The 288,358-nt window shown below is 39.0% G+C and overlaps 2 protein-coding genes across 2 annotated transcripts in view; both read left to right on the forward strand.

The window, feature by feature from the left end:
- The first annotated feature begins 52,041 nt into the window (after positions 1-52,041).
- Positions 52,042-139,703, forward strand: slc9a1a (solute carrier family 9 member A1a). Its single transcript, XM_028819945.2, has 12 exons — positions 52,042-53,106; positions 92,753-93,213; positions 113,459-113,709; positions 113,920-114,137; positions 114,912-115,114; positions 115,680-115,769; positions 123,220-123,290; positions 125,056-125,229; positions 125,736-125,850; positions 126,325-126,426; positions 128,047-128,119; positions 135,742-139,703. Exons 1-12 carry the CDS (start codon positions 52,812-52,814, stop codon positions 136,017-136,019), a joined length of 2,331 nt encoding a protein of 776 aa, XP_028675778.1. The 5' UTR covers positions 52,042-52,811; the 3' UTR covers positions 136,020-139,703.
- A 94,117-nt stretch (positions 139,704-233,820) lies between these two features.
- LOC114664544 (mannosyl-oligosaccharide 1,2-alpha-mannosidase IA) overlaps positions 233,821-288,358 on the forward strand; it is a 560,924-nt gene continuing 506,386 nt past the window's right edge. Inside the window, 1 exon segment of the mRNA XM_028818706.2 lies at positions 233,821-235,966. Coding sequence (XP_028674539.1) covers positions 235,424-235,966 — 543 coding nt within the window. The 5' untranslated portion in view covers positions 233,821-235,423.

The following is a 288,358-nucleotide window of genomic DNA, read 5'->3' on the forward strand; positions in this document are numbered from 1 at the left end:
TTTAAGTATGCGAAGCACCGCGGCACAAAGCTGTTGAAGGCGGCAGCTCACACCCCCACCATCAGGAGCAGAGAGAGAGACAGAGTTTGTTTTTCAGTCAAAAATCAATACGTGCCCTTCGAGCTTTTAAGTATGCGAAGCACCGTGCAGCATGTCGTTTCAGGAAGCAGCTGCACAAAAGATAGCAACGTGAAGATAATCTTTCAGCATTTTTAGACGAGCGTCCGTATCGTCTAGGTGTGCGAACAGCCCCCCTGCTCAATCCCCATACGTCAGGATCAGAGAAAGTCAGCGCAAGAGAGAGAGAAGAGTAAGCAATCTAGCTTCTCAGCCATCTGCCAATAGCGTCCCTTGTATGAAATCAACTGGGCAAACCAACTGAGGAAGCATGTACCAGAAATTAAAAGACCCATTGTCCGCAGAAATCCGCGAACCAGCAAAAAATCCGCGATATATATTTAAATATGCTTACATATAAAATCCGCGATGGAGTGAAGCCGCGAAAGGCGAAGCGCGATATAGCGAGGGATCACTGTACACTAGAAAATGCATACAGACATACAAAATGCACTTGCATGTGAACTAAATATTTTGTGTGATGTTTTAATGGAAAATGTGAGTTGTGGACACCAGCATTTTGTAAATGTTCAGGCAAAACAAGCTTATTCAGTTTGTTTGGGTTGAAATAAGCTATGAGAATAAACATTAGAAAACATGAGTAGCTCTTGGCCATTTTCATTTTGTAAAAGTAGCTCTCAGGGGAAAAAAGGTTGGAGACCCCTGTCTTAGAGGTTAGAAATTTCAGAGGGTCATCCACACAATTGCTCCTCCCTGGGGCATACACAGGTAAACTATCTTCTAATCATGGCATTCATTCATGCCTCACTTCCCGATCCTTCTTTGATACCCTCTAATCCTTTAACCATAGTTAGGATTCTCCATTTCCCCTTTCTTATTGAGTAATTTTATGTTGCACTCCACTTTATTTATAATTGACTGAAAGAGAGTTTGAATATGCCAGAACACAAATAGACTACATCTGCCTCACTCCAAACTGTAAATGCTTGATTTCTGGCTGGACTGTAGAGATCATCTATTGCTAACTGGAGACATCAGGCTCATGAAACAAAGCCAGTCTGAAAAATACAATACTTTGATGGCAAAGAGCAAAACAGAATATTCTGTGTGGGTATAAGCAGCAAGTCAGCTACAACAGCTGTATGGACAAAGAGCACAGTTAGGGCCATGGAAATGTGCAAGTTAGATAAAGAATATGCTGTGGCAAAGACTGACAGCCAAAGCCTCAGTGACAAAACAGCCTTTGACATGCAGCTCAAGACCTTCACTATAGTAAAGCCACTGGGTAGCAGGTGCAGACAAAACAATATCGCAGACGGGAAGACCTCTTCAAATATGTCTGTATATAATACTGGGCATACTACCAGCAATTGACACTGTAGCTATAAGGATTAAATGACAAAGAAGACATACCGCACTGTGCCTTCATGACTGAGATGTATGGACATAACAATATAAAATACTCAAATATCACAGCTCAAATTTGCAAATCTAATGTGGTCTCAAACTAGTGGGCAAATTGGCCCTGTCATGTACTGGCACTCTGATGCTGACTGTAAAAGTTTCATACTCCTGTGATTCATAAATGGGTAGCTATGAGAAAATGTTAGCTCAACACATGCCTTTCACAGGTGCATTTCTTTGACTTCTCCAGACTTTATCTCCCAGAGGGTGACAAAATGGCCTAACCCTAACCCTAACCCTAATTTTTCAATTCATTTCATTTTTTATCTGTTTTTCCTGTCTAGAGCTGTGTAATGAAGCATGATGAAAAGGTGTGATACTTGCTAAAGGTTCTACAGAGTAGACCAGGACCTTCTCCAACCAGCCCAGTTAGGCTTCAGTTCCCATAAGACTAAAAGGGATCCTGGTTTAATAGTTTAAAAAATATACTTTTAAATATCCCAAAATATACAAAAATGACTTCTAGGGAGAGGACCATATCAACCCTGCCTAGAAGAGACATGCCCAATCAATGAAACTTTATAAAATTGTGAGTTTATTTTATATTAAACAAAAGTAATAAAAAATGGGAAAAAGGCAAAATAAGGCAAAAAGGACTTACCTAAAAAGACAACTGAAGGTAAACAATTGCTAATACATAATGTACAAGCAAATCCAAGAAAGGAAGTGAAAATATAACAAAACAGCAAAACCAAAGAAAACAATACTTATAAAATCTCCAACAAACTCAATGGACCACTGCTGTGATTCCCTTTTTGACCTTAATATAAAGGCAGAGGAAGGATCCAGCAACACTGACATCAGGGTGGCCCCGCCTCATGAGGTTCTGCCTACAAAACACAAGGAATGGAAAGGCAAAGTACATTAATAATAAACAATACCTGAACATAATAATATTCACAAAAAAAGTATGAACAATCTTTAAAGAAATAATAATACAAAATAAAATAAACCCTGACTGTAATACAACTAGGGCTACATTGGCAAAATGCCAAGCCTGGGAACCCTATCTTCAACATATTTTCCGCCTCTTTCAGGAGGTATTCCTGGACACTTCAGGTGAGTCACAATATTTAATCGATTGAGTGTGTCTTTTGTCTGCTCGAAGTGGGTTGTGCCTGGTATAACTGTTCAATGAAGGTGCCCAGGAGACATCCTAAGCACATGCTCATAATACCTTAACTGGTAGTGGCCCAACTCTGAGGTGCAGTCTCAATGCTGTGCTCCTCACTCTATTGTGCAGACTGAGCTCAGCAACCCTGAGCAGCTATCTCATTTTATTTTCTTGTCCTTGCACTCTCATCCTTTAATTAACTACCCAGAGTTCATTATAATAAGCTGAAAGATTTGCATGAGATGTGACATCCCACTTCAGTATAATGCTCTGGAACAATGTTCACAAAACTATTGAACATGTAATGATTAATTGATTAATCTTACTCTCATCCTCTAGGTCTCCACTAGGGACAGCATTTAATTCTTTACCTGTAAGGAACAAACTCCTCTTTTCTGGGTTTATAAATACATGTGCAGTAAGAGGACCAAAAGACGATCGAGAATATCAGGGCCAAAACCTGGAGTCAGAGATGATGGTAAAGTTTGCCAATGAGTTCCCAGTAGCTAAGTGACACACTTACACTGATCAGGCACATCCTGAAAAGTCTGTGTAGAACCACCAAGGCAAAGAAATATGGTTGGGTGTAATGATAGTTGGTCAGTCAAATTATTTTTACTAATTTGCCAATATAAGTATATCTGGACATGAATGGGTTTAGAAAATGAACACATAATTTTATTGTGCTATACAGTTATCCTTATAAATAACCAATGGTTTTCCTTTAAACTTGTGCTGTTTTTCTCCACTATTATGCATGTGTTGTGGTGGCTGTATGACAATTAGCTGATCAAAACATAACTTGAAAATACAATTTGTAAGGCTGAACCTAAATCCTCTTCACCATTTAATTCATGTAGTTTACTAAGTTGTCCTGTTGCAATAATAACAATTAGGAGGTTTGAAAAGCATTGTTTTTTTCACCCTTTTTAAAGCCTTAATAAAATGTTAGCCCCTTCCAAAATCCAAAGTAGCACCTAACTGAAATTTCCTATCTCATTTCATTTATCTAATGAACAAAGTTATCCATCACCAGCTTGCACTGAGTCAAAATGCAATTGGTCCTTAGTTAAATCAGCCCAACCAAAAGGATAATCAGAACACAGACAGGTTTGATTACAAGCCGTCCTGCTCAATATAAACCATCAAGAGTCAAAATGCCAATGCAAAGATACAACAACCACAGCCACATTCAAATGAAATTCTGCATAATCAAGTAAAAACCATACTCTCCAAATTGAAACACCAGTGATTCTTTCCAGCATTGGTTGGCTTGCCAAGATTACTCTAATGACACAGTGTAGAAATCACTCAAGAAGTCACACAGCATCCTAAAAAACATTCAAAGAATTCCAGGCTCTGTTGCCTCATGTTCATGTTCATGTCTCCACAATCAGAAAGGCAATGGGGAACATCACCTCATATCCACTGCCCAGTATGGCTGGAAATGCCACAGGAGTATCCTTTTCCAGTGCACATCAAGGCATCTTATGTCCTGACTCCTGTTGTGTACTGTGCGCTACCACATGCTGGCCTAGTCCTACTTATCTGTGCTGGCATCTGGATGGTTGCCGGTTCAAGTCCTGTTGCTGCCAGAAGGTATCCTACTCTGTTGTGCCCTTGAGCATGGCTCTTAAACTGAAAATCGCCCGGTTGCAGTGTACAATGGCTGTTCCTGCACTTTGACCCCCAAAGGTCATGTGAAAAGACAATTTCCCCTTGGGGATTAAAACAGTGTACTAAAATACCAAATATATATCAATATATATACTGTGTATTTTATAGTATATATAATAGTGTATATAGTATCATATTTAATATTTAATATATAGTATAGTATAAATGTGTGAAACGCATGAGTAGGAATAAAGGCGTAGGACGCGCACTGAGGGTCGCCTTCACAGACATGAAGTATAAAAGCAGACAGGACTTGAGTAAGGTGCTTTGAAATGGCAGAGGCTTTGAAAAGCTGGCTTTATGGGAACACGCTGGAGAGAGGGAGCACCATTCAAGAGATGCTGAGACACACAAGGACACAAAGGAAAGGCACTGCAGGTACACATGGGGAAAGAGAGATCAAATATTTAAAAAATGATTCTGTTACTTATCTTCAGCAGCTAATGTGTCTGATGTATAAGATACTCACACACACATATTGTGACCACAAGGGGGCACCAGAGCCCTAAACACCAGGCACAACTTGACTGAACAAAATTTCAAGGTTTAATAAAATATTTATTTTACAATAATAACTTCACATGGTTTAACTCAGTCCAGCACATTATAATACATAAATATGCACCTCCATCTCCTTCTACTGTTCCTCTGCAAGTTTCATCCACCTTCTCCCAACTCTGATTCTCAATGCAGATTAGGTGGCTTTCTTTCATTGCACAACAGAACGTCTCCTAGGTCATATGGAAGTTCCCCAAAACAGACATCGACTCTTCACAGTAGAGGCACACACAGACCCTGACAGGGTTGTCCTTCCACACGACAAGTCTCAGGCAACCCTGCGGGTTGAGGTACACTGCCATTTCCCATGTTGGGGAACAAACTGTTCATATAATTTAGGTGTCCCACATTCATCCATTAATCATTCCTCCCGACTAGCTATCCTCAACCCTAGTCAGGATTCCAATCCAACCACTTCTACACTTACAAAATATATACATTTCCATGTTCAAAATGTAAGATAATTACTTACAATTCAGCAAATGTCTGTTTATTCATTCTGTGTACTTCAACACTCCATTGAGTGATCAACTGACTCCTTGGACTCTATCTAAGAAGCATAGACCACAAGGTATGAATCAGTCTTAAATGGGGCATCAGTCCATTATTGAGGGTACTCACTCATACTGGGCTAATTTAGATGCCTAAATCAACTTAAAAAGTACAATTTTGGCATGTGGTAGGAAACAATAAGCAAACTGCACAGGTGTTGAATTGAATCAGGGTACCATTACAAACCACTGTGCCAATGTGTGGCCTATAAACAAATACAACACAAAATTAAATTTACAGATCACTTAAATTTTCAAACTTCTTACATTAATATTTATCAAATTAATTTTCACTGCAAAAACTACTTTACGTTTTTGGAGAAAGGTTCTACTAGTGGTTTAACGCTATCCTATAGCTCTCTCATTATTTTGATTTTGGACTTTCATTAAGATGAAGGTTGGGACTTTGACTGGTCCACTCAAAGACAATCTCTATTTCATATTAGTGCTTTCTCCAGGTAGCTTCAGCTGTGTGATTTGAATCAGTCTCTAGCTAAAAGAGAACAAAAATTTAAGTTTCCTGCCAGCAAAAAATGTTTTTCTTACAGGTATATCAAAATAAAAAAGCATAAAAAAGATTTAAGACGAATAATCCATTCAACCCAGCATAATCCATTAAACCCAGTCTTTCAAATTGCATGGACAGAGAGTGTTAATAAATATAAAAAAGCCCTCTTTAAAGCTCGCTCAGAATACTATTCTACATTAATAGATAACAATAATAAAAATCCTCGGGTACTGTTTAGAACAGTGGCTAAATTAACAAATGGAAATTCAGATCAACAGTGCAAAATACCAACAGATATTAGCAGTACAGACTTTATGAACTTCTTCAATGAGAAAATTAAAAATATAAGATCCCAGATCTCTGCATCACACTACAAACCAAATACTAGCTTAGCAGACCCTGTCTCACATTGCACTCAGCACTTTAGTAATTTTAACCCTGTAACTGAGCAGGAAGTCTTAACTTTAATTTCTAAAATGAAGCCCACTACTTGTTCCCTAGATCCAGTGTCAACAAAACTAGTAAAAAGTGCAATGAATGTTCTTGCAGCGCCTATTCTAAACATTATCAGTAGTTCATTATTGCATGGCACAGTACCTGATACACTAAAAGTGTCAGTCATTAAACCATTACTTAAAAAGTCAGATATAGACCCACACATACTAAATAATTATAGGCCTATTTCAAATCTACCGTTTATCTCTAAAATACTAGAAAGAGTAGTTGCCAATCAGCTTCAGTCACACCTTACGCATTACAATTTATTTGAGAAATTCCAGTCTGGTTTTCGCACTGGTCATAGTACAGAAACGGCACTAACGCGGGTTGTAAACGACATTCTGATATCCTCCGATGAAGGAAACTCCATTGTAATTATGTTGTTAGACTTAATTTCAGCATTTGACACCATCGACCATTCTATTTTACTACACAGGCTAGAAAATGATGTTGGGCTTACAGGCACAGTGCTCGCTTGGTTTAGTTCTTATTTATCAAATCGATTCCAATATGTACAGAAATGTGCTGACAGTACTCCATCATTATACACAGAAGTTCAATATGGTGTCCCGCAGGGCTCAGTACTGGGACCTCTACTGTTTTCACTTTACATGCTTCCACTGGGATCTATCATTAGGAAACATAATGTTAATTTTCACTCGTATGCAGATGACACCCAGTTATACCTTTCATTTAAATCAGATGAAGTTTCTCCGATGTTGTCTTTAATTAGTTGTGTTAGCGAATTAAAAGAGTGGATGAATGAGAACTACTTGTCTTTAAATACAGATAAAACAGAGATGTTAATTGTTGGAGGGAATGACGCTGATCATAACAATATTTTGTCATCTTTTAACTCAGTTGGAATCCCAATTAATTTTACTGAATCAGCCCGCAATCTAGGAGTTATCTTTGACTCTAGCATGTCATTTAAAGCGCACATTACAAAGTTGTCCAAAACATGTTTCTTCCATCTTAAAAATGTTATGAAATTAAGGCGCTTTCTAAATAAACAGGATTCTGAGAAATTAATTCATGCATTTATCTCTAGTAGGATTGACTACTGCAATGCAGTGTTCACTGGATGTTCAAACTGTTCTTTATACAGCCTCCAGTTAATCCAAAATGCGGCTGCAAGAATTATTACAAGAACAAGAAAATACGAACACATAACTCCAGTTCTTAAATCCTTACACTGGCTCCCAGTTAAGTTTAGGGCAGATTTCAAAATCCTTCTTTTAACATATAAAGCATTAAATGGCAGAGGTCCAGCTTACTTGTCTGAACTTATCATGACTTACAAACCAGAGTGCACATTAAGATCTCAAGATGCTGGTCTGCTTATGATTCCAAGGATTAATAAAATAACAATGGGAGGTCGAGCTTTTAGTTACAGGGCCCCTAAACTGTGGAATGGTTTGCCTGCTACTATAAGAGATGCCCCTTCGGTCTCAGCTTTTAAATCCCGGCTGAAGACTCACTACTTCAGTTTAGTATATCCTGACTAGAGCTGCTGATTAACTGTACAGACTGCATCTCTGTTGTTAGTCATTAGCACTAAAACATAAGTAACATGATAGTTAGAATTGGATACTAACCCTCACCTATTCTGTTTCTCTTCTCGGTACTCAAATGTGGCACTTGGTGCCACGGCCCACCTGCCAAGTTGTTTTGCCTGCCTAAGATAAAGTCATCCCTGATGGAGGATCACAGGAATCGTGGGAAAGAGGGGTCCTTTCATCGGATTGGCTGGCCCAACACTGTTTCAGCTGTGGAATAGCCAAATGGGGGAGGCAGCTTGATGGATGAGGTCTCCAGGAGTCTAAAATTATCTAAATCTTATTATATCATATCATCTACTGTTAAATTCTGCTCTGTACTTCTAAAAAAGTTTTAATTTTTTATTGAGGATTTGTTCTGTTCTGTGTATTGTATTGTATTGTATTGTATTGACCCCCTTCTTTTGACACCCTCTGCATGCCCAACCTACCTGGAAAGGGGTCTCTCTTTGAACTACCTTTCCCAAGGTTTCTTCCATTTTTTCCCTACTAGGTTTTTTTTGGGAGTTTTCCCTTGTCTTCTTAGAGAGTCAAGGCTGGGGGGCTGTCAAGAGGCAGGGCCTGGTAAAGCCCATTGCGGCACTTCCTGTGTGATTTTGGGCTATACAAAAATGAACTGTATTGTATTGTATTGTAATTTGCTGAGCCATTTCAAAATTTACCCTTAAGCATCTTCCACCTGTGCCAAGTGTTCTAAAAAACAATTTTAAAGCAGCAGTTGGCAACTGCCTCTCATACATATGTGCCTTGCTCTATTCCTACAATTCTGAAGTTTCTTAGTCTCCATTACAAAGGAGTATGAAACTGACATCTTCTTGCATAGCAGAGCCTAGAAGAAATTATTTTTCTGCAATGGACTGATATGCTATGACAGGTTGGTTAATGAATCCCATTGTAGGTTAACTGGTTTGGCCTGGTCAGGGTGACTGTGGGTGTGTGCTTGGGTGTGCCATGCTATGGACTGGCATCCCATCCAAGACTAGGATAAGCTGTGACTCCCTGTGACACTGTAATATGTCTCATTGTGTTGATTTTACTTCAAAAATCTTACTTCTCTCTCCCTAAGGCATTATGCTTATTTGTAAATAACCAAGAATAAAAAATAAAAAACATTGACTTAAAAACTGGAAAAAGCTTGCAAAGTGTCAGTTTTAATAATGTAAAAATTTTAAATGAAGCAAGAAGTTGCTACATTCCAGCAGGGTGAACTTCTCCTCAAAGACCAAATATGTGCTGCTGTACTAGACTGCCACCTGCTGGTCATTGTGATGAGAATAGCAATCCAAATGTGCCTGTATAGCAAGCTAAATGTCTTGTGTTTATGCCCCAGTTAATAAAGGGGATTTTAAGGTAGTAGTGGGCCAGGGGCCTTATCTCTTTGCAGACGCCTGTATCTCATCAAGGTCACAGGCAAACTGACCTTTTATCATTCCATTTTCCTTTTTTTTATTCAGGGGGCACTTTCTTACTTATTGGTAATAATAATAATAATAATAATTCATTACATTTATATAGCGCTTTTCTCAGCACTCAAAGCGCTATCCACGCAGGTGGCCAGCTATCTTGTATTCCTAGTGTTTCTGCTGTGTGTGACTTGTCCTAAGCACTTCCCATCTCCCCCTAAAAAGAGGGAAGAACAGTTGTTTAGCCAATACAGTCCAGCAAAGTGAACTTCTCCTCAAAGAACAAATACAGTATGTGCTGCTGTTCTAGACTGCCACCTGCTGGTCACTGCGATGAGGACCTTATAATGAAAACAACTTCTTGTTTAAAATGGCATTTATAGTGTATGGAGACATCTATGGTGCTGTGACCAATGCTACAGCCTTATACCTGAAGCAGCTGTAAAAATCTGTGTCCTCCCAATGTTATGACCTAATATTGGAAAAAAACGAACAAATAAATAATTTCAAATCGAGAATGTTGCAGTACATTACAACAATTTTGATAGGACAGCCCAGCAGTATTTTGTACAGTATATTTATAAAATGCATTTTTATTGACTAATTATGTATTTTCTTGACTAATTATCTAATTAACAAAGATATTTTTTAAGTATATGAGTAGTTAGTATTGACTAATTTGAGTTAAGTATGGACTCGTTTCACTGCAGTGCCATGCTTCAAAATGCAACCAGCACCAAGTTATTCTGTTTCGGTGTATTTGCTTAGTGAAAAAGTGCCTTTAGTTACTGTAATTCATACATTTTATAAGATTTTAATAGATTCCAATTCCTGTCTAACCGGTTAAGTGTAACAGAGAGAAAGTGCATATGGGAGTGGTGCAGGAGGAGATAAGCAGTTACACTGCAGCCTGTTACATGATAGCTCCTACGCTGATCTGGGCTGAAGATTAACTCCACGGGGCACCACCCAGCAAAAAATTGGAGTCATTGCAAAATATTCACAAATCCACCAATAAGCAGCTACACATCTGTTGTTACTTATTCAACAACCAGTCCCAAGACCATCAGATGTACGGCCTGAACGGGAAGCCAGACTATCAGAGCACACTCACCCTTACTAGGACAATTTAGGAATGGCAGTTAGCCAAACAGAAATTAAGATAATGTTTAAATATGTTAAAGTATTTGAAAATATGCTCAGCTCAACAGACCAAGGTCTTTGATATTGTTTTTCAGCTTGAGGTTTGTGAGTTTGAGAACAATATATAGCTCACATACGATGTCTGCACAACTCAATGGAGTTTATTATGATGGAAAAAGTAAGTAGTTCCACATGACAAGTCCACCTGCCCATTCATTCATAGTTGCTTTTTCCATTAAAGGGTCCCAATGAGTTAAGAATATCAGTTGAAAGGAGGAATGAATCCTGGGTGGAATGCCGTCCATCACAAAGTATACAGTACTTGCACACATTTCCATTTAATTTTACATTTATTTGCTTAGCAGATGCTTTTACCCAAAGCAACTTACAAAAGTGGTCAACATATTTGAATGAGTACTGGTCTGAGAAACTGCTTAAAAACAAGTGCCGCAGGACAAGGGTTTAAAATTTATCATCACAAGTAAGGCGCTCAGAACAAAACACAAACTTGTTACAAATCCTAACAGCCAATATTAGTTAGATAGAAATTCACTAAACAATTGAGACTTCAAAAGCTTCTTAAACACACAAGTCAGAATTTCAAATTTAGGTGGGTGGCTTTTTCCAGCAGAATGCAGCTACTCATGAAAGAACTCTGGATTGAGATTTGATGTCATTCATCATCAGACCTGAGTGGTCAAGAAGAGACATAGGACCTAACAAGTGTCTCCATATATGTGGGTGTTGTCCCATAGACAAAGCTGCAGGCCAGCGACAAGGATTTGAATATACATATACTGAGCCAATGTAGTGATCTGAAAAGAGGAGTGACATGTGTCTGCCTTGGCTGGTTGAACTCCAGACATGCTGCTGCATTTTGAATCACCTGCAGTGACTTGGTGACACATGCCAGTACACACCTGCCAGTAGAGAGTTGAAGTAATCCAGATGTGACAAGACCAAACCCTGAACCAGGAATTGTGCTGCATACTGTCAGATACAGTCTGATCTTGCACATGTTGTATATTATGAATCTGCAAGACCATCAGCTTGTTACAACATGGTCATTGAAGGACGGATGGTCATCAATCACCATCGAAAGGCTGCATACAGACTTGGTGGGTGTTAGCGATAAAGAGCCAAACTTGGGATGCTGAATAGACAAGTAGGTCTGTGTAATGGTCTGGAGATGTTTTTCAGCGTTTGGGGTAGGCCCATTGGTTCCAGTACAGGGTACAGTTAATACAAAGACATTTTAGACAATTGGGTGCTTCAAAACCTTGTGGCTACAGTTTTGAGAAGGCCCTTTTTTATTCCAGTATGTCTGTGTCCCTGTGCATAAAGCCATGTTCATAAAAACATGGAGGAACTCGAGTGGCCTGCACACAGCCCTGTCCTCAAACCTACTGAATGAACTGCAAGCCTGGTTTTCTTATCCAACATCAATACCTGACCTCACAAATAATCTTTTGCGTGAATGGGCACACATTGCCACAGGCACACTCCAAAAGCTTGTGGAAAACCTAAACAGAGTGGAGGCTCTTATAGCTGCAATTAATACCTATGGTTTTAGAATTGGATGTCCTACAATCTCATATGCATGTGATGTTCAGGTGTCCACAAACCTTTGGCTATATAGTGTACATATAGAACTCTAACTGCCTTTGCCGACTCTTTGTTTTATATTGGTTAAATGCTTTCAGTCCATATACTGTAATCTATTTGAGCTGGGATGAACAGAAAAACTTCTAGTTTGGTCATTCACTTTGAATATGATTTATGTTAACAGACAAAAAAAACATAAAAATGGATGGATGGATGAAAAACTTCAAAATGATTTAATTTAATAAAAACTCTGTCTTCTTTAGAAAGGAATAAGCTTGTCAGGAGCACCGTCAGTCTGGAATAAGCATGCCATGTGAAATATGATTTTAAAAAAGTTCAGGTTTGAACAGTTGGAAGGGTGATTATTTGTATTATTAAACATTTTAATATAAGGAAACTTCAGATGTGAGATGAGCCCCATGTTTATATATACTGTATAGGTTCAAACAGCAAACGTAGGATGCATGAAAGTTGGTGTGTATTACAACCCACTAAATACAAATAATAGTTTTAATAATGAGGTTTATAAATAAGACCTTGACAAGCATCAGAATCAAGAATGTGACACATTGCTTTTTTCATGAAATTCCAAGAACATTTTATTTATTTTTTTGTTCTACAGTCACTGCCCCAATTCCTACTCCCTTTGTAGCTAACAGCTACAGGAGATTCTGACAAAACAACAGACCTGCTGGACCTGTGGGATCATTACTTGTTTTATTCTCTCTCATTCTCCCTGCTCTCTCCTTCTGTCCAGTCTCTCTCTTCCCACTGACAATTGTCCATTTCCAGTCTTTAAGCTCTTCTCTCTGTCCCACTACTCAAGACCAAGCACTGTGAGGCAAGCAGGCCTTTTTATTCAAACTTGGGATGATCTCCTACTGTTGGCTAGCATGTTACTTTATCAAAAAGGAGAGGTTTAGAAGGGTGTAGAAATAATGGGAAACTTTATTACCCAAATATACACTTTTAAAATCCAACAGCGAAGCAAAGGAACTGGAGTTTATAGTTGTAATAAATGATTACGTCACCTCAGTGCATCAAGGCACGGAGGAGAGGGAAATTCTCTTCCTCCCTGGCAAACCACACTGATAGCAAATGGGGAAATGTTATGAAAGGAGCCTAGAACATTAGATGGCTAATTGCCCGTTCTTCTCTCTTTTTAGGGGGAGATGGGAAGTGCTTAGGACAAGTTGCACACAGCAGAAGCACTAGGAATACAAGATAGCTGGCCATTACTAATAAGTAAGAGAGTGACCCCAGAATAAAAAAAGGGAAATGGAATGATAAAAGGCCTGTGACCTTAATGAGATACAGGCCTCTGAAAAGAGATAAGGCTCCCGGCCCACTACTGGTTTAAAATCCCCTTTATTAACTGGGGAATAAACACAAGACACTTAGTTTGATACACAGGCATATCTGAATTGCTTTAAGAGCCCCTCTCTGTTATTTGGTAAATGTTTAAAGTTAACTCATTCTTTGTTTAGCCTTGAATTTTTAAATAAAACTTTCAGCATGCCTGGGGGTAAGTATACAGATTCTTGTCTGGTGGTTTGCTGAGTGCCTCCTACCAGTCACACTGTCTAGACTTAATATTCTGTACTAATTAAGATAAAATACATAATGTAAGTTTTATTACGATGCAAGATTCAGAGTGATCAGAATCTAATATGGTTCAATATGATAAAGTCTTAACAGAAGTTACGTGGGGCTTTTCCTAAATGTAGAGCTAGTTGAGGAACAATGGAGTAGATTTAAAATTAAGTTATAATGCAGAACAATTTCCACCCATTCATTATTTCCTGACCCACCTATTATTTGGGACAGTTCTGCCCTTCTAATAGGGTTACTTTAGAATAATCAGTTTTGAAAAAGGTAAATATAATAGAAGCTAAACAATTAAATACTAACAATGAGGGGGGACGCATTAAAGATAATGCTGATTGCTTTTATGAACCCTACCCCATAAAAAAGGAATTTTCCACAATAAAGAAAGAGTAGCGCCATAGCAATACAGGGACATGGGTTAAAATAATTAAAAACCAAAGAACAGAAGCATCATGTATAAAACCTTGCTTAGGTTCAATACAAAAAGTGTACTTATGCTAGAAAGGCAAAAATGGTGCAAGCACAAAAAAAATCTACTTTAATAAAATGATCAATGTCTGTGTGTTTGTGTGTGTGTCCATCCAGTTGCTCTGTCTCCGTCAATCCAAAAGATGGCACATCACAAACATTTTTAGGAATAAAGAGCATTGCATTTGTCATTCTAGTAGTTGGTGCAACACAAACATTAACACTGCTTTTACGAATCCCATACCAAATGGCATATAACAGAGACATCCATCCATCCATCCATTCTCCAACCCGCTGAATCCGAACACAGGGTCACGGGGTCTGCTGGAGCCAATCCCAGCCAACACAGGGCACTAGGCAGGGAACCAATCCCGGGCAGGGTGCCAACCCACCGCAGGACACACACAAACACACCAAGCACACACTAGGGCCAATTTAGAATCGCCAATCCACCTAACCTGCATGTCTTTGGACTGTGGGAGGAAACCAGAGCGCCCGGAGGAAACCCACGCAGACACGGGGAGAACATGCAAACTCCACACAGGGAGGACCCGGGAAGCGAACCCAGGTCCCCAGGTCTCCCAACTGCGAGGCAGCAGCGCTACCCACTGCGCCACCGTGCCGCCCCTAACAGAGACATTGCATTTGTAATTCTAACAGCACATCACAAACATTTGCAGTAATGCATTTTTTACTACATGCATCACAGCATATATTCCAATAAATGATGCACTGCAAACATTAGCGCCTAGATCTACGTTGATTACTTAGATATCAGCACATCTTAGATGGGTAGTACATGTAGTAGAATTTTTAAAACCATACATACAACAGATCCCACACCAAATTCTTTTATAAAACTATGTGCACATGCATACACTTTTAGCTACTCCCTGTCACCTTCTGCTACTAACCATGTATGACCTTAAAAACGCACATTTTGCATATTCATAACCTAACGACCATATAAATTTGGCCATGTTGATCATGAGTGATGTCTTTACTTTCAAACCATTGGAGGAAGGTGGAAACAAAACTTCAATGAATGTGAATTGGATTATTACCAGAATTTGGCAAAGTTTAAGGAGTAGCTGGGTGATTTGCTTTCCCCCATAATGATGCATTATGTTACTAAAGTAAGTCTCAAATAAGGACATTTTTTCCTCATTTTTATCAGGCAAGTCTACAAGGAGTTAATTTTAGACTTCATGGCTTGGTTTTTGTCCTGATATGCAGATTGAATTCTGCAACCTTACATACACAGGTCTTATATACTGTTTAATTCTGCTCTGTACTTGTAATATTTCTATTGCACTATTATATTGTATTGAGGATTACTTGTGTTCTGTTCTGTGTATTATATTTACTCCCTTTTTTGATACCCACTGCATGTCCAACCTACCTGGAAAGGGGTCTCTCTTTGAACTGCCTTCTCAAGGTTTCTTCCATTTTTTCCCTACAAGGGTTTTTTTTAGGGGAGTTTTTCTTGTCTTCTTAGATATTCAAGGCTGGGGGGCTGTCAAAAGGCAGGGCCTTTTAAAGCCCATTGCGACACTTCTTGTGTGATTTTGGGCTATACAAAAATAAATTGTATTGTGTTGTATTGTATTGTATATGTGTTCTCTTCAAAACAAAGTCCAATCATCTCAATTGTCCACAGTTGGACTCCAATCAAGTTCTAGAAACATTTCAAAGCAAATTAAAACAAACAGGACGCACCTGACCACAATTTTGAAGTGAAGGCCACAGCAAAGGGTCTGAATACATATATGAATGAAAGATTTCAGTTTTTGATTTTTAATAAATGTGCAAACATTTATGAATGCTTTTATTTTGTCTTTATGGGTTATTGAGTGCAAACTGATGGACAGAAATGGCAGATGTATCCATTTAAATCTCCAACACAGTACATTGTGAAAAAGTTTCAATGTATTTGTTGAAATGAAAGCTTTACTGCTAGTTCTCTTAAAGTTATATCTATTTTCTGCCTCTGTTGCACACTGTCACAGTATTTGCTAATAGCTTTAGCTATTGTGGACATCCATGGACTTTAAAGGTGTACATGGATATGATTTTCTTGGAATCTGTCTCAGTGTCTGCAGTGTGTCAACTGCAGTACAGGAATGCATCCTTGGACCATACCTTCTGTATTTTTTCCAGAACAAACTAGCAATGCAAGAATGTTGCTGGAACTCAGGGCAATTATTCAAGGTAAAGGACATGACCTTCTACATTTTCTGTTGTTAAACATTGTGAATGATAATAGAATGACATCAGAAATTCAGATTAATCTTTGTATGCTTTATTTTTCTCATGAGTACAGTGGTAATACAAACACTGACAGAGTGAATGATAATGCTTTATTTACAAAGATAACCACAATGAGGGGTATTGGATGGAAACTGTTATAGAATAAACACAAAGAGCTATTCTGTGTTGGACTGTTTGCATTTACAGTGTATAGGTGCCAGCATCTCTGAACTGCTGAAAGGGGCACTTTCACTTCCCAAAGTTCTATTTGCAGATACCTTGAATTGTCCACTCTACCATTTCAAGTGATGCTGCTTCCTGATTTTAGATTTTAAACCCCTAGATTAATGACTTGGCAGCTTTATAAACCAAATACTGACCCCATACTGGGGACCTGGGATTACATCCAGTGTAGACTAAAACTAAAATGATGAGATGCCTTCTAACAACCTCAGTACCTGAGTTGCCATATTTGATGGATCAGCCACACACTAAATGAAGGAGTGTTCCAGTACTCTCGTCCTGAAATCCATTGTTTCCATTTTGTGGGAAAGTGATGTTAGACAGACCCCAGGTCTCTTCCATCCACTCGTCCCTTGGTGCCACCGCAACTGGATGACTTAAAGGTTCCCTAAACTAAACCTCTCTATCATGCACTCTGTAAATTTCATCATGGTGCTCCATGAGATTGGATGTACCTAACTTGTCAGTTGTCATCAGATAACAGAATTAACAAACTAAACAAATTTTAATAAATAATAATAATGAAATTGGTTTGCAGAATCATTAAAATAGGAACAATTGTTAGGTTTGAATACAAAATGAGAAGTCTGAAAATCGAAAATACACCTTATGAGAAGGATTCAGAAGTTAGTGGACTCGTCACTATCAACATCCATACAGTTTTCAGAAGCCATTAAGAAGGCTAACAGAATGTTAGGTTACATAGAACAATGTGTGGAGTACAAGTCTAAGGTGGTTATGTCCAACCTTTATAATGCATTGGTGAGGCCTCATCTGGAGTACTGTGTACAGTTTTGGTCTCCAGGCTACAAAAAGGACATGGCAGTGCTAGAAAAAGTCCAAAGAAGAGTGACTAGGCTGATTCCAGGGCTACAAGGGATGAATTATGAGGAAAGATTAAAAGAGCTGAGCCTTTTTAGTTTAAGTAAAAGAAGATTAAGAGGAGACATGATTGAAGTGTTTAAAATCATGAAGGGAATTAGTACAGTAGAACCTCTGGTCACGAACGTTTCCGAACACGTACAAATCGGGTTACGATCAAAAAGTTTGCCAAAATTTTGCATCTGTTCACAACCACACGCTCTGGTGGCGAACAAAAACACTGGCGGCCAGTTTCCCTACTCACGTTCGTATGCACCAATGATTTCCCATTCTCCGTTTCCCATTTTCTTTTGTTTGCATATACAGGGCCTAACAAAGCAGCTGATGTTGCAAAAGGAGTTACAATGTTAACCAAGCAGAGGCCTCGAGTGCTGGAAGAGGTGGAAAAACTGTTGCTAGTGTGGTTGAACGAGAAGCAACTTGCAGGGGATAGCGTGAGCTAGCCGATCGTATGCAAGAAAGCCAGGAAGATTCATGGCGATTTGCTGAAAAAAAATCCTTCTTTGAGTGGCGAAGGTGAGGAATTTAAAGCCAATAGAGGATGGTTTGAAAAGTTTAAGAGAAGTGGCATTTTATATTTTTCCCTGTGCTTAAAATTCATAAAAAAGTGTTTACAGCGAGCGGTTTATAAGGGTCTAGTGCGAACTGTTACAATGTTAGTTTTCTCTGTTGTTCAATATTTTTACATTTAGTTTACTATTACACTGTGCATTCTATGGTATAATTAACTATTTTTGTGCTTAAAAAATATATATATTTATATACAGTTCGTACGGTCTGGAACAGATTAATTGTATTTACATACAATCTTATGGGGAAATTAGGTTTGGGTCACGTCCAGAGTTTTGGAACGAATTATGGTCGTGACCAGAGGTACCACTGTATAGAGAATTGAGACTGTTTTGTTTTAAATTAGTTCATCAAAAACACGAGGACAAAGTTAGAAACTTGTTTTGGGCAATTAAATTTTGCACAAACATTTGGAAGTTTTTCTTTACACAGAGAACCATAGACACATGGAATAAGCTACCAAGTAATGTGGTAGACAGTAGAACTTCAGGGTCCTTCAAAACTCAACCTGATATTACTTTGAAAGAATTAAGTGGATAAGACTGGCACGCTTTGTTGGGCTGAATGGTCTGTTCTCGTCTAGATTGTTCTAATGTTCTAAAATAAGAGTCTGCTATATGGACATGTTTAAAGATGCACGACTAAAAAACAAAATTGATCAAGTGTTCAAAATGAACTGATGTTCATTTTACCGTAAGTTGGTTTTGACTAAAAGTCATGTCATATTAAACAACATTTCCAGTGATTTTTATTTGTAGCAATTGCAGTTAGCAGGTTTGACATACACCATGACTAGAAGTTCCGTTATGTGACATCAGCTTAAGGGTATTGTCATTTATTGTTGAGGTGAAGCTAAAAAGTAAGTTGAGTATTGTCCCGTTTGTTTCACGGTGAATTTTCTCCATGATGTACTGGCTTCCTGTTAAGGGCTGGTTTTTGCATTTTATCACCATTAGAGAAATAGGCTCCGACAGTCAATAATCTAAAATTAGGCCAATCTGATTTTGGAATTGGATAGAAGAGTAAAGGTGATTGTTATCTATTTTGAAAAAAATAAGTCTTAAAATTGAAAACTCATCTTATGGTGCAATAGTTCATGATTTAATTTAATCTACCCAAATACATACAAATAAAAAAAGTCATTTGTTTCCCTAAAGACAATTCAGTTTTATTTTTTTACTAGCAGTGGTACCTGGCACTGCCAGGGGTGGAATAAAGTGCAAGTGTAATCAGTAAATAAATTCTTCATAGGGAAAACATTTTGGCCTCAAACCTAAATTCACCCATTCATTTTATAATCCCACTTATCTAGAATAGGGTTGCTGAGAAGATGGACCCTATCCCAGAAAGCATTAGGTGCACGGAGAACACACAAACCATAGGTCAATTTAGTATTACAAATCCATCTAATCTGTCTATAGATGTGATTTTTGTTTATACTGTGCTTGCATAATTACAAATAGATTTAGCTTGTACACCGGGCATATATAAAAGTAATTTAGGTAGTACTGAGAATATGGAATGCTACAGTATATGAGCTGTGAAACAAGCTTTTTTGAAATATACATACAAAGACTGTTATGCTTTGGGCAGAGTTTATTCCTTATCTTAGGTTTATTTTCTGTTTTTTTTTTTTTGCAGTTATGGTTAATTTTGAATTATTATCTTTAATGTTTTTGTGTTATTTCTGTTGTATTTATTATTTAATAATTATGTAGTTTCTTTAAATGTTCAGATATTCCTTGTGTTTTATGGGTGGAACCCTAGGAAGCAGGACCACCCTGACATCACTGCTACTGGGACCTCCTTCTGGCTATATATTATGTCAGAGAGGGGATCTCAGCAGTGGAACATTGAGTTTGTGTTGGAGTATTGTAAGTATTGCTTTTCGTTTGTTCTTTTTCATTTGTTCTTTCTGAATTTGTGGATATTTTTTTCTCTTGTTTTGGTTTTGCTCAACGTATTTGGATTTGTTGGCCTTGGGTTGTCTTTGAGGTATACCCTTTGCCTTTCTTATTTTTTGTCCTATACATCCATTTCTGTATTTATAGAAATTCTTGTTTTGAATTGTCCTAACAAGCCAGACATTTATGATTTCCCTCTCCCTTGTAAGCTATTTTTGTGAATTTTGGTAAATTAGTAAAATATTTTGAACTTTTAAAGTTAGCTGTTCATTTTGGGCCTATGTGGGCCAAACCCTGCATGTAGAAGTTCAGGACTGGCTGACTTGGGAGGAGCCTTATCTGGGCAGGTTGGCTAAGGTTCTGGTCTGATTTGTGAGGCATTTTAGTGGCCTCACACCATTTTCACCATGTTCCTGTCTCCTTTTCACAACTGAGACAAATGGAAAAAAACACAAACAGATCTTAAGGTCAGGCACAATATCATTCATATAGCCAGGAACTTTTATGATCACAAAAAGAATGAGTGTGAAGAAGGGGCATATTTGAAAGTGCATTGTATGTTGGGCTAACACTTGCAAATAATATTTGAATAAGACTGTTTATCATAATGCTTAACATCTGAGTGCTGTTTTGTTGTATACCATCAAGCCATCCAGCCTTTGGACTATGTCACCTGGATGCAGCTGCAGATACAAGAAACCTCAGAGATGTAGGCAAGAAACTTTCCTTGCTGTACTAGAGACTCACTAATGCTGATGTGGTGCTTTCACAGCTATTTGTTACAAAAAAGTAAATATCAGCATTAAAATTCAAGCTAAGTCTTTTCTTTTCCTTTAATGTTTGAGTGCTTTGTCCTCTGCCACCTGTTTAGAAGTGTGCATGAATAAATGTGTTTATGCTAGCATCAGGCTATAAAAGAAGCTGTTTTTTTCAAGTAGCATACACCTTCTGTAAAATACAACACAATTTATTGTTTGCAGCTGCAGAATGCATAAGAGACATACCAAACTGAAAAACAATGAAGCATAATGAACCAAATCAATTAACAAAGCAGAAGCTCATCTAGAGTAAGATTCTAAGTCACATAATTGGACTGGTGCCCCTTCCTCTACTGATTCCTGCCTTGCATCAAGTGTTGCCGGGATGTTCCCTGTCTTGGAAATATTGAGGCAGTAAGGGTCCAAAGTTGCAAATGTCAGTCACTTAAAAGAATAAGGAGAAATTTTAGCCATTCAAAGCAAGCAGAGAAAGACTTTAGTAATTGTTTATTACTCTCTTAGGCAAATAATAATACTTCGCAGTCATCAACATTCTGTTGCATTAAACTGATACATGCAGCTGACTAGTTTAAAGCCTGCCAATGACTCTGTGATGCTCATTAAATAGTCATGTGCCATCTGTTGAATAAACATGCTAAATGTGGCAGCAAAAACTGTCCAATTATGCTTTCATATCCATTGAACAGTACCTTTCCATATGGTGGAGCACTGCTTAACTTTGCTTCCTCTCAGCCCTAGGGAGTCAGGTTCAGTTACCGACTTGGCCACTGTCTGTACTGAGTTTGCATGTTCTCAATGTTTTTGAGTTCATTTCTATTGCATACATTTCTCATCTCTGTCCACATGCCATGTGTTAGGGGAATACACGGAAGTGTATTGTTTGTTGGACTAACATTTTTAAATAATATTTGTATAACACTCACTGTCTATCACAAAATTTCACATATGAGAGCTGTTCTGTTGGAAGTCATTGAGCTATGTTGTTCCAGAAGAAGTGAGTCTGCCCTGTGACAGGCTAAAACCATCCAGTTCTGTTTTCTGCTTTGTCCTCAGTGCTGCAAGAATAGACTAAGAATGGACTAACATAAAATAGCATAGCGTTATTAAATCATAGTCGTGGGATACTGGAGAAAATCCCAGCTGTATAAGCTACAAGAACAAGTTCCAAGCAGAATGCGTTAGTAAGTAACTGACTAAACAAAGTTTGCTATATTCTATGTGTTCCTCTTAACCACAGGGCTAGTAGGCAGAAGATGGTTCCATAATAAAACACTCTCAAGCGAGCTTAATCCAATTAAGGATCAGGGAGGCCGAAGTTTATCACTGGTAGAACTGAGCCTAGACAGGGAGCATATTCACCAAAGGCATCACTCACACACACTACCACAATCAGAATTTAGTATCGCCAATTTAAACACCACACACATCTTTGGAAGGTTAGAAGAAAACCAGAGTACATGGAAAAAATCCAATAGAGACATACAAAGAATATGCAAACTCCACACAGAAAGTGAAGGGGGATTCAAACCCTGGATGTTGGATCCATGAGGCACCTGTGTCAGATTTTACTAAACAGTAAAAAAAAAAACCCTCAATACTAGAAAAACAAAGAAAAATTATATATTGCATTTTATACAATTTCTGTATTACAACAATACAATTTCTGTATTGGTGTATGTAAGTATGTCTACGTGTCATGAATAAGACTAGTGTTGCAGTGATTACTGATGACCATTTTTAGCTGCACACTGGAATTCATGTTGTCTACTGTATCCCAAATATTCAAGGGGATGTCAACTCTGGACAGGACACCAGTCCATCACAGCATACATTCATGCACAGATGCAGTCTCACTTGCAGAATTAAGAGTCACCAGTTAATAGTGACAAGTGAAACAGGCAAGTTTCAATTTACACACACATTTTTATAAAACTGACACTAAAATTTATTTTTCTGTTGCAAAATGGAAAAGTGGAAAAAAAGGAACATTGCTCCCTCAAGTCTCATTCACTCTTCAGTATTTACCCATATTCTTTTCTGCAGCTGTGTTATGCATATAATCTGTCACACACCAGTAAAATTTATGACTATTATTCAGTTCACCCCAGAGGAGTGCAGTACAGTTTTTAAAAATGAAACAAGCTGCATATTTTTCACGTGAATACATGTTGAAAGTCACCATCGTACACAATAATGTGTTTTTTTTTTCCACAAGAAAATCTCACTACACAGAAAGCTGCTCACCCCATTCTGTTATCAAGCAGTTGTTCTTTCCTTCTTTTTAATTGCTGTAGAAAAGGCTGAGGAAATACACTCTCCAAGTGCTACAGAAGTTTGTTTTCTGTCTCTTATGCATCTTTAGGATTATAATTGCCAAGACTGTCATCATAATTGATAAAGTGGGTATTGTTCTACTAGAACATGTCTGGCAGCTGAAGAAAATATCTACTGTATATGTAACAGAGAATGAGTTCTGTGATTTTTTTTTTTCAGCAGAGATCTTTATTTTACATGGCAGGCACACACATATCGAATAAATGCTTGTAAATGCCTCCAGATAGTACTTAACATCTTTCTTTTTGTATCAATGGCTCAAATTTTACTGGAAGTGAAATGCGATCTGTTTCGCATATTTGTCTGTAAGGTGAAACATAAAGTTAAGTTGAAAATTTGATTTCACATATATTGTTTATTCATCACCATCAGTTACCTTTATTTGCACATCATTGCATGTTGGAGGAAAGTCCGGGTAGCTGGAGAAAACTAACTTGGACACAGTGAGGGGATGTGACTGAGATCAGAACCAAGGACTCTGGCACTTTGAGGCAACAGCACTAAATACCATTTGTTTTTACATAGTTTGAATGCATTTTTATATTTTGAAATCTTAGATATCTTAGGAGCCTAATGAACTCACAGATTATGTTTCGCTTTTGACTAATGCGAGTTTTGTTTCACTAATCTCCAATGATAAATGTAAAGAACCTGAAACCAGAAGAATAGCTTCTGGATATTTTAAACCTATGATGTCAATCCGAGCTTGTACTGTAAATAATCTGGTTATGTCACAGTGTTTAGCTATGAAGTTACACCAAACTGCATTCCTTGGTGAGATTTTTTAACAAAAAGCTTATTAAAGGAAACACAGATGCTTTTTGGCAGGATTTAGCACATTATACTGATTACCAATACATCCATTATCAAACTCACCTGTTCCACCAATTCAGAGTTGCAGGGGAAGTCCTGTCCCAGCAGCAGGTACTGTCTCTAGACTGGGCACCAGTTCATTGCAGGTTCATACTTATATATTGTTTACATCTACCACATAGTCACACAGGACTAATTTATAAGCAGTAATTAACATAAGAAAACAGCTGGAAACTTGTTATTCTTCACACAAAGGACCATGGTCACTTTCACCAAATTACTGAATAGTGTGGTAGACAGTAGGACTTTAGGGATCTTGAAATCTCAGAAATTTCAGTGAACAGGACTGTTAAGCTGAATGGCCTGTTGTTGTCAAAAGTGCTCCAATATTTTAACATGCTTGTTCTTGGTATGCTGGAGAACACCAAAGTACCAGTAGAAAAACCTACACAGACACAGGGAAAACCTACAAACTTCACAAACAGAATGACCAAACTGGGATTCTGCTTGGCATTAACTAAACATCAAGCAAAACCTGAGTTTTTAGTTTACTCAGGGACTTTCTTGTTGTGATTTTGATTTCTTGGCAAGCTGTTCTTGAATCTTTACTTTGAACATGCTGCCAGGAAATTCCAGAATGACAATAATGCTACAGATTACATTGTTAAGTCAAGTTAGTTAGTTCACTACTACTTTTTACTCACTATTTCTCATACCTAGCCATAAAGGTTTATAAAATAAATCATTATACATAAAATACTTTTTGAGCAATTATAAATATCATAGCACTGAGAACTGCCACTCAGATCACTGAGAAGGAGGATAATGGTGCATGATGAGACATCAACATCTCTTTTCTAGGCAGCACCAAGATTTCAAATGTCAGCAAAATCAAATAAATGTAACCACTCAAGATATTGCCTAAAATTCCTATTCTAGTTGCTTCTACAGGTTTTACTGCTTTATCTGGGACCTAGTTAATTATAATTACTTGAATACTACTGTATATATATATTATATAACCATGTTAAGATCCCTTATGTTAGATGACAGATAAAGATCCTTACGTTAATTTCCACAAAAGTAAGCAGATCTGGAGTTTTATATTAGGGTTACTTGGCATTGCTTGTGCTTCATCAAGAAACTGGGTATTAGTGGCAAAGGCCACTAAGGCTAAATGATATTTAGCTTCTAAATCACTGTCTCCCAGCAAGCTGAACAATGCAGTTTTAGGCCAGTAAAGAGAGGTGACGGAAGCAAACTGTTTTTGTTATGATGGTTAGGTCTAGTTGGTGAGCTTCAATACAGTTACAGACATGACTCAGTGGCTCCTCACCTTTGTTAATGTGACCATATAATTGTAGAATATTACATATAGTGAGGCACAAATTATACCATTGTAATACCTAGAAGTGTTGCACAAACCAAAGCACGTCATGTACTTTGCAGCATAAGCAACACATTAAGTTCTATTGTCAAAAAAGCTTAGACATTATGATGCTTTCATCATGCTGTGAGAGACGTTGTCATTTTAGAATTAGAATAGAAAATTATGATTGGGGATATCTAGCTGACCAACCATTTCAAAGATTTGATCACAATGAAATAGATTCTCTTTGTTCTTAGTGGTAATTGTTACTGAAGATGTCTGGCACCAGTCTGGCACATGAAACACAATGTTTCACAGCACACTGAATCATATGTACCAATAACTAAGTAGACTTAGAGCCCAACAGGGTTGGCACAGAACTGCATGGTTACTGGGTTTCATTTAATGCCTAACTGTCTGAAATTTGCATGTTTTCATCATTTCTGTATAGATTTTCTCTGGATAATTATGTCTTCCAATTACGTCAGGCATGTTAAGTTATTCAGCAATTCTGAACTGAAACTTATGATTTCAACTGAGGACTGACTAATGTTCCATCAGTGGTTAATGCCACATTTGCACCCGATACCGTAGAAATGAGACTTAGCTCCCTGCAATCCTATAATTACAAATAATAGTTCAGAAAATGGAAAGATAAATAAAACACAAGAACAAATATGATCTTAGTGATTTCGACCGTGACATAATTATTGGTGACAGACAGACTGATTTCAGTATTTCTTTAACTGCTGGTCTCCTTGGATTTTCATGCCCAAACAGTCTCTAGAGTTTACTCTGAATGATGTGAAACACATAAAACCATCCAGTGAGTGGCAGTTCTGCAGACAGAAAAGCCTTGTTGATGAGAGAGGCCAGACTGGTTTGAGCTGATAGAAAGGTTATTATATTTCAGATAACCACTCTGTAATAGCTGTGGTGAGAAAAACACATCTCAGAATGCACAACATGTGAAACCTTAAGGTGGACAGATTACAACAGCAGAAGACCGTGACAGGTTCCACTCCTGTCAGCCAAGAACAGAAAGTTGAGGCTATGGTGGGCACAGGTTCAGTAAAACTGGATAGATAGAAAAATGTAGTCTCAATTAATGCTGAGTCATCTCTTCATGGCTACAATTTATGCCCATCTTCTAATGACTAATTTCAGCATGATAATGTACCATGACACAAAGCAAAAGACATCTCAAATTGGCTTCATGAACATGACAATGAGTTTAATATTATTTAGTGGCCTTCCCAGTCACTGGATCTGAATCCAATAGAACATCTTTGGGATTTGGTAGAATGGGAGATTCAAGGCATGAATGTGCAACTGACAAATCTGCATAAATTGTGTATTACAGTCATGTCAACAAGGACCATAATCTCAAAGGAATGTTTCCATCATATTGTGGAATCCATACCATGAAGAATTGTGGCTGTTTTAAGTGCAGAAGCAGGCCCTACCCAGTATTATTATAGTGTTCCTAACAATTTGCTCAGTTAGTGTATACTGTATGTGCAGTTACCCACAGCAATTTATTATTATAGAAAACATATTCACGTTTATATTCTTCTACAACAGGTGTTACAAATATTGGTTATTTTCTGTTACTGAAATCGGTGCACAGCTCTTTGGCCAGATTAGTACAAAAATCTGTCATACATTTTAGCAAATTCCTCTAAAACTGGGAAATGGAAGGTGTCGTTCATTTACAGACGACTGGTTAGAAATGTATCATCAGCAAACTTAATTATACGTCTAACAGGGTATTAGATTACACAATTATTAGAGTATAAGATGAGCAGTAATGAGGACAAAACACAGTCCTGTGGGATGCCGGTGCTGGTGGAGTGTCTGTGCAAAGCATACTGTAGTCACCCACTTTAACCAGCTTTGACTTTTCAGAAAACTATTTCTTCTAATCTTTAGAATCTAAAGCATTTATGCTAAAGCCTCCAAGCTAAATTGTGCTTAGAAATAAACTGCTAACAAATTACACATTTTGTGGATTTCTATAAAATTATTAAGTAATGTTATGATGACATTATTATCTTCTCTCTGATTATGTAATTATGTAAATTAAGGAGATACTAGGGGGCTCCGCCCCCTGCTCGCTTCACTCGCCCACCCCCGTGTTTGGTTTACCGGATATACAATACAATACAATTTATTTTTTGTATAGCCCAAAATCACACAAAAAGTGCCGCAATGGGCTTTAACAAGCCCTGCCTCCTGACAGCCCCCAGCCCTGACCCTCTAAGAAGACCCTCTAAAAACTCCCCAAAAAAAAAACCCTTGTAGGGAAAAAATCGAAGAAAACTTGGGAAAGGCAGTTCACAGAGAGACCCTTTTCCGGGTAGGTTGGGCGTGCAGTGGGTGTCAAAAAGAAGGGGGTCAATACAATACAGTACAATACATAGAACAGAATAAATCCTCAATACAGTATAAAAATAAAAATTCCAGAAGTATGGAGTAGAATTTCACATTAGATGATATCACATAATATGATTTGCCCTTCGATCTTTTTAAAGCCTGTACAGCCGCTGTCCTTTTTGCTACAGACCTGGGACAATCTCTTGGCACCAAGTCTCATGTTTATGGTCCCAGCAAGACGCTCCGTGGCAAGTCTCTTTTGTCTCGCGGGTCTTTTAAAAGTCTTCCGAGAACTTCCGAGAAGATCACATATCGTCGCATTGCTTTTGTTTTCCAGGATTTTTTTTTATAATAGAGAGATAACAAATTATTGAGAAAACTAAGAATATTCCATATGACAACTTTATTTAAATATTTCAAGGATGCCAAAAATACAGATGGAAAAATGATTTAAAAAAAATATTGTGAGTGTGGACAGGTGCCTGAACGTGCCCTGTGATTGACTGGTCTCTTGTCCATGACTGGCTTTAATCTTGTACCCAAAGCTGCTGAAAGAGGCACCAGCTCCTGTGACCTCAGCTGGATAAGTGGAACATAAAATGGATGGATATATCGACTGTTCTCAGATTAAACACTATTACAGATTCTGAATTGAAGACTATGAAAAAGATTGATGAAAACTTGGTACATATTTAGCACATGTTCATATAAGTTATCTGGGTCTAGGCTTTTAAGTACTTGTACTAGCTTTGATAGCCAGTAACTGTTCCTATTTTATGTCAATGGTAGCATTTCTTTAGCCTTGTGTAGGATGCAATCAACAGACATAAGTAGGTCATGGTAGAGTCTCCTGGAGAAAAATTCTTCTTTTTTTATTTCTAGTCTTCTAGTCTAGTCCCTATAAATTTAAATGTTTTACCCTCAAGCTTTATCCCTCTAAAAACTTGTTTATGAAAAAAATAACTGACATTTTCCTTTTTAAATGGCATTTAGAGATGCAGTAAACTGCTGTAGTTTGAGTTCAGAGCTGAGACAGACATAAAGCCATAGCAGGATTGCCTTGTAATTGGGTATTTGTTTTTCTGATCTAGTTTTTCTTTCTCATTCATTAGCAACCTCCACTTCCAGTCTACCAGTACTTCATGAAAGAAGACTATTAAAAAAGGGACATGCAGTAATTCAAGTCAATTAAATTCAATTTGTTGTCATTAAATCTTATGTTGTAATGAACCGTATTTGTTTCTAGTCTCAACCGTGCAGGAAAAAAATAAAAATGCCACAACAATACAGAACATGATACTACTAACAGACACAAACTGTTACAAAGCAATGGCAATAAACAATTGCAATATGTATTAATAAATATGTACTGCTATTGCAAAATAAAAATTAAATAAATAAAACAATATGAATATTAATATAAAATAAATCAGGATGAACAACGAACTTGTCTGCAATGTGGGTGGGTCTACAGGTTTTACTGCTTTATCCGGTACCTAGTTAATTATAATTATTTGAATACTACTGTATATATTTTATATAATCAAAGTGCATACTGTACTGTACTACAACATAGTGTTAATGACAGCATCCCCTAAATATTAATACTTGTCAAAATTAAATAGCTTTACCTGTAAGTAAAAAACAAAAGTTTATAGATGAAAATTAAGTGGAATTCAGTTGAAAATAAAAATCAAGGATTGGGGGGTGTACAGCAAGTGCCCCTTGGTATCACTGAAATTTCCATAAATTGAGACCAATGCAATAGCGGCCTGCAGGTATATAATTTTTCATCTATCCATCCATTAATCAGAGCGTATCTTGGTAACACTGTGCACAATATAGGAGCAAACCTTGAATAAAGCACCAGTTCTATACAGGACACATTTATACACAATACCCACATTTACTTGTAGAGTGCTAATTTAGAGTCATTTGTTAACACAGCATGAATGTATTTTGGAAGAGTGAGGAAAACTGAGTTACCCAAAGATAAACCAATATGGAAATGGGGAAAACAAAATTCACAAAGACAGTGGCCAGAAACTATTTTGAACCCCAGTTCCTGTAGCTATAAGCATCCCATAAATTGTTATACATATTAGACTTTACCTGTGTTACTGAACACCTGTCACGTCTGTTGTGTTTAATAGTATGGTAGGTATGGTAAACTGTGGAGGTAACACCTTTCTCCCTATTAATTTTATTTCTTGGTTCAGCTATCTGTAGTATGTGCTGTAACAAACAAGCATGCAGACAGGCAGTTGACAATTAGCCTCCCATGGCATCTAGTTGCTTATTTTCAGATCCATCACAAACCTTTCAGTTAAGCTCACTAGAAGGTATTAAGGCTACCAGAAATTACTGAGCTCTACTAGCAAGAGAAGATTAGTACCTTCTACCTTTCCAGTCTCTTTTGCAACAAATCCCTTCCCAGGAAACTGGTACTTCAGTCCTGCTCTTTGCCAGGATTCTGCAAGAACAAAAGGCAATCAATTAGTCTGCACATTCATTTGGGTTAGCATCTATCATGAATAATACATTTCAAAAACACTTTCAATAGCAAACAATTTACAGAAATACTTATTCTTATGTTTGGATTGCATATAATATACGTGAAATGTCATGGACAGAGTCACTGTGTACTTTTAAACTGAATTTTCTTAGCCAATATGCTAGACTATTAAGGTAGTAAATTCATACAAGGATTTCAATGACGGAGCAACACAGTTGTAAACTGAAAAGCTGCAGCCCCTATTTGGCTTTATTAGCTGAGTCATGCTCCAATTTTCACTAGGCCGCTTAAACAATCTTTAATAGGTGTGGGTTAATCTTCTTTAATACAACAAGATAATCATAAAGTTGCTGCCAAAGGCTTATTTCCTCTGACTTTGCAAAGCTTGATTGCTACACAATTCTCACGCAGAACAACAACGGTATAAAATTAAAAGGACAAAAGTGCAGTCTAATGAATCACCAGTAAAAGCATAAAAGAAGCTTTGTGCTGTAATTTCTTGGGATCATTTCCTCTATTTTATAAAGTGTTCACTCAATTCCTGTTTCATGGATATTTGAAAAAGTGGTGGCAGTACTGTTTTTGCACTCTGATACTGTATCACATGTTCTTAGTCATTGTGGTTTGTCTTTCAGTCTTTGAAACTTAGAACTGTAATTTGTAGAACTTGTAAAGAACAATGAATATTCTGAATTTTTGTTTGCAGAGACAGACATACATAACAAAAGTTTTACCTATATTTAATAAAACTGCTGTTTTTCCATACAATGCTTTCTAACAGGGTAATATACGCCTACTTTTTGTTTTAGCAATTATATTGTGTCAAGGCAAACATTTTGACCTTTGACTAAAGCATTAAGAAAAACCTGCCTGACTGCTACTACAGAATGTTGCAATGAGTAATTATAGTATTACCAGAGTGTTAACTACTAGAAAGCCTCCATGCTGAAACTCGAGGAATCTGCGCATTAACGTGACAAATAGTAAACACAACTTAGGTAATACTTAAAATGAAAGATTAGAAAAACTGGCTAAAGTACATTTAATATTAGAAGAAAACTTTTACTTTTATGCAGTTTCAGTAGATTCAGTACAGCTTAAATTGTAATCCTGCTTAACAAATCAACGCAATGTCAGCATGTTACAAAATTCCCACTGAAATATGTTTAAACCTCAGCCTCTGTCTTGCTATCTGCCAGTTAAAAGACATTACATGATATAAATAATTTAAATCCGTTTTCTTAAGAATGATGAGAGCCTTATCCATTTCAGATACATGCTTTATGTTGGGTTGGTGTGTTCACTTTCCACCTCAGTACCATGCAAGCACTCGCTTCTCTCTTTTTCTCTCTGTCATATTTGGCCTCTGTTGAATCAAACGTGGGCTCAATTAATCCTCCTACCCTAAGCTAAGTTATAATGGAGCAGTACACAAAACAGAAAAATGGTCTGAGGCCACTTAAAGACCCACAAAACCAAGCCAGGGCCTTCCTACCCTGCCTAGAATAGACCTCACCCTAGGCAGTCTCCCACTGCAACAGGCAGCTTCCAAAATTGGGGAACAGAAAAAATATTAAAATACTTCTTAAGAGAAAAGTAAAGAATCTTTTGGTTTGAGAAATATGGCCACAAATAATCTTTATAAAAGAAGAACCCATTTATATAAACAAAAGAAGAACAAGAAGGCAAAAAAATGACAAAAGATCCTGCCTAAAAAGAGGAATCCAAGATGCACAGGTCCAAATCTGAAAAACAAGAGGAAACTCAAAGAGTAGCATTCTTATATACAATATAATAATGTAAGTGTCTAAAGATGAGTCTGGTGATAAGGTCAGATGGCACCCACCCTCCTTCCAGCATTGCAGGTGGCTGCATAGTGCCTTACAGTGGCATTATCCATTCCTATTGAAATTGGAACACATGTCTTTTGCCTTAGCAAGTCATTGTCAGACATTCTTAATATCAGCTTCTTTTTGACTAGGCCTCCCTTTGGAATGCAGCCTTTGTGCCTTAATTGATAAAAAGATCATTCAGTGACACTCCCAAGATGGCTCTGTGAGTTACCATCTAAATACTTGCTCAGAGAAAAAGCATGATAACTGAGGGATGGGTAACCCTGATGGACAAAACTTTGCTCCAATTATCAACCAAAAGAATGGGCTTATTTGCAGCAAAGAAAACAATTGCAAGATACCCACTCCTGCCTTTAAAAAACCTTTGCACATCCCAAATGCTGCTTCCTGTACCAACTTACTGCTCTCAACCTGTCTAAAACCTTGGGTGTCCATAGTTGGACCCCATAGCCTATATGGTGTGGCCATAACAAAGGTTAGATCAATCCCTTCGACTCCAAAGGGGAACTGCCCGCAACAGGAAAAATGGGGGATTGTGCATAAAAGGAGCTGGACAAGGGGTGCCATTAGTCCAAAATTTGCTAAGAACGCAAGTGCCTGAGCAGAGGAAGACAGTAAGTACAGCCATGTGTTTGCCTTGCTAATGATGAGTGCTTTTAATTAATTAAATTAATTTAAAAAGTGATAATTAACTGGATGATCACTCTACCCCTTTTCCTACATTATGGTGATTGGTTTTTGGTACAAAGTGGTCCTGAATGGCCCTTGATCCAGCAAGCCATCTGCTTGGATGAAACACAGAGACCAAGAGATCGCTTCTCCTAAGGGTGGAATATGGCAGAGAATGACAGCAGAATGCAAGCATCGATTATGTTAACCTCTTTTGTAAGCCACTTTGGATAAAGGTGTCTGCTAAGCAAATAAATGTAAATGTAAGCCTCCACTTATTAGGACTAGTTGGATTTTTGAGGTGCAAATGAGTTTACAGGAGAACCAAAAAAAAGTTTGGGGTCACGCCATTTACTGCCAGTGTCCAAAACAAAGAATAAAAATGAGTGTATGGTGGCATACTGCAGCGCTGTTATATGAGACTGTGTTACTCAGACTAAGACACAATCTTTCGGGAGCCCTTGAAATAATGCTGTCCTGACCAGAAGAGGCTGGTTTAAATGAGCGAAGGTGCGGTTGAGGTGCCTTTACTAGGTGGTTTCTTGGAGCTATGGAGGAAAAAAGAGATGATATTGTTAGAGTTGCTGTCCCTCTTGTTCTGGTGGGGTATTGCATACCTTGTCTGAATCAGGAAGGTGATCCTTTAGGTGCCCATGTGTGACAGGTTGTAGCATTCATCATTGAAATAGCTCATACATGATTCAGCCAAAAGTTCAGCTGGTTTGTTCCTACATGTAAGCATCTTCTCCAATTTCAGACAAACAAGAAAGAAAGGATACATTGGTAATTAGGTTGTAAACTACCTTCTCAAATCTGTTTCTCTTCCAGTGCCAACAATCTACTTGTCCTTTCCAGTCCAGGCTTTCTGGTCTCATACAGTATAATGTACAGTATAGTGTCCCTGTTTTTGATATATGAAGCTCATACAAACTACATCCATTCTGACATCACAAACAGAATATCCAAGTACCAGCTTCACATTCAGCATGTAACTTGTAAACTAGTGTACATCATGAATGGCAAGTGTTATAACAAAGCATTCTTGTGCCATTAGTTATATTGCACATCCTGAGTCAGCACTTAATAGAATTTCCTAAAGACTCAGGGGGAAGTAAATATTGGTAACATCATTAAACATAGCTGTTCTTATCAGTAAAACATGATACTCTTTTTATAGTTTTTACACTTTTCACTCAGAATGTACACCTACACTGGTCATGCGTGCATCGGTGGGAAAAAGCATCCACAGAATTTATCACAAAACTGTAATGACTAGTAAAGTATTTGTCTTTTGCTCATGTATACAGCATTCAAACTGTAGAAAATGCAATTTAGATGCACACAGGTAAGGACAGCTCTTTGGACAGCCACCTAATAAGCATGTAACAATCAGGGTGTGATTAGACTCTGCGTTTTTAAAATATCTACATTTTAATCCATCAACTTTGCAATGCTGAAGATGTGTTTTCAGTATAGAGCTTTTTCAAAAGTCTTCATTTTTGAGGGTTAGAAATACTGGGATAGTGTGGAGAAAAGGCAAAAACACAGACTAATGTCTCCATTTTTAAACAAAATGTAGCAGTATGCTCCCTGTGACTGCGTGGGTTTCCTCCAGGTGCTCCGGTTTCCTCCCACAGTCCAAAGACATGCAGGTTAGGTGTATTGGTGATCCTAAATTGGCCCTATTGGCTTGGTGTGGGTGTGTGTGTGTCCTGCGGTGGGTTGGTGCTCTGCCCGGGATTGGTTCCTGCCTTGCGCCCTGTGTTGGCTGGGATTGGCTCCAGCAAACCCCCGTGACCCTGTGTTCGGATTCAGCAGGTTGGGAAATGGATGGATGGATGTAGCAGTATGGACAGGGCCTAACAGTAAAGACTAAGAGACACCGATGGTAATGAGGTATGGGCAAGAACTGCAATTTTCAATTTCAAAACACAGCCTTGATGGAGTCTAGCACTGAAAGTGGCACATACAGTGGTGTGAAAAACTATTTGCCCCCTTCCTGATTTCTTATTCTTTTGCATGTTTGTCACACAAAATGTTTCTGATCATCAAACACATTTAACCATTAGTCAAATATAACACAAGTAAACACAAAATGCAGTTTTTAAATGATGGTTTTTATTATTTAGGGAGAAAAAAAATCCAAACCTACATGGCCCTGTGTGAAAAAGTAATTGCCCCCTTGTTAAAAAATAACCTAACTGTGGTGTATCACACCTGAGTTCAATTTCCGTAGCCACCCCCAGGCCTGATTACTGCCACACCTGTTTCAATCAAGAAATCACTTAAATAGGAGCTGCCTGACACAGAGAAGTAGACCAAAAGCACCTCAAAAGCTAGACATCATGCCAAGATCCAAAGAAATTCAGGAACAAATGAGAACAGAAGTAATTGAGATCTATCAGTCTGGTAAAGGTTATAAAGCCATTTCTAAAGCTTTGGGACTCCAGCGAACCACAGTGAAAGCCATTATCCACAAATGGCAAAAACATGGAACAGTGGTGAACCTTCCCAGGAGTGGCCGGCCGACCAAAATTACCCCAAGAGCGCAGAGACGACTCATCCGAGAGGTCACAAAAGACCCCAGGACAACGTCTAAAGAACTGCAGGCCTCACTTGCCTCAATTAAGGTCAGTGTTCACGACTCCACCATAAGAAAGAGACTGGGCAAAAAACGGCCTGCATGGCAGATTTCCAAGACGCAAACCACTGTTAAGCAAAAAGAACATTAGGGCTCGTCTCAATTTTGCTAAGAAACATCTCAATGATTGCCAAGACTTTTGGGAAAATACCTTGTGGACTGATGAGTCAAAAGTTGAACTTTTTGGAAGGCAAATGTCCCGTTACATCTGGCGTAAAAGGAACACAGCATTTCAGAAAAAGAACATCATACCAATAGTAAAATATGGTGGTGGTAGTGTGATGATCTGGGGTTGTTTTGCTGCTTCAGGACCTGGAAGGCTTGCTGTGATAGATGGAACCATGAATTCTACTGTCTACCAAAAAATCCTGAAGGAGAATGTCCGGCCATCTGTTCGTCAACTCAAGCTGAAGCGATCTTGGGTGCTGCAACAGGACAATGACCCAAAACACACCAGCAAATCCACCTCTGAATGGCTGAAGAAAAACAAAATGAAGACTTTGGAGTGGCCTAGTCAAAGTCCTGACCTGAATCCAATTGAGATGCCATGGCATGACCTTAAAAAGGCAGTTCATGCTAGAAAACCCTCAAATAAAGCTGAATTACAACAATTTTGCAAAGATGAGTGGGCCAAAATTCCTCCAGAGCGCTGTAAAAGACTCATTGCAAGTTATCGCAAACGCTTGATTGCAGTTATTGCTGCTAAGGGTGGCCCAACCAGTTATTAGGTTCAGGGGGCAATTACTTTTTCACACAGGGCCATGTAGGTTTGGATTTTGTTTTCTCCCTAAATAATAAAAACCACCATTTACAAACTGCATTTTGTGTTTACTTGTGTTATATTTGACTAATGGTTAAATGTGTTTGATGATCAGAAACATTTTGTGTGACAAACATGCAAAAGAATAAGAAATCAGGAAGGGGGCAAATAGTTTTTCACACCACTGTATTCCTGTAGCATCTCCCACAACTCATGCTGAGGGACACGATCATATAATTTTTTAAGTTTACAAAACACATGTAGTTTGGGTAATCATTTTTCCATGCACCTTCCATAGCATGTATGCCAGGGAGCTGGTCTATTGCTCCATGTCCAGGATGGATTCTTCTCTCTTGCAACCTTTAATAGATAGATAGATAGATAGATAGATAGATAGATAGATAGATAGATAGATAGATAGATAGATAGATAGATAGATAGATAGATAGATAGATAGATACTTTATTAATCCCAAGGGTAAATTCACAATATAATATGTAATATTATAGTATGTAATATGCCTTACCTGGGAGGCCAAGTAGTGTAATCCCTCTGTAATTGCACATCAGTCTGCAATTCCAAGGTTGTTTACCTGCCTTCCATGCAACATTGGATAGACGTGTTAAAGATGCTATCCCAACAGGTTTTACACCCTATCTGTTGGTGAAGGGGCTCTCCTACTTTTCTACCACAATACCACACCAATCATTCTCTTTAATCCTCGTCTCTTTATGTCTCTGTCTCCAGACCTTGGCTCCTCTTCTTTCTGCCAGATGAATATTCAACCTGCTCAGTTCCTGACTCAGTACTCTGTAAACTCCTGGTCCCTAAGGTAGCTTTAAACCATATCCTGATGTCACCTCAGATCAAGGCCCAAAATAACTATTAGTGACTATTTACTCTGCTGACACCAGACTAGAATTCCCTCTATTACCTCAAAACTTCTGTTTCCTTTAAAGGGGTAGGCCTTCAATTAAATTCCCAAGCTGCCTGCTCCATTAGAAGGATATCATACCCCTATAATTTTCCCTTCTGTGATTGTGTACCATCAAACATCAAGAATCTTTAAGACTTTTAACTAAGTGCAATGAAAAATATTTTCAAAAAAGCTTAAAAAACATAAATATCCAAAGCAGGAAAGAAACAACATAGTTTAAAAGTTTGGAGAAAATAAAAAAAGAGAAATAGTGTTTATACTAATTGGGAGATCTATTTCTGTTATCAAAAAACCTAGTAACCTCTTCAATTTCAGGAAAATCTGATGGAAGAATTAGTAAAATCAGAAAACAAGGAATGGAGAAAAAGCTTTGACTAATGGTGGGCAGGTCATGAAAGTCTATCACAAGGAAACAAAAGACATGGGGAGGGCTTTATGATTTTTTGTATCGTATTTGTCTAACGCCTTTATCAAGGTGACTTAAAATATCTGACATACAATTTATTATATTTCTTTTGTTTTTCCAGTTGGAGCACAGGTAGGTGAAGTGACTTGCTCCTGGTGACACAGTGTCAGTAGTGAGATTTGAACCCACAAGCTCAGGGTCTGAAGTCTACAGACCAAAGTTTTAACTACTATGCCTCACTTCCCACCTGATTCTTAGTCTTATGAATAATGGAAATACCGTAAGAAAGATCAAAGACTTTTCAGGTTACTAAAGAATTAACATGATTGTGCTTTAACTTATTTAAATGAACCAAATATTAAAACTAGTAGCTCCAGTGATTAGACAGGGATATTAGATCCATTAGATACTTTAAAATCAAGCAAAACCAGAACAGTAAACCAGATCAAGGGTGTGGCCTTTTGCTGTAAGTGGGGAAGGTGATATACAGTATTACGTGACACCATGGCATTTGGCATTAAGAAGACTGTTATGAAATTGGACATGTGTATTAAAATCACAGAACATCACAGAAGTGTTGGAGAGGACCGCAACAAACTAGCAGTTCAAAACTACAGTTTGCTAGATAGTTTAGGGAGAGGGTGATACAATGTAATGATAGTCAAAAGTTTACTTAACAGGATACTCAAAATAAATTAGCAGCTAAACAATCATAGCTTAGGATCAATTTTAAGGCACATTAGGTACACTGTATGCTTAGTATTTGCTCTTGCATTTTGTATTTATTCTTTGCCTTTAAGACTTTATTGCCTATGCTGCATCTGAAGCCAAGTAATTCTCCCTTAATAATCAATAAACTACTGTCTATCCATGATCTCTACATCCACATTCACAAGATTAGAGACTTAGTTAACTCATTTTGATGGAGGCATAAGATATTTATATTACAGGATCATAAAAAAATACTTAATTTACAGTTGTTGGCAGGCAAACTCAAATATATTCACTTGGACTTCTGGCACTCTTTGTGGTCTTAGCTGAAGTGCTCTTCCCCAATAGTGGGCCTGCATTATACAGCTGCTGGGAGTCACACTACCTGAAGGGGCGGTTTTTCTAGCCTTTCCACTTATTAGATAACAGGAGAGGCAACACCTGGTTATCCCTCTTGGGCATTTACTTATTAAACATGATTCCAGTCCCTTTCTTGAGCGGAGAGCAAAACTCATTCTAAGCCATACAGTTTTCGGTTGCCTTTCCAAATCTGTTTCACATAGGAACAGAGATCAAATAATGGACACTGAGAACTTTCAGCAGAGAGGAGAGAGGAAACTTGTTCATTACTTTATTTAAAGGAGGAACAAATGAAGCCAATGCAACAGCAGGAAGGAACAAACATAAGGACCTATAGAAAAAAATGCTGAAACATTACTATTACAAAAGCACACAAAAGAAATTACCTAAAAATAGGAAACATGGGTTATTTCCTTCCCACAGAGGTTTATTTGTCCATAAATGCTGTAGAACAGAGTCTCCTTGTCAACTGGCCAAATCTCAATTACAATATTAATGGATTTATATTATTAAGATTTGTTTATGTTAATTAAACTGAAAATGTTCTACTCTATGTTTAACCTAAAACATGTATTCATGTATATAAATGTTGTATGGTTCAAATATTTATGTTGTGGCATTCTACTTGTAAACTTGTCCAAGCACTCAGCTGAAGAGTGCTATACAAAAATTAACTGAAAATTGAACTGTGTCAGGCAAACTGTTAATAAAAAGGTAAAACCGAAAACAAAAACAAAATCAAAAACCTAAAAGCAAGAGTCTAAATACAGGAGGCATTTCAAGAAAACTACAACAATGGAGTACTTGCTGCCTGCTAGGAGCCTGCCTAAACACTGTAATTGGCTGAGCTTAAAACAAGCATCAGGTAATGGCAGAGTAACTGAAGCCACCTAGCAATAGCAAATGAAAGATTTGACCCTATGCAAACAGCAAGTGAGGGGCACAGATATCAGGAAAGCATGACAATCCCTTTGCCTGTAGGGGTGGATTAATACTATTGACTAAAAAGTGACAACTGGGGCAGAACACCAAAGTAAGGTATAAATTACTTGCCTTTGTAATCATTGAGCCTGAAATCAGTAAGACTTGACTTGCAGAAGAAGATAACATTTTTTCCTCCACATAACTTTTCAATCCTGTTAAGAGGATCACTATAGACTTGCACCAGAAATTGTCATAAGGTGGATTGTTGACATGTTTAGGCACAAAGAGGGTGAAAAAAACAAGGCTTCTTTCATCAAATTTCAGATTAAAAGAAGTCAAGACACAATCGAGACCAATAAGTATATAACAGGGCTAGAACTATTATTATCTCCATCTATTTAATGATTTAATTTTTCCCTCCAGTGCAAAATCAGACTTTCTGACTCTTAATTCATTATGGAAGTAGTGTGCTAAATTATTCATTTAGACAAAAAAGCAGCACTGAGCTTATGTGTGGCCTCTGTAACTTATTTTACTAAATGAACTGGATAATCTAAAATTGTATGATACAACCTAAGGAGTAAGCCACATTTTATAAAGCAGATAACAGTCATCCTGACTTAACAGTAATCATTTCTGTATTACTCCATCACAAGCCAACATCATCAACCATCATCGCAGCCTTGGTTGAAGCATCCATTCATTTACCACGAGTTGAGCCTTTGGGGGTAAATTGGCATACAGGATGTCTGTCAGCAGGAAGAACTGATTGTTGCTAAGAGCATTATTTAATAGTTGATTAAATGAAGCAGGATGGAAGGCTGCAGGACATAAAAACATGGCCACAGAGAAAAAGGTTTTTAAAGTGAAACGTAGTTCAAAAAAGGGGTAAAAGCACAGTCACAAATGAGCAAAATATCAAAAATAAAAATAAGGTGAATCAGGTGCAAAAGCAAAAAATAAAGGCAAAAGCCAAAAAATAAGAGTGATACAGTAAACAAAAGATATAAAAAAACAAGACATTAGATATGTAAGGGAAATGACTCAACAGCAATACACTGAATCTGTCAAGAGTCTTCTTAAATATTAGGATAAATATGTCTACCGGAGTGGACTAATGCAAAGCATGTGTATTTACTTTGTATTTGCTTATATTTTTAGACTGTCATTGTCATTGTTGAAAAAATCCTTAAAGCTCGTGGATGAAGAATATTTAAAACTGTCTCTAAAGTGATTGGATAGTTCTTATCATTTTATACACCCAGCTAATGTTGTTCATGCACAACTTCCATCCATCCATTTTCCAACCCGCTGAATCCGAACACAGGGTCACGGGGGTCTGCTGGAGCCAATCCCAGCCAACACAGGGCACAAGGCAGGAAACAATCCTGGGCAGGGTGCCAACCCACCGCAGGACACACACAAACACACCCACACACCAAGCACACACTAGGGCCAATTTAGAATCGCCAATCCACCTAACCTGCATGTCTTTGGACTGTGGGAGGAAACCGGAGCGCCCGGAGGAAACCCACGCAGACACGGGGAGAACATGCAAACTCCACGCAGGGAGGACCCGGGAATCGAACCCAGGTCCCCAGATCTCCCAACTGCGAGGCAGCAGCGCTACCCACTGCGCCACCGTGCCGCCCTCATGCACAACTTGCCAGATATTAACCTAGATATAATACTGAAGCTCATATTAGTGATCTGTATGAACTAATGCAAAGTTAAGGTAGATCAGCAAATATTTCAACAAGACATCCATTTTCAAAGAAGAAAGCCCTAACATCTCCCTCAAAAATAAGATGCTTCATAAAATGAGCTCACATTCAAATATTGCTGGCTCTGACACAATCCTCAGATATGGCAGATAATATGTGGTGGATAAGTAACCCACTCAATAAAACCTGAATAAATTCCAGTTACAACAATTGGAAAATCATGCTGTTTACCCTTGCATTGTTTTACAAACTATAACTCTTTTAGAACAGCACACCAAGACCTGCTGGTTTGAGTTAAATGCAGACTTAAGTGAAGCACACACTTGCAATCAAACCACAGTTAGTAATGTAAACTATGATACTCAGTAGATAATGATATAGAGATCATCTCAGTCTCATTACAGTCTCAGCAAGCCCTGTCATCTCTGTCTCATTATGTGACGTTGTCAGTCTCCATTTAATGGTGAGTCTGAAACTTTTAATGTCTTCAGCTGCTGTTGCTAACGTGTTACATAAAATATTCCTGAACAAATAGAAAGTCTTCTAAAATAGGCTTGGCCACATTTATGGCACTGGTCATTGTACTGGGTTTCACTGACAATTTTTTACAAGATCACATTAGCAGTGTCACCAGCCACCAAAGTGGAACAATGCAATCCATGGTCATGAACTGCTTAATCAAATTTTAAAAATCAGGAATAGTCTTTGAGGCTTTCCATTCAACTTACATTTAGCCCCAGTCCTCTTAACTTACAGTTGCCGGGAATTTAATGTTGCCCTATTCCTGTTGACACCCACCAGTCTTTGCCAAAGCCCATGTCCATATCCAGGTGACCCAATATCTCAATACAAACAGCCCTTTACCCAACTAAACACCCCAGTGCTGCTATAATATCCCTTTTTTGTAAAATCTCAGGATGTGCTTTTGATTAGGTGTTGGCAATGTGAAAGTTAACTTATTATAACGTAACAGACTAATCAAAAAAGGAACATAAGTAAACCAAAGCACAACTAATTCAACAAAACAAATACATAAATCACCAAAAGCAAAAAAATTTTTATGTTCAGCATATGACGTTCCCTACATGGGTTATTATTTTGAAATATTGACCACATCATAGTATTTTACGTAAACAGTATATATACAGTCTAGTAAACTCACACAGACACACATGCACACAGTTATGATAAGTATAAGTAAAGTTAAAAAAAACATCAGAATGAAGTTTGTAATATTGAACTGTAACATACCCATTATAATGTACATCATACAAAATATGTTACTTTTTATGCTGATGTTATGAATTACAGTACTTGCTCTGTATCTTTCCACAATTTGTGTGTTGTTCTGCCTAAATCCCAAAACTTGCAGTAGTCTTATAGTTTCTAGGTCTGCTAGTGAATGCTGGTGTGAAATTGGCTATTAGGTATATTCATCTGTTTTTGCTGATTTTTCTAGAAAGAAGCTATAGTTAATAGAAATGTTTAATGTTAATAATTTTGGAGACTTTTCCTAATATATTTTTCTTTAAAGTTTTGTTGACCTACTGCAAATCTATGGTGCATGTTTCCACAGAAAGTAACCAAATTAAGGTGAACCACAAAGATGTTGAACTTCATTAATTTTACAACAGTTCCTTAATTCTACTTGTTTTAGAATTAAGGCTTTCCCGCTGGGTTATTACTTAGTCCCATGTATTTTACAATTGCTGGCCTAGCCCTCAATGAAGAAACCTGTCTATATAGTTGTTGACCTAAAGCTGGGAGGAGATCGTGAGAACATGTTATTAGTCTTACACATGGCTGATTGCCATCACTATCTCACTCCATGATGTTGATGCTCTGCAAAGAGTTAAAACCGGTTCCTTATTAGAACTCTCATTATAATTCTGTTTACTTGATGTTCCCTTTAGCTCTACGTCTGGTGCAATATGTAAAGATAACTGGACCACAACCCCTAGAAGTGCTCTGCAGCCCATATTTATTCCTGGGAGTGCTCTCTTCTAGTAAGAATATGTCTCCCAATTATAACCTGTTACTCTCAAGTCATATTTCTTGCTAATATGTGAATAATTATGGAAATGTGATTGAAAAACATCCAGTGATGGCTAGGACAATTTTTTTCTCTTTTGACCAGTGTTATAGAGATGGGATGCAGTGACTTATGAAACTGTATTGGAAGGTGTTGATCAAAAAATAGATGGCTGGATAATAAACATTTACCTGCAAGTTTAAATTTTACTTTTATTTTGTTCAACAAACAAAATTTGCCAAGAAGGCTATATTTTACACATAAACAAGACAGAAAAAGAAAGCAGGCTTTAAAAATATAATTATAATAGCTACATTTTTTATGTCATTATATGAAATACTGAATACAATAATCTGATATGTATTGTTCTAAATAGCATCATCAAACCAAAAAGGACAACTCCATCATAATTTCCACTGTGTTGCATGGAAAAATATTTTCCAACTGAGGCCAACCCTATGGGAATCGTCCCATAGCTGATTAGTCTTAGACAGGAGTGTGTTCACATAAACCACACATATCATTACAGGTGTACTGTATATAATTAGAACTGCTATTCAAATTTAGAATTCTAACATAAATGTAGACACATAAACTAGCAGGAATTATGTAAATAATAGAGAATTAAAAACAATAAAAAATCAACCAATAAGACAAGGCAAATATTGGTAATATATGAAAAGTACTGCTGAAGTACAAAAACATTCAACACATTAAAAAAGGTCAGGATTATTTTAAGGTTTATAGACAGACAGAGGGTAAAGCACAGTGTTGGAATTTCTGATAACTCCCCTTGCAAAAAATAGTTAATCTAAATAAAACTGTTCATCTCATTTGAATATAACTGATCATTTTTAATTAGATTAACTATTTTTTGCAAGCAGAGCTTTTAATTAATGAACAGATATATGACAGAATACTGCAATGAGTATTGTATTGCCATTGCCTCTCGGCTGCCAAAGTGTAAGGGTTTCATACCAGTCTAAGTTACTGCCTGTGTATTTTTTCTTTGGGTATATTAGAACATTAGAAACATTTAGACGAGAACAGGCCATTCAGCCCAACAAGGCTTGCCAGTCCTATACATATAAATCCCCCAGGCCTATAAATGCCCTACTGTCTACCACACTACTTGGTGACTTATTCCATGTGTCTATGGGTAATCCAGCTTTCTCTCAGATGCAACAGATGTGCATATCAGGTTGGACCTACAACTCTAACTTGAAACTATAAGACCGAAAGTCAGAGTTGGTGCCTTCACTACACTAAGTATTGCTAGAATAAATTCTTGTTCTCCAAACCTGAGTATGAATAAGCAGTTAAAAACTGATAGACTGATTAAAAGAATGCAACTTGACAAAGAAAAAAATATTCATACAAATAACCTGAAAAATACTACAATAGAAAGGAATAATTAGTAAAACAGTGAGACTAAAACAATAGCCTAGCATTAAATAATTGACAAAAAGTATTGATATTAAAAAACAATTGTTTGCTTTCATTTTGTACTTTAATGTCAAGAGTTTAAGTGCCTCATAAACTGCAAGGAGAAAGTTCCAGGAAATAGTGATCTTAATGTTGAGCAATATAAAAAATCTTTGGACTACTACTACTACAAAACTCACAGGCACAGGTTATATACACACTGTAAACAGTAATGTTGTATACACAGGTCTGTTGAATTAGTTCTTGTAGGAATAAACTACAATTCTGTGAAGGATTCATAAGCAGAATTGCCTAGTGCAACAGTTGTGGCCACACAGTTGGATTGTAAGCTACAAGATGCTGGTTCAATTTCTCAACATTTAGTCACTGTGGGAACCTTTAATACAGACTGCAGTGCACGAGGTAAGTAGAAGGAATACGGAACCAGGAAAAGGAAATGTAGCAGTATAAACAGAGCAAGGAATCAAAACCATGAGATCAAATGAAAGAAACCCAATAAGTAACCCAAAAATTCATAAACCAGAGAGTCATAAGAGTGCTAACCCAAAAAGACCTTAAAGCATGTGAAAATTTATTATAGTAAGATTTCCAAAAACTCAAATGATTACTAGCTGCAACAGGGTTTTAATATATTGTCATTAATAGTAACATCAACTTCTGGCAAATGTCTCTAACAACCTATGATTGTGTCTTGACAACTCAAGCTCAAAATATTGGCTATAATCAAAAAACAAAGATGACATTACAGTAAAACAGCAAATGATAAACAACTACTTATCAATTACATAATGAGACAGCAAAATTAAGGTAGAATAAACCTTAAGGCATAAGCAATTAATAAAAAATTTAACCAGCTATGAGAAAAATTATTTGGATGAGACAAAAATGTATAAAGATCTGTCCCATTCATGACACCTGGAAGTGCATCTTAGCCTATCAGAGCTCTACCTGTGTACAACTTACAAAGATTTGCATTATGAACTAGGGATCTGTATCTCAAAATGAACAAACTAATCATTCATTGGGTCATGGAAAGATTAAGCTTATTTTATAAGTACTGGATGCAAGGCAGGAACAATTCCTGGATGGGATATCAGTCAATTACTAGGCCTACTTATGCACATACCTGAACTAATTTACATCAGGACCAAACCTACACAAACAGAAGGAAAATATGCATAACTTATGAAGAGACAAAAAAATCAGACCTAGGCCCTGGAGCTTTAGGGGAATCGTGCTTAAAACTATGCCATTGTGTCACCCAAAGTGCATGCATAAGTCATTTAAATAAACATAAACATGAATAAACTGTTATTTTGAAATGGGTACATACCAGTGAAAAATGGTTTCTTATCCTCAGCTAAGTGCCTAATCATTCCAATTAGTTTGACTTTTAAACTTCATGAAAACAAAGTCTCCGTAATAAAGTATATCATCAGAATAGGACTCGTTTAAACAATAAAAAGAAGAAAATTAGAAAGTTTTTTGTCTGTTGTGGAGTTTGTGGCTCTCCAGCTTAGTCCAGGTGACTGGGTTCTGTGAAAGGTTGCAAATGCTGAATGGCAAAGCCGATCAGCAATTAAAAGTTTATCCATTCTGGAAGACAACTAGCATCACTGTGTGACTGTTGTTCTTCTTACCACATTTTTCAATGTTCTTTACAAAAATTACTCCAGTAAACAATGTTTCTATTGGAAATGACAACTTTTCTGTCTGCGGCTTTCCCTTGCTGGAAAATCCTAACAAGTTCATGCTTAGGAAATCCAGTGCCTAAACCTTGGCTTTATCTGCTTCTGAAATCTGTATCTGGATATTTAGACTTGAAAAGGACCTTGCAAACAGTCGAACTCATCCTTAAAATTATTGTCATACTGCATCTGACATTGAGTGAAAGACTTTTTCTTGTACAAGGCATGTGCTTTAATATGTGCGTATAAACTCGAGCTAAATACATTTATATATGTAAAAACGCAGTACCAATAACACAAGCATGTGGTCTGATATGTTATCCCAACATATAATCTGCATATTTTAAAAGATGAATGTTTTCTGCTCCAACATGATTAAATAGCTTTTTTCTAGAGCCCCTGGACCCTTTGTGTGAATATATGCTTCCTGGTTCCCATCTTGAATGTGCTTTCCTTTAATTTCCCCAGAAGTTTTTGAGTATTTGATTCACTATTTAACTTAAAAACAGGAGTTAAGTTGTCAGATTAAGTCTGGTATTTACTGGTCATTGTACATCACCATTCATACATATGATTGAAAGCCCTGGGTGGTGACCAAAAGAATAAGATAGTAAACTCCGCTGCAATGAGGTTCCTGCACAGGCTTGCTAGGCTCATTTTCCAAAGAAGTCAGGGACATGGCAGGAACTGCTGCTTCTCTAAATCAAGAGAAAACAATTTATGGCTTCCTTTAATATTGGACTCAAGGGTACGTCCAGTGTCAGGACATAGCCCAAAGGAAACACTTCCAGGTGAAGTGGAAGCCCTGAAAAGCAGGGAACATGAATCCCTGAGGCACCCCATGGCAGCACCAATGTGACCCAGCAAGTCTAGTTCATGGCACTACGACACCCATCATGCCTTGCTGGTTTCCACATGGTTACCAAGGTCCTGGGATGCTGCCATCTAGAGGGCTTGGAATAAACATATTCTGGAATAGGAGTCTGCTTCCATTGATCCTTTGTTTTTGTCCTCCAGTCTGGGTAAGAGTCCATCATTGTTCTTCTATTCCAGCCTCCCTTCTCGGCAAGGGTCCACCATTTCTACTGAGCGGGATGCCAGATATTACTGCCGGGCATTTGTATTACATATTGTGTGACTATTAACTACCCTATACTCACATTTTGTGAATAACCACTGATGCCAACTGGTTCAACCATCAGGATTAACCTTATATCAAATACCTTTTGCAAAAGTAAGAAAACTGCATCAGATACTTTAATTTTCTTTACTAATCCAGCTGGCTGCTCAAAAAAGTCTAACATACTGTATGTCAAGTAAAATTTTCCTCCCTTGAAATGCATACTGGAAGTCACTCGGAATGTAAATTTCCATACAAGCAGTGTTCAAGTTTATTTTTGACTACAGTCTCTACATGCATAAGAATTTAAACTTGTTGGTCATCTGCTACTGGAATCTAGTTTTTCACTCTTGCAGACAAGAATTTTCAGTCCTCCTATTACCTAAATACATCTGACTCAAAAAGAAAGTACATTTTACTTATACCTGAGGCATTCTTTTATGGTAAAAACTTGGATGAAATAATAATAACTGAATGTGTTAAAGATTATTTTATTTCAGGGCATCAGGCATATACAGTATCACAAAAGCAGAGGTTTGTTAAAACTATGACATTAATTATCAAAATAAAACTAACAGGGAGGGAAATGAACTGAGAAAAGCTAACAAGTATAGGAAAAAAACAGAAAAAATAAAGGAAATACTTGAGTAAATGATTGTTGATACACATTATACTGAAAGTTAGTACTTCAGCACAGATCAGGTCAGGTCGGGAAGCATGTACTGGTGGAGCGTGTTGCCACACTCACCAAAAGACGAAACAGCTCGGGATCCCAGATGGCAACCCCCCAGGGTAATTATATGATAATTAGGTGTTTTATATCCCACGTATACAAAGCAGTTTCCTATTTTCTAGATTATCCCGTGTTTTGAGGAAGAGATCCGGGGGTCTTTTTAGGAAGTGTTCATTGTACGGAAAGATTTTGTGCGAAATACAGTGACAAACACAACTCAACCTGCTGATGTTTCATGAGGGACAGTGGCTAAGGTGATTATGACACGAATGTAGGAGTGACAAACATCATCATTTCGAGTTAATCACCACCAAAAACTGATAGTTTGTCTATGATTTCCATCATTTGGTTCAAGATGCATGTTAATTTTTCCTTGCAACTATAAATCATGTGTCTGCAAATACTATATCATTCTAAAATTTAATTAAGCACAGTCCATTGAAAAATTCACATGAATTTTAAGACAGAGTTGAGATGCACAAATATGTTATTACAACCAAAAATGTACAAACTTTCTGTCCTCTCTAACCTTTTTCTCAACATGTTGAGTAGTGTATGTACATGGTGCACACCATGAGAAATTTACAGGCCTGAATGCTTGTTTACCAACAGTGAAGGATGTTGTTGACTCTCATATGTTATGGGGAACATTCTTCTTGTATGATCTGGGTGTAAAGGTTGCCTATTTCAATAACTGAAGCAATAGGCATTTACTCTCGAGTCACTTCTGTTCTCCTCTTCTCCCTTATATACTGTAGCAGCACTTTCCTTTTTAGCCATCCTCATCAAGTTATTTGCCCTAACCTTGGAACAGAACCTTAGAATGCATTCTTTATCACAGATGACAGACACTATGCCAGACAACTATCGAATTCCACCAAAATTACTGACATTTCTCAGCATCAACATACATTGATGAATGCCCAGGGACATGCTGGAAGATTAATGGAATCTGTGTAAACTGTTTTTTTTTCTCTCCTCTTTCAGGTGGCTTAAACTTAATATTGCATATCTGTATTCCAATGCATGAATTTACTTAAAAAGTCTAGATATGTAAATATACAATATACTTGTATGTATATACTGCATGTCATTTTGTTTTTAGAACTGTTTTTTATGAGTCAAACGTGTTATTTTACATTTTAACTATATTATATTTGTAAACAGGTACAGTGCTGTGGGCTTTGTTGGGTGGAAATGAACTGAAACTTGATTTGGAAACCTTTGTCAAATGCAGTTACATATAAATCAGTTATATGTTAATCATAGCATTAAAGGTAGATATGTATTATAGATATATATGATATGTAGATATATATATTATTGTCCAACATTACACATCCTTGTCACAATTCCTTTGATGACAGATGGATATACACTACTGGTCAAAAGTTGGGAATCACCCAGAAATGTTCATGCTTTTGATAGAAATCGATAAAGGTGTTGATTTAAAAATATAAGCATGATATTACTAGTGTTGCTAATAACTATTACTGCGTGAACTTACTGATTTTTAATTTATTATTCACATGCGATTGCAAAACCACATTTTCAGTCACCATTTTTCAGTTTCCTAATGGTAAATTGCCTTAGTTCATCCTTTATCAATCACATTTAAAAGCTAATTGGTTATTAGAGAAACATTTATAATTGCATTAGAATCACTGGAACCTGTTATTCTGTTCAATTGAGCAAGTAAATTGTCTTTCTTTGGGTTGCAAGCAAAAAAAATCTGGATTCAAAAATGGCTAAAATGAAAATGCTTTTTTTGTCTTTGCCTTGTCTTTTTTTCAGAATTAAGGTTATTCCAATTGACAGATTGTCAAGAAACTGAAGATTTCATACAAAGGTGTCTATTGCTATCTTGAGAGAATAGGGAAAACTGGATAAAACCATAATAGAAAAAGAAGGGGTTAGGCCCAATTGCATAACTGAATAAGAGGATAGGAGATAAGAGAAAGAAATGCCTTACAGATACTTAGTTGTCTTCCTCCTTAAATACCCACCAAATATTAAAGAAAGGATGACTCCAGGATGCTGGCCATAATACGCTTTTCCAGTCATCTTCCATTCAATGTCTGTGTTGTTTTGCCCATTTTAACCTTTTCTTCTTATTTGCCATTTTCAGAAATGGCTTTTTCTTTGAAACTGTGCTGCAAAGGCCAACATCCTGGAAATCATCTTTTCATTGTGGCAGGCGACACTGGTATTTGCCATATATTAATAGAAGAAGCCAACTGAAGACCTATAAGGCATTTCTTTCCCAAAATACAGACTTTGATGTCCCTATCCTTTTATTCAGTTGTGTATCTGGGCCTTCCTGTTCTTTTACTACCCTGGTTAAATATAAATATCCTGGTACTATATGTACATAATAAATTAAAAATCAGTCATTTCAAGCAGTAATAGCCATTAGCAACACAAGTACTGTTTTAGTTGTATTTTTAAATAAATTTAATAGAATTTGGGTGAAAAAAGATGTCAATTTCTATCTGATTCCAAATTTTTGACTGGTACAGTACATGTCTTACAAGCATTAAAGATAGATAATACTTAAGCCTGTCCTTATTTACAGAACAAGGTAGTATTTTGAAATGGGGTAGATAATGCCTAAGAAGATTAGGCAGTACACAAAATACTTAACAGTATTACTTCTCTTGTCACATGCTATCCCTTCTAGGACTGGTTCATACCTTGTACTTGATCTTACCATGACAGTCTGGTTCACTATGGCCCAATATTGAAATGAGCAGTTCTGAGAATGTTATATTAGTACTCTTAGTAAACGTTTTTATTCAAATAGCAAAAAGATACCCAACAGAGAATGCTAAATATATTTGCATCCATCCATTTTTTAGGGGAAGCTTGCAACCATCAACACTCAGCAGTATGAGGTCACAAACAGGGGCATTGATCTTGCTTAAATGAATAACAGATAGTAGATAATATATATATTACAATGTACATATTATATATACATAAATATATATATGTAATATTCATCCATCCATGGCCCTCCAACCTGCAGGGAAAACCTGGGGCTTGGTGGCAGGATTGGCATTCCAGTCACTGTAAAAAAAAAAACCTTACACTGTTTCAGTGTGGCGCTGCTCTGGTGTCACCCATTGCGTGGCTGCACTCGGGTCCCAATTCGGGTGGTTCGTCGTCTGGTGGGTGCGGCAACCTCTTCCATAAAACATAAAAATAAATGTTGACCTGCCACATTTGACTCGTTAAAATATTTCAAAATGTCAATCATAGAATAAACATGGTATGGATGGTGTTCACTCGTTCGCGTTTATCTAATTGCAGCGAATTTAATTTTGTTTTAAAAGTCACAGTTTTCTAGTTATTGCGTTGAATTGAATTGACCTCGTTTTTTCGATTTCTGTATCGATTTACGCTTGACCTGCTCCGTCACTCCTTGGTATTCCATACCGTTCATTTGGTGGTACTGATAAATTACCATGTCTGCGCACTTTCTTTGATGGAACTGGTTTAATAAATACGTATGTCGTGCCTTAATAATACACAGCAAAATGTGGCTGATATGAAGAACAGTACATGTTAAAACACGCTTCCTTCCGTAATTACTGTACGCTCTACAGGATAGCACAGCAAGCAGCCACACGCACGTACAGTGAACAGTCTGCATGCCTCTCCTGGTGACCCGCAATGCAGGCGGGCTGCGCTTGCCTGGTACAAGGCGGAAGGCGCTCGAAGATGTGAAGTTAATGCGCGCGCGGAGAGGACAGCCGCGAAGAACTAGGAGGCAGTAACCCGACTTTAAGCTGCTTGAAGCTTCGCCTTTTAGAATCATCTCCAATATATCCTCCATACCAGCAGATGTCACTCCCCCTGAGTAAAAAAATGACAGAAACGGCAATAAGGCTCCCCCTCCTGTACGCAGCCTGCCTCGAAGGGTGTGTTTGAAGGTTGCGTTTAATAATGCAGAGAGTGATTTTCCGGTGAGACAGCGAGTGAGAGACTACCTAGAAAGGTGGCAAGGAAGGGAAGAGGGGCTGCCCAGCTCTCCGTCCTGCCCAAGAAAGAGGAGGGGGGATAGTTCGCCGAGAGCCGAAGCAATGGAATAAAAGCCAATTTTAATCATTTGTACTGTGTAAGGTCAGAGCGCGGGGTTTAGCACAGGCGTTTTGGGTATAATCTGCAGCTGCATAGTGTTCGCAGAGTCCACAAACTTTTATCAGTCGCTTTTAATTTTTTTTCCCAGTTCGCTTCATTGCTGCTTTAACTCCTCCCGATAGCTCAGTTTAAGCTTACCCCCTGTCGCTGATGTTTTAGACCCTTTTGCGGTTGACGATGAGGAAGCCGAAGGGCGTCTTCTGCTTCGTACTGCAGGTCGCCTTCGTTTTCTCGCTTTACCGGTAAAGACGGGTTGCCGCAATCGTACATCTTTAGACCACGGTTAATTTTTCTTGTTTTTTTTTTTTTTTTTTAGTTTTTCTGATTACACACACACGAGTGAGAAATTTCTTCCTGACATTTTCTGTCTGTCATTCTCTTCGTCTTTTAAAAACATGTGGCTTGGTAATCTCCCCCGATCCTCCTCACGAAGGGGCACCTACCTTTTCCTGCTGGTATTCCTGTTGGGCACGGTTTTACCCCTTGGCGTTGCCAGCTCTCCAGACAGTCACGGAACGGATGCGCCTCAAGATACAAAGCATGAAGCTTCCAACGGACACGGGCATCACGGCAATGAGTCTCACACAGCAGTCAAGAAAGCCTTCCCAGTGCTCAACTTTGAATATGAAAGTGTCAGGCTGCCCTTCGAGATCGCTCTATGGATCCTGCTGGCATCCCTCATGAAGCTGGGTAAGGCGACGTCATTTACTGTTTTGTTTTGTGACCAGAGTTTTTCAGTGAATTTCTGTTAATAAATTCACGAATTTAAAGTGTTTCAGATTGTTGTCAGTCTTTTTGCTGCACTGGTTTGAACATGTTACTCCCTTGATTTTTGTAGTTTTTCGGTCTTCTACTTTCTTGCAAATTAATTGTGACTGTACAATTATTTATTCTGAAATCAAGCCTAACTCTTTTCCATTTTGAGAATCAATTAAAATTAAACTGGCTTAATGCCTTAAATAGTGAGGTTGGGGAATTGCATTTAATTGGCATTGACTCCTGTCTTTTGGGGGGGGGGGGGGGGGGGAATCAGGTTTTTCTTGTACAAGTTCAAAAACTAGTAAATGGGGCTGTTATCTTGAACTTGTACTTAATATGTTACTGAACAGACATTGAATCCATATTCTCTGTGTCTGCATCTTCAGCCTAGGCGGCAGTTTGTCTTTGTACATGGTTGTAACTGGAAACTGACAGTTTGCTATTGTACAGAATGAAAATAAGTAGTTTCAGTAGTATTGTCATGAAACTGAAATTGGAGAAAATTAACCATTCCAGGAAAAAAGGGAAAAACAGATATGGGTGATGATTATGTTGGACCAGTAAATTAACTTTTACAGTGTAATAAGTTTAAGAAAGAATGATCCATACATCTGAACATAACTTTTTAATTTCTTATCACATAATCAGTCCAGGATAAAGCTGAGTTGAGATTTAAATGTTTTAAGGTGCGCATTTCATTACTGCTTGGTACTGTGTTCCATGCAACTTCAGATCCCCATGAGAAGAAATATTTTAAAAATTAGTTCCAAATGTACTTTGTTACTAATATGGCCTTGTTACTGAACTCATTTTAAGGAACTGGTTTAGATCCACAATATCTATTAATTTCCTTATTTCAAATACTTCTCACATCTCTGGTTAGTTAAAATTTTTCTTTCTTCAGAAGTTTTACTCATCCCTCTTGAACTATGCCAAGATTTACTACTCTCCTTGCCTATTATGTACAAGACCTCTTACAAATATGAATGTCAAAACTGCACATAATATTTACATAAGTGAGATGCAAATGTGTTATTTATCTGAAATTTGATGGCTTTTAATCCACACAAGCTAAATAAGCCATATAAAACATTAACCTCTCAGCTGTTTCAATGATGTCTGTACAGTGTGCACTATAACTCTAAAACATTCTTCATTTGTATATACTGTAGCAACCCTTCTTTGAGTAAATGGGCCTAGAACATGGATGCATGCATGGTTGGATGTAATATAGTGTAGTTTTTCTGGGTTTAAATCACCCACTGTGTAGTGAAATTTTTATTTTTGTTTTCCATCTGTGAGTGAAATTTGATAATTCTTAAAACATAAATTGTGCATTTTAAAAAAGAGGCATTCAAAAGGCAGTACATAAAGAGTATTTTTTGAAAGTATAACATTTTACAAATGTTCTTTTAAAAACCCACAAGTAATTTAAGTACCGACCTCTTGGATTACGTACCTTAGTTAGCACAATTGGTGCGTACTTCACAACTGAGATCAAGGCATTGGTGTTCAAATTAAAGTAGCCCCGTGCCTTTTTGCTTTGTCCTGTGACATTTAGATTGTTAATTAAATAGTCTGTGTTTTTTGATTTTTCCAATCCATATGTTATGTCTTGTGTTACTGTTAATGGTCTCTTGCAATGCTGTTAAATGTCTCATAAAATTGTGAATTGTTCAATGTTTCTCTTTCAGGCTGTGAGTTTACACAAATATGGCTCAACATGTTCTTGTATGGTAATTGTGGAGCTTGTTAAACTGGTTTTTGACAGGTACTTTTGGTCGTACAGCCACAAGTAAGCGAACAGAAACTCACCCCTGCATTGTAAGAGCACAATACTTGTTGCTAGGACTACTGTAGGTGTAATTTGTGTAATTTATCCCACAATGAGAGATTTTATTTTTTCAAGGAGCAAGCAAAGCCCATACTGCATATTATGGCCTTTAAATAGTCTTCAAGTAATTATGTATTTTTTCTAAAAATGCACCCAGATTGTTGTTGGACAGCAGTATTTATAAGCCTAATTTTACAGCGGCATGATACCCATCATAAATTAAAAATCCACAAATTCAATGCTAACTTGTTCTATTTGGTAGATTGCTAATATGACAGATACAGGACATTTAATGGGTTCTTATTTTGCCATATATGTTGTTGCTACCTTTATGTTCTCTTTAGTATGAGCTGTTAAAGACATTTGGACATAAAAATTCAAAGGCTTTTCCAGAATTTTATTATTAGTAGAAATTTTGCATAATTTTTGAGAAATATGTTTTCTTAAACATTTAATTGGATTTAAAAGGTGAATGTTACATAATCCACGGTATCTGTTTTTTTTAATTGTTTGCATTGGTATATAAATTGCAGCTACTTCCTAGGCCATATTTGACACTGTCTATAAAAGATTTGTTAGGGAAACTCCATCTTCTGCTGGAAACCTTCAGGCAGATGCTGGTTGTACAGATTCTTGGTAGAATTTTCTTTTTCTAATTACAGTTTGAATTAAAATTAAAATGATTGCAGTACAATGTTTTAGTTGTTTCAAGTAATATTTTTTCTAAAGATCTATGATGTTTTGCAAATGTAATATTAAAGGAAAGACTGTAAATGTCCTACCCAAACCAACACTTGCTAATATTAGGAAAATCGTAATTTTCTACGTTGTTATTATTATTGTTAATTATGTTGCCCAGATAATTCCCATGGCTCATATTTTGTACCTCACAACGTACAGTGATTAGTTTGTCTACTGGAAAGAGCAAGAATTAAGTGCTCATCAAAGACACTCTTGAGGGAGCTATCATTTTCCAGTGCAGTTAAGTAATACATTTGATTAAAACTAACCCATGAAAAGTACACATTATTAGTTTTTTGTGCATGATCTTTAACTTATCATAAAATCTGTCATGCTTTGCATTGTATTAGGAAACATTTCTGCAGTTTTGTAGCTGTTATGCAATTTGAGTTGCTTGGGTATTATTAATTTTATTTTTTCCTCTATCTAATAGTTTCAGTACTTGAATGATGGATTTTTCTTGTGACCAGTGCATTGTTTTACTTGTTTATAAATGAAACATTGTAGCGAGTCTAACTAGGGACTGTAGAATTTTAAAATAATGTAATGAATATGAAACCAATATTTACACATTCAAGTCATATTATGGTTATTATCATGTGTCCATAGTACAATGAAATTCTTACTTGTAAATCTCTTCAGAACAGTTCACAAGAATACAATCATTAAAAAATAAGTTAAACAGTAATTTGATAAATATACATAGCATGGAAAAAGAGATATTTATATACAGTGTATTTATATATACACAGTATAAGTGGAATGAACATAGGATGCCCGTATGAAGAGTTGTGGGGCCATTCTGGTCACCTCCTTTCATTTCAGTGGAAAATAAAGAACAAAATGGGCACTTGAGGGCGCTAAATGGAGCATAAATAGCCTTTTCTGGTATTATCAAAAGTTAGTCTTATGAGTGGGTAGAAATCTTGGAGCTCTGTCCTCAAGGTTGTCCTTGTCCATATGAGACGCAGTCTTTCAGTGACATTAGATTTTTATACCCCTGAGGCTGGAAGGGGAGGAATTAGTTGCCCTCAAGGGTCATGATGTTGCTGCTGTGGAAGAGAAAAAAATGACACTGTTAGTGGGAGCACCGCATCTTGCTCCCGCAGGATACTGCATACCTTGGATGAGCCCTGAAGGTGTCCCTCAGACATGCATACGTGATAAAGTATATATGCATACATACTGTTTAGAAACTATTCCTGAATCTGCTGCTGTGAGTACCAATCATCCTGAACTGTTTACTATAGGGAAGACTAAGAAAAGTGGCTGTACAGGATGGCTAGGATCTTTAATAATAACTGTTTGTCTTTGTAATTCAAACTGTGTTATATCTGTCCTGAACACAAGGCAGCTTTGTGCCAGTATCCTCTGCAGTACATTATGATCTTGAGCCAGAGAGGATGGACTCAGCAGTTTACCTGTAGACAATACTGAGAACAGATGGAGACATGTGATGTCTGAGGAAGCAGCCCATTTAATTTGATAAAGATGGATGAACTGTATCCTAAAAGCTTTGAGTTTAGGATATGAGTAATCTCTCAAAACTGTGCTAGTCCATTGCAGGACACAAACCCACACTTTCTTATGCAAGGACATTTTACAGGTATCTGTCAACCTATTGTAATCTTGTTATGATGTGGGAAAAAAATCTACACAAATGAAAGAGGAATGTACAAAATATATGCAGACTGTACATTTTGTTATGACAATAAGTTTGTAAATAGTACAATGAAATTCTTGCTTGTTTGTCTTCTGTGTAAGAATTACAGTATTACAGTACAACCAAAAGGCAGTGTATGCATGAAGTGCTAATGCAGTTGTCATTATAAGTAGCGACCATGCAGTCTTACAAGCTGTTGATAAAAACTGCCCTTGAATCTAGTATTGTGAGCACTATTGATCCTGAAACATTTACAAGAATGGATGGAGGAAGATAAGTAATTATGCTGCATGGCTGACTTCTTCAGTAATACATGTAACCCTTTTTAAGAAAGCATGTGTCATGTATGTTCTGAAAATGAAGGCAGCAATAATATTCTATGCCAACTTCACAACTGTACGTGGTGCTTTGTGGTCCTGAGAAGTTTTTGAACCAGTATACTATGCAGGATGTGAGGATAGACTCCACTGTTTAGGTTTAAAAGCTGGTGAACAAAGGGGAGAATGATTCAGGCTTTCTGCAGATGTCCAATAAGTACAGGTGTTTCTGAGCCTTCTTGATTATATTCAAGATGTGTAATGCCCATTTTGTGTTGTAAAGTCTTGTTTCATTAATCTTTGCCAGGGCTTATACAGCACTGCCGTACTCAAGTTCGGAACTGTTTGCTTGTCTTTAAAGCACCTTTAGTCCTAATTTTTACTTTCAGTTTATAAAAGTCAGCTCTTCTCTATTGCACTCTGAAATGGACATTCTACTATGGTGCTGGTGACAACTAATTTATTTCCACATTTGTTACTTTTATATTTTACTGTGCTGTAGATTTATTGCTGTTGTACAAATTTGATGCTTTATATGCTTTATGGAGCGTCATGTGATAATCTGTATTATGAAAGATGATAAAATAAATATTGGTTGTTGATATGCTGTATCAACATTTCAATTGTAAGGGCTAGCTCCTTTCTGGTGCATTATATAATTACATTTTTGTTCCTTATCAATGATACTTCATATTTTTTCTTGTATGTGTAATATGTTTTATATATTAGTATTGTCACAGAGGATGTAGATTGGCTGGCATCGTAGATGGGATGGATTGTTACTTGCCCACCCAGGAAGCCTTAATAATGGATGGATGGAGGAAAGTAGCCTCCCAAAGCCATGTGCTCTTCCAGTGAGATAGGTTGCAGCATCCCTCAGGTGTCTCTCCCATATGCACACCCACAGGGCTGCATGGGTGTTAAAAGTTCCAATGGGTGGACCTGCTGGGTTTCTTGAGAGCTGCAGAAAGGAGCATTCCTTTGTTTAGAGAGGTTCTGCCTGACCCAGAAGTTTTTCCTGGGTGTACTGTGGTGGCACAGGAAGTTTTCCTGTGTCTGGTATAATGTAAGCTGCTTGACCTCACCAAAGAGAGTTGGAGTTGGATGTGGAAGATGGGCAGAATTCATCTGGGAGGAGTGGAATAGGGAAAATTATGAGAAAGGTAAAGAATAGTATTTTGTTTTGTAAATTCTGGAAGAAGGAGGCTGCTTGAAGGTATTTCCTTAAAATAAAAGCATTGATTTGAACCTGGGATTATGTGTAATTGTGTCGATCTGTGGTTTGGGGCTTTGCTACACATCCTACAGGCCACAGCATCTTTGTATGTTCTCTTGTATCTGTTTATTCCATGCTATGTACAGTATGCAGAGTTGACATAGTGGTGTTGGCACATTCTCCCTATGTCTGTGTTTTCCTCCTGGTACTCAAGTTTTTTTCCACATCTGGAAAGGAATACATTTAATTATTTGGTGATTCTAAATGGACCCCAGTGTGAGTATGGGTGTGTGTGTGTGTGTGTGTGTGTGTTCATGTGTCGAATGGTCCCTGTAAGAGGTCTCTAAAGCTAGTTTCTGTCTAGTACCCTATGCTGTTGGAATGGACTCTGGTACCTGTGCCCCTGATTGTGAGTTAAGTGGGTTTGTGAATGCCATGTGCACTGTATTAGTGCATTTTTTGGATTCTTTTGGAATATTATTTATAAACAGATGAAACATAAGTGTTTATTTTCCAAGTGAATTCTGTGCTCCTTATTGCGGAATATTAAATATAGCAAGGCATTTCCTCTCAGTGGTGTTTTGACCTTGCAGATATTATTTATATTCAAAAACTCATGTTCCCATTCACAACTATTTGTAAATTTATTGAAGTTGATATTTTGATAATTAAAAAATCGCTTAGATTAACATCCTCATCTAAATTTGCCTTTGTAATGTTATGAATATTGGTATTGAGATTGTGGGATTTGTAACACATTCCATGTCTTGTACGTCACTTCTTGCAGCTTTCTGTAAAAATTCAGATATCCTGGTTTGTCTTGTATTTAATGCAGGCATGTGTTTATATGCACTTTTTTGTTTTGCTTCCCTTTTTAGGGGTGTGTTTGCATTTAATGTGAAAAGCACCTATTTGTAATTGTCTTCTCTGACTGTCTGTCTCTCTGTCCACTTGAAACAACTCAGTTCTTAGTGGACTGAATTTGTTGAAATTTGGCCTACATTTTCTTCAAGAAAAAATTGTCAGGAAAGTTTAATTTTGTTGATCAGATAAACAGAAAAAAATCCAAATCTCATATTGAAAACTATTGGCAAATTGACAAACTTGTATATCTTAAAGTGGAGAGACATTCCATACAGCCCCAATCGTGGATGGGTATACTGTCTCAAATTTACCTTGAGAGAAGTCACTTCACTTTGTATAATTTGTATATATAAGTTGTATATTTAAAACCAATCCCCAATAACAAGCTAGTCAAATGCAAGGAGGAGCCAAATGTATACCAACTCATTTGTCCTCTTGCTTGAGATAAGTTTAAGAACTCTCCATCATTTACTTCTCTCAAAAATGTTTAGGAAATTTGAAGTACAATTAGTCCCAAAAGCTCTGCAACCAACAAGTTAGGGTTGGTTTATACTTCATGCACAGAATATGTACACGCACGCATCATGGCTGCCGCACGTTCCCAGCGTTCATTTGATGCGTCCTCTGAGCACATCCTCAGAAATTAACGTGAGTTGCAGTACCAGGAAAAAATCGGGGACGCAGTGTATTCAAGTTGCAGAGTCACTGTTTACTATCAACATGCAACAGCAAGCCGTTTTGCAGGTCCTACAGGATCAATGCGCATTCCTTGATGCTTGATGAATGGTTCAATGTAGTGAAGCAAAATGCTGACATACAAATGTATTCATGGTGCTTTTCTTTTCAAGCGTCGCATATTCCCCATTGTAATGACGCAATATATTTTAAAGGTCTCGCATACCATCTTCTGTGCCGTCTTTTTTTTTTTCCCACACCTTCACAACAGCATCAGAATGTACGGAAGTGTATTTGGGACACAATGAAGAGGTCTATTTTATGATTAAAGTGGAAATTTTGAACAAAACCTCAATTTCCACTTGAATCTCATAGTTTATTTTGGTCATTAAAGTAGACTGTCATAAATGTCCTCCTAAAACTGACCCAGTTGTTAAATTGCTACATGTTTCTGGGGTTTCCTCCTTCGCTGACAGCAGCAGCAGGCAACAATTGCCATACGGAGCACATTAAATTTATGATATTCCAGCTCTCTGCAAATTTAGAATCCTTAGATTTATACTTAATATCACTTTCTAACATTATGACATAAGTCGATTTCAATTTTTATATTTAAATTTTAGTCTACTGTCTTTTAAAGTTATTGTGACATCACGAGTCTATCTGAGTTACATTTGTAACTACATGTTATTGTAAAGTACAGTTAAAAAGCATGTATCTAATGTAGTCTACTAAAAAATGTAATTGCATTCTTTTTTTAATATGACTCGTTACAACAATATTTTAACAAAGAAAAATGTGATAACTAAAGAAGTAACAAAAAAAAAATTAAAATGCTCCAACTTTCAAATCAGTTATCCAAGTCCCCAAATGCACCTGTATGTTACGCCATGTATACATTTTTGAACTTATTTAAAAAATATTTACAGATGTCTAAGACTCCACTAGGTTTCTATTACTGCTATAGTGTTGTATTTATGTGTAGGCAGATGCATCTCCAATTTTTATGTTTTATTTTTGCTACTTCTTGCATTAATGCAAGTATATGCCATTGTTTGTAATTAAATAGTTGCACATAATCTGCAGGATCCATATTCTTTTTCTGTTTTTTCTGGTTCATGTCTTCTCCTCAAAGTGGTAGACTATTGATTTAATTTTTGAATAGTTTACTTCCATAGCGGTCTAAATTTTTCTTTGTGGTAGTGTAAATGCATACCCACTTACTAAAGACAATGCTTTTTCAGTACACAACAAAAACAGTACTGTAGATACTACTACACTTACGTACCCTTGCATATGTTTGAACTCTTGATTCTTGTCAATATATATACAGTATATATAATTTTTTTTTATCTGCAGTAAAAAAAATAAATGTGAAAATGTCTTAAGTGCTACTTTTTAAAAGGTTATTTATTTTTTGTTTAAATTCTTAAATTTAAAAAGGGAAATTATGAAATATCTCATATATGCAGTAAAAAAGTGTGTCATTGTGTGGGGTTTGAGTGTGATGAGGTAATGTCATTTGGAGTAGTCCACTATTGCTCATTTACCTCTTTTCATTGGGGAAGTTACATGACCGCTATGCAATGTCTTAAATGTTCACATCTTCATTTCAAAACATCAATGATCCTGTGCTTGGATGGGAGCCGGGGGGTGATGGTTGTTAGGGCATATGGAAATTTTAATTAATACATAATCATAAATAAATTATTACAGTATAGGCCTATACTTAAATGAAGTTGTAACAATGAATTATTAAAATATAAGGAAAATAACTGAATGTTACTAAAGGTTAAATTAAACATGGCTTAAAGCTTGAGCATGTGAGGTCAGCCTCATCTCTGAGAAACCACCAGCTTGATTTTCCAAGGTTAGAATGAGGTAAATGAGTAAGGAACACTCTTCTGGAAACCTAGGATAAACTAGTGGGAAAGCCCAAATACCCCTCCTACAAAGCAGTGCAAAGATTAATAAAACAATCTACAGATCACCCCTATTTACGAGGAAGCATTCAGGTAAATGGGGGAGTCGAAAGGAGTCAGAATACAGGTGGCACTAGATGATTGGATGAAATAATAAAGCTATGCATATTAAGAGTCAGATGATGTGATGTATTAGATGAGGTAATTGTTGTAGAAAAACATAAAAGCAAGTAAATTGTATTATTGCTTGCACACTACATGGACTGAGACATTTGTGCATATCTATGTGTAAATAAAGAATTGTTCTACATTCTCATCTGGCCACCATGAATGACTTCTTTGAAAATAGAGGACATTTTTTTCCACAACAGGCATTGGAGAGATGTTTGTGGATTACAAATAATCAGCTGCTCTATCCATTCACTCTGTATACAGTCTACACGGGGAGGGGGCCTTTATTCACAGCAGAAGGCATGAATTATAGGCAATATCATGGCTAGTTTGTTTTTACCATTATATACAGTACGCTGCACTCAGATCCCAATCTGGGTGGTTCGTTGTGTGGTGGGTGTGGCAACCTATATATATTACTTAATTTAGTGATTTCTGTTATCTTGTAAGTTTTTAGCTACGTACTTACACACTGCCACTCATTTGTGGTAACATAGAAATGATTGGTGTTTGCTTTAACAAATACTTGTTGGGTGCAGCCAATCTGATAGTACCAGGCGGACCAATGCTACAAGGTACTGCCTTGTTCATTTTTGAATGGGTTGTAGTTTATCACTGTGACTACCTGCCAGGCACTTATTTAGGCCGTGGGATTGGAAACTGTGATAAGTATTTTGAAGAACAGGACTGATAGTTATGCAAACTTTCTATTTAATTTAAGTGAAAAGGTGGGCTGAGTTACTCGATAAAATGTATGGCAGCCTTGTTGACTATAATATGAGTAATACTGCTATATCTGATAGCATATTTTATTCTTTGTAACTGTCCAAAGTTACAAATTCTGTAATTTGAGTAAGTGTGTAGAATGCAGATCTCAAGCTGTGTTTAGATTTAAGTTGTAGGAAGGGCAGGGCAGGCTAATTGTGATTTTTTTTTTTTTTTGATAAACATTTAAATTATGATTAATATGATTGAAAAGCATACATTTATGCACTGGAGATTAATTATATTGCAGTTATTTTTAATGCATCTTTTAATACCAGTTAATCATAATGTTTTTATTGTCACCCCATACCTCTTTACATTTATTTGTTAGTGTATTCTTAGACCTATTGCATTCAAAGAAAGAACTAAACCTAGAAGAGAAGGCAACTTATACCTGTTATGTTCACACACATTCTGACCCTCTGTTAGATCAGGCTAATGTAAAGAAGCCATTTAATCAACGTCTTTAAGATGAAGGAATAGTTTAAAAGTACCTGTCGAAAACTTATGCAGATGTAGGCTTTCTCCACAGAAGATAATGGAGAGCACTGGAATGAAACCAGCATCTTATAGCTGTGAAACAGTAAGAGTAACTTCTGTGCCAGCCATATTAAGATTTTAAATTGAGTGCAATATTTTTCTGGTGTAATCTTGTGTATATGCACTTTGAGGACACCTGGTTTTCATTTTAAACTGTTATCACTGTGATATACTTTACGATTCAGAAAATGTTTCATTGTACTTCCCAAGTACAAGTCAGTTGTGGCTGCATACTATTCCACATGTTCTGACTCGGTTTCTGTTTGGTCATTTGAATTAAAGAACAAGACATACAACTAAGAAGCAGTGATTGTGGGAGAGGAATATATATATATATATATATATATATATATATATATATATATATATATATATATAATTTGTCTTGTCCAAAATAGTGATGGTCGTTTCAAAACAATTTTTGCACACTTTTTTTGCTTTAGTTATATCTTTCAAGAAACAGGATAAGATGGCTTTATCTCACTAAGCATAGGAGTCTAATAAATGATCTGCTTTTCAGAGAACTTGTAATAGATGCACACTACAGAAACAGGATTGCTTAGACTTGATTTATTTTGCTGGTGTATGATATTCAGATGCTTGAATAAATTGTAATGTTATTTTATGAGGCCGATACTAGTGCTGGGCGGTATACCAGTTCATACCAAAATCCGTTTTTTATTTTTGTTATGATAAGGATTTTTCTTATACTGCAACGCCGGTTTAAATAGCCTAAACAACGTTCGGGAACGTGGCGCAGCGGGAAACTGTTTAAGTGGGGACCTTTTTCACTGCTGCACCGCTAAGCACACATGCAACGGAGTACATGCTTTAGTGGAGGTATTGAACTGTGAAAATGGACAGAGAACATTCTGAAACTGAAGCTGTAGCAGACAATAAAGTTAAACATGATGACACAAAAGAACTTTTGCTGAAAAAAGGAGCCTTGTCTGTTTTATGGAGATACTTTGGTTTTAAAGGGTCGGATGTGGACCATTATGTTCAAATTTGTGAATACTGTTTCTATACTACTGGATAATACTACAAGCCAAGTTGTACTTGTTTATTTTTTATCAATACTGTGTAATAGTGTGACGACATGTTGAATTTATTCTTGACATTTCCACTTTAATCTCGACGCTTATGACATTTCTACTTTATTCTCGCCATTTATGTCGAGATTAAAGTTGACATGTTGACTTTATTCTCATAATTTGTCATTAAAGTAGAACATTGTAAACTAAACTTCATCTTAATGATTATTTTACTAGATTTTCTCAAACCCGTCATAAGTTTAGTAGCACATTAAATGCTTTGTGTTAAGTGTTCCCCGAGCCATGTTAATCACTACATGCTTCTTAAACTGATTTCCTCTTGCACTAAGAGGAGGCGTAGGCAGCGATCACCACACAGAATACATTAATTTCATGATATTCCTGCTTCCTGAACATTTAGAATAATAAATCATTTAAAGAAAAGCCATTTGTGTAAAATGTAATTGAAACAAAAGGATAAAAGTAGAAGTGTAATGCAGTACAAGCTCACAATTTTAAAAGTATGATTTGTATTTCAAACTTTTTGAATTTTCCAAGAAAATGTCATTTAGGATGTAGCATCAAAATTATTTAAGCAAAGCTGTAAAGGAATTTCTGTGAGAATGTTTGAATTTTTATTTGAAAACTCACATGCAGCAAAAGTAGAATGCATTATGTACAATATGTGTGAAACCTCAACATCAGATTCAGCTCACACTTGTATTATTCAAATTTGATATGAAATTAGGAATTACAGATTTATTTTTGAACTTTTATATATAGTAAGAGTCTCTGTTCTTTCTAATACATATGGTGCAGGGAACTAATTGGATGGGCAAATGTTGATTATAATGTAAGAGGGGCTATCAGTTTTTACAAGCACATTAAACAATACAAACTCATTAACAGTTACTTATGATCTGTGTTTCTAGTACCACCTACTGTACAAGTAGGTGAATATGTAGTGCAATTGTAAATTGCTTGAAATTAGCATATGCATTAAAAATGCATTGTCTTTACTTAAATTCAGAACTGACACAAGTGACAATATGACTGCCAGCCTGTGTCCGTTTCTAGCCATGACAGGGTCATGTTTAAACTATGATAATAATCTTCCGTGCATAATAGTGCTTTACAGACACTACATATGAATGAAGTCCCCTTTATGAATTTTAATGTTTGTTTCAAAGGTTATTCACTTGTCAATCAACAAAGTTCAATACAAAAAATAAAAACTCAAAAGCATTTAATAATTTATAAAAGAAGGATATTTTATTTTTTAAGAAGAGCTGCATATGCCCTATTTTGTGGTTGAAAATGCAGTTCCTTTTCAATGGCTAAAAATAATATTGTGGATTTAATAATAATCCTAGATTTTCAGCGATCAATTTTATGTACAATAACAGCATAGCATCTTTTAATGGTTGCTTATTCTCATTCCTCTTTCTTTTATTTAATGACTCATGAAAAATGGTGTGAACCTGGTATGTGTAGCAACTGAAAAAGATCTGTATCCAAGAAAGGCTGCCATATATTGCAGATGTGTATTGATGCCTGTGTATGTGTGTGTATATATACACAGTGTATGTATATGTATATATATATATATATATATATATATATACAGTATATAGTATGGCACTCTTTTTAAATTGTGTAAGTAAGGGTGGCACAGTGTTCATTAATCTACTAATGTTAAAAAGAAAAATTAAAGGTGGTAGGAGCTTTATAAATGTGTATAATCACGCATGCAAAAAGGTTGTGTGGTAACTCAGTTGTTAGTACTGCTGCCTCACAAAACAAGTATACTTCATTTGAATCCTGTGTACCAGTGTGATGTTTGTATGGTTTCCCCATGCACTGGTGTCTTTTTCTGACATACTCCACTTTTCCTTCCATATCACCAAAGTTAACTGGTGGCTTTAAACTGACCTTACATGAGTGTGTGTGTGTAAGATGGTTCCTGTGACTGGCACCCTGTACTGCGTTGTTTCTCACAGGGTGCCTGATGTTGTGAGTGTAGGCTGTCGTACCCCTGTGATTCTGAATTGCATTAATGATATTCAGAAGTTATGTTAATGTTTAGAATTGTAGTAACTCGTACATCAAGCACGTATGTGGGAGGAATGTTTTCTTTGAAGAGCTGTTTTCCACTCCTCTTTTCAATATTGTTTTAAGAAGTGTTGGGAAGAGTTTCTAGGAGTAATAGCTCCTATAGGGATGGATTAGGGCAAGGGAAATTCCTATACAAGACCTCTGATAGTGAGTGACAGACAGAGAGAGGGGAAATCGGCAGGGGAGTGTGGGAAGGCAGGGTTTGCATGATGGCAGTAATACCTACAAGTATGAGATATGGCATTTAAGGAGACAAACAGGCAAGGGACATAGTCCAGGAAAGAGAAAGTTGTGACCTGACTGGAAACATATTGTAGTCCCTCAGGGCATTAAAATACTTGTAAATCAGGAACTACCAAGGAGGTCAAATCCTATACAGAGAGAAAGAAAGACATTGAGGCTGTAAAGTGCCAATAAAAGACCATAAGTCACCTTTGCAGTAGTTTATAACATAGGGTTGCTAGTTTGGGGATGCATGAGCCAGACTTCCAATTCAGGGATGATGTGAGGAAAGACCAATCACATCATCCCAATCTTTTTTTTCTTTTTTCTCTAGCATAGTCTTTCTAATATGGGATAGTTTTTCAAAATTAAGTTTATTACAGTGAATAGAAGTTATCTGTAGACATTTTCTCAGTACTCAGGTTTTCATACCCAAAAGACATGCAGCATAGTTTAATTTATGTAAAAAAGTATGATGTGTTTGAAGTGTGTCCTGCACAAGACTGGCAGATCGTCCTAGGTTGATTCCTCTGCTGTGACCTGTGCTGACAGCATAGACTCTTGCAAATGCTATGGAAGTAAGAGTAAGCAGTACAGCAACAGAATTCTAGAATTGCTGGATATCCTGTTGAAATTTCATGAGAAATACTGTACACATGACTGTCTACTTCTGATTTATACATGGATTCTGTTTTTCATCTTAAATCACCTCATGCTCATTATGAAAATGGAGAGAAAATAAATATGATTCTAATAAACCAAATGTTATTATCTGAATAATAACATGGATAGTTTCCAACTGAAGTGACATTTGGCAGCAAGTTAATGTACCATTGGTATGGATTTGTTTGCGTGTTTTGATATGTACAGTAGGGAGTACAAGTAAGGTGATTTTTGTTTTCTATTAAATAAAATGAAGTTATATACTTTAATACATTCTTGTTTATCATGGAAACAGTGAGAAGTAACATGTTGCATTTTGGCAGTGCAAGAATTTCACTGAACCCTTACACTTGATATTACTACTGTTACTCCTCCTACTTATGCTAAGTATCCAGTAAAGTTGCTGTTCACTCTGCTGTTTAACGTACAATATTTGATTGTAAGACTTTATTTAATATGTAAGTACATTAGAAAATGTTTTTATTTAAATTATGCTTAAGAAGCTGACAATGGGCAGACACTTTGACTGTTGAAGCCCAAAATAGCAAATGATTTGTAAGATGAGTGTGCCACTCACCTTGAGATGGATTTTGTATCTCTCAGTCCCACTTATGAGTTTTAAGAAAAGATGGTACAAATTTTTGCTCCATTTTATACAGTAGTAACGTGTGGATTGATTTTGTCCTGCAGAAATCTCTGAGTCCTGGTTATACATTAAATATAAGCAGCGGTAAAATGTTTTTATTTTGATATTAAAGTTTTTCATTTTGACTAAAGGCAAAAATTGAAAGACATTAAATATAAAGAAAACACAAAACTTTTGCCAATAATGAGATGTAGACAGCAAGCATTGCAATGAATGTTGTGAAAGATGTCCTGTGTCTTCAAGTCATTGGTTCATGGTTTATGGTTGCATTTCACAATCCGTGCCTGGTAATGGAGGTGGTGGACGGGTGCTGTGATTTCCTGTTACACCATCTTCTCTGGAGATACTGTTTTGAGCCTACAAGGCAGGGATGGGCAACTATATTTTATGGGGCGCCGCATGAGGAAAAACAGCTTGTTGAGGAGGGCTGAACACATTGCTGTTACATTACAGTAAGTGTGTTATATTTGTTTTTTTCCACCGTAATAAAATTAATATAGATTTTTTTTTCTTAATAACTATGGAACATAGAAAGCATTCTATAGTGTGTCTAACACAATCTACAGTTCCTGATTGTGTAAAACCAAACAACAAAATAAGATACATTTTACTGCATTCATCACTGATAAAGTATTTACTGTCTATGTACCTTTGATAATTTAGTGGAAAGAATCGAGTCTCTGATGAGCTGAAACGCTGACTCAACTAGTGCACTGAGGTCAGGTGTAATTCTTGATGTTGCTATTTTCAGTACAGCAGACAGATGGTCATCACAGAAAGAAGATCTGTACCTGGAGTTGTTGAATTTCTTTACTGAGACTGTCAGTTCACATATGTGTGTTGATCCAAAGATGACCAGCATTCTCTGAGGTAGTCTTCTCAAGTGTGGGAAATTCTGCTTTTTGAGAGAATTGTAGAATGTCAGTAATGGCATTGACTTGAAGTGTTGTGCCAACAATGCATCAGTCTGTAAGTCACGAAGTTCAAGTTGTTCCTCACTGGGGACACCATCCACATCACATGTAAAAAAGAGTAGATGGGGAACATTTCAGTTTCCACTTCTTTAAAGTCTTAAGATGAAAACTCACCTTGCAGTGCCTGGAAATGGCTGCATGTCTGTTGAATTGATCGCAGACAGATTCCTCCCTCTCAGTGTGGGAAGGTGTGTCAATGTGTTCCTCTCTACTTGTTTAGAGAGAAGCAGTAGTTTCCTCATGAAGGCCTTGACTAGGCTGTGCATATCATTTCCAAAAAGACCCTTGTCTTGCAATTTTGTATTCAGTTCATTCATAAGTGTAGTTACTTCAACAGCAAATGCTAAATCTGATAGCCACTCAGTGCTGCTTTGTTCAGGGATGGGGTTTCCTTTGACAAAACTCCTGAATCTCTGATTTCAGATCCCATACCAGTTGAACACTTTGCCCAAGCTTAGCCACATGACAGCTATGTGGTAGCTCTGATTAGTGTGATCAGTCTCATGCTTCTCCAACAGTGTAATAAACTGTGATTTATTACCCTAGCCCTAATGAAAATTGCAGTATTTATTACAACATCAACCACACGATTCATTTTCCGCACTGATTTACAAATCATTTCTTGGTGAATAATACAATGTAAAACAAAACATTTTGGGCTGGGTTAATCTCAGCCACTTTTTCCTGCATCCGTTTTAAAGGTCCCAACATTTTACCAGTCAGATTAGGAGAAACGCCAGTTGTCATACCAACTAACTTTTCCCACTGCAGTCCTAGCTTTTGCATGCATGCATGCACTGACTTCATAAACAAATCCTTACAGATTGTTATCCCTTTCACTGACTGCATAGAAGTCAGTTCCTCTGTTATTTCCAAGGTTTTAATGCAAAAAACTGCTAAAACATGTTATTTAAACACATTATTTTAACATGGCTTTCTCATAGCTTCATTTTAGTTTAATCCTGATACTCTATATACTGTATGCATTTAATTATCATTATCATTCATGGTGGCTCCAAAATCCGTACTAATCCCTATTTTCTCTGCTGTTCTTTTTCCGACTTCCTGTGGTGGCGATCAGCGCCAAAACCACCAGATCAAAGCACCATGATGTCGACATGACCATCATAATCAAGTTCTTCCATGTGAACTCTGAATACCATGAGGACTCATTGAGGTCATTTATGTTAGGTAGAATGCCTAGAGGGGGCTAGGCGGTCTCGTGGCCTAGGAACCCCTGCAGATTTTTTTTTTCTCCAGCTGTCTGGAGTTTTTCTTGTTTTTTCTGTCCTCCCTTGCCATCAGACCTTACTTTTATTCTATGTTAGTTACTATTGCGTAATTTTATTTTTTATATATTTTGTCTTTATCTTTCTTCATCCTGTAAAGTACATTGAGCTACATCATTTGTATGAAAATGTGCTATATAAATAAATGTTGTTGTTCAACAGAGATCAACATTTTCCACCATGCGTTTCAGCTGTACTACCAGATTCTCTGAATTTTCCTCAATCCATCTTGTAACTGTCCACTGTGAGATTGACAGATGTTCAAACTCATCCTTCTCCTCTGGGCAGAGGATTGCTGCCAACTCCAATAAGCACTTTTTAACAAATTCTCCTTCAGAGAACAGTTTGCTTCTTTTGGCAAATTTTGTGAGCTAATATAGAGCTTGTTTTTACTGTTCTTTTCTTTATTATATGAAGTTTTGTAAAAACTTTGCTGTTTTCGCAGTTTAGCTAACAGTTTCTCTGCAGTCCTCACCTTCTGTTCTTCAGATAAATTTCTGTATTTTTCTCTGTGCTTGGTCTCAAAGTGATGGCTCAAGTTGTAGTCTTTAAATGCAGTGATGTGCTCTTTGCATACCAAACAGATTCCTTTACCACTAACATCCATGGAAAATACTTGGGAGTCCTGTATTTATTGAAATTTCTGTTTTCTGCATCACCTTTGTTTTTTTCTGTTAATTTTTGTTGTGTCTTTGTACAAAATGCAGATGGGACACAGATTAATATTATATGTTGTCTTCCTTTACTCGGTATAACATAAAGAATCTCTATATCACCCCTTTCTGTGATGCAGTCTCCTGTAGTTTCCCTCTTTTATATCCCGTCATTTCTGATGCAGTCTTTAGCTATTTCCCATATATATCCACTTTGATCTGTGTCTGCACGGTCACATCTAGCTGTGATGCAGACTGACACGCCCAGGCAAGTACTTGCTCTCTGTAACTTCCATGGGCCAAACAGAACCAGACCATGGGCCATATTGAGCCTGCAGGCCATACAGTGTCCAGGTCTGTTCTAAGGTCATCTCTGATGGGTATAAGAGTCTTCCCACCAACATCATATGCCATATCTGTACTGCTAGTATATAATGAGCTCACCATATAGCTGCAAGATGATCAAAGATTCAATTGTATAAAATTTACTTCATTACTTATTTGAGTATGGTTCTGATGTGTCCAAAATCTGGCTTTAGCTATTTATAAATATTTAATGGTTGTGCAAACCTAAATATTTGTATATCTACCCATGAAAATTCATGTGCATAAAAATTGCTTCTGGGTGCCACTCTTCTTTTTTTTTTTTTTTTCTTTCTTTTTCTGTCATCACATCTTTAGGGAAGAAAAAAAAATCTACATTCTAATATGTATGTGCATCTTTTTATTTACTAAACCACATTCTTGAAGTTTGCAGGGACCCAAGCCCACCCTGACGGTGGACTCATGCACTCATTGGGGTAAAAAGTAAAGCAAACCTAGATGTGGTGGCCGTGTGTTAAAGGGTGCCCTCCCACATAAATCCATGCTTACTTATACTGGTTTGATTATGTTCTTAATAAATATATATATCTTTAAGTTAGTGTAAAATATTTGGGTCCAAACCTATACTTTTAAACTAAATTGTAGTTAAGGCTTTTAAGCAAGAAACTATAAATCAAACCTCTAGACATTTTTCCTGATATTTTAAGCTTTCTGTTTTCTTTTACAACCTTTGTAGCAATATTAACAATATTTCCTATTTTATTAACCCCTTAACCGCCCTCTGCCGGATATATCCGGCACCGTTGTTTTATTGCTAACGCCATACTGCCGGAATTATCCGGCACATTTGCCTGTGGTTATATGAATGCCTGGCAAGTAGTATAACTGACGGTTTGGTGTGGGTATTATTACTACGTTGTATTTCGACAAGTCTGTGGTTGTTTTGGCCGGTCATGTGACGTGATTCGCATGTAACAGCTGTGAATATGGCGAAACGTAAACTGACTTCAAGTGAGGCTTTGCAGGCGATTTTGGACAGTTCTGATCATGATTGTAGCAGTTCTGAAGAAGATTTTAGCGACAGTGATGAGCAGCAACGTGCGCTGCATGATACTGTGAATGAAGACGCATCGGATGACGGCGCTGAGTGGGTGTATCCCCAGCATCTCAGCTGGGCTGCTGCCCGTGGTGAACTACCTTTTCTGCATTCATTTGAGGGAACGTGTGGCTTTATTGTTGATGTAAACAATTACACTGCTGAGCAGTTTTATGAGCTGTTTGTGTCACCTGATTTGATCAGACATTTTGTTCATCAGACAAATCTGTATGCAGCACAGTTTATTGAGAAAAATCCCAATTTACCTCCACATTCCCGTGTTCGTGCTTGGTTTGACACTGATGAAAACGAAATGAAAAAATTCATTGGGATTTTGATGTTGATGGGAATAATCAGAAAACCAGATATTGAGATGTACTGGTCTACAGATCCTATGTATGCAACACCTATTTTTGCAGCTGTCATGACACGTAACCGATTCTCTTTGCTGCTGAAATTCTTTCATTTGAATGACAACAGAAATGAGCCAGATAAGAAAGATCCAAACCGCGACCACTTGTTCAAGCTACGTCCTTTGATTGATCATTTATTTGAAGCATTTCAGTTGCCCTACATGCCAGGACCGTCAGTTGCAGTTGATGAAAGTTTATTGTCGTGGAAGGGCCGCTTACAGTTTCGACAGTATCTACCATTGAAAAGGGCACGGTTTGGTATCAAGATGTTTTGCTTAGCTGAGAATTCAGGTTACATTTATAGATTTCGTGTATACACTGGCAAAGAAGATCCTATGAGTAGTATTTCAGCAGTGTTGCCAGATGAATGTAAGGACTTTGGACTTTCAGAAAAACGCTGTCATGTCTGTTCAAAGAAGGGTCAGCGTAGAGACGTCAAGACCTTCTGCTCAAAGTGTCCCAGCAATCCAGGACTTTGTGCAGTTCCCTGCTTTGGCCTGTGGCACAGCAAACTCAAATACTGGGAATGAAACTATGATTGACTGAACTACTTTTGACTTTTGAATTACTTTTGACTGTTCCGTTTTTGTAGTTGACAATAAATCCAGAAGCCTGAGAAAAGGTACATTTTGTGCTTTATTATGTGTTTGCCCATTTCTAGAACTTGCACAACATTTAGTGGTCAATACTGCTTGAATAAATGTAAAATATGTAAAAAAAAATGTAAAAAAGTAAAAAAACGAAAATTGTTCAGATTTCGCCTGGCGTGGGGAATATTTAGGGAGTTGGCGGTTAAAGGGTTAAATGTTGATTACTGTTCATGTTCATGAGCAGGCCTGGAAATGACAATTACGAGAAAGAAGTTACTCAGCATTGCAGGTTAATAGTGGACATATATTTTTGTTACTACTCATGTTGTTAACATCAACCTTTTAACATTTGCCATAGCCCCTAATATATTTTGTCTTACTGAAACAGAGGGAACAATAATGAAATTTCTTTTAACAAAACAGACATTGATTGTGTACTCTTCTTCCTGTTTTGGAACATTTTTTGTAGTTATCTTGTATTGTAAACACCCCCTTTCCCCTCAGTATTTAACTAAGATTCATCCATATGATCAAATCTTAAGGTATGCAGTGTTTGGAGTTAGGGTTAAGTAAGAAGAGTAGGGATTAAACAGTTTCCAGTATTTTTGTGCAAACATTAAAAAAACTGTTAATAATGCCCTTTAGTGCCGATCATAATCATAGAACAGATCTTGAGTGTGTGTGCTAGCGAGAACTTATTCAGTTATTTTTAATGTAATAAAAAAAGAGCATGAAGGAACAGCATGCTTAGCATTTTTCCTTTCATGGATATTTTGGTAACATTTCTCTCTGCTTTTGCTATAGTACTGTATATGCAGTATGTAAATAGTACCTTATATTGGCATTTATTGGTATTTGTTCATACTGAGCTTTCACCTGGTTTACATCTGTTAAGTTATACATGTTGAGCCTTTTTTAGCAACTCACACCTCTGTATGTACCAAAATATAATTAACTGTGAAATGTTTTCTTGGGCTCTCCGTCAGTTAAAGGCAAAACCCAAGGTTGCTGTTTGATGTTCATTATTAAGCAGAATTGTTACTATAAAACAAGTAAAAGCTAACAATCTGTGTTGTGTTTTGTCAGAGTAAACCTCATGAATGACAAGCCTTGAAAACGACTTCGTATTTGCAAAGGGGCAGGGAAATGAATGAGTCATTTTGCTAATCATATTTGTTTCCATGGTGATGTATCAATCGTCTGGTTCTTGCATACAGTTACCTTCCTTGGGTAACTATTTGAATGCCTGCGTTAAGATTTGATGGCTGCCACAATGTAAACAGGAATTTTCTGAGCCAGTTATCTCATTGGAGAGACCTGGTACGTTTCAAGTATTGAGATTCTATCTATCTATAAAATATACTTCTGACCACAGCTTACAGATTTTATTTTACCCACTTAAGCGTAGAGCTAACTTCAGTCCTGACCACAGCACCAAATTTACTTCACATACTGCAAAGTAATAAGTTGGATCCTTTGAATCCCATACGACATCTGCTAGAATATGTGTCCTTAATGTGTCTGTCAAATGTTGTGCAAATTCAGTAAAACCTTTGCCAGAAACTGTTGCCATCATATCGTTCAATATACTGATTAAAGCCCACACCTTTCAAAAAATATTTTGTGTCATTTGTCACATTTTTGTTTGTATTAGCTTATTCTTTAACAGCTTTTCATGATTGACACTTTAGACCAGAGGAGCCTAATTGTGCAGCTTTATCAGATATTACAGCAAACACATAGGAATGAGCTTAAAGTCCACCTTTAGCTGCTTCCTTTGTTGGAATTTCGATATTTTGTCTATAGCTCCTACTGTGAGTTTGTTGCCGTATGTAATTCGTGCTTCATTGATTCAGTCATGTTATGCAAAGAGCACTGGAAATAAAAGAAAGACCCTAATTTGAAGTCTACACTCTAGAATTCTGATCTTGCAAAAGCCTAACTGCTCCTAATTTTTAGATTTTTGGTGTTTAGTGTTTTGTCTTTGATAACAATTTGCATTTTATTTGGACTTTGAATTTTTTTGTGCTTTTGGTATCTTTGCTTTGCAAGATAGTAGCACCAGTTAATGTACTATTATTCTACCTCAGCTGTAACACATACATGCTATATCTATACATATAAGATTCACATTCTGAAGATACTTGAAGTAAAATATCTCAGAGATTGAGAAAGCATATTGATAGTGAAAGTATTATAACATAGCAGAACATTTTCAAACTGCTTAATAAAGTTGAAGGTTGCAAGTTGTCTGGACCTACCCTGATCAGGATCACCATTGTAGGGGCCACTGTCGCATGCAACATGCAAACTCTTAACAAAGACTAAATTCAGATTTCAAACCCAGAATGCTGGACCATAGAGTTAACAATGCTGCTGACCACTGAACTATCATGTGTTTTTTTTATCTATATGCTCAAACTTTATAAACTTTATTCAGGATTAGACTCTTATGCACTCATTGGTGGATACTTGACTCTCACACTACTGCAAAACTATCAGTTTATCAGTTTACTGCCTATGTCAGTAAATTGGTTTTGTAAGTTTTTATGAAAGCCATATTTAGAAATTGCATAATACAACAGATAATACAAAAAAATGAGTTTTTCCAGTAACAAATGGATGATAAAGATAAAGTGATAAAGATTTATTTTGCAAGCATGTTTTGTTTAGAAAATATGCCCTAAATCTTATCATTTGTTTTCACATGAATTGTTAGTAATTTATGTGAGGAATCTATTCAGATTTTCTCAAGTTACAAGACATATAGTTAAAGCTGCTTTCATCATTTTAGTTTATTGTAGTACTTTTGTATATGTCATATGTTTTATAGCTATACTGTTTTCCAACTTCCGCTACATTTTCTCTGTTTCATAGGCCATCTTCAGAATTTCAGAGCCTCCATAAAAATGCACGCACAAGCCTGTTTATGATTGTTTTCTTTTGCTTATCTGTTGGTTTGTAAAATTTCACACTTTATATATAATTACAAGTAGCTGTCAAGTATAAAGGACATTACATCTTAAAATATTTGTTTTCATTTCAGTTGCATGTAGATGTCAATTTACATTAGAGTTCAGCTTTTATCCTTCTTTTTGGATGTATTACAATTTGATTCTGGACATTTTAACAACCGTCTTTGAATATTATTTTTGGAATTGCCCATCTTGCATCACATTTTGATGGCCTAAATAGAGGTCCATGACCTTTTACAAAGGGAGCTTTTACAAAGATTACATTCAGATTTATTTTTTTTGGTTTGTTTGTTTTGTGCAGTGCTCTTCAGTTAGTACAGACTAAAAGCATTGCTTGCATATACTATGGAAAAAGGAAGCACAGCACTTATTATTGAACTGAAATTTATTTTAATCTTCATTGCTGAAATAACTGAAAAAATAGAATATTAAAACAATATAACAAGAAAAACAGGAAAAGGTTATAGCAACTGTGAACATTAACAAAAGTCGCCTTGCAGTCCTTCACTATCTTGTGTGACTGCCTTTTGTAGCCACCACTGCTTAACATCTGTCAGTGAGCCTCTGAATCTGCAGTTGTGAAATGTTATCCCATTCTTATAGAATGGTCTGAAAATGTTTTGGTAGGCAGAGGGTGATATCTCTGGATATGGTGGTACGGGGCAACCTAAGGGTGCTCGGTAAGATTAAGGTCAGGAGAGTAGCCAGCACCTACACATGAGTATTATTCCTTCAGACTGTAGGATCAGATATCTAGGAGGTGTGAGCAGAGGCCCTGTAATAGGTCACCTTGATTTAAGACCAGCAATATTGGAGTCAGTCCGTCACTGTCCTTTCACTGATGTGGGCTTTGTGCCAGCCGGAAGATTAAACAGCATTAAAAATGGCAAAGCAGTCTTTAAAATGGAACAATGTGATGTGTCTATCCTGCTTTGATGTGGTCACTTGGGAGCAACCAGATCCTGAAAATTCATCTTTCCTTTCCATCTGCTAAACCCTTGAGTGCCTTAATCCATAGTATCTGAAAATGATGGCAAAGGCCGTACTGTATGCCTTGCATCTGATGACAGTTAAGGCCTTATGGAATGCACAGAGAACTATGTAGGTTTGTCCCATGTCTTCCTGGTGACCTTATTTGAATTAAGGCTGTTATAAAATTGACTTTATCTGGCCGTGTTCCACTGGTACCTTGTTGATTAAATTTGTACATAACAAGCTTTCATGTGTTTGGTAAGTTGCAGTGCTGTCAGAGGGCTTGAACAAATTGACAGCTTTTGGTAGAATTACACAGGCTTTAACTGTATTTTTCTAATTCCAGAACATGTTCAACGTTTTTCTGTGAACATACTTTTGTATGGTGATAACAGTAACAATGCAAAAAATTAACATTCATAATCACAAAAGGCTGGAAAAATCAATACAGTAACATTTTGAAATGTGTGTTTTTTGTTTTTTTTTTTGCATTTTTGTGCCTTGTAGAGGTACAGGAATTTTCTGCTGCAGTGTTAACATTTGTGATGTAGCATCTGTAGAAATGCAGAAAAAATGCATTGAATATGTATACAGTAATAACTACAACAACAATGAATTGTTGAAGGAAAAAAAATAAGTCATTGGTGCTGCAGTTAGAAAGATCAATGCATTCTGTAATCATGTATATTTGGAATGGTTATTAGAGATTGGTTTCATTAAGGATTTCACTTTTTGGTAATTCCATGTCAAATCACACTTTTGGACCTCATCATCATAGATTTTAACGAAACTTGGCATGCTGATTTGGTCATAGAGTAACCCATGGAGCGGAAATTGCACATTTGTTGGATCAGTATAGGAAATTTAAGCTAAGAACGTTTGAACTTATTGGGGTGGGATTATGACTTTAACTGGCTAAGACCAAATCTAGATATTTTCATGACATAGCCTTAGTAAAAAAAAATGACCAAATTTAAAGGTATAGGTTTTTTTGCTATTCAACTTTTAATATTCTAATCACTGATAACGGTAATTTTTCATTATGAGGATAGCATAGTGTTTACACAAAATATAGAGTTGGAAAAGAGGTTAAAAATACTTAAGCGAGGTACTGCAAATTGGGTATAATGTGACAGAGCTTTTACACTGTCTTAAAATTTTACAGTGAAAACTAGACAACAATGGATGAAATCCAGATTACCCAAATAAAAACTAAGTGGCTGGGAAATACCTTGTTTTAAATTCAGCTTCTTTCTGCTGTCCCTGTGCCTGTCTTTGAGTGATTCTGCTTTCCTCTTTAGAGTCAAAACACATGTTGTTAGGTAGACTGATGAATCTAGAAAGATGCTGTTGTAATTGTCTATGGATAAAAGTAAATTAAATTGAGAGACTATTCAGTCAATCTGCTTAGGGGCAAAGCTGCAATTAAGGCTAAATTATGTTGACAGTGTTTAAGTAAATACTGCAACACGACCTGCATAAGAAAGCTTTTCAAATGTGTGTGTATATACTGTATATATACCATATATATAACGCACAAACTATTATTAATTAAGGCTTGTATTTCAAGGCTTTTAATTTTTTGAGCAGGGAATAACACCGTTATAATTATAAGTACTTAGAAGAACAAAGAAATATGTAAAATGCTATTGATTAGTGCTGGGAGGTATACCGGTTCATACCGAAAAACGTTTTCAATTTTTGTTATGATATGGATTTTTCTTATACCGCAATACTGGTTTAAATAGCCTAAACAATGTTTGGAACATGGCACAGCGGGAAACTGGAACTTTTTTCACTGCTACACCGCTAAAAACGCATGCAACAGAGTACATGCATTAGTGGAGGTATTGAGCGGTGAAAATGGATGGAGAACATTCTGAAACTGAAGATGTAGCAGAGGATAAAGTTGAACATGATGACACAGAAGAACTTTTGCCAAAAAAAGGAGTCGCATCTGTTGCCTGGAGATTTTGGTTTTAAAAGGTTGGATGTGGACCAAACAACTATTTACTGCAAATGGTGTTGAGCTAAAGTTGTCGCCAGAGGCGGCAACGTGAGCAATTTGCTGTACCATCTTAGCCGCAAACATGCTTTGGAGTACCATGAATGTGTGGAACTAAGATTGGCACCCTCCACGTCCTCAAGTAAAACTGAAAAATCTAGAGGACACTCGAGTCAGACGTCACTTGTAGACGCATTTGCTAGAGGACTGCTTACGACAAAAAAAGCCAGCTGTGGGTCGAAATAACCAACGCCATTACAATCCATATAGCTAACGTGTCAGTGGACAGAGATTAACATTAACAAAAAGTGTAGTTGGTTTGCAAAAAGTATTTACTATTTATTCCTTTTCTAAGACATGTTCACTGCAATACAACTTTTGACAAGCACCTCTGAATATTTTACTAAGTCTAAATGCCTCTTTGGATTGTTGAAAATATATTTGCAAAATTTGTTCAATAAAATGGTTCTATGTTTTGACTGCAACTGTAATACATTGTGATTCCTTCTCTTCATTAGTGCTACCCCCTTGAAAACTATCACTTTATGGGGCCATGTAAACCTGTATTAATACTTGTGTGCACATTAAAATGTTTTCTTATACAATGTACAGTTCTCATGACAGTGGAATAGGTTATTCTTATCCAGTCCACTGCAGTAATTGCAGTGGAAAATGTGGTTAACATCCACTGATGCATGGGGAAAAAAATACCGTTGAATACCATGAAACTGGTATAATTTTGAAAAATACCGTGATATAGAATTTTGGTCATACCGCCCAGCCTTACTATTTGATGTTCATAAGTATGAAGCTAATATTAGGATGATACAATATTAATTGCCCTTTTTCATTATGTCTGGAATTTTAAACTTCCAACTAAGTACAATGCCTATAAAATATATTCTCCCCTTTTGAAGTTTTTACATTTTATTATTACAGTATACAACTTTGAATCGCATTAATTATAATCCCATTTGGAACTAATTTAGACCACTTTGCAGAGACCTTTTTTCATTTTTGACATTAAAGAGTCTTTTTTTTGTGCTAATCAGTGCTAAACAAGCCAAATCAAATCCACTGTGATTCAATGTTGTATTTAAATAAAATTTAAAAATTTCCAAGATTACGAATACTATTTATAGGCACTATAATTGTGCATGAGCAAGTCAGACATTTGAAACCAATAAAGAGCAATGCAGGATGGATAAGGTTTGTTAAGGGGTACTGTTAATGTAATCTGTTTAAATTGCAGAGTACAGAAGCAGGCAATTGAAAATTAAAAGTAAATCAAAAGATGTTTGTATGTTTTGAGGCAATAATATAAAATGAATACACAACTTGATACATAAGAAATGGATAGATTATTGTGGTCATGGTATGATTTTTTTAATGTAATAAGTTGCACAAAGTTCAGGGGCCTTTTTTATCAAATTAATTATTATTAATAAGGGATTGTTTTATTTGATACATTTAATAGAATATTGGTAGTAATAATAGTTGGAAATAATATGTAATTTTTAAAATTTGTATAATCTTTGTAAATAATGTTAGCTAGATGGGGTGAAGGAATAAACAATTTTGGCATGATTGTAATCTTGAATCAAACAGTCTGCAATGAATTATCCACTTGGTGAATGTTTTAAGTTGATCTGGTAAGCGTGATCGCAACCGGCTTGCACTGACTTGTTGATGTAGTGATCATTACAATTTTCTGATCCTCACTGGTTGTGGATACATGTGTGCGACCACTTCTGGTTCTGGAAGCAAAGGACCCTATATCCTGAATCCATTTCAGGGTTGTATGCTTCACTCCAAGAGAGATGGGATACAGCAATTTGTTGGTAGGAATATCCTTCATTCTTAAGAGCAGCACCCTGCATACGAACTTCCAATGATTAATTTCCCATTAAAAACTACTTTAATCAGAAAAAAATTTGAACAAAAAATAAACTCATCCATTTTTTAACACTAGATTTACCAAAGCCTACAAAAAAACACATTTTTTTTTACAAGTTTTTTCGTAGGCTTTAGTTATTCTAGTGTTAAAGCTGTTATTAGTACTACAGTGCACATGTAGTACACAAATAAATTAAAATACATCTTGCAACAATGTACTAACGAAATTAATTGTACAGTAGTAATAGTCATATACATACACAAAATAACATACATTACAGTCTACCTGTTTGTTTTAGTAAAAAATGTAATTAATTGGTTGGTAAACAATATAGCATTTCTAACAGTAATTAATCAGAACAGTATAATATAAATCAAACTAGCCCATAATAGCCAAGATGAAGTTGACATTATATGTCATTATATTACAAAAAGCAAATATCAGCTGTGTGTTCACAAACATTTGCACCTGACTGTATAATGTGATTTTTATAATAAATATCACATAATATTATACATATAGTAATGCTTTATGCTGTTCGAATCCCCATCACTGCCAAAATAGATCCTACTCTGCTGGGCCCTTGAGCAAGGCCCTTAACCTTCAGTTGCTCCAGGGGCGCTGTACAATGGATGACCCTGCGCTCGGACCCCAAGGGGTATGCGAAAACTAACAAATTCCTAATACAAGAAATTGTATAAGGCGAAATAAAGAACAAAAAAAAAAAAGAAAAAAGAATGGATTCAGCATTATCACCCAGCACCAATCATACCTTAAGTATAATGAAAACTAATGCTTGCACATTGAAAACTTATAAATTTTTTTTATTTGAAAATTATGATGGATTGCAGGAGTCCAAATAAAGAAATTGTCTAGGAAAATAGTTCTTTTGGTTTGGTTAGTTTTGCATTTAAAAACACAAGTACTTTTTCATTTACCAGACAGTTCTTGCTTAGTAACCAGTCTTAACAACTAAAGGGCTAATTATCAAGCTTTAAGCTTTCTTTTTACTTCCCTTTGGAGGTACCTGCTGATCGAGTTTCCTCCTCTTTAAGAACTGTTTTCACAAGCAACTCGTTTTTCAAGTGATGCAAACTAGCATTTTTAATTGGGTGTATGTTGTTATATTATTTTTCTTTCACCAAAAGATAGGGCCGTGTGCCAGGTAGGACTTTTCATACCCAAATATTTCTTGTATATACTGTACTACTACATGTATTGAATTTAGTAAAGCCACCTACACAGGAGCATCTTTGCAATTTTTTGATGATAGAAGTATTACTGATAATAACATTTACTTCTTGTCACAGAATATTTCCAGTCACTACTGAGTATATATGTAGAGAAGCTGTGCAAATTGATAGTTTTGATGTGTATTGAATAATGAATGAATAAGCTTTGTAGGTGTGAAACAGTTTTTTTCCCCCTCAATGCATGAGGGGATAAACCTGTAGTGAATTTGTTTTCATCTTCATCAACATGTCAATGCAGTAGTATAATTTTTCTTGATACTGTGCACAGCAAAATGATTTCCAAATTTTAGTGTTGCACATTTTTCAAAAGTTGAAAGTTATTAATGCTAAAAGGCTTAATCATAATATTCAAATTAATACTTGCCTGCATATCTTTACTGTAATGAGAAGTCAAGCAAAATGGCACCTTCTGTTGCCTAACTAAACAGATTACAACATGCAAGATTTAATTACATCTTGCCAAAGGAAGGGACCTTAGCTGCCTCGAAAGCTGGCATATGGCAGTCTGTTCAGTTAGCCAATAAAAGGTTTCATTTTGTTTCACTTCTCATTGCATCAATAATGACTAATATGGTATAACACACTACTGCCTTTACTATAAAAATATAAGCTTATTACACTTAATGAAACTGTGTACACATATACATCTTTGTAATTTATGGGGATAAAGTATTGTGGATTTCATTTATTTCCATTTGCTGCGAAGTATATACTGTATTTTGGGAAATCTAGAAGATTGATGGCTATGCAGTATATTAATGCAATGTATCTTTGGTTTAATGTGTAAGGCCTTGTGGGAACAAACTGTATATTTGTGTTAATTATGTTTGAGAATAGTAGTTGTTAATTTTGACATAATTTCACAGTAGTGTGCAGATTTTTTAATCTTATAATTGTGACTTCCTCCATTTTATGAAACCATTTATACATGAGGATCTTTATAGTGCTCTTAAAAAATCTTACAAAAAATTTCCTGCCCTGAGGAAGGCATTTTTTTTAATATGTTGACTTTTCCCCTGAATTTCAACTGTTCCTTTTTTTGTAAAACATAGCTTTGTCTTTTTAACCTTAAGATAGTTAAATAAATGTGCTTTCTGTTATCAGGCATGCTTTCAAATCAATGATTTTATGATTGATTTTTCGGGTTTCAAGACCCAACTTATTCACGAGTATACACGGTATGTATTTGTATGTCTATTGGTTCCTGGTTTGCAGCAAATGCAATCATGATAGGTTCCTGCAACCCTGCATTGTTTAAGCTGGTTAGAAAATATATATATCATTGGATGGACAGCTGTAGCTCCCTCATTCAGATGTACAATGCTTCAATTTTTTAACATAATTGTATCCTAACATCGCATTCTCAAAACATGCACAAATCATGTTATTTCCTATCTAATTACATAATGGTATACAACCCCAATTCCAATGAAGTTGGGACGTTGTGTAAAACGTAAATAAAAACAGAATACAATGATTTGCAAATCCTTTTCAACCTATATTCAATTGAATACACTACAAAGACAAGATATCGAATGTTCAAACTGATAAACTTTATTGTTGTTTTGCAAATCTTCACTCATTTTGAATTTGATGCCTGCAACACTTTCCAAAAAAGCTGGGACAGGGGCATGTTTACCACTGTGTTATATCACCTTTCCTTTTAACAACACTCAATAAGCGTTTGGGAACTGAGGACACTAATTGTTGAAGCTGTGTAGGTGGAATTCTTTCCCATTCTCGCTTGATGTACAACTTCAGTTGCTCAACAGTCCAGGGTCTCTGTTGTCGTATTTTGCGCTTCATAATGCACCACACATTTTCAATTGGAGACAGGTCTGGACTGCAGGCAGGCCAGTCTAGTACCCGCACTCTTTTACTACGAAGCCACGCTGTTGTAACACATGCAGAATGTGGCTTCGCATTGTCCTGCTGAAATAAGCAGGGACGTCCCTGAAAAAGATGTTGCTTGGATTGCAGCATATGTTGCTCCAAAACCCGTATGAACCTTTCAGCATTAATGGTGCTTTCACAGATGTGCAAGTTACCCATGCCATGGGCACTAACACACCCCCATACCATCACAGATGCTGGCTTTTGAACTTTGTGCCGATAACAATCCGGATGGTCCTTTTCCTCTTTAGCCCGGAGGACACGACATCCATGATTTCCAAAAACAATTTGAAATGTGGACTCGTCAGACCACAGCACACTTTTCCACTTTGCGTCAGTCCACCTCAGATGAGCTCGGGCCCAGACAAGCCGGCGGCATTTCTGGGTGTTGTTGATATATGGCTTTCGCTTTGCATGGTAGAGTTTTAACTTGCGCTTGTAGATGTAGCGACGAACTGTGTTAACTGACCATGGTTTTCTGAAGTATTCCTGAGCCCACGTGGTAATATCCTTTACAGAATGATGTCGGTTTTTAATGCAGTGCCGCCTGAGGGATCGAAGGTCACGGGCATCCAGTTGTTGGTATTCGGCCTTGCCGCTTATGTGCAGAGATTTCTCCAGATTCTCTGAATCTTTTGATGATATTATGAACAGTAGATGATGAAATCCCTAGATTCCTTGCAATTGTATGTTGAGAAACGTTGTTCTTAAACTGCTGGACTATTTGCCCACACAGTTGTTCACAAAGTGGTGAACCTCGCCCCATCCTTGCTTGTGAACGACTGAGCGTTTTGGGGATGCTCCTTTTATACCCAATCATGACAAACACCTGTTTCCAATTAACCTTTTCACCTGTGGAATGTTCAAAACAGGTGTTTTTTGAACATTCCTCAACTTTTCCAGTCTTTTGCTGCCCCTGTCCCAGCTTTTTTTACGTGTTGCAGGCATCAAATTCAAAATGAGTGAAGATTTGCAAAACAACAATAAAAGTTTATTAGTTTGAACATTCGATATCTTGTCTTCGTAGTGTATTCAATTGAATATAGGTTGAAAAGGATTTGCAAATCATTGTATTCTGTTTTTATTTACGTTTTACACAACGTCCCAACTTCATTGGAATTGGGGTTGTAAAATTACAATAACAAAAAACTTTTTTTCTTGAAAAAGTAGTGGTATTTTCAATCTTTAGTGAATTAAACATTTCAGGATTCCTAAATATTCCAGGTGCCATTCCTGTACAGTATTCTTCACTGAAACTCATGACAATTTATTATAATAAACCTTACGTGTTTTTTTCCAGACAGCTCTGAAAATTCCTTTTACAATTCGACATCTTGCATCTGTAGTTTATTAAACTCCTGTTGTTATAATTTTCAAATAGATATTGGCTCTTTGTTTCAATCTAAAATCGAAACAGATTTTCATTAGACACATTAAAAGAAGAGATTCAAGATTGTCATTAAACAGTATAGATCAGCTAGTGTAAATGGTTTGGGTAGTTTTTAAGATAATACGCAAAAGTTTGCCCTCTTGCTTTCAGAAGAATTAGATCACCATAATAACTGTAGTATTAACAGGAATTAAGAGATTTCTTATTCAACAACATTCATTTAGAATGTAATGTCTTTTATGAAATATTCTGTAGGTTCCAGAGTGACATCTTACTATTTATATAAGTTTTGAATGTGTTAGCGATGATGCCTTTTGCAGTGCTGTATACATCATTATGATTAAATGCTTCTTGTTGCTGTCTCATAAATTACAGACTCTCTTGTCTAATCCTATTTTGACAGGTTGCTAATAAGAGTCATATAGTACTTGTATTAAAAAAGGAAAGAAACAAGCAATCAAGACTTCTCATCCTATCATCTGTATTTCTCCCACATACCCACTCAAACAAGATAAAAACAAATCATTTTGTGTTCTTCAAAATCTTATATTGCTTGTAAGAGAAGCCCACTTATCTACCCACTAATAAACTAATCCAATATAGTATTAAAGTCTTGACTAGTCGGGGTTAAACACATTGGTTATTGAGAATAATTATTAATAATATACAAAAACTGTTTTAAATGCAACAAAGCAGTGTGATCTTATTTGAGGTGTTACATACCTTATATCAATCTGAATTAGTGACATAATATATAACTTTTATCTCTGGATGTATTTGACTTTATAGATTAGGTTTAGCCATTTTTATTTAATTGATCATCTGGGAGACTAGCTTTAAATTCTTATTTAACACATATACTGTGGATTCAGAAAGTATCTGGACCCCTTCACTTTCTATATACTTTATGTATACTTTATATTTACATACAGTACATACTTTTACATATATACATACGTTTTTCATTTTTTTACATGCATACTTTTAAATATACTACATACATTCTTTTCTTTTCACATACTTTTTACTTACTGTATACTTTATGTATTAAAGATTAAATTTTAAATGTATAATTTGCCATTTTTGCCCATCAGTATACAGTCTATAACCCATAATGATAAAGTAAAAATATTTTTACAAAAGAGTGCTGATTTGTTAAAAATCAAAAACTGGAGTCTCCCTTTCTTAAAAGTATTCAGACCCTTGCTGTGGCACTCCAAATTTTACTTATGTGCATCCTTCCATCCATCCATTTTCCAACCCGCTGAATCCAAACACAGGGTCACGGGGGTCTGCTGGAGCCAATCCCAGCCAACACAGGGCACAAGGCAGGAACCAATCCCGGGCAGGGTGCCAACCCACCACAGTATGTGCATCCTGTTTCCTGTCATTATCCTTCATGTGTCTAAAACTTGATTGGAGTCCACTGGTGACAAATTCAGTTGACTGGACATCATAATAAAAGGCACACATGTACCTGAGTACTGTATATAACGTTCCCCATTTCACCATCTACATTTCAGGACCAAGCCATGAAGTTCAAGGTACTCCCTGTAGACCTTTAGAGATCAAATTGTGGTGAGACATACATCAGGGCAAGGGTTTAAAACCATTTCTAAAGCTTTAGGTTTTTCCAGGAGCACAGTCATCTCAATAATAGTGAAATGGAAAAAGGTTTGGGACCAACAGAACTCTTCGTAGAGTTGGCCATCTGGCCAAACATAGTACTATGCAAGAAAGGCATAGGTCTAACCTTGACTAAGGTTATTTTTCAGTACTATGTGAGCTGGAAGATACTGTGCAAAAACAGCACCCTTGGAAAATAGAAAACAGATACCACTTCTCAGTTGGCTCACCTCTTGACTGGCAAAATTTGGATATTTGGATGATTGTCATGTATGCTGTAAAATATTTGTGAACAGAAGAGTACAAAGTTGAATATTGAGGATGACATGTGTGGCCCCATTGTGTCTGGAGATGAGCTAAGTTACATTTCACTTATCCTCTGTGCCATATATTGGCATAAACTGAACAACAGACAGCTTAGGGCCTCACAAAATTTGAGATTTTTTTTTTTTTTTTGCTTTCAATTTTTTTTTATGGTTTGTATGTGTACTGTAGTTTTAAATATGTAATCAGTAAATGCATTCATTTGAAAATAATTTGTATTTTTCACTTTAAATACTTTGCTATTAAATAATTAAAAGGAATATATATGTTTTAAAATATTTTGAAGCAAACCAAGGTCTTGTTTTGGTACACACCTGTAAGACCTTCTGGTGTTTTTTAACAAGAGGTCTCCAAGCTTTATATAGATTGGTGTCTCACCAAGTATAAATACTGTATGTCACTGAATATCCTCATATAAGTAGCTAAACATAGAATGTACAGTGCATCTGGAAAGTATTCCCAGCGCATCACTTTTTCCACATTTTGTTATGTTACAGCCTTATTCCAAAATGGATTAAATTCATTTTTTTCCTCAGAATTCTACACACAACACCCCATAATGACAACGTGAAAAAAGTTTACTACTTGTTTTTTTTTTCAAATTTATTAAAAATAAAAAAACTGAGAAGTCACATGTACATAAGTATTCACAGCCTTTGCTCAAAACTTTGTTGATGCACCTTTGGCAGCAATTCCAGCCTCAAGTCTTTTTGAATATGATGCCACAAGCTTGGCACACCTATCCTTGGCCAGTTTCGCCCATTCCTCTTTGCAGCGCACCTCAAGCTCCATCAGGTTGGATGGGAAGCGTCGGTGCACAGCCATTTTAAGATCTCTCCAGAGATGTTCAATCGGATTCAAGTCTGGGCTCTGGCTGGGCCACTCAAGGACATTCACAGAGTTGTCCTGAAGCCACTCCTTTGATATCTTGGCTGTGTGCTTATGGTCATTGTCCTGCTGAAAGATGAACCGTTGCCCCAGTCGGAGGTCAAGAGCGCTCTGGAGCAGGTTTTCATCCAGGATGTCTCTGTACATTGCTGCAGTCATCTTTCCCTTTATCCTGACTAGTCTCCCAGTCCCTGCTGCTGAAAAACATCCCCACAGCATGATGCTGCCACCACCATGCTTCACTGTAGGGATGGTGCCAGGTTTCCTCCAAACGTGACGCCTGGCATTCACACCAAAGAGTTCAATCTTTGCCTCATCAGACCAGAGAATTTTCCTTCTCATGGTCTGAGAGTCCTTCAGGTGCCTTTTGGCAAACTCCAGGCGGACTGCCATGTGCCTTTTACTAAGGAGTGGCTTCCATCTGGCCACTCTACTATACAGGCCTGATTGGTGGATTGCTGCAGAGATGGTTGTCCTTCTGGAAGGTTCTCCTCTCTCCACAGAGGACCTCTGGAGCTCTGACGGAGTGACTACGGAGTGACTACAGATGATGGAGGCCACTGTGCTCATTGGGACCTTCAAAGCAGCAGAAATTTTTCTGTAACCTTCCCCAGATTTGTGCCTCGAGACAATCCTGTCTCGGAGGTCTACAGACAATTCCTTTGACTTCATGCTTGGTTTGTGCTCAGACATGAACTGTCAACTGTGGGACCTTATATAGACAGGTGTGTGCCTTTCCAAATCATGTCCAATCATCATCAACTGAATTTACCACAGGTGGACTCCAATGAAGCTGCAGAAACATCTCAAGGATGATCAGGGGAAACAGGATGCACCTGAGCTCAATTTTGAGCTTCATGGCAAAGGCTGTGAATACTTATGTACATGTGCTTTCTCAGTTTTTTTATTTTTAATAAATTTGCAAAAATCTCAAGTAAACATTTTTCACGTTGTCATTATGATGGGGTGTTGTGTGTAGAATTATGAGGAAAAAAATGAATTTAATCAATTTTGGAATAAGGCTGTAACATAACAAAATGTGGAAAAAGTGATGCGCTGTGAATACTTTACGGATGCACTGTATAAAGTTTGCCTTTGTTACAGAGACAAACATCTAGTTCCTTAATCAAAGAATTCTTTAAAACATCAGGCTATCAGACTGCTGATCAGAGTCAAAAAGCCACATTAAATCTACTGGGATTCATTGTTGTATAACAGTAAAATGTGAAAATTTCCAAGGAGGTGAATACTTTCTGAGGGTGCTGTAAACTGTGCTGGTGCTTTCAAATTCCTAGAGGCAAATACACTGGAAATTAAATGCAATGTTTTTCATTAACAGCGGAAATTTGGGGGACTTGGTTTATATTCTCATGATCGCAATCGGACACAGAAATGCCAAAGTGTTCCTTAAAATAAATCTACTGTATTTAGAAAATGACCAGCATATGCCAAATAACATGTGTTCTGTGCATCAGGCAATGGGATTTACTAAGTCCTTTGTTGGAAGAACTTTGTTTATCAGCAAATATGTACTTTTCCTTTTTCAAGGCAAGTGGCATCAGTGCACAAAGAGAAGGCAAGTTGCATACTTCAGTATGAAACAGGTTATGATTTGAAATACTGTATGTGTAATGGTAAGTTTACAAACCTGCTGTGCAGTGCCTCACACATTTTTTGTATACTTGGGTTTATGTTGGTAAATGACTTGATGTCAAAGACGCTCTGCAGAGATTTCAACATTCTGTTCAAAGCACCTTAAATCGAGACCATTGGGTTTGGGTTCTGATTTCCACAATGCTGAGGGTCTGGATGGATTCACAGAATTGTCACAGAAACACAGATTTCAGATATAAACACAGAACTACCTGCGGTGGGTTGGCGCCCTGCTTGGGCATTTATTTCTGCCTTGTACCCTGTGTTGGCTGGGATTGGCTCTTGCAGACCCCCATGACCCTGTGTTAGGATTAAGCGGGTTGGATAATGGATGGATGGATGGATGGACACAGAACTACATGGTGTTTTGTGATTTAGGGAGGATTACGAAATTTATGAATGAGTAATCTGGCCTTGTATTGTACAGATAATAAGTTCATGTGTTTTGCTTTTTTTTTGGCAAAAGCTGTTCTTCACAGAAACCCTGTCATGCTTCTGTGTCTTTGTGCACTTATGCATAAATAATGGCGTGTAGTGTATCCAGGACTTGCTTGTTAATAAAGGCATATTGAATACCTGGTTGCATGAGACCAACTGGGGAAACTGTGAAAGCAACTAGCATTATTTGTTTAATAATGGAAAAACAAAGGAACATATTAATGACTGCAAATTTCAGGACCCAATAATATTCCATTGATTTTATTTTATGTTAATGAATCAGGACAATGGCTTTTGTGCCTTAAACAAGGGTCTCTCTCCTCTTGTGGAACTTATTGTGTATTGAAGAGTGCAAGACAGTGGTATTGATAAAACATAGCAGAAATAGCATTGCTCTGCATGTACCTCCCAGTCAGTTAAGTTGACCGTGATGAGAGGAACTTCAGCAAATAAGACATTCTTTTCAAAAGAGAGTGTTACTTCTTGAACTGAAGACCAAGACCATTACAATCATTCACTGGGAGTGTGTGTTTAGGATGTAGAAAAGCCAAAGAAATGCTTCAGGTTGAAGCAGATTGCACTGATTAAGGGCAGTAGAATGTAAGGACTTTTAGTTTAGTCAATTCACATGAATTTTTAAGTTGCAAATTGCACTTTTATTTATAGTTACATTTATTTTCATAGTTATATACTTGTTATAATTTAGTTATGCCATGAACTTTAATTATTTTATTTATGAAGTTTATTTATGCCTCTTGCTTTTACTGAATATATGTATATGAATTTGTGTAACTTTGGCAAAAAGAAAGCAACGTCATAGCTAAAAATAATGCAAAGTGATTTGGCACTATTGTTTGTTATTTAGATGATTACACATCCTTAGAATAAAATTGCTTAAAAATCAGATAAAAAAATAAATTGAAGAGAACAGATTTTGAGGAAAAACATATAAAACAGAGATCATAGTGCCTTACATCATATCCCTTTTGTGTAATAAGCAGTTTAAAAAATGTTGAGTATAATAATGTGACTGATGGTTGTTCTCTGAAAGACACCTGTCAAAGTGAAAAAAAAATATCAAATATCAATTCTGGTGAGCCTTTAATTTATTTTTTGTTATTCCTACATGGATTACAATAGAGGCTGCAGTAAAAAGTATTTTGATTTATGAATAAATTAGGTAGTTAATGTTAATATGACAACTAATGCTAAATCTTTACTGTCATTGATGAATTTCTAAAATGCAGGTTTGAAATGTCTATTTTTGTTATAAAATTAGTCTTTTACTAATAACTTGTTTTGTTAAATATTTGACAAATCAAGCCTTTATATTTGCATGTTTCATATTAAGAATTCTTATTATTAACATTTTAAATTATAGTGTAGGTTACAATAAATTTGAGTTAATACAGAATCATGGGCATAATTTTTTTTTTTTTCTTCAGATTTTTTGTTACTGTTTGAATTATTACTTTTTTGTAGAGGGCAAAATTTAACTGACTTTTTCATACATGTATTTTTTTTTCCTTTTTCCAGGTTTTCATTTGATTCCACGCCTGTCCAGCTTTGTGCCTGAAAGCTGTCTGTTGATTGTGGTTGGTTTGCTAGTGGGTGGCTTGATCAAAATTGTAGGAGAGAAATCACCCGTTCTGCATTCCCAGATTTTCTTTCTTTATCTTCTGCCACCAATCATCCTGGATGCTGGTTATTTCTTACCCATCCGTCCCTTTTCAGAAAACATTGGTACCATTTTGGTTTTTGCTGTCATTGGAACACTATGGAATTCTTTCTTTATTGGTGGATTGCTGTATGGTGTTTGTCAAATCGGTGGAAAGGACTTGGAGAAAATTGGTCTGTTGCCAAACTTGCTGTTTGGGGCAATTATCTCTGCTGTTGACCCAGTTGCTGTTCTGGCAGTGTTTGAAGAGATCCACATCAATGAGTTACTTCACATTCTAGTGTTTGGGGAATCCCTTCTCAATGATGCCGTCACTGTGGTGAGTTTTTACTGTTTTTACCTAATATATTTTTTCCTTTATATCTGAGCCATTATTGCACCAACGTGTTTCTAAGAATTAGTATTTTCTAGGATGTGCAAAAAAAAAAAAGACTGTCATCAGTGATTTTCATTATTTGAACTTTTTAAACTAGTTTTGTTTTTTAAATACCTAAAACAAACTTTGATCACATATATTGTGTTCATAAAAATTATTTGTGAACACTTTGAAATCACTTAATTTTTTTATTTTTTTTGTCCAGTTCTTCCCAATTCAACGGTACGAGAAAACATTGACATGATAAACCATTTGACTCGTCTTGATGTCTGGTTAAGCAAAACATCAAGCTTTTCGGGGCTGCCACTGATTTTTGGCCCACAAGACCCAAAAAAACATTTTTAGGCCACTTTTGGACTGTATTCTGTGAATGAAGTGAGGATCAAAAGTATAGGCATGTGGAGTGTTGTTTTGTGCTATATCATGGGTGCTGATCATGAATATGTTGTTTGTAATACTTGATTCCAGTGATACCAGTGTTTCTAGTACTCTAAGAGCCGTTCCCAGAAAGTTAAAAATGTCAAATTTCAAACCTATGCATAGTGCTGGGCGGTATACCGGTTCATACCGAAAACCGTTTTTTATTTTTGTTATACCGCAACACTGGTTTAAATTGCCTAAACAACATTCGGAACGTGGTGCAGCGGGAAACTATTTAAGGGGGACCTTTTTCACTGTTACACCGCTAAACACATGCCACAGAGGTGTTGTGTGGGGGCTGTTTTTTACTGTTACACCGCTAAACAAGCATACACCCGAGTACATGCGTTAGTAGAGGTATTGCGTGGTGAAAATGGACAGAGAACATTCTGAAACTGAAGCTGTAGCAGACGATAAAGTTGAACATGATGACACAGAAGAACTTTTGCTGGAAAAAGGAGTCACGTCTGTTGTCTGGAGATACTTTGGATTTAAAATGTCAGATGTGGACCATTATGTTCAAATGTGTGAATACTGTTTCTATACTATTGGGTAATACTGCAAGCCAAGTTGTATTTTTTTCAATACTGTGTAATGTACCTGGGTACTGTGTAATAGTGTGACGACATGTTGACTTTATTCTCGACATTCCACTTTAATCTCTACGCTTATGATGAGAATAAAGTCGACATTTCTACTTTATTCTCGCTGTTTGTCGAGATTAAAGTCGACATGTTGACTTTATTCTCGTAATTTGTTATTAAAGTAGAATATCGTAAACTAAACTTAATCTTAAAGTGAATATTTAATTTACTAGATTTTCTCAAACCCCGTCATAAGTTATGTAGCACATTAAATGCTTTGTGTTATGTTCCCTGAGCCATGTTAAACTGACTTCCTCTTGCACTAAGAGGAGGTGCAGGCAGTACACAGAATACATTAATTTCATGATATTCCTGCTCCCTGAACATTTAGAATGCTAAGATAAATACTTGATATAATTTTCATGATGAAATGCATTAAAGCATGTATTAATCATGTGGGGACACGGTGGTGTGGAGGTTGCACTGCTACCTTGCAGTAATGGGGTCCTGGGTGTTCCTTGCTTTGAATTTGCATGTTTTTCTGGTGGGTGTACTCGGCGTGATTCAGTTTCCTTTCAAAGTCGTGTAGGATGGCTGGTTTTGTTATGCTATATTAACCCTGCTAGTGTATGTATTACTCGTATTCACCCTGCTATGTGTTGGCGCCACGTTTAGGATTTCCTCCTGCCTTGCACACAATGCTTGCTGGGATGGGCGCAACCCAGAATGGACGGCATAATTAAACATGTATAACAAAGATTTGTTTTTTAAAAGTTCTGAACACTCCGTGGTCTAAGTTTATAACTAGTTTTAATTTCACAAGGATGTTTATCGTGTGGCGATTGGTTATGTGGAGAAAGAAAAAGGAAGGATAGAAACGGGGGTTTAATACGTCAGAAAGAGACAGCACGCATGCAATAAAGAAAGCCCACTCAGAAGAACATTCATTGAATTCTGTGTTCGTGTCTTCGACCACCAGATCAGAAACCCAACATGTACACAATATTTAAGTTAAACCTGTGCAATACCCATTTATACATCCAGTCTTTTGGAACCTCGTCACACCTGCCATAAAGTTCTCTACACTGAACGTACACCTGGGGACCCCTTACTGCGAGGGAGCAGCACTACCGCCACACTACCGTGCATGTTTAATACCTGTTTTAATGCATTTCATCATGAAAAATTATTTTAGCATTCTACATTTTCAGAGAGCAGGAATATCATGAAGTGAATGTATTCTGTGCGGCGAACACTGCCTCTTAGTGCAAGAGGAAGTCAGTTTAAGAAGAGCGTAGCGATTAACAACTGGGTCGGGGAACACTTAACACAAAGCATTTAATGTGCTACGTAACTTATGACGGGGTTTGAGAAAATCTAGTGAATTAAACATTGATTTTAGGATGAAGCTTAGTTTACTACATTCTACTTTAATGATAAAATAAACTACAAGAATAAATTGGAAATGTCGACTTTAATTTTGACACACAGGTTTTTTTTTTCTTCACTGTGTCCGTATTTTTTTTTCTTCATCGTGGCCCTAATACGATTCTGTAGGGCTATATCACAAATAGCATTATAAATGCAAGTTGCAGTTTTATTATTTATGTATATAGCTTAGCTTGAAGCAAGGTCCATATTAATGCAGTTTGCCTTAATGATGGTTCAGTTGGTAAAGATGTCATCACCAAGTTGCACTTGTTTTATTTTATTTTATTTTTATTTGGTGAATACTGTGTAATGCACCTAGGCTTGAAGTCTTGGAAGTAATAGTATTATTACTGGACGTTTGCACTATTATTTATTTGTTATTATCCATCCATTTTCCAACCCGCTGAATCCGAACACAGGGTCACGGGGGTCTGCTGAAGCCAATCCCAGCCAACACAGGGCACAAGGCAGGAACCAATCCTGGGCAGGTTGCCAACCCACTGCAGATTTGTTATTATTTATTAGTTTAAATATTATGCAGTTTAATGATGGTAAAGTTGTTTAAAAAGTCACTTTAACGTGTCAGTGGACAGAGATTGTTAACATTAACAAAGTGTAGTTGGTTTACAAAAAATATTTACTATTTATTCCTTTTCTAAGACGTGTTCAGTGCAATACAACTTTTGACAAGCACCTCTGGATATTTTACTAAGTCTAAATGCCTCTTTGGATGGTTGAAAATAGGTTGTCAAAATTTTAGTTTAAGTTGTTTGCAAACATTTGTTCAATAAAAAGGTTCTATATTTTGACTGCATCTGTCATGCAATGTGATTCCTCCTCTTCATTAGTGCCACCCCCTTGAAAACTATCACTTTATGGGGCCATGCAAACCTGTATTAATACTTGTGTGCACATTAAAATGTTTTTTTGTACAATGTACAATTCTCATGACAATGGAATAGGTTATTCTTAGCCAGTAATTGCAGTGGAAAATGTGGTTAACATCCACTCATGCATGGGGAAAAAAATACCGTCCAATACCGTGAAACAGGTATAATTTTGAAAAATACCATGATATAGAATTTTGGTCATACCGCCCAGCACTACCTACGCATATGCTATGTTGTTTTAGACTATTTCAAGGTGAGAGATTCTGAATATTAGGTTATTTTTATTTTTGATTCTTTACTAATAGCTATACTTTAGCCCTCTATGGAACTCTATCAGTGGGTGAAAAATTTATTTTACAATCAAGAGTACTTAGACTTTACACATTTACATCGAAGCACACACATTTTAATATTTAAAATATTTGATGCAACTATTCTTGCTTATTATGTAGTTCTACTTCATGAAGTAAATCAGTACATTTCTTATGAACACAAAAAGAATTCAGTCTTTTTGTTTTTTAATGCAAATTCAGACTTTTTTTTTCATCTTGTATGAACTAAAAATAAGAATTGGGTACACTTGTACTGTATGTGCAAAAAATGTAACTTATAATAGTTTAAACGGTAGTACATGTGTAGTTATATTTCATGTCTATTTGAAGTGGGATATTTCCATTACAGGGATGCATTAAACAAAGTTTGGCAAAAAATAAACCAACTTTAGGTGAGATCCTAGTCCGTCACAAAGCCTAATCCTAGTACTGTATAAAGCCTCATATAAATAATATACATCACAGCATGCAGTTTTTAACTGTAGGACACGTGTTGGTTATGAAAACACATAACTTCACCACAAGACTAGAAAAATGCGTAAGTAGATGTCAGGAGCGTCAGAGGGCATAACAAATTGAGAAAGAGCTCTCTTTTTTTCAACTTGATTCTGTTCACACACTTACTATTGCCTTAATCCAAACAACATCTACACCTGTTTAACGCTTTAACGATAAGTGCACTATGAAGAGCAAAGTGATGAGACAGAGAAACATATTGTCAATGAAGAAATCAACCATGCAAGTAACACAGAAAAGACTGCAATGGATACAGATGAAAACTATCATAATGAGATAGGGAGAGATGAGCATGTGCAGCAATTGATGAAAATGACATTGTCATTTGTCAGTGGCCCGTCTGTGACGGTGTGGGTCAGCCCCACATACCTGGTCCCACCAGGAGCCTCTTGAGCCTGACACCGTCAATAGTTATGACCGGGATAAGCCAGGCAGATGAGGACAAACACACACAAAACAAGGAGATGGTGAAAAAATGCTCTAGTGCTTTTATTAAAACAGTCCAACAACAACAACAAAGTGCTCAATAAGTGCAGTGCCAAAAAGTTCAATAAATAAATATTCAAATAAAATACAGATGCTTGTGGAGGTTAAAATCAGTCAGACAATCCATTAAAATGAGGTTAAAAACAACCGCAGGAAGCTGTCTATTAAAACATGAACCCTGTTAACTGACGACTTCTCAGCTTATTCAAACCGGACTGTATAAATCTCACACTACTTCTATATTTTAAGTGTAGAATAAGATAAAAAAATCAAAGACCAGCTAATTAAAAACTAGATTAAAGTATGAACTAACGTGACTCACTGATTGTAAAACTGGATAGAACAGAACCCTGTAGACACAAGGATCCTCCAGGACTGAGCTTGGAAACTATACTTCTAGGGTAACAAGGGCTGTTACACCTTAGCAAACTGTGGCAAGTACAGTGCTTTATGATTAATTGAATAAAAATATCTGTCCAGAGAAGGTCTGCATTTTGATTGTCAGTCAGACACTCACACCGTTATAATAATCTTCTATAGCTAAGTCTACTCCTGTTGCTTTATTTTATTGTGTGATATAATCTTACATTCTTTGCATCCTGTTTCAAGTGGGAAAGGAGAGCATTTACATTATAGCTGTGAAAGAACAAGTGCTATTAAACCTTTGGTATTGTTTGTTTCTGATTATATCAAAACTAGTGGAATTGAAGCATTTACTGGTTTAAGCAAGGCACACAAATGAACCATATGGATGCTACAGCAGAAACTTTCCTAATTAAATTAAACACCAGTGTATAAGAATACATATTAAAAAACATAGTGTTCAGTTTAGAAAGATGAAATGGTTGTCACAATGTAAGAATGACTGAGTACGTCCAGTTGGTTATTTACAAAAGGCCATAGAACTTCTTGACCTGTAGAAGTTTCAATTAAGTATACATCATTATGAATTTTAAAAGAAAATACAGCATAAACGTTGTTTGTGTGCACTGTAACAAACTTGTGTCAAAGTTATGCCAATTATGGAGCAGCATACTATATACAGATATAAGAGTGAAGTAGGGGAAATGCAAGGAAAACAAAATTAAAACTATTCATATTATTATGGCATTTTTCTGTTACCTTTCATTGACATTGACCTATGAGATTACTTTAATATTTCAATGGAAATACAAGATTTCCAATGTGGCCATTTCAACTATAAAGTTTGAAAAGTGTCTTTCATCTTAATAGTCTGCAGTTAATCTAACCAACCTATTTGTAATTTTATTGTTTTTTTTGTTTCAAGAGGTCAAAATTGATGTAGAATTTTTATTTGTATAATACTTCTTTACACTTTACTTACATTTGCCAAACTTTGCAATATCCATAATATAAACAAAGCAGGCATGAGTCATATGTCTTTGTTACTTTCTCAAAACACTATTATCACCCCATTTATTTTCTTCATGAACATTATTACCCTGCATTATTTCACTAAACTGCTAATTTACTACAAGCTAATGCTTATTTCATTGAAATGATAGCTTCAAGTTGAATTTATCTAAAAATAATATTTAAATAATTAAAAGGTGAGAATTTAACAACAGCCATAATACTTGATTTTATTTCCAGTATGTATGCTGAATAACAGCACACCTATAGTAATATAATCAAGAAGTACTGTACACAGCCTAATTAACACTTGAGAAAGTATTTTGGGTGAAGTCAAATTTAATTTTTTAACAATTGCTACAAGCATAAATTATTTTATAGTTTACTTTTCTTGTAATTGCTCGTGGAATTTTTTTAATTTAGTAAATACAGTGTCATTTAACAAGTTGATAACAACAATTTATACCCATATTATTAAGTATGTATATGTGTTTGCTATCTTTTTTTTAAGTTTTTTTTTACCTATGTATAAGCCTGTTGTGAGGACCTCAAAGTCAGTCCAGAATGGATTCTTTGTGTCCTCTGAAAAACAGTTTGCTTTCTACTCCACAAAGATATTTTAGAATTGCTTAGCCTTGGTCTGTTTTTATTTACTTATTTTTTAACATTTGGTGTGCTTGTTTTTCAGCTATCTGCATAAGCAAAGTGTTTTAGTAAGTTTGTAAAGGTATGTATACAAAAGCCAACATTGCTGAATCAGTAGCCTTTAATCCAACATCTAGAATAACACTAGAAACACGACTTGTGCTTAAGCACTAGTAATGTTTGTGCCTGGGCAGCCTATAGCAATCCATTTAGAATTCAGTCAAGCCAGATGCCTATTTAGAACCAAACAAGTAGCATTATGCAATCTGATTTTAAAAAATTTTGGCATTGAACAGCCTAAGCCTCTTGCAAGAATCTCTGAAATGTCACTAGGAAGGTGCAGTAAATTGCACAAGGTTTTGTGGTATTAGCATGAAGCTTCAAATAAAGGCCTTCTTAATTGGCAGACATCCTGACCAGTCAGTGTCTTGAGAAATTTGACAAGTACATCCAAACATGTCTCTCTATTATAATAAAAATTTCCTGGAACAGAGATTATGGTGGGTTGGGCTTGGCCCCTTAGTTCTAGTGATACGAACTCTTAATGCTTTCACTCTCATACTAACCAACTTACACATGCATTATGGAATATGAATAATCCAGTGTAGAGTTTTGTCTTTGAGAAATATTTAATGACTTGAGTACCCAAAGGAAAAAACGTGTCTCTCTAAATAGGTAAATGTTTTATTTTGTTCTTTTGGAGGATCAACATGGCAAACTTTGACAAGACATTGTTTTTATTTTGTGATTCAAATGTCAAATATGTTATTTTTGTCAATAAAATAAGTGCATATTATTCAAACTGTAGTATCACTGGCATGAGTAGTGAGAAAAGCGCTATATAAATGCAAAGAATTATTATTATTATTATTATAAAGATTCAGAATACAATTGGGTGAGAATTTGAAATAAATTGAATTTTCTCCAATTTAATAATAATATTTTCAATGACACTTTTCATAAATGTATTTTCTCCTAGTAAATTTAGACTTAGAGACCTAGAGACTTTAAGTTGTAACGAGTTGATACCTGTAGGAAATATACATATCACAGCCAGGGCTTAATGATGTTCAAATTTTCTTGCTCTATGAGCAGGCTGCTTAGTGGAAAAACACTGCATTATTGCCCTAGACTAAATATATAGATGGCTAACAATGCAACTGAGAAGGAGAGACTGCTAAATTTCAATGGAAAAATTGTATATTTCTATAAAGAGAAAGGTTTAGCTAGTTTTGTCTCTGCTTTATCATGCTATGATGCATAGGTTTTTTGTAATGTTTATACATGCAATACAGTATATGATCCTCTTCAGTTTGTCCACCAGAAGTGTTGCATTGAACAGATGGGGTCTTGAATCCAAACGTGTTTCAGAAGGGAGTGCTGGCAACCAAGACCATTCATGTTTTAGTTAAAGCAAATGTAGATTTTAGGTCATTTATAAGGTTATGACAATGTTAGAATGTCAGACACAGTAACAGACCTGGTGATCTGAGGTCGCTGGCCACCCACCCACTCCTGGGCATTTTACAGTAAAGTGTGTGCTGGGTACTCTACTGTGACAACAGAATATTTTCATTCTTTGATTCAAAGTCATCCGGTGTCTTTCCCGATGACAGGAGAACAGCTTTGAAGCAGAGCAGTGACACCAAGTGCCTCAACAGAATACAGAAACCTAATGGAGGAGAGTTAGTAACAGTTTGTAAGTATTATAATACTTATATTTTGAAAAAGTTCAAAATGCACTGCTAATCAGTAGCTCTAGTCAGACTATACAAGACTAAACTAGTCTTCAGCCTGGGTTTAAAAGCTGTAGCTAAAAGCTCGATCTCGCACTGTTGGAGTATTCTATTGGCTGGCATCTTGAGATCTTAATGCGTGCTCAGGTTTGTAAGTTCGGGAGAAGCGCAGATGGGTAAGCAGGGTCTTGGTTATTTACAGTTTTATGTGTAAGAAACAGCATTTTGAAATCAGCCCCAAGGTTAACTAGAAGCCAGTATAATGACTTAAGCACAGGAGTTATGTGGTTGAATGTTCTAATTCTAATTAGAATGCTCTCCCAAGTTCTAATTATGCTCTCCCCAATAGTGCTTAGCTCTTAACCTGCAATTGCTTCATCCTGGATATGATGTTAATTTGCATCCAGCCCTACAAGCATTTTCTCCAATGTACAAGGAAAACCTGGGGGTTGGTGGCAGGATTGGCACTCTAGCCACAGTGTAAAAAAATCACACTGTTCCAGTGTGGTGCTAAGGTGTCACCCGCTACACTCGGGTCCCAAACCAGATGGTTCGTCGTGTGGTGAGTGCAGCAAAATGCTATCAGCGCATGCTCCCAAACCCTCTTTCACCTCTCCCAAAAAGTATTCACAGTAGGCCATTAAACAAAATTTTCTTATACATTTTCGCAGTCTGTCTGTGCAGTTTTAAAGTCCTGTAGCTCTCCACCTATGCTCTCATTTTTGGCATTCTAATTTAGGAGCACAAGTGCTCTAATTTAAGCAGGGCAAGTTTCTATTAGGAATGCTCCAATTATTTTTTTTAAGCTGATACAGATCACTAATTTCACATTACTAGAACTAGCAGATTACAATACCAGTTCCAGTTTTTTTTCCTTTATTCTTTTTTAGGGCCAAGAACAAGTCAACTGTAATTAAGGAGTAATGAAAGATAACTTCGTTTAGTGGAGTAATACTTCAATTTTGATTCTCAACTCCATAAGTAGTAATTAGATCCAGTGTGGTGTTATGACAATGGTAAAACATTAATGAGATTAGCATATGAATAAATCATTTGCTAACGATGTAATTTTCCACATCTGTGTGGATATTAAAATCCCCCATTGATACTACATGGTCATATTTCATAACTACATTAGAATAAAAATCTGCCAAATTTAGCAAGGAATATCAAATATGACCTGCCAGTGTACAAATTAGTACTACAGTTGTGCTTGAATCTGTTTTAATATCTAATGTATAGGAGTGCCTCAAAGGATATTAATTCACTTAGAATTTTAGACATTGTATGTCATTCATCACAGAATTATCCCAAGGCCACCTCCTTCACCAGTATCTTTTGATTATTGTAGTAATGTAAGGTTAAAAGATTTGATCATCTGTGACAATTATCAGCTTTGCACATGACACTGCTATTCTTTTCATCTCTGTATGTAGTATGAGCAACCCCATCGTTAGTGAGTTTACACCAGTTTTTAATGTTGTCAACTGCTATATGATTGTGACAAAAATAGTCAAGTGCTAGGCTTACTATGATTGCCTGGTACAGAAACGAACTATGTTATGCAAAATGTGTTACATTTCTTTGTATGTATCTATACATTTTTATTTTTTGTAAGGCTGATAAAACTTTGGTGGTTTTAGTATTTTAGTAAAGATATTTTTTCATTTTGTTCAATATTTTTTTCCTAAAAAATTTTTTTGCCTGTTGTTCCAAGGTTTCAATGTATTTGTTCTATTTAACCATTTGTTGACGCAGTACCATTTTTTTTAATCTAAAATGTTTTCCATTGTGCATATTTACCAATTCATTCATAAACCCATATAAAAGTCTGTTTATGGAGTTTTTGCATTGATGGAGAATCATTCAAGAAAGAATCATGATGCATCTAAGAATTGACTTCCCCCCCTTTCCCCTCATAACCACTATTAAAAAAAATTCTTCATAAATGGATGGCAGATAAAACATGACAACAAAAACTGTAGAAATGGTAAAAGCATAACTGAATTACTTTAATTAGGTCTATGAAAAATCATAATACATTTAAAAATTTTCATCAGCTCTATACAAAAAAGGAAAAATTAAAGACATTTAAAAGGTGTAATTTATTTTTATAAGATGATTCAGTAAGTATTTTTCAAGAGTCGCGTGAGTTAGGTCATGCACTAAAGAAAAACATTTTATTTAATAAAAGAGCTATCATAATTGGTGCTTACATAACTGAAATATATCCTCACTGCAGATATAAACATGTCAGGAAGAGACACAGGAATCCACACCTATTACCTAAAATTTAACCAAATGGGAAAATCTCACTGCTCTTTCTAGGTCAAAATAAAAAAAAATGTAGCTGATTATTTCCAGACTAATCCCATTATGGAATTGGTTCAAAATAAAAATACACAATTCCAGCATGCTTTAAGAGTGCAATAACGTGACCAATCAGCTATAACTTGCAGTAGATTTAATTTGCATTGTGACATATTTAAATGCAAGAGTTAGAAACTATAGCAAGGTTCATTTCTTTTTAACACACACCTTATATAGCCCCAATAAAGGAAAGTAATATACATAACTACGTTGGTGTGTCCATCCATTTATCCATCTTCTTTCAAACTGACTTATCCGGTTCAAAGTCAAGTGTCTATCCTAACTGCACTGGGTGGGGTGCCGTGCCTGCACACATCCATACTTGGTTATTTGGGCCCCATTGTGAGTCGTCTGGTAATTTAATTTGCGTGTGTTTGGGATTTGAGGAACAAAACTGGAGCATCCAGTGGAGACCCCATGCACGCAATACAGATGTAGCAAGTAAATACCTAGGCAAGTTTCAAACTAAATAACTATTACTGTATCTGACGCTTGTCTAATGGTGACACAAAGAGCTGCCCCATAGGTTTATTCTAAAATAAAATTTATTTAGTTAGTGTCACAAAATTTCCTCAACAGTGAGTGAAACATTTGTGTGGTTCATTCATAATGCTCTGAAGCAAGGCAAATCTCTCCAATGAAGCAATGTTAAATGTGTTAAAAGAAGCGCATAATCGCAGAAACAGTTAGAGGAGCTATTAAAAGCCGAAGTAATGTTCATTAGTATTACAAACTGGCATACGGCTGACACCTTTACACTGGAAGGACCTGGGGAGGGAGCATATCCAGAGCATTACCTCCCCTGGAGTTCTATGTGGTAGCCTCCCAGGGTTGGAACGGTGCCTCAGTCTCCCGCGGGCTGCATGGGAGCTGGAGTTTGGTGCAGCTCTTTTGGGTTCCGTGGGCACTGCCAGGGGGTGCTGCAGCTGCTGCTGAGCCCTTAATTGCAGCACTTCCACCACACCCGGAAGTGCTGCCGAACTAGGTCAGCGAGCAATTGGAACACTTCCGGGTGTCTTATAAAAGGAGCCAGCAGCCACTACTCTGGGAGCCAGAGTCTGGTGGAAGAGGACGAAGCTTGCCAGGAGGAGTGGATGTGTATGGAGAAGGAAAGAGAAAGAAAAGTGTTTGGTTTGTGTTGGACTGTGCTTGTGACTGTGCTGTATAGGTGGGAAACTGGGGCGTTTCCCACAGGATAAGAAAGAAAAATGAAAATAGTATGTGCTGAACTTGTGTCCCACGTCTGTTTGTGTCAGGTGGGGGCAGCTGGTGCGCCCCCTGGTAGTTCACACAACTAAAATGTGGCAAATGTAGTGGAAGCTCATACAACATATGTTTGAATGTTTTTAGGAGTGAAATGGATAATCTTAAGGTATGAGTAATTACTCCAGTTACCAGCAGTCCAGTTCAATGGATAATTTTCCATTATTAAACAGTCATAGTGAATAACAAAGTCTGACTACACATGTGTAGCACCTTTTAAAACAACAGAATAAAGACTTTTATGGGATTTCTGAACTAATAGATTAGTCTTCAAATGTTAAGTTTGATTTCACAGAGGCTGTCTTAAAGCTTGGACAAATGTAAAAAAGGAGGAAGAGAATTGGAAAATTTAAATCATGAGGAGTTTGTGACATTTTAAATTTAACAAAAGGTAAATTCAGGCTTTGCGTCTTGGAGAATTTCTAATGTATTTAGTATAGTAATGTTCAATGAACATACACTTTAGCTGAAAATCCACATTACTAACCGAGAATGTTAAACCGGATGGACGCAGGGACATCCGGCCATGGGCCGTGGAAGCAAAAGACGTACTGCGCAGGCGCCCCAAGAAATACGTACTGCGCAGGCGCCCCAAGAAATGAGGCGCCGCAAGCACAGAAAAAAGGAGTCAGCACAGAAAAAAGGAGTCAAACACCAGCGACGCACACAGCGCCGCACGAAACCCATTGCACACAAAACTAGCACACAAAAAAAAAGAAGCCGCTCGCGCCCCACAAATCCCACACCCACCTCCAAGCACCCCCCCCCCCCCCCCCCCTACAAGCAACGGACGGGACACACACAAAGAGGAGGATTCAACAAGCCCCTGGCACACAAAAAAAACGAAGCCGCACCCCCAAATCCCCCCCCCCCCCCCCCCCCCCACAAGCAACGGACGGGACACACACAAAGAGGAGGATTCAACAAGCCCCTGGCACACAAAAAAAAAGAAGACGCTCGCGCCCCACCAATCCCACCACCCCCTCCAAGCAACATCCAACCCCCCCCCCCCCCCCCCCCCAGACGCCGGCAAAGCACACAGCGGCGCACGAATCCCATTGCACACGAAACGGGACGCACACAAAGAGGAGAATTCAACAAGCTCCTAGCACACCAAAAAAAAGAAGCCGTAACCACCACACAAAGCCCATTAGACACAAAACGGGACAGACTACGGACATTGCACACGAAACGTTCACAAAAACAACGATTCAGACCCACAAACACACTAACATCAATAAGAAGTGACACCCAAAGCCCCATTTCTGAAGGAACCGTCCGTATTAAACATAAGTCATCTCAACACCTTCACACTATGCAGCATAGGTGGATCTCCTTACACTGAAGCACTATTAACCGTTCAACTGCAGAAAAGGCTCCATATTAACAGTGAGTGCGATCCTCCTTATTACTTATCCATATTTCTCACGCTGAAGAACAAACAAGTCATGAATACACGATCACAGGTACAAAACGATACGGCTCGGATAACGGGACCAAACACACGAACCCGCATGAAAAAACAAAATACACGGCGGCGCATACAACGCGCTTCTGAACCTCCGGAAGAAAAAATGTCTCGGCTCCAAAAACGCAAAGCTCAACTAACACATTAACAGAAACGCGCACATATGGACAGACACAATGAACGTACACGCATACAGCACGCGTCTCAAAGTGCTGCATCGAAACAGGCACGGATTCAAAATGAAACACCTCCCGTCTCAGACATACAGAAACAGCAGCGAAGGGACAAAATAAATAAACACAGACGTCTACACCGCGCATCTGGAATGCCGAAAAACAAGCAGGCAAGGCTCCAAAAAGAGAAAGCTCAACTGACCGACATACAAAAACGAGCAACACTCAATACAAACAATGCACGCAGTAGACTACAACGGGCTTCTCACACAGCACAGGGAAATCGATTACAGCTCAAAAACAACACATCCCAAATATTACACATACAACAACGCGCCTCTCAAACGGCACAAGCAAAAGATACACGTCACGGACATCAACGACAGACACCTGCTAAACACTTGCGCCAGTTAGCTGACAACGCGTTCAATAATGAGTCCACTATTCAGGAAAATTCATTGGGATTAATGAATGTCATTTACAATCATTGTCATTCACTTAACTTCCCTGAAGAAACAACTGACAATACAAGTAATGAATTTACACGTTGTTGTCAAAAGGGTCAAATTAGACTGCCTCCTTTACATTCATATCCTGAATATCTACAGAACCTTCTAACTAACGATGTACCTGAAAGTGAAACCTTTATGAACTGCATTACATCCTACAAATCGGTATCCACTATGAACATGAACAGTGGCACTGCACATGACATCCGTCTTGCAAAACTGTTAATTATTGATGAATGTACAATGGGATCCAGTCACTTACTCAACACCATTCATAAACTTCTACAAACGTTGATGAATAATAAGGAGGAAAGGTACTTTTATTAGGAGAGACACAACTCTTTCTAAGCTCTGACAAAGTTGACTCTGATCACGACAATGACCATCTTCATTGACCTTACAAGCTCTGACCTGAAATTACCTTTTACACTTAAAAGGCATGTACAAAGAAATTTTCCAATAACCCTTTACACTGTGCCACACACTTTATTTTTGCTTTCTATTTGCATCATCTACACCTTCACACTATTCTATATCTCATTCATACATCACGCTCTTTGTCATTTCCCAACACCAGGGGTTGGCGAGCGAAGCGAGCAGGGGGCAGAGCCCCCTAGTAAAGAACTAACGGAGGAGCTGATCACATGTCAGATGTTAGCAGTGATGACAGCTTGGGATAGTGGTTAAGGCTTTGAACTTCAAACCCTGAGCTTATGCTCCAATTGCAAAAACAAAAGAAATGTAACCAATTGTATATCAGGTGTTGTAAGTTGCCTTGGATGAAGGTGTTAGCCAAATAAGTAAATGTGATGTAAAAATGTAGCTATCATAGGTTTGAATTTGAAACCGTGATCTACTAGATTATTAGATTGAAGAATTTGTTTCAGATGACACATCATTCATGTGTTAAAGCCATCAAAAATGTAATAGGAAAAATAAACAGTAATTTATTTCAAGGAAAAAGATGTTTGTTTTCCCTTTATCCTGATAGCTTTGTTTAAATAAAAAAAAAAATTAAAAATTAAGAATAATGTAAGTTTTGGCTTTTGAAGCTTAATTGACAGAAGATATGGACATTGACTAAAAAAAAAAGGTTTAGTACATAATGTACATATCTGAGTATGAGGCAGACTATTGACAACAAGACTTGGTCTGAAAAATGTCAATTATTTTCTTTGTAAACTGGTTTCAGATTTGAGACCCTTTATAGTTTAAATCTCTGCTTTTTATAGATTTGAATCACCTTAATGGTATACATGTAAATAATCCTATAGCAGTTAATAATCATTTTAATATAAAACTGGATGAGTGACTTATACTTTAGTATAGAGAGCATGAAAAACTTTGACTGGTTTATTTATTTGTTTATTTTGATAATTACTGCACTATTAACAGTAGTGTAATGTATTATATGTCCTTTAAAATTAATTCAACATCATTTTAGCTTGATTTCCAATTATTTAATGTGCTTGGATTTAGTTTTGAAACTGTGGGGCCTGATAGAGGTTATCCACTAAAGAGAGAAGATGGTATGGTTAAAGAGAAAATAATACATTCAAATACTCTATCTTGGCATAACAATCCTAAAAGTTGGATAGAATATTTTGGTACTCTTATACTTATGACTGAGATTTTCAAGTTTTCCATAGGAACAGACTGAATAAGGAGAAAGTAGGAAATGGTTCTGTTTTTCAGTTCACTAATCTGCATTATCTTAAAAGTAATGCATATTAACCTTTAAAGAATAAAATCTTGAAACATGAATCCCAATTGTATTTTTTTATTCAAAGTTCACAAGGTCAGTTTGGATTGGGAATTGAGTTTCCTGTTTCAAGTATAAATATTCCTCCATTCTGTTACAGAAATTATTTATATGCCCCGTTTACAGAGCTTGCTCAATATTCCACAGATAACAGGAAGTATGGAATAAAAAAAATAATAAAGCACATATTCTTACAATATTCTTACTTTTGTTTGTTTGTTTTCTTTCCAACTTTATACAGTATAATAGCTGTCCTTTATTGTAAAAGTTACACACAAGTTTGCAGCTACATAAATACTTTTTTTTTTGTTGTTTTGTTAAAGGATGAGTTTGGCATTTCTGAAGTCAGCTTTATTTTCTGCAATGTTAAGATACATTAACTCTTTTAGGGCGAATGTCGACTTTTGTCGACAGGAGGGTCTGAGGGCGAATGTCGACAAAAGTCGACATCCAGGGATAGAGGGCGACAATCAGCTGTTAATGGTGACAAAACTCACTGTCATGTCGTAGGCATTCCCTCTGTGCTTGGAGGAATGCTAGACTCGTTGACTCGGCAAGTAATCCTTGCGTGTGCGTGAGTTGCGAAATGTAAACAATGGCAAAATGGCATCGACATGTCACAAGGGAGCAAAGCGAGTGCAGAAAAGAAAACACTCGGCAGACAATGTTTTGCGCATTATCGCGGAGTTGGACTCTGATTTTTCAGAATCGGATTTTATTGACAGTGATCAGGAGATCGAACAAGAGAGTGAGAAGCTGGCATCAGCTGATCGGACAACAGCCGATGCCACGCCAGCTGATCCGCTGCCAGCTGAGCGCATTCGCACAGCCGATGCATCTTTGGCAAGGTTCACGTGGGAGGAATACACAGACATTGATCCGTGGGAGCTGAACTGGCTACTGGACTTCACAAGATGGCATGGCTTGCTGTTGGACACGACAGATCACCAGCTGCTGAACTACTTCAGGCTGCTCTCTCCTGATGCTGCTTTTCAGCTACTGTCATACAAGACAAACAGGAAGGCAGAGAAATTTTTTGAATCGCGGGCTGCGCTTGCATCGCATTCTCGTTTTTCAAAGTGGAAACCCACAACAAAAGATGAAATGAAGCGCGCTGTGGCATTACAAATAGAGATGGGACAGAACTGGTGATATAACTTCAGGGAGCATTGGTCCAAACGTGCTTTGTCCCCTGGTGGCTTTGGACAGGTTATGCAGCGTGATGATAGGTACGTGATGCTGCAAAGTTTTATTCACTTCTGTAATAAACAGAAGCAAATCCCATGGGGTGAGCCAGGCTATAACGCCATGCATAAAGTTCAGCCCCTGCTTGACATTGTGGAACCAACATAGAAACAATTTTATCAGCCTGGCTGTGATTTGTCTGTGCATGAATCTATGATAAAATAAAAGGGATACCTTTTTTTCTGCAAATATATGCCAGACAAGCCCACAAGGTATGGCATAAAGGATTTTGTACTGGCAGAAGCAAACACTGGTTTCTGCCTGAAAGTAATTACATATACAGGAAAGTATTTCTTTCAAACAGAGAACTGTCCCTTGACAAGTCAGGTTGTGCTGGAGCTGCTTCAAGGCTATGAACATTTGGGTCATGTTGTGTACATTTGGACAATTTTCATACATGCTACAGAGCAGAGGAATTGGAGCTTGTGGCACAGTGAGGGTGAACAGGAGACACATGGCTTCACAGTTGAAGCCAGACAGGCTGAAGATGAAAAGAGGTGACAGTACGGTTTTCATGTGGGCAGAAAACTTGGTGGCAGTGGCATGGCACGATGGCAAACGGGTGACTTGTCTCTCTACAGTACACACTAACAATATATGTGAGAGAGTGCAGCAACAGACAATTGAAAAGTAGGCACCAAAGCAACACATATTGTAAGCAGTGCAATGTGGCAATGACTGAAATTGGCTGCTTTGAGCGAGATCAGACTTTGCAGGACTTTGCTGTGTAAAATGTATGTGATATGTATGTGAAATCATAGAGTATGCAGGCTCATACAACATGCAAGACAGTAACATTTGTCAAAAGTAAATATTTTTTGTTGATTTCAATTGCTTTGTGTTCTTTAAAAAAGTTAGTTTTTGGAAAAAATATTCAGCCCTGGGAGAAAAGAAACAAAAAAAAAAATTAGCCCTAAAAGAGTTAATTTGCCTCAGAAGCATTTATTGTTAAGTGACAATGTGTTTCTAAATTTAAATTGGCCATAAGAAATGTGAAACCTACCAGATATATGTCCATTTCAATGCTGAAAATATTCCGGCATATTGTTTAATATCAGGAATTTGCACACATTTCAGAAAGGTCAGTATGCATATCGTTAAGTAAAATTTACTCTGTGAGACTCCACTAGACTTCTGCTGCTAATACTGCTACTATTGTTTAAGAAACCTAGCTTTCTTCTTTCTATATTCTGTGTCGCCATACCTTTCTCTCCAACAGCATGGATACTGGTAGCTAGCTCCATAAATGGTGCAGTTGTACTTTTTTTACTTGGTGATTTGAAAATTCAGGGTTTTGTTTTGGAGGGGCGCATTTAAAAAAATGTTATAAGCTCTTACAAAAACAAGCTCTTATTTTATGTCCTTGGTTTCTGTAAATGCAAATGATGAAACTTTCGGCCTAGTTGCTGAACTTTACCTAAACGACCCAAAATGCTCTAGTCAGGAGCTACAACAAATCAAGAATGAGTCAAAAAAGAAACTTGAATTGGAGAGATGGAGGGAATTTAATGCTACAGCTGCTAGAAAACTTGGGACTGAGAATGGTTTCCCCCACCCCATAAATTTTTGAGCTCTTTAGCCATGTTTACACTTCCAAAATATAACTAAGAAGCAATCAAAAACCAATTATTTTAGAATAAGCACTTATGTTGGGGAGAAAGACTCCTTTCCCTCTATACTACTGTCAAAGGTTTTACTCTGGCTATTGGCCTTTCTCTCTTTCTCATAGGTGGGGGTTGAATTGAATTTAGTTTTGTTAAGTTTGACTTAATTGTATGGAATGTTACATGTTATAAATAAATTCAGTAAAAGTTAGATAAAAGCAACAAAACAAAGGACCTTATGGACAGCTTTTATTAGAGAGTATTGATTTTTGTTAGCTGCACAGCACATGCTTAATGGTTACAGGTCATAACTCCAAAATAAAAACTACTGTAGAAGCCATAGTGCCAAAGTATGAGGATTACTGAAAAGTTGTTGGAAGCTACAGACACTCAATTTTTTCATTTTATTTTAACATCCTTTTATATGAACATCTCACATACACTTTACATGAAAGGCAACATAATCTTAAACAGTGACATACATGTTTTCTGTTTTATCGCACAGCATTTCCAGTTGTCTTTGTGCGTCCGACTATGCCAGTTACTGTGAGCAGGGAATAGCACATGAATTCTTTCCTCAGAAAAAACTGTGCTAAAAATCTGTGATTAAAATGATTTCCAGCTTCATTCTCATATCATTAACATGCCTACTAATCGTGGTAGAAGACTTTTTTTTTTTGTTGTTGTTGTTTTCACCATTACCTTTACTGCTTCGATGTGGGGATATTCAGTAAGTTTTTAGGCTTTGTTTTTTTCCATTAATGCTTCCTTTGGTGCTTCTTTGGCTACAATTGTATGTCACTGAGGAGATACTTTTTATAATTTATAAATACATCTTCACTTAACAATGTAACCTTGTAGGTTAAATTAATGTATGCAACAATTGTGAAAAAATAACTTCAGAAATATTACACTTGTCTTTTAACTGTTGATTAGTAGATTTGCTGTTAAGGGCTGCTGTTTTGCACTCTTTACTACAGTGAACAGTATTAAGCACATTTTGAGAATTTTTGAGAAAGAAAAAATAAGTGATTTCTGCATATATATGCCTTGTACTGTGCATTTATGTAAGTGTAAGATGCACACATTGTGATGTTTTCTTTTCAACTATAATATCATTTGAATCAAACCATCACTGTTAACAGAAATGTGCAAATTAGAAACCCTTTGACTTGATCTCTCTTCATGGTCACACCAGCCTAACTTATTCTTGTAAATTTGAATTCAGCCTTCATCTTGTAAGCTTTTCAGGCACAAGTAAGCCTAAATCAGTGGAATGAGTAAGCAGGAAAGGCGTGCATTCATTATCACTTTTTAAATTAATAGCATGGAAACGATGAGTGTGCTCATTGTTAAATGGCTATCCTTTCTTTTTCATAGGTGCTATACCACTTATTTGAAGAATATGCTGGCGTCGGCTCAGTAACGTTTTTGGATGTTCCACTAGGATTTATCTGCTTCTTTGTTGTGGCCCTGGGAGGAGTTTTCGTTGGCCTGGCATATGGACTTCTAGCAGCATTTACTTCCCGTTTCACCACCCATACACGTGTTATTGAACCTCTGTTTGCCTTTCTGTACAGCTACATGGCTTACTTATCTGCTGAGGTTTTCCACCTTTCTGGCATCATGGCGTAAGTTTTTCTTTCTAATAAACATTGTTAAATAAATGTTTTGGTAAAGTAGTTTTTTGGGCTTCACTGCCATCTTATCTGCAAATTTTTTCCCCCTCTGCTCTACAAGAACTTTGCATTTCCAAGTAATACTGAGCCACATATCATCTTAGGGTCTGGTTATCTCCTTAAGATTTTCTTTGTTCCTAACTCTCACTTGTTGTATTTTAGGTTAATCGCTTGTGGTGTGGTGATGCGTCCCTATATAGAAGCCAATATTTCACATAAATCCCATACCACCATCAAATATTTCCTGAAGATGTGGAGTAGTGTCAGTGAAACTCTCATTTTTATCTTCCTGGGGGTGTCAACAGTAGCTGGACCTCATTCATGGAACTGGACGTTTGTAATCTGCACACTAGTCTTTTGTCTTGTTGCACGAGTTCTTGGTAAGAACTAATTGAATTAAAATGTCCATTTATACCATGTCTGAACATTTCAGTTCTATGTAATTCACCTAATGTTGTGAATTTCATTTTGAGTCAACAGCTATGAACATACACTATAAACCAAATATGTCAAAAATCTTAATAAAGGTTGATTTCTTTCTGTAATTGTTTACTCTTTTTCTCAATATATTTAATGGTTTCCAGGGTTATGGATGTTCTGGAAATAATGTATAATACATGGGAAACCTATCTACAGAAGATGGTGCTTTCCACATAGGCATGCACACATATATTTTAAGACCAGGACAGTTTACAATTGCTGTTTTATTCCATGTGTTTGGACTGTAGAAGAAAGTCATTGTCTCATAAACAAGATCCGGAAACTAACACTAGAATGCTTCAAGGCTGTAATGTGTTCCACTGTGTAAACGTTTAAAACAAAACATTTTTGAATTGTGAGGTAGAAACCTCTATTTTGTCAATGTAAAAATGGAGTAACCTTTGAAAACAGACAATGTTTTCTGCAGCCATGTTTAAAGGCTAAATTAGTCAAGTTTTATACATATTTTTTCACTTTTTGACAGCTGGCCATCCACTTTCTTGAAAATGATATATGTTTTTCAGAACAGTGATCAGTAACCTTATTTAAGTATGTTTAATCTATCCTTAAAGTTTTCATAAACAATTGCAGAATGTGGCTGAGCTTGTGAGGAATTATTTTATACATTGTCTTATCTGAAACTGTCCTGTGTTTATTTTTTATTCTTCTTTCAGGTGTTGTTGGATTGACATATATCATCAACAAGTTCCGTATTGTGAAACTTACCACAAAGGACCAATTTATTATTGCTTATGGTGGCCTCAGAGGGGCAATTGCTTTCTCCCTGGGCTACTTGCTCCCTCCCGATCACTTTCCAATGCGAGATATGTTTCTGACTGCTATTATCACAGTTATTTTCTTTACTGTGTTTGTGCAGGTAAATAAAATTACTTTATTCTTTACACTTGAAAAGGGTTAAGGGCTTTCCTGATCTTGTAAGCTGCCATAAGTAATGATGTTTTTGTAATGTGTACAATTATACTAGTAGTAATTAAGCATTGCATTCTGCAAGTAATTAATTTTTTTTTATGGAATGGATAACAAAACTGTCACGCTTAGCACATATAGCAGCAGAGAAATTTAAGGAATACTAATGACTAAATACTAATACTAATGACACCAGGAGCAAGTTAGACATTTGAACTAATGCAGGATAGATGGAGACAGAAACTATTCTGATTTCCTAAGGACAAATGGTAATGTGAACAGTTTCAATCACAGAATATGAAAGATGACAATGTAAAATTGAAAATTACTCATGCTTCCTGGCAGTAATGTAAAAACAGACTTAACAAAGTGACAAATTTACTGCTTTGTAGCTACTTCCATTCAAAGTGGTAGTCTCCAAGATCATTTGCATTAAAGATGAATACAGTACACTCTGAATTTAGAACTTTTCATCGTATTTTTTAATTTTTTAATCTTATTTTATTACTTTTAAGGGTATGACAATTCAGCCTTTGGTGGACCTTCTGGCTGTGAAGAAAAAGCAGGAAACCAAGCGTTCTATCAATGAAGAAATACATTCACAGGTAAATGCTTTTATTAATCTATGTAATATTTAACAGACCTACACTTTATCCTTGGCAAAGTACCACTTTTAAAATATATGTGTATCTTTGATTCTATCCCAAGGAATACTGGGCCAACTTTTGTTGAATTGATGTAAATATGTATGTGATGTCCATGTTGGATTCAGCTGGCACATTCCCTTGAATCCAATCATTGATTGTCCTTGACCATGGGTGGACTGAGGAATGAGGAAGCCTAGCACAAGTGTTGATGCAAAGTGACTTATGCTTTTATTACAAACTGTGTTCAGCAATAAATAAAGCACAGTGCCCTCTTCTTTAAATGAATAAATAGATGCCTTGCTTTGGAAAAAGTGTTATTCATCAGTATAACACAGTAAAAAATAGTTTACTGTCAAATAATGCAAAGAGTACGCGACACGTGATTTTCAACCATTCTATGATCTGCTTCTCACAACTGAGGGCACCGTGGTGGATGTTAGCAGACTTGCTGGCCAACCACAAGCGTTACCTGGTAGGTAACCACCCATACAATCAGATTGTGACACAGACTATGAATGCAATGAACACGAATGCAATGAATGTAATTACCCGGATCTACATACTGTCAAATAAACGAACCACACGCTGTGGCGCAGCATTAGGGTCTTCGCCTCTAGCGCTGACGTCCGAGGTTCGATTCCCGCAAGGGAGTGCAATAAGTGTGTACGCCTGATGAGCCCAGAATTAGGGCGAAACACGTGTCGCGTACTCTTTGCATTATTTGACAGTAAACTATTTTCAACCATATATATATATATATATATACAGTGGTGTGAAAAACTATTTGCCCCCTTCCTGATTTCTTATTCTTTTGCATGTTTGTCACACAAAATGTTTCTGATCATCAAACACATTTAACCATTAGTCAAATATAACACAAGTAAACACAAAATGCAGTTTTTAAATGATGGTTTTTATTATTTAGGGAGAAAAAAAAAATCCAAACCTACATGGCCCTGTGTGAAAAAGTAATTGCCCCCTGAACCTAATAACTGGTTGGGCCACCCTTAGCAGCAATAACTGCAATCAAGCGTTTGCGATAACTTGCAATGAGTCTTTTACAGCGCTCTGGAGGAATTTTGGCCCACTCATCTTTGCAAAATTGTTGTAATTCAGCTTTATTTGAGGGTTTTCTAGCATGAACCGCCTTTTTAAGGTCATGCCATAGCATCTCAATTGGATTCAGGTCAGGACTTTGATTAGGCCACTCCAAAGTCTTCATTTTGTTTTTCTTCAGCCATTCAGAGGTGGATTTGCTGGTGTGTTTTGGGTCATTGTCCTGTTGCAGCACCCACGATCGCTTCAGCTTGAGTTGACAAACAGATGGCCGGACATTCTCGTTCAGGATTTTTTGGTAGACAGTAGAATTCATGGTTCCATCTATCACAGCAAGCCTTCCAGGTCCTGAAGCAGCAAAACAACCCCAGACCATCACACTACCACCACCGTATTTTACTGTTGGTATGATGTTCTTTTTCTGAAATGCTGTGTTCCTTTTACGCCAGATGTAACGGGACATTTGCCTTCCAAAAAGTTCAACTTTTGACTCATCAGTCCACAAGGTATTTTCCCAAAAGTCTTGGCAATCATTGAGATGTTTCTTAGCAAAATTGAGACGAGCCCTAATGTTCTTTTTGCTTAACAGTGGTTTGCGTCTTGGACATCTGCCATGCAGGCCGTTTTTGCCCAGTCTCTTTCTTATGGTGGAGTCGTGAACACTGACCTTAATTGAGGCAAGTGAGGCCTGCAGTTCTTTAGACATTGTCCTGGGGTCTTTTGTGACCTCTCGGATGAGTCGTCTCTGCGCTCTTGGGGTAATTTTGGTCGGCCGGCCACTCCTGGGAAGGTTCACCACTGTTCCATGTTTTTGCCATTTGTGGATAATGGCTCTTACTGTGGTTCGCTGGATTTCCAAAGCTTTAGAAATGGCTTTATAACCTTTACCAGACTGATAGATCTCAATTACTTCTGTTCTCATTTGTTCCTGAATTTCTTTGGATCTTGGCATGATGTCTAGCTTTTGAGGTGCTTTTGGTCTACTTCTCTGTGTCAGGCAGCTCCTATTTAAGTGATTTCTTGATTGAAACAGGTGTGGCAGTAATCAGGCCTGGGGGTGGCTACGGAAATTGAACTCAGGTGTGATACACCACAGTTAGGTTATTTTTTAACAAGGGGGCAATTACTTTTTCACACAGGGCCATGTAGGTTTGGATTTTTTTTCTCCCTAAATAATAAACACCATCATTTAAAAACTGCATTTTGTGTTTACTTGTGTTATATTTGACTAATGGTTAAATGTGTTTGATGATCAGAAACATTTTGTGTGACAAACATGCAAAAGAATAAGAAATCAGGAAGGGGGCAAATAGTTTTTCACACCACTGTATATATATAGATAGATATATATATATATATATAGATAGATATAGATATATATATATATAGATATAGATATATATATATATATATATATATATAGATATAGATATATATACTGTATATATATATTTTATTTATATATATATATATATATATATATATATATATCTATAATAATAAAAGGCAAAGCCCTCACTGACTGATTCACTCACTCACTGACTGACTGACTCACTCATCACTAATTCTCCAACTTCCCGTGTAGGTGGAAGGCTGAAATTTGGCAGGCTCATTCCTTACAGCTTACTTACAAAAGTTAGGCAGGTTTCATTTCGAAATTCAACGCGTAATGGTCATAACTGGAACCTCTTTTTTCACAATATACTGTAATGGACGGCAGCTCGATGGCCGTGGGAGGAGGAGTTGAGTGTCACGTCATCACGCCTCCCACGTAATCACGTGAAAAGACTGTGAACGCAGTAAGGACAAATGAAGGAGGAGCCGCAAACAGCGAAGAACAAAAAATTAATTAAACAATTGAGAAGGGAGCGAGTGAAGCATACAAGCATGTTCATAAGGGAAACAAAGCACGGTATAAAACGTAAGTTTAAATTAAGTTTATAGAAACGCTCCCGCTGCGGATTGCAATAACGTGAAAAGACTGTGAATGCAGTAGGGACAAATGAAGGAGGAGCCACAAACAGCGAAGAACAAAAAATTCATTAAACAATTGAGAAGGGAGCGAGTGAAGCATACAAGCATGTTCATAAGGGAAACAAAGCACGGTGTAAAACGTAAGTTTAAATTAAGTTTATAGAAACGCTCCCGCTGCGGATTGCAATAACATATTCGCGAGATAAAAGTTTAACGAGAAGACACGAGGTATAAACGAACCACATGCCGTAGCGCAACGTTAGGGGCAACAGTTTCAACCATTCTATGATCTGCTTCTCGCAACTGAAAGACGGCACATGGCGGATGTTAGCCCACTTGCTGACCGCAACGTTAGGGGCTTCAACTCTGGCGCTGACGATATTCGATTCTCCAGAGGGGATGCAGTGAGTGTGTATGCCTGATGAGCCCAGAATTAAGGAGAAACACGTGTCGCATACTCTTTGCATTATTTGAAAGTAAACTATTAAAACCATTCTATGATCAGCTTCTGGGAACAGAAAGAGGGCACGTGGCGGATGTAAGGCGACTTCCTGACCAACCACAAGCGTAACCTGGCAGGTAACCATCCATACAGTCAGATTGCGATTCAGAAAACAAATGCCATGAATTTAATTACCACGATCTACAGTGATCCCTCGCTATATCGCGCTTCGCCTTTCGCGGCTTCACTCCATCGCGGATTTTATATGTAAGCATATTTAAATATATATCGCGGATTTTTCGCTGCTTCGCGGGTTTCTGCGGACAATAGGTCTTTTAATTTCTGGTACATGCTTCCTCAGTTGGTTTGCCCAGTTGATTTCATACAAGGGACGCTATTGGCAGATGGCTGAGAAGCTATCCAGCTTACTTTCTCTCTCTCTCTCTCTCTCTCTCTCTTGCGCTGACGTAGGGGGGTGTGAGCAGGGGGGCTGTGTGCAGCTGCTTCCTGAAGGACATGCTGCACGGAGCTTCGCATACTTAAAAGCTCAAAGGGCACGTATTGATTTTTTTTATCTGTCTCTCGCTATCTCTCTCTATCTCTCTCTCTCTGACTTCCTGCTCCTGACAGAGGGGGTGTGAGCTGCCGCCTTCAACAGCTTTGTACCGGCGGTGCTTCGCATACTTAAAAGCCAAAAAGCCGTATTGATTTTTTTTTTGACTGCTTGCTTTGCACTCCTTTGAAAAGGAAGATATGTTTGCATTCTTTTAATTGTGAGACAGAACTGTCATCTCTGTCTTGTCATGGAGCACAGTTTAAACTTTTGAAAAAGAGACAAATGTTTGTTTGCAGTGTTTGAATAACGTTCCTGTCTCTCTACAACCTCCTGTGTTTCTGCGCAAATCTGTGACCCAAGCATGACATTCTAAAAATAACCATATAAACATATGGTTTCTACTTCGCGGATTTTCCTATTTCGCGGGTGGCTCTGGAACGCAACCCCCGCGATGGAGGAGGGATTACTGTACATACTGTCAAATAAACGAAACACACGCCGTAGCGGGACAGCTGTGAAAAGCGAGGTTAACAAAAAAACAGATCCTTAACAAATTGTTATTGGTATATTTTCGATCCGTTTAAAAAGGTTTTATTTTCTTCTTAAAAAATTAAAAGCAGTACTTCGCCGCAACAAAGCGCAAGAATTTGGCTATATATATCTGCTTCTCACAATTAAAAGAGGGCACGTGGCGGATTTTAGACGACTTCATGACCAAACATAAGTGTTACCTGCCAGGTAGGGTTACCACTTTTAATACAAAAAAATAAGGGACGCATACTACAGCGGGTGCCACATCCCAGTGCCAACAGTTTGCAGACTCTACTTAAAAGACCCGCCCTCCTCACTGGACAGTTAAAAAGACCAATCAAACTAACGATGACATCAAGTATTACCCAATCAAAAGTAGGAAAGGAGGCATCTTCATAAAATGCGTGTGGGATGATTTGCATGAGACGCTGCTTTTAAAAAAATGATAAAAAAAATACGGGACAAATCCCGTCCCGTATTGATTCAAAACGGGATGCGCAATTTCATTCTCAAATACGGGACGATTCCGTATTTTAAAGGACGGGTGGCAACCCTACAGTGCCAGGTAACCACCCATACAATCAGATTGTGATTCAGACTAGGAATGCAATGAATGTAATTACCCCGATCTACATACAAGGCGAACGTCTTGCAACATTCAAAGATGATGGTTTGGGATAAGTACACCATAGAACATAAAAGAGCTTATGAAGCCTTGAACCGAAAAAAGCAAGATCTCAGAGATCGTAAAAAAAAAAAAAGGAGGTAATGTCGTTTTACTCACTGTAGATTTTAGTCAAACATTACCAGTTACTTCACGAGGGAGACCAGCAGATGAACTCAACACGTGTTTAAAATCCATGCTTCTCCCACGCTCGGTTATATGTCGCGTGTTCTCGGGTAGGTGCACCAAAAAATGTATACATTTAAGCATGTAATGGGCAAACAAAAAATGAGGTATACCCGAAGGCACTGCAGTAGTACTTAATGTAACTTTACTTCTTAAATGTTAATGTTTTACTGTTTAATAATTTATACGCTTCTTATATGTTGTTCAAATTCTTTTATCAAAATACCAGTGACAGCGCAATGCACGATAACGTGGAGTGAATACACCATACGCATCCGCCCACGGCCACCCTGGTGTGCGCAGATAGGAGTTGATTCTACAATAAAATAAAATAAAGATAAAAACCCAGGATTGTTTCCTGCCTTGTGCCCTGTGTTGGCTGGGATTGGCTCCAGCAGACCCCCGTGACCCTGTGTTCGGATTCAGCGGGTTGGAAAATGGATGGATGGATGGATAAAAAGAGTAATACAATCATCACCCATAAAGCGGATAGTAGATGTGACGTTCTATATGTGTACCAGATTTCAAGTCAATAGGTGAAACGGTTTGCGAGCTACAGGTGATTTAAAATCCTGGACAGACAAACGAATAGCCACGGTAGCAAATTACAGAAGAAGATTTTACTGTTTAATAATTTATATTTATATGAAATGTGCTTCTTATATATTACTTCATATTCTCATATGATAATGATGTTAATGTTGTTTATATTGATTTCTATGTTATTGAAACTGCATGTATGTGTGTATATGTATGTGTGTGTGTATATATATATATATATATATATATATATATATATATATATATATATACTAGCAAAATACCCGCGCTTCGCAGCGGAGAAGTAGTGTGTTAAAGAGGTTATGAAAAAGTAAAGGAAACATTTTAATAATAACGTAACATGATTGTCAATGTAATTGTGTTGTCATTGTTATGAGTGTTGCTGTCATATATATATACATATACACATACACATATATTATATATATATATATATATATATATGACAGCAACACTCATAACAATGACAACACAATTACATTGACAATCATGTTACGTTATTTTTAAAATGTTTCCTTTACTTTTTCATAACCTCTTTAACACACTACTTCTCCGCTGCGAAGCGCGGGTATTTTGCTATTTATCTATATATATAAACGAGAGTTGGGATCCGAGAGACTGTGTTTGTGTATTTGTGGAGGGATGGAGAGTTAAGGCGGGTGTTGGAGTCACGTGATCATCTCCCCTCCCATTCACTTCATTTCGCTCCAAGCTGAGCTCCGCAGCTGGCGCGGTCTTGCTGTTCTTGATTTGCTTTTCACATGGCCAAGTATACGTTGCATGCTCAAGAGTAAGCTCAGCGCACAACTTGGTCATATTACAACCGGAGGGGCGAACTGACAACATGGTATACAAAGAGATCCTTAACAAATAATTATTGGTATAATTTCCCTCAGTTTATTATTTAAAATTTTAAAGCAGTACTTCGCCGCTGCGAAGCACTGGTATTTTGCTAGTATATATATATATTCACACAAAATACATCACCATATAAGGAAAGTATTATTGTGGCCAGTTGAGAGGGGTTTTGGGAAATGTATAAAAAAGTAGGTTGTACATGCCTTGTATATGCATCGTAAACTTGTTTATTAATCCCTAAGATTCATCATTTAAGGTTTAATTGTAGATTTAGCTGTTATTGGGATTTACCATTGTCTCTGAAGTCTTTGACTTTTAATATAAATAAAATCTTTCCTACATTGCATTTTTTGTATTAGATAGATAGATACTTTATTAATCCCAAGTGGAAATTCACAATTTATATGGGTTATATTATATTATATTATATTATATTATATTATATTATATTATATTATATTATATTATATGGGTTTTGTAGTGTTTTAGACGAATACTTTGTGAAAAAACAACTTATTTTATATATATTTTTAGCCTTTTTTTTTACTTAATAGTTCTGAACTTTAATCTACCTCAACAGTTTCTGGATCACCTCTTGACTGGAATAGAAGATGTCTGTGGACATTATGGACATCATCATTGGAAAGACAAGTATGCTCAAAAATTGGAGATTAATGAACTTTTCATTCAGTCTTGTCTCTCATATTGATTGTCAATTGTGTTCTGTTTTCAGAGAATATATTGTAAACTTCAACCCTGTGATGTTTGTTCATTCATTTTTTCAAATCTGCTTAGTACAACACATTGCTAAAAAAAACACACAAAAAAAATTAAAACACAAAGCATATCCAGAGAGGATGTAGCTGAAGACAAGAACCTCACTGCACACATTTACTCAGGATACCTATATATTTGCATTTACTAATCATCTTTTAACATATGAAGTAGATATTTTGTTTTTTTATAAAGCTTTGTGAAGTCTATCTACCTGATTTGTTTTTTCACTGTTACTTAGGAAGACGCCCAAGTCATAACCATCATGAGGACTCACTCTGCATACATTGTATATTTGGGAACCTAGTAATCAGATAATTTAAAATACCTCTTATTTTTATTGTGACTGAAGAACTATAAATCTTTGTGATATACTTGGTGTACCTGATCTATCCCAGTTCTGAACCCAGAATAGATGCCAAGGACATTAAGTTTATCCCTTTCTCTTTTTTATTTACTGTAAACAGAATTCTACTGTGGCCATGCATAACATACCTGACCTCCCTTCTGACACCCATTGTGTTGGGGACTTCTTTCCAATAATCTGTCATTGCCCACCCTCTCACAGGGATCCCCAACTGTGTTCCTGTAGGGCCCCAGTGGCTGCGGGTTTTCATTCGAACTCTTTTTTTAATTAGTGCACAGTTTTTGCTGCTAATTAACTTCTTTTAAATTAATTTTAATTGACTTGTTTTTTTGTTTTTTTTTAAGATTTGTTCCTCTGAATTGCTTCATTTCTTTCCTTAAATGGCACCCAAACAGAAATTAAATGTGAAGTGAGTGAGCGAAAAGAAAATCAACTAAGTCAGGGCCTGAACTCCAACCAATTTCACTCCAACCAGTTACTTAATTAGGCTCTGATTCTTGTTGTTAATTAAACCCATTCTTTAATTCCATGGCTTGTTGCAGGTCTCATTGTGCAATAACATACATTTCCGAATTTGTTTATTTTCTCTTTTCTAAGAGCACTGTTAAAATGTTTTGGGGACCTCAGCATTCCTGAGACCTTCACCTTTCTTTATTTTCAGATATTGTACGATTGACACAATTTGATGGTTTTGGTTCATTTTGTATCTCATTATTGTTTGTTAATTAAGGGAAAAGAAACAATTAAGGGGTCTGGGTCTTCAAGAGCAAGTCAAATAAAATTAATTCAAAAGAAGTTACTTAGCAGCAAAAACAGGGCACTAATTAAGAAAACGGTTAGAATGAAAATCTGCAGCCACTGTGGCCCTACAGGACCAGAGTTGGGGACCCCTGCTCTATCTGTTACTTTAATATCCTCAAGTGACAATGATCTGACTATATTGACATTTTAAGACAAGTAACTGTTGTCAGTGTAGCCAGTCACTTATGCCTTGTACAACCAACCCAACTTCTGTCCTGACAAACGCACATATACTCAGAAGCCTGGCTTCAGCCAGGTCCATAACTATTATATAAAAAACATAAAAGGATATACTGTACATTTGTTGATTGTTACATTATCAACTTCATTAACTTGTTTGTTAGAAATAATGATTACTGTGATTTGATCAATTAAGGTTTCTTATCTTTAATGTACAATATTTTAAGTATTTAATTCTTTAGCGTTGATTTTTATTCGAGTCCATATTTAATGCACTCTCTCTTCTCATTTAAGACTCAATCGCTTCAACAAGAAGTATATCAAGAAGTGTTTGATTGCTGGAGACAGATCTAAAGAGCCACAGCTGATAGCTTTCTATCACAAGATGGAAATGAAACAAGCTATTGAGTTGGTAGAAACGGGGGGAATTGCCAAGATTCCATCAGCTGTCTCCACTGTTTCAATGCAGTAAGTGTAGATGTTATTTCAGTGTGTATTTTCCAGCCATTTTTTCAACTCTTATGTTAGTAATTCAAATTTTTAGATCTGTCATTGAGACATTTAAGTTGTTAAACCTTGAAAAAGTCTGAATAATGAGGGATGCTTTTAGAAAGACATTCTTTTGTGTCATTTTGAACTTGACACAAAACACTTTATTTTGAAGAGGGGCACAGCAGACATGTTTTTACAATGAGCTTAATGCACACACACCTGTACTGGATCAAACTTGTTATAGGTTATTCTTGTTATTTTGTTCTAATTCATATTTATACCCAGTTGGCTTGGTGGTAGTGTGGATAAGCAATCCTGTGCAAATTTGGGCACATAATCACTGCCAATGGGGAATTTATATGTTCTCATTTGTTGTTTTCTGGGTATTCAGATTTTAATCTAATATAGAAAAGATTTGTAGTTTGCGTTAACTGGAGCTTCTAAACTGGTATTATTCAGACCCTTATGTTTTGTAATTTTAGAAATATCCAGCCCAAGCAGAAAGTAACTGAACGGGCTCTCCCACAGCTTTCAAAGGGGAAGGAAGAAGAAATACGAAAGATTCTTCGCACAAATCTTCAAAAAACCAGACAGAGGGTAAGAGGCAGAGCACTGTGATTAAACATTGTCTAATGTATGCAAGCAGTTTATCAGTTTACATTAAATATTTCCTGTCATTAATGTCTCCTGATTTTATGTTTGTTTTTATATTTGGGCATGCCCAAGTTAGATATTTTCACAGAAAAAAGGATCTCTCTTGGAAGAAAATATCATTTTAATATGTTTGTCTTTCATTCCTTCTGCCATTAGTTTATCTGTTTGTGAGTCACTACAGCACTAAAAGAGAGCACTTATTTTCTACAAATAGTTTTAGATCCTTTAAAAGTATTTAAAAATGAGCCATCATTCTTTGTTTTTTACTTGTTTCTTATTTTTACAGAGGTTATTCATTTAGTAACGTTCTGATTAGTTTGATATATAATATGAGGAAAAGCTAGAGATTTTTATTCTGTTTGACCTCTTTTCCTTTTGGATATTATGTTTACATTTAGTTATTTTTTGTATGTACAGCTACGGTCCTATAACAGGCACACTCTTGTAGCAGACCCTTACGAAGATGCTTGGAACCAGATGCTGATAAGAAGGCAAAAAGTCAAACAGATGGAGAAAAGGGTAAGAGCTCAGAGTGACTGGCATATGAGAGGTCATGGCATTTCATTGGATGAAGTTATTTCATATAATTTGGTGTTAAGTAATTCACATGCAAGGCCTTGTCCTTTCAGCATTCCTCTTTTTTTTATAATGTGGCAAGTTTTAATATCACAAATGTTCATCTTTGGTGTCATTTAGTTACTGTTATAAAATGTTGTAGGTTTTGGCATGCATTCTGATATCTCCAAAGCCTATTGGTCATTAACAAAGAAAATTACTTTTCTTCTCAGAAATGAGCACATTAGGTGTAGTGAAAGATGTGGCCAGTGTTACTATCTGGAAGAAGGTATGCTGTAATATTCTGGCATCCCTTTTAGAGGTTGGTTTTGATTTATGTAGATAGCTGCCAGGATCGCCCCATAATCATTTCCTATATGAATAATATTTTGCACAATAATGGATGATTGTGCTTTAATTTTTGTGTTTAATGGTGTTACACCTCTGTCTTAAATGCTGAACTTGAATAATGCCTTAATTTTGGCAATCCAAGGACCAAGTGGTGGACATCAAAGGTGAGGGATACAATCAGACTGAAAAACGCCTTCCATGTATGGTTAGCACGGGAGACTCCCGAAGCAGCAAAGAGGTCAGACCAAAAGGGCTGCACCCTTGGTGGTTAGGCAAGCAAAAACCTGGGTGTGGGAGTTGTTCAAGAGACCATGGAAAATGACTATCGATCATGTTCAAAGAGGTTCTGACAAACCATCACATGACACAGAAAGGGAAGGCAGGACTTCACCCAGACTGACCTCAGCAAGGGTGGAGAAGTGCTGAGCAGGACTGAGGATGTCGTCTGTTGATAGTTTAAGAAACACTTTGAGGAGCTCCTGAAACCAATGGACACACCCTCAGTGGATTAGGCCGAGCCAGAAGCTGATGAGAGATCAATACACATTTTCTTATGGAAAAATCACTGAGGTGGTTATGAGATCCACTCAGAAATGCTGCAGGATCTGGACATGGTTGGGCTGTAGTTGCTGACATGCCTTTTCAATGTTGCATGGTTATCAGGAGCTATGCCTCTGGAATCGCAGGCTGAGGTGGTGGTCCTCATTTTTAAAAAGGGGGGCAGGAGGGTGTGCTCCAACTATTGGAGGATCACACTCCTCAGCTTCTCTGGGAAGGCTTATGCAACAGTACTAGAAAGGAGGCTCCATCTAGTCATGGAAACTCAGATCCAGGAGGAGCAATGTGGATTCTGTCCAGGCCGTGGAACGGTGGACCAGCTCTTTACCCTCATGAAGATTCTGGAGGGGGCATGGGCCTGTTTGTTATCTCTTTAAAATTTATACATTCTATCTCTGTGTATTTTTACCTTCTTGTGAAGACGTGTGCATTGAGCTGTTTGGTGACTCTAAATTGACCCTGTGTATATGAGAGAGTACTGCAACTGCCACAGTCCTCCATGACTCTGTGGTGTTAAATATTATATTCGGAGATTGGACCAGCATAGATTTGGAGTGATTCACTGCAAAGAGCAATAGATCATCCATACACTGTATGTGTCAGGCTTTTATTACCTTTTAATGTTGTATTTTTAAGTAAAGTAAAAGTAAAGTTCTATCTCATTTCTAATTACAGATGAATAATTATCTGACAGTTCCAGCAAATCATCCTGATTCTCCAACAATGTCAAGAGCAAGACTTTCCTCTGGTATGTAAAGATATTATATTGCTGTTGTTTTTAACAAATTTTTACATTATTATTTTTTTTTTCTTTAGTCTTTTTTATGTTGTTACACATAACATTTACTTATGCTTTCTCAATGACTTTAGATAGCAGGTTTAAAATCCTGAGTGTGCCTAATTTAGCGTTGATTTCACATAGATATATTTGGAGGGCGGAATGGTGGCTTTGAGGTTGGGGATCTGTGCTGTTATCTGGAGGTTGGCAGTTCAAATCCTGTTACTGCCAGAAGGGATCCTACTCTGTAGGACCCTTGAGCAAGGCCCTTAACCTTAAATTTGCTCCAGGGGCACTGTATAATAGCTGACCTCCAAATGGGTGACTGTACAATGGCTGACCTCCAAAGGTCACGCGAAAAGACAATTTTCCCTTGGAAATGAATAAAGTGTACCAAAAAAAAAAGTTTTCTTCATGGGGCTTAGGGATAATTCTGTAAAGGCCTTGAAACTCTGAATTTTGGTTTAGTTTTTAAAATAAAAAATACTCTGATTAGTGTAGCCATGTTTTTAGCTTTGAAAAGATACAGAATTGATTATTTGATAATGAGTATGCACAAACTAGTAGTAGTTGGTTAATTTACCAGGTAGTATCATTCACATCAAGTGAGTCATTAAAAGTTAAACTTAATCCTGTGTTCGGGCAATGACCCATCAAAATGGCTGACAACCTCTAATTTCAACAGCATCAGGCATAATACAATTATGTATAGCTTTGCTATATTATAGAATTCCATTTGCAGGTGACAAACGAGTTGTCCCGGTCTGGCCAGACTGTACCTTTGTTTACTGTTAAGGGCTGCGGAACCCCATTAAGTTTATTTTCCAGATGGATGTAATTAAATGATTTTATTGACATTTTCTTCTGTTCCAACCAGCCATATAATTTGTTGTTTCATTTGTGTTTTTCAAAAGACTGAGGGTTTTCTGGGTAATTTTGGGATAAGTACAGGCAAATTTATAAAACTCTCCTTAACTCTGCCTGCACTTTTTTTTTTTTTTTTTTTTTTTTTTAATATTTTTATTTTATTAATTTTCATTGTAATCATTCCATACAAACAGATCAATTTATAACCCAACAAATTTGAAGACAAATCAAACCCCACCCCTGAGAAGGAGAGCTTAGCTAAAGAAAAATTGCTTTAAGCTTTTTAATAAGGCAACATTAGACAAAAGAAGGGGAGAAGTAAATATCTATATTAAAATAATATTGATTAAATCCTGCCAAGTTTTGAAAAAATTTTGTACAGATCCTCTAACTGAAAATTTGATTTTTTCCAATTTCAAATAATATAAAACATCAGTTTCCCACTGACTTATAAGAGGAGAATTAGGATTCTTCCAATTTAACAAAATAAGTCTGCGTGCCAAGAGTGTAGTGAATGCAATCACCGTTTGTTTGTCCTTCTCCAATTCAAGTCCATCTGGAAGGACACCAAACACAGCTGTTAGTGGGTTAGGAGGGATTGTGATACTAAGGCTGTCTGAGAGGCACTTAAAAATTTTTGTCCAAAATGATGTTAGTTTGGTGCAGGCCCAGAACATGTGACCCAGTGAGGCAGGAGCTTGGTTGCAGCGCTCGCAGGTTGGATCCTGGCCTGGAAACATTTTGGACAGTTTTAAGCGAGACAGATGAGCTCGATATATAATTTTTAGTTGAATAATTCTATGCTTTGCGCATATAGAACTCGAGTGAATTCTCTGCTTTGCTACCTTCCACTCCTTTTCTGATATATTGATTAAGAGATCTTCTTCCCAATGTCCTCTTGGATCTTTGAAAGGTAGGGACTCTAATAAGATTTTATATATTGCGGAAATAGTGTTTGTTTCCTCGGAATTGAGCAGTATTTTTTCCAGCATTGTGGAGGGTGCAAGGTGGGGGAAATCGGGCAATTTCTGTTTAACAAAATTTCTAATTTGAAGATAGTAAAAGAAATGTGTAGCTGGGAGGTTAAATTTTGAACGTAATTGTTCAAAAGATGTAAATATGTTGTCTATATAAAGATCTCTGAGCATTTTAATCCCAAAACTTTTCCAGGTATTAAAAACTGGATATACTTGCGAAGGTTGAAAGAGGTGGTTCCCTTGCAGAGGTGCCACTGATAAAAGATTTTCCATCTTAAAATGCTTCCTAATTTGGTTCCATATTCTGAGTGAGTAAAGCACGATTGGGTTATTAGTATATTTGCGATAACTTTCATTTATTGGAGAGCAGAGCAGGGAATATAAAGAAGTACTACAGGATTTTACTTCTATTGCAGACCAAGCCTGTGTATGTGCATTTATTTGTGTCCAGGTTTTTATGGCTTGTATGTTTGCTGCCCAGTAATAAAACTGAAAATTAGGTAAAGCCATGCCACCTTCTGCCTGAGGTCTTTGTAGGGTCGCTCTTCGGATACGTGGGTGTTTTGAGTTCCAAATGAATGAGGTTATTATTGAATCTAACTGTTTAAAAAACGATTTATTGATATATATTGAAATGTTTTGAAATAAAAAGAGAAGTTTAGGAAGGATATTCATCTTAACGATGTTAATTCTTCCGGCTAGAGTGAGATGAAGGGTTGACCATCTATGCAAGTCTTGCTTAATTTTTTCCATACAGACGCCAAAATTTTGTTGATAAAGAGCTTTATGTTTACTTGTGATATTTACCCCTAGGTATTTAAACTGATCTGCTATGGTAAAAGGTAGGGTGTCTAATTTATTATTATATGCTTGTGAGTTCACTGGAAAGAGTATACTTTTATTCAGATTAATTCTAAGACCAGATATCTTTTGAAATTCTGTTAGTGCTGTTAAAACAGCAGGGACAGTGTTTTCTGGGTCCGATATATATAAGACCATATCATCTGCATATAAAGAAATTTTCTGTTCCAGTCCTTCTCTGACAATCCCCTTTATCTGATGAGAATTTCGGCAGTGAACCGCCAGTGGTTCAATAGCGATTGCAAACAACAGTGGCGACAAGGGACATCCTTGTCTGGTACCACGTTCTAGTTTAAAGTAGTCTGAGCAAATTTTATTAATACAAACTGAAGCTTCTGGACTGGTATACAGTAGTTTAATCCAAGCACAAATATTCGGGCCAAACCCAAATTTCTCCAATGCAGTGAAAAGGTAATTCCATTCGATCAAGTCAAATGCCTTTTCTGCGTCTAATGATAGTAATATCTCTGGGGTGTTTGACTTTGCTGGTGAATATATAACATTAAACAAGCGTCGGAGATTTGAAGATAGATGTCGGCCTTTAATAAATCCAGTTTGATCTTGTGATATTACCGAGGGCAGCACTTTCTCCATCCTTCTAGCTAGGATTTTTGAGAGTATCTTAACATCATTATTCAGGAGTGAAATTGGTCTATATGATGCACATTGTAACAAGTCCTTATTTTGTTTAGGAAAGACGGTGATTAATGCTTGTCGAAATGTTTGAGGTAGTATTTGGTGGTCTTTAGCTTCTGTAAATGTTACCAATAAGAGTGGAGCTAGCTGAGTGGAGAATTTCTTATAAAACTCTACGGGGTAACCATCAGGGCCTGATGATTTCCCGCTTTGTAGTGACTTTATAGCGTCTAGTAATTCTGTTAGCGTTAGAGGTTTATCTAGTTCCTCAGCACTTAAAGCATCTATTTGTGGTATTTGTGAATTATCCAGAAATGCATTAGATTGCGTGTTGTCTTCTTTGGGCTCAGTGGAATATAAAGACTTATAGTAATCTCTAAATGTGTGCATTATTTTATTATGGTCGATGATTTCTTCTCCATTCTTGTTGGTGATTACTGGTATTGCATTGTGAACTTCTTGTTTATGAATTTGTTGAGCTAAAAGCTTATTAGCTTTTTCTCCGTGTTCATAGTAATGCTGTCTAGACTTATAAATAAGTTGTTCAGTTTCTTTAGTTGTTAAGATGTTAAGTTCTGTATGCAGGGCCTGCCTTTTCCTGTGAAGAGCTTCACTTGGACGCCTGGCTTGTTCTTCATCTATTCTAGTAATTTCATTTCTTAGCTCTGACACTTTCTTGGTTTCTAATTTATTTCTATGGGAAAGATATGAAATAATCTGGCCTCTTAGGAAGGCCTTTAGAGTTTCCCAGAGTGTTCCTGCAGAAACTTCTGTAGACGTGTTTGTCTCTAGGAAGAAGCTGATTTGTTTGGATATAAATTCTGTGCAGTTCTCGTCTGCCAATAAAAGAGGGTTAAGACGCCATCTGCGAGGTGAGTACGAGGGGCTTATTGATTTTAGCTCCAAGACTAGAGGGGCATGGTCAGAGATAACAATTGTGTCATATTTGCATGATTTAATTGTAGGCAGGAAATTATTATCTATAAAAAAATAATCAATTCTTGAGTAGCTATAATGCACTGGTGAGTAGAACGAATATGTTCTTGAGTTTGGGTTAAGAAACCTCCAGGGGTCTGATAAGTTGTGATCATTTAAAAACTGTGTAATTATCTTTGCAGTATTAGATGTCGTCCCCCCTGTCACGGGAGTCCTATCTAAGAGTGGATTTAAAACACAATTAAAGTCCCCAGCCATTATAATTTTATGAGTGTTCACATTGGGAATGGATGCAAATAGATTTTGCATGAATTCCTTATCATCAACATTGGGTGCATAAACATTTATCAAAATCATTTTACTGTTATATAAGTTGCCCATGACCATCACATATCTCCCTTCAGGGTCCGACACTACCTCTGATGCTACAAATGGAACTGTTCTATGTATGAGAATTCCCACCCCTCTAGTTTTCTTTATAAAGCTAGAATGGAACATTTGGCCAGTCCAGTCTTTTTGTAATCTGAACTGATCCTTGGTTAGTAAGTGGGTCTCCTGTAAAAATACTATTTTAGCGTTTAAGCCTGTTAGGTGAGAGCATACTTTCTTTCTCTTTAATTCGTGATTCAGGCCTTTAACATTCCAGCTCACAAAGTTAACTGTCCCATCATGGAGACATTGATTCTGAGTTTTTAATGTCATTTTATAGTTTTAATTGGTAATATGGCAGTTTTAATCTTAGTTTCAAGATTCCCCAGGAGTTGTTGCATGTTAGCCTGTTGCTGCATTGATATTTATAATTATAAGGATTATAAGAATAGATTAAATATAACCTGCTCTCCTTCTCTCCCCCCTTTATCCCCCCACCCCCCCATTTTGCCTCCCCACATGAGGCTAGACCCCACTTCGCGATGTTCCAGTCCTCTGACATACGAAGAGACAGAGCACGTCCAAAACAAAACAAACCCCACCCTGCAGCGGCGTTACAGAATTAAAACAGAGATATCTTTTACAGTTAAATCCTTAATACTATCTGCCGAAAATGTTCTCATTAACAATATTTAAGCTTGAAATAATCTTCAGCGCTTTTAAGTTAAGATATTAAGATTAAAAAAAAAAAAAAGAAACAACCCTGGGAGTGATTTTAAAAACTAGTCTAGGATAAACCTGGTAATTCATACTGTAATAGTATAATGGTAATTGTATAAATAGTAGAACAACCATTAAACCAAGGGTATGAAGTTAAACAGTCTACTTTAAGGTATAGTAAAATAAAAAAAAAAAAAAAAGGAATAAAAAAATAAATAAATAAAACGAATCCTACTTTAATCACTTCCACATTTTCACACTCACGTCTATAACTCTATAACTCTGATTAAAACATAAACATATAACATATAAAGTCCAGCTAAAAACAAAAAAAAAAAGAAGATGTATAATTATAATACCAGTCTCTTTAAACATGGATCCAGCAATCAGATCATAGGTTCTTCCCGTGCCTTGATAGAATACGGCTCTTTAATTTTAATTAACTTTCAAAAAAGTGTCGGAAACAGCTTCTTTAATTCTTTTTCAGCTTCTTCTTTGCTGAAGAAGATATAATGTCCATTTTGAACTTCCACTTTCAGTTTGGCAGGATACAAGAGGCTGTATTTGATATCGGCTTCCCGTAGCATCCTTTTAATGTCGTTGTAGGATCTGCGTTTTGCAGCTGTTGATGGTGAGAAGTCGGGAAAAATACGAATAAGATTATTTTCGAATATAATCTCTTGCTTGTGTCTGAGAAGTGCCATCACATCAAGCTTACATCTTAGTCGTTCGAAGCGGACAATAAAAGACCTAGATTTAAAGGCGCTTGGTATCTTTGTGCGATAAGCCGTGGCTATCTCATTTTCGAGTTTAAAGTCATCTCCAATTATTTTAGACAGTAATTCTACTGCAAATTTCACTGGGCTTGAGCTTTCTCGTTTCTCAGGTATACCCTCAATTCTTATATTATTTCTTCTGCACCCATCCTCCAGGGCTGCAAGTCTGTCTCCAAGTTTTTTGTATTCCGAGTTCGCAGCTGTGGCTTTTTCATCGGCGTTAGATGCCATTTGTTCCGCTGTTTCCACTCGAGCCGTGAGTCCCTGCTTAACGTCTTCCAGCTGATCTGAAACGTCATTAATATGATCATCAAGCCTTTTCAGTTTGGAGTTAGTTTCTTCAATGTGTTCCACTAATTTCTCCAACATGCCTTTAAAGTTCAAGTCGAAATGTTCAAATAGACGCGTTTCCTTATCTTTGTTATCCTTCTTGAGCTCAGTGGCCACCTTCTTAAGATCATTTGTGTTATCTTTCTTAAGCTCCTTCATGGCCGTAACTATGGCAGTGGACTGTGTAGCGATCATCTCTTTCTGTGTAGCGATCATCTCTTTCAGTTCGGACAGTTCGCTTCTGCTTTCGTGCTCCGCAAGTGAAAATGCTGCTCCTGTTACAGGCTCGCGATGAGTAGATGAGAGCACGTCCTGCAGAGCCCTTTCTAGTCTCGAATGATCCTCAGAAATCGGCGATCCCTCGCGACCTGTATCACTTGCGCCTTTGCTCCCATTTTCACTCTCGACTGGAGACGATACAATGGAGCGGGGTCCCAGGAATTCTGCGCACTCTTCTGCCTGTTCTAGGTCAGTCTCCGTGATGCCATACCTTACACTTGCACTCAGGCCGGAAGTCTGTCCGGACTTCGATGCAGCTTTAAGTTTCTTTTCCGGTTCTTTCTGACTTTTCTTCTTGTTACTCATGCTTGTATATTGTAGTGGAAGTTCCTTGGTCGGGTTAAATACAGGATACCTCTAAATAATATGAAACACGTGGGAAAATAAAGCCGCTGCTAGCGGAGCTCTGCTTCAGACGTCCATCTCCTATAAACGGACGAAACCAAATCCTCCACTCTGCCTGCACTTCTGAACAGATTTGCGTGTGTGCTTATGTATATAAAGATTTGCAAGGTCTTGTGTTTTTCTTTTACTGCTTAATACTTGTTGATCTGTTTAAGTAAGACTAGTTTCATGGACGAGTGTTATATAAAATTATACAGAACGTCTATAAAATTAAAAATGTTTGTTTAATAGAAAGAGAAACTCTTCTGTAGAGTTACTGATGCCAATGGTTTTATATTTTATAAGCATGTCACAACTAATAAAGTGGGAGGTGTTGCGTTGTTCTACTTTATCACTTATTTTAAATGCCAAATTTGTAAACCATGGTGGCCTAAAAACAAAAATATAAAAGTATATTGTGTTCATATGAGCTATTAACTTTTTTTTTTAAATACAGATCCAAATGCTTACATTCCAAAGCCAAAAGCAGGGATCCCAGCAATCACTGTGGACCCTGCCTCTCCGCAGTCCCCTGAATCGCTGAATCTGGTGGATGAGTTATCAAAGCGTACAGAGGAGGAGGAGGAAGAAGGCATTGTGATGAAAATGCACACTCCAAGCACAGATGAAGTCTTCACCTCAAACAATGCAGAGAAAGAGCAACGTTTAATGAGATGCCTAAGTGACCCTGGTCCTCATCCTGAAGGTGAAGAGGAGGAGCCTTTTCTACCATGAGTGGAAACATTCACCAGTTCACATAATCAGCAGTCATTCCCTTTTTTAAAGCCAAGATTAAAACAAATATAATTGTAAAAAAATAAATAAAAAGCCATTTCCTTTTTGTAACAAGTTCTTTATCCGTTATTAATTGTGCACATTTTAAGCTGGCCTTATTTTACTTGATTGATTGATTGTTATTGGGTAATGGAAGTTCATTTTGGTATGGAGTTAGCATAGATGTGGCCCCAAGACCACCTTGATTGTTGTTTGTTTCTCTCCCCAAGCAATTAAACTGGCCTGTTAAGCAATATGAAGTTAGAGTGATGCAGGTAAGGCATCATTGCAACTTCTAGAATTCATTTCATAGCTTGTGGTTTTGGGAATGCAAAATATTTTACAATTGTAATAGAGTTTATTGCTGCAAAATGACAAAAACAGCACTAATCTTTTTTGATGCCTAAATTATTTTGGAATGGTAGGCTTTTCTAAATACCGGGTACATTATATAAACTGTATAAAATGTATATGTAAAATCTCTTTGGATTAGTGCGAAAGCCAGGTTTTCTCCTCTGTCTGCTGTGCTGCTGTTCTGTAAGAATGCAAAACATTTTTGTGTAGTTGGTGTCCGTTATGCTGTTCCCATTGTACAAATCCAGTTTGTCGTCCTTCAAAACCCAGCTGTGGATTTTTGACTTGTACAGCATTATTTATTGGTGTTGTGTTTTGTTTCCTTTATCTCTCCTGTCTGCAGGCATTTTGCTGAAGTCAACATCAGCAATCACGACAGTATCTTCTGCTTGTGCTGTCTTTTTCGTATAATTTAATTATTTTTTTTAATATGTGTATGTGGTGTTTGTGTACATTTTTTCGAGTATCCCATCAGACAAGACATAAAATATTTTGTGGCTGTATTCATAAATTGTCTGTGTTTGCGTACGCTTGTGCACTAAAATGTGCTGATTACTTTTTGTACACAATGTGCAGTATGGTATCCAGACTTAAGACTGACTGACTGTCAGAAACATATGAGCATCTGAACAGTCTTTATGTAGTCGTCTGCATGTTAACGCTCCTCCCTGTCTCTGTTTTTTTTATTTGTTTTAAAGGGAGCAATGAGTATATACTGAGTTTGGAATCAGCCAAGTTGATGTAAATGCTTAGTGTGGTATTTACTAAGAGCTACACCTATTCTTCGTTCTCTTTTTGTATACTGGTTTCACTCCTGGAGCACCAGTAGAAGGCGAATAAAACCTTCAGGCTTTATGTTCTTTGTTTTGTGTAACAACAAAAAATGCTTTATATTTGGCTCTCAGAAGATTTTTGCAGCATTTTGCCTTAAGGAATTAATGAACCAAAATGAGTTTTCCTTTTTGAGTGGCTTGTACAGTATGTATTTAAAACATTTTATAAATGAAAAACCAAAAAAAAACCTTTAATTTTTAAAATCATTCTCTTTAGAACATATTTTAAATCACTGATGGTGGGCTTTTTCCAATTAGTTTAGGTGCTTTTTCAATTTTCCCTACTATATTTGCATATTTTCTTTCATTCTATTACAGAAAACTGAATATATCTTCATACCTCAGTTAGCAAAGTCCTCTTAAACTCTGTGCCCAGTCTATTTGACTGCTAATATCCCCCCATAACACCTGCAGGTCTAGAAGTCAAAGTGGCTCACACTCACTTTCTTTTATCAAAATTGACACTATGCAACATGTTGTTTTTATCAACATGAAAAGTGCTAAAGACTTTCTTAGAAATTAAATTATGCTATATAATTGTAAAGTAAATGTTGGAGAAATTGTTTTATTTTAAGCTTTATGTCAGTACAATTTTCTGATGCACTGTGATTTAAAAAAAAAAATGTTTCTGCATTGCCTCTAATAGAATTCATTTCCCTCATTTAATCTGTAATGTTTCATGCAGAATCATGCGGAATGTGCACATCTGTACTCCAATACACCCCTTGAACCTGAAAGTGGAGGTTGTGAACCCAACAATGCATACAGATCTCGTTCAGTTCTGTGGTTGCACAGAATCTTGAATTGACCAGAAACAGTGACTAACAAAATTTTAACCTGAACAGAAAAGTTCATAAAGTATCAACGCTGGTGTCTGTCCTTTTTAAACACTTACAAGAAAACGTTGCTTATGTGCAATATAGAGTTGCAGAATTTGTATACTTGATTTACAGCACTCCTTGTGCATTGTTGCTGCTTTTACTCAATTTTTGTGTTCTTTTTTTAGGGGAAAATGTACAATTTGCTTAGTGAAACAGCAAGATGGCTGGCCTTCAGGTAGCTGTCTTTGTCGTTTTTCCTTCCTCAGTTTTGTGCCAAAGTTTTGCTAAACCAGTTGTACTCTGAATGAGCTCTGTCTTGAGAGATTGTGTGTGTGTCAAGCGGCCTTTTGTGGAGATTCTCTTTAAACTATGGAGTTCTTTCTCACTTATCCTCTGAGTGTCTAGTTCAGCAGCATACTGTAGTTTTACATTTGCAAAGGTCTGAAATATTAATCTCCTACACAAACGAATTGAGAAATGAAAATCTACACTCATTGTTACCATAATCCTTTGTGCATCACCAGTCACATTGCATTCTATCGATTCAGAGTCACTACATGTGGGAGCTCTAATGTTTATATGACCCTATAGGAAGAATTTCTGAGAGGCTGAGCTTACCCCAGGTTAGCGTGCTGCTCAAATAACAAATCAGACTTCTCTTCATCTATATTGAGAAATTATAACATCTTGTATTTTAAAGGACTTTATTTGGGGACCCAAGACAGTCTTTTAAATGTTAAGCACTCAGTTTGAGTTTGAAGTATAGCTGTTTGTAACAAGAGCCAATATGGTTAGTGTGGAGTTCTGCTCTGGCAACACTGGATGGGTCTTTTCTTTTTACCACCAAGCTAGCTTAAAGAAGGCTTCATCAAGTGCCAGGCCCCTAACACAAGATCTTCCAGTCACATGAGCAGTTGGCAGCTGACGAGCAAGCACACCCAAGGAAGAGTGGGGCAGTCACATGCTCCTGAGCTGCTATTAGTGCCACCATGTGTCTGGAGGATCTCCTGTCCGGAGCAGTTGGTTTTGCAAGCCCATTCTTGAATAAATGAGGTTATTTGTTTGTGTTTTTTTCTCTTTTTCTCCTGAGTCATTCATTACATTTTTTAGAGGAATGTGATTACTTATAAGCTACGAGCACCTCTCTGGTGTTGAGCATCGTTCAGGGGTTAACTTAATGGGCTCAAACCTGTGCTGTTTACTTTTCAGCAAGAGGCATCCTAATTATTCAAGTGTAAGCCAAAGCAGAAAGATTTACTTTACTAAGGTGGAGTGTTCTCCTGTATGTCTGGTGGGCGCTTTAGTGGATCCACCCATGATAAATTGAACTTGTTATTGGCCGAGCTGCATGTGCCTCAGGTTCATTGACGTTTTACATGTAAATGTATCTTCCCAGCTGGCGGTGTTTTTTTTGTTTTTTTTCACTAGCAGTTTTTCACCTCATTCCTTTATGTGCCCTATATAATATATAAAGAAATGTTGCAATAATTTTATAATCAATATATATATGTATGAAGTACTGTATATGTCACTGACTAGTTCATAGACTACATGGGTCTGACCACTGTTGTAAATGCAAAATCTAATCTGCTGTATCAGAATATATAATAAATACAAAATTTAAATTTTTATTAAAATATTGAAGTGTAGTGACTCTTTGTGTGTGTGTGTGACCAAGCTGTTAACTAGACAGTTTCATCACCAACTGGCACCCAGGTTTCAGCACACAGCTCTTCTTTGTATTGGTTTGAGTTGGTTTTCATCTGTTATTGTTTATATGGCCTCTTGTATAGTAGCAGAACACTAAATTAATTATTTTTCTGAAGTCATTGTCTTGGATTTCAGAAGTGCTCCTCAGAACAAATTCCATTGTAGCCAAAATGAAACCTACAATGATGCAACCTTGGATGAGTGACTTAATGCCTAATACTTTCAGAGCCTCAACAGAGAATTCAGGTTTTAAGACTGGAACATTTCTGGAAGCAGGTCAGTATTTTCAAACCTAATTTTATCCTGTTTGTGATTTCTTAGAAGTAAACAGCAGTGTATTTTTCAGAAGGCATTAGGACTTACTGAGATTCTGTGTTGTACTAGGGTATTGTACTGTGTTAGCCATTAGGAATGTGGTGAGAAGTTAAGCAAAATGACACCTTTTATTGGCTAACTAAAAAGATTACAATATGCAAGCTTTCGAGGCAACACAGGCCCCTTCTTCAGACAAGATGTAATACAGAAACTGGAGTTCCCTGTGTTTATATAGACACTCTAGGACAGATACAACTTTGGAAAACCTGTGGAAAGATTTATTTGGTGGACGTAATAGTGATCAAAAGGAAATAGTGCCATCTACTGGCCAAAGGTAAAATAGACAACTGGAACATAATGCTGGTTAATTAATCCTTTCTGCATTTAATAAATTCAGTTTAGATTGCTGTATTAAACCCTTAAAAATTTCTTATCGATTAATGTTTTCTCTGTTAAGATTGAAGACAGATTGGTGTATGTTTATGAGGCAAGTTACCCCGAAAAGTGCATAATAACATCTAAGAAATATAAATGCTTTTAAGGAAAAATGTAAAAATCATGATAAATGTTTCTCATGGTAGTATGTTGTGAGCGTCCGCTTCCTAATGAGGCACATAAGGTTGATTTTATGTTTGAAAAAATAATGTAATCAACTGAGAATCGTGGCTGTGGAGTTGGCTGTGTGTAGTTCGAGTCTGACTCCAGCTGTTGGGTCTTAATAAATAAGCTTGGTATTATTCAAGTCATAGATATTTCTTCACAAACATTGTATATATGCATTTGCTACCTGAAATTGTGTTTTACAACTAAAAGTTTTCTATAAATTAAAAATACAGTATATATAATATACAGTATTTTTTTTCTCACTGGCACTTTATAGAGGAGGCTTTTGGGGCATAGGAACTCAACATGAAAATAAAAGCTTAAAAACTTACTAATTACATCCAAGACCGTTGATGAGTATTGACCCGCCTCTTTCAATTACACGCAGACTGTAAAATAGTTTACACGTCTTTTTTTGAACTAACAAAGCACCAATATAGTGAGATTCAGGCTATGCATGCCTTCCCAATGTTTGTTTTCTCCCACAATAACCTTTTACCCCCCCCCCCCCAGGCAGGATTTCCTATTGAAAGACCAAATCACAGTAGACCATTCATGCCACGTGGTTGTTTTTTTGTATTGATTTACTCCCATGTATATGTGAGAATTCACACAAGCAAATAGGAAACTTTTGCTTACCTTGACAAAAACAGTACAAGGCATATGCAATAAAACTATTATTTCCAGATCCCTTTTGTTGTTGGAAACATGCAGAGCATTTTTATATATCAAAACCTTTGCTGTCTCATTGGTAAGTTTCTAGCCTTTTTATTTTCCACTGGTGCCCCATGCACCCCTTACCACCACTGTAAAGTGCCAATATATAAAATATTTTTTACAGGTTACTTACCCCATGGAATTTATAATGATGGCTGAAAAAAATTTTTATTCACTTGTTTTCATGGAGATCCAAGGTAACCTTTGTGATACAACAGGCAGCTATGGTGACCAGCATTGCACAACAGCAAACAATATCAATAACATTGATGGGGGGAAAGCAAAAATCACGTTACTCGTGTGGCACAATCCATATTTTGCTAAAATATCGCTAAATAAACCACTTCTGGAAAATGCTCTTGTCCACAAAACTGAACATGCTCAAACACAAATGAGCGTTTGAACTGTCGTGCTCAGGGTGCCACCTATTTTGAGGTGAAGTTATGGAGGAGAGAGACCGCCAGTGCAGCTCCAGAGTGTCCATCTGTTCTGCTCGTATTAGAGCTGTGTGCAGAATTGTTTGTTAAACTTGTCCTCACAGGTACTCGTACTGCTTCAGTGTTTTAATACTTTTGATAAAGTCAGTCCAACCCTCCCAAATTAACAAATAACAGGTTCTAAATGACTGTTAAAGAATTTTGAATTTATGGAAAGCATAACAGCCATATTAAGCAGCCTTGTTAATGAAATATCGAGCAAGAGTCACAAAGCCATTAGCAGCTCCAAAATGAGAGTGATGGATGTCTATACACACAAGTTCATCATATTATGTCGCTGTTTTCTGGCTTGATGCTAAAGGAGAGCACATCTTGCCTTTCTTTGAAACACAGTTTGGTTGGACACTTCAATTTCTTCCCTTCTAAATCTTAAACCAATGGTCATCCGCTCCAAATGGCAGACTTTCCTGCCCTTTTTTCACTTGCCTGTCTTCTCCATTTAAACAATAAGCTTTAAAATACTTGGTGCTCAGAAATATCATAAAAATAGCAGCATTAACAAATGTAATTTCTTTTTGTCCATATTCAAAGCAATAGCATTGAGTTTTACTGCACATTACGGGCAACTTGTCATGCATTTCTCAGTCCTGACTGCCAGTTCTCTCCCTGGTGGGTGTTAGGGTCTCACAGCCCAAACCAAATCCTAACCAAACATTTGTATTTCTTTGGGCAGGCAAGCCTCAATGTGAATTTTAAATGTAAATCAGTTGCACTGTCACTTCAGAGAATGATTTTAACAAAGCATTGATATCAAAATAATCGAAATTAAACAAAATGGCAGTGACTCACTATTTAGTCATGCACTTGAGTTGGTTGATAAAAAGATGTCACAGCAGTGAGACTCCTGCCATGAAAATTCCGATTACTTACTAGCTAGAAATGCAAGTTGACCCAACATGTGATTCACAAAAGAAGAATCAATTAAACAACAGAGTGGCTGATGCCTGGTCTGTCTCAAATGACACCAGATTGCCATGGTACTCCTCTGACATTGTCATCTGATAAAAATACAGCCTTGTAGATTTAAACTTTCACAGCCTTGAAATTACCTGCTATCCAGAGAAATCTCTTGGCTATGAACTACCTAAATTGAAAAGACAACACATCAAATGCAGAATCAAATGGCTTTGAGATGAATAAAGACAAGCGACAATAACATGTCCACGGCCTGAAGCGCACGACTCAAACTGAAAACTGCATGCTGCTTGTCCAGTGGTAGCGCCAGGTGAAACCACTTTCTACATATATACTGTACCTGTGCTTTTTGCACCACACTTCTGTGCTGCTTTGAACCTGGAGCATCAAACTGCTGGCTTCTTTACCATGAAGTGAAAGGAGTACACACAGGCTACCTTGGTGGCGTTTGTCAAATGTAGCAGTATCAAGCAGTCCTCTCCTGTAGGGGGTGTGGTAGAAATTAAATTTGGAAATATATTAAAGAAAGAAACTTTGTCCTCAACTTGGACCTCTTTGAGTCAGGAACCAGGCAGGAGGAAGCTTGTCCATTTCGTCATTACAGGGAGCATTCAGCACAGTAGTTTGTTACAGAATGATCAAGAAGCAAGGTTGCAGGTTCAACAGTGCTGAAGTAATCCTGACATTTATACTCTGATTGGTTAAAAGACATGAGATGTTTTGAGCAGAGAGCAGAGTTAGCTTAAATACCCCAAAATAAAAGTCTTGATAACCCATTCTTGTTCTTCTCACATTTCTCAGGTTCTGCCCGTACCCTAATTTCTGTGAGACACCTGTCTAGTCTTCACTGGGTGCAGGACATCAGCTGGTTTTCTTAATCCTACTAGAACATCCTGTGTATGACATCAACCTTCTCCAAGCACATTCTTGTCTTTTTTTGTTGACTTAACTTCTATCTGGTTTCCTCATGCTGCTTGAACAAGTTTCTGACATTTACTAATCCTTTTATACTACTTCTAAGATAAATGTTAGATTTAAAGTGGAAAGCATACCAAAACACTCTATGCCCCCTAAGTTTCATTTTTCTTCCACAGAGGTGAAGATCCAGAAGCCACTCGGGCCCTTCAACAGAATGATGAGACATTCCCGTAAATAACACCACTTATCCTAGTTAAAATTGCTGTCCAGCGGCCATCGAGTGCCTTGTTCACAGCCCTTTTCTGTGACTTTATTCCACTTTTTTAAATATGCTCATTAACACTTTTACTATAGTTTACTAACATATACGATGCTGGACTACCTTTACTGGGAAACTGCGATGCATGGCATCCAGCCTCATTACCCATTTTTACCAAGATTGGCTTTACTAAAATCTTTGCTTCAGACAACTATCTTCAACTGTCTTTTTACATGACATTACAGGATTCAAGGACTGTCAGTCATCGGCACTGCCCAACGCCATTTATCAGCAGAAAGTGGGAAATCTGAGTAAAGGGTTCTCCCAGACCTTACCTTTAAACTCTACTTTCTTTCCCCGAATAAGGCCAGGACCAGTCTGAGACTACTGGTGTTGAATCCCACCGCTGCCACCAACTGACGGGGTTTAGTAAGAATTTACCTCAATAAAATGCATCACAGCCACTTTTATTTCCTTAAATGTCCAAAGCAAGGAATCTCTTCATTGACAGACCCAGGCTGCAAGGTTTGTGTGTGTGCATTGCACACGAGTACAGACTGAAATGAACATGAGGCTTTCTCAAGGGTATGATGTTAATTCTGATAACCTGTTTGTTTGTTTGGAGAATCAGCACTTCTAGATACATACCTGGATTAACCAAGATGTAAATCACTAAAGGTCAAACAACTGTTTTAAAAAGGAATGTCTGGAAATGAGCAACACACACACCTGAACCTTGCAGCTCGGGTCTTTGTGTGGACAATAAAGAAAATCCCTGCTTTGAACAATTACAGAAATAAAAGTGTCTGTGATGTATTTTTTTAGGTAAACTCTTACTGAACCTCTTCACTCTCAATGTTTTGCTGATGCTGATCTGCTCTTTTTCTCCTTTTTCTAAGTTACTGTTGCTACCTTGAAAGAAAGCAAATGATACCTGACTCTCTGTATGTGTTCACTGGCTAGTGGTGTACAGCCTTGGCAGTAAAGTGACCCAACTGGTTGTGCCAAAAAAGTGGTCTTCATTCTAAAACTAAGAATAAGGGGCTCTAGCCTTCATGCTCCATTACTAAACTGGAAAGTTCAAGTTGGACATGTGCCCTCACACCCAACAACATTTATTTCTCTAGCACATTTTCATGCAAACGACGAAGCTCAATGTGCTTTACAACATGTCAAATTAAGTCGTTAATTTGCAAAGAAAAACAAAATTTAAATTTGGATAATAATAATTACACATAAATAGTACACAAAAATAAATAATTCACACATCTTTCCTGAAGAAGTGTTGCCTTGAAAGCTTGCATATTGTAATCTTTTTAGTTAGCCAATAAAAGGTGTCATTTTGCTTGGCTTTTCTCTACACTTACATAAGATAATATCATTAAGAGAAATGGGGTCCTTAAATATAGAATTATTTTGTAAGTGTCTAGATAACCGTCTGATGATAGGAATACGTTGACCAGGGTGGAGAGAAAATATAAAAGAAAATCTACAGTTACACTGAAGAGAAAAATAAATAAAGCTATAGAGACAATCTCAGACATATTCTTAAGCATTTTTTGTTGGTGAACCCAGAACACTGCAGGGCCGATTGGTCAAGAACCTCAGCCAGACATTTTCACATTTTACAAAGGTGACTTATTCTAGTTAAGAAAGTATTTTAAGCATATGCTTAAGAAGAAAAAGCGGAGAGTTTTTCTAAACACTTTAGTAATAAGTTAAATTACTGAGGGCAGTTTATTACTTACAGTATTTTGCACATCTTCTGGTGGTGCTGTGCCCCACTAGCCCTTATAGCATAAGCCTGGTATATTTTTCAAGTCAAAGTCAGTCCTTCCCAATTATGGTGTCTATTAAATTGCCTCATAAAATTGTGTTCTAAAGTTAATCATTACTTATTTTAAAAAATATACCTAGCCTGTTCCTGTGATTTAAAATGTAGGTGATGGAGCTGGGATCCAAATGTGAAAACAAAAGCCTTAAAACTTACCGAATATGTCCCAATTGACACAAGTAGAGGTTTCAGCTTAAGCAACACATTTCTTAGGCGTGCAGGTATGGTAAACTGGAGGTCTTGTGTTTTATTAGAGACTAGTCATTTAGCCCGTTACAATAACGGGCGCTAGAACAGTAGTGCATAAACATTAGTAGGAACAGTCTATATTAAATGGCAAGGGACTTTGACCTCATTCCTTTTGTTGGTCGTATTTTTCTTTCTTTCAGCCTTTCTTTTGTTGATGTTTACTTGCTGAGCTGACCGTTCTTCGTGGGCTGCCGCCGTGTATTGTGTGTCTTTAATTTTCTGTGACAGTAATACTGTCTTGTACGGCTCTATTCAATAAGGGCGCGAACAAAAAGGCGAGCTTCAAAAGGGCGACCTCAATTGAGCGCGGCGAATAAAGTAGATAATTTAGTTCAAATGGCTCTGGAACATGTGAAGAGCAACAAAGGTGCAGATCTTTATTTACGGGCGCCTTTATTTGCTGCGCCCAATTGAGGTCGCCCTTTTGAGGCTCGCCTTTTTGTGCGCGCCCTTATTGAAGGATACCGTCTTGTACGTCCGTAATATGCCTTTAATTTTCTCTGACGGTAATACAGGCGTGCGCGTCGGTAATATGCCTTTAATCTCCTTTGACGGTAATACTGGCTGGTATGTGGCTGTAATATGCGTCACTGTATTGTGTACCTTTAATTTCCTCTCGCGGTAATACTGGTTTATATTTCCGTAAAACACCTCTAACTTTCTCTGACAGTAATATCGCGCATCGCACCGTGCCCCGCGCATGTGCACTTCACCAGAAGACACCCACACACGGACACCTGGACGCACATAGGGATTTTATATATATATATATAGATTCCTGGTACAGTTTTCTTGAAGTTTAGTTCATTCAGCTGCTCTCAGCAGGTATCATTTGTACCCTGGGCACACCCCCAATTTGCCAAATTTAAGGCGGCATATTATCCTACTTTAGACTCTGCAGTCTCATGACTTTTTAACAAATGTTGCTCTGCACAAAAAAAACATGCGGCGTGTCAGTGTACCCTGAAAGCATCTAATTTGAGTAGGCATCTGCCGTGATTCAAAATTAGTGCCAACAGCACATGAATGCTCATCTCATATTATTCTCTTATGTCATATGTATGCAACTCAAAATGTTTTCTTCACAGAGAATGCTCGCACAAATGCTGAATCACATGACAACAGAAACACACTCATATTGTTCGTTTTTCCTAAACAGGCACCTACATTTCACTTATTATACAGGTGCTGGTCATAAAATTAGCATTTCATGACAAAGTTGATTTATTTCAGTAATTCCATTCAAAAAGTGAAACTTGTATATTAGATTCATTCATTACACACAGACTGATGTATTTCAAATGTTTATTTCTTTTAATGTTGATGATTATAACTGACAACTAATGAAAGTCCCAAATTCAGTATCTCGGAAAATTAGAATATCAATTAAGACCAATGCAAAAAAAGGATTTGTAGAAATGTTGGCCAACTGAAAGGTATGAACATGAAAAGTATGAGCATGTACAGCACTCAATATTTAGTTGGGGCTCCTTTGGCCTGGATTACTGCAGCAATGCAGCGTGGCATGGAGTCGATCAGTCTGTGGCACTGCTCAGGTGTTATGAGAGCCCATGTTGCTCTGATAGTGGCCTTCAGCTCTTCTGAATTGTTGGGTCTGGCGTATTGCATCTTCCTCTTCACAATACCCCATAGATTTTCTATGGGGTTAAGGTCAGGCGAGTTTGCTGGCCAATCAAGAACAGGGATACCATGGTCCTTAAACCAGGTACTGGTAGCTTTGGCACTGTGTGCAGGTGCCAGGTCCTGTTGGAAAATGAAATCTGCATCTCCATGAAGTTTGTCAGCAGCAGGAAGCATGAAGTGCTCTACAACTTCCTGGTAGACGGCTGCGTTGACCTTGGACCTCAGAAAACACAATGGACCAACACCAGCAGATGACATGGCACCCCAAACCATCACTGACTGTGGAAACTTTACACTGGACCTCACGCAACGTGGATTCTGTGCCTCTCTTCTCTTCCTCCAGACTCTGGGACCTTGATTTCCAAAGGAAATGCAAAATTTACTTTCATCAGAGAACATAACTTTCTCTTACTTTCATCAGAGAACATAACTTTGGACCACTCAGCAGCAGTCCAAAGGCGAGACGCTTCTGACGCTGTCTCTTGTTCAAGAGTGGCTTGACACAAGGAATGCGACAGCTGAAACCCATGTCTTGCATACGTCTGCGCGTGGTGGTTCTTGAAGCACTGACTCCAGCTGCAGTCCACTTTGTGAATCTCCCCCACATTTTTGAATGGGTTTTGTTTCACAATCCTCTCCAGGGTCCATAGGTTATCCCCATTGCTTGTACACTTTTTTCTACCACATCTTGTCCTTCCCTTCGCCTCTCTATTAATGTGTTTGGACACAGAGTTCTGTGAACAGCCAGCCTCTTTAGCAATGACCTTTTGTGTCTTGCCCTCCTTGTGCAAGGTGTCAATGGTCGTCTTTTGGACAACTGTCAAGTCAGCAGTCTTCCCCATGATTGTGTAGCCTACAGAACTAGACTGAGAGACCATTTAAAGGCTTTTGCAGGTGTTTTGAGTTAATTAGCTGATTAGAGTGTGGCACCAGGTGTCTTCAATATTGAACCTTTTCACAATATTCTAATTTTCCGAGATACTGAATTTGGGACTTTCATTAGTTATCAGTTATAATCATCAACATTAAAAGAAATAAACATTTGAAATACATCAGTCTGTGTGTAATGAATGAATCTAATATACAAGTTTCACTTTTTGAATGGAATTACTGAAATAAATCAACTTTGTCATGATATTCTAATTTTATGACCAGCACCTGTAATGTGTGTTGTTATTTTACTTGGCCCACGAAATGAGATTCACACCGAGTGGCAGCGTGCTGCGTATTGATGAAGGGTGTGCATAAGAGTTTCATTGTGCTTTGCACAAATGACTGAACAGATTACAATGCATTGCTTTTTCTTTTTTTATAAAACTCAAATTTTTGAAAGAGCCATTCCACCTGCACGTCAATACTAAGTTCACAGGACCAAGCAACTCTCAGAATTATGCACTTTCTGTGTGTGTATGCATAAAAAAATGAACTCGTGAGAAAATGAAAAAGTTAGATTATGCGACAGAGCCAAACCACAATGAAACAGACTGCAGCGTCCCAAGCCAGTTATCAAATTTTGCAGTGCATGCTGGGTCGCCCTTTGTAATAAAAGAACTGAGGACAAAATGTTTTGAGTGAGTAAAAATAACTATTAAGTTTCCTAGTAGACTGGTGATCAAGCCCATGTGATGATGATGTAGTGCTGAGCTCTGATTTTATTCAGCATTATTTGTATCACATGTAGTGAAAGACTGGGAGTGATTGCTTGACATTTTATCATTTGTCATTGTCTAGCTGTCTACAGAACAGAGGCAAGCAATTCACGTCTGGGCATCCATATGTAATAATGTCAGTCACATTACATGGAGATGGCTTTTCAAAGTTCAACTGAGACCCCTGGGACTGAAAGATCGCCACGGAGTACGACGATCAGCAAGATGAAGCGTACCTTAAAATGGAAGAATCTCACAAATGTGTTTAGCCTTTTCTTCCCTTCCTAAATGACATGGATTTGCTTTTTTTCAATCTCAAGATGTGGATCCATGCTCAATAACACTCTTGGCTTGAAAATGGATGTATTTGCTGTATTTATGTATTTTTTATAAGAAATGCTTCACTATAGAACACAGTTTTTTGTGAAAGAATACAATATACTGTATATACCCTGATTATGAGGAAACAACTTTGCTTACTACTTGGTTCCACTTCCATGGATGTACAGTAAGTCATAGACCTAAGGTTCCACCTGCACCATTTCCACATGCTGGGTCATTGCGGTGTCAGAGTTTGATAACATGTTGTATGTTGGCCAGACACAGGTGAGAATTTCTCTGTACACACAACAGTATGACTGCTACTACCTGATCCCACTTGACCTTGATGTAAGTGACAGAATGAATGATCCACTTATTTTTATACCTGCACAACATCTGTATAAGGTTTCATCTTACTGCATCTGCATCTTACTTACTTACTTACTCTTTTAAAACAATAATAACTGGTGCATGATCATACTTTGTTTCATTTAGGAACAGTCAAATTCTGATTAAATATAAATTTTCTGATTATTAAAAAAAAGGTCTTAAAATAGTGCAGTGGGCTCATAGGTGTTTAAGCACGTCTGTCCTGGTGCTAATTATTGATGGTCTATTCTGAGTGGTTGCTTTGTTAGGCACAGCAGAGTTAGTACAGTTTGAAATGGGTGGGCAAGTTCCATCAGTTTTTGAGACTCCAGTTTGCGCCTCACAAATGGTGGATTAAGGCTATTCTTGATGAAACTCACCAAGTGTCTATTAAGTGAATGAACATTGCAGCAGGCAGCACACAGAAGCATTTGCTGATCAGGTCAGACCATGTAACCAAGTCTGGTATCTAAGCAACCCAGAGTCTCCATCCTGGAGCTCCAAGTAGGTGGAGTTAACTTACTTGACAGTACTTGGCATTATTTAAGTCAGATAACCCTCCCCCAACCCTAGCCTTTACCAGAGTGTAACTGTGCGGAGCTCTATTGACTGCCCATTGGAGTCACGTCCACCTACTTAGAGGTCTAGGATGGTGGCTCCGGCCTGCAGAGATGTATACTTGATGTACCTACTGTGTTTGCTTTTGGAGAGTCAGCTCTTACAGATGGAGTGGGGCCAGATATGTGATTGCCAGCAAACTCTCTAGATCCACTCCACAGTCTTAATAGAAGTGTGACAATCACCAAAGGTCCAACATTTCTGGTGTTAAGAGGTGAGAGCGAGGAACAGCCTGGGGTGGTTAACGGCAACTAGATAGAGAAGCCAAAGTTATGCAGTTGGAAAGAGTTTGGATTGTGTTTAAGAGGCTGAAGCCTTAACAATTCACATGTGAGTAAGAAGATTGCAATGAGCGACCAAAGGTGGACAGGCGTGTGACAGAGTGCAGCAGGTGATCATCACGAGTGTGCATGTTCAGGACAGGTGAGACACGACTGGTATTCACTTCCTGTACTAAGTCCCCCTGACAGCAGGATGGGAAGTTCCCATAGGTGTGTTGAGATTCATCGATTTGTGTTCTGTTGTAAAGCAGAACAGTAGATACACCCAGCTGTCCAAGGGCTCAAACCCGCTCATCCTGCGTGGTATCTCTCGGCATGTGTACGCCTGTCTTATCTCAATACTCTTTACAATATTAAGAAAATAGACTTGGATTAGGATATTATAAAAACAGGCAAATAATTACCAAAATATCAGCATTACACTAATCTTGCTGATCCACGTTGGAGACAATCATGAGTGAATTTTGCGTAAAGCTAAATGGGAAAAAGTAGACGGATAACTGAATGTAACATTTATAAACCAACCCAACTCCTCATGAAGACAGTGCTTAAAGTAGGGGCAGTGATTTTGAACTGCAAAGAGCAGTGGTGCACTCCTTAACTTGATCTGACAGAGGGCAAGCTTCTGATTACGATAACCTACCTACAGCCGAAAAGCCTCCTAAAACATATACAGTCATATGAAAAAGTTTGAGAACCCCTCTTAATTCTTTGGATTTTTGTTTATCGTTGGCTGAGCTTTCAAAGTAGCAACTTCCTTTGAATATATGACATGCCTTATGGAAACAGTAGTATTTCAGCAGTGACATTAAGTTTATTGGATTAACAGAAAATATGCAATATGCATCATAATAAAATTAGACAGGTGCATACATTTGGGCACCCCAACAGAGATATTACATCAATACTTAGTTGAGCCTCCTTTTGCAAATATAACAGCCTCTAGATGCCTCCTGTAGCCTTTGATGAGTGTCTGTATTCTGGATGGAGGTATTTTTGACCATTCTTCCATACAAAATCTCTCCAGTTCAGTTAAATTTGATGGCTGCCGAGCATGGACAATCTGCTTCAAATCATCCCATAGATTTTCGATGATATTCAAGTCAGGGGACTGTGACGGCCATTCCAGAACATTGTACTTCTCACTCTGTATGGATGCCTTTGTAGATTTTGAACAGTGTTTTGGGTCATTGTCTTGTTGGATATCCAACCCCTGGGTAACTTCAACTTTGTGACTGTTGCTTGAACATTATCCTGAAGAATTTGTTGACAGTGGGTTGAATTCATCCGACCCTCAACTTTAACAAGGGCCCCAGTCCCTGAACTAGCCACACAGCATGATGGAATCTCCACCAAATTTGACAGTAGGTAGCAGGTGTTTTTCTTGTAATGTGGTGTTCTTCTTCTGCCATGCAAAGTGCTTTTTGTTATGACCAAATAACTCAGTTTTTGTCTCATCAGTCCAAAGCACTTTGTTCCAAAATGAATCTGGCATGTCTAAATGAGCATTTGCATACAACAAGCGACTCTGTTTGTGGCGTGAGTGCAGAAAGGGCTTCTTTCTCATCACCCTGCCATACAGATGTTCTTTGTGCAAATTGCACTGAATTGTAGAACGATGTACAGATCTACCATCTGCAGCAAGATGTTCTTGCAGGTCTTTGGAGGTGATCTGTGGGTTGTCTGTAACCATTCTCACAATCATGCACATATGCCGCTCCTGTATTTTTCTTGGCCTGTCAGACCTGCTGGGTTTAACAGCAACTGTGCCTGTGGCCTTCCATTTCCTGACTACATTCCTTACAGTTGAAACTGACAGTTTAAACCTCTGAGATAGCTTTTTGTAGCCTTCCCCTAAACCATGAGACTGAACAATCTTTGTTTTCAGTTCTTTTGAGAGTTGCTTTGATGATCCCATGCTGTCACTCTTCAGAGGAGAGTCAAAGGGAAGCACAACTTGTAACTGACCACCTTAAATACCTTTTCCCATGATTGGACACACCTGTCTATGAAGTTCAAGACTTAACGAGCTAATCCAACCAATTTGGTGTTATAAGTAATCAGTATTGAGCAGTGACATACATTCAAATCAGCAAAATTATAAGGGGACCCACATTTATGCAGAGCCAGTTTTTCACATTTGATTTAATTTCATACAACTAAATACTGCTTCACTAAAAATCTTTGTTTGGAAAGCAGCCCAGTAATCAGATGTTCCTAGGAAATGAAAGACATCCCACTGTTATCATTTTTGTTGAAAGTAGAGTCAATTATTATGCAGGCTGAGAGGTGTTCCCAAACTTTTTCATATGACTGTAAATGTGTGATGGGAGAGCACATTGCATGTGTTAAAAATAAACTAAAAATAACTTATTGCAAGAGAAAAGCCTTTCTGTAAAATCAGATTATACATTGGCATTCAAAGACATCAATGGACTAGCAGTAGAAGTGTTGATGCGTTGTCACAGGTGCTGCATGCGTCCTCTGTTGTTCAATTACGACTAGTGTCGAAGTTAATGTAATGCCAGCTTTGTTCATGAAAATATGAATTGCAAAATATGCATTTAAAGTAAATAGTGTGTCACGCTCTGTCAAAAGGTGAATAGCACTGCCATTAAAAGAGCTGATAACGATGAGCCACAGGAGATGCAGATTTCAGTACTCAAAACGCATGATTCAACAAATCTGCCTAATGACACCAGTAAATTGACGGAGGAGGCTTTACAGCATCCACTGTCTCACCTGAACAAATAACTAAAGGAAGTTAACATTAGTGTCTAATTAAAAATACATACATGCCCTGCCAGAATATGGCCACAGCGATTGTACAAGTTGTATATCCTAGGACCACAATGCTTATCCAAACTCTATTTAGTGTTGTTGCGCCATATAGTGATGCAATTCCCAAAACGATAGGAAGATATCATAGTAGACAGAAGCCCTTCTCAGACGTTTGAGCCAAGTAGCTGCAGTGGTCCAAGTGTGTGTGTCTGTCTCCTCTGTCATGGCACTCATTACAATATACAAATTAACCATTAAACTTTAGTTACCTTGTGTAACTGCGCTCCTGAAATAATAACAGCAATTTATTTTTATTTTCCCTGAGCTGGCCGTCACTTAATCAGGTTGGCATTTCATACGAGTTTATTTTTTTAACATTGCAAAATAACACAAAAAAGTGTGAACCTTAAGAATTCCATACATATCAAGTGTCTAATATATGCACTTCCGTTAAAAATTACAAGAAATACTCTCATTTTAAGAATTTCAAATATCTCTATTTGCAGTGCAAAGCTATGTATCAGTAACTAATGCCGATATTCATAGTCCTGATTTTCAAATGTGGCCTTTTAAATATTGATTGTCGTTTTGTAAAATATTGTTAAATTCTGTAATGTTACTGGGATTTTACTGCAGGTTCAATACCGGTCTGTTAAATGTCTTATAAGTCTGCACCGCGGTATTTTAGTTAAAAAACGACAGGCGCCTTTTAGCTTGCAGGACAGTTTGAAACAGCCTTAGTTTTTAAGAAGCGTACAAGCGAACCAAACAGAAATGTTTATTTTTGCATTCTCAAAAGTCAATAAGCATATTTTTAAGTTGCACAGTATTTAATACGTACATTGTGAATTCTAACAAAACGGAAAGAATGAGTCCAGAGACAGCAGGAACAACTGCAAAGTGGCGTTCATTTTGAGATAAACACCAAAACGAAACAACTCTCTGATTGCCCGCTGCAGCTCAGTAACAATCTCTGTACCTTGCAATCGTGTCAGACTGCGCGAGTTTTCTCAACCAATCACACACAAAGACAAGACACAGGATAGGGCGGGAGAACACTTTGTGTCCAATTAAATGAAACACACAGGGTTCACGTGACACCTCATTAACATGACTGAGAACTACAGTATACTCCAAATGTATTAGCCTAACAACAAAGTGACGCTGCATCTCCGTCACAGGGTTTTATTAATTGTAAGCTAATTATTTTCGTTTAATTTCACGTTTCCCTAAACTAATAAGTATTTATTGATTTGTCCGCTGTTCTGAGGATGTATTGTGTGAGTATTATATAATGAAATCTGTATGGTAATACGTATTGAATGTGAAATTGAAGTGTATCAACTATTGCATGATACAGCGTTTCTCAACCTTTAAGTATTTGCGACCCGAGTTTTTATAACAGTTTTAATTGCGACCCCCTAACGTTTTTTTGAAAGGAGCCCACTAATACCAATTTGTTCTCTTTTAATTAATAATATATCATTGATGCATATTTTATTATACCTACTTAACTTTTATCGACATTTATCTAACTCTATATTTTTCTAGTATCAGAATGTAGTTTAAGTTAATTTGATTTGGTTTCAATAGATGTATTTTTCATATTTTCGGTTTGTTTTCTTTTTTTCACATCTTCGCGCCCCCCTAGGGGTGCCCACCCCACAGTTTGAGAACCACTGGCATAATAAGTATCTAAATGTAGGGGTTTTGCGGCGAGCGGCCAAAATTTGCTTTGCGTCAGGCGCTATTATTGAATTATGTGAAACATGTGGCATGCTAACTAGAAATCTCATTTATCACTTCGCGCCTGACGAGGACTTGGCACGTCAACCACAGACGGTGATTGAGTTTTTTCTGGAAGGATGAAATCTCTGTGGTTGTCCCTGTCTCTGAGTTGGGACGAAGAAAAAATCGACACGCTTATCAGAGATGATCAGCAGTAAAGACTGCTCAAGATCAGACTATGGAAACGGAATCGGCACACATCATGTAGGCGCTTAGATAATTCTGTTGTATCCCGTTTTGGGATTCCTCAATGACTGTGTTCATTCATCATTCGGTCTGGGTTAAAGGATAATTTTTAGAATTTCAAAGTCCAAGTTAACTTTTCCCAATCATGGCAAACATTTGAGCCAAAGACTTGTTAACTGAAGCATTATTGAGTTAGGGGTGTGCTAAAATGTGTAGCGGAAAGTTGAATTTACGTATTTCAGATAGGAGCAGTCAAAAAAACAGTGGTTAACGGGTTTATTTCGGAGGGCGAAGCATAGGCGAAGTAAAACATGGACACATTTTTGATATGGGCGAAAAGAAGTACTTCTGAGACAAATAAGTCAGACGAAGGTAGTCTCTCAAAACCGAAGTCAACAAAATATGATGAAGCCTATTGCTGTCGGGTTCATGGTCAGTGTAGCCCAGTTGTGTCTTCAATGTCTGAAAACTCTAGCAGCTGACAGTATGAGGCCAAACAAATTAAGAACGCGTATAGAAACATTACACCCCAGTTACGTCAATAAACCGCTCGACTTTATTTCAGAGAAAACTAAAAACATACCGTGAGCAGGAAAGTCGCTTTGTAAATGCGGCAACAGTGAATACCAAAGCACAAATAGCCTCATACAAACTTGCCTACAGAGTGTTGCACAATGCAAGAAAGCACACACAATAACAGAAGAGCTCATTCTCCCCGCAGCCTTAGATATGGTGTCTTTTATCTTAGATGAGACTATGCTATCCCACTGTTAAATTACACGATCACAAGATACATATGTGACATTTCAAACGGCTTGCAAGAACGACTCACTGAAAACCTAAACGAATCGCTTTTCGCCTTACAAGTCGATGAGGCTACTGATAGCAATAAAGTCTGCTTCTTCATTGCATGCGTGCACTTTGTTGATGCCGATTTGCTGTTTTGCAAGTACGTAAGGAACTGTTTAATTCTTTACTGTTAATCAGATAGAACGGGGGCTAAAATGCTATGCTGCCTGTGCATTTACACGGATGGTGCACAGACGATGTCAGGGGAAAGAAGTGGATTACAGGCTGTAATCAGCAGCGTCTCGTCAAACGCCCATTGAGCGCACTGTTTTTTACACACAGAGAAGCGCTGGCATCGAGGAAGATTAGCCTTGAGCAGCAAGAGGTTTTGATCGATGTTATTACGGGTCGGGTTCAGGTTTACAGCTCAGAAACTTGAGTGAATTCTGGCTTGTAGCGGAGAGGGAGTACCCACTCATAGGACAGAAGGCAGTAATCATTCTGACAGCTTTTGCAACATCCTCTCTCAGTGAGATTGGCTTTTCAGCTGTCACCTCACTGAAAACAAGGCAGAGATGTAAGCTCAACACTGAGCACGACTTGAGATGGCGGTATCAAGTCTGCAGCCCCGTTTGGAAAAGATGTGCTGTGCACGACAGGCCCACGGCAGTCACCAGAAAAGTAGTAAGACATGAGTTCTCACGAAATGACATGTTCTCTTCTTACAAAGTAACGGAATTTTATTTTCAAGTTATTATTTTCTATTGTTTATTTCATTGTTATTGTTTTATTTATTTTCCATTTTTACATACTGTTTATCCTCCCAGCGAAGGTGGCTGCAGTTTAACTTTAAAACAATTCTTTCTTGATCAATATTTTGGAAAAAACACACAGACTTATCAAGCAATTTAGTGACAGAGACACAAATTTGTTTTGATAAGTTGAAGTGTACGAAGGCTGTCCTGCATTTTTACATTGCACAAAAGAAACTATTGAAAGAAAGGTGAAAGGTAACACACAGTTGCTCTTCACGTTATTTAAAATTTAATAAAACAACATGGCCCATTAGATATATACTATATATATATATATATACTAGGGGGCTTTGCCCCCTGCTCGCTTTGCTCGCCAACCCCTGTGTTTGTGTTTTCTGGATACACACTTTTAAGATTTTTTTTTCTTTGAATTGTTGCTATTTCATTAGTTTCACTTTTATTTCAGAACTTCTGTAAAAACAATATTTGTAATCTTGGGAGTCCCAATATGCTGAATCTTTTTAATGAGGTCGGGATAGGTTTCTCTGTTTGGAATTTCAGCACAGACAAAAAGATCTATATCATCAGCAGTTAATAATTTTTTTTTAGAAAGTTCTGCATTGGACTCCTGTCTGTAAAGTCGTGCTATTTTCCTCTCACAGTTTCAAAAGTACATGGGGTTACCAAGGTGATACCCCAGCTTTTGTCTAGATTTTTGTACAAGGGCTAGACAGAACGTTTTTGACTCCTGGGGTAAATGTAGCTTTTTAAATAAGCAGACAGATAAATATATATACACTAACAAAGTAATCAATAAATGCACGTGCGGTAAACTCCATTTTTGAAATTCTCAAGATTCTTTATTTGTCACATGCATAGTTATACAAGACAACACACAGTGAAATGCATCCTGATCCGCTTATCAAAAACTGCAAAGTTAGAAGAATATCAGTTAGATTAACAAAAAGTCATAGATTAAAAGATAACAGTATAGTAGAACACCAGCAAGCCCGCGATTCTCAAAAGAATCATAAATCCAAGAATGGCAATACTGTAATACTGTAACATGATTCAAATATGCTGTGTAGTCTGGACGTCTGTGGATTCCATACTGTAATACAGTAATGTGATTCAAATATGCGCTGAATTCTCTCGTTTGTGTTTTTTCTGTGGCTGTGTCGTTAGCTATGGGCTTGGATTTGTATTTTTGTTAGTTGAGCTGTTTCGTTTTTGAGCCGTGACTCCTTTGCCTGTGGTGTTTCAGAAGCGCGTTTTAGGCGCCTGCGTTAATTTTGTTTATCCGTGCAGGCTCGTTGCAGTGCGGCAGTGCGCTTCGATGTGTGATTCAAATATGCTGTGTAGTCTGGACGTCTAGGGATTCCGTACTGTAATACTGTAATGTCATTGTTACTGTCCATTTTCATAGTTGACACCGATGTCTCCGTGATTGGAACTGGAAGCTTGAATAAAGAGTGACATGTCCGACCATTTATTAACAAATTAGCTGCTACCCCAGTTGTAGCTGATGCGATAATTAAGTGTTGTTCTGCAGAAAAGAAATGTATACGTGTTTCATAAAGGTACGTCTTTCCGCTTCCCCCAGGGCCGTCAAGAAAGTAGCATTTGGGTATCGGGCTGTTGTCTTCTGTGGCAAGAACAATCTCATTAAAAGCAGCGGATTGTAAGTTATTCAAACTGGAAATCATAGTTTTCTCTGTGGCTGTGTCGTTAGCAATGGGCTCGGATTTGTATTTCCGTTAGTTGAGCTGTTTCGTTTTTGAGCCGTGACTCCTCTGTCTGCGGTGTTTCAGAAGCTCGTTGTAGGTGGCAGTGCGCGTGCGGTTCGAAGTCTGGACGTCTGGGGATTCCGTACTGTAATACTGTAACGTGATGCAAATATGTGCTGAATCGTTTCGTTTTTGTTTTCTCTGTGGCTGTGTCGTTAGCTCTGGGCTCGGATCTAGTCTAGCGGGTCATCGTGCGTGTGGCAATTAACCGTTATTTAAAATCTATATGGGTCTTCAAATCGATCACACTGGTAGGCGATTCGTGACATCTGGTTTACAACGTTCTCGTTTCTGTGTTTTCTGTGGCTGTGTCGTTAGCTATGGGCGGGCTCGTTGCAGTGCGGCAGTGCGCGTGCGCTTCAATGCGGCCTGCGCCCTGCGTCCATCCGGTTTATAACCTTCGGTTAGTAATATGGATAATAAATAAGTAAAATTATGTGAATAAAGTAGAATTAAGTGTTAAGGTGCAATAGTGTAGTAATTATTGTGCAAAACCAAAGTTAGACTGGTGCATAGTTAAATGAGGCAGTTTGTTTGTTTGCACCACTGCGATCTTTACTTTCTTTTTTATATTTTCTAATTTTCCTACTTTCATATCCTTTAACTTTCTCCACATATGTATAGCGCTGTTTTTTTTTTTTTTTTTGAGCCTTTCTAATTTCACTGGTTTCATAATCTGTAACCTGCTCTGTTTGTGTTTAGCGCCAACATTTGTAAACGTCTTTATGAAGTTCAACTTTGTCATTTTACTCATTGTCTTTTAATTCTGAGCCGTACAGTACAATACATAGAACAGAATAAATCCTCAATACAGTATAAAAATAAAACTTCTAGAAGTACGGAGTAGAATTTCACAGTAGATGATATCACATAATATGATTTGGATTTATTTTAAGTCCTGGAGACCTCCTTCATCAAGCTGCCTCCCCCATTTTGCCATTCAACATCTGAAATAGCGCTAATCCGATGAAAGGACCCCTCATTCTCATGTCCCCAATCATCAGGGATGACTTTACCTTGGACAGGCAATCTACAATATAAAGAGATTGTTATTTTCTTGTGAATTGTTACATATGCATTATTTTCACTTTTACTTTAAAAACTTTTGTAAAAACAATACATGTTTCTTTATTTCCTGCCCCGCGTGAGGATACATCTCTTTCTTCCCGGACGTGTAATGCTGCTCGTGTTGTGAAGGGTGTTGCGGCTGAACGAACGCTAAGGATATGCCTTTGGATCATTTGCTGTCTTTTTGCTGCTTGCTAGCTGCCTCTTCTGCCTGTCACATGTCGTTGTTTTAAGAGCTCTGAGCACATGATGCTTGCCTGCCAAAAGCAATCCAACAACTGCTAGATTAGAGGTCTGTTGACTTGTTTTAAATGATGGCTCACTGCCTGGTCTCGCGTGATGTTGTAAAAGCAATACCTGTCTTTTATTTCTGGCCACGGGTGTGGCTGAATTCTTTCTTGCAGGATGTATAACGCTGCTGGCGTTCGGTTGGGGTAGCTGCTGTCGCAGCTTTCTCCACATGTGTATAGCGCCGTTTTTTTTTTTTGTTTTTTTTTGAGCCTTTCTAATTTCCCTGGTTTCATAGTCTCTAACCTGCTCTGCATGTGTTTAGCGTCAACGTTTGTAAACGTCTTTATGAAGTTCCGCTTTCTTTTACTCCTTGTCTTTTAATTCTGAACCAGATTGGACGTGCTTTTTTTTCAATTCCACTTGTTCCGGGCTGATAATTACTTTCCTTATTTTCTGAATTTGCACCTTGATTATTCTTTTTTGCTCTTTTTTCTGTCCAATGCATTTGAGTGTCTTTTCTCCGCGCCCGATTGGACGTGCTTTTTTTTCCATTTCACTTGTTCCGGGCTGATCATCATGTTCCTTATTTTCTAAATTTGCACCTAGATTATTGTTTTTCTTTTTACCATTTTTTTCTCTCCATCGTTTTTGGGTCTCTGTTCTCCGCGCTTTTCTTTCTTCTTCGTTTAATTGTCGACGTTTTATTTCTACCCTATTTAGTTCATTTCTACCCTATTCATTTCTACCGTATTGACCTTATACACTTTATATGCACTGAGAGCCCTGGAGCTGTGTGTGCTGCGTGACTGCCTTTACACTACTGATTTGTTTATTTTTTATATTGCTTGTAAGTAGGGTGTGTCTTGCAAGACTCTCGTTCTATGTTCCCGTGAGACACACCGTGGCAGGTCTCTTTCATCTTGCGGGTCTTTAAATTATGTTTCGAGAAGATCACGTATCGTAGACTATCAGGACAGGAGACAGGATTTCTTTTTATAATAGAGAGATATATATGTCTGATCCAAAATGTTGTTCAGGTAGTTTGGGTACATGGGGTGGGGTGAAAGGTCAACTGATTCCAAAGGGGGGCATAATAGAAAATATTTTGAGAATCACTAATCTACATGAACAAATTCCTATGAATATGAGCTCCAATTGTAAAAAAAAAAAAACAAAAAAACCTTCAGCTTGTAAAATGCCAAATATATCCTGTTGTCATATTCAAGTAAGTTCATTAGCCTGGCATAGTTGCCTCACAACACCCGGAGCCAGGGTTCAAATAAGTGCTATTCTTCCCATCACCACATGTTTATTTGCCCTGGTTCTACAGGACAGGGGTCAACAAGCCCGTTCCTGGAGGACCCCCGTTGCTGCAGGTTTTCATTCTGACCCTTTTTTTTTAATGAGTGCCCTGTTTGTGCTGCTAATTAACTTTTTAATTGAATTGCTTTTTTTAAGATTTGTTCCCCTGAATTTCTTCATCGTTCCCCTGAATTGCTTCATTTCTTTCCTTAAATGGCACCCAAGCAGAAATGAAATGTGAAGCCAACAGAAGACCAACTAAGTCAGAGCCTCAAACTCCAACCAATTTCACTCCAACCTGCTGTTTAATGAGGTGCCGATTCTTGTCGTTAATTAAACTCGTTCTTTAATTTTGTGGCTTGTTGCTGCTCCCGTGGTGCAATAGCAGACATTTCTGAAATTGTGGATTTCTTCTTTTCTAAGAGTTCTGGGGACCTGAGCAGATCAACATTCTTGAGACTTTCATCTTTCTTTATTTTCAGACGTTGTGTGATGGACACCAGCTGTTTTGGTGCGCATTTTGTATCTCATTTTTGTTTGGCAGCTAATTAAGGAACAAGAAACAATTAAGGGGTCTGAGTCTTCAAGAGCAAATCAATTAAAATTAATTAAAAAGAAGTTAATTGGCAGCAAAAACAGGTCACTCATTAAGAAAAGGGTTAGAATGAAAACCTGCAGCAACGGTGGTCCTGCAGGCCCAGAGTTGGGGACCCCTACTCCAGGAGATTCCCTCCTACACCTCAAAGATTTGCAGGTTCTAGTTGTTCTAAATTTTGCCAGGGGTGAATGAGGGTGCTCTGCAATTAACTGGCGCCCCGTTCACGGTTGGCTCCTGTCTTGAGATTAGTGCCGTTGGAGTCGACTCCATAGTCATCCGGCCCCTGGATTGAATGAACAAGGTCAGAAAATGGACTGCTTTGACAAATGGACAGATATTCCAGGGATGTGCCCATATTATTGCAGCAGTATCTCCATATAGCTGTAATAAGAAGGAGATCATTTTTATCTTTTTTCTTGTATTAAAGAGACGCATAACTGAAAACTGATAGAAGTGTTTGTCGTCCATTAAACTGGCAAGCCATGCCAAGCAGTTTTGGGCGTTGCGTACAGTGTAATGGAAGCAGCAGATTAGCTTGTTGTTTAAGTGAGGTGTGTTTAGTTGAGCAAATTCATCCATCTATTTTTTGATCTGCTTATCCAGTCCAGAGTGCAAGATAAGATGGCATCTACTCTGGTAACTCTGGGAACCAAACCTAGACAAGCGTCAGTCATTTATACACACATTTCCACACTTACTCATATGGGCCATAATGGTGCTGCCAGTTACCCTGAAAGAATAAAGAAGCAAGTGTGGAAACCTAAAACTGAGTAACCAGTCTGGCAAAAAAGGGGCCAAAAACTACAAGGACCAGAAAAGAAGTTTCACACTCCTCATTGATGTTTGTCATTTCATTTGTGTCCATGAGGTGGCACTGTTGTATTAGCCTTGATGACACTTCCTCTTATTTTATTTTTTTGTTTGCCTTTTATTCTACAACACAACAGTACAGTCCCAAACCTGCTTATCCAGTCCTATTTGTGGTGTCAGGGCCCATTCATGAACACATCCACATTCATACAGGGCCAAATAATCCAGTGCACACATGTCTTACTCAAACCCACGTATTCGATTTTGAGTCATGGAGGTCAGAGCCAATCCCTGCAACACTGGGAACAAAGCAGGAATCACCAGATAACTTAAACTGCACATCTTTGGGGATAAGTAAGGAAAGCCCACCCAGACATGAGAAGAAAATGCAAACTCCACACAGACAATAACTAGGCATAAAGTTCAAATACATGTTAGTGGGTCTGTGAGGCTGTGGTGCTAACCACTGTGTCACCATGCCACCCTGTACAGATTTAAGGCTAACTAAAAGTTGGCTTTGAAAGGCTCTATATATTGAGAAGAATGATTAATTCAGTCTGTGGTGCAAATAGTTGTGACTGTGATGTAAGAGCATATGGATTGTCATTAAACTAGTATTACAATGAGCTGTGAATTATGAAAGGCACTATATATAGAGAGAGAGAATACGGTGGATTTTGGTGTGTGGCATGGAAGGCATTTAACAGTTTAAAAACTTATCAATGATAGAAAATTATGATGGTGTTCATTGTGAGGCACTTTAAGACTGAATTATAAGGAGTTGCCATAAATGAAGGTGAAGAGTTAAAGAAGAAATGAAGTGTGTGTTTGTCATGAGAGACACTGTGCAGACCAAGGACTGATTCATTAATGGTGGTCTTCTTGGGAAACACTATTGAGAGTGAAGACTAATTGATCAGAACTGGACTGCTGTGACCAGACAGCGTATGTTACTCAAGGCACTATATACAGCTGATTTGTTAGTCATTGTAACGTGTTGTGATGGCACTCTTCTCGAAATGCACATTACGAAACAAAGATTGATCTCCTCAAACTTGAACTAGAGTGACGTAACAGTCTGGTTATTAAAGGCAGTGTATAGTGTGTAAACTGATTGATTAAAATTATAATGAGTTGAAAATGCACTCTTCTTCAAAGGCACTATATAAAGTGAAGAATGATGAATTAGAATTGGACTAGAGTGATGTGACAATATGTGTACTTCAAGGTGCTATATAGAGTGAAGACTGAGGTTATGAGGTTGGGTGCATGCGCTAAAGACTGTTTCCTTAAATTATTGCAATATGTTGTATCAGAATATTCGAAATGTACTACATAAAGTAAAGATTGATTAATCAGAATTGATTAGAGTGATGTGATGGTGCATGTCATTAAAGGTACTATTAGGAGTGAAGACTGATTCATTAAAAAATGGTGGTCTTCTTGAAGAACATTGTAGAGAATGAAGATTGATCAGAACTGGACTAGAGGCACGTGACTGTATGTCTTTAAAGACACTGTAAAGGCTGATGACAGTTTGGGTACAACTTCATTACTTTTACTTGAGCCATGGCATTCTTCATGAGACAATATAAAGGTACCTTACCTTCATTCAGGCTTTACTACAATGAGTTGCGAAGGCGTTTGTCGTGAAAGTCACCACAGGGACTGCGGACCTCTGAGACCTGAAGGTCATTAGACTCTGTTTAATGTGAAAGGCGGCTTACGGCAAGCAGAATGATTCATTCAAACGGTACTGCAGTAAAAGACGAGTCCTTTCATCGCCTTATTGAGCGGAATGTTCAAATGTGACGGCATTTGTTATGAAGGGCATTATGTCACCTGAAGGCTGGCTAATTAAATGGTTGTTGTGAATGTTCCCTCCTGTGCGTGTGTGTTTTGTTTCAATGCGCAGATACATTTCTAGACTTCGGCCTGTACTTACGCAACACAGTACTGAAGAATTGATTAATGCCCGAGTCACCTCACGTATACATTACTGTAATGTTATTCTATCTGGCATCCCACAAAAACGTATCCATCGCTTCCATCGCTTACAACGTCTTCAAAATTCTGTGGCCAGGATAATAACCTGCTGTTCTAAATCCACTGAACATATTACACTTCTTCTCTCTCAACTTCACTGGCTCCCTGTTAACTACTGAATACAATTTAAAATAGTGTTCTTAACATTTAAAGCTGCCCTCTATCTCACTGATCTCCTACAGACTTACACTCCTCTCACTCACTCCGATCCTCATCTGCAGCTTGACTTTCTGCACCGCACATCAAACTCAGTTCTGTGGGAGCTGGAGCGTCTCTCCTAGTGCTCCTCAACTCAGGAGTTCTCTTCCCTCTCATATTTGTCGGCTCGATTCAATAACACATTTTACAACTGTCCTCAAAACTTATCTTTTCAAACTGGCAAAGCAATTGTGAATGTTGCACTGTTACTGCTTGTTATCTTTGTTTGTTTGCTAATTATTGTTCTTTGATTCACCATTCTCTTTGTTTTTATTTTACTAATGTTGTCTAATTTCATTGTAAGGTAACCTTGAGTGCTAAGAAAGGCGCCTATTAAATAAAATGTATTATTATTATTATACATCATCGCCTGAAAGTGGACGCATCCAGAATGCCTTACGTGTTTTGCTTCACTTCTCCCCTGGTGCCTCACTGACTGGAGGAGGTGTGTAGTTTTTTTATTTTAAAACTTCAGCCTCACTTAATGTTATGTTGCGTGCTACTTAATTTCACAGGCACACACCAAGTCACACCGACACAGACTTTTCCATAAAGGTGCGGAGTATCCGACCACTCACTTCTTTATTTTATTTCTAAAACTCTCTTGTGCGCACCACATATCAATCGCTTGGTGCCACCTACTGGTTGCTATCGGCATCGTGCAACGTGTAGTTTAATATATAGTTTAATACAATACATAACACTTAACTGTACTGGTTTCTATGACAAATAAATACATGGCACGATATTGTGGGGAACAAAACTTCAAAAATATCGATCGTATCCTTTAAGAATCATCACCCTTGACAAACCAGAAACCAATAACACTATGAGAAGGCTCTCAGCTTCTGCTTGACAGTCTTCCTTTTCTACTCACCGTAGATCAAGGTGAGGTGAGGGAGCCGCTTTTAAGGGAGGAAAAAATAAGGAAAGCCGAGGCTTTAGACAAGTCCAGCACAATACCACCTGTGACCTTCGGGGGGCGCACTGTCCCCCAGGAGATGGTTCTTTTACCGCCGCTAAACGCTCGGTTACTCAGTAACGAAAGGAGCCAACTGCACTTAACATGATCTCACTACTCGTTGAAGCTTTCAAAAGCAAACGGCTGCATGAGATGTAGAAAGTATTGTGAATTATGTTTTTAATTATCTGTGGAACTTTTGACATTTTTCATTACGAATTTCAGACAAGGTGCCAAATCTTTTAGGACCCTCTGATAGCCTCCAGATCAAAACGGGGTTAATCCCTGAAAACGGACTTTACTAATCTTGCATGCCATGGTGTTATAAATTAATTAGAGCCTATTACTGCGTTTAAACTGAAATCGGCTCAAATGCGAATTGAAAAGAAGGTCTTTGTTAGGGTGTTTTTCTTTATTTTTTTTAACCTTCTGAGCTGCAGCACTCTTTGAAATATGAGTCACAACTCATCCTTCCCTTGGTCAGTATGATGAGAGTTCAGCTAATGATGTAAGCCCAATTCCAAATGATGAAAAGAAAACAAAAAAGTCTGAATTAGTGTAAGCCTCCTTAATTTATATATAAAATATGTATAAAATGTTCATATAAAATGTAGTGAGTTGTGCTTGAAAGTTTGTGAACCCTTTAGAATTTTCTATATTTCTGCATAAATATGACCTAAAACATCATCGGATTATATATATGTAATGTAATATTATAATATAATATTACATAACATATGTAATATTCAATCATTTTCTTTAAAAAATAAATGACCAAGTATAATATTTCTGTCTCGTTTGTTTAACTGGTTTCTCTTTATCTACTTTTAGGACTTGAGTGAAAATCTGATGATGTTTTAGGTCATATTTATGCAGAAATATAGAAAATTCGAAAGGGTTCACAAACTTTCAAGCACAACTGTACTTCATAAGGTAGATGTACATCTTAAACAAGAATAGTTACGTGAAATATTTTAAATATTAAAATGTGTGCTTCAGTTTGAATGTTTAAAGTCTAAATGTCCTTGATGGTAAGAGAAATTTGCCGTTTTTCACTCTCAAATAGAGGTCCCTAGTAAAGGATCAAAAATAGCATCATATTTGAAATCACTGACCTTGAAATAGTCTTAAACTATAACCCACGTGCTTATGTCTGACAAGGCAGGGCTGCCAATGCATCACAGCACACCTCTTGAGTGACAACTGAGGAACATTAATTCATCGTGTATGTCTTTGGGATTTGGGAGGAAAACTGGAATTCCTGGGTAAAAGCGCACAATCATATGTGGAAAATGATCAAAATCCACATAGACAAAGACTGGTCTCCTGCACCTGTATGGTAGTGGCCCCAACAACTGCAGCATGTCTGCTCCCCAGGTCAAATCACTTTACATAATACACCGTACGTAAAAGTATACATGGAAACGGCCTTGTCAGCTAACACATTTTGGATGTGCTGAGACAAATTATGTGCTTGGTACTGATAAGCATTAAATTAAAGGAGAAAGTCATACTCCTCTTCCTGTAAGGCCAGATCCTCAGATCAACCTGTATATGTCTGGCGCCCCCGTGTGGTCTTAGCACACTTTACTCCAACTCTCCTCATTCTACTTCCCAATTGAAGAACACCAAGAATTAAAATAAAAAGCAACAGTTTAATCGGCACTAGCCATGCTAGAGCGAATGATGTGGGGAGTCTGTCTGATGTGTGCTGCAGTGCAGTCATGTTCACATGTCTCGAGAAGATTCGATTTGAGATTTTTCACGCTTCATGCTTGTAAGAAGAGAACAGAACATTTGATGTAGGCCAGCAGCGACTCCAGATCTGATTTAGCACAGGGCTCTGAACACCAAAGACAAGCGACGAGGGGGACCCGCCCTGCCTGTGCTGCTCATTTCCCAGCTGTAGCTTTCAAAAGATGCTCTCTCCCTGCAAAGAAGCCCTAATCAGACATCTCCTTTATGTACAGTTAATTATATTTGGATGCAGTGTTTACAAGCCCTGACAGCAGTACGCTACATTTAGCGCATTAGAGGCATGATTTACTAGCTTGATGCTTCAATACTGTTTGAGAGGGAAGAGATTGATCTACAACGAGCTGTTTACCCTTAATTTAGACTTAATAGCATGCTAGAAGAAAAAAAAAACACTTTGGAAGGACTTTTTTGGCTCAGGCTGCAGTGAATTTTTTAAAGATGCCGTATATAGCGTCTTTCCTAGCAGACAGCCCAGGTCTTTTGATGGGGTGTTTGAGGTGTAGAGAGTGAACAGTTGGCTCTTGCATGTCTGGCTGGGAGCCTAATTCCTTTACTAAATGGAAATTAATCAAAGAATTCATAAGGCTCCTATCAGAATAAGTGCCATTACAAGGCAATCAGAAATAAGAGTAGACGACCATTTAAAACCAGTATAACATACCTAAGGGGTAAATTACATCAAAAATGAATTGTTGAAGGAGTCACTTGATCATAAGAGTTGATGGACAGTGTAGAAGAGCAAGGGGTCATTTGTAAAGAAGTTTTAAAATGCACACATGGCGTAACATTCAGGTGCCTTTGGGATCTTGCTTAACGGTTTTAAGAGTTGCAGCATTTTACATTAGCTACTTCAGGCAGGTAGATATCTAATTTTTAATCATTAAATATTTTTGTAACAATGAATCATATTAAAAAAAATAACGGCATAGATAGATAGATAGATAGATAGATAGATAGATAGATAGATATACTTTATTTGTCCCCAGTGGGAAATCTGACTTTTTACAGAAGCTCTTTGAAATAAATAAACACATACAGTAAATAGGTAGACAAATAAATATATAAATACTAGGGGGCTGTTCGCTTTGCTCGTCAACCCCAGGGTTTGGTTAACCGGATATACAATTTAAAGAGATTGTTATTTTCATGGGATTTGTTACAAATGCCTTATTTTCACTTTTACTTTAAAAGTTCAGTTAAAACAATGTTTGGAATTAACTTTTCTTCAAGATCGCATTGAATTTTGATTCCGTGTTTGGATTTACATCGTGACAACGCAACGTATAACTGCCCTTGAGTGAATATCGATAAACTGACTTTTTTGAATGTTTCCATCCATCCTCTTCCGCTTATCCGAGATCGGGTCGCGGGGGCAGCAGCCTGAGCAGAGATGCCCAGACTTCCTTCTCCCCAGCCACTTCTTCTAGCTCTTCCGGGAGAATCCCAAGGCGTTCCCTGGCCAGCCGGGAGACATAGTCCCTCCAGCGTGTCTTTTTCAAATGTTTGTCCCTGTGATTTGTTAATTGTCATAGCAAAAGCTATTCTAACGGGAAATTGTAAATGTTTTAATACTGTAACGTGCAGGCAATGCTTTCTAGCCTTGTCTGAGGGCAAGGGAGGACTGGAAGGAGAGGTTTCTAATTGAAAGGGCCAGACACACCTTGTGGGGGTGAGTTTTCTTGTTTTTTTTTTGGTGTTCCGGTTGTGTGCTGGGAGTGAGAGGATTCCCGGAGTCAACGAGATTGCTCCATTTTTGTATAGGACCAATTTAACTAAAATAAAACTGAAGAGGCCCTGACAGCTGCGAGTGCTCCTGTTATTACTTACCCAGATCACCACAATACGAATGGCTTATCAAGATCTCCTTTGGTGTCTAATGTTATCCCCTGAAGATGTACTACATTACCTTTCTTGTCGCCTGTTAAAATTTTACATGTTAGAATTGTTCAAAAAATTTTTAATACAACTAATCTTGTCCCATTGTATAGTCCATCACTCAGACATAAATTACGCAGTAACATTACGATACATCCTTCTTTCAACAGTAATTCAGCCGGAGGAAGACCAGATGGTGTTAACACTTGTAGATATTCTATGGGATATTGTAAATTAATGTTTTCATCTTCCACACAATAACCACCAACTGCTTCAGCATAGTCTGTTGATACGCATTTAATCAATTTGCTGTGTAACCGATCGACAATTTTTGTGTTAATTCATTTGACTTTATCGTTTCTCGCTGCCATATTTAGATGAATGGGTGATTCTAAACTGGATCTTCGTAAGTGTGTGTGCGTGTGTGGGCGTGTGTGTGTGTGTGTGTGTGTGTGTTGATAAGTAAGCCCTTTAATGGATTTGTGTCTGTCCAGGTTAAGTGCAGTGCACCTGATGACCGTGGTCTTGTTTGAAAATAGCTGTAAGTATGGCGTGACTTGAAAGAATCTCATGGTAAACGTAAAAGACTTCCTTCCGAAAAGTCTCTTCAAAAAGTCACGTCTCGTTGCAGGATTAGTCTCATCTAGTCCCAAGATTTTTTTATTATAATAGAGAGAAATATACACACACGGTTTGGTCTGACACAGGATAGAATGACTGTAAAGCAAGAAAATTAAAAAGAAAGAAAACTTCTGACTCGGCAGTCACAATCCCAGTGAGACATTATGCAGATGTATTGCTGTTGGTATAAAGGAGTCCCAGTAATGTTTCTTGACACACTTCTACTGAATGATTCATTGGCTGAACGTCCTCCATGTTGGTGTGTCAGAGAGAGGATGTGTTGCATTTTTCATAAACTGCACTCAGTTTTGTTTTAATTTTCTTATTTGTTATGACCTCCAGGGGGTCCAAGAGTGCATCCTATAGCAGAACCTGCTCTGTTAATTAGCTTGATCCGGTGGGTCCCTCTTGAAGTGATGTTACCAACCCAGCACACCACAACTTAGAAAATCGCACTGGCCATCACAGAGTTGTAGAGGAAGTGAAGGAACGCAGTGTTCTAAGGAAAAAGAGTCCGCTCTGCCCTTTCTTATATAGTTCCACTGTGTTCCAAGACCAGTCCAACTTATCATTAATGTGGACCCCCAAGTACTTGTAGGAATGGACCACCTCTACATTCACTCCTTTAATAGTGACCAGACATAGAGGTTCTTTGGTGCGGTGAAAGTCAATAACCAGTTTCTTGGTTTTGCTGATGTTGAGATGCAGGTAATTCTCTTTGCAGCACGAAACAAAGTTCTGACTCCTGTACTTTTTCTCTTCCCCTTTTTCCAATGCACCCCATAAGTGCAGAATCATCTGAGAATTTCTGCAAGTGACACAACCTGGCGTTATATGTGTAGTCTAAGGTGTACGGAGTGAAGAGAAAAGGAGACAGGACTCCTCCTTGTCGTGCTCCAGTGTTGCTCACATCTGTGTCAGAAACACCATCCTTGAGTAAAACAAACTGTGGTCTACCTGACATACAGTCAGTTATCCAGGACACCTTAGACTCATCCACCTGCATATCTCCAAGCTAACGCCTTAGCAGGGATGGCTGAATAGTAATAAAGGCACCAGAGAAGTCAAAAAACATAATCCTCACAGTGCTGCCAGCTTTGTCCAGCTTTGTTGGTGAGAATAAGCCTTGTGGAGCAGACAGATAAGTGCATCCTCCACTATAATCTTTGTCCAATTGGCAAACTGCAGTGGGTCCAGGTGGTCTACCATAAGAGGACTCGTATAGTCCAGGACCAGTCTCTCAGAGGTCTTCATGATGTGAGACATAAGGGCCACTGATCTGTACATGGTGGGATTGGTGGGGCGCGAGCGTCTTCTTTCTTTTTGTGTGCCAGGAGCTTGTTGAATCCTCCTCTTTGTGTGTGTCCCGTCCATTGCTTGTAGGGTGGGTGGGGTGGTTTTGGGTTCTTTTTTTTTATGTGCCAGGGGCTTGTTGAATCGTCCTCTTTGTGTGTGTCCCATCCGGTGCCTTTTGGGGGGGTGGGGGGCTTGCAGGTGGGCGCGAGCGGCTTCTTTTTTTTTGTGTGCTAGTTTCGTGTGCAATGGGTTTCGTGCGGCGCTGTGTGCGTCGCCTGCGTTTGACTCCTTTTTTCTGTGCTGACTCCTTTTTTCTGTGGTCGCGGGGCCTCATTTCTTTGACTCCTTTTTTCTGTGCTCACTCCTTTTTTCTGTGTCGCGGCCGCCTCTTGCGGAGCCTCATTTCTTGGGGCGCCTTCGCAGTACGTCTTTTTGCGGCTACGGCCCATGGCCGGATGTCCCTGCGTCCATCCGGTTTAGCATTCTCGGTTAGTAATATGGATAATAATAATAATTGTTAAATACATACAAGACTTGAAATTCATTTTTAAAATGGAGCATCACAAACATTTTTAATAGTAAAATGTATTGCATTTCTCATTCCAATAGGTGGGGTATCACAAACATTAACATGCATTTAACAAATCTCATATTATATAGAATTCATAACCATTGCATTTGTAATTTTAAGAGATAGCGCATCATAAACATTAACATGGTTTTGTGAATCTCATACCAAATGGCATATAACAGAGACATATGCATTGCATCTGTCATGTCAACAGATGGCACATTAAAAGCATTTGTAAGAATGTATGCATTACAAAATACATTCCAGTAAATGGTGCACTCCAACTGTTAATGCTGAGATCTAGGTTGATTACTTCAATTTCAAACTGTTTTAGACAGGTAGCACAGCTAATATATTATATACTTTATAATATTAGTAACGTCTTCTTTCTAATATTTACAGTAGTTTATAAAATTTGGAGTAGATAAAGTTACCATCCAGTCTTTCAGAAAATGAGTTATTTCTATTTTAATTTTCCATCCATTCATCCATTTTCCAACCCGCTGAATCCGAACACAGGGTCACGGGGGTCTGCTGGAGCCAATCCCAGCCAACACAGGGCACAAGGCAGGAACCAATCCCAGGCAGGGTGCCAACCCACCGCAGCTATTTTAATTTTAAAATGTAATTGTTTAATTTTGTATGTAGAGGTTTCCACTCATATTTAGCTAAAATCCATACTTGCCAAGGAAAACTTGCAACAGCAGAATAATACAAAAAATCCACAGAATGTAAAATAAAATATGCTGAGAAAAAGAAGTCATTTTTTCTTTTTTCTTTCATACTATTAAGTTTTTTCCTGTGAGGGAATCATATCCTGAAGCTTTAAGACAGCTGGGCAGTGAACATAAAGCTGTTAGCGTGAATGTTATTAATACAAGAAATTTGAAATACAGGTCAAATATTGTTTGCTTAGGCGTCTTAATAGGACGCAGTGATTAGCATCGCCACTTTACGGGCTCAGCATACTAGGTTCAAATCGAAAATCTTTTTGTACACGTCACTGCTGTTACTTTTTCAGATTCATGCTTAGAGGCAGTCAGTCCGCAACAGACATTTTAAAGAAATGGTGATTAAGAGTTTTTTAATTCAATTTGTCAAATAAAAAGGAGTGATGCAGAATATGAAATTCCTGAATAATCCAAGTCCATTTCTTAAGCTTTTGTTTTGATTTTAGCCCAAGAATATACTTCAGCGTGTATTTAGCCTTTCATTTTACAAAGTTTAGTCAAATTCTTTCTAAAGTGCAGTTTAAGCGAAGGGCATTGTATGCCGGCCATGTCCTTTGACTTCTGCTGTGCGCTTGTGCATCTCCACTGAACAGCCGATTGCCAAATTCCACAGCTGCATATTCTGGCCAAGAGAGCGGAGGCTTCCTAAACATGCAAGCTTATCAGAACATAAACAATGAAAACAAGAAATAATTCTTGAGTAGCAAATTAGGCATAATTACAAAATATTAACTTTGAAAAGACATGGAATGTTCTTGCAACAACCAAGAGAGATTGCTTGCTGAATAAATATGAAATTTGCACCTTAAAAATTCCAGTTTGTGGCAATTACTGAATTTGTGCAGATACCTGCAGACCCACACTGAAACTTTGACGTATTTGTTCCCTCTGTGATTACACAGTGCTGCTTCCATGATTCCTTTGCTCTTACATTCATTTCTAAATAAGCCACTTTTTGATTTTGTTTCTTTATTTTCATGGTAAAGTGGGCAACTGTACTAGGAGCTTCTCCTGTCGTTTGACACACTTGTATTGAGGATCCATATGGCTGTCAGGAGTGGCTGTTGGATGAGTAAAAGGGGAAATATACAAAATATACAAGATGAAGTGACTCCTCTCATGGTAAATTTGAAGCAGTAAACATGCCTGTAATTGAAGTTTGCACAGAAGAGATGAGTTTGAAAATTCACCAATGCTTTTCAAAGGCAAGTTTTGAAATTTCAACACAGCATGCTCTATTTGAGATGTCTTAATGAAAAATAAGTATATGAAATTTAAACAAAATCTCTCCACAGTTTGTTTCATATCAGGCAGATAAGTACTGTTATATATGAACACACCCAAAAATGAAATACATGATAAGCAGATGTAAAGTACAAAAGAGAAACAGGCTTTGGATTCAGGCATAATTCAGTATCTTGATTAGGACACAGACTGAGGGAGAGAGTAAAAGCAAAGAGTCAATCAATTATTCCCTCATATAGCACCTTTCAATTCCATGAGCAAAGAAAAAAGGAGCAACAGTCTGTAAAATGAGTACACACTGTCATGATGTATAAAGGTAAAGCACTAGAGCACAGAGGCTGAATGAAATACAGTGAAGGGAAGTGTCACGGGCTCAATGTGGTCGTGCTTAAGCACAATGTAGAAGAGCTTAAGCTGGCTCATGTGTACCTATGACCGATATATCAAAAAGAAAGGGAAACAACAAAAAAAAATATTTAAACACAAGCTATAAAACAACATTGGAAACATTCAAAACATGAGGAGACCATTCAGTCCACCAGGCTCATCTAGTTAATTCATAGCTAGGACCATTCAGTTTCTCATGCAAACATTTTTTAAAAACCACTGGATCATTTCCCACCAACGTTTTTTTTCAAAGCTCCCACCTTTAAGAATTCTTTTCACTATTAAAAGATTAAAAAGTGACTGTTCCACTTGAACTGTTGAAGAGAGAGGAAAAGGATTTAGAAGTTGGCCTGCAGGGAGAGCTATTGAAAAGAATGGATTAATTTAAATATCTAGGATCAGTGGTAGCCCAAGATTAAACATTCTATACCCAGATAGATAGTGTAGATACCCCAGTGTGCAGGGTGGACGGAACAAGAAGGTATCAAGAGTATTGTGTGATCAAGGAATTAGGCAGAAGGTTAAAGCTATGGTTTTTAAGGCAGTGGTAAGACCAACGATGATGTATAGAGCTGAGACATGGGCAGTAAAGGAAGCGCAGAAGAATTTAGTTGTGGCAGACATGAAAATGTGGAGATGGATGTGTGGAGTTGCAAATAAAGACAGAATGAGAAATGAGACAATCAGAGGTACAATAAAAGTGGGAGAGATACCTAAGAAAGTACAGGAAAGTAAATTGAAGTGGTATGGACATGTGATGAGGAGAGACAATGAATATGTGGGCAAAAGAGTGATGGGAATGGAAGGTGAAGAAGAGCAAAGCGGAGATGGATGGATAAAATAAAACAAGATCTGAAGGAAAAGGGTCTGTCTGGGGAGGAAGTGCAGGACTTAGCTGTATGGAGAAAGCTGATCAAGCACATCAACCTCACATGGAAGTGGGAAAATATGACAAGAAAGAAGAAGAAGAAAGGGGTGGTAGACTCAGTTTTTCAAGTATTTTAGCTTTCATCCTACTTGTTAAAAATGTGCGAGTTAGATTAATAGTTGACGATGAAAGTTGGCCCACAATAAGTGGATGAGATCCTTACATGACTGTACCCTGTGCTGCTTAATACTGCCTGGAAATGTTCAGGCCTCCATGACCTTCAGTGATAAAGCAGAAGCAATAAATGAATAGTTGGCTATTGAGTCACTTGAACATCTTGCTACAGGGCTTGGTGTCTGTTCATTATGCTAGCAGTTGTAGGGAGATGAATTTCACTTTATGACCAAAGTTCATAAATCCATGCACAGGATCATATAAACTCCTTCACTTTCTCTGTTTTATGGGCCAAGCAGGTATTAGATACTCTGTTCCACAAATAATACTAGCAGGTTTGCTGGAATAAACAAAGTAATACAATTTATTTATAACATATGGATTATAGATAACATATATAGGCATATATAGCTATATACTGTATGAATAGAGAGAGAGAAAGAGAGAGTGAAGGCTAGGGGCTCAAGAGAACCCCAAACCCCCAACATGAACACACAAGACAGATAAAGGGTGTTTAATTCACAATACCACAGTATACACAAGCACAAAAAACAATTATCTCTCATCCAGTTCACCTTTCCTCTCTCACTATATCAGTGCTCTCCTCCAGACAAGTGTTGCCCGTCTCTGCTCCCAGCTCTGACTCGCCTGGATAAGGCAGTGCGTTCCCTTTAATTGCGGACCCAGGAATACTTTGGGTACCAGGGCTTCGTCTGTTGGAAGTACTTTTGGATCATTTGGAAGTCTTAAATTGTAGGGAATGTATCTCCCTGCAGCACCCTTTTGAGGCACCAGTAGGGCTGCATTACCGGACTACAATTCCTAGCATTCCCACAGATATCCAGGGCTGCTGCCATCTAGTGTCCTTGGGGGATAAAACGACCCCAGAGACAGTCCTATCCTGTCTTTCCCTTCTATCCTGGCCAGGAAGGGAACCATAGGTATCACCGGCCGCACCTGTCTATTCCCCTGGGGTTTACCATCTGGGCAAAGGTACATCTTCTCTCCTGGTCGGGCCACCAGTCCATCCACATAGGTCCTCAAGTTAAGGTAACTTAGGATTCTTCCCCTCTCTTAACCAGGATACCCGTCCTTCCTGTATGGTAGTTACAATATATATACACATACACACACACACGCACACACACAGTATATACAGTATACTGACGCATTAAAAACAATACAAACTGTAATTCTAAAGTGACTTGCTTTCTTTCTCTATCCTATGCAGAGGACACATCTTGCTAATTTTTTTCCCTTTTTTAATACTTCTCCAAAGAATTGTCCAATGAAACATAAAAGCTTTTGTATTATTTCTGGTATATTAGTCAGTCAAATAGGTAAATCGCCTTTTTAAAGTTTTGTCATTGTTTCTCTCTGCTTGCCTCTGTGGATATACTGTATATGATGTCACAGACTTTCTGAAGCCTTGTGCAAAGCTTGAGCCATCTGCTGTGATACTCTCATGAGTTTAGCTTTCCTGTTGAATAATTAGGAAGAAACTTCAAAAAAGTTAATGATTTACCAGACACAGAAGTGATTGCTGTTGGTTACAAAAAAAGCTTGTTTTATGTACAAAGGGGAATAGTCTAAAAAGATAAGAGAGCGTTAGCCAAATGTGAACAAACTTCATTGGCAAAAAGCAAAGTAATGGGTGCAAATTGAAACTCACCAGTATGTACACTGCACAGAATATTTGCTAAATGCCACAAACGTATAACCGCACAAATGATCATAGGATTGAATCAGCATCTCTATGGCAGAACAAAAACTTTACAAGGTGAGCTTTATGAGTCTGAAATTTACACCAGAACTGCCATTTGTCATTCATACAGAAAAAAGCCAATGCACAAAGATTCTTAACCTGGTATAAGGAGCACAAATGTTGGACCCAAATGTTGGGTGTGACGAGGATGGATAGGATTAGAAATGAGTACATTAGAGGGTCAGCTCAAGTTGGATGGTTGGGAGACAAAGTCAGAGAGGCGAGATTGTGTTGGTTTGGACATGTGCAGAGGAGAGATGCTGGGTATATTGGGAGAAGGATGCTAAGGATGGAGCTGCCAGGGAAGAGGAAGAGAGGAAGGCCCAAGAGAAGGTTTATGGATGTGGTGAGAGAGGACATGCAGGTGATGGGTGTAACAGAACAAGATGCAGAGGACAAAAAGATATGGAAGAAGATGATCCGCTGTGGTAACCCCTAACGGAAGCAACCGAAAGAAGAAGAAGATATATATATATATATATATATATATATATATATATATATATATATATATATATATACTGTACATATATATATATATATATATATACTTTATATATATATATTTATTGATCGATTGATTGATTGATTGGCTGTATTATTTGTGCTGTGAATCTGTATCCTTATTTTTTATGTTTCTGCTGCTGTATGCATCTGAATTTATCCATAAAATTGATCTAATCTGATGTAATCTAATTTAATCTAATCTAATTAAAGGGCAAACCAAGGAGAAACATGAAACGAAAACAAGACGAGCTGCAGATGAGTTAAACTTGGCATTAACCTTGTTCTGCTGTTCACTGCAGCATCACTGAGACCCTGAGGATCGCCTCCTCTAAGTACCGTACTACATAGTCTGGTCTTGATCCTGGCTACTACACACTGTCTCAGAACACTGAAACTGAATTGTGTTAGCTCATTTTTTATCTTATTATCTTATTTGTTGGTTGTTATATAATGAAAAACAAAACAATGAAGGGGTCTGAGTCTTAAATAGAAAGTCAAGCAAAAACGGGTCAATAATTAGGAAAATTAAGGTTAGAATGGAAACCTACAGCCATTTTTGCCCCCCAGGATCGAAGTTGGACACCACTGGTGTACAGTAGATAATTTTGGTTTAATTTTCTATTTGCTGTTTTATTTGTTCATTCATTGTTCCTTCTGTGTTTTTATCTACAGTTTCATTATTTTCTTTATTTAGTTTGTTTGCTAGTTATCTTTGTTAACTACAATTTTGATGTTTCATTTGTTTTTGTTTTCCTTATAATACAATAAATTATATGTCATTTTTTTAGTAATTGAAGTTCCATATTTTGGCCTGCTTCAACTTAGTCCTAATGCCCTCTACAAGAAAACTTGAGCATCCCTGGTTGAAGCAAAGAAGCATTTCTAGGAGAACGGCATCCGTATCTTAAAGTCTGCACAAATGTTTATGCACACAAGCATGCATTTTAAGTGTAAGCTTCTTGAGGAGGTAGAACCTTTCTCAGCAGCACCTGGCTCAAGGCAGGAGCCAACTGTGAGTGATGTGGATTTTTTTTATTACAGCAATTGTGAACAATGCCATGCAATATCTTTAACGAGTAAATGTAATGTGCACTTATTTTTGTGAGTGGGATTTTCTTGGATGGGCAAATGCCTTTCCAGCATTTGAATAACAAGTTGACTAGCAGCTCCTGATCACCCCAATCAGGCTGAAGTGCTTTCACTTAGCATTTGCCTCCTATTCAGTGTTCAGCCTTCACACACAAACACTGTCATTAAAATAGGACCACAGACTGCTGTCAAATGAATTTAACAACATCAGAGGAGACCCTTTGTAACCATAAAACATTTAGTGCTAATTAAACCTTATTGTGTTGATAAGAATTACTTGGGAATGCTTTGAAATCACTTCATTTTTTTTTATTTCAGTGCTTTCTGACTGATACAGGAAAATCTCCACATATGACACACAGTTCGACTTGTCTTGGTGTCTAGTTATGCAAGATGTTAAGCTTTTTGGGGTCCGTCCTTATTTTTAGCTTTTAAACCTGAAATCTCCACTTTATTAGGCCATTTTTGGATCATATTTTGTGCAGGAAATTTCACCGCTTAATAAAGAGAAAAACAATAGGTGTCTTCAGCAAAATCAATCAAACGGACTTGAAGGTGTGCATGCCACATAAACCGAAACCAAGATTTCACCCCATAATGGGACATGAGGGGTCAAATTTATTCATTTTTGCAAAACTGAAAAAATGGGGATTGATAACGTAGTCACGTGGAGGCTCATTTTATGTTATTTCAATGATGCTGATCTTGAATATGATTATATTTTTGATATACAATTCTTTACTGGTGGCTCTCTAAGTGACTCTCCCAGAAGGTTAAAAATGAGAAAATTCAAACATAAGCATGTGGGGTATCCGTTTGGTCTATTTCAAGGTCAGGGATTATGAATATGATGTAATGTTTGATTTTTGATCTTTTACTAGGGATCTAGCCCTTTGTGGACCTCCTTCAGAGGGTGAAAAATGACAAATTTCTATTACAATCAAGAATATTTAGACTTTAAACATTTGAGTTGAAGCACACATTTTAATATTTCACATATTTGTTACAACTTGTTTATTATGTACTTCTACCTCATGAAGTAAATCTATCTATATTATGTTAATTCATACATTTTACTAATTAAACTATATAGTTATAATCTGTAAAGTTATCAAAGCAGTCGGCATCTGCACCCACTGATGAGCGTAAACATAAAATACAGAATTGAATTGAATATATGGGGTGGAGAATAGTAGGTTTACAATTGTGCGTAAGTGAAACACAGAGTTTATTCTTGTATTATTATTTATTTATTAATTATTACTAGGGGGCTTTTCCCCCGCTAGCTTTGCTTGCCCACCCCTTCCTCCCGACCCCGGGGCACACTACGTGCCAGCCACTTCATGTCTCTGTCGCTCGTGTTGTGAAGAGGGGCGGGCTGAACACCCGCTAAGGAGATACGGTCGGATCAGCTGCTGTCTTGCTGCTGCTGCTGGCGAGCTGCGTGTTCTGCTTGTCGCGCTGCGCGTCGATCATTTAAAAGCCTGTACTGCAGCTGTCCTTTTGTCTCACTGCCTTGTCTCGCGGGACGTTAAAGTGTCTCCGAGAAAATCACGTATCGTCTCCTTCCCAGCCTTCCAAGATTTTTTTTTTTATAATAGACAGATATTATTCATTTGTATTATTTGTCTTCTTCTTCTTATTATTATTATTATTATTAGCAAGCAGACTACAAGTATGTGTAAATAATGAAGGCCGGCAATTTGAGCACTTACAAGAGTGTACCTAAGTGCACTGTGCCATTGTGACATTCTTTGGAGTTAATAAAGTTAATAAAGCTATTGTAATAATCATAACCTGCATGTCTTTTCCATATAAACAACTGTAAACCTACTTTTGCCCACCCCTGTATATAGTGATCTATGGTGTAGATAATCATGAGTAAAAATATAAATAAACATCCAGTAGGGAGTGTTGTTTCCAACAAAAGATCAAAGAAATCCCTACTTGATTGAAACGGCTGCAAAAGTTAACTGCCATTTGAGTTTTTCTGCAAAAGTCCAGCGAGTGATCGCTTTCAGCCTGCCTGTGTCAAGCACTGAACGTGTAGGGCCGTGAAATGTGTGAGTTTGTTCCCTGCAGAAATCTGCCTGCTGATCCCTCTGTGGCTGTTTATACCATTCATTCAAGCACAAACAAATACATAGCAAGTGCTGGTTGCCTAACATTTGTAAGTCCCTGCTTTGCTGTGTCCCCTAATCCGTTTTTAATGGTATCATTAGCAGGCCAATGCTCTTGGCTTTGCTGGTTTCTCAAGCCTTTGTGAGTATCAGAAAATGATTTTCAGAAAATTGTCTTTTTTATACTCCTTACTAAAAATAGATAATACCATTATCATTATGTATAAAACTTTATTTAATTAAGGAGTAGAGTAATTAAAGTGCAGAGCCCCTCAGGACTCTGCTAAAGCAACACAATTAACAGATTATGCAGATCAGGTTTATAACCCAGAAAGCTGCTGAGATGCCAAAAAAGACATCAGAAAAATGAAGAAGAGGGGTTGGCTGCCATAAAGAGCAAACAGTGGCATTAACGTGACCAGCCACCTTCACTGTTGCACACAAGCAGGCCGAACAGTCTGCGTCAGTCTGCTTAGTGCGCCTACACGCTGCATTCCTACAAAGGTGCAGCACATCACCGTAATCTGCCTGTTAGGCTGGCGGATTAAACAGAAAGCTACCCATTACTATTCTTGTTTGTATTGCTATGAAACAGTTATTTCCTTTTCACTCACTGTAACAAAGATTCAGTCTTTTTAGAATAGTCTGAAAGGCAAAATTAGAAGAAAGTCTGCCAATACAGGCCAATTGCTTTGTGTTTTCTGAAATGAATGTGTTTTTCTGAGTGGCTCCTCTCTCGTGTCCACAGATTTCTACAGTCCATGCAGATCTGGCAGTGGTGATCGTACTCAGAGCATCTTTAAGGACTTGCCATTGTGACCTGGCACATTAGCAGATGTCCTGCACTGTAATTAATTTTCAGTTTGCATGTAGCTGGCATTTATCGTTGTCTATTATGTAGCATCCATCCATCCATTATCCAACCCGCTATATCCTAACTACAGGGTCACGGGGGTCTGCTGGAGCCAATCCCAGCCAACACAGGGCGCAAGGCAGGAAACAAACCCCAGGCAGGGCGCCAGCCCACCGCAAGGCATGTGGCATGTAATGGTTTCATTTTTATTCATTCTGTAGATTCCGGATGGACATCAACAAGTTTGGATAGTTAACTTTGAAAAAAATATGATATGATCTAGAAATCGGAATTAAGTCACTTTTACCTGCAGTCTGAATGCAGCCTTGGTGGCCTGTAGCAAACAAACTTTAAATGCCCAATATGGACTTTCAGGTAATTTTTACTTCAGTGACTTTCCTGTAGTATTGCTCCAAGATGGACTGGGGGGCAGCTGCCCCTGAAGTGGCATTTATGTACATGGAATAAGTGACTATGTAGTGGGTTAGAGCAGTGCTTCCCAACCTCGCTCCTGTGGCCCCCCTGTGGCTGCAGGTTTTTGTTCCAACCAGCGTCTTTTTTTATTTGGACTCCTGGGCTAATTAAGTGATGTGTTATTTCCCAAGTTCTGTGTTTTGGGAACAATTTAGAAATTAGAAAACTAAGTTTGGTAAATAAAAATAAAATAAAATAAAATGTAACAAGTAGTTATATGGGAATAATGTATTTTTTTTCTTTTTAACAATATTTTCATCTTGATTTTCATTCTACTTGTCTAGGTGTTCTAATTGTTTAATTAATCCATTATTTTCTAATTAGTGGGTCTGACGCTAAAGTAGTTGCAGCCTTTGATTATTCAGTGTTGTTTGGCTGGGTGTCTGCTCTGCTCGTTTTTAATTATCATTAATAAGATACGAGAAAGGGCAAAATATAACGAAATCAATAAAAAAGAGTTAAGCATTCAAATCTATACCAAAAGCAGAAAAATTTCTAAATGTCTTATAAATGTAAAAATCACGCTGCTCTGCTTTTCTGAATGTAGAATAAGAGATAAAAAATCCTAGCTAATTAAATGAGATCAGTGTTATCAGGTGTTGTCACTGATTAGGAATCTGGTTGGAACAAAAACCTGCAGCCAGAGGGGGTCCTGTTTGGGAAACACTGGGTTAGAGAGCAGAACTTTAGGAACTTTCTAAGTCAACTCCATGTTGTTTTGGAAAAATTAGGTGAGTAGGTTTGATAAGTGTGTTGAGCTCAGTAGACTTTCTCAATAAAATTGTTTTAATCTTGCTTCTTTCTGTAGTGTTGTGAAATATGGATGCTGTCACACAGTTTTCCCCTTTGTCGCTCTGTGCCCTTTGGACTTTGATGAAACAAGGTGTTCAGCACTGCTTAGATGAACAACTTCCGATGATATGGCTGACAACAACCGATAGTGTTTCTTCAGGCTTACCCCAGAGAATCGATCAGCAGCTAGAGGGGTTCTGTCCATTCTGTGAGTCCTATTCAAGAGCACCCTTGTTTTAGCTGGATGAGCCCATCTCACTCTCCCAGCCACTCATCCATCATGCCCTACTGAGCCATTTGGTTCTCTTCACAACATCAGATAAAAATCTCAATCTGTGTTTTGATAGTATTGATAAATTCAAATGCATTTTTATTGCTGCTGCTTTCATTTGCAAAGTAGTTTATAATGACGTGATCTATGAAGGGCATCACTTAAAATAAAGATTGATTGCTTAATAAAGAGTGGAGGCATAGAATGACATGGGAAACCGCCCCTCACTAGTGGATTGCTCCTCCATTGATGAGCTCCGAGTATGGCTGTTGAAGAAAGCGTGAATGGTGTAATCTGTACTTGCTGACCCTTTTTAAAAACCTGAACACTATCTAGTTTGTGCCTTGTTGTAATTTACCTCACTGCTAAAAATTCCCTCCTCGACAATGGGGGTCCATTTATTATGTATAGTCACCAAAGACATGAAAGGAGATCCTGTAGGCCTGCTAAAAACACCTGTGTAAATGTGGCTGCTCTGGCACATAGGAAGGTCACTTCCCTCTGCAGTCCACCTGGACCGCAGGTATGGGAGGTGATAACAGTAAACGTTTTGTTCATGATATCAGGAAATCACCACCCTGAAGCTCAGAGGAAGGCTGATATTCAATATGCAATGCCCAAGTGATGTGGGGTCTGTAAGAGAATCCACGTCAATGTGGTGTAACGTTATCCCACAAGCGGTGACAGCCACATCCAGATCTGCACTGTAGTAATCTGGTAGGCTGTCACGACCTCCGTGAAATAGCATCTTCTAAGCACTACCACCTGGGTGGTGTTTCACATTGTAGTTTAGCTTTGTCATTTTGTGTTTTACATGTTCTACAGTATACTGCATATAGTAATTAGTGCTTACAGTGGACTCACAAAGTATTTAGACCCCTTAACTTTTGGCACACTTTATTGTGTTATACATTTATTTTTAAATAAATAAATAATGGATACATTTGCCATCATTCTGTCTACTATATAATAAAACACTAAGGTCTGTGCATCCAGTCCCTTAGTGCAATCTGATTGGTCAGTTTGACTTTGGTGTGATTGGTCATTCTAGATTTAGTGTCACCACTCAAGATGAGGTGTGAGTGTGAGACATGTGAGGAGGAGTAAAGGTGCGCTAAGCGAGTTGCCATCAAAAACAGAAGGTATAAAACTGGACAGAAGGTGAGAAAGACGTCTCAAAAATAATGAGAGTCTGAGGAGCAGGTTTGCTTGAGAAATGGAGCGGCAGTGAATAGAGGTTCAGACACATGCCAATACAGAGGAAAGAGGCTGAAAGTACATGTAGGGCAACAGACAGCAGGTATCTAAATTATTCTATTAGCAGACATTAACAGATATCATGACTCGTAATCCATAATTTACAGAATAATGAGGTTTGTGGAAGAGAGGTGAAAAAAAGAGTGCAGGCAGGGTGGAATGGGTGGAGAAGACTGTCATGAGTGATGTGTGGCAGATGGGTATCAGCAAGAGTGAAAGGGAAGGTCTACATGACGGTAGTGAGACCAGATACTGTATGTTATATGGGTTGGAGATGGTGGTACTGACCAGAATGCAGGAGACAGAGCTGGAGGTGGCAGAGTTAAAGATGCTAAGATTTGCACTAGGTGTGACGAGGATGAAGAGGATTAGAAATGAGTACATTAGAGGGTCGGCTCAGGTTGGATGGTTGGGAGACAAAGTCAGAGAGGTGAGATTGTGTTGGTTTGGACATGTGCAGAGGAGAGATGCTGGGTATATTGGGAGAAGGATGCTAAGGATAGAGCTGCCAGGGAAGAGGAGAAGAGGAAGGCCTAAGAGAAGATTTATGGATGTGGTGAGAGAGGACATGCAGGTGATGGGTGTAACAGAACAAGATGCAGAGGACAGAAAGATATGGAAGAAGATGATCCACTGTGGCAACCCTAATGGGAACAGTCGAAAGAAAAAGAAGACTCCATAATCCATAATGATAAAGTGAAAATGTTCAGACGCTTAATTCGGGACAGTGTAGAAGCCCCTTTGATAGCAATTACAGCTTCCAGTCTTCTTGGGTACATCCCCAATAGCTTTGCACACCAGGATTTGGGCAGTGTATCCCATTCTTCCTGGCAGAGTTTCTCAAGCCCAGTTAGATTGGATGGGACGCATCTGTAAGTTGCCATCTTCAGATCATTCCCTACATGTTCTATAAAATTTAGGCCTCGGCTTTGACCGGGTCACTCAAAGATAGTTACAAGACTTGTCCTGAACCCACTCCAGCGTGGCTTTATGTGCTGAAATGAGAACCATTCCCCTAGTCTAAGGTCACATGCACTCTGGAGCAGGTTTTCTTCAAGGACCTCTTTGCATTTGGCTGCATGAATCCTCCTTTCAATTCTGACCAATCTTGCTTCTCCATAGGGATGGTATTAGGCAGTTGATGAACGGTACCTGTTTTTTTGCCCCGGACATAAAGCTCAGAGTTTTGCCCAAAGAGTTCAGTTTTTGTCTCATTAGGCAAACTCCAAGCAGGATGACATATGCCACTCTACCATAAACGCCTGGTTGATGGAGTGCTGCTGAGATGGCCGTCCATCTGACAAGTTCTCCCATCTGTCCTGATGTACAGTGTAAAAAGTGGGAACCTCTATACACAGGTCAATGCCTTTCTAAACGATTTCCAATGAATTCAGGTTGGCTCCAATCAAATTTCAGATACAGCTGAAGAAGAACTGAAGAAAATAGGATGTATCTGACCTTAATTTGGAGTAGCACAGCAAAGGGCCTGATTATATTTATTAATGATATTTTATTTTGATATTTAATACATAAAGTTTTTTACTTTGTCATATTGGGCTTTTAGGTGATGATTTATAGACAAAATGGCAAATTTATCCATGTCTTCCATTTTTGTGGAAGTAGCAGTCATTTTTCAGAAGCTCCGTATTTCTGATTGTTTTTCTTTTTTTATGAGCTTGTTTATCTATTTATGTATTTATTTCCACCACATAATGAACTTCCTGGATTGGGACTCAAGTGCAGCCGGAGACACCTCACCACCACACTGGAACAGTGTGAGTTTTTTTACAGTGGTTAGAGTGCCAACAACTGCCAAGTTTTCCCTGTAAGTTGGAGGACGAGCTTCTGTAAAGAGGTAAATCTTCCCTTGGGGACAAATAAAGTTTTATCTATCTATCTACAGTCATATGAAAAAGTTTGGGAACCCCTCTTAATTCTTTGGAATTTTGTTTATCATTGGCTGAGCTTTCAAAGTAGCAACTTCCTTTTAATATATGACATGCCTTATGGAAACAGTAGTATTTCAGCAGTGACATTAAGTTTATTGGATTAACAGAAAATATGCATCATAACAAAATTAGACAGGTGCATAAATCTGTGCAACCCAACAGAGATATTACATCAATACTTAGTTGAGCCTCCTTTTGCAAATATAACAGCCTCTAGATGCCTCCTATAACCTTTCATGAGTGTCTGGATTCTGGATGGAGGTATTTTTGACCATTCTTCCATACAAAATCTCTCCTGTTCAGTTAAATTTGATGGCTGCCAAGCATGGACAGCCTGCTTCAAATCATCCCATAGATTTTCGATGATATTCAAGTCAGGGGACTGTGACAGCCGTTCCAGAACATTGTATTTCTCCCTCTGCATGAATGCCTTTGTAGATTTCGAACTGTGTTTTGGGTCATTGTCTTGCTGGATATCCAACCCCTGGATAACTTCAACTTTGTGACTGTTGCTTGAACATTATCCTGAAGAATTTGTTGACAGTGGGTTGAATTCATCTGACCCTCGACTTTAACAAGGGCCCCAGTCCCTGAACTAGCCACACAGCCCCACAGCATGATGGAACCTCCACCAAATTTGACAGTAGGTAGCAGGTGTTTTTCTTGGAATGCAGTGTTTTTCTTCCACCATGCAAAGCGACTTTTTGTTGAGACAAAAATTGAGTTATTTGGTCATATCAGTCCAAACCACTTTGTTCCAAAATTAATCTGGCTTGTCTAAATGAGCATTTGCATACAACAAACGACTCTGTTTGTGGTGTGAGTACAGAAAGGGCTTCTTTCTCATCACCCTGCCATACAGATGTTCTTTGTGCAAATTGCACTGAATTGTAGAATGATGTACAGATACACCATCTGCAGCAAGATGTTCTTGCAGGTCTTTGGAGGTGATCTGTGGGTTGTCTGTAACCATTCTCACAATCCTGCACATATGCCGCTCCTGTATTTTTCTTGGCTTGCCAGACCTGGGTTTAACAGCAACTGTGCCCGTGGCCTTCCATTTCCTGATTCCATTCCTTACAGTTGAAACTGACAGTTTAAACCACTGAGATAGCTTTTTGTAGCCTTCCCCTAAACTATGATATTCAACAATCTTTGTTTTCAGATCTTTTGAGAGCTGCTTTGAGGATCCCATGCTGTCACTCTTCAGAGGAGAGTCAAAGGGAAGCACAACTTGCAATTGACCACCTTAAATACCTTTTCCCATGATTGGACACACCCGTCTATGAAGTTCAAGGCTTAATGAACTAATCCAACCAATTTGGTGTTGCAAGTAATCAGTATTGAGCAGTGACATGCATTCAAATCAGCAGAATTACAAGGGGACCCACATTTTTGCAGAGCTGGTTTTTCACATTTGATTTAATTTCATACAACTAAATACTGCTTCACTAAAAATCTTTGTTTGGAAAGCAGCCCAGTAATCAGATGTTCCTAGGAAATGAAAGACATACCACTGTTATCATTTTTGTTGAAAGTAGAGTCAATTATTATGCAGGCTGAGAGGGGTTCCCAAACTTTCATGACTCTCTATCTATCTATCTATCTATCTATCTATCTATCTATCTATCTATCTATCTATCTATCTATCTATCTATCTATCTATCTATCTATCTATCTATCTATCGATCGTGGGCAGAAAGATGAGAGGTTTAAATACTTTGTGAATCCACTGTATATAGCACACCAGGCTAATGAGTGGAAATGTGTTTTACAAGGATGAATGAACTCTGTTTGGACAGTCCATTGTATTTGTTATTTTATATATGGTTAGTGCTTCTTTCTCAGAGCCCCAGAATCCTCCTCGTTTTCCAGCAAGTGTGGAGTTTGTATGTTCTCCCCTTACCATGTGGATTACCCTCTGAGTACTCTGGAGGTGTGTGTTAGGTTAACTGGCCCTCAGACTTATCCATACTGAGTCATACTGGGATATGTGTATGAGTGTACCTCGTGGGCAACTGACGTACCCTCTAGGCCAATGTAGCCAGCATAGTCTGCAACCCTCATGACTGGGAAGTGGAAAAAGCAGGTTGAAAAATGAATGGGATGGTAAATGGATAAATAAAATGGGCTTTTCCAACTTCCAATCAAAACGTCTCTTATTAAAAATAGAGCATTAGGCAAAAAAAGAGGCACACAAAATGTTAAAGTTTGTAGATATCATAGGCATGTTATTAAAGCAGAGCACATCTTCAAAGATGGACTTCAGCTCAAAGGGGTCACGCTAAGTAATTCTGAGAGACCACAGAGGAGGAGAACATCTGCCCCTTCCATATTGGACAGACCCCTTGATACGATCAGCCTTGAGTTGCTTGCACCACTACTCAGCGGAGCGCTGAGAAGCAAAGACTCAGGCCTTTCATGTGAAATCCAATTTATTTACTGCAGACATTCAGCAAAGCAGTGCATCCCCAGTGCATATTAGACATCACCAAGGGGTCGTTTCTATGGAAAAGACACCAAAAGGATCTAAAAGCAGACTAATAGAAGCTTGGGGCTTGGAACTGCTGGCTGTCCTGGTGTGGATATTAGCATGCTGCTACATGGCTTATCTTAATTGGACTATCTCTCCTACAGTTTTCTTTTTCTTATGTGCTTTTACCCTTGGATGCATGCATGCATAATTTCTAAAAACTGCATAATCCAATTCAAGGTTGTAGGAGACTGGAGCCTGTCCCAGCAGCAGTAGGTACAAGGCATGAAGCAGCGCTGAGCAGAGTGCCAGTCTATCACAGGGCCCACTCACACACACAGCCATACTCTCTAACACGGGGTCACTTGCTACATACAGACTTTACAATAACAATCTGTAGACTCTCTTTAATAAGCACATCACATTCAAAAACTTCATCATATGACAGCCTTATTAACTTTCTTGGATTGCAGGTTCATTAAATATTTGATATTCTCTGCTCATGGGTTTGCCTTCTGGATGCTGTGTTGAAGTTATATTTCACCTTGCAATGGTGAGAGAGAGACTGATATGGTCTGTATCTTCTGCCTATATGGAGGTAATGCAGAACAACAGTCATTTCATAACATACCTTGGTGGGAGTATGGGAACACCAACAGGGTGTCATGTCATTTTCTAACCTGCTTAATCCAGGCCAGGGTTGCGGGGGCCTGGAGCCTATCCCAACTAGCATGGGACACAAGATAGGAACAAACCCTGGACAAGATGCTGTGACGATGCGGGTTCTGCTCCACGCTCCCATTGGATGTTCGGAAGCCCTTGAACGCAACACTGTCGGTAATGTTACCGATGAGCTAGACAGTGAGGCAATAACATTTGAGCAAGGGGATGATGTATAAAATGTGCAAAGTGCTTTTATTCAAACAGTCAACGAAAACAAAGTGCAACAATGTTCATAAAAAGCTCCATCCATTAAAATGTCCTTCTCCGTCTTGGGTACGTGGGTTCTTCCTAAATGTCTGGCACCCATCCCGCTTTTATCAACGGTGTTGGGTTCAAGGGCTCCCTAACAGCGGATGGGAGCGTGGAGCAGAACCCGCATCGTCCCATTTGGTGGCAGTGGTGGGATTCGAACCCATACCTCCGGAGAGACTGGAACCTGAATCCAGCGCCTTCTCTCTCTCTTGCTTCCTGCTTTCTTCAGCAACCTCCGTCTCTTTCTTTCCTTTTTTCTTTTCTTTTTCTTCCTCCTCTTAGCCGACTCGCGCTTCTATTTATTGAGAGGCCATAGCAGCTGTAGCACATTAGCAGTCCCAGGAACAATCACGGATGCGGGCAGTCTCTCACCTGTGCACTTAGGTGAGAAACGCCGACACCGCAGATCGCCCTGAGACCAGCTACAGCCACCACGCCCCCTCGCTAAGCCGCGAGCGTGGTGATTATTTATTAAACTGGCCTTTGCTGGGAGAACTGTGGACCCATAACACCACAGATGCCAGTCCATTGCAGGGCAAACACACACCCACACACCAACCACACACTAGGGCCAGTTCAGTAGTGCCAATTAATCTTTGGAAAGTGGGAGGAAACTGGAGCACCCGAAGAAAACCCATGCAGAAATGGGGAGAACATGCAAACTACATGCAGGGAGGACCCATGATGTAAATCCATGTCTCCTTACTGTGAGGCAGCACCAACTCCACTATACCACCGTGCCACCCACCAATGGAGTGCTATATCCAAATTTAGTAATTGCCCAGCTGTTAGTCACTCCTTTGATACAAAATATGAATCAGGGTAAGTGACAGACCTGTGTGCAGGAGACATGTCTGATAATTCATCTGAGATGGCAGGAGGCCATAAATAAACAGGTAGCCTGAGGCTGGCCTGGCCCTTTAAGTATGTGTTGACAGCCAGACCTGCAGGAAGTGCAGTGAAGCTCTAGCCAGAAGATCTTTGGGCAATTTCCGATCCCGGAAGTAGTTCCGGCTTATGCTTAAAAAGGCCTTTCTGGTTACCAGCTAGGGAACTTAGAGTCAGGTGTGGACTAGAGGCAAAGGCTTGCCTGGACAGAAGAAAGAGATGAGACCAGAGGCTCAAGAATTTCACTGTGTATATGACTTTATGAACCGTGTAATGAGCACTAAAATAATGCTCAGGAATGAAGAGAAATTAACTAATTTAACTATTTGAGGGCTGAATATTTTTTCCAGTTTTCTGAAAGGCACAGCAATGGTTTCACACATAAATCAGCATAAAAGGTCTTTTGCCGCACATGTGGCTGCTGTTGGCCCCCGTTTGGTGTCTCTGGCAGTAGCAGCAGCATGGGGGCAGCTCGACGACCAGCAGGAATATGGACAGCAGTAGCAATCGCAGTGTGACGCAATCTGGTTTGTACCTCTTGTCATCATAAGAGGCAGTCCTCCCAGGTGAACGTTGGCGTAGGTGCATTAGCTACACGGACATGTTCAGCACCACGATCAGCTGACACTGGCTCCTCACTTTCGTTTTCGATCTCCATATCACTTACATCAAAATCCGACAACTCAGAATCCGACTCAGCGACACGATACTCTAAACGTCGTCCGCAGAGCATTCCGTTTTGCGGATTCGCTTTGGGCTTTCACCAGATGTCGATGCCTTTTGAGGGGTTGTTTGCTCTTCTTTACTCATGCATGCGCAGGAAATCTCGGTCAAATCAACGAAGCTAACTTTAAAGAAAGTCATACTAAACCAGAACGGTGAGTTTTGTCACAGCTTACAGGTGATTACCATCCTCTAGCCGTGAATTTCGACAAAAGTCGACATCCGCCCTGAAAGAGTGAAGGACTACACAAAATGTATTTGCTTTCTGAAAGGTTTAATGTTCTTTTGTTGCTGTATATTTGTGTCTGGATTTTATGATAATTGTCTGTGCAATGTCTTTTTAAGGAAAGTAGCAGCCTGCTGACGGTAAGCGTATGTATCAGAGATTCTGAGGCATTATAAAGTCAAGAAAGTTCAAGGACACTGCTGTTTTATTTGTCTATGCCTGTTTTTCTGATAAGACCAGCAGTTACACTTTATGATCTTAAAGCACTCTTTATTGTTTTGCAAGTGTTCTTCGCTACCACAGCTCCAATCTATGTATGAGGCTGTTTGGACATTTTCGTGATGTGCTGCTTCTGAATTCAAAGCAACACAAGCATGCTAGATATTCCGTTTCTGACATAGTTTATAAACCCCAGCGCTTCTTCTGAGAGAGAAGCAACACAAGTATGCTTCAGAAGTGTAGAGACAATAAGATGAAAGTTAAAAACAGCTTTTCCAGAGGCACGGTTTTAGATGCATGAGCCACTCCCATGAAGAAAACATGAGGGATGAACGAGAGAGGGGTTTTTAAATTTATGTGTCCAGACAAATGGGGCAGGGCCACTAAGTTAGCTTTACAAAGTCACAGAGTGAGAGAAGTCACAAAGAATACTGTAAGTTACTGCCAAGACCTCACGCAACTAATCAGATAGGATCCCCTTGGAATCAGTACATATATTGATTGTGTTGCTGATCTTCATCTGTTTTAGAACTACATGATGATCCATGTTGTATGGCGTGAATCACCACATTCTGTTTACTTTTGTTTATGGAACTAGTTATTTGAATAAAACATATGGCTTTTTTCCTGCTTTGTCTTATTTTATTACCAGTGGTTGGGAACATCTAGGTCAATCATGAGGAGGGAGAGAGAGAGAATGCTCTTTGGAAATAAGCTGCAGTGACAGTCATATCTTGATGAAAGCTGAGAGAGAGCTACTGACAGAAGCTAGGGGACTGTAGTTCTGGGTGCAAACGTATCTTAACTGTTAATTGCATATCCCTAAAGGTTTTAAATGAAAGAAAAGCTAAACAAGAGCAATTGAAGAGCTGTAACGTGTAACTGTAGATCTTAAGAAAAAGATTCTGTGCATTTAGTAAAGTGGGGCTAATGTTTTAAGGACAGGTGTCCCTAAAAGCCTTTCCAACTGTAAAACATTTGGCAATGAAAGAGACAAAGAAGGGTCGTTTGATGTTATAATGCAATAAAACAAACTTATAAGAGGAGTAAGAGAGGTGAGAGCATTTGTGTGGTTTGGGAATTGAGTAAGTGCTATAGACACCCCAGAACCTGTACATGTGCGCCCAGGGGGCAGTAGGTTTATTGTTTCATTTTGTTTGCTTCTTTGTTAAATCCTCTCTAGTATTTTTATTTAAAGGTTACAATTCCATTCTTTAATACTTCTGAATCCCTCCTTGACATTTTGGGGAAAGGACTTGCTCCATACTCTATATACAAGTAAAGAAGATGAAGTTATTGCTTTATCCATCCATCCATCCATTTTCCAACCCGCTTAATCCGAACACAGGGTCACGGGGGTCTGCTGGAGCCAATCCCAGCCAACACAGGGCACAAGGCAGGGAACCAATCCTGGGCAGGGTGCCAACCCACCGCAGGACACACACAAACACACCCACACAACAAGGCCAATGTAGAATCGCCAATCCACCTAACCTGCATGTCTTTGGACTGTGGGAGGAAACCAGAGCGCCCGGAGGAAACCCACGCAGACACGGGGAGAACATGCAAACTCCACGCAGGGAGGACCCGGGAAGCGAACCCAGGTCCCCAGATCTCCCAACTGCGAGGCAGCAGCGCTACCCACTGCGCCACCGTGCCGCCCAGTTATTGCTTTATGAATTTCTTATTTTATTTGTTGCATTTTTGGATTTGTTTCTTTGAATGGGCCTTAAAATTCAAGTAAAAGATTATAAAATCAAATGCTTTATTACTTTTATCCATCCATTTTAAAACCTGTGCTATCTTGTTCAAGGTTGTGGGGACCGGAAGTCATCCCGTAGGGATCAGATGGAAAGCAGGACCCAACCCTAGACAGAATGCCAGTCCATCATCAATCCAGTAAGAAATCCCTAATTAACTTAACAGACATGCCTCAAGGGTGATGGAAAAGGAAATTAGCCGTGGGGACACACAGAGAAGATGCCAACTCCGCACTGATAGGCCATAGAATCCATGACATGGCCATGCCCTGCACCACCATGCCTCTCTCCTAATTAATATATCAATGCATAAATATAATTAATCCATCCAATTTTTGAATTCTGTCCTAATATCACAGGTCTGAATTAGGAGGAGCAGATGACAGGATTTTGGAGATTTGAGGCAGCAGCTCTAGCTACTATACTATTAGGCTGCTGTCCAGCTATGTACAGTATAGTATATAATTATGCACTTTTTAAAAATGTAATAAGTAATATTTTGAATACAGCCTTAACACAGAAGCCAACAAGATTCAGTGTTGTGAGGCAGCGCTACCCATCAAGCCACTCAACTAAACTACTAAAGTAAATGTGAATAAAAAGGAACTCTGTGATGGGACACAACAGTGAGATGTGTAGTGTAAATTTCTGCAGGGGGTCCTGATGTTACCAAATCATTTTTGGGAAAGTGTCATCTGACAACGCAAGCAAATACACAATAGGAAACACAGCACATAACTGATTTTATCTCTTCATCAGCACTTCCAGCTAATGCTTTGCCCAACAATCTGCACGTATTTGTGTACAAGTTAGTGAAAGAATGAAGAAAACAGCCAGGGCGAAAATGCTAGGAAGTGACAAATACGTTCTTTGCAGTAAATTCTCTCAATGCTTTTAAAAGTGAAGACTTTATCTGCAGAAGACATTTTTAGAGGAAGATAATCCTAATTGTCAGGTTTTCTGTTCACAGCAGTGATTAACCCCACCAGCTAACAGGACATTAACTTCAATGGCTCTTGTCATTGGGCTGAAGCAGATGCATAGCTTTGACTGGGGAGTTTGGAAGAAGTCCTGTCCTTACTGCTGACAAATTGTATGTACAGGAGGCACCTTTGGGTTCTCAGATACAATCAGAAACAGTCTTTAACAAGTCCTGACACAAAGAGCCATTTAAGTGATGGGTCACATACTGGACATCTTATTTTATATTGAGACCTTGTGAATGGGCATGTGCAGAACTAAACGCTTTGAGAACCTCCTTCTAGTGCCCTCCTGGTTTGTTATAGATAGTGTGACAGTTTAAGGGTCCCCGTGACCCCTTGAACCCTCAGACCAAACGTCAGACACCAGATAAAAATCCAAAATGTTATTTATTATAATAATAAATGTGCACAAAGCACCCTCCACTCCACTATACTCCAATATATCAATAATCAAATAAACAATCCTCCACTCCCAGACACTTAGCCACCCTGCCTCCCAACTCAGCTCGCCGTCCGGGATTTCCCATGGTCCTTTTATAGTCCATGACCCGGAAGTATTTACAACCCCCCAGTCCATGTGACTTTTCATCACTTCTGGATCAGATAAAAAGTTCTCTTCTTCTTCATCCCAGAAGCACGTCATTCCTCCTGTCACTGTGACTAAGATGAACTTCCGGGGCGTAGGGCACGTAATAATCCTTGGGCCTCCCTGCAGCGTCCTCTAGCAGCCCCCATGGTATCCAGCAGGGCTGTGGATAAAAACCCCATTGTCCAGGATTCCCTGCTGGCCTTCGGGGCACCTCCACACTGCAGGGAGAGCTCCACCTGGCGGCTTGGGGGTATTGGCCGGGATGAACGGCCGGCCATATTCCATAATAGGCAAAGAGAAACAGACAAAAGACTTTATATACAATAGATAAAGTTATGAAAGCACCATATGTGACAGGCACAGTGCCAATAAAAACTTTTCACCCTCTTGGGCATTTTCAGACTTTATTTTTAAACACATTTGAGTCAGAGTGGATTTAATTTGGCTTTATTGACACTTCAACAGTCGCATTTTAATGGAAGAGTGGCAAAGAGAAAAAACACACACGACATCTCAGCTAGTGTTTGTCAAAAGGCACATGAGAGACTCTGAGGTTAGATGGAAGAAGCTTCATCGGTCTGAAGAGACCCTTTCTGGGTTTCAAAATAAACACCTTGTTTGAGCACTGCACAATATCAAACCCACACCATCCTCACCGTGAAGCCTGGTGGTGGCAGCATCACTCTGTGGGGAAACATCTCTGTAGCAGGCCCTGAAAGGCTTGTGAGGGAAAAGTGAAAAATATGGGGACATACTGGAGGAAAACCTGATGCAGTCTGCAAGACATCTGAACCTTAACATAAGACAACACCACCAAGCCTAAGGCTAGAGCTACAAGGGGATTGCTTTAAAATAATGTCCTGGAGTGGCCGAGTCAGTGTGCTAATCTCAATCCAGTTTAGAATTTGAGGCTGGAGTTGACAAAGACTATTAACGCTTGATCAAGAAGGCAACCTGACAGAGCTTGAGAAGTTTTTCAAAGAAGGAACGAGGAAAATGGCAGTGTGCAGATGTGCAAAGCTGATTGAGAGGGACCTGTGCACGCAGACTCAAGGCTGTCATGGCTGCCAAAGGTGTATCAACTAAATACTGACATGAAGGAAGTGAATAATGATATGATCAGTTATGTTGTGTTTTATATTTGTGACTAATTCACATCACTTTGCACAGATTTGTTTTCACTTTGCCATTATAGAGACATTTTCAATTGATCAATTTCAAAAAAAGCCAAATTAATCCCACTGTGATTCAATGTTATATAAAAATAAAATGTGAAAACTACAAAGGGGGTGAATATTTTTTTTACAGACACTGTACATTCCATGGTATGTAGAAAAATATTTTTACATTACTTGTATTATGGGGTGGGGAAAAATGATTATAGTTGTTCGTATGGAAAAAGACATGCAGGTTATGATTATAACAATAGCTTTATTAACTCAATAGCTTTAAGAGGAAGAAGACAAATAATACAAATAAATATACAATAATTAATAGATGAACACGGAATAAAATCTGTGTTTTGTATACTCACAACTGTATACCTACTTTTGCCCACCCCTGTATGTTAAACATAGTAATAATTATAATCATCATCGTCATTATTATTACTATAGTATAAAATAGTTTTATTAATCAAAATTTGTAATCACCACTCCCCATCTCCTTTTTCTGTCTTAATACGCAGGACAACATGTTAATTGCTATACAAAGCATTCATCAAGTAGCCTGTGACGTTTAAGATTCTAATTCTTCTCAGACATAGAAAGGCAACACTCCTGATAAATAAGCATTCGATCTGGAGAGACATTTCCTTCATTTTGCTCTTCTTGTTGAACTTGATGTCTGCTTTGCTGTGTTCATTGTGAGCAGGGGAAAGGCCCCCCAATTCTGGCCATTTCTGCTGCTTCAGTGACTAACGTTTGTTTTAGTTTCTCCATCCCAGGTAAATTTACCAGACCATTCAGAAAAGAGAAAGCCTGTAACCTGAGAGCCGGGGCCACAGGTGTTCATCGGACTGAAGAGTATCCCAGAAACCAAAAGGAGGCCGAGACCGGGATGTGCGAGCCTCACCGTCCTCTCCTAGGTATGACGAAATTATCTCTCAGGTAAAAATCTTCCTGAAAGTTGATATCTGAATGGTGTTATCTTTCTCACAGAATATGTTTAATTTCTTTTTTGAGTCCTTTACACAATTAGAATGTGCATCCCAGATATACATCTCCAGTATGTGCATGTATAAAGTGCAGTGCTGTATGGTAATGCTGCCTTTTCAGCATGCGCCTTTCCCTTAATCCACATTTCTCATTGTCGCTTGTGTCTTTTATACTTTGCACCACACCCTTCATCCCCTTCTACCCAAATGTACCCCTAAATACAAGTAAATGAGCAAATTCACATTCATAATAACCAAAAGTAGTTTCCTGAACAGCCTGTAGATGGCAATGTGTGTTTCAGTTTATGGGCATCACAAGCAAAATATTTTAAAACCTAAAAAAGAGCCTTTTTTTCTTTCCAAGTGTAATTATAGATGCAAGACATTTTCCTGACACCATACAAACATTAAACTAATTTAGTTGTCGTTTCTTTGTTATCTTTGTGAATAAATCAAAATTCAGAATATAAGGAGTTAAAGGCAAAGGCGACTTTCAGGTGTGTTCTGATTACAAAAATGCAGTGTAAAACAATATCTTGGCATCATCTTTTGTATGTTGAGCAAGGGCTCTCTCCTTGAAACATTTGTTCTAAAGTGAAGACAAACAGGGAAATGAGTGGGCTTTTCTGTTTTTTCATTTGTTTTCTTAACAAAACCATTTCAACAGAATTTGCTAATATGTTAAATATTCTCACTTCATCCATTTATGCCAGTACAGACAGGAAGCCATTAACCTTTCTGAATTATTAGTATTTATTGTAAAGCCACACCCTTTTCACACCAAATTTAGAAGGGGTGGGGACAGTCATCTGTAGTAAAATGCTACTGTCTGTCCATCTGCCATGTAATTACTCATGAAGTACTGGGGCTAGAATGTTGATCTTGGTCTTAATTGAAAGCTTATAACCTGCAATTTTTTTAAAAATTAGGCAGCGGGAACCTTGACAAAGTTATCTCTGGTCATATATTTATTACAAGTGGACACACAACTAACCATAGTGGAAGGAAAAATAGCAGCAGTGACACCTGCTGAGCATCCAGCAAATCACAGAGGCTGTTAACGTGACGGAGAACACCAACTGTGAAAAAAGAAAGAAAATAAAAGAACTGCAACATCTGCTGAGCACCAAGCAAGTTACAGAAAGTGATTAAGTGACACAGAATGAGAAAGAATAAGCAGACAAGACACAAACCCTTGACAATCAAGAAGTGATCCTGAATATTAAGCAACTGAGCAGCAGGCAACACGATGGCTCATAGGCATGCATGACAACGTCCAGGACACAGAATGCAAGAACACTCCAGAGAGCGAAATGCATGGCAAAAATCGAGAAGATTGTTCAGGTCAAGCCTATTGTAGTAACTATTTGCAAAACATAAGAAGTATCAACAGCTCCTTATCTTTAACTTGTTTTTTAATTTGCTTTTCACTTTAGGACTGTGGATCCGTGTGTGTCGCTAGTGTATGCATACATCTTCATTCACCCTTAAAAGATTTCTTCAATGATTTTTTGGTTATTATTATTCTTACTAGTTTTATTTAAATTACAAGTGTACAAAGAGAGCAATGAGAAAGGTCCAAAAGAAAAGACGTGGTCAGGAAATGTGACAAGTTCGGGAAATCAAACTATCAATCATCAAAGCCTTAAACACTAATCAAAAAAATCAAGGTTCAAAACAAGAGACTTGAAAAAGAAAATAAAGGTTTGCTTCCAATCTCAGACAATCTGAGAGTGCATGTGTTGGTTCTAATAAATGGTCACCTTGATTACATCACCAGCAGTGCATTCCTAGGGAATTCTGGGCACAAATGTCAATGCAACAAGCAATGAAAATGATGGAACAAAATGGAGACGCAAACTAATGCAAAATAGTTTTTAACTTCTTTGAAACATTTTTAGAGCAAAATAAAGGATTGTCAAAGATTTTTAAGGGTCACCCCCAGAATACATGTATACCTTGTATAAATCCTTCACCAAAAATCCACAAAAGAGTTAAAGAAAAACTGCCATTATAACAACGTGCCACCTGTTTGTCGGACATGCAAGTAAGAATTTCGATCTGCTCTGTACGTATGACAACACTACTACTCCTACTTCTACCATTGAATTCTGTTTTGTTGTGTTATGTCTATTTCAGATATCCTCCAGTATCTCTGAGATTTTCAGGTTAGCTTTTGAATAATGTCACAATAACAGACCACAGACATCAAAAAGGTTTGGAGTAGCCGCCCATATATTATGCCTTGGCTGCAAATGAGTATTTTTGGTTGAGTTGTTCACAGGTTGGAGTCCAAAACAAAACTGATTTAAGAATGCAAATATGGTGGACTTAAAGGCCGGGACAGGAAGTGACGTCATCGGGACCTGAACCGGAAATGACATTATCAGGACTGGCAGTGATGTCATCAAAGGTGCCGGGACCTAGCAGATTTCCCAAGGATGGTCTGCAAAGGATTGAGAGAGAAAGTCAGTGCAGCTTGCCTCCCCATGGTCTGGTGTGGTACTACTATTATTCAGGCCCTTTCGCTGCCTCCCAATTGCACGTATGTGACAATAAGCAATTTTGGTAAAGACAGAAGCCAGACATTTTAAGGTAAGATCTAAGTCTAACTTGTGATACTTGATAAACGTGGTGCTGAAGAGTGACAATGTGTTGCATGTTGGTCAGACATGGCAGTGTACTCCGTGCCTTCACCTTGATCTTGAAACTCAATGCTGAAGGTCTCTTCTCTAATACCACGCTGTGGCCTCTTATTTCATTTTGCTTTTGCTAGCTCTGGCACTGTTCATGTTGTCTGGTCAAGCCCCACACCCCATCCGTGATGTCCTGTCTCTTTAGAAGTCCAGGCTTTGCACAAAAGTGCTGCTTTTCAGTTGTGACAGTTCCCCCAACTGGTGAGAGTTTATCAGGAACAAGAGCACAACCTTGCTGGCACAGGACAATAGAAAGTGGTGGTGTTTCAATTTACAAGGAAATGGGTCCTTTGGTTGAGGTGATGAGGCACTTGAACCAGAAGGGCTACAATGGGCTTCTGGATGACCATGTGTTGTTACCTTTTGTGCTTCATCTCCAGAGAGAACACAGAATGGCTACTCCAGTCTTCCAAGACAACAATTGCTAAAAAAAAAAAACATTTCTGAAGCATTCTCCCATCTCGACTGGCCCACAAAATCGCCAAATTTAAATCCCATAGAAAATCTGTGGGACTGTTTGGAGCAGCAAGTGAAACACCAGTGGAGCCATGTGACCAATTTGGCCGAATTGTGAGATTTGGTGCTGGAATTTATGTTGCCTACATCTTTAACCTGCCGTCGTCCTTGCCAGATGGAACTGCAGCTATTCTTCATTCTTATGGAGAAGTTACACACTGTTAGATAAGATTTAACTGAGGTGACTAATTTTTTGTCTGGTGAGATTACCTTCTGGAAGACCTCTCTGTTCTTACTGTTATCCAGCAGAGGTTATTCTCTTTAGGAACAATTACTGACAAAACCATTGTTAACCTGCTACTAGAAACCTCCTGAGACTCTGCTGTACCTTTTGGAAAGCTTCGTTCTATAATTTATTCTTCCACAAACTCTTCACAACATGAATCAATGGGTCTTCTGGCCCCAGTATTGAAAAGCGGGTGTCAGTGGTGAAGCTGGTGCAAAATGTGGTGGTGGGCACCCAGTTGCACTGATCTTACTCTAAATAACTGATTTTCACTGTCTCCCTTCTCTTTTTTTGTTATGGAGACTGTGTCTCCCTGGATTACTCAGGCAATCCCAGGCTACTTGATTTATTTTTCCTAATAGGGCTGGCTTGATTATTTTATTGGACACTAAAGAGAGGGGTTACATATTTGCTGATCTATTTCGTATTTGATATCTAAATGTTAAAATTTTAGTCACAAAAGAAGAAAATCTATTTATGTATATTGTGGCCTGCAGAGTGCACTCCTGCCATCCAAACCCAACACAGACAGATGCAAAACACAAGTGCAACAGTCACGCTTTTATTTTTTCTTTATTTTTCCCGTGGGAAACACCTTTCCCCGTTTCCCACCTGTACAGCACAGTTCAAGCACAAGGACAAAACACACTCTTTCTTTCTTTCTTTCTCTTTCTTTGCTTCCACTCCTCCTCTAACAAGCTCTGTCCAGCTCCACCCGACTCTGGCCCTCCGAGTAGTGGCGGCTGGCTCCTTTTATAGGGCACCCAGAAGTGCTCTATGACCGTCTTCCAGCAGTACTTCTGGGTGTGGTGGAAGTGCTGCAACCAAGGGCTCAGCAATTGTCCAGGCGCCCCCTGCTGGTGACTATAGGCCCCAGTGGGGTTGAGCTTCTATGCTCCAAACCCATGGCCCTGCTGCAAGCCAGGGGGGTTGCCCCCTAGCGCTCCAGGGGAAATAATGTCCTTGATAATCTCTCACTCCCAGTCCTCCAAGAACAGAGGCGTCCTGGCCGGGCAAGGGTTCCGGTCATACGCCACAATATCTTTAGCTGCAGATAGGAAGATACAGTTTTGCAGATGTGGCCCACTCTCTAAACACTTACTGATCACTTTATTAACAGTACTGCTAATGGACAGAATGGGAAAAAAACAAACACCAGATAATAAGATATGACTAGAAGAGCTGTTTTAGCTCTGCTTCCAGGAATTATGTGTTATCAAGGGAAATAAGGCATTCACAAATATCTAAGGCATTATCTCATATGACATTAATACCTAAATATGCACAGCTTTTCCTAAGATGTGTGTAGAGTAGATGTTGGAATGTGTAAAAAAACTGAACAATGAACCAGAGGTATCCCCTCCAGTCACCCAGTGCCTCACTCCTGACCCCTTTGATTGAAGTTGCCGACAGCAGCTAATTGCTCACCGTCACTTTGACTGAACCTCTCCGTCTGCTGACTCATATGTGGGTTAACATCCTCACACTCTTCATAGCCTTTCTTTTTTAATGTAGCATCAAACAGCTGGACTGAGGCACCTGCAGTATGAGCTCATCCCTGTGCACACCCACAGACTCTGGACATTTTCTTTCATGAGCTTCTTGCTAGCACATAGCACAATTGTTCAGGGTGAATAAGACATTTGTGGTGGTGGGTTAGTGCTAGATGCTGCTTCCTGACGTTTAAGAAATACGGAACTCCTGCAGCACTTGGTCAGAGAGTTGCGCTTCTTTGCCTAGCGTCACGTGGCTGCGGTGAATTTGAGCCACTGAGAGAACTAGCGCAGGAGGACTCAGGTGATAGCTTCTAATTGTGTTAAATGTCTTCACGCAAAGGTAGGGTCACCGGTTGACCAAAGGAACATTTTGCTAGGCCAGAGAAAAGAATGGGGAAAGGCCAGAATGTCTGTTCTTTACAGAATGGAGTCCAGTGTTGGATCATTTCAGAAGTATTGCCTGCAGGGTGGAGTGTGGGGTGTTTATGGAAGACTAGGACAAACTGTCAGTTGTGTGGTGGATGAATCTGGCAGGGATGGAATATGGAATGATGATCTGTGACCACGACGTGGGAGTTGTTGCAGGTGTCTGAGTCTCATTAACATCTTGATAGATGGTAATGGAATTAGTAAGCAGTACCTAAAAGAACAGGCTATCTGTGAGATAAATCAGTCTTGTTCCACATTCAGACCTAAACACGTCTATGGCACAATACACTGTGCATCACTGACTGAAATGAAAAAAGCAGTTTCCTATGATGAGTGGGTATGAAATCTTGTATCCGTCTTTCAGTGTTTATTTCAGAAATTATGATCTTCCATATTGTGCTTGACTCTAATTTAAACAAGTTTGCAAACAGGATCCGTCACATTAATAAAGCTGTCCAACGAAGCCTTGAATCCTTGCAGTCTGCTTCTCTTTAATATGATTACTTGAGTGAACTCTACTGAAGAGCATTTCATGGAGACTTCAACAGAGAAAGACACAAAGTGATTGCATCCTGTTAAGAAAAATGCCTTTGAACATGTTTTTCATTTCTTTTTAATTTAGTGCAATTTAAGGAAAGCAAAGGCAAAAAAAGAGGTCACTCTCTAGGCCATTGAGAACGCACAGGGGTGCAAATTGAGTTCAGGCTCAGGGCCACGTCCCAGAGGAGGTGGCACTTGTAAGAACCGTGACCGGAGTGCCATCACATGTGGGTTATAAGGCAGAAACGTTAACATGTTGCAGAGCTGGGGACCAGAACCATGCAGTCTCCATAGTTCACATGAACACTCGTTCATGTCACCTGGTTAAGTTCTAGAGAAATCTAGAAAAAAGCATTTAGTTAACATTACAAATTTACTTTGTAATCAACAGAATGTTCATTTACTAATTTTCAAATCTGCTTCAAGAGCTGGCAACATAGGGTGTGAGGCAGGAACCAGTCCTGGAATGGATGCCTCCAATGTGTGGAATACATGCGGAAAAGTAGAGGTTAATTAAGATTACAGTTTTCCAGTGGCTGTGGGGCATCTGTTGGTGAAGAAAGGTTCACGGATCTTGACTTTGCTGACGATGCTGTGATCTTCGCAGAGTCAATGGAGGCTCTGATCGGGGCTTTCGAGAGACTGAGTGAGGAGTCTGAGTGTCTGGGCTTGCGAGTGTCCTGGATAAAAACCGAGATCCAGGCCTTTAATGACCTCTTGGGCACAGCCATCAGCAGTGTGTCTGTTTGCGGAGAGAGTGTTGACCTTGTCGAGAGGTTTACTTACCTTGGCAGTGACATTCATGTCTCTGGTGACTCTTCCTATGAAGGCAGTAGGCGGATTGGGAGAGCATGGGGGTCATGAGGTCGCTGGAAAGGGTTGTGTGGTACTCCCGATATCTATACAAAAGGATGAAGGTCCAAGTCTTTAGAGTCCTGGTGCTTCCTGTTTTGCTATATGGTTGCGAGACATGGACACTATCCAGTGACCTGAGATGAAGACTGGACTCCTTTGGTACTGTCTCTCCGGAAAATCCTTGGGTACCGTTGGTTTCACTTTGTGTCGAATGAGCGGTTGCTCATGGAGTCCCGAATGAGGCACATTACCTGCATTGTGAGGGAGCGTCAGTTACGACACTTCCCAGAGGGTGATCCGGCTCGTAAGATCCTCATTGTTGGGGACCCGAGTGGCTGGACCAGACCAAGGGGTCGCCCACATAACACCTGGCTGCGGCAGATAGAGGGTCATTTCCAGAGGGTGGGACTGCACTGCGTGTCTGCCTGGGGGATTGCCAACTGGGATCCCGATTTGTTTCGTTGTGTAGTGGGTGCGACAACACACTGTACCAGTGCATGATCCCGAACTTGACTTAACAGTTTCAAGAAGATGTTGATAATATTAGCTTTTTTACTACAAAATAGTAAAATATTTTTATCACTGCTAATAAAACTGTTAGAGAATCCAGGGATTGACTCCTGTGCCTGGCCATTGTCTGTGTCAGCAAGTGTTTCTGGTGTCTACGTGTTTTTTTTCTCCACGTAACTGGGTTTTCCTTCCATATCTGTGGCTAAGGCACAGGACTTTAAACCACTGGCTGCTGATTTCATTCTCGAAACTGTTCCAACTATAAAATGATTTATGTAATTAATAAACAGTGTCTTCAGCAGCTATTCAGAATCTTTCGCTTTTTTCACATTTTGTTATGTTGCAACCTATAATCAATTAAATTTGTTTTTTTCCCTCATCTTGCAACACTCAATACCAAAGAATGAGAAATACAAAATTGGCTTTTAGGATTTTTTTTACAAATTTAATAAAAATAAAAAACTGAACTATCACATTGACATAAGTGTTCAGACCCTTTGCTATGAGACATGAAGTCTGGTTCAGGTGCACCCACATTCTCTTGATCATCATTGTGATCAATTCAGCCGATTACACATCATTTGGACAGACACACACTTGTGTGCAGAAGGACCCCACAGTTGACGGTGTGCATCAGAGCAAAAAACAAGCTGTGAGGTTGAAGGAATTCCCTGAAGAGCTTAGAGACAGGATTGTGTTGAGGCATAGATCTGGGGGAGGCTTTATTGGACTTGGACTGGAAGTTGCATGGTCAGGTATGCTCACTGGACATCTTCTCAGAGCTTTGGAGGAAGAGGGAGATGATAATGTTAGCAACATTATGAATCTGAGTGTGCACCCAACGCAGTGTAAATCTTTTACAGCACTGAATTTTCCCAAAAGCACAGTGGCCTACATAATTCTTAAATGGAAGAAGTTTGGAACAAACACAACCCTTTCTAGAGCTGGCCACCTTGCTAAAGTGAGCAAGAAAAGGGGCCAATTACCCAAATATTCACCCTGTGTAGAGATGGGGGAACCTCCAGAAGGACAACCATCACTGCAACACTCTGTGGATGTCGGCTTCATGGCTGAATGGCCAAACAACACATGAAGGCCTGTTTGGAGTTTGCAAAAAGGCACCTAAAGCAGTGTTTCTCAACCACTCGCTTGGTTAATATTGTTTATAATGGTAGTGGGTGGCAGTTGATCATGAAGTGGGAGATAGAAGGTTGTTGTTCTGATAAAGGTAGTCTATCCTCACCGATACTTGATTCTTCAAGACAACCACCAGAGGCTTGGTTGCAAAGACACTTACAATAGAAACAATTTTGTCACAACACCAAAAAAGATTGAGAAACACTAACCTAAAGAACTCTCAAACTGTGAGAAACACAATTTGCTGGTCTGATGAAACTAAAATTCAACTGTTTGGCCTCAATTTTAAGCACCATGCTTAAGGAAACGTGGCACCGCTTATCACCATCACAATACCATTCCAACAGTGAAGAATGATGGTGTCATCATCTTGATGTGGGGTTGTTTTTCAGCTGCAAGGACTGGGTGACTTGCCAGGGACAGAGATCTCCATAATGAAAACCTGCTCCAGAGTGCACTGGACCTCAGACTGGGCCTAAGGTTCACCTTCCAACAGGACAATGACCCTGAGAACAAAGCAAAGACAACGCAATAGTGGCTTAGGCACAAAGTGGGGAATATCCTTGGGTTGTCCAGCCACAGCCCAGATCTGGACTCAATTTAACATCTCCGGTGAGACCTGAAAATAGCCGTCCACCAAGAGCTGAAGAGGATCTACAGAGAAGGATGGCAGAAAGTCCTCCAATCCAGGAGTGTGAAACTTGTTGCGTTACCCAAGAAGACTGCAGGCTGGAAGTGCTGCCAAAGGTGCTTCATCTTAATACTGAATACTTGGGATATTTCAGTTTTTTATTTGTAATAAATTAGCAAAATATACAATACAATACAATTCACACAAGGAGTGCTGCAATGGGCTTTAACAGGCCCTGCCTTTTAACAGCCCCCCAGTCTTGACTCTCTAAGTAGACAAGGAAGAATTCCCCAAAAATCCCTTGTAGGGAAAAAATGGAGGAAACCTTGGGAAAGGCAGTTCAAAGACAGACCCCTGCCCAGGTAGGTTGGGCATGCAGTTGGTGTCAAAAAAGGGGGTCAAAACAATACACAGAACAGAAAACAAGTAATCCTCAATACAGTATAAAAATAAAAATATTACAAGTACAGAGCAGAATTTAACAGTAGATGATATCACATAGGGCGGCACAGTGGAGCAGTGGGTAGCGCTGCTGCCTCGCAGTTAGGAGACCCGGGTTCGCTTCCCGGGTCCTCCCTGTGTGGAGTTTGCATGTTCTCCCTGTGTCTGTGTGGGTTTCCTCCCAAAGACATGCAGGTTAGGTGCACTGCCGATTCTAAATTGTCCCTAGTGTGTGCTTGGTGTGTGTGTGTATATGCGCCCTGCGGTGGGCTGGCACCCTGCCAGTGGTTTGTTTCCTGCCTTGTGCCCTGTGTTGGCTGGGATTGGCTCCAGCAGACCTTTGTGACCCTGTAGCTGAGATATAGCGGGTTGGATAATGGATGGATGGATGGATGGATGATTTCACATAGTACGATTTGGATTTGTTTAGAGTCCTGGAGACCTCGGCCATCAAGCTGCCTCCCCCAGTTGGCCATTCCAGACACTGAGACAGCGCTGAGCCAGCGAATCTGATAAAAGGACCACTTTACCTGACATTCTTGTGATCCTCCATCAGGGATGACTTTACCTTAGGCAGGCAAAACAACTTGGCAGGTGGGCCGTGGCACCAAGTGCCACATTTGAGTACAGAGAAGAGAAACAGAATAGGTGAGGGTTAGTGAATTTCCCATTGGGATTAATAAAGTATCTATCTATCTATCTATCTATCTATCTATCTATCTATCTATCTATCTATCTATCTATCTATCTATCTATCTATCTATCTATCTATCTATCTATCTATCTATCTAGTATCCAATTCTAACTATCATGTTACTTATGTTTTAGTGCTAATGACCAACAACAGAGATGCAGTCTGTACAGTTAATCAGCAGCTCTAGTCAGGATATGCTAAACCGAAGTAGTGAGTCTTCAGTCGGGATCTGAAAGCTGAGACCGAAGGGGCATCTCTTATAGTAGCAGGCAGACCAAAGATAATGTTTTTGCTTTGTCATTCCTGGGAACTGAGTGTTGCTTGGGAAGGGAATAAAAGAATGTTAAGGATTTAAGCACAAGATTGCAACATAGCAAAATGTGTAAAAAGTGAAGGGGTCCGAACACTTTCTGAATGCACCGTAAGTGGCCTTGAATGAAAGTGTCTGCCAAATATACCTTAATAATAACATCCTAAAGAGGTGGGTGAATTGACCCCTTGTGTGTGTGTTTGTGACAGACTGGTGTCCTCTGCTAGGATGACTCCTGCCTTGTACTTGATGCTACCAGGACAGGCCCTGACCTCCTAAAACCCTGAACTGGTTTAAGCAGGTTTGAGGATGTTACATTAATACATTGCTGTGCTTTGTCTTTGAATTCATTTAAATGTAATACAGCATCTTGGGGAAAAAAAACAGCTTAAAGTCTTAACAGGATAGAACTGGATAAGTGTGTTAGCGATCTTCTCTGAAAAATATGGAAAATAAAGCAATGATCCAGCAGCTGCACTTTATCAAACCTTCTCAAGTCTTTATGCCGTTTCTTGTATTGAGGGTAATATATTACAAAAATAACATCTGCAGGAACAGTGCGGTGTGCCACGGCTTAATCAATCAATCATGTTTTATACTGCTCATTTTACAGGGAAGACTTTTTCAAAAATCACTTTAAACAAATGCAGACTAAGTTGAACAGAAATCCTGTAATGGCAGCAGCAAGTCTGACAGAAAGCCATCCCTGGGCAGCCACCCAGATTGGCAGGATAGCACAGTGCACATTGCTGATGCTTCATGGGTTTCAATCTTGTGCTTGGTTGATGTCTACGTGTAGTTTGCATGTTCTCCTTGTATCTGAGTGGGAGAGACATGTTGAGTAGATGAGTTGAAAGTGCTAAATGGAGCCATGTGGGTGAGTAGGGGAGTTGTGCCCAGTTTGGGGCTGTTTCCTGTCTTGTGCCCAGAGCTGTAGGATAGGCTCCGGCTAGAAGATAATAAAATAATAATGAATTCCACAGATTTGAGAACGACGTGTTATTTTATGTTGGCTTCACTGCTTAGTTTTTGTTCTGGAGTACAAACTACAATTCAAAATAAGGCATCTGGTCTTTCTGAGTGCAGTTCTGGGTCACGGGGCATACACTGGGAAGCAATCCTGGAAGCGATGCCAGTCCATTGCAGGGCACATTTCCATTCACCCAAACACAGTCAAATTAAACTCACCAATTAAATAACCTTGTATGATTATGGGAAGACATTATTAAGAAAGGGGCAGTGCGGTGGTGCAGTGGGTAGCGCTGCTGCCTCGCAGTTAGGAGACCTGGGTTCGCTTACCGGGTCCTACCTGCGTGGAGTTTGCATGTTCTCCCCATGTCTGCGTGGATTTCCTCCCACAGTCCAAAGACATGCAGGTTAGGTGCATTGGTGATTCTAAATTGTCCCTAGTGTGTGCTTGGTGTGTGTGTATGTGTGCCCTGTGGTGGGCTTGTGCCCTGTGTTGCCTGGGATTGGCTCCAGCAGACCCCCGTGACCCTGTAGCTATAATATAGCGGGTTGGATACAGTGGCGTAGCTAGGGGCGGGTGGAGGGAGCGGTCCGCCCTGGGCGGCACATTTTTGGGTTGCGGCATTATTGGCCAAAAGGCTCAGAACACTTCATGTGTAAGCAGCAGGGTTCGGAACAATATCACTCACGAATGAAAAAAAGTCAAATTCTCTGATTTTCATCCACAAATGCTTCAAAAATCATTTTCAGACTGTCCTTCTGTGACGGCATCCGACGCGGCAGATGAAATTTATGAGGCAATAACAAAAATAAACAGAAACATTACACCGATAATAATTTCAAGGAAGATAAACAACTAATTCACAATGTATAATTATGTTTCGTTAACAATCCGAATGCGTTCTTGCTCATCCCCACCTATCACTTGTACACCACACTGGTTCTGGTTTTCACAGCGTAATTATATTAAAGTAATAATCAGAATCTGGCTTATCAGTGCGTCTGTACTATATTCTTGTCTAGTTGATGCTTATAAATAATTATATGTGAAAAAAATATTGCTGTTTCTCTATATATAAATAAATCTATGCAAAATGTATCTTAATTTTTCTCAATATGTCATTTTAATTTTCTATTTAAATAAGTTAACATATTCTGATACGTTGGAGGGTGGTAAATTGAAGCCCCGCCCCACCCCGCCCCGAGTGGCGCGAACTCGAGCTATGCCACTTGTTGGATAATGGATGGATTATTAAGAAAGCCCACCTGAGAATGTTCTTTTTGCGTCAGTTGAAGAAATTCAGTCTCCCTCAAGCAGAAATGGTCAGATTCTACCCAGCCATCATCGAGTCCATTCTGACCTCATCTCTAACTGTCTGGTTTGGTGCTGCCTCTGCTCAGGCTAAGGCCAAACTGCTATGCATACTCAAAGCCTGAGTAAGGATCATATGCTGTAATTTAACACACACTGAACTCCTATACGAGTCCAGCGTGAGGAAGAGGGCAGCAAAGATCATTGCTGAAGTGACTCAGCCAGGACATCACCTGTTTCAAAGACTCTCCTCCGGTGGACGACTTTGTGCAGTGAAAGCTAAAAGAACACGTCACCAACAGTTTTCCACGTGCAGTTATCCATATTACTAACTGAGAATGGTAAACCGGAAGGCACGGACCAAGGTACATGGCGATGGACGCAGGAGACATAGTGCGCAGGCGCCTACAGCGCGCGTCTCATAAACCGCAAGCGAAGTCTGATCCACCGTGAACGAAGGAGTCACGGCTCAAAAACGAAAGAACTCAACTAACGTAAATAAGAAATGAAGCAACAACGCGCCCATAGCTAACGACTAACGACACAGCCACACAAAAAAGAGGATTCTGCGCTGCACCCCAGAGTCAAACGGAAGAGGCTACGGAGGCCCCACAGGTCCACAAAGATGGTACGGAAGGCGCAGGCGCCTACAACGCGCTTCTGAACTAAACGTCTACACTACACAGCATGGTCCACGCGCTTCTAACACACTGCAAGCATACACACGAGATAGTACAGAAACCCCACAGATCCGGACTCCACAACATATGTGAATCACATTACAGTAATACAATATTAAGCACATTAACTTATGTTTACCATTCTCGGTTAGTAATATGGATACTATAAGTACTCACAGAAAACACAAACAGAAGAGGCTTTGGCGTCCCGCCTCACAGTCAAACCAGAGAAAGTACGGAGTCCCCAAACGTCCACAAAACACAGCATAGTCAAACCCAAGATAGTACGGAGGGCGCATGCGCCTATACACCGCAAGCGAAGGAGCCACGGCTCAGAAACGAAAGAGCTCAACTAACGGAAATAAGTAATTTTAACAGTACGTGCAATTATCCATTTTACTAACAGTAAACAACGTATAACTAATGGAGTCACGGTCACGGCTCCAAAACAAGAAACACCATTAACCCGGCCGGATTACCACAACACAGTCTTAACCAACTTTATGTAGCCTTCTCAAGAGAGTACAAAACCCTACACGTCCACACTACACAGCATAGTCAAACCCGACATAGTGCGGAAGGTGCAGGCGCCTACAACACGCTTCTAAAGCACCGCAAGCAAAAACCTGAGATAGTACAGAAGCCCCGAAGATCCGGACTCCACAGCATATGTGAATCACATTACAGTAATACAACACTGTAAGTACTCACAGAAAACACAAACAGAAGAGGCTTCCGCGTCCCGCCTCACAGTCAAACCAGAGAAAGTACGGACTCCCCAAACGTCCACAAAACACAGCATAGTCAAACACGAGATAGTACGGAAGGCGCATGCGCCTATGCACCGCAAGCGAAGGAGCCACGGCTCAGAAACGAAAGAGCTCAACTAACGGAAATAAGTAATTTTAACAATAAGTGCAATTATCCATATTACTAACAGTAAACAACGTATACCTAATCAACAAATCCCAAGGACAAACCATGGGCAGAGTCGGCCTTTACCTCTCTGAGCCTGTATTTAGACATGGACAACTTTATGTAGCCTTCTCAAGAGTTCGGCATGCATGTGACGTTAACGTCAAGATTATAATAACTCCATACCAAGGAAGACTCATTCAAGGACAACACACCATCTTTACTACAAATGTGGTGTATGAAGATATCCTTTGTATGTCATCTACACCTTTACACTCCAATATATCTCATACATAGATCTGCGCAAACTCAAAGACATTCTATACTTACATAACATAACAATTAAACTGCTATTGTCATTTACATATATTACATAGACCTACAGATGTCGTGACGGTGAACATGATACATATGTAACAATTACCATGACAGACAAAAATCTCTTTCAAATCTATTTCGGGTTACCCAAGACCAGGGTTTGGCGAGCGAAGCGAGCAGGGGGTGGAGCCCAGTAGTTCTGACTAATCAGGTTTGAGCTTCTGCTCACTATTTATGTGTTGCATACCTGCACACTGGGCTGCCTGGACATCTGAATCCTACAATCTATTCATATTTGAGTATTGCCGTTGTATTCTGCATCATATCATATCATATCTTATCATTTTATATTTTATCTTCTTATATTTATCTTCTGAATTCAGAATTCATTGTAATGCATACAAATTAGAAATGATGGATATACTGTGCACTGACTGGCTTGAGTTCATTTATCAGTGCCTCTAAAAAGTGGGGCAGAGTGATGGCTCTGAGGCTAGGGATCTGCACTGGTAATCGGAAGGTTGCCGGTTCAAATCCTGAAAATGCCAGAAGGGACTCTGCTCTGTTGGGCCCTTGAGCAAGGCCCTTAACCTGCAATTGCTCTGTATGACGTTAATCTGCATCCATCCCTGCATGTAGACCCTCCAACCTGCAGGGAAAAACCTGGGGGCTGGTGACAGAATTGGCACTCTGGCCACCATAAAAAACCTCCTACTGTTCCACTCCATGTGAACTGGTGTGGTGCTGAGGTGTCCCCCGTTGCATGGCTGCACTCGGGTCCTAATCTGGATCCTGAGTTGGTTTGTCATGTGGTGGGTGCGGCAATGCACTGTATCTCACTCTCTAAAAAGTATTCACCCCCTGGACTCTGCTTCTGTGCTGCTGGGGAGAAAATAGGCCAGCTGAAAGTGCAAGTCCCCAAATCCCCCCAGGCAGATAAACCTAACTCCATGACGTTTTTACGTTTTCTTCCTATGCAATATTCAGTCACAATGGATTTGTCATTTTTGACATTGACAACCCTTTAATGTCAAAGTAAAAACAGATTTCTGCAAAGTAACATAAATCAGTTACAAATATACAACACATCATAACTGATCACGTAGATTTTCATCTCCTTCAAGTCAGGATTTAGTAGATGCATCTGGCAGGCATGACAGCCTTGAATCTGTGTACGCAGGTCTCAACTCTTATCGGTTTTGCACATCTGGACACTGCATTTCTCCATTCTTCTTCGTAAAACTGCTCAAGCTCTGCCAGGTTGCATGTTAATCATGAGTGAACAGCCTTTGTCGAGTCCAGCCACAAATTCTGAATTACACTGAGATCTGGACTCTGACTCAGCCACTCCAGGACATCAGCATTGTTGTTGAAAAGCCATTCCTCTGTAGCTTTGGCTTTATGCTTGGAGTTGCTGGAAAACAAATCCTGAAGACTACATCAAGTTTTCCTTCAAGGTTTGCCCCCATAATTTGCTGCATCCATTTTACCCTCACAAGCCTTCCAAGGTCCTGCTGCAGAGAAGTATCCCCACAGTGTGATGCTGCCATCACCATGTATCATAGTAGGGATGGCGTGTTCTTAATAATGTGTAGGGTTCAAACATGCCAATTAATCTGATGGCCAAAAAACTCAATTTTGATCTCATCAGATGTGGAAGAAGTAAATTGGAAATATATTAAAGAGGGATACAGTCGGCCACAGCAGTCTGTGAAGGAATGGCCCCAGAGCAAAGACAAAGAGTCATATTGATAGACAATTGAGTTTGCATAGCAGAGCTGAAATAATGCTTAACGCAACATCTGACATTTACTCTGACTGGTTCAAATTAGCTTATACACCCAATTACATACCCAAAATAAAAGTCTCATTTCACTTTTCAATACATTTGTCCTTTCCAATACTTCTTGAGTTCAACTCTTATTCTTTTATGGAGTTTCAGTCTTACTGGGTACATGACAGTCAGCCATTCCTTCAAAGCATCACTTAGAACTTTCTTGTTCCTTGTTGTTCAGTTGACTTTTATCTGCTTTCCTGATATGCTTGAACAAGCTTAGACTATATTTAAATTAACCCGTTATGCTACTTCTAAAATAGATGCTATACTTTTAGTGTGGAAAGCGTACCAAAAGACTTTATGCGCAGTAACTCTATTACCCCTGAATGACAATGTGACCCCTTAATCTCATTTTTCTTCCACACGGACCATACGATCTTTTTTTAACTGACTTTGAACCCCCTATGTGATTTTTTCTGGAAAACTTTAGCTGAGGTGTCTTGTGTATTTTTTTTTCCCATAAAGCACCTGGGTATACTTGTTGTCTGCACAGTCTTTCCAATCTTTTCCACCGTAGCTTTAATCTCGTTCCGAGTTTCATCAGGTGGCCTGGTTGTCTGTCTCACTCATCTTGTCCTTGCTTGGTCACTCAGTGTTGGTGGATGTCCTGCTTTACACACATTTACAGCTCTGGCCTACTCTTTCCATTTTCTAATGACTGATTTCACTGGACTCCAAGGGATATTCAGTCACTTGGAATATTTTGTTGTTTCCATCTCATGAGTTATGCTTTTCAATCACCTTTTCCTTGGAGTGTTTTTTATTTTCATTGTGCACGTTAGACCATTGTACTGATTCTCCACAAATTGCACCTTCCATATGCAGAAGCATTTACACTGCAATTATTGTATATATACTCGCGGATAAGTCGGAGCTTGATTTTACTGTATAATTTCTGGTATTTTATAATGTTGGTCATATAAGTCGAATGCGGAAAATTCACGCTATTGGTCCAAGAGATTATCATATGCTAACACCCACCTGAGAGAGTAACCACGGAGCACACGGCCTTTTTGTTTTCCTATGTATTGTGCCTATGTGACCACACGATAATACCCAAACTATTCTGAAGCAACGTTTGCACTGACTTGTGTTTTTTGTATCTCACACCCTCATATAGCTTCATCGTAAGAGCATCCCTTATCTACGATGGAATGTTCGATTAGAAGAAAATATGAAGCTGGTTTTAAATTAAACGTCGTTGAAGTAGCGAAAGAAACTGGTAACCCAGCTGCTGCAACAAAAGTCGATGTGTCTGAGAAACTGATGTGAGATGTAAAAAAAAAAAAAAAAATAAGTTTCGCATTTTTGAACGGCGAATAAGTTGGGGTCTGATTTTATGATTGATTTTTCAGGTTTCAAGACCCGACTTATACGTGAGTATATACGGTAACTGAAACCTCAGACAGGTGACCGCCATTGAACTAATTCGGTGTCTTCTAAAGCCACAGAAGGCTGCACTGGTGATGATTGGAGGAGTGTCATATTAACTCTTTCAGGGCTGATGTCGACTTTTGTCAAAAGGAGGCGTTGATAATGGTAATCAACTGTAAAGTGTGACAAGTACCAACCGTTATGTTTTAGTTGGACTCTCATTGTTAGAAGGAAAGTTAGCTTCATTGGTTTGATCGAGATTTCCTGCACTCATGTGAGTAGTAAGGTGCAAACAAGAGCAAAAATGGCACTGACATAATGGCGAGATATCAAAGTGAATGCGTAAAGCAAAATACTCTGTGGATGAAGTTTTGCCTATCATCTCTGAACTGGACTATGACTTGCTGGACACCGATTTTGATACAAGTGATCGAAAACGAATGCGAGGTTCCAGCTTCAGCTGACTGGTCCCCAGCTAATCGTGGTGCTGACACGCCTATGGCAGTGTTCGCCAGGAGGACTGCCACTTAACAATTGTAACAGGTAGAAACCAGATCACAATACACTGCGACCGTGACCGCTGCTGCTGCCGCCCCAGCCTCATGAAGACAGCCTGGCAGCAAGCCTGCCACCCATTCTTGTGAAACTGGCAGCCGCAGCATGCAGCAACAGATGTTTTATGTTGATTTCTGTGTGAAACCATTGCTTTTCAGAAACTGTTTTTTGGAAAAAATATTCAGCCCTGAAAGAGTTAAAGAGGTGAAAAGTTAATTTCAGAAATTTAGCTGGGCCTGACATTTTGAGTGGCCAGTAAGCAGCAGGTAATAGCAAATTTTAAACCAACACAAATGAATGTGTTGAAAAGCAAGTAATGTTTATTTATTGTTTCCCTTTTAAATTTGGTCACATCTGACACAGGCACATCCAAAAGTGCATAAAAAAATCAAATAAAGCTATAAATGAAAAGAATCTGAGCTAGTAGCAATACTTATTTTCCACTTTTGCATAAAAAAGTAAACATTTCGGTCATATCTGACCCAGGCACATCTCAAAGTGCATAAAAACAAAATAGTGCACAATGTTACCAGTAACATTTGTTTCCCTTTAGTTTTGGTCGTATATGACCCAAGCACATCACAAAGTACATTTAACAGAATAAAAGAGAACCGTCAATGCTATCCAAGTTATCAGTGCACAAACGCATAACAAGTGCTAACAGTAACTAACACACAGGAATACAACGTCTATGGCACACTGAGGGTTTGTTTTAAATCAGCACCCGTGTGACTAGCGGCGCCTGTCTTTGTTAACAGTAAGGTGGCGGTATGCATACATTGCGTTTGGATCAACTTTGAGGTACTGTGAAGGTGGATGGAGGCCGCAAGTCCAAGTGTTACATGTTTTGTTTATTTGGTGAAAAAAAATATAACGTTTAAAATTTGAAAGTGACAAATCCTCCAGTATAATAAAAATAATCATTTGCATTTATATAGCACTTTACTCATTACTCAAAAAGCTTTGCAAATTTCACAGAGGGAGGACGCAAACCCAGCATCTCTTCATTGTGAAGCAGCAGTGCTATCATTACTCTACCTGCGCAGGTGTACTGTACTGCATAATATTGTGCTTGATAGTTTAAAATTTTAAATGCAAAATTTCCAAACTCAAAGAATACAGGAAGAATACAGCAGGATAAGCATTCCATAAAAAAGTTATGTAGTCCCGCCAAGCAATCAGTGCTTAATTTGATTGAGTTTTAAAGAATATTCCAAACTTCTTGCATGTTTTCATCAAATGCAGTCTTTCTAATTCATTCTTTGCTTTGATCATCGTCCTTGCAACAGCCATGAAACCTCAGGATCGAAGTTTGTGAGTGGAGGGTCAATCAGTTGTATGAAGGGAAGTGCGGAGGTAGTGCTTGTCAGAAACGAGACTCTCATTAGAGTAAAAGATTCATTTGAGAAAACCCACTTGATGAAACTTGAATACATCTTAAAAGTCCGCACACAGTTGATCATAGAATCACTGAATATGTAGTCGGTGCCACGACCAGCCATCATGGCCGAGGTACCATTATAAAAAAACAAAATAAAAATACACTATCATTGACTACTACTACCACTTGTAGATACACAACAACGCAGTGCATTGTGGGTTGAATGTTGCTGGGCTACACAAAGTATCGCATTCATGGTCTGTACTACTGTAGGAATTTCTGAAGGCTCTCTGCGTTTCTGACGAGACCACAGGCTGGTCGGACTAATGTGACCAGCTAAGTTATGTTTTACGTTAGTAAATAATTTAGACCACTTTGCAGAGAACCGTTTGACATTAAAAAGTCTTTTTCTGTGTATCACTATCAAAAAGGCAAATTAAATCCACAGTGATTTGGGGATAACTTTTCATAGACACCTCCCAGTTTTCTTCTAAATGTGTTTTAAAACACAGAACAGACTGCTGGGTGACCGCAGACATGCAAATGCTGGTCGTGGCTTATTATTCAAACCAGTGCTATATCGTAATTAAATGCTGTCTCAGAAATGTTCTATAAGCTCTAAATGAAACCACAGAGAAAAGTAAAACACACTTGTAGGGTAAATATATAGGACAAAACAATCATAGTCTAACAAGGAATGAAGCTACGAGACTAAGTTTAGCCATGTTGCCATGAAAACTTCAGCCTCCTCCTGTTTCCCAGTAAGTGAATGCTGTTGATTATGGCAAACTGAACAAGGATGCATATACTGAGTGGGGCCATTGCTCATGAAATCACATTCGTACGATAGCAGCAGCCTAACCACAGAGGCATTCGTCAAACCTACACATCTGTCTGCGATGCTCTACATGTGTGCGCACGTCCAGTGAAAGCTCGATCCTATTCACGAGACGTTAACACTGTGCTCCTCCAGCTGAACTTGTGTGCTGTAAGACACTTTGACACTTCATTGCATGCCTTGCAGCCTCCAAACAAATTTCAAGTTACGACAGCCCATAAAAAAACAAACAAAAAAACCAAAACACATACACACTCATGCATGCAGCGCAGCGGTGATGACAAATTACAGGTCTCATAATAATGGGCCTTCGGGACAGAAAACTAGACTAGAACAAAAAAGAGTTTCAAACTTTTTTTTTGGAAACGTTCCTGTTTTAGCAGCCTTGACGCCTCACAATGAAAATCAGAGGAATAAATTATTCTGTTGATGCAATGAGCTATGGCACAAAGAATTTTCTCTTCTCCCAGACTAAGAAATTGGCAGTATGAGGGTGCATTGACGGCTGAAGAGAGATTTAAATGCATAATGTAACTGGAGCCATTCTATTTATGGAGTCAGGTTAATTCAGCCTCAGGGGTCCTGGGGAGTCAGCACTGGGTGTAAGGCAGGGGCACCAGTCCATCTCAGAGCACACTCACACTCTCACAGGGTTCATTTAGTGCTTAAAATGAAGTGGACAAGAACATCTAGCAGTCAGTGTGGCACACTAGTTAAGGCTTTGGACTTATGTGCTCAGATCCCTCTACTGACACTGCGTGGCCCTGAGCAAGTCAGTTCACCTGCTTGTGCTCCAATTGGAAAAACAAAAGATAGGTAATCACTTGTATCCCAAATAGTGAAACAAACTTTGGGTGGGGGCACAGCTTTAGTTGGGACAAACTGACGCAGCAGTTCAAAGCTCAGGTAAACGACCAAAGACAAACACAGACTGTAATGTTGCCTACACACAGAGCGCTTTGAGTAGTGAGAAAAATGTAAAGAATTATTATTATTAGTTGTGGTGGGTTGGCACCCTGCCCGGGATTGATTCCTGCCTTGTGCCCTGTGTTGGCTGGGATTGGCACCAGCAGACCCCCGTGACCCTGTGTTCGGATTCAGCGGGTTGGATAATGGATGGATGGATTATTATTATTAGTAGTACTAGTAGTAGTAGAAGTACCGTAGTCAGAACTGTGTTAGTGGCTGGGCATATATGAAGCTAGGTAGGCGAGTAAAATTTCACCCAGATAAGATGGTTTATAGAACTTCACCGTTAGCAGCCGAATGAGGGGGAATCCTCTAATAAAAGCCCTGCTGTTGGAAGATGCACCACGCACATAAATTCAAAGACCCAGCTGGCTGAGTATGGCCTTACGATGATGCAAAAACAAAGCAAAACAAAACTTAGGATTTTAAATTTAAACTTAAACTTTCTGTATTCATAGTTTACCGTTTGTCATAACAAGAGCTGGATGAAGTCCATGTGTAAGCTTGTCCTCCATTGCTTTACCTTCTGTCGAATCCTTATATTAGGTCAGTCCAGTCCAAGGTCGTTTATCTTAATGTTTTCTTCAAGTGAACGATTTATGAATTGTTGAATTTATATCTCTCTATTATTATAAAAAAAATCTTGCAACGAGACATGACCTTTGGAAGAGAGACAGAGAGACACTTTCACTTCCTGCAAGACGGACAAGTCACCTCATACTTACAACCTTTGGAATTAAGTCCCATGATACACATGCAGAGCAGGTTAGAGATAATGGAAGTAGGAAAATGCAAAAGTCTCAAAAACATGAGAGTAAAGATCGCATTAGTGCAAACAAACGGAAAATATTACTCGATGAAATAACGGAACACTGAAACAAGATCGCATAGTGTTTGAGGATGTCTGGGGGACAAGAGAGACAAGGATTTGAAACAAAAGGACAGCTGCTGTACAGGCTTTTAAACGATCACAGCGCCACACGAAATGCAGATCATGCGGCACGGCAGCAGCAGCAGGCCAGCAGCTGATCGAGCAAAGAGGAGGTAAAAAAGCAACTGTTATGTTTCCCATTGTATCACCGTTTAAGAGGGGTTTTGGAGGAGCGGCCGCATCTCCTTGGGGTGCGTTTAGCCCCCCTCTTCACAACGGCGCGTAGTACTGGCAGGGGGGGAACGGGTTGGCGCGCAAAGCAAGCAGAGGGTGATGCCCCCTAGTGTTTCATTAAAGAAATATCCAAAATTTCTGCTTGAAGTTACCATCATCTTAAAGTCGTGCTACATAATATTAAAGGTAGGGGTGAACTGTGAACCATTGATGTCCATAGTGCATCGACGATTGTCCAATCACATTAGATTAAAAAAACCTAAAGCGGTACTAGTTTGCTGCCAATAAATGTGGGAGTGTCTGGAAAAATCTGAAAAGCAACCAATTAAAGGACAGCCTGAGGTCACCTGCTGGCCGGCGTCCTTCACTCCAGAAATATAGGAATTCACACAGAACTTGTTTTTTTTTTATTCACACAGAAATTAAACACATAAAAGTCAGAACCAATCTTTAATGGATGGTGACATGCACTGACAACAGGCACCTTGTGCAAATAAACAAATTTATTTCATGATTTTTTCACATTACCTAATTAATTTAAGTAAAAGTTTTTAAAATATGTTGGAGAGCGGAGCACCCCGCATTACAAACTGTCAGTGATCCCAAATCCTGTTAGTATCCTTGTATAAAGGCGTTAGCCAAATAATAAGTAATAATACGTCTTAGGGATTTGGGAGGAAAACAATTGCGGGCATCCACAGTGATGCTGAACAGACTGGGAGTCATGCCAGTCTGCCGGAGCTCTGAGGCAGCAGCAGTAAGCACTGTGCCACCCACAACTAACTTAACATCACATTCTTAATGAGCCCACAGAGCACTTTAGTTTACATCATGAATGGCTGCTGCATATCCCAGCTATTGCACAAGAAAGGATTGTGGGCCTGAAATTGGACTCTACTGAGGACCTGCATACATCATGGGCTGGATTAGAAAGCATGCTGGGAATGTAATAAAGACTACACTCACCTGGTTCACCATCTCTTTGAATTGTCACCATCAAAGAAATGCTTCCAGTCACTAAAAGTAAGAACTGCTAGACACATTAAGAATTTCTTTTATACTGCAGTCACCATGGTTAAATTCATTCTATTACTTATTTCTGTTTAATATTTCTGATCTCAAAATTACTTTATTTACTTTGCAGGACATATTAATGGGCATAACAGTTCTGCATTGTCAAATTGTTTTATAGATTTGTGTTTGTGCAGTTTATTATGATTATTCTCTGACTGTATATAATGTTGGGATGAGCCATGTATTGTATATTGTGCCGTTAATTGTATTTACTTTTCATACGTTTATGGAGACAACACCTAGAGAAATTCCTAGTAACTTCTTAGCCTGGTAATAAAGTTCAACTCAAATACATTCAAATTCAAACAGCTACAGAATGGGGACCTATGCATTGTAGGCCCTGTCCTTCACATGCCCACACAGACACCGGTCCAGTTTGGAACTGTCTTACCTTTCATTTTTGAGGATTTGGGAGGAAAATTAGAGTACTCTGAGCAGTACCCATATAGACACATTGGAGAACATGCAAAGTCCACACAGGCACAGGATTCAAACTAGGAAGGCTGGACCTTTGATGTAGACGCAGGACTGGACCACTTCATGACTGGACAACTTGACATTACTGTAGAACATCAGAACAACCCAGAAGAGAACAGGCCATTCAGGCCAACAAAGCTCACCAGTCCCATCCACTTAATTCCTCCAAAATAAAATAAAGCCTAGTTTTGAAGATCCCTAAAGTCTTACTGTCTACCACACTACTTGGTAACTAATGCCATGTGTATATACAGTAGTTTTCTGTTTGTGCATAATTTACCCTTAGCAAGTTTTCAACTGTGTCCCTGTGTTCTTGATGAACTCATTTTAAAATAACAGTCTCAATCCACTGGACTAATTCCGTTCATAATGTTGAACACTTCAACCATGTCTCGTCTTAATCTCTTTTTTCCTGAGAAGGCTCAGCTCTTTTAATCTTTCTTCACAATTCTTCCCCTGTAGTGAGCCTAGTTGCTCTCCAATGGACTTATTTCCAGCGCTGCTGTTTTTTTTGTAGCCTGGAGACCCAACACTGCACACAGTACTCCAGATGAGGCCTCACTAGTGTGTTATAAAGTTAAGGAGAACCTCCTTGGACTTGTACTCCACACATCAAGCTGCTATATAATTTAACATTCCGTTAGCCTTCTTAATGGCTTCTGAACACTATCTGGAAGTTGATTGTGTTGAGTCCACTATGACTCTAAATCCTTCTCATAAGGTGTACTCTCGATTTTCACACCTTCCATTGTGTATTCAAACCTAATATTTTTACTTCCTGCGTGTAACACTTTACATTTACTGAAATTAAATATTATCTGTCAGAAATCTGCCCAAGCCTGTATGCTGTTCACGTCCCTCTATAATGATTCAAAGGATTCTAAATCATCTGTCAATCCACCTATCTTGATATCATCTGCAAACTTAACAAGTTTCTTATTTAAACTCTTGTCCAAATCATTGATATATATTACAAACAGCAGTGGCCTTAGAACGGTGGGACACCACTCTTAACATCACATGATTCAGTTAAGGTTACTCACACCATAACCCTCTGCAATTCTGCACCACACCCTGAATTCCCACTTCTTTTAGTTTGATGCCCAACCTCTCATGTCGCACCTTATCAAATGTTTTCTGAAAGTCCAGATAAATAATATCATATGCACCATTTTGAGCATATCCTTTTGTGCTTCCTCATAGAATTCCAGTATGGTGGTAAAACACAGTCTCTTGTCTGAACCCATGCTGATTGCTCAGTAAAACTCCTGTTCTTGTCAAGTGTTGCTCAGTCTTTTCAGTAATAACTCCTTCCATTAATTTACCTGTGATATACATTATGCTTACTGGCCTATAGCTGCAACAACGAACAACATTACGTTTTTTCATGGACATTTTGATATTGTTTGCTGTTGTCTAATGTTGGCCACCAAAGACCCTTATCATATCAGAAACTTTGTTATGTCCCTTCTGCATGGAAACACAAGATTAAAAGTTTTTCTTGCATATCACTACAAACTACATGGGGTATTTAACATATAAAAAACTAGTGGGCTTTTCCCCCTGCTCGCTTTGCTTGCCAACCCCTTTCAAAATGCCAAACGCTTCCCCACCTAGCGCTATGTGCTCTTGTGAACAGGGGGGCTGAATGCACCCCAAGGAGATGTGGTCGCTCCTCTGAAACCCCTCTTAAACGGGGATACAACGGGAAGCAAATAACAGTTGGTTTTTTTTTACCTCCTCTTTGCTCGATCAGCTGCTGACTTTCTGCTGCTGCTTCTGTGCAGCGTGATCTGCATTTCGTGTGGCGCTTCGAACGTTTTAAAGTCACTGCCTTGTCTCTCTTCTCCCCCAGATATCCTCAAACACTATGCAGTCTCTTTTTGCTATTCCGTTATTTCACCGAGTAATATTTTAATTTTTTTGCGCTAAAGTGAGCTTTACTCTCATTTTCTCGAGACTTTCAAATTTTCCTACTTCCATTATCCCTAACCTGCTCTGCATGTGTATCACGAGACTTGCTTCCAATGGTTGTAAGTATGACGTGACCTGCCCATCTTGTGGAAACTGAAAGTGTCTCTCTGTCTCTCTTCAAAGGATCACATCTCATCGCAGTCTTGTCCCAAGTTTTTTTTTTTTATAATAGAGAGATGTAATCCTTTAATATACATAATTCTGATGGATTCACTTCAAAAATGACTTTAGATTTTTGAAGACCTTAATTAGGCTTCCATGCCATCTTCTCCACAGGTTGAATTGTTAGGACATGCTGTTTAATCGCAGCATGCATTTGGTTGCACATGTTTTATATGTCACTGGTGCGGTGTGGTGACCAGAACTGGTCTAGTTGCAGAATCAATATTGCATTATATGGTGTGAGCATGATGGCCCTTGTTTAATATTCAACACTTTCTACAATATATATGTTTTGTCATGGAGTCTCACCCAAATATGGGCATTTCAACTCTGGTAACTGCCTGTGGCCAGCCGTAGACATCTAGATTACAAAGGTCTTCAGGAGTTTCATTATGGCCCTGTGAGCAATAGTATACAGTAGTATTTTATTTGCCTTTTTAATTACTTCTGCACATTGCCCAGACAATGAGAATGTTTTATCAATGTTCATACAAATGGATAATTGTTTAATTGTTCTGAAATAATATACACATACTGTGTGACTCAGCTGACAAGATCGGTCACTTGCATAAACTGTGCGTTTATTATGGCATTGCAGCCGAAGCGATTGGACATCGACAAGCACAAGGGGTGCGTGCACTCATTTCATGGTGGCCACAGCTCTGCTGAATCAGCTACGCAACCATCTCTGTCCACTAACCTGACTGATCCCGGTTCTACTAAATGGAAAATATACTTCTATGCTCACTTTTGTAGACTCTTTCCACGTCTGTTTCCTTGCAATTTATCATGTATTCAGTCACTGTGAACTTAACTGTCTTACATTATATTGCGAAATTAAAAAGAATAGGTGAAGCTTATTTCCATGCTTAAAATAAAAAGTAACTAATGTCAGTCAGCTGTGTAGCATGCATCAGGGATATGAGCCACCATATTTTTTCCTTTTGCAGATGCACGCTGATGCACTCCTTTACTAAAATGAATTATGCTTGCTTGTGTTGTAAATTGCCCTGCGATTCTGCGATATGTGCAACGTGCTATATAAAAGGGATGCAGAAATGATACAAGGGAGGAAGTGATAGGAAAAATTGGCCTAACTTCCTCTTCCATTGATACAGGAGATGAGATTTGTAACTCAGCATCTCTTTCCACTATTTAATCCACGGATTATTGTTAAACTGCTGTAAAAGAAAGAAAATTCTGAATAAACGGAGGAGACTTGATGGTCTAACAAGTCACATTATATTTTCTACAAGTCATCTTGTGGGTGCTTACTAGGCCGTGGATGTCATGCCACACAGCCTTATATTACGCTCATCACAACAAGGGAGTGAAATTGGAATCCTGAGGAATGCATTGCTTTTGGCAATATCCATATTTATCCTCAACGCTCTAAATAGGGCTGTTAAAAAATAATAATAATTGAGACAGAATTTCTACTTAACTGTCAGAGCCTTTAGAAAGATGATTGTGTCTTACTGACCTCACAGTTTTTCAAGGCATGTGAATATTCATGCTTTTGAGGCTTGTTTGCCTCTTATCTGCACTGATTCACACAATAATCTCATTTTTTGCATGACATTAACTTTTAACTGCTTAGGAGCATAAATAAAGTCTGGGCTGAAACAGACCATAGACCCATTCATCCATTAGTGAACCAGTTTAATCATATTTCAGGGTGGCATGGGATGTAAAGGAATGTACAGTAACCAGTATAATGTATTCATCGATTTACAGAGCCTACTTAATCCTACTGTATGGTCAGGAGCAGGAGGCTATCCCAGCAGCATCGATGATAAGGCAGGACGCAGCACAATACAGGGCATCTGTTCATCACAAGCCACTTTGATGCAGACACTCAGTCACTTCAGGACACTCTAGCAACAGCAATGAACTTTCCAGAGGGCTCCCTGAGTCTCGTTTTCCTTGTTTTACCAGAGATATTAAACATCAGTGGCCCCCACAAGTGCCCCCTGTTACTGAGTTGGGTGTCAAAGCCCCAGGTCTTACCTGCAACACTTTCTCTAGTGAGAACATGAGATCTGCTTTCAACAGATATGGCACCTATTTGCCCTGCCCTTCTCTGTGGCACACTTTAAATTGCTATTGTCACCTTAATTTGATTTTGATTTTCCAAGTCTCAGCGTACAATGTTAAACTTCAGTCTGTTTTGATAACTCACATTCTTCAGCACTGGAATGAATCAGACGCCTCTTCTTTGTAATTGTTTTTGTAACTATAAGAATATGTGAGCACTCTTCAACCTTTTAATACATAAGGCTTTTCTTTATTTACTTCAAAAAGTGAAAATGTATTATTCAAAATGTAAAACAATGCAATGAGTTCAAAAAGTAAATGAAACAATAAATAACATAATATAGTAAAAAAAAATGTTTTTGTTTTATTATTGTTGAATAAAATATGACTGCACTGTTGCTCTGACTAGAAATATTTCCAGCCTCATACTCAGTGCTACCAGGATGGACTCTGGCCCCCATGACCCTGGACTGGATTAATCAGACCAGAGAATGTCAAGTCATGTTGTAGCTCTTTGACTGTGGTCTATTCTGTGGGGGTCTGTGGAGTGTTAGTTTCTAGGCATTTTTCTGATATGCTGCTTACCCCACGTAGTCTGTAGTGATGGCTGAGAAAAATTTCTTAAGGTCATGTTTTCATGGAGAATGTAGATAAAGATGTTTATGGTATAATACAAGCCAATGGTGGCCAATCCTGCTCAATTGTGAACAATACCTGCTATATATTAAAACAATAAAGTCTGTGTGTCCAGTCCCTCTGAACAAACTCATTAGCCAGTTTGGCATTAGTGACTTGAGAGAGAAGTGTTGGTGAAGAAATGTTCACACGCACGTGATTACCAAGGAAAGTAACTGCAAGTGTATGTAGGGCAAGAGATAGCAAATATTTTAAAATTATTTTATTACCTGTCTTTGACAGAAAGTATGGCTAGTGAAAAATAAAATTGTCTCATGTAACGTAAGTCACATAATCCACATTTCACTTATCCAATCCTATGCTCACACTAAGCAAAACACATGCATTTTTTGCTAAAATATTGTTCAATACAGTAGATACTTCTGGAAAAATCACATCTTTTTTTAAAAATTTTAAACAGAAAGTCCTCCACACTGTCAGTTCTCGAAGTTCAGGAAAAAAAATTCGCAATGTGCTTGTGTTTTGTAAGTCACTTTGGGGAATTAGTTTAGGAATATTTCCTTATCTACACACACAAGGCCTTCACAACAGTGCTTTATGCTTCCTTATGGTTCTCTCATAGTTATGATCCAGAATGTCCTATCTTATATCATGTTGTCAGGAAAATGAATATCTTAAATAATGCTCACCAGTTACTGAAATATCCACAGAAATGGTGAAACATACGTGACTATCCCATAGTTCATGATGCCAAAAACTGTTGGAGAATGACTGTCTTAAATAAAGAATAGTCGAGATCACCATTAGAAATGTTTACAGAGATGGACACACTTTATTACAACAAGCTCGATGGACCCCGTCATGCACACCTGTTAGTTCAGTGTGACAAGACTGAACAATAATTAAAGTTAGGTGCTTTGGCATAACAGAGTCAAGAAGCATTTCAGTTTGCACCAATCGACATACAGATAAATGGTATAATCTTTAGCACACCTTTATCTTTGTATATCTAAAGGTCCCAAAATAGTTAAACAGATAATGAAGTCTTTGGCATACATCCATATCAAAAGCGGAACTTCTTATATATAAATTTTTATTGGGAACAAAATAAAAAAATATTACAGTGATCCCTCGCTATATCGCGCTTCGCCTTTCGTGGCTTCACTCTATCGCGGATTTTATATGTAAGCATATTTAAATATATATCGCGGATTTTTTGCTGGTTCGCGGATTTCTGCGGACAATGGGTCTTTTAATTTCTGGTACATGCTTCCTCAGTTGGTTTGCCCAGTTGATTTCATACAAGGGACGCTATTGGCAGATGGCTGAGAAGCTACCCAACTTACTTTTCTCTATCTCTTGCACTGACTTTCTCTGATCCTGACGTAGGGGGATTGAGCAGGGGGGCTGTTCGCACACCTAGACGATACGGACGCTCGTCTAAAAATGCTGAAAGATTATCTTCACGTTGCTACCTTCTGTGCAGCTGCTTTGTGAAACGACATGCTGCCCGGTGTTTCGCATACTTAAAAGCTCGAAGGGCACGTATTGATTTTTGATTGTTTGTTTTTCTCTGCTCCTGACGGAGGGGGTGTGAGCTGCCGCCTTCAACAGCTTTGTACCGGCGGTGCTTCGCATACTTAAAAGCCAAACAGCCCTATTGATTTGTTTGCTTTCCTCTCTCTTTCTGACAGACTGCTCCTGACGCGCACTCCTTTGAAGAGGAAGATATGTTTGCATTCTTTTAATTGTGAGACAGAACTGTCATCTCTGTCTTGTCATGGAGCACAGTTTAAACTTTTGAAAAAGAGACAAATGTTTGTTTGCAGTGTTTGAATAACGTTCCTGTCTCTCTACAACCTCCTGTGTTTCTGCGCAAATCTGTGACCCAAGCATGACAATATAAAAATAACCATATAAACATATGGTTTCTACTTCGTGGATTTTCTTATTTCGCGGGTGGCTCTGGAATGCAACCCCCGCGATGGAGGAGGGATTACTGTACATGTTTTATTATTGGTAGTGTGCTGGGTACAAATGATAGAGAATGTCTTTGTTAATCAGGCAGGCACAGTTAGAAGCACTGTATAAAATCATGCAGAAGGTTTTTCCCTGACCCATGTGACTTCTTGTCTTCGGTGTAAAGGGATGTAAGCGAGCAGAGGATGAAGACTCCAATGTCACCTTTTATGGTTCATTTTTTCCTTGTTCTTTGACCATTTTGCTATTGAATGGCATCTGATTAATTAAATGCCCCTTGCTGTTTATGTTACATGCGTGTTCTTAACACCTCACCTGCTTTACTATGACAGTCTTTCTCTGAAGCATCTCTCAAATTCAAACGTTTTTTTTCATGAGCTATTAACCCTGGTGAGTCGCACATGCAATTACAAACTTTGCAAATTACATAACACACACACATAACAGTACAGATTAGTTTAAACACACAGTAAAACGTAGCAATTGCAAACTGACTGATGAAAAAGGATCCTTACAATATCTGTCCATTAATATTGTTGCTATAATATGGCCATTTGACAACAGAAAAGGGGAGATGAAAACAAATTAAAACAGTGTGCAGTATACCTGGAGAAGATAAACCTCTGAGGGGTCTACAGTCAGTTATAAAAGACAATGTCAGACACAGCAATAGTTCTAATGACTTGGGCCAACTGGCCGCTCACCACCTCCTGGGTATTCTACAGTAGCAGCTTGTGCTGGGCTGCCTAATAGAAAGGAAAAATCTTTAGAACCTTTGATCCCAAAGCTCCCAGTATCTCCCAGTATCTCAGGTTTCTTTCCTATGGAAAGGTTAGAAGTAGAGCAGTGGCACAAACTGGCACAACAGGAAACTGAGGAGAGAAACAGAACAGAGGGATAGTACTACTTCAGAATTAGAGTAAAACATATATTTCTGTACAAATGAATAACAAGCATGAATGCAACAAAATCAGCTTATTAGCAGCTTGAATAGGTGAACGCCACACTAAAGTAGTGCGTCTTTAAAAGCTGGGACTGTAGGGGCATCTCTTGAACATGCAGGCAGATCATTCCACAGCTTCGGGAACGTGCAGCTAACAGGTCAACCTCCCACTATTGCTTTATTTATCAAAAATCTTGACATTACAGAGTCCAAACCTAAAAAACCTGTGGCCTGCCCACTGCCTATGTGGGAGTTTAATTATTCTAAAGACATGTAGATTAATATGACTACACTCTTAAAAATAATGGCCCCAGAATCGCATTTTACCAGCTTGTCTGGTTTCTTGTTAGGACCACTGCTTGACAAAGAACCATTTCTGTCCTGTTCCTTCCAGGATTCCATCCCTAGCTGGGGTACAGATCTTAGTTTTATGCCCTTTTTGTTTACATTAATATTGCTCGTATTTATTATTTGTCAAGCCATGTCATTTTCAAATGAGTTTAATCTAGACCAAGGCTGCAAGGGGCCTGGAGCCTATCCCAGCTTGCATGAAGGTACAAAACAGGAACAAACCCCTGACAGGGTGCCAGTCTATCACAGGGCAAACACACACATACACCAAACACACACTAGGGCCAAATTAAAGTCACCAATTCACCTAACCTGCATGCGAGGGGAACATGTAAACTCCATGGAGATAGGACCAGAAACACAAACCCTGGCCTCCTTACTGTGGGGCTGCAGTGGTACCACTTTGCCACCGTGCCACCTTCATTGTTTGTATTCTTTGTTTTTGACGATGTATCAATGCCTTGGTTTGGTTCAATGTGTTTTGTGGGTGGTCCAACAAGGGACGGGGTTGCCAACCTATCACCGCCAGGAACTGCTGCCCAGCCTATAAATCTGGAGGGTCTCCCGCAGTTGCAGGTGGTCCATTCGAATGAGTTTTGGTAAGCTTCTGTGTTGCTACTGCACTTTTTTGATATTTCTGGATTGTTCACCTTTTGTGTGGTACTTTGACTTCACTTTGGATTTGTGATTTTTGGGACCGTGTTTGCTTGAGAATATTATCTTATCGTCTAGCCAAATCCTTTATGCCTTTTGTGCTCTATGGAGCGTCACTGTTTAACAGAGCATTTTTATGGAAATAAAGAGTTTTTATTTTTATAATTGTCTGCCCTTGTTAGTAGCTGGGTTTGACAGTTTTCCCCTATAGTGGGCATTACAGGAGGTGTTTGGGATCACGTGCTAGCTAGTTCAAGACAATTGAAGAGCTCAGTTCCAAAATCAGCTAAGTACAAAAGATAAATAGGAAAATCTGGGTCCGTAAGCAGATTTTGAAACTAAATCCCTAAAACTATAGCGCTACACTGTTGCAATTAGCAGGTTTTGAAGCTCAAACATATTTTTCGGCGCATGACCAACTGCATGAAAAGTCATACTCACGTGTTCACTAAATTTTACCAAAAGGTGTAATTAGCAGATTTTGGAACTCACATCTTCAATTTCATTCTGAGAAGGGTTCTTTGCATATACAATTTGTTTTTTATTCTTTGAAAAGGACAAAACAGAAATCTTTGATGTACAGACAAATCAAGTAATTTCTTTGTCACATCACTTAACATAAATGTATAGGTGAGTGAAAAACTTGTTTGCACAATCCACAGTAGTTTTAGTTTAAATTTACACTAAAGAGTATACACATAAAAATACATTTACAATAAATATCATTCATCAGTCACACACTGCACACAAATAAACTCATTACATAAGTGTACTCTTAGACAATTCATAGTCTATACAAGGCACACTTAGTGCTGGTCAAAGCCCTTTTGGAGCCCTAGGTGGGGTTAATGGACGTCATCTCCCTCGTTGTCCACAGCAGGAAGTCCGTATTATTAGACTTCGATGACCTGTGGAATTGTCCCCCTCGGTGTCTGGAGCATGTGCCCCTTACCTTTCATAAATGGAGCCCCTCAGAAGATTCGCCCTAGGCAACTGCCTATGTCACCTAATGGACTGACCGGCTCTGTGCACACTAATAACACAAAACTGTTGTGGTGCGATGCGATATAGAGAAGAGGGAACAACAGCATGAATTTGTGATAAGAATTAGTACCACTCACCATGCAGAATTCAACACCCTAACTGCTTAATGGAACCTGATGCTACAGTATTATCTGACTGAAGGTGATAGTGTAAACAGCTCATAACTCGGATGACGGAGGTCATTGAAGACTCTCCTAACATACACGTCTTGTAGTTAAGAAAGTTCTTTAATAATTTGCTGGGCAGAACGCACTCCCCTCTGCAACTCTTTCCAATGGAGGGCAATGCACTTGCCATGCCAGGCAATGATGCCTCCAGTTAGGAGGCTTTTAGTGGTGCAGGTGTAAAATGATATGAGGGCACCATGGGCTCCTGCCAAACCTCTTCATTGTTGTGCCTTCCTCACCACTTTTCTCGTGTGAACAGTCCAAGTCAAGTCCTCAGCAATATACACACCGAGGAATTTAAAATTGCTCACTCCCTCCACAGCAGTCCCATTAATGGTGAATGTACAGTGTACACCTCCCTTGCTTCCTGAAGCCCCCTGTTATTTCTTTGCTCACAGCCACATTGAGAGAGAGGCAGTTTTCTTGGCACCAACATGTCAGGGCTCTGATTTCCTCCTTGTATTCAGTCTTTGGAAATAAGGCCCACCACCATTGTGTCATCTACAAATTTTACAATAATATTAGACCTGTTCCTAGACATGTAGTTATGGGTGTAGTGGGAATATAGGAGAGGATTTAGTACACAACCCTAGGGGGCTTCCATGTTAAAACTGACTATAGTGGAAGTGATGTCACCCACTCTTAAAAAAAAAAGCTACAAAGCGATGCCACAGTGGACCCATTTTCATGTGTCAAAAGACCCATCTACATGGTGGTTCCAGGAAGAACCTTTATTTACTTAGATTCTAACTGGTTCCATACAGCAAATAACCACGACTAGACAGCAATATCCATCCATCCATCCATTATCCTACCCGCTATATCCTAACTGCTGGGTTACAGGGGTCTGCTGGAGGCAATCCCAGCCAACACAGGGCGCAAGGCAGGAACAAACCCTGGGCAGGACGCCAGCCCACAGCAGAGCACAAACACACACTAAGCACACACTAGGGACAATTTAGAATCGCCAATGCACCTAATCTGCATGTCCTTGGACTGTGGGAGAAAACTGGAGCTAGACAGCAATAGATTTATGAAATACCAATATGTAATGATTAAAAGAGGACTCTTGCTGCATACAACATCATATGCTACGCTCACGTGTTCTCAGTCTGTTATTGTCCTACTAGGTAGCCTACCGTACATTAAAGATTTCCGATTTTTATTCCACATATTAGGAAGTTTTTCAAAGCAGAAAGAACCAACTTCATATACCAAAAAAAAAAAACCAACCTTCCCAGAATGAAATGGTGCTTTGTCAAGCAAGGGTTCTACTACCCAGTAAACTCCCATTAAATGCCATTAGAGAACCACAATTTGTAAGAGTGTAAGCTACCTAGCAAAAAACTGAGAGATCAAAAAACATCTGAATGTAGCCTATGTTATTATATGCAGCAAGAGTCCTTAAAAAATCATGAACTCATTGGTATTTCACAAATCTATTATCATCTATTCATGAATATTTATGGAATCTGTTACAGATCTAAATAAATAAAAGTTATTTCTGGTACATTCATATGAATGTTCTTTTGGGAATCAAAAGTAGTTCACCTGTGTCATCACTCTGAATTGGCACCTTTATTTTTAAGAGGGTACCAACTGCTGTTACTGAAGGTGAGTGCGTGTAAATGAGCCCTGCTATGGGGTGGCATCCTGTCCGGGATGGGTTTCTTACTTCATGCTAATACTGCAGCCCAAGGCGCTTCATACCATTGAACTGGACTAAAAGGGTTTGAAAATGGGCTGCATTCTTTTCATCTAATGGACGGAGATTAATGTGCAACAGTGGGTTTATCAAATAACAGCAGTAGCTAATCACTAAATTAAAAGCTAAGTTAGCCTTAAAAGAATTTTATTCGTCGTGCACTTTCAAGTTTAAAATGCTGCAGTGCTAAATCTTACATGATTTGTGTTACTGTCAATCATTTGCAGGTAACACTGTGCACTGTCAGCCTAGATAAGATTGCTCGTTTAAAACGACTTCTTATAGCGTCTTACTATGTATAAAGTTTAACTCGTTCGTCGGTGTCAGAACCGCATTAAATAAAGCAAACGAGTTGCCGCCCGAGAAACAAGCGACGCAAGCCCATCCCTACTGCTCATGGCACATGCAAGGCTAACTAGCCTCCCGGCTCCAGCCACCTACCCACCTCCCGCCGCCCATTGAGGATCTTTGGTGGGAAAAAACACGCAGCTTCACCAAGTTCGGCCCACGATGTGATTAGCTGCAGCGCGGATCAGTCACGCCGCGGTCCTTCCCACTGAGCTTTGACAGCGCCGCCGCACGCCTCGGCCGAGCGTTTCACCCTGCATAAGGCTTCGAATGAGCCGCGAGAAGAGCACGCCGCGCGGTGCAGTGGATCGGGTTTGCGGGGCGTCGAGGCAGCGGCTAATCCTCGTCGGTGGGTTTCACAAGCTTACAGCCAACCCGGTCCTCCGATCCTGCGAAGCGGATGCCGCCGCCGAGGTGTACAGCGAGAGCTTTATTCTTGTCTATTAATTTTCTCACATAAGAAAAAGAAAGGGACGAAGCTGGGCATGCTGCTGTGGCAGGCGCTGCGAGCAACTTGAGTCCGCCGGGCTGTTTACACATCAGTGATGAAGAATACGCACACGCATCTTTTCAGTTCTTTATAACCATGACGGAGCTTTTGGAAGGGACAGCGAGGCATCTGAGGTAAGACGCGGAAGCAAAGGTCTTGGAAAGCGCCGTCCGCCTCCCGCCGATGCGCCTTCAGCAGTGTGCCGCCTGGTGAGCTCCTGTAGTGAAGAACATTAAGTAACGGAAACAAAGTTTATGCATTTGAATTGGATGCTGCGGGCTAACGGAGGGACGCAAGACTGCGGCGCATTGTAACGACACGTAATCTCGCATCTGGAGCTTGCTTCAAGTTTGAGACTGCTGCTTCCGTTACGTGCAGTTTTGTTTTCCCTCCTCTTCAGTTCGGTTTGCCATTCTCATTTTCAGATCGTAAATGAAGCGTTTGGCATCAGGACAGGGTCTATCGTTCACGAAAAAAGAGAGGACTGACCCCTGGCAACAGCAGCAGTCTTTGGAACGGGAAATACAGTTGTTTTGAATTATTTTTACTGTGAAGGCTGGGCGCATTTTCAAGTAGATTACGAGAGTGCTTGTTTTGGATGTCTTCGAGACATGCCTTGCCTGAACTTTTTCACGGCAGCAAGATAGCAACGTTGTGAAAATTGACAGCACGTTAAAACAGTAACAACAGCAAAACAAAACGAAGATACCAGAGCAAGAGAATTAAAGGTAAAGAGAGCGTAAAGGACAGAGAAGGAAGGAGCCTGCTAACCTGACAGCAACCTCGCGATGTTCCTCCGAAAGTTACCGGGGGTGTCCGCCTCTGGGATGGGGCTTCGTCTATCTCAGAAATTCGTCTTTTTGGTCTTTCTGTCCGGTTTGGTCACCCTCTGCTTTGGGGCGCTGTTCTTTCTCCCCGACTCGGCTCGTCTTAAGCGAATTTTCTTATCCGGACCGGAGAGCCAGACACTGGAAGCGGCCACTCTCGCCAAGGAGGGCATCAGAAAGATCGACAAGAGCCACGATAGCTTCAAAGACTTGACACCCGGAAAAGGGGACCCCGGCGCCCTCGGCAAGACTAGCAAGGCAGACAAAAGCGGCGACAAAAATCCCGACGAGCACAACTTGCCCAAGGGACCGCCGCAAAAGCCACGGCAAACGACGGGCGCTGGACGGGAAGCCAGAGTGGGGGACACGGAACCGTCTGAACGCGGCGCACACCAATATGATTACGACAAGTTTAGAGCATGTCTGAAGAAGCCATCCCTGGGTGCAAGTAGAGGTAAACCGAGCGACCCCCAGAGCCAAGCAAGGAGAGCGAAAGTCAAAGAGGTACGTACCCGAATACCCGCGCATAACGGGAACTGAATGGGGCTGCTTCGGATTGGGCACTAAGTAAAAGCGCCGAGTTGTAGAAGGAAGGTGATGTCTTCTGGTGCGAATGTAAACTCGGGGATCCTGGTGGGCTTCAGGACTGTCTGACAGCGCGAGGGGCAACGGGATAGGCAAAGAACTTACTGATGAAGTAATTGTATCGAAAGGTGTGGGGGACTACAGACTTGATAAGCCGAGAAGGTCTACAGAACACAAAAGAAGGGCGGAGGTTTTCAAAGTCTAAATAGTTTAAACACTGACAGTGGTAAAAAGATCACGGAAACTTAAGGACTCAAAAGGTCTGAGAGATTTAAATACTGAAAGTTACTGGTAACAAGCAGTGTTACAGAAATCCCTTATAATCAGACGGGCCAAGGCGGTTATGGGCACGAGGACTGGCAAGAGTTTGGGCATCTCTCAAGACTGACATAAGCACTGATAGGTTTGGATTGTTGCAGGATTATTTGATGCCCTGGTATGAAGGGTTAGAGAGAGCTCAGAGGGTTTACAGGTTTCCCAGACCTTGACTGCTACATAATTAAAATGTATTATTATTACTAATGCTGTGAGGGAGTTTCCACCTTCTTACATTGATGTCATTAGGGGAACCGGGCAATGATAAAGTTAGAGGATCTTGAATGTTCTTTGGGAGCAGGCATTGTTTACAGAGATAGCACATGGGAGGAGCTGTTTAGGTCTGAGATGCTTTTAGGAGCTCAGTGGAACTGTAGAGCTGCCGGGCTATCTGTTATTATGAGGGCATACTGGAAATGTGGAAGGATTTGAGAGACCCCGTGATGTTCTCAGTTATTCAGAAGTTCAAAAAGACTGCACAACTGCCTGGTGTAATTAGAGGCACTGAAGATTGGTGGGGGGCATTCTTAAAGCTCATAGGTTAGACCATAGGATTACATGACTTGTTGATGCAATGAGGAACAGGCAGCCTATACTGAATGTGGGGGTCTAATGTAATTTTAATTATTGCAGCATCTACACTGTCCCCTCTCTAAGGGATTTGGAGAACCATGCCGGTGAAAATGATCCGTGATGCTGCCGGGAATGACGAGAGCATGTTGTTTTATGCATTTCTATTTACCATAAAGAGTTAGGAAGCTTTGCCAAGGTTCAAGATTCACTAGTGGTCAGAGGCGGTCTTCATTTTTGATATCTAATACTTCTCTGTTGCAGAGAGTTTGCACATAACTGCTTGAACTTCAGGTGCTGTGGAAGACTAGCAGGAGGTGCAGCGTGCATCGTTTCGGAAAGTGGTAGAGACGTATACAAACGTGCAGGGTTACTAGGCCGCCTGCGGGGTCTTATGAATATGCAGGGTCCACAAGGCTGGTAGATTTGTGCTTATTGTGAAAATGTACACTGGAGCTGGAGATCCTAAACTGAATTTATTTCTACACCCCTGTTACTTAATTTCTTTCCATACAGATAAACTTATACACCAACATATTTCAATTTAAGGTATCTTTAAACCATATATCATTCTAGTATTTGTGTCAGCACTTTATCCATGCATTTCAGGTAATTGCTATTCTTTTAAATAAAGTCAAAAAAAAGTTGTATTGCAGTGACATTTCAGAAGAGCTGAACCATTTTATAGCAAAATACGATGTGAAACCGCTTGGCTTTTAGCAGCTCAGCTCGAACACGTCTGGAAAGGAGCACCAGTTTAATGGCATGTGATTCCCAGATGATTTGATGTCATGGTGGCAACTTTATTATTTATTTTTTTTGTTCCCTCTTCAAGGTGAGGCTATTTCTAAGAAAGGAGAATGGGGAATTCTTGGTTATGCGTCCAAGTGAAATGTGACAGTCTTGCTAAGAGTCCTGCCAGTCTGCAGCACAATGGCAGCTCCAAGCTGTGTCTGCTTGTCGGTGGTGTGTGTGCGCCAGTCAGCCTGGTACATGATTGGTTTTGACTGCCACTTGACCGAGTGTGACAAAGTGATTTGGGGAGTCATGAATTTAGACCCAGATGAGAGAGTGCTGTACTTGAAAAGCTAATCTCGGAAATATATGTAATTATTTTCCCCAAATTGTGTCACTTGATTGAGAACAAAGGGCATTCTGTGCACTAAGATGGGGTCTTGGAGCTGCATTATGATTTCTTTTGAGCCCACTCACTCAAAGTAAAACACTTTGCTGTATAGCATTTCGAGGGTACATAAAATAAATGAATAAGACCATGGCAACAGTGAACAAAGGGAATTTAATTAGCCACTACTATATAAAATTGTGATTAGCGTAGCATAGTGCGTAATGTCTCTTATCCTCCAAGCTTATCTGCCCTTTGACTTGCCTGTGTACTTCAGGGCAGTGCCAGTCCATTGTGCTATGCCATCACTTTGTGTCCTAAGTGGCTGACCCTGCTGTCACTCACCAGTCGGTCATTGCCTTCTAATGACTATTTCTGCCTCAGTAATGTTACATTTCATTTTATGTTCAAGTATGTACACATATTCAGTATTGCAGCTGCAACCAGCATGGAACCATCTTCAGGGTTTATTTCATTGCATTTAATTTTTTAGTGGATATTTTTATCTAAAACTACTTATAAATCAAAACTGTGTAGTAAAGTGTTTCTTTAGTGGGAGCACCAGCAGGTTAAGTGACTCCCAAATATGTCAGTGACGGGGGTTCAACAGGCCGATTGCTGTTTACGGTATATCACCCTTTAGCCAGCAGGCCACACTGCCATTCTGTAAAGTAAATTTGTTGTAGTATTGAGGGACAGATTTGAAGTAATCTCTCTGGTTTGTTTTTTCCTGTTTTAACGATGTAACTGTAACATTACTGCTTGCTGATATGTCACGAGTGAACTTCACTTTCTTTACATAGTGAGAGTTTTGTTGGCACACCAAAGTGGCAGATTATGACAGTTATTTTAATTCACAGGATATTTATATTATTAATGGGAGTGGAGTACTTTAAATTCAAAGGGTTATTCCAATAAAACAGCTGACATTTGTGAAAAAAAATAATACAGAGGGATGTATACACCATCCACCTTAATTAAAGGACAAGTGTCTGCGCGTCCTGTTCTGCCTGAAGGCAAATAGAGGACCAGGTGATGAAATGTTTGCCAAACCAGAAACGAGGCAAAACCATAAATACCAAAGCCTAATCTTAAAGCAAATCAGAAATCAAAGTCAGAGAAAGACATGGTAGAATTTGAAACCAGAAAGAAATAAAGAATATGAGTTTGTATTCCAGTCACGGATACCAAATGAATCTGAAGTTGAAGGATCGCGTTGATGAATCAAGGTGTGGTGTTGTGCTAAATAACGTTCATGGAAACCAGGAGCCACTTGACGGTAACTGGAATAATAACCTGCTGGCGCCCGATTGTAAAACAAAATATGTCAGGGCGCTGTAAATAAATAATCACTGCTTTTACCTACAAAGAACCCACACAGAAGGTGCTAGAGAAAAAGCAGCCTAAATTGCCATGCAATATGTTTGAAAATCCTCAAAGTACACAATTCTTAACATGTCAACACATACCAAATGGCATATAACATACACATATGCATTGTGTTTTTCATTCCAACAGATGGCCCATCATAAACATTTATAGTAATAAAATGCATTGCATTTGTCATTCCAACAGATGGCACATCACCAACATTTGTAGTTATAAAATTCATTGCATTTTTCATTTCAACAGAAGACACATCACAAACAGTAACACTGCCTTTATGAATGCTATACCGAATGGCATATAACATATACATGTGCATTGCATTTTTCATTCCAACAGATGCCACATCATAAATATTTACAGTAAAAAAATTCATTACTACAAATGTTTATGATGTTCCATCTGTTGGAATGACAAATGCAATGCAGTTTATTACTACATGCATTTTAAAATGCATTCCAGTAGATGGTGCACAGTGTTGATTAGTCAGATTTCTGTCTGTCTTAGACAGGTAGCAGAGATGGTTTTCTATGTAATATTCAAAAAACAACTTTGTGCTGAAAATGAAATTCTCTATATATAACTTGTTAGGGTGGCACGGTAGCGCTGCCACCTCACAGTTAGGTCCTCCCTGTGAGAAGTTTGCATGTTCTCCCCGTGTCTGCGTGGGTTTCCTCCGGGTACTCCGGTTTACTCCCACAGTCCAAAGACATGCAGGTTAGGTGTATTGGCGATTCTAAATTGTCTCGTGTGTGCTTAGTGTGTGTGTGTGTGTGTGTGCCCTGTGGTGGACTGGTGACCTGCTCGTAGTTTGTTTCCTGCCTTGCCCCGTGTGTTGGCTGGGATTGGCTCCAGCAGACCCCCATGACCCTGTAGTTAGGATATAGCGGGTTGGATAATGGATGGATGACTTGTTAATTTGCAATTTGGATATAATACTCCATTAACTAAGAAAGGACAAATGTCTTTTATATTGGCAGTTTGAGTAATAGCGACACATGATATTTGAGTGAGACTGATTAATATTTCATTGCATGGATTGGTCTGGAGAATTCTGTTAAGAAGATCATTAATTTGTGATCATTAGTGCTTGAATTTTAAAGTATACTATGAAAAAAATAAAAGGCAAAAAGGTTGTTGTCTGTGTGTGGTAAAGTAAGGAAGGGAAAAAAGTGATGTAAGATTTGTTAATGAAGGCCTTTTCTTGACATGATCTCCTACATGACATGTGTGATCTAAAATGGGTTTATATTCAGTGGTCTTTTTGTAGGCTATTGCATCCTAATACTAAACAAAAGAACTAAAAAAGGAACTTTGTTACCTCAAATGTCCAAATTTCAATGACACATTTGATATTGGGGCCATGAGCTTTTCTCATTAGGAAGTGATGGAGTGATTGGAGTAACTGAACATTAAAGGGTTGTGCAAAAATAAATGCATTTAAAAAACCCAAAAGACCACAAACCAGTTCTTGATGACCTAAGTAGCAAAAGAGAGAATTTGGTATTGCATAATCTATGTACTGTATATACTCGCGTATAAGTTGGGTCTTGGAACCCGAAAAATCGATCTTAAAATCAGACCCCGACTTATGCGCCCATTCAGAAATGTGACCCTTACATTTTTTTTTACATCTTCTTCCCTCCTCCAGTCTCACACCAGTTTCTGAGACATATCGAATTCTGCTCCAGCAGCACAGTTACCAATTTCTTTTGCCACTTCCACGACTTTTAATTTAAAACCAGCTTCATGTTTTCTTCTGATCGAATGCTTCATCGTAGATAAGGGATGATCTTACGATAAAGGTGTATGAGGGTGTGAGATGCAAAAAACACAAAACAGTGCAAATGTCGCTTCAGAATAGTTCGGGTATTACCATGTGGTCACGTAGGCACAATAAATAGAAAAAAAGGCAGTGTGCTCCATGGTTACTCTCTCAGGTGGGTGTTAGCATATCGTAATCTCTTGGACCAATAGTGTGAGTTTTCCGAATTCGACTTACACGACCAACATTGTAAAATACCAGAAATTATACGATAAAATCAAGTCCCGACTTATCCGCGAGTATATACGGTAGTCTCCCAAATGACTGACCGATTTCCCCCAGCTTTATGTTATCTTTTTGTTTGTAGACATTCCCATCCACATCATAAGCTAAACATCCAGGAAAGAACATTGTTGGTTCAAACATCCCATTATCAGCAACATTGTGGGGATCGATTTGTGATGTTTAGATGTATTTGTAGTTTCAATCCACAGTTTGCTTTGAGGAAGTCTACCTGATATGATACATGGGGGGTGAAAATGAATGTGATGTGTGTTTGATCTTTAAAGGGCTGTGCCAAAAAGTACAGAGGCCAAGATGAGATAAAATGGGTGGAGAAGCATAATTTAATATTGAAGATCTTGAGCAGTTTCATGCATTTCCTGTCAAATGATTGACACATTTTTCCCAACAGTGCATTATCTTTTTATATCCTGCCAGTATACTTATTGGAAATTTACATTAGATGGCAAAAATGGACTTTTTAGGGTAAAATGTCATATTAGCATTGTCATGATATTTGATTCCATAGATTGGTTTAGAGCAGTATGTTGCTGACGATTAGATAGATAGATAGATACTTTATTAATCCCAAGGGGAAATTCACATACTCCAGCAGCAGCATACTGATACAAAAAACAATATTAAATTAAAGAATAATAAAAATGCAGGTAAAAACAGACAATAACTTTGAATAATGTTAACGTTTACCCCCCCGGGTGGAATTGAAGAGTCACATAGTGTGGGGGAGGAACGATCTCCTCAGTCTGTTAGTGGAGCAGGACAGTGACAGCAGTCTGTCACTGAAGCTGCTCCTCTGTCTGGAGATGATACTATTTAGTGGATGCAGTGGATTCTCCATAATTGATAGGAGCCTGCTGAGCGCCCGTCGCTCCGCCACAGATGTCAAACTGTCCAGCTCCTTGCCTACAATAGAGCCTTTCCTCACCAGTTTGTCCAGGCGTGAGGCGTCATTCTTCTTAATGCTGCCTCCCCAGCACACCACCGCGTAGAAGAGGGCGCTCGCCACAACCGTCTGATATGAAAATGAACTTGACTGGACACAGTTGCAAGCCAATCCTAGGAGAGCTAAGGTAAGGAGATACAATGTTTTAAGATTTGTTACTTAAAGGAAAAATTAAATATTTTTGTTTTATGTGTTAGTTGCGTGGCACTGTGGTAGTGCCGCTTTCTCAATGTAAGGAGATTTGCGACACTAAATTGGCCCAAGTATGTGTTCACTGTGTGTTTGTGTGTAGTCACCCTGCGATGGACTGGCACCCTGTCTGGGGTTTGTTCCTGCCTTGTGCCCAGTGCTGGCTGGGATAGGCTCCTGCACCCCCCATGACCCTGGTCTGGGTTAACAGAGTTGGAAAATAACATGTTACTTACCTCAAGAGTTTTGTGGTGGTGATGCCCAAGAAAATGTTTCAATAGAGAACAGAGTTATAACCTTTCTGATAAAATGAGAGCCTGAGGTGACCAGTGCTGGACAATAGCAAACAATATGAAAAATGTACATGAGAATAATCTTAAATTGGTCGTGTTGTATAATCAACTTGCCAAGTCATCCAATCGTATGCTCCTGGAAAATCAGAACAGTGCTCGCATTGGAAACGCATTCACCCGGCATTGGCATAAAGAAGAACTGTGAAAATTTAAATGTGCAGCTGATCACAGTTCGTATCTGGAAAACTCTGACTTTTTTTTTTTTTTTCCTGTTCGGTCACTTTGGCACAAAAAGTTGGAGGAGAATATATTATCAGATAAAATGATGTGAAAGAAGGAGTGAATGATTTGTGCTATGTGTGTTTGCAGCTATTGAAAGAAGAGAGCATAAAAACCACTCAGTTGAAGACTGTTTAGGACTTAGTGTTTTTTGGTTGTCTATGCTTACCATTTTAAGATTTGAATTGTTACCTTTTGTGCGGCCCCTGAAGTTTGACAGTTGTTGATATTCTGGTTGTCAGATAAGACCATCTGGACCCTCACTTCCTTCTCCCAAAACTCCTAGCACTGAATCCAAGGGTTTACCACACAGATTGTGCTGGGGCTGGAGAACTGCAAGCAGTTCACATTTAATTGGGGAAGGGGCTCCTTGTTCCTACTGAACCTTCCTCCCGAGGGACATCTAAAATGGCAGCGAATTTTATGAATTTGGATGTAAAAGAAGGTGTCTCTTACTAAAGTAAAGAGCAGCTGTTAATCCTCTCTTTGATTGTGTGTGTGTGTGTGTGTGTGTGTCGTTCATGTTATGTGTGTTTTTTTTTTTTTTTGTCCCCCCACCTCCATTTTTCTAAGTGGACTAATTAGCCATTTTAAATCTGTCACTAAAGTGAGAGTTTCCAGACTTGAAAATTGAAAGAGGGCACTATAGCTTGAAGGATAATGAGCGTTTTTCTCCTGACTTAATGGAATGAGTTCTCCCGTGTGACTCCTGCAAGGCTAAGAAGGCTGTTTGGCCCGTACGTAGGTTTGCTGGTTTCTGCTGCGATATCCCTGAGCTGTCTGACAGGCCCCGAGCTGCTTTAACTTATGTCTTAATAGGCTCTGCCCTGCCGCTTCTGCTGTTTTTTTTTTTTTATTTTTAATTATAACTTTGCATATCCTTTCACTTGTATGTGACTTACGCGATGAATATGGAACAAATGGTGATGACTGACCGTCCTGTCATCCTGGGAAGGACTCTGGTGACGTGTGACCCTCTGACCGGCCATTCATCCATTTTTTTTTTACAAGCTACTTTTCCTATTTCTTAACTGTATGGGACTGGAAATGGATCAGCTGTCCTGGCGTGAGACATGGGCAGGACACAAATACTCCCTAACACACGTATCATTGGGATGTGGGAGGACAGCACTTGGAGAACTCCACGTGGATGGTGAACAGCCCGGAAGCTGAACCCAGGCCTTTGGAACTGCACTAAAAAGTGATCCACCATGCCACCCTGGACACAAACAAATTACTCCGTTACCACATGGGGTGCATTTCCTTTTGCCGTAATTGCAGCCATTATTTAGGCATTGCCCGCTGTGAGCACACGAAAGTGGACTCACCACAGCGATTCGGCGATCACTAGGCGGGCGTCTTGTTTTTCTGCTTTGGACTCACGCAGCCATATGCCGTCTTGTTTTTCCTCCCTGATTTATTCTCTTCTTTCTTTTCTCTTTTGTATTTTTTTTCCTTCCCTCATTTTTATGGGAGTAAATAATTTTGTAAAGACTCCCATTATAAATGCTGGCTGGCACTAAAGTTTATTGTGTTATGAAGCAGATGTTCCTGCTGACAATTAAAATCATTTGTCATTATTCCACAAACGCACTGGGCTCACAGCGAGCGGCTTTCTGCCTGATGACCTTTGCATGGAGTCTTTCCTTGTCCTAGCTCATTAGTGCCTGCTCTTAGACAACCTATTGATTTCAGGTAGACAAACCGGGACGCAAGATACTGATTAACGGCTATTATTTAGAGAAATAAAGATGCACGCAGTGTTCTGGCCTTTGTGTGTGCCCAGTGACAGTGGCATGACTTTAGGGGGGACAGTCTGTGTGGCACAGAGAGTCGAAGAACCCTCCCACCTCCCCTATGTACCTGACAAAGTGGGCAAACTTTTGAGCTGGAGAAATGGCATCCTCAAAGGCATGTTTAGCATGGCTCAGTAAGTTATCACAGGGCTCTAATGAGTCAGCGAGTGAGCCGCCTCTCACAAGGTGGCAATGTTTGCAAACACTGGTCATGGTCGCCCTCCCTTCCTGCAGAGCTGTTTTAGGTGTGACTAAACAGACTGTAATAATTACTGGTGAAGGCAGTAGTTTGCTCACGTTGCAGACGAGAAAGAGAGCCTTTAACTCTGTGTATGGATATTCTTTGTTTGTTCACCAGTCTTGGCCTGTGGTTGTCCTACAGGGGCTACAGGTCTAAATAACAGACACCATCTTGTGGCAAGGATGCCTTCAAGTATCATAGTTCCTTAAACTTAGCAATGATGTTGGCAGCCTAAATGAATGCATTACTTTATGATACTAACACAGAGTGGCTTTGTCCATGTAGGACGCATCGGTTACCTGCCACCTTCTAGGAAAACAGCTGCATGATTTGTTTCAGCTTTTGTAATTAAAGTGGTGGCACACTGAACAGTGCTGCTTTCTCTCTGCTCAAGAGTGCCCAGTTGTTGTCTGTTTGCCGTTTGCATCGTCTCCCTATGCCCACATTGGTTTTCCTCTTATATCACAAAGATGTGTAGGTCGTTTTAATTTAAATGTGCCAGGTGTGCACCTGAAGGTACACTGCAATGGACTGGCACTCTGTTTAGGCTTAACTCTTGGTTTGAGCCTGATGCCGTCTAGATGGGCTCCTGCTCCTCACAACACCTAACTGGAGTTCAACAATTGTGAGGGTGAAGCTATTCAAATTATTGGATTAGAATTAAACCAAGAGATGAGCAATAGGTTAATACGGTGGTCTTTAATGCTCCCTGCTGGTATCCAGAATGTTGCCGAATCAAATCCCTGGTACTGCCAAAAGGGACCCTACTCTGCTGGGCACTGGAGCAAGGCCCTAAACCTGTAATTGCTCCGGAGACGCTGTAGAATGGATGACCCTGTGCTCTGACCCCAAGGAGTAAGCATAAACTAACAAATTCTTAATACACAAAGTTGCATGAGGCAAAATAAAGAACAGAAAAAAAGCATTCTTATATAAAATGTCTGTCTGTCTGTCTGTCTGTCTGTCTGTCTGTCTGTCTGTCTGTCTGTCTGTCTGTCTGTCTGTCTGCCTGCCTGCCTGCCTGCCTGCCTGCCTGCCTGCCTGCAGTTGCCCACAGTGTTTTAAAGGATGTGTGGCGATGCAAAGCTTCATTTGTACTCGTGCACATGAAAGAGCAATTCCCTGGGTAAATAACAGTAGTTAACTGCGTTGTTGTGGATGACCTGAACTCTTCAGACGTATGCATTTTCTTTACTTTCAATCTTACAACCTCACATTAATTTTAAGCAGACTATGTAGAATTGCAGTGCTCTGTTTGCAGTGGTTGTAATAATTAGGTTCTGAGATTTTTCAGGTAAGGGAAACTGAGGTTTTGAGGTTAAGGTTGTTACACTCACTAATTATAATGCTGGAAAGTGATGACGTATTGCATGTTGATTAGCACTTGTAAGTAAGAATTTCACTGTACTGTCTGTGTATACAGATTGTGACAATAGAGACCTTATAAACCCTATATAATGCCATTCATGTCTATATAATTTGTTGTTCTTTTTACTGTTTCAATGTATATTCCAATATACTGTACTGCCTTACATGAACTCAAGACTTTTGGTTTTAAAAGGTCCACCCTTCCCAAATTCACTTATTTCAGTTGGAGTGGGGCATGGAAGCAGGGCCTCACCCCGCACAGCCTTTCCCAGAGCAGTCCATTTCAGGCCCAGTGCATTAAAGGCACGCTGACACACTAAGACAATTCAATCTTCCTCATCTTAGTGCTGTGGGGAGAAACTGGCATGCCAGAGAAATCCATGTGAACAGAGAGAAAATGTTCAAAATCCACACAGACAATGAACAGATGAAGAGTTGAAACCCAGTGCCGTGCAGCTGTGTGGGGGCGGCACTGACTGTATCAGCTGAAACATATGCAGTATAACGCACTGGTAAGGCCTCACCTGAAGTTATGTGTACGGTTTTGATCTTCATAAAAAAAAAAAAATAGACAAAGCAGTGCTAGAGAAAGTCCAGTGAAGAGCGACCAGACTGATTCTGGGACTAAGAGCTGTGAGCAATGAACATAGAATGCAGGAGTTGAACTGAGGTGGTGTAATTAGTACTTAACATTTTCATTCAATTATTATTAAATTAGTGTATAAGTGAATTAGAAAAATTGGATCCCAGCTGTTATTTTAAAATAAATTCTTCAATAAGAACTAGTTGGGGGTTTGAAAAGAGTACATTTTACACAAATGTTAAAAAGTTTTACTTCACTTAAAGAACCAAAGACACATGGAATAAATGACCAAGTAGTGTGGTTGACAATGGGATTTTAAGGTCCGTAAGTCTCAACTTGGTGTTATTTTGGACAATCTAGATCAGTGTTTTCCAACTGCCGTTTCATGGACTGGTACTGATATACGGAATATTTTTGTCGTTTCATGAAAAACATTGAATTCCCATGTCATGTTTTAGCCAAAGTGAACTCTTTTCACAAAACAATTTGAACTAAAAACTTGGGTCATGTTCTTTCTGGATGCTCAAAAGTCAAAGGGAACTGTCTCCCAAACTCACTGTCACCCTCTGCCCCTCCAACCCCTACCCCCCGATTAAATCTTAATACATTTGAACACTCAAAACTATGAGGTTGACCCCAGTCCGGCCTTCGACCTAATGTTAGTAAATCTTGATGCCTGCTTTTTGATCTAATGTTTGTAAACCTGGATGGCAAAATCTCTGGTCTATTAAGCAATTGGACTTAATAAAGAGCACCGGCACTTATGTGTTTCCACTTCAAGCACTGGTTTGGACAAATTGTGATACAGAGTTAATGATTATTATTAATAAGTATTTTCCACCTCCCTGGTCTGTAAAGATTTTCTCAGTTATCTGATTTTCTACAACTCAAAAAGGTTGAAAACCTCTGGTTAGATGAATAGGAGTGGCAGGCTTATTGGGCTGAATGGCCTTTTCGAATTGTTCTAATGTTCTTACCATTTTGCCATATGCTACTGGCTGTTTTATCTCAGCCAGGGTTCCTATATGTGTGTATATATAATATTTATGTACATTAGGATTGCACTGCATACTGGTAATGGAAAAGTACAGAAAAATTCAAATTTTAAAATGGCATGACTCCAGAATTTTGGGATTTTCAGTTCTGGAAGTAAACATCCTGTCCTCTTTCAATCCACCCCCCTTTGACAATCGCTATTGCAGTTCCTTTTTGTAGAATTCACAAAATGTAAGTAAACACATGCATATGGAGCTTCACAACACAGCCCGCCCAAACCAAAATGATCAGGACTTCTTGGGGAAACATTCTTTACTAATTTTATTGCTTTTATGCAATTGAGACATTAAATGGGAGCAAAAATTGCTTCAACATGATCGACTTCACAATAAACATCCCCCTCCTCCATTGCCTTGACGCAATCGGGACTTCACTGCTTCAAAAGGGAAATGGTATGTAGCAAGGTCCAGTGTCATGGCAAATCAGGGTGGCTGGAGTAAGATGGAACTTTTTGAAGTTAACTGTTATTTGTTTCCATTTTGGTACTGGTACTGAGGTCCAAAAGCTGGTATCGATACTGAAGTCAAACTTTTAGTGCTAATCCATCACTAATATATACAGTATATAGTGACCACCAGGGCGTGCACAGCTCCCCTAACACTCGGCACAAGAGTCAGCACAACACAGGCTTTATTCAGCTGTGGGAAACACTTTTCCTTCATTCCCCACCTATGCAGCACAGTACACTAAGCACCAAATCAATCACACAGCACAGCACAGCACTCCTCTCTTGCCTTGTCCACTCTCTTTTGCCTCCATTCCTCCCTCAGGCTTCGTCCTTTTCCTCCTGACTCTGGTTCCCTGAGTGGAGTGAGGCAGCTCAGGTGTTCCGTGATCTCCTTCTGGTTGTACTTCCTAGGTGTGGCAGCAGTCCTGCAGTGGAGAGCTCAGCCATTCCACAGGCCTCAGCAGGGTTGAGCTTCTATGTGCCAAACCCGTGGCATAAGAAGCCGAGGGACTGCCCTCTGTCATCCCGGGGGAGATACTGCAAGCTCGCTCTCCTGAACCTTCTATCTGTAAGAGCCCCAGCCGTCCTTCACTCATATATATAGATACAGGGACGGCACAGTGGCGCAGTGGGTAGTGCTGCTGCCTTGCAGTTAGGAGACCCGGGTTCTCCATATGTGGAGTTTGCATGTTCTCCCCGTGTCTGCGTGGGTTTCCTCCGGGTACTCCGGTTTCCTCCCACAGTCCAAAGACATGCTGATTAGGTGCATTGGCAATTCTAAATTGGCCCTAGTGTGTGTGTGTGGGTGTGTGTGCCCAGTGGTGGGCTGGCACCCTGCCCGGGGTTTGTTTCCTGCCTTGCGCCCTGTGTTGGCTGGAATTGGCTCCAACAGACCCCTGTGTCCCTGTAGTTAGGATATAGCAAGTTGGATAATGGATGGATGGATATATATACAGAGGGTGAACTTCCACACACATCAGAGGTAAGCGCTACCACTAAGGACCATGAGGGGGCATTGTCACCAAAGGTATTGTTCCTTTTTCTACCCACAGCTCAGAGTAACTGCCCAATGAGAGCAACTGACTCTGCCCCTTGTGGTTCAGCTACTTTAAATCCAAGAAGGGGTCATCTCATTTCGGGAAGAACAGGCTGGCAGATATACTGTAGCGCCGACTTGACACTATGACCATGCTACAGAGATCTGAATTACCTTCTTCATACCAGGCAATACCACCTTCTTTTGCCCTGTGTTATTTGCACCATTGTATACCTGTTTATTTTGGTGGACTGCTTCGCTATTAAAAGGGGTGACCTGGTTGGTACCCTAACATTACTTTCATGGATATGTGTGTTCCCTCGATTGACTATATATACCGTATATACTTATATATGCCCATTCAAAAATACAACAGTTACATTTTTTTTTTTTACATCTTCTTGCCTCCTCCAATCTTGCACCAGTTTCTCAGACACATCGAATTTTGTTGCAGCAGCACAGTTACCAATTTCTTTCACCACTTCAACGACTTTTAATTTAAAACCAGCTTCATATTTTCTTCTGATTGAACGCTCCATCGTAGATAAGGGATGCTCTTGCGATAAAGGTGTATGAGGCTGTGAGATACAAAAAAATACAAAATAGCGCAAACTGTATTACCGTGTGGTCATGTAGGCACAATATATAGAAAACAAAAAGGCAGTGTGCTCCATGGTTACTCTCTCAGGTGGGTGTTAGCATGTCGTAATCTCTTGGACCAATAGCGTGAGTTTTCCACATTCAACTTATAGGACCGACATTGTAAATTACCAGAAAAATTATACGATAATATCTGCGGGAGAACTTAAACGCGAGTATATATGGTATATATAATCTCCCACCTCTATTCACCTATCTGAAATTTCTGGATAATCTGAGCGGGAGCAATGTTTGACTAAGAAGAAGTTGTGTATCATTTAGAATGCATCACAAGAAAGAACAAGACGCCAATATAACATTGAGTACCGACAATAATTTGTTTCCACTTATTAAGATACAGTATGTATGTTTTGAGGTTAAATGAGAGTCCAAGAGCTCGGAGTAGGATGCCCTTAATAAGGGGACTGAGACCCTGATACCATCAAATTCTAGAAACGCTTCTGGTGCATGTAACTATTATATGGATTAAGCAAATTCAAAAATAGACACCATTTGCTTGTCTTCACAAATACTACACCTTTTGCTTTGTTCTTTTTCAGTTACACTGACTCCCTACGACCCTGAACCGGATAAGCAGCCTTAGAAAATGGATGGAATGAATTTTCCATTTAATGTTTACGAGCTGCTTAGTTCCTGTTTTAGGTTAGAGTGAATGCCACTATTTTGTCTTGTGCCTTTCCTTATTTTCGCCGGGCTTGACTTGTGTGCACAGAAAGCAGGTCAGTACGCCATCGGCACAATTGCTGGAGAGGTACTGATGGAAACAATAATTCTACAGAGAAAATGATTGGCCTGAGTGCGTAAACAGCAGTGGGCAGCGAGTACGGAGCAGATTCACTCTATTTCGGTTCAAAAGTGTCTACCAGTGTATATCAAAATAAATGCAATCTGCTTCTTTGACAAAATCAGCTTGCTAGTAAAATATGGAATGGGCCAACAGCCTGCTTCCTGTTTTCAGTGTGAAATTGCCGTGTGGTGGCAGATTTATTAAAGCAGAAAATATCTGAAAGGACATCTTCTTTTGAGCTATGTGATTCTGTTTGAGTAGCCTTGCTCTAAGACCTGAGGCTGGTAATTGAAGCTGTTTTACCGAACATCATGAAGGACTGCTGGGCACAGTCACAACACCTGCTGTTGCTGCCAGCCCAGTAGTGCCCCAACCTGTGCTCCCCCCTCTCATCCCCAAAGACCGCAGACCATTTCCAGAGACTTAACTTTTGTAACAACAAGTGCTGTGGGTATTGAAGCAATGCAACCCCACCTCCTCCGCCTCCAATCTGCTGGACCTAAGCTTGAGACCATCTTGGCTGTAGGCGACATTGATAATGACTGTACTGCTGTTGGACTCTGCACATCAGAGCGAAGGTTGACTCATTAATGAAAAACACGTAAGATTTGAAAGTCAGATTGAATGCTGTCGGTGTCGTGCAGCTGAATTAACATAAATGCTCCTGAGAAGATCCAAGAGGCCAGTGGCCATTCTACGCTTTAATAGAATTAATTTGTGGGGCTGAATGTGGAGGGGGCAAAATTAAAAAAAAATTTAAAAAGGCTAGAGCTGACAGGGTCGCAAAGAAGGAGTGCCAGTCAAGATGGCAGCAGGGAAACTGCTTTACCAGATGCTTCCACATTATAAGAAGACAATTTAAATTGATAGGCGTCCAATCTTATATCTTTTTAGGGAGATGGAATCTTGCATTGGGGGGCACACTGATGTTAAATTCACATTTTCTGGGATTTTGATTAAATCTAACTAAATGGCAGTGCAGAGGGGCTAATTTTATATGCCGGAAATATTCTACATTAATGAGATTAAATGCTTCAATCTGTTCTGCCACCATACAGATGTTCCAGTAAAGTTACTTGCCTGCTAGCTGCTGTGTTAATGCTCATGTAAAGGGTGGTCCAACATGGAAGTGTACTGACTGAAGCCTGGCGCAGCCTGCACTCAAGCTAAGCTTTTGATAATGGGCAGCTTTTTATCATTTCTTGCCCAAGGTATTGAAAACCTGTGGTGGGCTGGTGCCCAGCCCTGGGTTTGTTTCCTGCCTTGTGCCCAGTGTTGGCTGGGATTGGCTCCAGCAGACCCTCGTAACCCTGTAGTTAGGATATAGCGGGTTGGATAATGGATGGATGGATGGGTATTGAACACTGGTTGACTATTTTTATTAGTAGGACAGTAACATTTTAAGGATAAGACTTTGCTAATTCTGAACATGAGAGGTTTTGCCTGACTGACAAAAAGTATTAAACTAATATCCAGGGGATTCAGAAAGTATTCATGCCTTTTCCTTTCTGCACACTTTATTGTGGTGTAGATTTCATTTTAAATGGATACATTCTCCATTTTTGCCCCTCAGTCCACACGTAATAATGCATAATGACAAAGTGACAAAATGTTTTCGGAAATGTTTGCAAATTTGTTAAAAATCAAAAGCTGAAATCTCTAATTCATGTAACTGTTCAGACCGTTAATTCTGTACTTTGTAGTAGTGCCTGGTTTTGGGCAGTTTTATCCCATTTTTCCTGGCAGAGCCTCTCAAGCTCCGTTACACTGGATGGGACGTGTCTGTAAACTGCCATCTTCCTTGTCTCTCCTCAAATGTTCTTTGGGGTTTAAGTTTGGGCTTTGGCTTGGCCACTCAACAACAGTCAGAAATTTGTCCCAAAGCCACTTAGGCATTGTCTTGGCTGCAAGCTTCAGGTCATTGCGGAGCTAAAAAGAGAACCATTCCCCCAGTCTGAGGTGGCGTGCACTCTGGAATAGGTTTTCTTCAAGGATCTGTCTGTATTTGGCTTATTCATCTATCCAGCAGTTCTGGCCAGTCTCCCTGTTCCTGCCGCTGTGAAGTACCCCTATAGCATGGGACTGTCACCATCATGCTTCATCATTGGAATGGTATTAGACAGGTGATGAGCAGTGCCTGGTCTTCACCAGACATAGTGCTTGGAGTTCTACCCAAACTCCAAATGAACTTTTATATGCCTTTTACTCAAGAGTGGATTCTCACACACCTGCCACACTGCAATGAAAGCCTGATTGATGGAGTGCTGGTCATCCTTCTGACAGGTTCTCCCATCTCTACAGAGGACTACTGAAGGTGTGTTCAAGTGACTCCTGGGTTCCTATCATCTCCTTGACCAAGGCCTTTCTTTCCAATTTGTACAATTTGGCTGGACAGATAACTCTAGGAAGAGTCCTGGTGTTTCCAAACTTCTTCCATTTCACAATTATTGAGGACACTGTGGTCCTGGGAACACTCAAAGCTTTAGAAATGGTTTTATCCTCTTCCTCTGATCTATCCATTTTGATAATTTGATCACAGAGTTCTGCAGAGAGTTCTTTGGACTTCATGGCTTGGTTTTTATTCTGCAGTGTGAATTGTGGGATCTTGTATATACAGTAATTCTAGTGTGTCATGACGAGGATGCGCAGCATTGCTCATAATAGCCATCAGTTTTGTGTTCATTTTCTCCTTTCACTTCTACCTGCAGGGGGACGAGAGTGTGCCCTATAATTGAACCTATCTTCTTAATTAGCTTGTCAGTTTGGTGGACCTCTCTTGAACTATTGTTGCTAGCCCAATGCAGCACAGTTTAGAAAATCCCACTGGATTACAGAGCATTAGAACATGTAAAGGATGTCACTACCCACATTGAAGGAACGCAGTCTGCTTCACTCTTTCTTATATCTTATCTACATATATCCTATGTTTGTGAAGAAATAACTTCGACCTGAAATATACCAATATTACCCTTTAATGCAATATGTCTTTTCAGACAATAAGGAATACCTTTCCATCCATTCAGTTTCTAGATGCTCGGGCTGCTGCTCCTTTTAACATGCATAAAGTATCTGGACAAGAATATAATCAATAAACTGGTTAAGTTTGCAAGAGATGTCAACCTAGGTAGGAGAGGAGATAATCTAGAATCGGCTACATTGTTGCAGAGGGGCTAGACAGCATATAGGCTTGGTCAGATTTCTGGTAAATGAAATTCACTGTAAGTAACTGTAAAGTATTGCAGACAGAAAGTAGAAATGTTAGATTGGAATACACAATGGGGGATCTGAAACTAGAGAGTTCAACTCATGAGAAGGATCTGTAAGTCCTAGTGGACTCATCACTATCTACTTCGGGGTAGTGTACAGGAGCGATCAGGAAGGCTAAAAAATTGTTAAGTTATATATCACAATGTGTGAAGTACAAGTCAGGGGACGTTTTGCTTAAGTTACATTACACACTAGTGAGATCTAACCTGGAGTACAGTGTTCAGTTTTGGTGTACTTATTATATAAAATACATAGGAGCACAAAAATAATCCAGAGAAGAGCAATTTGGCTGATTCTTGGGACTGAGACGTGTGAGCTATGAACAGAGATAATAATAATAATAATGACAATGCATTTTATTTATAGGGGCACTTTACATTAGCAGTAAATCTCAAAGTGCAACATAAAAGGATTAAACAAAGGCAAGGCAAGATAAAAACACAGATAAAACAACAATAATTATAGCATTCTTGTTAATATGCTTTCCTAAATAGAAAAGTCTTTAGCTGTTCTTTAAAACAGCCCACAATCTGCTGTGTTCTCAGGCTCTCTGGTAGGGCATTCCAGAGCCGTGGAGCAGCGGCTGCAAAGGCTCAGTTACCCATTGTATGAAGTTTGGTCACAGGGGGGCAAAGGCGGTAGGTATTTGTAAAACGGAGGTTTCTTGTAGTGGATTGTAATAAAAGGAGTTCTTTAAGATATTGTGGAGCATTTCCATGAATACACTGATGAGTGAGCAAACAGAGTTAGTATTCGATACGGAGACGGATAGGGAGCCAATGAAGTGACTGAAGGATTGGTGAGATATCTTCATATTTCCGCACCCTCATCAGGATCAGATTAATGGAGTTGAACTTTTTCAGTTTAAGCAAATGGATGTCAACCTCTTTGGCATTCCCCCTGAGCCTAAACTGGGCTTAGAATTCTATGTATGGTTATTCTCGAGTCAGACCAGGGTAACAAGAAATGATGTGCTTTTGAGTGTTAAGCTCAATTAACTCTTGAGGCAATATTTTTCTGCCTTCAAGTGGATGCAATAACATCATGCTGCAAAAATTCATGAATATACCTTTATGGATATGTTTTGCTACTGTAAAGTAACTCATCAATATTCATGAATGGAGTGGAGCCATCAAGCAAAACACAATTGTATGTAAACGAGAAGCGGGAAAGTCAGTTTAAGAATAAACTGAAACTGAAACATTCTCTGAATCAAGTGATAACGATAACAATGGGATTTGGTCAATTCCTGTTGACACGAATAGTGGAACTGATGCATACAGCATTGTATGACCAAACTACTGTGATAAGCCTGCTGAATTTTCCTGAAGGTTCACTATGGTACAAGCCAGCGTGTGTCAAAAAAAAACAAAATGATTTTGATCAAGTAGAAGGACAAAAAAGCCCCCTAGACGCTGTTCATAATGCAGTAACAGTTGTTGGTGTCAGGGGAAATGTGTTGATGACTGTCTCAAGACATGCCACACAAAGGACGTGTTCTAATCCTATTGTATTTCTGTTGACATTTTGTTATTTACATGTTTCTGTTACACGTAATAACACTGTTCATTGCTGAAAAAAATGCATCCCCTTTATCGAGGTAAATATAACGCTAAGTCTGTTAAGATGTGACAGGATCAAAGTGCTTATAGTTATGAAGGGAATTCATATACAGTAATCCCTTGCTATATCGCGCTTCGACTTTTGCGGCTTCACTCTATCGCGGATTTTATATATAAGCATATTTAAATATATATCACAGATTTTTTGCTGGTTCGTGGGTTTCAGTGGACAATGGGTCTTTTAATTTCTGGTACATGCTTCCTCAGTTGGTTTGCCCAGTTGATTTCATACAAGGGATGCTATTGGCAGATGGCTGAGAAGCTACCCAATCAGAGCACGTATTACGCATTAAATAATATATTGTGAGCAGGGGGGCTGTTCGCACCCCTAGAGGATATGGACGCTCCTCAAAAAACACTGAAAGACTACCTTCACATTGCTCCCTTCCTTGCTGGGCTTACTTGTGGCTGCTTTGTTGCGTGATATGCTTCCCACACGGTGCTTCGCATACTTAAAAGCCCAAACAGCACCTATTGATTTTTGATTGTTTGCTTTTCTCTCTCTCTCTCTCTGACATTCTCTGCTCCTGACGGAGGGGGTGTGAGCTGCCGCCTTCAACAGCTTTGTGCCGCGGTGTTTCGCATACTTAAAAGCAAACAGCCCTATTGATCTGTTTGCTTTCCTCTGGCTTTCTGACAGACTCTGCTCCTGACGCGCACTCCTTTGAAGAGGAAGATATGTTTGCATTCTTTTAATTGTGAGACGGAACTGTCATCTCTGTCTTGTCATGGAGCACAGTTTAAACTTTTGAAAAAGAGACAAATGTTTGTTTGCAGTGTTTGAATAAAGTTCCTGTCCCTTTACAACCTCCTGTGTTTCTGTGCAAATCTGTGACTCAAGCGTGACAATATAAAAATAACCATATAAACATGGTTTTTACTTCGCGGATTTTCACCTTTCGCCTGGGGCTCTGGAACGCATCCCCTGTGATGGAAGAGGGATCACTGTAGTGGATTCAGGCCATTACTTTAAAATAAATTTGAGGCATATTGAAGGCTTAAGTGAAAAATTAAGGAAAACGTACTAAGTAATTGCGACACAAACACTGACTTAATCAGTTTTAACGCAAAAAGATGCTGACGAAAGAAGAGAAGAAGTGGGCGGCTAGGGTGGAGGAAAGAAGAGCTGCTCAGGAAGCAGCAAGTGCGTCAGCCTCTGAGCAAACGAATACTAAACGTACAGAGAAAGAGGGTGAAAACTATGAAGAGCGGACTCGGCATTTACAACAGGCTGACGCAGAGCGAAAGAGAATTGCTCGAGCAACTGAGACCAAAGAACAGACCATACAATGAAGGCAGGCCGACACTGAGCAAAAGATAATCGCAACAGCAAATGAGACGGAGGAAGAGGCTAATCGATGTCGGCAATCAGTGGTCAAAAGTGCCAGTATTGCGAATGCAAATGAAACAGAACAAAACACCATCCAGCGACGACAAAGAGATGCTGATCACGTGAGAATAGCTAGAATGCTCTCGGTCAAGTGTATACACTGCACTTTATCGTTATTGTTATACTGGTTTTTCATATTGCCGGAGCCTTTAATATCAGGGACTGGACCAGTTACCCACTGATTTCATGACACACTAACGGACATGATATTAATCTGGAATTGCCAGTTAGACTAACCTGCATAAGTTTGGGACGTGGACGTAAATTGGAGCTGACATGGGCATGCAGAGATCCACAATGACGGGAACTGCTTTGGGATTCAAGTCTTGGTCTCAAATATTTTAATCGTAATTATTTAAATAATCATTCTTCACACTTATGCGGTGTGGTTTTATCCATCTTTTTTTATTTTAATGCTGCCTTACAGAGCTCCATTCATAACAATCAGTAGTAAAACCAGCAGTAGGACCTTTGTAGTGAGCCAGAGAAGAGCTGCAGGGCTGTGGTAGGGCTGGAATGAAGTCAGACAGATAATTATCATGTAGACTTTGCAGAAGCTGAGATACAAATATGCATTGAACAATTTTATAAAGTCAAGAGATAGTGGAAATGAAATGGCTCTTGAATTGCCATTTTTAGAAATGGAGCTTGAGGGCCAAAGGGACCCATCCAGGCTAAAAAAAACCGTAGAGAGAGTGTGTTATGAAACAGTCAACATCAGAAGAACAGAACTAGAGAAGATGAGTGGGCCGAGGATCAAAAGAGCAAGTAGTGGACCAGAAACAAAAGTGAAGGTTTGCAACATAGGTATCTGAGACATCAAACAGGAGACCTCTGAGCAATGTGATGTGACTGAAAGTGAAGATTGAAACACTTAAGCCTTGCCTTAGACAGAGAAAAAGAAATTGAGGCTTTTAGTAGTAGAATGGTTGCCATATCCTCTTAGTGGGATGGAGGATGCAGTTTTGAGCCGATGACCAGCTTTGTCTTTTCTAAACGCTGGGGTATAACTGCAGTTCTTACAAAATAATCTTCCAATTTGTGAGGTTGGTAATGTTGGTTTTTTGGTTAAACCTGTAAAGAGTATTGTGGTGACCTTACCACTTACCAAGTACTTTTTAGATGGTAGCAGTAAGGACTTACCTAATTTTTGATGAGTTGATTAAATCTTTGTGTTGACGATTACTTTAGATACTCACCATACTTACTCACTACTGCCATTCTCTATCTTATGTTCTATCACTTTGTTAAAAGAGCAGAAGACTGATTAAAGTTCTCTAGAAATAATCTTCAGATTTGTGAAGTTGGTCATGCCAGTGATGCTTGAGCTGTATTCATCTGATACAGTAAATAGCAAGTTGGTCATAACATTAGAGAATAATTAAACCTTTTCACCTGCTGGCAACCATGCAAGACAGGGAAGGCAATCGATGGCAGAAAGGAGAAAATGATCAGAGCCGTGTTAAAATTAGGTAGAGTACCCTGATTGACTAACAGATTTGAAGTGGGGCTATCATCATGACTGGGAAAAACCCCAAAAACAGAGTCAAGGTAACATATTGAAAGGTTCTTAAACCTGGCCCATCCACTTCAGCGTCATTAAGACTGGAGCCAATCCCAGCAGTATTCGAGACAAAGCAGGATCAAGCCATGAGTAAGGCGCCAGTCCATTGCAGGGCTCACTTACTCACACTTGTAATTGACCAATTTAGGGGCACCAGTTAACCAACCGCCATGAAGACCTGTTACTGCCGCTCCATCATGCCACCTGATGGTGAAGGTTTTTCTTTAAAAATTGTCCTCAAACCCACATATCAGTGGATCTCCTTTGGGATAAAATCTTGTATAAAAGTGTAGAGAATGTTCCTTCGTATTGTCGGGTAAAGATCTGATCTTGAGAAGTTAATTTAAGAGCACAAGGGTTAACTGTGGAAAATTTCTCATTTGTAGTTTTCAGAAATATTTGTGTCTTCCAGTCTATGAATGTTTAGGTGTGACTAATCTTTTCACATTATGGATTTGCTGCTTAGATGTTTCAATTTTTTGGGCGGGCAGAGTAAAGCAACAAACCATTCATGTTTTTGGCTCTGTATTTTGTTGTGGAATCACACCATGATCCACACCAGGTTACACATTTTTTACTGTTGTAACTGCCAGTGGTCAGGCATGAAGTTTTGATGTCTGGATTACAAGGTCCCTCAAAAACAGCTTCCCTCAAGCGTTGAGGAGAACTCCATTAACTGTTTGTGCAAGAACAGGTTCTTAGCAATGCAAAGCAGAGCGCTTCCTGGTGATATCAGCGGAGCTTTCTCTCACTAAGTCCACACTGTACTGTACAACACTGCCCTCCACACTCCCCTCGTTCACAGTGCAAATCCTGCAGACTACACCAAGTGCACTGTTGTGTAATCACACCAAGATCCAGGTTGCACAATTTGTACTGGAGTAACTGTCAGTGTTCAACCATGAACCCGTAATGTCTGGATTGAAAAGGTTCCTCAGAAGCAGCTTCCCTAAAGCGTTTCCTAAAGGAGAACACCTTTCACTGTTTGCACAGGGACAGGCTGTAAACAGTGCAAACAGGAGAGCTTCCTGGTGACGTCAGCTGAGCTCTACTCTACTGTGCCGCACCACCTCCACACATCCTCTATCCACAGTGCAAATTCTGACAACTACACCAAGTGTTTTGTCATGGACTCAAACCATGGTCCATCCTAGGTTGCACATATTGGACTGTGGTAACTGTCAGTGGTCTGCCATGGTCCTGCTACGTGTGGATTACAAGGGCCCTCAGACGCAGCTTCCCCAAAGTGTTAGTTCAAAGAGAACTCCATTAAGTGATCACGCAGGGACTGGCTGTAGGCAGTGCAAAATGGAGTGCTTCTTGGTGATGTCATTTACATTTGCTTATTTGGCTGACATCTTTATCCAAGGCCAATTTATGATACAATTGGTTACATTTCTTTTGTATTTTCCAGTTGGAGCACAGGGAGGTTAAGTGACTTCCTCGGGGTCACACAGGGTCAGTAGCGGGATTTGAATCCACAACTTGAGGGTTTGCAGTCCAAAGCCTTAACCATTACACCACACTGCCTGCAGCATTGGCTGTGCCCTCTCTGTCACTCGGCCCCCAATGTACTATATAGCATTGCCTCCACACCAGCACCGACCTACTCGTGCACACGCCTCCCTTGGGATAATTTAGAATCGCCATTTAAAGTAAAGGGTGTCTTTGGAATTTGGGAGGAAAATCAGAAAAATGAATGTAGACATGTGGGGATGGCAATCGGGATCAAACATGAACACGGAAGGTGAGAGTGCTAACTAAGCTACTGTAGCAACACAAGGAAAATCAAATGGAGAAAACTTCTGGGTGTAGGAGTCAGAAGTACAAGTTAACTTGGGATTTAGGAATCACTAGGGGGCTTTGCCCCCTGCTCACTTCGCTCACCAACCCCCCTGCCTGCACTACGCGCCAGCAACTTCTTGTCTCTGCCGCTCACATATGTGGATTTCACTTTCATCCAACAACAAAACTTTTATTTCTCGCGGATAGGCCTCTTCATTGGGAAGAAACGCTACTTTTCCCTGATGGCAACATGAATTAGATGATCTACAAGTCTCCAACTTAAAGTTTAAAGCCAAACAAGATCTACATACTTCTGTTATATCACCTATGTCCATATATTCACTCTCTTTTCGCTTTTACCTTTTTGTCAATGTCGCATTGAACCTTGATTCCGTGTTTGGAATTACAGCATAACAATGCAACGTACAACTGCCCATGAGTGAATATCGTTTCTTTCTCTCTACATGATCTGTGTCTGACAATATCATTCACACAAATGAGAAATGATTGAACCGTGTGCATGGTTGTAAATGTTTTAGATATGGGCAGGACTTTTCCAAATTTCTTTGCATAAAGTCTTGTCTCATGGGGCTTGAAATTTTCTCTCATGGGCACCAAAAAAACAAATCTTTTAATTCTCGCAGATACGCCTCTTCATTGGGAAGAAACACTACTTTTCCCTGATGGCAACACGAATTAGACCATCTACAAGTCTCCGACTTAAAGCTGAAATCTGAACAATATATTCGATCTCTTTTTGCTGTTCCGTTATTTCACTGAGTAATAATTTCCATTTGTTTGCGCTAATGCGATCTTTACTATCATTTTTTTGAGACTTTTGAATTTTTGTACTTCCATTATCTCTAACCTGCTCTGCATGTGTATCACGCCAACGTTTTGGAATTCTTTGCGAAGTTCTACTTTGTCATCTACTCTTTGTCTTTTATTTCTGGCCCTGGATGTGGTTAAATCTCTTGGCACAAAGTCTCGTCTCACTGGACGTGAAAGTGTGTCTCTGAGAAAGTCACGTCTCGTCTCTCTTCCCAAGATTTTTTTATTATAATAGAGAGATAATTTTAAGCAAGATGTGGCAGGCGTAGGTGATTGCTGCAGTGATAAACGTGTCCACAACGCAGCCTGCGAGACCCTGAGTACATCGGTTTCAGAAATGTGAAAGCAATTTTGCTTCCCACCCGTGATATTGAAATTCCTTTGGATAAGAAGTTCTAAGTAAATAAATGTTAATGTAAAGTAATACGATATTTCATAGAGAATTATTTCATGTGTTAGAGCACTGTAGTGTGTGCGCGCGTGTGTGACAGAGTGAGCAAACAGACTGAGAATCCCTAATCTCTCAGTATTTTATTCTTTGTCAGATACTCCTGCTAGTCACCTGGCTTCTGAACTTGATAAATGCTGAGATGGATTTGTTTCATCTCTTCATCTTGGAGAGGACTGACAATTTCATGCCGACCATGCTGCCTTTCTAAAGTCTTGCACCCAGCAAAGCTGTAATAACATTTAGAAAATATGAAGCAGCCTGAGGTAGATTTTCTGTTTGGGTTTGCGACACTACACTAAAGCGAGTGAGAACCATTATGTTTCATAAGGCTGCGTGGAGGACTTTTGTCACTCCAGCACACTGCTTTAGTATCTTCTGTGCAATCGTCAGGTTCATCTCTGGCTGGTCTCATGTTAAATCAGCTTTGTTTGATGACATTTTTTCTTACAAGATTAGCATAAAGCACATGGCTGGGCACACTTTAGTCACAGCTTTCTGCTTACAAAGTTGTTTTTGTTCATGTAGTGTGTGTGTTTCTATGTTTGGACGGTGCCTATAAAAATACTGACTTCTTGGAAGTTTTCACATTGTGTTTTTGTACATTATTGAATCCCAGTGGGTTTAGTTTGACTTTTTTGACACTGATCAGTCGAGAAAGACTGTTTTTTAATGCCAAAGTGAAAACTGATCTCTGTAAAATCATGGATCACACGAGTGTTCACCCCCTTGAAGTCAGTGTTTAGCAGATACACCTTTGGCAGCCATGACAGCCTGGATTGTGTGTGCACAGGTCCCTATCAGCCTCACACATCTGAGCACTGCTATTTTTCTCCATTCTTCTTCACTCAAAATCTGTCAGGTTTCATGGGGATTGTGACTGAAGAGCCTTTTTCACATTCAGCCACAAATTGTCATTTGGACTGAGACCTGGACATTGACTCGGCCATTCCTGGATATTACAATTGTTATTTTTAAGCCATTCCCGTGTAGCTTTGGCTTTATGCTTGGGCTCGTTGTCCTCTTGGAAAACAAATCTTCTCCCAAGGTGCATCAGGTTTTCCTCCAGGATGTCCTTGTATTTTGCTGTATTCATTTTTCCCCTCTACCTTCACAAACCTTTCAGGATCTGCAGAGTGATGCTTCATGGTAGGGATGGTGTAGTTTTAATATTGTGCAGTGTTCAAACATGACGTTTATTTTGATAGCCTAAAAGATTGATTTTGGTCTCACCAGATCCTAGTAGCTTCTTCCAATTGACCTCCGACTCTCTCGTGTGCCTATTGACAAACACTAGCTGAGATGCCATGTGCATTTTTTCTCTCTGCCTCTCCTCCATAAAGATGACTGGTGCAGCACCTGGGCACAGTATCCTTCAGATTTCTCATGTCAATTGGTGGTCTCCCTCACTAGTCGTCTTCTTGAACACTCACTCAGTTTTTGTGAATAGCCTGCTATAGGCAGATTTACAGCTACTTTATACTCTTTCCGTTCCCTAATGATTGACTTAATTGGACTCCAAGGGATATTCAGTCACTTAAATATTCTCTTGTCTCCATCCTTCCTGACTTGTGCTTTTCAATCACCTTTTTACTGAGTTGCCTGGAGTGTTCGTTTGTCATCGCTGTGTAGGTTAGGCCACCATACTGTCTGACCACAAGTTGGCCCTCCCAGATACAGGAGCATTTAGAATACAGTCACTTAAAATGCCAGATAGGTGACCTCCACTGGGCCAATTTGGTGACTTCTAAAGCCAACTGGCTGCACCAGTGACAATTGAGGGTTGTCATATTAAATATGTGAAGACTTATGTGATCGCTTATTTTGTGTTTTACATTTGTAATTAATTCAGACCAGTCTGTTTTCACTTGAACATTAAAGAGTCTCTTTCTGTTGATCAGTGTCAAAAAAGCCAAATTAAATCCAAAGTGACTCTGTTTGTAAGAATAAAATGTGAAAACTTTTGAGGATGTGAATAGTTTTTATAAACATTATGTTTATACACACACACACACACACACACACACGCACATATATATTATGTTCAGTGTATTCAAATGTATTTATTGTCTTTTGTTTTTGTTGGTTCTGTTTTCCTGTCATCTGTCTGACTTGAACTTCAACTTGACTTTTGCTTTTTATTGATAAACATGAAGAGGATTTCATTGACCTTATCAGTGGTTAGGCAGGTCGGCTAAGTCATGGCACTGTACACTGTCAAAGTTAGTTCTTCACAAACATGGTATATATGCATTTGCCATGAGAAATTGCATTCTAAAGTTAATTGCTTTCTGTAATTAAAAAAATATATATATATCTTGGCACACTTGCCATTTTAGTGAATGGCACACGAATGGAAAGCTTAGAAATGTGCCAAACATGTCCAGTTTTCAAGCCACGACAGTTGTCAAGTATTGATCTGCATCTTGAGATTACACACACATTGTAATCTAGTTTATACATGTCATGTTTGAACAAAAAACACCAACATTATGAGATTCAACCATTTTAAAAGAAGACCAGCCATGCATAATAGGTTAGCACTTAGTCCTCCTGTGCAGCAACCTTTGTATTGTTTCCTCTCTAAAGACCAAATCACAGTAAACTTTTTTCTTTTTTTTTTTCTTTTTCTTTTATTTATTTTTTATATTTTATTAATTTTATTAAAATCAAGTAACATTCCATACAAATAACTCAAGTTTTACAAAAAATCAGTTTGAAACAAATCAACCCCCACCCCTGGGAAAGACAGCTAGGCCAGCAGAATAAAACTTTAAGCAAGTAAAAATAAGTAAACAGGTAAATTAATAAATGAATAAAGATAAGTGGAGTAAAAGAGGGGAGAGAACCTGCCTCCTCAATTTAAATGCTTATTCTGAAATGTTATTGATTAGATCCTGCTAGGTTTTGAAAAAGTTTTGCACAGACCCTCTCAGTGCTAATTTGATTTTTTCCAGTTTCAAATAGTATATAACATCAGTTACCCATTGACTTAGAATAGGTGAGTTAGGATTCTTCCAATTGAGCAAGATAAGTCTCCGTGCCAATAGTGTAGCAAAGGCCATTACAGTTTGTTTGTCCTTCTCCACTTTAAGTCCATCTGTGAGACCACCAAACACAGCTGTTAGTGGTTTAGGAGGGATTGTGACACAAAGGCTGTCTGAAAGGCATTTAAAGATTTTGGTCCAGAATGATCTTAATTTGGTGCATGGTGCCCAAAACATGTGACCCAGTGAGGCTAGAACTTAATTGCAGCATTCTCAGGTTGGATCTTGCCCTGGAAACATTTTGGACAATTTTAAACGAGACAGATGTGCTCGACAGATCATTTTTAAGTTGAATAATTGTATGCTTTGCACATATGGAGCTTGCGTGAATTCTGAGCATTATTACCTTCCACTCCTTTTCTGAAATTTTGAGTGAGAGATCCTTTTTCCACTGTACTCTTGGATCTTTGAAAGGGAGGGACTTTAAAATGGTTTTATATACTACGGAAATGCTGTCTGAGTCCTCAAGACTGAGTAATATTTTTTCCAGCATCGAGGTAGGTAGAAGGTGAGGAAAATTGGGCAGGATCTGTTTAACAAAGTTTCTTATTTGAAGGTGGTGAGAGAAATGTGTTTCTGGAAAGTTAAATTTGGAGTGTAATTGTTCATAGGATGCAAAGACGTTATCTATGTACAAATCTCTAAGTGATTTAATCCCAAATGTTTTCCAGACAATAAAAACTGCGTACGTTTGAAAGGGTGGAAAAAGGTGGTTATTGTGCAGAGGTGCCACAGATAAAAGCTTCAGTATCTTGAAATACTCCTACATTGGTTCCATATTCTGAGTGAGTGAAGCACAATTGAGTTGTTAGTATATTGATGATAACTCATATTTACTGGGGGAATATAAAGAAGTACTGCAGGATTTTGGTCTATTGTGGACCAGTGTAAACTTTTTGTGCATGTGGTTGGTTTAGTTTAGATTCAGATTTACTTCTGTATCTACTTGAGAATTCTCACAAGTGAGTAGAAAACATATCCTTGCCATTAGAAAAATAATGGCAGGATTATGTGATATAATAATTATCTCCAGATCCCATTTGTGGACACAATCATACATCAGAAATATAGAGGGTACGGATCAATGTTTGTCAATTGCTATTGGCGATGCCTTTCAAATGACACTAAGTACCTGTCGGTGAGCACAAAGGCTACCTGTTTCAATGACTGATTTTTTTTTTTCAGTTTAAAATTCAATGGGGACACCATTGATGGATTTTTATTGATCATTCACATCCCTCTCTAGTTGATGCTAGTTTCACCCAACCATTCATTTCCCAGATGTGCTTTTGTAGATAAATGGACACAGGAAGCCTGAGCCCATCCTGGCTTGACCTAACGTCAGGGCTAGCTGCCTGCCCATCACTTAAAGGACTCAAAAGCTCGGTCACACTGGACCAAACTGGAGTTGCCATTTCAACTAGTAACATATGTTTGGGCTGTAGGAGAGCACTGACCTCTAAGGGGGAGATGAGCATCCAGAGTTCAATCAGAAGGCACTTTGGGGGGAGGGGGGGGGGGTCTCAAGCTCAGCATGTATTTCTGTGAAACCTCATTCTGCAGAGGTGGCGGTTGACTTCTTGTGCTGCCAAGAAAGTAGCATCCAAAGCCGGGCCTGTAGCTCTGGGGTAGGCTTTTCTTAGCACTTGACTGGTGTGGGTGTAATTCATATTAAAACAAACAGAAGGCCCCCATTCTTGTAACTTGATGTTGATAAAATCTGTTTTTTATAACAAGTTATGGTTGTAACAGAAATTCATGACATAATAAAACTGTGCATTTCCATATATATTGCTTCATACAGTTGCAGCCTTCCAGTAAAATACACATAACAAAAATAATTAGCTGTTCTTCATTTTTCTGACTAACCTGCCTAAAGGCAAAAAGCTGAAGAAATTAGTGTCAGTTTAGAAAATGCTACAGACGCGGTCATAAGGGAGGCCCAGGTTCTGTACATAAGGAGTACTGCATTGACACCAGTGAGTGGCATGGTGGCATTTCTCTGCTTGGGCTTGCAGTTTGATCCCCAACAATGCGGAGTTCTCTCTGCGGTACTGTGGCTTTTGTCCGCTGTGTGGTGGATGGTTAAGTCTAAATAACCCTATTATAAGTGATGTAAATGGACCTCTGTGGTGCAGTGGTCTCTTGTTTTGCCGAGTTATGCACCAAACCTTACCAAGCAAAGTGAGGTGTAAAATGGGTGGAGTGGTGGCTCTGAGGCTAAGGATTTGTGCTGGTGTCCAGAAGATTGTCGGTTCGAATCCTCGTCACTGCCAAAAGAGATCCTACTCTGCTGGACCCTTGAACAAAACCCTTAACCTGTTATTGCTCCAGTGGCGCTATACAATGGCTGACCCTGCGCTCTGACCCCAAGGGGTATGCGAAAACCAACAAATTCCTAATACAAGAAATTGTGTAAGGCGAAATAAAGAACAAAAAAAATAAATAGATGGATATATTTCAGTAGCATAGACATGAAAGAGTCCTACTGACCATTCAAAAAATTTCTGACCCTTTCACCCCTCTAAAAACTTGCTTGACTGATTTTTTTGACAAGGCACTCCCCACCACAGCACAGTAGGACCCTTTCACGTCTATGCCACTGACATATATCCATCTATTTTATAAAGATGGGTTCAGTTAGTAGATGGATTTGATAACTGAGTCAGTCCTCACCAGAGAATATGCCTTCACATAATCTTGGCAGGTCGGAGGCAGTTGGCGGTACGCTGCCGTGAAGGTAGTCCCCTAATGTGACATACCCAGTGACCCACTCCAACTAGTCTGTGACTCGCCCCACTAAAATCTAGCCAATTTGGTTCTGTCTTTAGTCATACATTAGTGATTTGTGCTCGTTGGAGCTGAGAACTAATGAATTCTCATCCAGAAGTACAATGCATAGAATGCAGTAGTGAGGAATAAGGAACACTGGTGTTTTGGACCTGACAAACATAAGAGAAGCTTGTCTGTCTGATGGCTTATGTTTTACATTCCAGAATAGAGTAGGAAAAAATACAGAGATTGCAGCTGAGTTCACTGTACCTGTTAACTCTTTGTACAGCACAGACTCCATCACGCCACACACTCTTGGCTGTCAGAAAAAGGGCTGTGCTGGAATTTCAGCACACAGATGTGTAATTTGACATGCCCGGCAAATGTCAGTCATATTAGATTGACATGGGCTGGTGATGACATCAGCAACTGCAGTCGTGAAGTCTGACATGTCACATATGGCAACTTCTAGTCATATGATATTAGCGTTAGCCAAACATTCAAACTGAAATGTTCTTTGTGAGTGGAGCCCCAGTAGGCGGGGTCACCTCTCTATCTCTGTTTAGGAACCGCTCCTGGCCTATAAAGGCTGTGGAGACAGGCAGTTCAAGTGGGAATCATTCATTACTGTGAAATCTTTTGGAGTGAGACTATTATTGTGTATGGCTGGATTTTCTATATATTTTTTAAAATAATTTTGATTTTTCTTAGGACTATAAATACTGCATTGTGTTTTTGGCACTTTTAGGCAACTCCTACAATGCTTCTATTTGATCTGTGAAGCTTTCGTTACATTTTTGATTTTTCAAATAAATCTTACCTTTTCCCTATATTTTTATTTTATTAATTTTCATTGTAATCATTCCATACAAACAGATCAATTTATAACCCAACAAAATTGAAGACAAATCAAACCCCACCCCTGAGAAGGAGAGCTTAGCTAAAGGAAAATTGCTTAAGGCTTTTTAATAAGGCAACATTAAACAAAGGAAAGGGAGAAGTAAATATATATGTAAATAAGAGATGGAGAAGGGAGTTAAATGCGGTAATAGTTATTTCTCTTATTTTAAAATAATATTGATTAAATCCTGCCAGGTTTTGAAAAAATTTTGTACAGATCCTCTAACTGAGAATTTGATTTTTTCCAGTTTCAAATAATATAAAACATCGGTTTCCCACTGACTTATCAGAGGAGAGTTAGGATTCTTCCAATTTAACAAAATAAGTCTGCGTGCCAAAAGTGTAGTGAATGCAATCACAGTTTGCTTGTCCTTCTCCAATTCAAGTCCATCTGGAAGAACACCGAACACAGCTGTTAATGGGTTAGGAGGGATTGTGACCCCAAGGCTGTCTGAGAGGCACTTAAAAATTTTTGTCCAAAATGATGTTAGTTTGGTGCAGGCCCAGAACATGTGACCCAGTGAGGCAGGAGCTTGGTTGCAGCGTTCGCAGGTTGGATCCTGCCCTGGAAACATTTTGGACAGTTTTAAGCGAGACAGATGGGCTCGATATATAATTTTTAGTTGAATAATTCTATGCTTTGCACATATAGAACTCGAGTGAATTCTCTGCTTTGCTTACCTTCCACTCCTTTTCTGATATATTGATTAAGAGATCTTCTTCCCAATGTCCTCTTGGATCTTTGAAAGGTAGGGACTCTAATAAGATTTTATATATTGCGGAAATAGTGTTTAATTCCTTGAAATTGAGCAGTATTTTTTCCAGCATTGTGGAGGGTGCAAGGTGGGGGAAATCGGGCAATTTCTGTTTAACAAAATTTCTAATTTGAAGATAGTAAAAGAAATGTGTAGCTGGGAGGTTGAATTTTGAACGTAATTGTTCAAAAGATGTAAATATGTTGTCTATATAAAGATCTCTGAGCATTTTAATCCCAAAACTTTTCCAGGTATTAAAAACTGGATATACTTGCGAAGGTTGAAAGAGGTGGTTCTCTTGCAGAGGTGCCACTGATAAAAGATTTTCCATCTTAAAATGCTTTCTAATTTGGTTCCATATTCTGAGTGAGTAAAGCATAAATCTTATCTTTTATAAAAATTCTTTTGTTAGCCCATCTTTGCACCAGCCAAAGTTTATAGTTACCCATCTTTGGTGGGGCTTTTTGTGATATTGAAATGAAGTTCATGGTTATTTTGGGGCGTCATCCCTTTTAGGCCTGTAAAGCCTGAGGCCTCACACCTTTTTGCTTACATGGAAGCTTTGATTCACAGCATAGACATGTCTTTGGTAACTGTCAGTGACCTTACTATTTTTATTTTTTTATGGCCATATCACATTACGTGACATTTCCAGTGATATTCAGCTACAGATTTCACGTACATAATCGTAAGAAGTCAGAGCAGTTGTGTAGAGTGACATACCCAATAAACCAGTTCAACTAGTCTGCCGCTTGCCATGACTAAATGAAACATTTTTGATTTTATTTTTAGTTGTAGGTGAAGGAGCTTTGCGTGCATGAGTGCTGATAAGCAATGAGCACTCAGCCAGACGTGCAAATGCATATAATACAGGCATGAAGAACAAGGAACATGGGTGTTTCGTTCTTGACAGACAGAAAAGAGGCTTGTCTGTCTGATGTCTCGTGTTTATGAATCAACAGAAAGAGGAGTAAAATAAAAGAGCTAAGATTGCAGCTGAATCTCTCCGTACCTGTAAACCATTCACATCGATGCCAGCGCTGTCAGTCATCACATTATTGGCTGTCAGAAAATGGGGCAAGCAGGTGATTCTTTGGAAGTGTGAAACCGGAGACATGTAATTTGACATGCCCTGTGATTTGAAGTGTGTGGAAATACTCTGGTGATGAGATCAGCAACTGCAACCATCAAAGTTGACATCGACAATGAGAAGTCATGTAATGTGACATCGGCTTTAGTCACCAGTTTAATTAAAACACATACCCAGTGTGGAAGTTCAGCCCCCGTATACATACATACATACATACATACATACATACATACATACATACATACATACATACATACATACATACATACATACATACAGACAGACAGACAGACAGACAGACAGACAGACAGACAGAGACTAATTGTCCAAAACACACATGTTTAATAACCGTTTCTTCTACTGCACAACCACACAATGCTCAAACCAGCAACAATATACTCTCAGTCCCTTCTTTCTCTTTCTCTTCTTTCCTCTCTGCCGCCTCCACTCCTCTCCTCACAAGCTCTGTCTTCTTCCTCCCGACTCCAGCTTTTGGAATGGAGTGAGGCAGCCTCTTTTATAGTGCTCCAGGTGCTCCATGATGATCTTCCGGCAGCACTTCCTGGTGTGGTAGAAGTTCTGACCTTGCACCCAGAAGCACTCCGGGCGTACTTAGTTCCTGTTCTATCCAAGGCTCTGTAGCCATCTTCCAGGCGCCATCTGGCAGTGGCCACGGGCTCCAACAGGGTTGAGCGTCGCAGCTCTGCTCCCGTGACCCCCACGTGACCCAGGACAAGTGCCCTCTCATGGCCCCAGGGGAGATATGGTCTCCCTCCTGGTCTTTCCCAGTGTCCCGGCTGGGTAGGGTCTCCAGCCAATTGCCACACCATCTATACTTGGTGTATAGCTATATAGGGTCATTATTGTCATATGCACAGAGATCAGTGTCTCTCTCACTAAGCAACGTGTTGCCATTCTCCATTAACAGACATACTGCATTCATTTTCATTCAAATGTTTGCATTGTGGAAGGAAAAGTAGAGAAGAACCCACAGAGTCTCAGTACGAATGTGCAACCACCGAGCATAGGATTCAAAGCCAGGATCCTAGATCAGAGAGACCCTAGCAGTAATAACTGTGCCACCCTGAGGTTAAACAGTTAACAATCATTATATAAGTGTATGATGATAATAATGAATTAATTATGAACCCTTGATGAAACGTGTTTTCAGAGTCTACTATTGATTAGAATGAATTAGTCTTTATGTGGGCCTCACAGAGTGGACTGACACTAAGCCATGAGTTATTAAACGCAAAATCTGTCAGCTTGCATTCCGAGCTGACACCCCTTTGGCCTGACTTAAGAGCGGCACGCCTATCCTCAGTAGTGGCGATTGCACTAGTGCAGATGAGCCTTTGAATGCGTACCAGGGTACGGAAAGGGAGCTGGCTGACGCTTTACCTCCTGCTGAGTTTAATGAAGGTCACTAACCCCCCCCCCACCCACCCTCCCCAATGCACATTGGCACGCGTATGTGCTTTTGCTTTTGGAGTTTGTGTGTCTCCTGCCCTGCAGACTCATTTTCTTGCCTGGCCTTTTGTCTTCATGGTTGTTCTGCAGCTGGGATTTTATTCATTGAGTAGTGGCGGTGTCACACCAGTTTATAAAGTATTGAAAAAATGGCCCAGCTTTGTCCTGCAGCTGCACAAACGAACTTGCTCGCCTGATTTTTTTCTTTTTTCTTTCCCAGTTAATTGGTTGGAAAGCCTCTGAAGCGAAATCTGCTTTATTTATGAAAGAGGAGAAATGGACTGGAGTGTTCAGCTGCAGTATAAACAAGTGCAAGGCGGCCACTCGGTGTCCAGGAGATCCATAGCTGGAGGGGCATGTGGCATTAAGTGCTTGGAAAAGGCAGGGCCACAGTTGTGAACGCTGATGCTCAGGGCTTCAGGAACTTGGGTTCCATTCTGCTCTGTTTCTCAGTCTAGGCGTCCGGATGGAATTTCTCCAGGTATTCAGTTTATTTTACAAAAATATGCGAGTTGGTTTGACTGGTGATTCCTATGAGGCCCAGAAAAATTGGTTTAGATAATGAAACACATCCAGGGACGCTAGTGGCAAATACAGAGCCATTAAAAAGTATTCACCCCTTGGACGTTTTCTCATTTTATTGTCATACAAAAGTGAATCACAGTGGATTTAAGTTAATTATTTTGTGTTTTATATTTGTAATTAATTTAGACCTCTTTGCAGAGATTCATTTTCAGTCTGACATTAAAGAATCAAAAAAGGCAAATTCAATCCACTGTGAATAAATGTTGTATGTAGCAATAAAATGTGAAAACTTCCAAGGGAGTAAATGCTTTGTACAGGCACTGTAAGGAATGAGATACCAAGGAGGGAAGCAGGAGGCATGTTTTTTTTTTCTCAGAGGGGTCTGGAACATACTGGCCAGTCCTAACCCCTGACCCTATAAAGCAGGGGTCTCCCAACTCCAGTCCTGGAGTGTCCAGTTTTTGCTGCTAATTAACTTTTTTGCCTCCATTTTAATTGACTCAGACCCCTCAATTGTTTCTTTTTTTTCCTTAATTAGTAACCAAACAATAATGAAATACAATATGAGCCACCATATGAACGAGTGGCCATCTTCATATATAATACACTACCGTGGCTGGCTGTTTGTCTGTCCAGGATTTTAAATCACCTGTAGCTTGCAAACCGTTTGAACTATTGACCTGAAATTTGGTACACATATACTATGTGACATCTACTATCCGCTTTCGGGGTAATGATTGACCTCCAAGGTTATTCCTCTTGTTATTTTTATTTTATTGTAGAATCAACTCTCAGCAGCAGCCAGCAGGGTGGCCATGTGGTGCATGCGTATGGGCACTGTTCTCATTCCCTACCACCTTCACCATCACTTCCCCTACGTCTTCATATCTTAAATCATTCTTGAGGCAGATTGAAGACTTAAGTGCCAGCTCAAGTGAAAAATTAAGGAAAACGTATTAAGTAATTGCAACACAAACACTGACTTAATCAATTTGAACATGCAAAGTTGCCGACGAAAGAAGAGAAGAAGTAGGCCGCTAGGGTGGAGAAAATGAGCTGCTCAGAAAGCAGCAGGCACATCAACCTCTGAGCAAACGAATGTTAAACGTACAGAGAATGAGTAGGAAAACTAGGAATGCTCAAGTCAAGTGTGTTCACTGCCCGTTATTGTGCAGTGTGCCATTACTGGTCATCTAATATTCGAATATAAAGAATGCTGAAGGTCTCAATGATTTTGATTTGCTCAGGTTCATAAAACATTTGGACAGTGGTTGTTAGACAAAAAGAAAATCAACAGGTTTGGAAATGTCTGCTGTGGCAGAATGAGAGCAGCAACAAGCCATAGAATTAGATAACGGGTTTAATTAAGAGCAAGATTAGGAATTAGGAATTTCTAATTAGGAAACTGGTAGGGGGTTTGAGGCCCTGGCTTAGCTGGTCATCTGTTGGCTCACTTCACATCTCATTTCTGTTTGGGTGGCGTCGATTAAAATGAACGGAAAAGAAGTCAATTAGCAGCAAAAACTGGTCACTCATTAAGAAAAGGGTTAGAATGATAACGTGATGCCACAATAATGCCTCCAGGACTGGAGTTAAGAGAGCACTGCTATAAAGAGTCTAAAACATTATGAAGAAGTGTGAGACAGGAGGTCAAAACTTTCATATGATAGGCTATTTTATTCTTATTTTCACAAATAAGGATGTATATTTCCTGAAACTTAAAAATCTCTTGTTCACAAATTTTCAGTTATTATTTTTTTTTTGACCTTACACTGTTTGAAGTAACTGTATACGCTGTGCGTGGCACAGTATTTAGTGCTGCCACCTCCTAGCTCCAAACTCCAGGGTTCAAATGCTGGCATGATTGCTGTGTGTAGTTTGTGTGGATATTTATCTGGGCACTGCGGTTTCCTCCCATATTCCAAAGACATGTAGATTAGATGGATTTATTTACATCTCTAAACTGCACCCGTAAGTGTGCCAGAGTTATGTGTTGTAGACTGGCAGTACCTCTACGATTGGTTCCTGCCTTATTCTCAAGAGTGCCAGGGATTTGTCTCGTGATCCTAAAATGATCCCCTAATTCCCCGCAAGCCTAAAATGGATATGTGGATATAAGTGTGCCTTTAAAAAATCTAAACGAGTGGTGAGTGCCCTGGCATAAACTGGCGTCCTGTCCAGGCATGTCTCCTTCATTATAGCCAATGCTCTTCCCAGCAATAATGCAAAATATAGAAGTTTTCTTCTCATTTTAGCATGTGCATAATTATGATACAAATGGAAAAAAATAAAAGCATAACCACACACAATGACTACAAGCAGGTGGCAGGACTTGACTTTGAATTAATCAGGGTCAGAAAGGACGCAGTTAGGACTTTGATAAATGAAACTGAGCAGTCTTATGCTCTTTTTGATTACATTTTTTCACAGTCATAATACAGACAGCAACATTTTTCCTCCTGAACGCTTTGTTTTCTTTTGAACATGTTCATTTCATGTAATTTTCACATCATCATTTTAACACATTACACAATTATTTCATCAGCTTTCAGTTGCAGACCTCATTTACATAATCGTCATGGTCAGGGGTAGTGGTGGGCGCTCCTGTCACCGCCAGTCATGTAGGCTAACGTTCTCAGCGACTCAGTCCAACCAGTCTGCAACCAGGCTAAATCAAATAGGTTTGTAGGGGTGGGCTTGTGTGAATGTGAGAGCTGAAAACCAGTGACTACTAGCCTGGGAATACAGTGCATGTAATGCAGCTACGAGGAATAAGGACCTCAAACCAAAGAGATTCTTGCTTGTCTCGTTCGTCACTTACCACAGCAGAATAGAAGAATTAAAAGCAAAAAGCCTGAAATTGCTACTAAACCATGAAAGGATTCATAAAGCACCAGTATGGCCAGGCAGCACGCTATTGGCTGTCCAAAAAAAGGGGCGCGTCTGCTGTAAGAGTCAGTCTTAGAATGTTTATTGTTAATGTTAAAATGCACATGTGTGTTTGCTTAATTTAAGAATGTGTGTTTCTGATAACTACATCTTGTAGATAAAGGCCGATTCCCTAAAGCTAACTTGTAAAGGAACTTCCTTACTGCTCAGCTTTACCTGAACTGCAGTAATAGAATTTTAGTCTGTCTTTAGTTAGCTAGGAACAAGTTGGGTTTGCCTTGTCGTCAGTGGGCTAATAACATCATACAGTTTTCTGAATGTTCACGTTCCATGTCTGCGTGTTTGACGAATGAACATATAATAGAGAAATTATAGGAGAAACTCAAAGAAACTTGAACAGAAACATCATATGTAAGAACTTTCTTTTGCATCACACATTATTTTTGTGTAAACTGTTTTGCTTTGAATTTTTTAACTAACACTTTTAAAACAAAGACACTTGTACTGTAGAATTGTTTGCATACATCTTGATGAGTCACACTCATTGCTTGAACCCCATGAGAAAGCAGAAGCTGTGGAATTTTTTGGAAACCAGATGGAACACAGCTACAGTCTGGGACACCTTCTTAAAGAATGGACCGGGGGCATGCACAGGGTTTCATCTTTCCCAGATCACTAAATGACAGCCCCCCTGGATTGCAGCGGCACCACAGATTCCCACAGGGCACGCTGGGAGTTGGAGGCTGGTGGATCAGACTTGTTGGGTGCCACCAGGGGCGTGCTGTTGCAGGGCTGCAGTGCCCTACTGTGTTAGGCTTCTGCCTTTGCCCGGAAGTACTTACGGACCATGCTAACGGGCCACCGGAAGTATTCCCGGGTGCAGGGTAAAAGGAGCCAGCTGCCACTGCTCCAGGATCCAGAGTTGGGAGGATGAGTGGAGGCGGACAGAGAGGAAGAGAGAAGAAGAGACGGAGAAGAACAACACAAAGTGTTGTATGCGGCTTTATTATTGTATTGTACTTTATACTGTGCTTATTGTGTGGGAAACTATTGGGAAGTGTTTCCAACAGCTGAATAAAATCTGTGTGTGTTGCTGAACTTGTGTTAGTGTCTGGTTGTGGTAGGTTTGGGGAGCTGGTGTGCCCTCCGCAGGTATCATATTTTTGGTATCATATTTATTGACGCCAACCCGACACAGACTGACACCAGAGGCACGGGTAAAATAAACAAACTATTTATTGTTTCTTCAGCTGTGGGGCACGTCTTCCCCGTGTCCCACAGGCCCTACACAGTCCCCAGATCACACTCTTTGTCTTTCTCCACTACTCCTCCCAGGCAGCTTTGTCCTTCTCCTCCCGACTCTGGCACCCTGAGTAGTGGCAGCGGTCTCATCTTATAGCCCACCTGGAAGTGCTGCAGGTGCTCGTTGACCTACTTCCGGGAGTGGCTGTGCTCCCGCCCAGATGGGCTCATTAAGCCATGCAGCTCCCCTGGCAGAGGCCACGAAGCCCAACCAGGATGAGCTCCGGTGTTCCACAAAAGTGGCCCCGACGCAACCCAGGGGGGCTGCCAACAAAGGTTCCGAGGGACGTAGTGTGGCTCCCAAGGCTGCTCCCCTGGAACCAGTGACAAAGGGGTGTCCCGGCCGTCCACCACAATATATATAGACAGTATATTGTAATAAAATATATATTTAATATTTTAAAATAATGCATTCATACATTTTATTGCATATTGTTTGTATTGGGTCTATTAACATGTATGTTGGTTTACAGCTTGTGGTTAAAGTGTACATAGACAGATACCATATGAAATACAGACATACGTCTGCCATTACATAAGGGCTCCTTTCCCCACAGTTCTGTTATTTTCTGGTAATTTTATGACTTTCTTATTTTAATTCTGAAATAATATTGGCTCATTCTATTGGGGGAAAAAAAACATTTTGCAAATGTCCTACGCAGCAGAATTCCAGTAACATTTCTTATCAGCTGACTTGCGATCAGCAGAGCTCCGATGCACACATCCTGGAAAACTTAAAACAAGTTATCAGCTGAGCAGGAATTCCCAGAGTTTGTCTTCCTTCCTTATGACAGAGGGTCCCATATGGTGTCGTTTATAAAATTGAGTGGATAATCCCTGTGGCATTTACTATGATCCTTCTATCAAACATGTCTCATAGCTATTTTGTTAATTGGTTATCTGATTTGGAAATGAACTGAATGTTTCATTTGAAAAAAGCCATTTCTTTCTTTCTTTCTTTCTTTCTTTCTTTCTTTCTTTCTTTCTTTCTTTCTTTCTTTCTTTCTTTCTTTCTTTCTTTCTTTCTTTCTTTGTACATGTAACCCCAGGTTTGAGACATTATGCCTCCTGTGGATATGGAGGATGTTTACAGCTTTCAAAGAGCCTTCATTATTTCAGTAGAAATTAAGGAGCTTGGCAGGTCTTCTCTTTTCTTCTCACTTCCTCCCTTTCCTTTTTTCCATAGGTCAGCAATTCTCGGATAACCTTTAATTAGCCGGGGGGTTTGCTATGCTTAGGATATCTCCTCTTCAATGGGGGGAAATGTGTTGGCTTGTCAGGGCTCTTAAATTAACAATGTGTAATAACTCAGTGGGCTTGTTATGCATGTTGGATGAGCGGAATTGTGATTTGTAAGTTATATGACTTTGTTGGGGTTATCTACATTTCTTTTTGTATGTAATTTAACAGAATGATGCGAATAGCAGAATTGTTTCAAATAAAAGTAAACTGGAGGATAACAAATAGGTCATGCACATCTCTCCATCTGAAGCACAAACCGTTTGGAAGCTCTTCAGCCTGCTTATTGTTAAGGACGTTATAGATGCTCTTTCTGCTAAAAGCGAAGGACGATTCCCAGAAGAGCTTTATTAACTTTGTTATGTTTTATGTGAAAAAATTGCAGCAATAATCAGAAGATGCACTTTATGCCGAGTTCTGCTAGCACTGGTGAAGAATAATAGCTTTTCTTTTTGGCTACGGGGCAGAAATTGTCGATTTTTATCAGTAATGCATCCCTATTAGTATTATTTATTTTTGGTTTTCTCTTTTGTGCCCAGCCTGTTTTGAATTGTTCATATTTTATTTTTTTGAGACTGATCATGTCTTTTTTTCTTCGAGACAGTAGAACTTTTAGACAGTGTCAGATGCATTTTCATTTGAACACAAAATATGAGGCTTTCTTGAACAGAGGGGTGTCCTTTCAAATCATTACTTTGTTTGGCATTTAACCCTCTTTCAGCTTAGACAATGGTCAGCAGTTTTAAACTGAAGAAAGGCGGCTTTGTGCCCAGTCCTGTGGCATAAGTGCTGAGTTGTTCTTCTTTTGCCATTGATAGACAGGGAGTCCACAGTCATTGTGGCTGAAAGACATGCCACCATATCTCAATGACATGACTAGACTGCAAAATAATCCAATCGAAAAGTCTGTCTCTAAAGGCCACACTAGAATGTGACAGGTTGATTTGTTGGGACAAACAGTATGCAGACACTTTAATGGGACGTTCACAGTTTTTAACATATGAATCCATTATAAGACTTACCAGAATGTATCAAGAGATAAGCCTTGATAACCTGAAGCTACCCTCCCATTCAGCATCTTAAACCTTCATTAAAGTCACCAAAATCCTCCCTGTGGCCGCAGTGTTCCTTGTAACCTGAGTATCTGTGATAGCTTTTCCTTCTCATAAATTATTACAGTGCTTTAAAATGTGGTCATAGTATCAGTTGTGAAGCGTAGTGCGACTTCCATGGTAGGCGTGTTTACCGGAAGTGACAGTAGTGCTAAAGAATGGCTAAACCTGATGTGACAGATTTGTAGCAAAGTGGAAGAGATGTAGACATTACATCAAAAGCACGCTGGATCAGTTAGAGTGTTAGTGCATTTTAGTTAAACAAAAATAATTAAAAAGTAAAGCAGCAGATATTAAAATAGAAAGGTTTTTGGGATCAATACTGTATTAAAAGTGTTCCAATAAGTGTGCATGTTAAAAATGGGAAAAATTCCCTTCAAAAGTATAATGCAAATGGATTTAGGTATTGACCATGAGGATCGATTAACTGTTAACATGTGTAATGGAAGTTGTTTGGGTGTGGCACACACAGATGCTGGGGACTCCTTCAAGGCTCTGAGAAGGTAAGCACTACCACACTGGAATGAGAGGGGGCGCTGTCACTCACAACCTTTTCTTGTCCAACAGACTGCAGCCAGACGATGCCTGAGCATACCCCCTCAGACCTCCCCTCCCTGCTTCAGTGACATGTATACATACCCTCGTCCCAGCAGAGGTCACTGTCTCTTATATGATGTTAGACGAGAGAGAGCGATAGGACGGGACCCTCTTCAGCCTTATTTAAGAACTAGCCATCCCCCACGGCTTCGACCGCGTATTAGTGAAACAGGACAGTGAGGAGGGCCCAGCTCTCTACTCCTGACGTCACGCTTCTCCATCCCCTCGGCCTACAGCCTCTGTCTCGAATTAGCGCGAATATATCGCTCCTACAAGCAACCTATGATTCTTAGCGCAATGAGAGAAGTCGCAAAATCAACCAGAATGTTCAAGCAAATTATAGAAAAAAAAGATGTAAATCCGTTAAGTAGTTCTATCGTTTGCTAACTAAGCAGAGTTAAGGTTACGCCGGAGGCAGACACGTGAATGAGGAGGGCCCGGCCCCGCAACCTGATGAGTCTCTCTCAGATTTGTGCTAATAAATCAGTACCGCAACTGAACTATGATACTTAGTGTGATGAGAAAGTCGGAAAATCAACGGAATGTTCAAGCAAATTATAGAAAAAAAAAACAGATCTAAGTCTGTTAAGTAGTTCTCTCATGAAAAGCAGACAGACATACAAAAGGGTCTAAAAAACTATAAGAAATTTCGCGCTTGGCCCACAGAATTTTTAAAACCGTTTCTTAGCAAGCACCTATGGGACAAGAGTAACCTACATTCCAAATTTCAAGTCCCAAGTCCTTATATATATATATTCACGGCATTCGTAGTCTGAATCACAGTCTGATTGTATGGGTGGTTACCTACCAGGTAACGCTTGTGGTTGGTCAGCAAGTCGGCTAACATCCGCCACGGTGCCCTCTTTCAGTTGCGAGAAGCAGATCATAGAATGGTTGAAATAGTTTACTGTCAAATAATGCAAAGAGTACGCGACACGTGTTTCGCCCTAATTCTGGGCTCATCAGGCGTACACACTCACTGCACTCCCTCTCGGGAATCGAACCTCGGACGTCCGCGCTAGAGGCGAAGCCCATAACGTTGCGCCACGGCGTGTGGTTCATTCATTTGACAGCATGTAGATCGGGGTAATTACATTCACGGCATTCGTAGTCTGAATCACAGTCTGATTGTATGGGTGGTTACCTACCAGGTAACGCTCTACATGCTGCCCAAACCATCACACTGCCTCCACCGTGTTTTACAGATGATGTGGTATGCTTTGGATAATGGGCTGTTCCACGCCTTCTCCATACTTTTTTCTTGCCATCATTCTGGTAGAGGTTGATCTTGGTTTCGTCTGTCCAAAGAATGTTTTTCCAGAACTGTGCTGACTTTTTTAGATGTTCTTTAGCAAAGTCCAATCTAGCCTTTCTATTCTTGAGGCGTATGAGTGGCTTGCGCCTTGCAGTGCACCCTCTGTATTTACTTTCATGCAGTCTTCTCTTTATGGTAGACTTGGATATTGATACGCCTACCCCCTGGAGAGTGTTGTTCACTTGGTTGACTGTTGTTCTCTTCACCATGGAAATGATTCTGCGATCATCCACCACTGTTGTCTTCCGTGGACGTCCAGGTCTTTTTGCGTTGCTGAGTTCACCAGTGCTTGCTTTCTTTCTCATGATGTACCAAACTGTAGATTTTGCCACTCGTAATATTGTAGCAATTTCTCGGATGGGTTTTTTCTGTTTTCGCAGCTTAAGGATGGCTTCTTTCACCTGCATGGAGAGCTCCTTTCACCGCATGTTGTCTGTTCACAGCAAAATCTTCCACATGCAAGCACCACACCTCAAATCAACTCCAGGCCTTTTATCTGCTTAATTGATAATGACATAACGACAGACTTGCCCACACCTGCCCATGAAATAGCCTTTGAGTCAATTGTCCAATTACTTTTGAGCCCCTGAAATGAAGGGATTGTGTTAAAAAATACTTTAGTTGCCTCACATTTTTATGCAATCGTTTTGTTCACCCCACTGAAGCTGAAAGTCTGCACTTCAACTGCATCTGAGTTGTTTCATTTAAAATTCATTGTGGTAATGTACAGAACCAAAATTAGAAAAAAGTTATCTCTGTCCAAATATTTATGGACCTCACTGTATATAATAATATATATTATTGCCTGTTGTTGCTGGTAGAGGACACTTTTGTGTATTTTGTTTCTTTTTTTTGTGACATTTTGTGAGTTACCAGGCCCATATCCCAAGCTTTTTGAACCTGTGTCTGTTAGATCTTGCCATTATAAAGTGTTACAACAAGCATGTATCAAGTTTTCCTTGAAATGTGTACTATAAATAGATTTATGTTATCAAAAAGGGCTTAGATAAATTTCTTTTGAATGTATAACACAAGAAGTTGTGGGTATTAATGCTTGTCCTGATAAGATGATCAAGATGGGTCTACTTGTCTTTAAAAATGTAATGCAAATTTTTTCTCATCACCCTGCTGAGTACTATTTTTGAGGGCATACATCATAAAGATTTAACTTCTAATGTTAACGCTAGAGATTTGCATTTGAAAATCATCCCAGGCCTAGTCTTTGTATTCATGACAGTTCAGTTTTATTTTGGTTTGTAGAACAGAAAGTGTATCATATGGCTTTTTTTATGTACCTTGTAATGATTTTTGGTATTGATACTGACCCTGAGAACTGATGTAATGAGCACATGCATCATAAAGAGTTATCTTCTAATGGTAGCGATAGGGATTTTGTTTTGATAATCATTCTAGAACCAGTCTTTGTAAGCACAAAAATTCTGCTTTATTTCGGTTTATATAACCACACAGGTATTAAATGACTTTCTTTATATACACAGTACTGATTTTTAGGTCTTGGTACTGGCCCTGATAAGTGCCACAATGAGTACCTAATGTATATCATAAAAGGTTCATCTCTCTTTAAATGTATAAAATGCAGGTTTCCCCCACTTTACAAGGTTAACCCATTCCTCAAATCTCCTTTGTAAGGTATGTTTTCATAAAGCAAATGCCTAATCACATAATTATTGAAAGGGATGAATCTCAGGCCCCCAGAAAATCACCCCCAGTTTTGCTCATTTAACACCAAAATCTAAGAAAAATGGCAGAATTAGTTCAATAGTAACAGTTATCTAAACAAACCCTAGTAAAACATTTTTCTTTCTTTAAAAAGGCTCTTTACTTACACTTTATCCCTTCAAGTTTCACTTTAAAAGGCCTTTCCATCTTTCTTGTGCTTTTTCATTAATTTCACAACCTTTTTTACAGCCGTTATTCTTAAGGCAGTGTGAGAAGATACCTGAGCAACACATGTGACGATGTGACTCAACCATGACATGTGAATGCAGCATCTCTGTGAGAATGAAAGACTAGGATGGGTGTGGCCTGGCCAGCGTATAGCTCCACCCCTCTTCATTTTGTAGCCTCCTACCAGGTGCACTTGGAGTGTCTGTGAATATGATTGGATGTTAGGGCTAGTGATGCATGTTTGAAAGTCATCCCACTCTTGATCTTTGAAACTGTGAGAATTCAGAATTATTTTAGTTCGTAAAATGACAAATATCAAACGACCTTCGTTATAAACCCTGTAATGATCTCTGATACTCATACTGGCCCTGGTAAGAGCTGTGATGAGTGTATTAATCCTAAAGGGCTAACGTCACTTTGAGTGTATAAAATAACTGATTTTTGTTACATATGCTGGCTTGATAATTCTTATAATGTGTGTAATATAATACCTCATAAAAGTATACTCTAGGTCCCTCTAAATATATAATGGAACGTAAATGCTTTTGGGTATCGACGGGTCAGACCTGACAAGTGTTAAAGTTAACTATTATGTCAAAAAAAGGGACAAGCTTCCTTTTATTTTATTTTATTTATTTATTTTTTATCTCTATTATAAAAAAAATCTTTGGGAGGGAGACTAGGGAGACGAGACGTGATCTTCTCGGAAGACAATTTGAAGTCCTGCGAGAGACACTTTAACTTGCTCCCAGCTCTTAAAATAACGACAAACGACAAGCAAAACACGCAGCTCACCAGCAGCAGAAAGCCAGCAGATGATCTGGCCGCTTCTCCTTGCGTGCGTACAGCCACCCTAACCCCCCCACCTCTGCGAGCTGCAGAGACGTGAAATGGCAAAAGGACAGCTGCTATACAGGCTTTGAAATGATTGGGCAGCGCGACAAGCAGAACAGGCAGCTCGCCAGCAGCAACAAGCCAGCAGATGATCCGACCACTTTTCTTTAGCGTGTATTCAGCCCCCCCCCCCATCATAATGTGAGCGGCAGAGACACGAAGTGGCAAAAGGACAGCTGCTGCACAGGCTTTAAAATGATCGATAGGCAGCGCAACAAACAGAACATGCAGCTCGCCAGCACCAGCAGCCGCACCCCCTTCAAAACGCGAGCAGCGTTATACATCCTGCGAGAAAGAGATGTAATCACGCCCAGGGCCAGAAATAAAGGACAAGTATTGTTTTTACAAAAGTTTTAAAGTAAAAGTGAAAATAATGCATATGTAACAATTCTCATGAAAATAACAATCTCTTTAAATTGTATATCCGGTAAACCAAACCCGGGGGTGCGCAAGGCCCCCTAGTATTTTATTAATTTTATTAAAATCAAATAACATTCTATACAAAACGAATCAAGTTTTACAAAAATAGATTTGAAACAAATAAACTCCCACCCCTGAATAAAAGAGCTAGGCCAGCAGAGTAAAAGCTTCCTTTTAAATGTATAATGTAACTGATTTCAGGTGTTGGCATAGTTTGGTTGTATTTGATTGCTCTGATTCTGCACGTTAAACTGTTATTAAGGGCTTGCCTAATTTTCTTTGGGCACAGTTGCCCTTGGTGAGTCTTTTTAGGTATTTAATGGACATAGTTAACTATTGTGGACTCATTTAGTGCTGAAAAGGTGTCACCATCACTGTGTAACTAGTCTCGCTGAGCCAGACGTGTAATCGTGTAAACATCTGGAGACAACCATTGAGTGAAATTTGCTTAAAACTTGGGGGGGGTACAATTGGACAGTTCACGGACTGTCCCAATTCTAAACCAATCCAATACCTCATGAAGGAGGTGCTCAAAGTAGAGACAAAGAGCGAGCTTCTGATTATGATCAACTGTCTGAAAAGTGTCCTAAAAAGACAGCTGTCAGCATATACATTTGTGTCATGTGTGGAGAGCACATTGAACGTGTTAAAAGTGAGCATAATCTGTTGCAAACAAAAGACCTTTGTGTAACATCAGATTATACCTTGGCATTGGAAGACATCAGTGGCCGAGTGGTAAAAGTGAATGGTATACTGTTGCTGGTGCTGTGTGTCCTTTCTGTTGTTCACAGTTAACGACAGAAGCATAGGAGTAGATACAAGCTTGAAAGAGTTGGCTGCTTTGTTTGTAAAATATGAACTGCACAATATACATTTGAAGTAAACGATGTGTCACACCCCATCAAAAGGACTGCCGTTAAGAGAAAGGATAACGAAGAGCCACAGTTGAAGCACATTGCCATACTCAAAACCACTGAATCAACAAATCTGTTGTGACAGATGGCCGGGGTCCATGCCTGGCCGGGACACCCCTTCACCCCCTTCTCACACTGCCTTAAGAATAATGCCCCTTCAGGGGGACAAGGGTGGGAATCCCAGTATCTCCCCCTGGACGCTAGATGGCAGCCTCCCTGGGTTGCAGCAGTGCCTTGGACTCCCCCAGGGCTTCATGGGGATTGGAGTTCTGTACAGCTCTGTGGGGTTCCGCAGGTGCTGCCAGGGGGTGCTGCAACAGGGGCGGCTGGCCCCTTTTGGGCACTGGTTTCACCTTACCCAGAAGTGCAGCCGGATGTCACTAATCAACCACCTAGAGCACTTCCGGGTGCTTGATAAAAGGGAGCCAGCGATCACCACTCAGCGGCCAGAGTCGGGTGGAAGGAGGACAAAGCTGTGGAGGAGTGGTGGTGAAAGAGAGAGGAGTGTGGTGACTCTGTGCTTGGGACTGTGTTGTGGCCGGAGGGATTACGGGGAAGATGTGCCCTTCAGCTGAAGAAAAATAAAAGTCTTTTGTTTTATACGTGCCTCCTGTGTCAAGTCTGTGCCGGGTCGGGCGCACTATAGCTCCTTTCTTACACTGTCTAATAGCACCAGTAAAAGCACAGATGAGGCTGCACAGCATCCACTTTCTGACTTTCTGCACATCTGAATGAATAACTTGAGGAGGTTAACTTTACTGTCTTACTGGAAATGTCCTGCCAGAATATACACACAACATTTTAACATGTAGTATATTGTGGCCAGTATGGGGCGTAGCAAACCCCAGGCACAATTACACAACACCAAGTTCTAGGTGCAAATAATAGTTTATCAATAAGGAAATACCTCTTAACAGGCTTCTCTTCACAATTTACAGTAGAACAGTCCATGGTTTCTCTTCCCTGTGTATTTCCCTCCTTCTATTACTCCTTTCAACAAGCCTTGTCCACCTCCTCCTGACTCCAACTCTCTGGGCCAAGTGGAGGGCTGTCTTTTAACTCCGGACCTAGGAATACTTCCGAAGCCTACCATATTGCCTCCAAAAAGCACTTGTGGGCCTGATAGGTCCGGAACAATCCTTGCGCCGTCAGTATCACCGCAGAACCTGGAAGGGCAGGCCCCTGGGACCACTACTCCCATACTGGGATGCTGCCATCCAGTGTACTGGGGGATCCCATGTCCATAGCAGGCAGTCACCCACTGTCTTGAAGTTCCAAGTACCCAAGCCCAACCAGAGTGTCCCTCTGTGGTTACCTGGATGCCAACCCATTGTAGCAGCCACCACAGCATCTTTCCGTTTCCATGTCTTGGCATGGAAGGTAAATATTACTGCTCCCCAGCTGACCTTCCTTTCCCACGGCCTCCTGGCCAGGCATGGGAGCAGGATCCATTTCAGTAGGGACGCCGGTTGGTCTCTCAAAATATCCATAGACCACAATGCTTATCTAAACTCTGTTTGCTGTTGTAATCAAAATGACAGAAAAATATTGTATCAGACGGAAGTACTTCTCAAAGACATGGGGCCAAGTAGCTGCAATGGTCTACGTGTGTGTCTGTTGTCTGTCTTCACTGTGGTGGTGCTCATTGCAGTGTGTAAATTTACCATTAAGCTTCAGTTATTTTGTGCTACTCAGCCCCAGAATGGATAACAGCAATTCTAGCTTTTAATTTTCTCTCAGCATCAAGTCTTTCGTTAGTTTCTTTTCCCCTTTCCTTGATGCCCTGGCAGTTTAAAGTGCACAGATTGAAGAAATTAGGTGCACGTGTTTTAGGAAGAAAACCTTGCGGGTGTAGTAGCCCTTGCAGTGGCAGATTTTGTCACTCTTCAGTATTTACTTCATACGTTTTAGCGGCTTTACTCCAGACATATATTCTCATTTGAGAATCACGTCTGGCCCCGTAAGACTACCATGAACCTGTTTATTGTGGACGCAGAAGTCCTAAGTGAGCCTTATTAGTTAATGTGGCGGGTCTCCTGTGGTGTACCCTGCTGATTCTGCTCATTATGATTCTGTTTAATTGAGTTTGTGCGCAGTTGCCCTCTGTGAGTCTGGCTAGTTTTGTGGTGAACATGTAGTAGTTAGCTATGGTGTGTCTGTTTGCTGCTGGGAAGTCTTCAATGTAGGTCACTGTCCCACTAAACCTTTGAACGTGGTTAATTATATGGCAGGCACAATGAGCAATGATGTGCCCAGAGTCTGCGGATGAGCGGTGGGCATGGTCACAATGCGCCTGTTTTACTTGTTTGGGTTATTCTGTTGTGTAGCACATTAACTTTATGGCGTGAGTGGATGGCCAGGCTCTTCTGGATGGTTTTTCTTTTATCTTTTCACTTATCATTATAGCTCAGCATGGAGATATATACAAGGAAATGAAAGAAAGGGTGGAGTGCCTCTGTCAGCATCCGGTTGCCACACAAGCCCAGTAAGCCACAACTGTTGCTTTTCTTTTTATCTCTGGCAGATAAACCACATCTGTTATCAGGAAAGTCAGCTAAACTGTGAGTGAGGATCATCAACTGCCCTCCTTCAGAGCTCCACGGAGATAATATCATGTGCTGTGTGTGCTCAGTCATATTTTAGGGGGGTTTGGGTTGGGGGGTTCTGTTGTTTGGTTGCAGAATTTGCTGTATCTTGTTTAATAGTGGACATTAGGGAGGACAGTTACAAAGAATTGCATTCTGACTGAAAAGTTGTGCTACATTTGAGCAGGGTCTCTCTGGAGAGCTGTTGGTGGGAGGGTTGGAAGGGGCAAAGCGGAGATCAAGGCCTCTTGGTAGAGCCTGTCAACAGCAGGGACTACAGGATTGTAACCTTGGACAGAGCTGAGATCATATGAGATGAAAACAAAGTAAACAAAAGAAAGTCAAAGTTGTGTTTGAGATAAGCCCTTGGCTGACCCTTCTTCTGCTTGTTCAACATTCTGACCTCTGAGCTGTGAAAACCTAAGCGGTCACTGTGCGCCTCTTGCAAAACAAACGGACTGTTTTTCTTAGTTTTGTTTTTCCAGTAATCTCTTTGGAGGCTCGCCAGATTTTGGGTTGCGTGTGTTGT

Source organism: Erpetoichthys calabaricus, chromosome 14 (assembly GCF_900747795.2).
Source record: "Erpetoichthys calabaricus chromosome 14, fErpCal1.3, whole genome shotgun sequence".
Lineage (NCBI taxonomy): Eukaryota > Metazoa > Chordata > Cladistia > Polypteriformes > Polypteridae > Erpetoichthys > Erpetoichthys calabaricus.

What these genes read in the sequence shown, in the direction of transcription:
- slc9a1a (XM_028819945.2), top strand. Translation starts at nt 52,812, where the DNA reads ATGTGGCTTGGTAATCTCCCCCGATCCTCCTCACGAAGGGGCACCTAC. An exon ending in TCTTTACTGTGTTTGTGCAG is followed by an intron (nt 115,115 to 115,679) that starts GTAAATAAAATT and finishes ATTACTTTTAAG; the next exon opens with GGTATGACAATTCAGCCTTT. An exon ending in GTCTCCACTGTTTCAATGCA is followed by an intron (nt 125,230 to 125,735) that starts GTAAGTGTAGAT and finishes TTGTAATTTTAG; the next exon opens with AAATATCCAGCCCAAGCAGA.